Source organism: Peromyscus maniculatus, chromosome 2, assembly GCF_049852395.1.
Source record: "Peromyscus maniculatus bairdii isolate BWxNUB_F1_BW_parent chromosome 2, HU_Pman_BW_mat_3.1, whole genome shotgun sequence".
NCBI classification, from domain to species: domain Eukaryota; kingdom Metazoa; phylum Chordata; class Mammalia; order Rodentia; family Cricetidae; genus Peromyscus; species Peromyscus maniculatus.
Window position 1 is genome coordinate 147,042,360 of NC_134853.1, and position 286,437 is coordinate 147,328,796.

A 286,437-nucleotide genomic window follows, 5' to 3' on the forward strand; every position below is an offset into this window, starting at 1 on the left:
GATGTTGCTGTGGTGTTCCGAATGAGAATCCCCCACAGGCTCGAATGTCTGCATGTTTGCTTCCCATTCGGCAGACGGTTGAGGATAGATTAGGAGGTGTGGCCTGGGAGAAGGTGTATCACCAGGGGTGGGCTTTAAGGTTTCAAGCCCACACCAGGCCAGTCTCTGTCACTGTCTCTCTCTCCCCATCTCCCTCTTATCTTGCTAATCCGGATGTAAGCTTTTAGCTACTGCTCTCGCACCATGCCTGCCCACCACCACACTTCCCACCATGATCACAGACTAGCCCTCTGAAACTGTAGCTTCCTTTAAAGTTGCCTTGGTCATGGTATCCCTTCACATCAACAGAAGAGTGACTAAGACAATTGTTTTTTCTCTGAGTATACTTTTTTGCTACTTTGTCAAAATCAGGTGGCTGTAGGAGTGTAGGCTTTTATCTAGGCCTTCGTTTCCATCACATTTATCAAATGTGTTTGTTTCAATGCCAGAACCATGCTGGTTTTATTACTGTTGCTCTGAAGTATAACTTGAAATCAGAGATGGTGAGCCTTCAGCAGGGTTTGTATTGTTCTGGATGGTTTGAGCTACCCTGGATCATATGGACCTTAAGATTTTTTTCAATTTCTATGAAGAACTGTGTTGGGATTTTGATGGGGATTATATTCAATCTGTAGACTGTTTTCAGTACAATGACCATTTTCACAATATTAATCCACAGTCCATGAGCATGGAAGATGCTTCCATCTTCTGGTATTTCTTCAGTGTCTTAAAGTTTTCACTGTATGAGTCTTTCAGTTTCTTGGTTAGATTTATTCCAAGGTTTTGATGGATATTTTTTTTTGGGGTGGGGGCAGGTAATTGTGAATAATCACATGTCCCTGATTTCTTTCTCAGTGTTTGTTGTTGGCATATAGGAAGCTACTGATGTTTTTGTGTTAATTTTATATCCTGATACTTTTTTGAATGTGTTTATCAGTTATGAATAAGGATTTTTACATTTTCCTTTCCTATCTGCTTCTCCCTTTTATCTCTCTCCTTTCTTATTGCTCTAGCTAAGAATACAAGCACTATATTGAACAGGAAAGGAAAGAGGGAACATTCTTGTCTTGTTCCTAATTTTAGTGGAAATATTCCATTTAGTTTGATGTTGGCTGTGGGCTTTTATCATACCCTTTATTATGTTGAGATATGTCCCCTGTATTCCCAGATTCTCTATTATGAAGGGATGTTGGAGTTTGTCAAAGGTCTTTTCTTCACGCAATGAGACGATCATGTGGTTTCTGTACTTGGATCAATTTATGCATAAGATAACATTTATTAATTACTGTTGAACCATCCTTGTATCTCTGGGATGAAGCTGACTTGATTGTGGTAGATGATATTTTTGATGTGTTCTTGAATTCGGTTTGTAAGTATTTTATTGAGAATTTTTATGTCTATATTCATTAAGGAGAGTGGCCTATAATTCTTTTTTTGCTGGATCTTTGTCTAGTATTGATTCTAAGTTTATGTGGAGAGGAGAAAGACCCAGAATAACAGAGAATCCTCACCAAAGCCTTACAGATGCCAAGCAAGCCCATGAAAGGTGTTTATACTCTTAAGATTGAAACTGCAAACTGGGGGACGGGAAGAAGGTTCAGTCAGTCGAGTGCTTGTCCCAGCAGTATAAGGACCTGGGTTCAGATCCCAGCACCTGCATTAAAGACAGCGCACACCTGTCATCCCAGCACCAGGGAGATGAGGCAGGAGGATCCCTGGAGCTCAATGGCCAGCCACTCTGGCCAATCAGTGAGTTACAGGCTCAGTATGGGACCCTGTCTCAAAACTAATGTGGAGAAACTATTGAGGAAGACTCCTGACATCAACCCCTGGCCTCTACAAACATGTGCATACAAACTCACTCATATGTGCACCCATCCACATGTATAAGAAATGACAACTTAAAATGTGTTATCATTTCACAACTATCAGAATGCCTGGCATCCAAACACGAAACCAAAGACAGGCAACAACAGAGACTCATGCTCACTGCTCGCAAAATGCAGAATAGTACGGCCACTTTCCGAAACAGTTTGGCAATTTCTTATAAGACTATAAACATTCCTTTGCCATAAGATCCAACAATGTACTTCAGTTTTACCCAATGGCATGAAAACTTACGTGCACATAAAAACCCACATGTGACATTTACAGTGCCTTCATGCCTAACAAATGTAGACACAACCAAGATGTCCTTCAGTCTTGACTGGAGGAATTGGTACAGCCAGACAAAAGAACAGAACTCCATGCTAAAAAGAAAAGCAATAGCAAGCCATGAAAAGACATGGAGGTGCACTAAGTATGCATTACTGAGTAAAAGAAGCCAATGCAAAAGGCCACAGATCATGTAACTCCACCTCTGTGGCATTCAGGGAGAAGCCACACCAGGTGATGGTAGAAAGATCAGTGGGTGCCAGGGGTTGGAAGGAGGAGTTAGTAAGCAGAACACACAGGATTGTTAAGGCAGTGACACTATTATATGACACCATAATAGCGGACACATGTCATTATGTGCCTGCCAAAACCCATACAATGCATACCACCAACAGCGAGACTCAGTGTGAAGTCCATGATCTGGGTGATGATGTACTCAGCAGGCTCGCTGGGGTAATAAATGTTCTACTCTGCTGGAGGATGATGATGACCAGGGATTCAGGGCGTCTCTAAGGACACTGTACTCTCCACTCAGTTCTGAACTGAAAACTATCTTAAAAACAATGGTGTGCCTTATCAGAATACCCGTGGAAGAGCTGAGTTCCACATGAGTGACGCCAGATGAAAAGACAGTGGCACTCAAAGACCCCTTTCAGGGGATCATCTTAGGGCCACTTAGCCCTGAATGAAGGCACCGACCGTTCTGAGGTGGTGGCTCACCCTGAGGAACAGGAATTTCATCCTCCTATGGAGAGTCAGATGTGGCCTCCAGAGAGGGTAATGAGTGAGAGCTCGTGAGCAGCGTGAAGACCACAAGCTGCGGCACATGCGCTGAAGGAAGCTCTTCCCTGTGCACCCATTGCCGTGAAGTCTGTGAGCACCCAGGGGCAGGCAGAGAAGCTGGGGAATAAAAGTAAGTCATAGGGAGAGGGGCCCAGGGAAGATGCTACTGCTTTCTCTTCTCTATTTTAGAAGCAGATCAACCTTTGGTCAGCTCACAGTGGTGTCTGGTCTCACTTCTCACTTTACAGATGAAGGATCAAAGATCTTGATTTAAGGCAATCCTCATCTCTAGGTCTCACGTGTGTATCTTCCAGCTCTTTCAAAGTCCTAAGCCTTCCATTGTTTCCTCTCTGCAGCTTACGGCAAACAGCTAACATCTTGGAAGAAATGTCACAGGGGCGGAGCGTACTTTCAAAAGGCATGTGCTCACGCTCTGTTCTCTGGCCTGAAATGGTGGCTTCCCGCCAGTCAGTAAAGGAACCCCAGAGCAAAGCCACCAAGCTCAGCCTCCCTTGTCCCACTCTCACATGTTTGGAGCTTTGCAGTCTGAATGGACAGAAAGCCTGCCATTTACAACATACGTCTTCTCAAACACAAAGTCCTCACAACCAAATGTGGTCAAGTCTGAGGCCACCCACGGGGCTTTCTGACTGTAACAAGTGAAGAGCTGCAAGATTTTGAGGCAAAGGTTCTGGAAGGCTGCCTCAGTCTGAAGCCAGCTACGGAGTTCACTATACAGGGCAGATGCACGCAGGACCCACATTCTGTGTCATAGGAAAATGACGCGGTATATCACAGGCCCTCAGAGTGGCTTACAAACTGTTGAAACTGTGAATGCTGAATCCGTAATACCACCTCCCTTTCCGGCTCGACCACTTCACTATACACATTGGATATGCTACTTACCGCACTGTTAACTCACTTAAAAAACAGCAAAAGGGGAACCACGCTTCTCAGAGCGTGGGGCTGACTGGATGAGGATATACAGAAGGGGCTCAGAACAGGGCCTGATGCGCAGTGGGTGCTCACAGAATGTCAGTGAAGGCCTCACCCGAGCCTCACACTCAGAGGCATTTTAATTCCATGTTTGCATATGAAACATCAGCCCTGCAGCAGAAAGAGCTGACCTTGAAGCCGGGGGTCGGAGTTTAGTTCACTGCTCAAGTGACCTCTGGGGACCATCTGACCTTTGGAGCCCTAATCTACAAATGGGGGAGGAATACAATTTCTGTCTATGTGCTGCTGTAAGCATCCAAAGAGACCCAAGTATGTATAATGACTGTGTTAAACATAAAACATAATACAGACTAGGCACACTGTATGGTACTGGGAGACAGTTTCGATGGTAGTTAGGCATACACACTCTAGTTAGACTTTTCTAAGTGCAGATCTTGGCTCTACAACCCAGTAGCTAGTGATTTTGAACCAATTATCTATTTTTTTCTTCGCCTCCATATCCTCACTAGTAAAATCAGCCTAACGGTATCGAGCCACCTTATTAAACTGTGGCAGGATTAAATGATAGAATACGCCCTGCTACACAGCAGGGCTCAGTACACAGCAGTCGCTCAATGATTACCACTATTGCAGTTTGGGGCCGATTATGAACTCAGGCTCAGCCGCCCTACCTTGCCTAACCAGCTGCTTGGAGAGCAGACCACGCGCCTCACCTGCTGTCGGGCAGCCCAGGCCTCCCGGTGCCAATCCTCCACCAGGGCCACAGCCTCCTCCCCGCTCTCGGGGTGTCGTGCCTGCACCCAGGTCTGCACCTCCCTGGGTAAGATGGACAGGAACTGTTCCAGAACCAGCAGTTCCAGGATCTGCTCTTTGAGGCGGATCTCAGGCCTCAGCCAACGACAGCAGAGAGCCCAGAGCTGGCTGAAAGCTTCATGGGGCCCAGCTGCATCCTGGTATTGGAACTGCCTGAAACATCGGCGGGAAACCTCGGGACCAGGGACACGGCCATGGACCTCCTTCTGGGGTTTGGAGATTGGTCCCCATGAGTCCTCTTCTAGTTTCACAATCAGGAGGTCTTCAGGCTCTGGTGGAGGTGAGGCCACAGCCATCATCCGGCCTGCAGGCTTCCCTTTGGCGGGGCTGTCCTCATCCAGGGACTTCCTGCATTGGCAATGTGTCCTTCCAGGGACTCCTGGGGAAGGACTGCTCCCCAAGACTGTGAAGGCAGAAAGACAAAGGGCCGAGTGAGCAAGAGGACCCAGGAGCATCACTTTCCTCACTTCTATCAAACCTCCTACAGCCTGTGAAAGGCACAGAAAGACTCAGATACTCCACTGCAAAGGGCGGGAAGTGAGACCCTGATCAGGTGTCGAAGCCAGCACCTAGCTCCCTTTACAGACAGACAGCACCATGTTACACCCTTCGGGACACGCCTAAATGTGAAGGCGAGAACTCTGGGCCTCTGAGCCCAGTCCTGGTGTGGCCTTCCTCCCTTCTACACCATGTCCGAAAGCTAGCCTTCCCTCAAGCTGGTTCTGAGAGCCACCTCCTCCATGAGACCTGTCTTCTGAGACTTCCTGAGACTTCCTCGGTGTTCCTCCGTGGATGGTCATCTTGGAAAATCCCCCTCACTCTCGGGTCGTCGCACACATCCGACATTATTTACCATCTCCAAACTCAAGTTTCTCAAAACTCCAGCAAGGCAGTCTGCGGGCCTCATGACTCCAACATTTCCACTTGACTATCCCCTAAGTGCCTCATGTTCAATGGGTCAGAACTGAATCCATCATTAGGTATGATACCTATAATCCTAGCAATCAGGAGGCCGAGGCAGGAAGATCCTAAGTTCAAAACCAAACTGAGCTACAATGGCAAAACTCCGAGTCAAAAACCAAAACTAAATAAATAAATAATAAAATGCCGAGTTTGTCATCTTGTATGGCAAGCCCCTCTGTCTTCCAGAGCTCTCCATTCAGTGCAAGGCATCACTTTCCATCACCCTTTCTTCCAGATGCCACACCTGGTTCACCACGAAGACCCGGCACTTAACATCCTCAGTGCCACTACATCCTCGGTACCACCAATACCACCACAGAACATCTCATCCCATCCTGCACTTGCCCTCCAATGCATGACCAGGCCATCTCCCTCCCCAGCCCTCACCCTAAAGTCCAGTCCACTCTGCGGAACACCTGACTGCCTGGCCTGCCGGTCCTCCCCACTGCTCCCTGAGCCCTCCACAGAGCCACCACCAGTCAGTCCTTCCTCGCCTACCTACTTCTCTCCTGAACCTGCACGTTTTCCATGGGGCCTTCCCGTTCCCTCAACAGGACTTGTCCTCAGTCACCAGTTTCCACGGCATCTTGGGCGCTCCCTTGCAACCATGATCACCCTACTGTAAATACCATACCGGCCAGACCCCAGCTTCCCATGGCTCTAGCACAGTGCTCAGCACACGGAGGAAGCACAAGAAACAGGAAGTTGTGGATGGTGAACTCGTGAGGCCAGGATCCACTAGACAAGGAACAATTGGTTTCCTGCCCATGTCAAAAGGGTTCTTTTCTCTCCAACTTCCACCTTTCCACGACACCATCTTCTATAAGACACTGGGTGGACATGTGCATGCTGGCATCTAAGGCGAGGACAGCCTCCCTGATGACACCCGCACTGGCTTCCCTTAGAAAACAAGCTCTTCATGGCAAGTCTGATAACATGAAAACACACCCAACCCAAGGAGGCCATTGTCTGCATCTAAGCTGGAATGGCACAGCACAACCCAGAGGTTCTGGATGATGGCATCTGGTATTCTGGGTCATCTGACTGGGCCGTATGGAAACAAGACAAAGGTAACAACAACAACACATACACACACACACACACACAAAAAAAATAGAGGCTGGTCATAAAGACATCCACGAACTTAGGAAGATGCTTGGAGAAAAATGCATGGCCACTGGGCTACTCCTGGCTCATCCCTCTGCTACCAAACCACCTGTTACTTCCTTCAGGAAGAGTTCCTTGGTGTGCCCTTGTCATGCCCTACCCGCATCCCCAATCCTGTTCCCAAGGCAGCTGACACACACCTCTGACAGAAATGTTCGCCCATGCTTTGTCGTCGTCACCTGTTCCTACACTAGCCAATGCCACCACTCTGTATCACAAAGGCCAGAACAGTACCTCATATGTGATAAACAGCAGAGCCATTAAGGAACTTTGATATCTTGTATTAAATATATGAATCTGTTATATCAAAAGTCTAGAATGTCCATGAGTTAAAGAATTGACATTTCGGTCCGGGTGGTGGTGGCACACGCCTTTAATCCCAGCACTCGGGAGGCAGAGCCAGGCGGATCTCTGTGAGTTCAAGGCCAGCCTGGGCTACAGAGTGAGTTCCAGGAAAGGAGCAAAGCTACAGAGAAACCCTGTCTCAAAAAAACAAAAAAAAAAGAATTGACATTTTGTAACTTTTTGTATAAACACATTTTGCTGATACACTAATCCAAACACAAGGACTATCACACACAAGGACTAACCCATCAGGCATTCACAGAGTACCCATTATGTGTCCTGGGAGCTACAGAGCCAACAATAACAGTAAGTCAGCAAGCAAAGACTCCTATGCTCCTGCATAAAGGCGACATCCATCAGGCAATGAGCAGCCAGCCACCAGTCCCAAAGCCAGAGCCTAGAATATTTTTTTGGTGGGGAGAAAGATCCTAAAAACCTCTAAGGTTCATTTCAAATAGATGTCAGAAACCCCTGGGGGATCATATATCCATCTTCTCCATATGGACTACGGACTCCTGTGGGGGAAAGGAGGTCAACACAGTCAGCCAAGAGCTGGGCAGGGGCAGACTCTAGGCCTGAGGCTATGAGGTGCCTTTTATCTTTTATCAGTACTAAGTACATGCTAAGCACTCTCCATCCATATCTGCAAGGAATCCTCCAGGAAAGCTAGCAGAGGGCCATTAGTGCTGAGCTGAACATCACTGACCTGTAACTCCCGCGCCACAGAGACCAGAGAGAGAGAGAAGGGACACTATTTAAGTTTCAGAGTCGATTCCATCGTGTCTGTTCCAGAGTGGGCACATGGCGCTGACCCCTCTGTCTCTGCCACTCTCTGCCTGCTTTTAGTTTCCTGAGCCTTTCCTGTCACTGAATGGAAGTGGGGTGTCTTTCCGACAGCTTTATACCAGACCAAAGTCAACTCTTCTGCCTCCTGCTCACACTAGGAAACCTGGCTGTGTTAGTGTGCTTTTGACAGTGTGCTGACTGAAAGAATTGGCTCCTTACCTAAGGCTGCCCAGGCTGTGATGCATAGAGGAAAACCGAGCTTCTGGGGGGCGGGGGGGAGAAAACTACCAAATGGCAGTTAAGACCTAGGCACAGGTCAGTCTTCTCCCATCATTTTCCTCAATCACATCCCATAGCCTCATACCGGCTAGAATTATGCTATGGGAGACAGAAAAGACATCTGGGGAACAGTGAGAAGATGGACTCTAGATCTGCTTCTGCTCCTTCCATGCTGTGTGACACTGGACAGGTCAGACAGCCTCCTGTGGCCTCCCATCTGAGCTCTCGCCCCAGGCCAACTTGTACACAAGGCCGGAATAAGCAGGCAGAGGAAGTGAACTGGAACAGCCGAGTAAATACACGGAATGGGTAGGGACTGTGACCAACCATGACACCCTGAGGGGATGTAGGCTCAGGATGTCCCCAGTTCTTCTGCCTTTTCCGAGAGAAACTAGACCTCTAGAGTTTCAAATGCTGGCAACACTAGAACTGTTTCAGACACCATGAGGATTAAAGAAAGCACGATAGTTTCTTCACCCCGCAGGGGCTGCCATTACATCTCCTCTTAGCTAAAAAACCACCACAAAGGTATCTTCCAAAACCCAGAAGGACTCAGAAGGGGCACAGGCTCCCCAAGAGAGGGAGAGGTGCTTAATCAAAATTAGGGCCACCAGATTTCATAGTAAGAAATCCTCAGATTTAATTTTTTTTAATTGTTTTTAATTGGGACTACTTAACCATGGGAAAGCTGAGCAAGGATTTGGTTCCTGGGGCACTGACTCTGAGTGTGGACACAAGTTCTCTCCTCCACTGGCTCCTGCAACCATAGGAGGAGGGGAGAAGATTCTCCCTGGGACCTGAAAAGAAGACCAGATTGGTTGGGGACCTCCAAACAGTAAGAAACTGCGAGTTCCCAAGGCTTGTCGGTTCCACTTGGCTGAGAGTTTCAAGCTATGGCTTAAAGCAGGCGGGAGTCACACGTAAGGACTCAAACTGGAAACAGCAGAAACCTCACTTAGCACAGCAACTTCAGTCACTGGAGATAACTACCTAGAGTAGTCTGCTGAGAAACCTGTTCTGCGTGAAGAGACTTTGTGATGAATTAGCAATGGCTACATGTATCCCTGTGTGTTAGCTACATGAATCCCTATGTGTTAGCTACATGAATCCCTATGTGTTAGCTACATGTATCCCTGTGTGTTAGCTACATGTATCCCTATGTGTTAGCTACATGTATCCCTGTGTGTTAGCTACATGAATCCCTATGTGTTAGCTACATGTATCCCTGTGTGTTAGCTACATGTATCCCTGTGTGTTAGCTACATGTATCCCTATGTGTTAGCCAAGCCTGGCCTTAAACCCCCATCAGCCACTGCTTCTGCCTCAGCTTAGCCAACATCGATGGCAGGAAGACTGAAGCTCACAGGCCTGGAAGTCCATAGCCTGGGGATAACAAAGCTCACCCTGACGATCGCTAGCCCACACTCGCCAAGCATTTACTCATTTGCTTGATCCACATTAGGTGTTTACTGTTCTGAGCTGGACAGAGGGAAATGGAGATGAGCCCGACACTTCCTGTCCTGATGGTGCTGTCTACTGGGAGAGACCAAAAAAAAAAAAAAAAAGTCACATTTATATTAATAAAAAGTGGTAAATACAGTATGATTTGGGAGCTGGGAAGTTGGAGGTGACAGTCTGCTTAAAGGAATTCAACAGGAATTACCTGTTGAGTAGGTTCTTGAGGAGTTCTCTTCAGAGAATGGGGGATGGGGACAGCAGAGATAGGACATAGAATAGTGGAGACCCAAATGGCCCACCCAGGAAATGGGAAAAACTTTTGGCAGCCTCAGAGTGTGGTGTGTGTGAAAAATGGACTGCAAAGGGAGTTATGAAGACACTATAATACCGGATTTCACTCCACATGTGCTGCACACCAGTGGTGGATTCTAAGCGGGAGAACCGAAGGTACAATCAGACTTGAGTGCTAAACAGCACTGGCTGCAATGTTTGTCGGAGCTGGAGAAAGGAAAATGCGGACACTTCTGCAGAGACCCTCAGAAGACAGAGGTAATTTTAAGAGATGCTAAAGAAAGCGCAAGACGCGAAACGGCATGGATGGGAAGGAATGCAGGAGGAATCCGCTGGTAAAACAAGTAGGCCGGTGGGTGGGTCAGTAGAGGGTGGGTGGGTCAGTAGAGGAAGATGCCTTTCGCTGCCCTCAGGAATGAGGAAAGAAGTACAGGTTTGGGGCTAAAGACAAAAGCGAGTCCCATTACAGATGGCAGGCACTTGGGTGTGGAGAATGAAGCACGAGTTTAAGGTCAGACTTCCAGATCTGGGCCTCTTCACTTCTTCGCCAGGGCCCTTGGGATCCTCTCTCCCTGTGCTCTCCAGACCCTAAGGTGACTTCCCTATACGGCAAAAACCCATCCCTTCCACCTCACCTGCAGACCTTTGTAAGACCCGCCTCACTGCCGGCCCCTCCAACTCACTCTTCGTCCCGACCCCTCGGTGACCCTGCCCATCTCCAGACGCTGCATCCTCTGCCCGCCCTCTACACGCGCGCACACACATACACACACATACACGCACGCACGCACTCACGCACGCCACTTTCCCCTCTCACCTTCCCAGGCCCCCCAGGGTACCACCACCTCCTAAGCCTCCAGCCCAGCTCCTGAGTCTCAGCTGCACCCCATCCGCCACCCGGACTCACCCACGGAGACACCCACTTCACAACAGGGCGGAAGTGCTCCCAGGCTCCTGCGGGGGACGCTGGGACGAGGAGTCCTGATGCCGCCAGCCCAGGAACCGGGTCTCCGAGACTACAACTCCCAGAAAGCATCGCCGGAGCACCGGTGGACAACTCCCCCTGTCGGCCGCCTCTCAGATGACGTCAGCCGATGAGTGCGTCATCTTCTCATAGGCTCTGGCACCGGAACAAATCTAGCAGGGTCAACGCCCGGGGGCGTAGCCCGGGACGACCCTGACTCTTTCCATTGGTTCTACGGTGACGGCACCGCCTAGTGGGCGGGGCCTAGGTTAGAAGAGGTGGGGCTTACTGCGGAATCGGGGATCGCTCATTTGAGCTGGAGAAAGTAGAGAAAAATAATAGTGAAAAAGGAGAGAGGGTGACTACTGTTGGGTTTCAAACCTGGGACCAATGGCTGAGGTGCCCGTAGGGACTGAAGGAGGCAAGGAGAACCTGGCGGTCAAGTTCGCTTTGATATATTAAGTAGGCACCTCACCCATTGGTCCCGGGTTTGAAACCTAACAACTTCAGTGACCATTCTGTTGGGCAGAAAAGAGTTGGATAGTTGAAACTGTGGTTTCCAGGTCACAACTTAGTTGAGTGGTTTGGAAGAGTTCTGTGCCTCGCCTCTTCACTTGTAAAGTAAGAACAGTAATAGCACCCATGTATGTCACAGGTTTATGTGAGGGAGGCGCTAGGAAACAATAAACCTAGAGCTATTAACTCAGCCAGGATCCATAATGGATAACAGATATTATTATGTAAATTGTGTACAGAGCTTGAATCCTCGTGGGTGTTGGAAACATGTTAATCCTTGTTGCTGAATAATCTGAGTATAATTTGTGGTTGCTCTGTATTACTGCCCTGGCTAGTTTAAAACTAACTTGACACAAGCTAGTCATCAGAGAGGATGGGAGCCTCAACTGAGAAAATGCCTCCATAAGATGGGCTGTGGAAAGCCTGTGGGACATTTCCTTAATTAATGGTTGATGGCGGAGGGCTCAACCAATTGTGGGTGGGGTCACCCCTGGGCTGGTGGTTCTGGGTTCTATAAGAAAGCAGGCTGAGCAAACCAGTAAGCAGTTTTTCTCCATAGCTTCTGCATCAGCTCCTGCCTCCAGGTTCCCACCCTGTTTGAATTCCTGTCCTGGCTTCCTTCAATGGCAGGCTATAATGTGGAAGTGTAAGCCAAATGAACCCTTTCCTCTCCAAGCTGCTTTGGGCATGGTGTTTTTTCATAGCAATAGTAACCCTAACTAGGACAACCAGTGTAAATACTCGGAGGTGTGAGCAATCTAATAGGAAGGTGGAAATGTGGGTTTTGTAGTCAGGCATAGACCCAAATCCCAACCCGGCTACTTCCTAGCTGTGTACCCTTGAAAAAAGCACTGCATCACGTTTGTCCTTGATTTTATTTTTCAGCTGTAAAATTCAGGTGACAGAGCAGAACCTACATCTCATGGTATTTCAAAGATTAAAGATAACATGTAGGTAAAGCATGGACTCTGGAGTCAAGCCACTTACCTTTCAATGCAGGGTGCATGCCTTGACACTCATCAGCGGCAAAACCTTGGGCACAGTGCTAACGCCTCTCGTGTACGTATATGTGTGTTTGTGTGGGTAGGTGCATTGTGCATGAAGGTGCACATGCTTGTGGAGGCCTGAGATCAATGTGAGTGTCCTTCACAGAGCATTCTCCACCCTGTCAATTAGAGGTGGGGTCTCTCACTGAACCTAGAGCTCAGAGATTCAGCTGGGTTAGCTAATCCATGAGCTCTGAGAATCTGTCTGTCTTTACCTCCCCATCTATTCCCCAATATTAGTGTTACTTAGGGCACTGACACTGCTGGATATGGATGCTGGGGACCTGACCTCAAGCCCTTATTGATCGTGTGGCCAGCACCTTATCAAGTGAACTGTCTCCCCTACAAGTCTACATTTCAGTTTCATTGTCTGGAGGGTGGGAATGATAATAGTGAAATCTTCCTTTGAGGACTGTTGAGGGGAAAAAAGTAGACAAAGAATGTGAAGAGCTTGTCATATTCCTGGCACTCAAAAAGTTGAATGACTACTGGCTGTTATTTTTATTGAGCTATGAAACTTGAGCAAATTGACAGTAGCTAGCATTTGGAAAGGGCTCAGTACATTAGCTAGAGTTATATTTAAGGGAAATTCTACATCTTAGATCTTAGTTGTAATAACCCATTTTAAATTCCTTAGCTAGAAACTATATTCTGACTTACTTCTTTTTTTTTTTTTTTTTTTTTTTTTTTTTTTTTTTTTGGTTTTTCGAGACAGGGTTTCTCTGTGTAGCTTTGCACCTTTCCTGGATCTCGCTCTGTAGACCAGGCTGGCCTCAAACTCACAAAGATCCGCCTGGCTCTGCCTCCCGAGTGCTGGGATTAAAGGCGTGCGCCACCACCGCCCGGCTCTGACTTACTTCTTAACAGATCACATGATTTACTTAATGCGTGTAATGCAATGGTATTAATAGGTTACTATTGCCTACTGTTGAATACCCTATTCAATTGTTCCCGCAGTTCTATGAGGTTGGTATTGTTGCACCGAGTTACAAAAGTGGTGGGGGCCTAGAGATATAAATTAGCCTGCTTAGTTTTACTCAATTATTGAAAAAAAAAATAGCCAAATGAATGGAAACACATGAACTATGAACCAAAGACTGAGGGGCTCCCAGCTGGATCAGGCCCTCTGAATAGGTGAGACAGTTGATTGGCTTGATCAGTTTGGGAGGCATCTAGGCAGTGGGACCAAGTCCTGTGCTCATTCCATGAGTTGGCTGTTTGAAACCAGGAACTTATGCAGGGACACTTGGCTCAGTCTGGGAGGAAGGGACTGGACCTCCCTGGACTGAGTCTACCAAGTCGATCACAGTCCTCGGGGGAGGACTTGTCCTGGAGGAGGTGGGAATGGAGGGTGGGCTGGGGGTAAGGGGAGGGCGTGGGAGGGGGGAGAATAGGGAAACCCATGGCTGATATGTAGAACTGAATGGTATTGTAAAATAAAAAATATATATCACAAAAAAAAAAACTGAAAAAAAAAATTAGCCTGCTTAATATCACACAGACAATAAGTACTGAGGCTGGAATTTGAAGCTCTAAAATTCCAGACATTTCCTTGCTCTCTGCCTGACCTTTCCTGAGGAAGACACTGAGGTAGAAGGAGGCGAGGACTTGGAGTAAACTCTGACACAGTTAGGAGGACAGAGTGGGCTGAGACATCAGAGAGAGTGTTGGTGTCCAAAGGTGGAAAGACAGCTTTGCAGGGCCAGGTGAGACCTTCCTTCCCATCAGCAAAGCCTGTCCTGAAGAGCAGAAACAGAGGTGTACAGAAAGAGAGAAACACCAATAGACCACAAGAGGGCACCCCTCACCCTAAATCCAGCCTGGAATTGTATGGTGTCTTGAAGCCTTTGTCTAATTAAAACCTGTCATTCTATTACAGAAGTGGGAATACTTAAAAAAAAAAAAAAAAAAATCCCTAAGAGGCCAAATCCAGCCAGAACTAGCCTTGGGTTCTGTCCGGTTTGGCAGCAATCTGCATTTGCCTATCTGAATCTTTTCAGCTGTGTTAGAAGTAGGATCTAAGGATGAAGATGGCACTCTTCATCTTTGCTACAGGACCTGATCTCCAGACCTTCTGGATCAAGAATTCCTGGGAGTAAATCACTCTTCTGAAGCACATGCTTCCAACATATGTGTATCTGTTATAAATGATACACTTGTTTTATACAGTAATATAAAACATTGCTTTTAATTTTTTGTTTTTAAAATATTCTTTTTGTTTGTTTGTTTTAGTTTTGTAGACCAGGCTGCCCTCAAACTACTCAAAGAGATCCACTTGCCTCTGCTTCCCGAGTACTGGGATTAAAGGCATGCACCACTACCGCCTGGCTATTTTTTTTTAATTATATGTATGTGTTTGGGTGGATATGTATACATGAGTGGCAGTACCCTCAAAGGCCAGCGGAGAATGTCAGATCCCCTGGAGCTGGAGTTAGAAGTTGCTGTGAGCACCTGCCCCAAAATGGGTGTTAGACTGTAAACTCAGGTCCTTTTCAAGAATAGTATAGAGTATTAATCACTGAGTATGGATTATTAATCCAGTCCTGCAATATGAAACTTCTATTGAACACATGTGTAATGAATTGGTGTTTTTCTTGTTCCTGCAGTCATATTAATGCATTTAATCATCACAAAATACTGAGGGGTGTGTGTGTGATGCTATCCCATTTTACAGAACAGGAAACCAGGGTGCAAAGAGTAAGTGACATACCAAAGCCACATAGTTAAAAAGCGGGCAATCTAGCTTCAGAAAAGGTGAGGTTTTTAAAAAGAAAAGAGAAATATAGCTGGGTCAGATAATACACACACCCATAATCCTGGCACTGGAGATTTGGAGGCAACAAGATTGGGAGTTCATCCTCAGTCAGATTCAAGGCCAGGCTGGCCTGGGGTGGGGTGTTGGTCAAAGTGAGGGAGGAATATTAATATAATATTTTCTTCCAAAACCCTGCCCCAGGCTGGGAGCTCAGCACAGGCCTCTGGAGAAAGTAATGGTTGAGCTGAATTTCAAAGGATGTTTAGCAAGTCCCCGGGGAAAGGTGTTGTCAGTAAAGAAGCAGTATGTGCAAAGGCCCAGAGGCAAGGCTTCATGATGCTCTGGGAGCTACATGTGGCTGGCTCTGTATGCTAGAGCATCCAGGGTGATAGTGCTGTTCTGAGGCTCCTGAGGATGATCTACATGAGCATATCTTCATGTTTTCACTGAAGGAGAAATGATCTGTCTGCTCCTGGACGGCATCCCAGCTTTGTGGCCCTCAGCTGTCAACCCTTCTATCCTAGTTAGCTTTAACTGTCAACTTGACACAGCCTAGAGTCACCTGAGAAGAAAGCCTCAATTGAGAAACTGCCTAGAACAGACTGGCCTGGGGCATGACTGTGGGGGCACTGTCCTGATTGTCAATTGGAGAACCAAGTCCCTTATGGGCGGTACCCAACCTAGGCAGTGGTCCTGAACCCTATAAGAAAGCGAGCTGAGCATTAGCCAGCCAGCAACACCCTCCATGCTTCTTGTGTACTTCTTGGCTGTGAAGTGAGTTCCTTGGTTGGAGGTAAGGCTGTGTGAAATAACAAGCAGGCCTGCCTTGACTTCCCTCAACAACAGAGCATGACCTGAATTTGTAAGCAAAAAAAAAAAAAAAAAAAAAAAAAAACTTTCCTCCCTTAAGTTGATTTCGATTTTGATTCAGGTGTTTATCACTGCAACAGAAGTACAACATCTTCTGTGACCCTGGACACAAAAGGACCGGTTGGACTCTTGACGATCCAGCTGAACTTGACCTGGTCCCAAGTCCTAAAGCTCAAAGATAAGCTTAAAGGCCTTATCTTCTTTCCAGCATGCCCCACCTTTATTTCCCCTTTGACCCTCTGCCTCTTGCATTTCCGATAAATAAAAAAAAAAAAAATCAACCAAGCCATCATTTCTCAGATTTAACCAGTTTACTGGGGATTTGGAGATCTTGGGAATGTCACATCCCCCATGGGCCCCTGCCATCTCTCAGCTTTCCTCCTCCTTCACCCTCCAGCCCCCGCCCCAAACCCGCGTTTCCAGCTTTTTTGCTTGTGGATTCCCGCACCACACCGGCAAAAGCCGACTCCAGGCTCTCGGCCCCACTGTGCCCCCCTCCTCACTGACTCCCTGCCAGGCTGCCTTGCTTCTCCTACCCCTGCCCTAAAGTTCACATGTGCCACCCTACTCCAACCCCAGCGGCCCGAGCCTGCTCCTCAGCCAAGCCCAGAAGCCATCCTTTCTCTCTTCTTCCTGGGGCCACAGGCAGTAGTCTCCTCGCCGAAGCAACCGGGCCAGTCTGTGGTAGCCAGGGAGCTGGTGTCGGGAAATGGGTTCCAGGAAGGCCAGCAACACCACCGGAGGGAAGGGGGCAGCCAGGAAGAGAGAGGTGGCCAGGCGGAGCTCCAGGCGGCCGCGAGGGCTACACAGGGCCTGGCCGCTCAGCACACAGAGAATGACGCGGCTGTTCACCATGCTGTCCACCACATTATCAACTACATCCTTACCAGGCTCAAAGTCTCGATCAGGGAGACAGAGGCGGAGGCCCAGGCCCGCTGGAAGGAAGCCCTCCAGAGCAGGCAGAAGTTCCTCTATTACCCAGCCCTGGTCTTGCCTGCAGTGAGACACGAAGACGTCAAAAAGGAACCTCTTTCCTTCACCCCCCTGACCCCGCCGACCCTGGAGCCAAACCCTGAACAAGGCCTGCAGGAAGGGGATCCATAAGTTCCTGACTTCTTGGAGGAGTGGCAAGGCAATCAGCAGAAACACCAAAGAAGAGCTAGCTAAGAAGAGTTTTAGCTCCAAAGTCTGGGGGCAGTGGTCCCACAGAAAGGAGAAAAGGGGGTGCTTGGCAGGGACCCCCTCTTCTGTTAGACATAACTGGCGATCTAGTATCTGGATGTATGTTTTAGTGGACTGCTTAACCCATGGCTCCATCCACGCGTTGGCACACTGGCAGGCCAAGTTTGACTGCAGAATGTATATATACTGGGGCATCTGAGGGCTGTACTCCCTCAGACTGTCATGCAGAACCAAGTCTTTCTCGGTGTATAGCACTAAGACCCGGAGACTGCCCAGGCGCTGGAAAGCTGCAGCCGACAGCGTCCTGAGCCCTGTGCCGGACAGCTGCAGTGCCCGGAGCTGGGGAAGCTCGCCCACCAGTTCCTCCAGCTGTACTGAACGGGGCTGGGCTACGGATTGAAGGGACTCCAGCTTCAGCTCCTGGAGGCTGGGCAGCCCAGTGATAAGGCAGGGTCTGGAGTTGCTTCCGGCACCCCAGATCTTCAAGGACTGAAGTTTGGGGAGCTGCCAGAGAAAGATGTTGGAGGTGTCCTGGGAGCAGAAGGTCTCCAAGCTATTCTGGAGCAGGGAGAGATGCTGAAGAGTGGGGAAGACCTCAGAGGCATTCTGGACCTCCAGCTTCAGCCCCCTGCCTTTTATAGTCAAGGTCTCCAAGAAAGGAAAGACGTTTGGGGAAAGCCTCCAGGGCTTCATGCCTGAGGATGCATGAAGCTCTAAGCTGGTCAGATACATAGGCAGGGACAATACTGAGGGAGCAGGGAGAGAGGGAAGCTTGAGTCTCAAGGTATGCAGACTCTGCGCTCCCCAGAAGCCAGGGTCTGGGCTCAGAGATATTTGGGTGTCTAGCAGGCTAAGGGTGGTCAAGGCAGGCAGAGCAACTAACCAGTTCTTACCCAGGTTAAGCAGGGGATTTTTATCCAAGTGCAAGGTCTCTAGCTGCTGGAGATCCAGGAACAGCTGCCCCTCCAGGGAAAGCAGCTGGTTGTCCTGAAGCATCAGTTCTCGCAAGTGTGGTAAGCAGGAGAAGGTGGCTGGAGGCAGGATGCGCAGCCCGTTGCCTGCCAGATTCAGAGTCCTCAATCCTGACACATCCCCGGTCTCATTCATGCACAGCGTCACGCTCTGCAGTTGGTTTCCAGCCAGGTTCAGTGTCTCAAGCCTAGGCATGGCAGCCAGGAACCCTGGGGGCAGCTTAGTCAGGCCAGTGCTTTGGAGACCCAAGCTCTTCAGACTGTTGCAGGAAGCCAGGGCCTCCTGAGATATATATCCTATCTTGTTTCTTCCCACGTTCAGCTCCTGCAGCTTAAAGTGGGCAACAGCCTCAGCAGGCAGTTCCGCCACGACAGTCGACTGTGCATACAAGACATCGAGTTTCTGAAGTCCCAGGTCCTTCACTCTCGCTGCCTCAAGGTGTGTTTGATCCAGGTTCAGAGTCTCCAGCTGGAGACCCTGGAGGGACCCAGGACTAGCCATCTTCAGCCCCCGGTTGAATTTCAGATCCAACATATGCAGGGTCCATGGATCCCTGGAAGAAGGGCCTTGCACCAGGTCTGGAAACATGCCAGCTAGCTCCCCCACATCCTGGAGGCAACTGAACGTAACAGCCAGCCGTTGCAGACTGCGAGGCAGTTGGACACCTGCCTTCTTGTCCAGGCAGGGCCCCGAGATATGGAGGCTCTGGAGGGAAATCAGGTCACCGAAGGCATCAGGAGGCAGAAAGAGGGATTTCTTCCCAAAAGGCTGGTCTAGAAAAGATAGTTTCTGCAACTGTCCTAAGCCTCGGAGAGCTCCTGGCAGGAGTTCGGTGAGATGCAGATTCAGTGCCAGAATCTTGAGTCCAGGAAAAACAGAGAAAGCATCCGGAGGCAGAGAAGACACAGAACCAATGAGGCAGAGCCCTTCCACGGTCCGAGGCACAGCTGCCAAGGTCTGTGTCAGGTTGGTCACTGAGAAGCATACAGCAAGGAAGGGCAGCTGGGTGACTGAGCAGAGTGAGAAGTAGCGAGAGACCAGGGGCAGTTGGGAGCCTTCAGTCAGCAGGCACTTGGAAGTGGTCCACCCTGTTACCAGAGGCAGGGAAAGGAGCAGGCCAGGCAGTAGCGGGTGCCAGCCCATCTCAACACCAGCAGAATCAAAGCAGGGAGGAACTCAGAGTCCTGCCCCGTCACAAGTGAACGTTGCCAATACTCACAGCATGGGCAGGATACTCGTCCACTTCGGAGAACCTGTAAGGTCTGAGAGCATAGACAAAGGGCCACAGGACCTTCTGCTGTGGACACTGGGACGCTGGGAGAAGTGAGGAACCAGACTCGGAGACAGTGCAGAGGCTGCAGGGTCAGGGAAAGGAAGTCCTGGGGTGATGAGCTGGGACCTGGTCTCACTTCTCTGTTAGGAGAAAACAGGTGGAGTTTCTTTTCTTCTTGTTGTTTTCTTTTTTATATATGGTCTCATGTAGTCCAGGCCATTGAGTCCTTTGAACTTCTGAACTTCTTAGCTCCACCTCCCCATTGCTGGGATTACAGGTGTGCACCACTATACCCAGTTTATGCAGTGCTGGGGTTAGAATCCAGGCTTCAGCGGTGCATGCTAGACAAGCACTCTACCAACTGAGAGACACCACATCCCCTACAAGTAGTTTGTAAGTGCAAGATTTGGGTCCCGGCAGGCTTTTGCACTGTTGTCCTGAGCAAGGCATCTCACTTCTGAGACTGTTCTTGCTTCCATCCAGTAGTGGAGGGCTAAGCCCTGCTTTGTAGGATTTCTGCAAATGTAGTTTCAGAGTAGTACCAGCTCTTCTCCTCATCACTTTCATTATGACTTCTTTTTTACTGACGCCCTGGAGTTCTTGGATAAACACTGTTGTTAGTCTGTTAATTCTTTGGCTTTTTTGGGGGGAGTGACCTGCCACCCAACTCCCAAATAAATTACACACAGAGACTTATTATTACTTACAAATGCCCGGCATTAGCTTGGCTTATTTCTAGCCAGCTTTCCTTAACAAATTATCCCATCTACCTTTTGCCTTCGTGCTTTTTCCTTTTCTTACTTCCGTATATCTTACTTTCACTCTGACTCGGTAGCTGGCTGTGTGGCTGAGTGGCTGGCCCCTGGTGTCCTCCTCTCCTTGTTCTCTTTCTCCTTGATCTTTTTCTCCTATTTACCCTCTCTGGCTGTCAGCCCCGCCTATCCTTTCTCCTGCCTTGCTATTGGCTGTTCAGCTCTTTATTAGACCAACCAGATGTTTTAGACAGGCACAGGAACACAGCTTCACAGAGCTAAACAAATGCAGCATAAAAGAATGCAACACATCTTTGCTCATTAAACAAATGTTCCACAGCATAAATGAGTGTAACACATCTTAAAATAATATTCCACAACAAAACACAAAAGGGGGTGTTTTATAAGCAAAACAATACATCAACATGAAGCTGTCAAGGACATCTTGTAGGCTTCATGTGGAAAAATCCCAAAAGGCATCAGTTTCACCTGAGAGGACAGCGAGTGGGGAGGGGCTCCACCTCTGCTCTCTGAGACAGGGCAAGGAAGGAAAGTCCCCCAGCCTTGACCTTGACATGCACTGCCAGAACAGGGCTGGGAGCCACGGGAGAACAGAAAGAGAGAGAGAGGGGCTCTGTGGTTACTTCAAACCATGAAGGAAGGCATTCAGCCTAAGTCAACATCTGCTCATGATTTGAAAAACTAACAAACTCAGAGAGGAGAGAATCCGCTCCGCTTCAAATGGTGTGGCTCTCTCAGGTCTACCAAAGAGCACTGTTCTCAGTGCCTTGGGCTTAGAGCTGGGACTGAGACAACTGCATTTCTGCTCAGGATTAGAATGGAGGCCGGAGGATGGTGGGACAGAGATGAAAAACGATCAATTAAAGAAGAAAGGCAAAGGTCACCAAGTGCAGGATGCCGGGATGCCTGCCTGGGAAACCCAAGAGTTTCTAAAGCCAAACTCATAAACCGAAGGCTATTTAGCAAAGAGGTTCAGTATTAGGTCCAGTTTCTTACAGTTCTTCTAATATGCCTGTGTGTTAGCCAGCACAGCTTATGAAGAACAGACAACACATTCAAATTAATATGTCTCTAAGTCCCAGCACCTGGGAGGCAGAGCCAGGCGGATCTCTGTGAGTTCAAGGCCAGCCTGGGCTACAGAGTGAGTTCCAGGACAGGTGCAAAGCTACACAGAGAAACCCTGTCTCAAAAAAACCAAAAAGAAAGAAAGAAAAAAAAGATGTCTCATAGTGTCTCCTAGCAGGGTGGTGGTGGTGCACACCTTTAGTCCCAGCACTCAGGAGGCAGAGCCAGGTAGATCTCTATGACTTCAAGGCCAGCCTGGTCTACAAAAGTGAGATCCAGGACAGGCACCAAAACTACACAGAGAAACCCTGTCTCGAAAAAAACCAAACCAAAAAAAAAAATTAATATGCAAAAAAGACTGACCACAAGGGGTTAGGAGGCAGGCTTAAGGGGCACCAATGGATGATCAGGAGCCCAGGCATGATTTGCAGTGGTAAAAGCTGTCACCTCTCCTAGAAAGAAAGGGCCCATGAGTGACTGAACCCTGGGGGAGTTTTGAAGGGCTAGCTGCCTCCAGAAGAGCAATGTCACCTGAGGAGACACAGAAGAACAGGTGTCTAAATATCTCAACTTCATGGCTCTGATCTTGTCCTTGGATGCTCCATAGGCCCCCAAACCAGAGGGAGGAACCCCGTATGTAACTCCATTCTGGTAACTTCCCTGAGCACCAAGCAAGATGGAGGACAGTAGAGATGCTGACAACAGACTTTGCCCAGGAGACCGAGGCAGGAGGATCACTAACATGAGACCACCCTGTACTACATAGTGAGTTCCAGGTTAGCCTGAGCTAATTACAAAGACCCTGACTGAAATGGTCAGAGAGTGGGTTGGGAGTAAGTATTATAGGAGGCTGAAGGGAGCGAAAGAAGGCTGAGCTCCAGGGCAGTGGGAGGGGTCCTAAAGATGGAGTGGGGTTCCATTGAGCTCCCCTGGGACTTAATGGGGCTTTAGTGGATGGAGGAAGAGCTGGTCAATCCAGTTTTCATTACAGGTGTCAAGATCCTTGCAGTTTGGGTCACAGCCTCAATATGGTTTCCAGGGAAGGGTACTCTTTTGGTGGGGAGAGAAACAGAGGCCCTCTTCCTGGCATGGTAAAACCTCTTCAGCCTCAGGCCATGGTAAAACCAGAGACACTAGGAGGTACTTGCAACGTGTGTGTGTGTGTGTGTGTGTGTGTGTGTGTGTGTGTGTGTGTGTGTGTGTAAGGACTCATACCTGCAGAATATTATAACTTAATAACCCATGCATCAAAGAGGGAACCATACTGAAAAATCAGAATCGATTGGATAATAATGAAAACACTACGTAGCGAAATCTACTGGCTAAAGCTAAAGCAGTATCCCCAGGGGAAACACCCACCCTTAAATGTGTTTGAAAATCGACACCAAGTCTACAGCCTCGCCACCCAGACAGGCCCAGGCTCATCTAGAAACCAGCATCAAATTTTGAGAAGTCATGATCGAGGCAACAACCTCAGAAGTTAGAAAGGGAACAATTACAAAGAAAGAAGATCCCCACTTCCCTCTTGTGCGGTAGTAACACACCCTCATCATGAACCGTACTGGAGACATCAAACAGCTTCTTCCAGATAATGGACCCTGTCTCAAGGGTGTCTGTGTTGCTATAGCAGAATACCACAGACCGGGGACTTTAAAATGAACAGGAATTTGGGACCAGCAGAATGTGGGAGGAAGGAAGAAAAGCAATGAGAAGATGTCAGCAGAGTGCAGTGACATACACGTGTGCATATATAATAAACTCACTATTCTGTACGCTAACAAAACAGTAGAAACGCTATTCTTCAAGATTACAGTGATTACTAATCTTGGTTATCGACTTGAAAAGCCTGAGAAGAGGGAACCTCAATTGAGATTGCTTCCATCGGATTGGCCTGTGGGCATGTCTGTGAGGCATTTTCTTGGTTGCTAATTGACTTAGGAAGGCCCACCGTGGTCGGTACCATCCCTAGGCAGATGGTCCTGAGTTGTATAAAAAAGGTAGCCAAACACGAGCCAGGGAGCAAGCCAGCAAGCAGCCTTCCTCCATGGTTCCTGCCTCTGCTCCTGCTGAGTTCCTGTCCTGACTTCTCTCAACGAGGGATTGTGACCTGGTCATGGTGTTTATTACAGAAACAGAGAGGCAAACTGGAACAATTACATTGTCAAATAAAAAAAAAAAAAAAAAGAAAGAAAGCAGTATCTAGTAATTATCTAGAATGGTTATTTAAAATAGTTTTCTGTGTTGAAAAAACAAAAGCAATTTCTTTCATCCAGTCCAAAGGCTGGGGAGCCCCAGACAAGACATCAGCAGACTGTCTGGTGAAGGCTTCTTTCTCCTGTCAAAATGGTACCTGCCTCTGCATTCTGCTCCAAAGCAGACACGTGACAGCAGGTGGAAGGGCAAGCTGGCTGGACCACAAAAACCTTCGTTTATAAAAGTCTTAATCCCATCCACAAAGGTGGAGCCTTTAGGGTTCTAATCACCTTTAAAACCCTACCTAATAACACATTGTCAACATCTGAATTCTGAAGGGGACGTGTGGAAACCATGGTGATGGCAGTCAAGGATGATCATCCCCCAGAGAAGGGAACAAGAGAAGCAAGCTCGACGGGCAGTGGTGGCGCACGCCTTTAATCCCAGCACTTGGGAGGCAGAGTCAGGTGGATCTCTGTGAGTTCGAGGCCAGCCTGGGCTACCAAGTGAGTTCCAGGAGAGGCGCAAAGCTACACAGAGAAACCCTGTCTCGGGAAAAAAAAAAAAGAGAGAGAGAGAGAGAGAGAGAGAGAGAGAGAGAGAGAGAGAGAGAGAGAGAAAGAGAAGCAAGCTCTACAGTTATCAGGACTGTTGGCAAATACCTGTTGCCATCTACTAAATGCCAGCGCAGGCAGCAAGAGAGAAGCCAGGCTGACCACACCTGTCTTACTAAACCAAGAAATGAATCACCAGCTTGGACAACCGCTACCCGTGGTTTTAAAGGAGCCATTTTAATATAGGCTTAAGTATGAGGGATAAGGAGAAAAGACGCCAGAAAGACAGCCACGTGTGCATTGCTTCCCGAGAGAGAGTGGGAAAAGTAAGACACTCACAGGGTGGGTGAGGGCTTCTCAAGAGAGAATTACAGAGCATAAAACATACCCAAGAGTAACCAGGGATCCTCAAGGAAGGGCTGCAATTAATTGTCTTAGCATTGGCCATATCCACCACTTTTTGTAACTATCAAAGTTCTATTTCTACAGGCTGTAGCAGGAATTGTTAGAAGGTCTTATTAATAAAAATCAAACCTGAAGCCAGTTATTGGGGTGAATGCTGGAAGATCAGAGAAGCAGAACAAGCCACAGCTACCTCACCTCGCCAGTTCCTCAGCTGATCCTGTTTCCTCAGACTGGAAGCTTCTGTGTCCTCATCCCAATGGCTCTCAGCTGAACTGCTGCTCGAAAGCCCTGAATGCTTAACCAGCCAAATGCTTCTAGCTTCTGGTCCTCACGCCTTATATATCTTTATGCTTTCTGCCATCACTCCCTGGGATTAAAGGCTTGCTTTCTGGGATTAAAGGCGTGAGTTACCATGCTTGACTGTATCCTTGAACACATGGATTTCTGCCTCTGGAATGCTAGGATTAAAGGTGTGAGTGCCACCATTTTCTAGCCTTTGTATCTAGTGGCTGTTCTGTCTCTGACCCCAGATAAGTTTATTAGGGTGCGCAATATTTTAGGGAACACAATACCACAACAGGCTACCAAAGTACCTTATTCTTTCTCTTCTCCCTCTGTCCCTTTTGATGACAGAGATAAGTGAAGTGGCTCCAGCAATGTCTTGGATGTCAGAAAAGGTAAAAACCAGGAGTCACTAAGTTTCTACAAAGGGTTTAGTCCGTGTCCACTTCCTGTAAGTGAGTTTCTGGTGAAATTCCTAGAAGACCCCAGCAGGACAGGGAGGAAGGCCTTGAGCAGCTGGAAATGTTGCTTCTATTCTTGCTTTCCCGCTGGCAAAGGTTTCCACTGGAGCCCAGTGTGAGGGGCTCCTCTCCTTCCTCAAATCCCCCAAATGTCCCATTTCTCCATCCTGCCTCAGGTCCACTGTGGGAATACAGGAGAGGGTGGGAGGGTGGGAGACACATCACACATAGAAACATGCTCAGTTCTCCGACCTCTCCTCCATTTTAAACCAGGAACTGGTGGCATCCTATCGCTTTGTTCTGTAGATCACTATTTCAGCCAAGATTCAGTCAACCAAGCAAGCAAACAGAACCTTCTGGCTGCTCAAAATCACTTACCAAAATAAGGGTTTTGATCTTTACGTTAATAAGTTCAGTCCAATCCAAAATTACATGATCACATCCTTGCTCTGGCACTCTCAGAGTCTGTTTCCCTAAGTGTCTACATTTTGCCAATAAATCACTGTATTTATTTTTATCCCCTGTTGCCTGTCTTCCTGGGTTTGACTTTGTAGTAACTGCTTTCTGAGTACTGAATGATGTATCTCTAATTCTATATCTCTGGTCTCTGAAAATGTTTTCTTCTCTCCCTTCCCTCCCTCTCCACTCCCTGTCCCTTCCTCCACCTCATCTTCTCAGATCCTTCCTCCTCCTCCTCCTCTTCTCCCTCCTCCTCTTCCTCTCCCTCCTCCTCCTCTCCCTCCTCCTCTTCCTCCTCCTCCTCCTCTTCCTCTGCCTCAGATCCCTCCCTCTACTCCACATCCCAAGCAGACTGGTGCCTGCAGGTTGTATCTTCTAGCTTCCAAGTAAGAGACCGGAAGAAAATGGGAAGTCACTGGAGTGTGTCTTCCCCTCCTGTTCTGCTTTGGTGAAGTAGAAATTCCTATAGCTATATCTGAAACTCTTCACGGCTCTAAATCCCACAGGACACATCTGTCTTAGAGCCAGCTTCCCCCAGCTCTAAACTTTGAACTGCAGCCACGCCAGCGCTTCCATTGGTCCTTGTCTCTGCCTACAATAGACAAGTCTTCAATCACAGACACTGAAGGTGGACACTTGAACTCATGAGTTCGAATATGAGTTTGTACAGGGTGATTAGAAGTATCCATGCTGCCTCCTGTTCCTCAGATCTCCATGTCGTTCATGCTGCTATATAGCATTTTATATATATTGCTCTGAGACCCCTGGGCCTCAGAGCCTTGCTTGCAATGGGCACTTCACTCTTAGTGACTTGAAGTTCTAATGAGATGTTTTCACCAAAATATTCTTAATCCACTACAGCACACAGCCGAAAGCTGGGTTTCCACTGTCTTTGGTCCCATCGGGTCCTGAGAGTCAGTTCTCAGACTCACCCCCGTTTCCTGGTTGTTGACAACAGCCATTCTGTGTACAGTCTCATCTCTGCATTGCTCTGCTGGTGCACCACGCCCCCATTTCCTGGGCTGTTGTCAACAACAACCGTTCCGTGTACAGTCTCACCCCTGCATTGTTCTGCTTGCGTGCTGTAGACTCTGACTCTAGCTGATTAAAGCAGAAAAGAAACTTGGGAAAAAATGGATTCTGGTTAACTTGTGGGATCTTTGGGGACAACGAGAACCAGATTCAGGGGCCACACACCAGAACCAGTCCCCTGGGGATACCACTTCTGCTGCTGCTGCAGTGGTTAGTGACTTTCCCAGTCTCCCAGACATTAGACCTGGTGGCGGTGGCGGGGCTGCTGCCAGAAGAGAAGCCAGACAGAGCTGCCTTTTGCCAATTGCTCAAACCAATTACCAAAGTCAGAGTCTGCTGTGAGAGTCTTGCCTTACAGTTCAGAGTGCAAAGCATCCCTGGTTGCCAAATACTAGTCCATGGTACTCACTACAGCTCAAGAGGGGTGAAGAAGGCAGGACCCTGTCACTTTCCTCTATTCTAGAAATGATCAACCCCGACCTCCCCACCTCCCTAGAGGGTCGGGGAGTCCTCCCCCCTAAAAGGAAGCAGAAAGAAAACCGGGATGCTGGAGTGCCAGAGAGATGGATGGTTGATATCTACTAGCCTGTGTGAACTATACTGAACTCAGGGTCCTTGCCTGGAGCACATGGTTAGAGAGAATGTTCTTCCACACACTGGATGTTTCCTTCCATGTATAAAGGAACCACCTTCAGTATGACCCTCCTGCCTTGCCTTCTCCTTCCTTTTTCAGGGAGGAAGTGGCACTGACGTTACTGATGAGTTTGAGGGAACAGTGGGTGTGCCCCTCTGCCTTCCTCTTTCCTTTCCTTGTGGGAGTATACACCTTAACCTGCTACTCCGTGTTCTGGCTTTGTTGAGAATGAATTGCAAGTGGAAAAAACCAACAAATCCCCTTCACTTTCTTCAGCCAATGGATAAAACTAATTCTGGGCTTCACTGGCGGGAAGCTTATATGTCTGTGGCTCAAGTCACTGGGTTCAGTGTCAGCATCTGATGCGTAGCCCAACCAGTTGTGGATGGGGGAAGAGCCACCTCAACCTCTCACTTTACTAACATCACACAGCTAAATGTACCACAACCTTTGCCCCTGTGCAGACCACAGCCTAGTGGGAGAGAGAGGTGTAAGCGATTATTATAATAGAGGTCCATGTTTGAGTGCCCCTCCCTATGATAGAATGCAGAGCATTCATTGACATAAAGAATTCAAAACTGAGGCTGAAGAGATGGCTCGGCAGCCAAGAGCACATGCTATTCTTGCAGAGGTCCTGTGTGTTCAGTTCCCAGCAATGGTGGCTCACAACCATCAGAAACTGCAGTTCCACTGGATCCAATATCCTCTTCCGACTTCCAAGGGCACCAGGCACACATGTGGTGCATGTAGGTACTTGCTGGCCAAACATTCATACACATAAAATAAAATAAATCTAAAAAAAAATTAAAGAACTCAAAGCTGTAACTGTAGCCCTTTACCTTTCTGGTGATAGTTAAAAAAAAAAAAGAAGAAGAAGAAGAAGAAAAAGAAGAAGAAGAAGAAGAAGAAGAAGAAGAAGAAGAAGAAGAAGAAGAAGAAGAAGAAGAAGAAGAAGAAGAAGAGATCAGAATCTAGTCAATGGACAGGTTGGACGGGGACAGTCCTCTGGTGACAATAAGCAGTCTTTTGCCTCTAACTGTAGAAAATTAGACTCTTAGAGCCCAGGAGCCTCCTCCCTCACCTCTTCTGCCTACTTGCTAAAACTGAAAAGACTGGACTTTGCAGCCATGTAGAAAGGAAGGAAATACCAAAATGAGATTGCCTAAGTTACCCTCTGTTGTGGGAGATGGGAGATGAATTTTGTTTATCCTATTTCCCAAGTGCAGGGAGGAACGGGGCGGGGGAAGACTGAGCTTGATGGGAAATTCTCTGCGACTCCTGATGAGGACTCTTTCTTTCCCCCAGAGATCTCTTCAAAGATCTTAGGGACTAAGCCTGCTGTGTGGCGCACGTCTTTAATCCCAGCACAGAGGCAGGTGGATCTCTGTTAGTTTGAGGTCAGCATGGCCTACTGAGTGGGTTCCAGGACAGCCATAGCTATACAGTAAGGTCCTGTCTCGGGACAAAGAAAGAAAGAAAGGAAGGAGGGAAGGAAGGGAGAGAGGGAGGGAGGGAGGGAGGGAGGGAGGGAGGGAGGGAGGAAGGGAGGAAGGAAAGAAAGAAAGAAAGAAAGAAAGAGAGAGAGAGAGAGAGAGAGAGAGAGAGGAAGGAAGGAAGGAAGGAAGGAAGGAAGAAAGAAAGAAAAAAAGAAAGAAAGAAAGAAAGAAAGAAAGAAAGAAAGAAAGAAAGAAAGAAAGAAAGAAAGAAAGAAAAGAGAAAGAAAGAAATCCCAGAGACATATAGACTGGCTGTTATCAGACATCCTGATAAGCCTTTTGAATAACACAGCCAGAAGTGTTTATATTCCAGAATCCCCGCTTCTAACTAGCCAGAGTTCCTATCATTCATAGACATAACTAGCATTTCTTGAGAATATATTGTGTGCCCTCCCTACCTACCTACCCCACCCACCCATGGAGTTGGGGATCAAAATGAGGACTTTGTGCCAGGCAAATGCTGCACCACTGAGCTAGAGTTCTTTTCTCCTAAGCCTCAAGATCCAGTTTCTGTAAGCTCCTCCCCATCCCAGCCTCCAGATGAAGACCTGCTGCCTAAGGAAGTTCAGTGATCTCCACAGTCCCCAAGACAGTTTCTTTCTCTGCAGAAGGTCAGAAGGCCTTGGTTATCACTTCCCCATTCTCGCTCCCAGGGCACTGGAATTGGACGATGGATCCCTTCTTGTTTCCGACTTCATGCTCTCGTGTCCTCACTGGCAAATTCTAACATCCCAGAGAAAGAGGCATTCTTGCTTCCTGATAGTTTAGACATCACCAGGATAGACAGAGGAGTCCAGACAAGTGTCATCGAGCAGGGAGAGGTATTTCCACTGATCTGCAGAACTCACGAAATGCCCTCCAGAGACTAGGACTCCAGAGCAGAGATCTCCGCAGAGAAGTGGGAGGCAGGAGCGTCTCCGGGCGTTGTGAGGAAGCAAAGGAGCCCCGGCTAAGCATTTCTGAATAGGGTTTCTTGTTTTGTTTGTTTTGTCTAGAAACAAATAAATTATGATTGCACTAGCAGTATTCACTGAGGGAAGTGGAACTATTTCATAGAAGTTTAAATCAGCTGGGGGTGGGGTACCTGGAGTAGAGGGAACCAGATATGGAACTATGGGCTAGACAGCAGAGTAAGTGAGTTGGTAGGAAAAGGTCTCTAGAGACACTTGTGCCTTCCTTCACCTTTAGACTCTTGACACAAGGGACCTCACCGTCCCCCCCAGGGAACTGAAATTTCCACTGGGATCTCAAGCTGGGAGAGTGGAAAGGCTGAAGTTCATCCCTCAGTGTGGGAGCCCGTTTTCAGGTTCCTTGTGGCTTTACCCAGCGGGTCCGAATAGAGGATGATTAGGACCACAGGCCTGAGTGCAGGTGTCTGAGATGGTCTGCACTTGGCTGTGCTGGGGGAGGTCTTTTGCTCCACCCCTTGGTGTCTCTATAAATACTCTGGGGCAGAGACAGTCAGGGCTTATTGGAAAAGGTTCCAGGCTCTCTCGAGGTTATCCTTTATTTTCTATCTGTTTATCTCTGCAATCTAAATCCTTCTGTCTAATATTTCCTGCTGCTCGTACTCAAGAAAACTCTGGGGAACTGTGGGGTTGGTGGGTAAACGCCCCGAACCTCAGGAAGAGATTTCACATAGTTCTGGGAACTTGGCAGACCATCCTTGAAAGGCAGAGTAAAACTGAAATAATGCTGAATTCAGTGATGGATGGGGCCACACTTTGACCAGGTCTGCTGAGTTATATGCCCATCTCTTGCCCTCTCTTTAAACCTAAGCCTCATGTCAGGACCTTAGAGCTGAACTTGTGGAGGTACTGGACCTCTTTATTTGTTCCTTTCCTCAATGTGGCCACATTGCAGGCTGAAGAGATGACTCAGCAGTTCAGAACAGCTTTGGCACTTGCAGAAGACCTGGATTTGATTCTGAGCATCCATATCAGGAGACTCACTCCTGCCTGTAACTCCAGCCCCGGGGTTTACGATGCCCTCTTCTGGCTTCTGTGAGCACATACACTCATGTGCACAAACACACACATACACACCCAATTAAAAATAAAATAAGCCTGGCCATGGTGGCACACGCCTTTAATCCCAGCACTTGAGAGGCAGAGCCAGGCGGATCTCTGTGAGTTCGAGGCCAGCCTGGGCTACAGAGGAGATCCAGGACAGGCACCAAAACAATACAGAGAAACCCTGTCTCAAAAAAACCAAAAATTAATTAATTAAATGTGGTATACTGAATACATCTCACTTTTCTACATCTCACTAGTGCTTTATTTCATTGACCTGTTAAGGACAAGCAGACCAGACTTTGACCCTAACAACTCCGGTAGCATCAATAGCTGCTCCTAGTCTCTTTGCCTCTGCACCTCCTCTTCCAGCTCCGACTTTGCTTTCCTGACCAGCCACCTCTGCTTCTCTGCCTCATGGTTGCCAGTGGTCACCACTCCCCAGAGGACAGCAGGCTGAACTCAACCCCAAGGTTGGATGTGGAGGGTCTAAAAGCCCTGCCCCTCCCCATTCTGGTCCCACTTAGAGCCCATCCACCTATCCCCACCCAGAACACCTGCTTGAGATTCGCCTCTTCTAGAAGCAGGTTCTGATGCTCTTCTCCCAGCCCATGCCACTCCAGGGATCCACTGTAGATGCTCGGGTGAAGAGAGAGGACCACTGCCATCCTTTCTTAGAACCTTCTGGAAAATCCCTCTCTACCTGTTCTCTGTCTGTATGGTGAGCTTACTGGGATGTTCTTCCTGGGGGTAATGGGGTTTTACATAGTTTTAGGGGGAGAAGCAAACACCAGTCTTTCATCGTGCCAAAGGCCAGCAAACAGAGTTCTCTGGAGTTACTTGGTCCAGGTTCCTCAGAGTCCCCTTTCCTCTGGTCTTGCAGGTTTCATTATACAGCCAGTCTCCTTTGGGGCGGTCTACAAAGTCTGTAGGCATCTGCTCCAAGTCCTCATCCAGATCGCACCTATTCTGTGCAACCCAGTGGGCACAGAGGCAAAGGAGGAGGAAAGAATCCTGGGGAGCTTGTGACCGGTGGGGCAGACATGGGAGTGGAAGAAGGGTGTGATCCAGAGCCCCCTGGTTTTCCTGGGAGCTGACCACACTTCCCTGTAATGGATTAGCAGCAGCCCTTCCAGCCCCCAACCTGCAAGATCCTGGGGAACCAGGCCTCTCTTGATTGCCTTTCACAGGGCCTTCTGAGATTCCTACAGGCCCATCAGTTCTCTGATACTGCTTTCTCACTTCTGTCTTCTCCACTGGACCCTGGTCGAAGTGGGTCTGCCCTCAAGACCCCCCCCCTCCTCAGACTGCTCCTTGTTGACTGTTCCCACCATGAGCAAATTCCCAGCAAGCCCCAATGTGCTAGCTAATTTTGTCAATGTGATACAAATGTAAACATGTCTTGGAAGAGGGAATCGTATTTGATAAAATATCTCCATAATATTAGCCTTTAAGCAAGTCTGTGAGACATTTTCTTAATGATTGATGTGAGTGGTGCCAGCCTGGACAGATGGTCCTGAGTTGCATGAGAAAGCTGGCAGAGCAAGCCACGAGGAGCAAGCCAGTAAGCAGCACCCCTCCATGGTCTTTGCTTCAGTTCCTGCCTCCAGGTTCCTGCCTTGAGCTCCCACCCAGACATCTCTTCACAATGGACTATAAGGTGTAAAATGAATGAACCCTTTCCTCCCTGAGTTGGTTTTGGTCAGTGTTTCCTCACAGCAATATAAAGCAAACTAAACCCCCACCCCCAATTCCCTTCCCCTGCATTTTCTCCCTAGGCCATCTTGTACATTCCCCAGGCTCTTAGATAGCAACTATTTACCAATGGCTTCCTGCCCTCCCACTGAGCACCAGGTTCTTATGCAACTACCTATTAGCCATCCTCACTTTAGGGGCGGGGTACTAAACAAGCAATTTGGACACTTAATTAGCTAAAAATAAACTTCTAGTTTCCAGCCTGCTTCATTCTACTCCCTCTAAATGCCTCCACCTTGTCCTATTTATGGTGGCAATAGGGATCCAGACCCACAGCCCTGCACGTTAGGTGAATGTGCTACCGCAGAGCTATATACCCCCCGGCCCTGCATGGCTCCTCCAAAGGAAATTTGAGTGCATAGTACAACCCTGTCTACAAAGTTCTTCAATCCTCAAACTGAAAGTCACTCCTGATTGCTCTTTCGTTCATCCCCAGAAGCCAGCCCTGGTGAGGCCACGTTGGAGCCCTACCCTCTCCTCCCCATCCCCATCATCAGACTTCTAGAGGATGTGGCCATCACCTTCTGTATGGACCACAGCTGTGTTCTCCTGACCCCCTCTGATCTCCTTCCTGCCTCCTACCACCCACTTTCCATACAGGATGGAGAGTAAGCTTTTAAAGATAAGCACGGGGTCACCCCCATTCTGCTTGCAGTCAGAATGTGTCCACAGTTCCCCTGCTCACTGAGAATAAAAGTGCATTGCTTGCCGTGGCCCGAGCTAGCCCTGCCTACCTCCTACGTCACCCTCCTCTCCCTCTCTCAAGCCACACTTGACCTTCTCTGGGTTTCTGTGTCTGATGAGCTCTGCCTATCTCTGTGGGGGTGGAGAGCGAGGGTGCTTCAGCTTTCAGGGACACTGGTTGTTTTGTGGACATGTCTTCCTGTGTGCACAGGCTGGTGTATGTACCTATTGTAACTGACTGAGTCAACGCTGCAAAATTCATGATTTTGTAGATGGACCACCACTTTCGAGGCTGTTTGCCAGAGACAAAACATTTCTCCAGGGTCATGGGGAGGTTTTGTTCTTCCATCCTATTTTCTTAGCAGATAACAGGACTTTGAACCTAAAACCAAACCAAACACTTTGAAGTCTTGCCAGCAATGAACAGACCGTAACTTGGTCATCATACGGATGTGAAAACAGAAGAGAATTTAACGCTCAATCATTGTGCGAAATGAAAGAAGAGCATGTTGAAGTAAGAGAAGCTAGCTGCTAAAGAAACAGCACCCACAACCAGAAGACACTTTCAGCTTTCAGACACACAAGGAGAGGCAGGGGCCACAGCTCAGCAGTTAAGTCAAAGAAGAGGGTATGGAACTCTCTGGAGCTGGAGTTATAGGTGGCTGGGAGCTGACCAGTGTGTTGGGATCCAAACTCAGGTTCTCTGCAAGAGCAGTACATATTCTTAGCCACTGAGCATCTCTCCCATCCCCTCCCTACTTTCTATCTCTTGCAGTCTGTGTCGTTCTGGCAAGTTACACAGCTTCTTAGAAATGTAGAGACAATCAGGCAAACTTCCGAGGGCCGTAGTTTTAATTCGTGTCCACCTTTTTATTTTTTTGCATTCTGCCTGATAAAACCTGGCTTCTAGTTCCTTCCCCTTTACAGATGGACAGACCCCAGGGAGCTGCTAATGAGTAGAATGCAGCCTGTTGTGCATTAAGACTTCAAAGTCTACTAGCCAGATACCTACCTGGCTCTCACTCTGAGGACACCTGCCTGTGACATCCAGTCATTACTCTATGAAAAAGCCCAGGCTACAATGAAAGGCTACCTTTAGGGTCTGATGCAACCCCAGCTAAGGTCCCAGCCTTCACAGGCAGACTTGCAAGTGCCAGGGCCTTCAGATCATCACACCTGTTCCCATAATACCAAACAGGGCTGAAATGAACTGTTCCTGCCAAGCTCTTTCCAAACTGCAGGTCAGGGAACAACATGAAATTTATCTGGGGTTGTCCTGTTATGTATGCAGTCACAGAGAGCTGGAGTATTGGGAACCGGTAGATAGTCAAACCCTGGAAAGCCATCTATAGACATGATTCAGTAGTCAGCGGACACACCCAGAACCTCATCCAGTGATTCGGCTGAAAGCCTTCCTAAAGGAAGATCTTTAGGAAGTTCATGCTTGTGACCACAGAGCTGGAGAGACTGGGGTAGAAATTTTGCAAATTCAAGGCTAGCCTGTCTTTAAAAAGAAAAAAAAAAAAAAGATGGGGGGAGATTCAGAGATGGGTGTCATTTCAGGCTGGATTCTGAGCATGCCTTGTAGAAACCATTATCAGGTCCAGGCCTCCTTCAATCCCAGCATTTTATTAAGTCTGTAAACTTGCTGCCACCCACAGATATTCAATGGTGCCCAGCAGAGTCTCTGCTCTTCCTTTTCTTCCTTTACAGCTTTTGTTCCTAAATTCCAAGGCACCTCCTTCCCAACACACAGGAGCGTGTGTATCCCGTTCTGTTTTAAACAGGATTCAAGAGCTTCCTGTGGGAAGAACGCACTTTCTTAGAAGCTTGAGGTCCGAGGCCCCGTGAAACAGATAGGGCCCGGTGACTTTGAGCAATGACGTCTGAGAAGATGGGAGAGAGGCAGGCATGCTCCTGCCAGCTGCTTAGGTAACCTTGCTGTGGGGCGGGGTGGGGGTGTGGGTGGGTGGTGGAATTAGGGCCGTCTGTGAGTCTATGGCTATGACTCTGAGTCATCATGTTCGTTCCAGCCCCCTGCAAAGTGTTTCCACCAAGTTTTATAGGTCCCTGGGCTCTGTCTTGCATCTCACTAATGCTAAGATAACAAATCTGTTCCCACAGCAGCCCCGCCATTTTGCTGACCCCGAGGACCTTCAGCATCCTCCAGCAGAGTTTGTCCTTCCTTCCAAGCCAGTTTCACACAGCTGTTCCAGCCAGGCACAGCTGTCGTCTGTGGAGGCCTGCCGCCACACGGTCAGTCATGCAACGGATGTTCCTCTTCTCCAGCACAGGACTCGGCCTGCCCAGCTGCCTCTTGCAGCTCCGGCCATGCCCAGCCTTTCCCACACCCCAAATCCTGAAGCTCCCTGACCGCCTGTATGATGTGCAGGAGGAGGAGGCTGCCACCGGGTGAGGTCAGGGCGCCTCAGGGCTGGTCCCTCCAGGAGGCTATGAGGGGAGGATTTGCTCCAGTCCTCTCTCCTTGGCTTATCTGTGTCTTTCCGGGCCCTGTTTCTCTTCACCATGTCCTGTGTTTAGATTTCTCCTGTTTGTAAGAAGAACACCAGTTGTCTTGGGAGAATGACTTTATTTTAATCTAATGACCTCTGAAAGACTATCTGTAAAGGTCACATTCTGAGGTACTGGAGTTAAAACACTAGAATACCTGTTTTGGGAGAGGGCACAACTCTGCCTTTAATGGGTTCCTTCTGTTTGTCGCAGGAATCGCGACAGATCTGATTCATATGCATGTAACCATTGTATTATCTGGGCACATTCTGCCCAACTCCAGTCCAAGTAACCACAGGGCTCAGAACCCTCGCAGCTGCCCTCCTTCTCTCTCCTGCACTCAACATCATCACGGCTTCCTGTACCGTCTGGACCAGTCAGGGCTGCTCATGCCATCTCCCGCACTCTGCCTCAGGCACTGCACCTCTATGCCACGTGGGCAGGTGTCACACTACACTTTGTGTTCCCAGCCCACCTCTTGCTGAGATTGCTGTCTGCCACCCTCCTTGGGTCAACTCCTGTGCCCTGACTCTGGGTCCTGCCTTGTATTTCCTTGCAGGGAGCCACAGCGACACGCTTACATCCCGAGATGTCATCTAGAAAGGTGGTTTTTCCCTCCACATCCACAGAGACATATAGGTACTGGACTCGGAGCCAACACCTGCTGTCGTTCCTCAGTCTTGGTCTTCTTTCCTGCCTCCTTCAGTCAGTCAGCTGCTGTTTGCAGAGTCCCTGACATGTTTAAAGGACTGTGATAATAACTGTTCCTGAGTGTCCTCACTGTTTCAAAGGACAGTGTTAGTGTCTTAGCACAGTGTACTGTTGTAGCTCTCGAACTGGTGGTCCAGATGTGTCCAAACACTCTCCAGGTGGGGGAAGAGTTCTGAGAAGTTGTGGACTTGTCAGGAGATGGAGCCTCACCAGAGCCACCACAGACACAAGCTGTTCCTGCCTCCATGGCTCCTTGCCATGATGGACAGTGCCCACAAACTATGAGCCACACATCTTCAAGTCACTTCATGGCAGGTGTTTGGTCACAGGGATGAGAAACATCACTAACACACACCCCCACGGAACCACTATTACCATCCACTCTTCTCCAGGCACCAAGCAGCTGGCCTCCGGGCACCTTGTAGGTGAACTCTTGTCCAGGAGCTTCTGGCTGGCATCAGCTAATAGAAGCACCAAGTAAAGACCAGTGAGGGAAGGTGTGGATCGGGGTAGGATACGCGTTCCTTGACTAATCCCTGCCAAGCTGCTGTAGGCTGCTGCTTGCTTCGGCTGAAGATTTCAGCTCTTGTTGGTGGCCTTTTCCAGGCCTATCCCCTGAAATGAGGAGGCAATTACTCTTTTCTCTCTGACATTCAGCCTGGAGGGTGGCAGCGGCCTTGCCCTCCCAGCCCCAGCCCCAGTGATACATGTTGTTTCCCTAAACTCCACCCGCTGTTTTTCCAAAAAGACCCTTCCTTAAATGTTTCTCAGACTACCTAATGCCAGTGAGTGTGTTGATTATGTTCTGACGGGACGCAGGAGAGTATTTACCTCCCCTCCCCACCCAAAGCAATCCAGACTTCCCTAAAATTCATGGCACATTGGACTATTGCCCTAGTTAACATTAACTGTCAACGTGACACAACCTAGAATCGCCTGAGAGAGGAGTTTCCGTTGAGTAATTGCCTTTGTCTGGTTGGTCTGTATGCATGCATGTCTTTGAGGGACTGTTCTGACTGTTAGCTGATGTGGGTGGGCCCAGCTCACCATGGGAGGCACCATTCCCTGGGCTGAGTAAGGAGACTAGCTGACCATGAGAAAGTGAGCCTAAGCCAGCAAGCACTCTTCCTCCAAGGTCTCTGCCGTACAGCCTTGGCTACGAGTGAGTCCCCTGGTCAGTCCTGCCTTCAGGTTCCTGCCTAAGTCCCCTGCCCTGACTTCCCTCACTGATGGACTGAGACCTGGAAGTATAATATGAAGTGAGCGCTTTCCCAGCTTACATCGCCTTTGACTGGGTGTCTTATCACAGCAACAGACCGGCACCAGGACAGCTACAGATGGAGTTGTCTGGCTTGAGTAGAGGTGTTATTATTTCAGCCCCATCCCTGAGACTTGTAGGAATTCAGATGTCTTCTGAGTTTCTAGGGTTCCTGAGTCCCCATTCCCTTCATGCTTCCTGTGCCCATACCATTCGCCAAGTCACCACTAAGGGGATAGAACTGCACAGTTGTTCAGAACCAGGCTATGCTTGAGGCCAAAAGGCACTCCCTCCCCCCAACACACAAACCTCTAGATTTATAAGGCACACTGTACTCGGTCTCTCAACTAGATTGGGCTGGCTTTGGTAGACTCTGAATGTATTTGTCAAATATCCATGACCGTGAACCAGACAAAACCCCTGCATGGTTTTGTCTTTCCTCTTCTACGACAGAACAGATCCCTTCCTTTTGGGGATCATTCCTAGAAATGAGCTTTAAGGAAGGAAAAGCTTGGCATTTATTCCCACCTCACATCTAGAAATGCCCCCACCACTGTGCTCACCGCCTCCCTCCCATCTTGGAGAAAGGTTCAGGGCCCTTCCCTGCATCTTTGCATAGAATGTCTGCGCCAGCTGCTTTTCTCGTAGCTTTGATGAAACGCCTGACAAAAGCAACTTTAGGAAGGAAGGTTTTTCTCGGCTCACAGTTCAGGGGTCCAGCCGGGGGAAGGTGTGGCAAAGAAGCCTGAAGTGACCAGTTGCTTTGCATCCACAGTAAGGAAGCAGGGTGGGGGGGATGAAAGCTGATGTTCCACTTTCCTTTTAGTTAGTCTGGGACCCCACTCTGTGGAATGGTGCTGCCCACATCCAGGGTAGGTCGTCTCACTTCAGTAAACACAGTCTAGTAACTTCACATGCACCTCCGGGTATGTGTCTCCTAGGTGGCTCTAAATCCCCCTGCTTCCTGTCTGCTGGAGGTCGGCTTCACCTAGAAAAGGTGAAGGCTCTCTCTTTCCTCCATCTTCAAACTCTACTCCACCAAAACTCTCCTGCTTGTAAATGTTCTCGGAGAGAAGTGGGGAGTAGGGGGAGACAGAGGGAGACAGAGGGAGCTACAGAAACAGAGATAGACAGAGATAAAGGGAGAGAGCCTCATTTATGATAGATTTGACTTTCTGCCTCTCTTCCCTTCCCCTCACTTCTTATCTTCAACCCACCGCTGTCTGACCCACCTCAGATACATGTTGGTATCTATCTACCCGGCATCCTTAGTTTTGGAAGTAGTCATATCTACGTATGACTTCTGTTAGGTAGATATACCTATGATATCGAGGAAAGAGTTCAACCTTCCAACCTCCCATGACCCTCCTCCATTCTTGGCCCCAAAGGTTGAACCTCACAGGCTACCTCTCTATCCTCCCATGCCTTCTAGCAGAGCCTGGCACAGAGACATGGAAGGTCAACTACTTTACTCCTCCATCTGGGTGAGACTGCCCGATGGTTCTGGACCTCACTTGGAACAAATCCCCAAATCCTTATTCTGGTTTCCAAAGCAGCCTTGCGGGATCTGGTCCCAGACTGCCTCCCTCTAGTCTGTGCTGTTCCCCTTCACAGCCAGCCACGTCACTTCAGTCTCCAGACATGCTGCTATAATGAGAAAGCCATGGAGTCTGCTTAAAGGGGAAAGGAATTTATTAGGAAGGAAAACTCACGAAACAAGAACCAAATTGTCCCAGGGTCCTGAAAGGTTGAAGTACAGTCCCATGCTGTTCTTCCCCCTGAGTCAGCCTCAGCATCCAACCCATGAAGGAGAGAAGAGCAGGTCTGTGTGTCTCAGGGTCTGTGCTTCTTAAGGGTAGCCCTGAGTCCATGCCCCAGGGGCGGGTACTTCAAGGTCATAGGTGGGTAGGACAGTTACCGGCTATATCTCTAGGGGCTGTGCTTCAAGGTCATGGACAGAACAGATATGCACTGCACACTGCCTCTCTCATACTGACAGACCCTTACAAGCACCGCCCCACCACCCCGTCTGTAACACTTGACTGTGGTGAGAAAAAAGAGGTGAGAACGTGGATGGCAGAGATGGTACTAACTCTACCATTTACTGTACATTTCCATCTACTTTACGTACTTTACGTACTCTGAATCTTCATTCCAGCGTCACTGGGGTAGGTTCTGTTTACCCACGTTGCAGATGAGAAAACAGAGGCTTCTGGAGTTCGGTGCCTCGCTTCGGGTTACGTGGGTAGGAAGTGCAAAAGTCAGAATTTGAATCCAAACCAACTGGACTCAAATAAAACAAAACAAAACCTGTCTAGGTCCTGCTATCTCCTTGCTATTATTGTTTTAGAACTCAGCCTGGAGAGGCAGGCAGAACTGAATTTGGGTTTAGGACTTCACTAATTCCTAGGCGGGTGGTCTTACGCAAGTCACTCAACCTCGCTGGGCCCCAGCTTCCTGCGGCTTGCACTGGCTGGCCGCACACACAAAAGCAGCTCTTCCCGCCTTGCCATCCTTCCTTCCAACCTCTCCTTGTAGCTTTTTTGCCTCTGGCCTGTCCGAGTGAGGCTCTGCATATTGTCACAGACACGGTCTCAGAACTGCTTCTGGGGCCAGGCCTGCACCAGCCTGTGGAAGTAACTGGGACAAGCAGAGAAATGGCCTGTAATTGATCTCACTTAGAGCTGGGCAGGTCCTGTCTTCCTTGGCAAGGGCCTCAGGAAGCAGGGTGCTGCCTGATTTATGTCCCCGCTGCACCGGGGATGACCCGGTGCCCTTTCTACGTGTTCCGGCGTCAGATAAGGCCATAAAACAGAATTGGTACTGCATGTTTTCTCCTTCGCCGCTGACTTGTTCCCTGGTGCTCCCAGTTGAGGTCAATCCCCTGTAGTATCTCCCATGGGAAATGGTGTGTGTGGCCACCCTGTGTGGTCAGGCCGCTGGGAGTTCTGCATCCTGATCTTGGCCCAGCAGCTGGGGACAATGAATGGGAGGAAAATCATAGTCTTCTTTTGTGGTTTCTGTGACCCTCTACTTACAAATGTTCCCCAACCCACATTCAGAACCCGTATCTCCTCCCTGCCTCAGTCCAAGCTGGCCCCAGGATGCTCAGCTCCCAGGTCAAATACATGCTCTTCAGCCCTCTGTGCTCCAATCCTGTGTCTCTCTTGCTGGTGAGCATCACACTGAGGCTATGGAGGCTGTGTTCCCTGATGTGATACAGCATCTTTGTCCAGCTCCCATATAGTGCTGGCCACTTTGTTCTATGGTGAGGACCCTTGTGGCAAGTTGAACAGACTGAACTCCTGGGGGAAAGGCTGGGTCTGAGTCATCTCTAGCTACAGCACACGGGATGTGCCACCCACTTTTGACTGAAGGGTTGAAAGGATGAGCAAATGGACAGACATGGACTACTTGATAGGACTGTCTATGGAGGGAGGGGGGGAAATGACATGCACTGAACACTGGATCTCAGATAACCAAGACAGGATTCAAACTCACCGTAGAGACAGGGATGACCTTGAATTTTTAATCCTCCTGCCTCTCACTCTCAAGTGCTGGGATTATAGGTGTGCATCACCATGCCCTGTTTTATGTAGTACTAGGGATCAAACCCAGGGCTTCATGCACGCTAGGTGAGCACTCTACAAACTGATCCATAGCCCCAGTCCTTGAGACAGTTTTGAATTCTTCAGTGCTAAGGTCCCATGGGAAGCAGTGAGATTCAGTATTAATTTCTTGAAGTTTACTTCAGTTTGAATGTGTCCTACCCCTATCTCCAAATTCTTGAGTCGAAAACTTAAACCTCACATTCATGTTATATGAAGCGGAAGGTAGAGCCTAGGGAAAGTACGACTTGATAAAATCATGAGAGTGGGACCCTCACGATAGCATCAGTCTTTACAGAAAGAAAGGAAGAGAGGTTAATCGAAGCCAGCAGGCTTGCTCTGTCTTGTCATGGGAAACCCTCTGCTGTGCTAAGAGACGTCAAGAAGGCCCTCACCAGAGGGAAGAGACTGGCTCTTAGCTTCTGAAAAGGTAAGCTAAACAACCCTCTCTTGTTTATAAACTACCCCAAAATAGCAAGAGAAGATAAATAAGACACGGATACCAGACTATAACCCTGTTAAGTATCACACCATGAGCCCTGCCATCTAGAGCCAGCTGAGACCCAGAGAGATTAACCAAGTCCGCAAGTTTGAACAGGGCATTAACGACCAAGCCCCAGTACGGCCCCTAAGCCTGCTAAGCACTTTCCTCTCTTCCTACAAGCTGATCTTAAACTGGATCCTGGATCTAGTCTCCTAGCTGTTATCAGGAAATGTATACATAGTCTAGACTTGCAGAGTCACTAGGAATTCAAACTCAGAAGATAGTAAACTCTTCTATAATATAGACAGGCTCATTTGGGACACTTTAAAAGGACAAGATAAATTTGTGACAAAGATACCCACAAATTGCCTTAATTCCCAGATGGCTCCAGGTGTGAGTATTAGTGTTAATGACAAGTTGCCATAAGGAAAAAAAAAACCCTCCAAAATATAAGTCTTACATAAGATTGTGGTAATTTGAATGTAATTGGCCCCATAAACTCATAGGGAGTGGCACTGTTAGGAGGTGGCCTTGTTGGAGGAAGTGTGTCACTGTGGAGGCAGGCTTTACGATCTCATACATGTTCAAGCCTCATCCAGTGTCTCAGATCACTCCCTGTTGCCTGTGAGTCAAGATATAGGACTGTCAGCTACTTCTCCAGCCCCGTGTCTGCCTGCATGCCACCATGTATCACCATGATGCTAATGGACTGAACCTCTGAACTGTGAGCCACCCCAATTAAATGTTTTTCCTTTATAAGAGTTGCCGTGGTCATGGTGTCTCTTCACAGCAATAGAAACCCTAACTAAGACAGAAGATGCACACTAGTCTGGACATGGTAGTGTATTCCTTTAATCCCAGCACTCATGAGGCAGAGGCAGCTTTCTATGAGTTTGAGGCCAGCCTGATCTACATAGCAAATTCCAGGACAGCCAGAATTACATAGTAAGACCCTATCTTAAAAAAAAAAAAATACACACTCTCTCTTAAGAAACAGCACAAGGTAAGCAGGTGGCACGTGGGGGAATCTCTGATCCCAGAGGTTCCTTAGATACTAAGATTCAGGTTTTCCTCGCACACTGTGGCTGCTAGCTCCAGGGCATTTTCCTCATCTCCACTGTGTGTGATACCCTTGTCAACTTCACTGGATTTGGAACCATCTAGAAAATGGGTACGTCTTTGAGGACGTTTCCATAGAGACTAAACTAAGGAGAAAGAATCACCCTGAGTGTATGTGGTACCATCCAGTGGTCTGATGTCCCTGACTCAATAAGAAAGAAAACAAAGGGAGGCATCTGAATCCTGGTGCTCATTTTTCTCTGTGTTCTGACTGTGAACACGGTGTGACCAACCACTGGCACGTTTGCCTTCATACCTACATGACGGACTGCATCCCCTCCAACCACAAACCAAAGTCAGCTCTTCCTTCTCTGGGATGTTTTTTTTATCAGCTGTTTTGTCCACAATAAGGACAATGAACCATGTTTGTAGTCTGGCCTGCAGGAAAGAGGGAAAGAGAAGGTAGGATTGGTCAGGAGCTCGTTCAAAGCTGTGAGGGGGGAAATGGCCCCATCAAGGCTGCCCACAGCCCACCAATCAGATTTTACTCCAACGGCCATACCTAAGAGGCAGAAAATGTCACTTATAACCAGGTGGCCACCTGCCCTGAGAAACCTCAGAGCGGGTTCCTAAGGATGAAAACAAGGACACGGTGACCCAGTGGTGTCCTGGAGCCAGCCCACACAGGCTCTGGAGGGCCAACTGCAGGAATCCCTGCCTCCCATCCAGTGCTCCACTCACTGACATCAGCCCTGAAGTTGGCCCTGATGGGAAACTTTATACCACCCAAATCACCAAACATTCCCAACCTGGACTGGGACCCTTCCACACTTCCCAAGCAGCAAGAGATGCTAAATACTTGTCAGCAGAGAGAGCAAAGCACACTGGGAAGCACTTATACTTCCCAGTATAATACGTGCCATGGCCAGGTCGTGTGTTCTTGGAATCTCTGCGGCCTTTGCCTCTCCCTCCTCGGTGGTGGCTTCCTCAATTTCTGCCCTGCAAGCCTCCTTCACTGTCTCAAATTCACGAAGTTAGGTCCTCCAGTCTTTGCATCTCTTTTGCCTAATAGATTGCCTTCCCTGAGGGCGGGTATCCATTCTTGAACTACTCAGCTTGGGCCACAGGTGGAGTAGCTGCATCGTGATCGTGCATGAAGTTGAGTTCAGAGGAGCCGAGTGCCAGACCGTGCAGCAGAGGGAAAGCTATTTCTCCCATCCCTGCCAAGGGCTTAGCTACTGGGACGCTCTTCTGGTGCACATCTTAGTCGAAGACATACTTATACTGGTTGAGGAGACAGGGGGCTTCTGGCTATGTCTTATAGTATGAGAATATTTGTTTATGGTCTGGACAGGCCAGCAGTGATTTGCAGGAGATCTGAGGCCCATCCATAAGAATCTAGCTAAGGTGGCTGAATGAGATGGCAAGATAATCCAAAAGGGGAAAAATGAATCCACATTTCATAGTCGTACAGACCTTGGCCCCAAGCCCAGACTTGTTCCTTCTGAGCAAGATGACCTCAGCTGAGTTTATTTGACACCAGGTTTTTCCTATGTGCCAGGGGTCTGGGCCTAAAGATCTCTTCCCTAGAGTCCCCCAGAGGCCTCCCACCTGAAGCACACTGTCCCAAGTTCCCTCACCTCTCCCTCCCTCCTCTTTCCCTTGATTGCACTATCAGAGTTTGAGAGAGCAGTGAGTGTCCTTTAGTTGAAATGCTTAAGACTAAAAGTGTCACCAGGCAGTGGTGGTGCACGTCTTTAATCCCAGCACTCAGGAGGCAGAGGCAGGTGGATCTCTGTGAGTTTGAGGCCAGCCTGGTCTACAGAGCAAAACCCAGGACATCCAGGGCTACACAGAGAAACCCCTGTCTCAAAAAACAAAACAAAACAAAACACACCCAAGTGTTTCTGGTTTAGCATTTTTCCAGTTGGGGGAATATCTTAGCTAGGGTTTCTATTCCTGTGAATAAACACCATGACCATGGCAACTCTTATAAAGGAAACTGTTTAATTGGGGCTGGCTTACAGTTCAGATGTTTAGTCCATTACTATCATGGTGGGAAGCATGGCAGCATGCAGGCAGACATGGTGCTGGAGAAGGAGCTGAGAGTTCTTCATCCAATTGAGGCAGCAGGAAGAGAGAAAGAGCTGCTGGGCCTGACTTGAGCTTCTGAAATCTCAAAGCCTACCCCACAGTGACACACTTCCTCCTACAAGGCCTCACTTACTCCAACAAGGCCACACCTCCAATAATGCCACTCCCTATGAATCTTTGGGGGCCATTTTCATTTGAATCAACACAGTGAATATTTGCATACACAGGCTCTCTTGAGAATGGGACCCAAGTCCAAAGATAAGAATCATTTCTGTTTTGTGTACAGTATATACAAATAAACTAAAGCTTATTTAACCAATGTTTTTAGCATAACTGGGCTTTAAAAAACACATTTATTTTTATTTTATTTTATTTTATGTGTATGAGTGCTTTGTCTTCATGTATGTCTATGCACCACCTGTATGCCGGCTCCCTGTGGAGGCCAGAACAGAGTGTTAGACCACCTGGAACTGGAGTTACAGAGAGTTGTGAGGCACCATGTAGGTGATGGGAATCAGAGCTGGGTAGAATAGCCAGTGCTCTTAACCACTAAGTCATCTGTCCAGCCCCAAGAACTGATTTTGACTATATTCATCTTCATGAGACCCAATGTGATTTGTTTTCAACCTCTGTCATCATATCTACTCCATGTAGTAAGCTTTCTTGTGGGACTTTCTTTGGATTGCCAGTCCCCAGACAACAACAGAGAGACTTATTATTATTTATGGAAGCTTGACTTTAGCTTAGGATTTTTCCAACAATAATTAACTCATATTTTTTATCTACATTCTGCCACATGGCTGTTACCTCTCCTCAGTACACATTGGAGTCTGCTGGCAAAATCGGTGTACCTAGATTTCTCCTCCTCTTCCTCTCTCTCCCCGGAAATCCCACCTGTCCTCTCCTGCCTACCTATTGGCCATTCAGCTCTTTATTAAACCAGTCACAGTAATTCATCCTCACACAGTGTACAAATATCCCACAACAACTCGATGCTCCAGACCTTTTAGATCTTGGAGCATTTGAGGTTTGGGATTGAGGATATCCAAACTGTATATATTTATTTGCTTCCTTTTTAAATTTTTCATCTGTCTCTGTACTATTATGTACTCTCCATATTGGTTTTCTTTAACATATGTCCTCAACACTTAGCCCAGGGCTAGTCCAAAGCTACCATATAAAACCTTGTTAGAATGAGTGAAAGAAGGAATGAAGTTAATTAACTTCTCTAAACCTTATCTGTAAATAAGAAAACACTTAAAATAAGCAGGGTCAGAAACAAATTGAAGGGCATGCCAGTGTCCAAGCTATTGAAGAGTATACTGGCTATTCCAGGTAGATTTTAACCCGTTAGTCACTGGAGAAATAGAGATCTGAGGGATTCTGGGGGGAAACTGAGGATGTCAGAGAAGGATGCATCAGGGCGCCTAAGGAGGCTAGAAGCAGCCTTCAATGGAAGTGTACTTCAATGGCTTCACAATTTGAGCTAAATGTCGGCCCCATCTGTATCGGGGCGGGGGGGGGGGGGGGACGGCACAGATCTATGTAGCTGACTGAGAGAGATGCTGAAAGAGGTAACACACATCAGCTCTATGGCATGGGAGAGAAGCAGGTCTAAGGGAAGGGATGCTCTGGGAACATACTCCACATTGGTTCTTGTCACCCCCTCCCTAACCTCAAGAGGGACAGACCAATATTCACCATTGGGTTAGTGACTTTGGTTCATTTCTGTGGCAAAACCTCATGGCAATAAGGGAGGGAGGGAGGGAAGGAGAGAGGATTCACTTTAGCCTCCTTTCTGAAGGATACAGTCCATCATGGGAGTGGTAGATAAGTGTGATGGCAGATGCCAGAGGCTGTTGGTCACACGGCATCTGTAGTCAGGAAGCAGAGAGTGAACAGGAAGTGAGGCTGGACTACAAAGCCTCAAGACCTCAACCCTCCACCTCCTCCAGTGAGGTCCCCCCTCCTAACAGTTCCACAACTTTCCAAACAGTACACCACCAAGTGTTCAAAAGCATAAGCCTGTGGGGGAGGGGGGGGTACAATCCACATTTAAGCCACAGACCAATCCAAGTGTGCAGGGAATGATGTCAGTGTGTGGAGAATGGTGAGCGCCAGGGACAGACGGAGCAGCACCGAGCATGACGTCGACGGGATCTGCTCTCTTGGAGATTTCTTTTTAACTAAAGAGTATTGTGTAGTAACAATCCCTCCTGGGAAACCCGGGCCAGCCATACAACTATCTCAAGACCCCAGGCCTTTCCTCCTCTCCATATTCTTGAAGCTCCTCGACTGCATTCTTTACTCTTTCCTCTTGTCCCTGTGACCAAATATCTGTCAGAAATAGCCTGAGGGAGGAAGTATTTATTTTGGCTCATGGTTTTGGTGAGTTTAGTTGGTCCGTGGTTACTTGGTCCCACGTAACACCGACTATTCTTCCCCTCTCCATAGACGGGAGACAGTGGATAAGACATAAGCTCCAAGCACATCTTCCATCTGTGACCCTCTTTCTCCAACAACTGTTACCTTTCCCCACCTCCCAGTAATGTTATCATGTTATAACTCTATCAAGGGACTGACATATTTGTTGTGTGAGAGCCCTAACAATCTAGTGATCGCTCTCTGTGTCTCTCTGTCTCTGTCTTTCACACACACACACACAAGTGTGGTCACTAATCTTCTGTGCAACTCTTCATACACTCAACTTTACAGTGAGTATTAGTCATCACAGCAACACAAAAGCTCATTTAAAGTTGAGACAGGCTCTGAGCTGGGTAAGGACTTTTTGGTCTCAAGATTCCAGACCAAGACCCTTGAATATGCTTCTTTCTTGAACAATTCTTGGGACCCTGAGGACCAGCTATGGGGCTGGGGAAGCCTACCTTTCAGGCACCAGGCAGATAAATAGTACCCTCTACATTCTCTTCCATGGGATTTACACAAAGGGAGGGATTACTATGAGGGTAAAATATCCACCCTAGGACTCAAGGCTGAAGATGATGATGGGCCCCAGGATAGGTCATCTGGACCTTAAGTGCCCTGAGAGTCTGCACATTGGCTTTTCTTTATCCCTGACTGGCTCTTTCCTTTCTCTGATGTGCATTATGAGAAACCCAGTAGAAGCAGGAAGGCCAAGGCCACTTCTAGAGATAGCAGGCAGGCAGTAGACAGAGGTACCTTCTCCATGTGTCTTGCCCAATGTCACACAACAAGAAAATGAACCACCGAGTGCAAATGACTCCATTTGTTTGATTTTCTTCATTTTAATATAATGACAGTTATGGAACGAAGGTCGTCATCATCGTCATGTCCCAGTGGCACCAGAGCTAAAGCCCAAGGACTCTGAATCCAATAAGGGTTCAGAGAGCTGAAGACCGAGAGAGAACAATGCCTCCAGCACCAGCTCCCTGCTGCAGTGTGAACTGGACAAATTAGTGAAGGAAGGAGTGATCAGATGGATGAGTAAACAAACAGCTTCATAAAAAGACCATAGCGAACATCATCATCGTCACTATTATTACTGATCTTGGATATCTGTATTAGTCAAGCACAGCACTGCTGTGACTTCACATAGGACTCAAACAACTTAAGGGAAGAAAGGCTCATTAGCCCATGGCTTTAATCTGTAGTTCTTGCCTCTACTGATCTGGGGCCTAATTGTGATACAGAACATCTTTATGGCGGCGAAGGGAAGAGACCTGTGACCAGGCATAACCATCCCCCAGGGACCTACTTCATCTACACCCCACTTCCTAACATTTCCCCTATCCCCCAAAATGATGTCACTATCCAACAGCCAAGTATTCTGTACCAAAGTTTATGTAATTATATGAACATAGAGCCTGGTGGATAACATTGACTGCCTGTGTCCCCTTTATAAGTAGGGGACTCGAATCCAGATCAATTACAAAGAACCTCTGGGGACCTGTGAGCCAAAGGCCTAACTCAGAGGACCTGATGATCCGTCTTCCCAAGGGGCTCCAGCTAACAAGCCGACATCCTCAGGAGAGTCACAGTGACCACACCTGCCCTCATTCCTGGGCTTTGATCTCACATCTGACCTCCCTCTCACCCCTGCTCTCAACGGACAACTCCTGCTGGGTTGACCCCATCTCTGACCCCTGCCTGGCCTAGTTTTCAGCCTCACTGCTCCAAGCTGATCTCTCATCTCTTGACAGCTCTAGGCAGGACCAGATTCACACCAGCCACAAATATTAGTGTCAAAACACCATCCTTTCCTATGATGAAATGGCAAGGGGAATATTCAGATTAATAGAACCCTGGCAATGGGATTCAAGCAACTTAAGCCAACCTGAGTCTGCTCCTGTCTGTGGGATGTAGACCACTAACCTGCAGAGAGCTTTGGCACCATCTGGAGCCACATGAGCTCATTGACGGAACAAATAATTTGCATGTGTGGGGGGGAGGGTGTGCATGTATGTGTGCATGTGTGTACAGGTGCAGGTGCATGTGAAGGCCATAAGTTGACGTCAGTGTCTTCTTCAATCACGTTTCCACTTATCCTTTGAGACAGGGTCTCTTAGTGAACCTGGAACTCCCCATTAAAGCCAGGTTGGCTGGCCAGCAAGTCAATGGGGGTCCACCTGTCTCCATGTCCCTCCAGTGCTAGGTCATAAATGCATGGCCATGTTGGAGAGCCTTAGATCTTCATACTTACCAAGCAAGCACTTTAACCCCTGAGCTATCTCACCAGCCCTCTGAACAAATCATTTTTCCAGGTACATTCCATGACAGTTTCTATATTAACACTGGGACCAAAAAACAAAACAAACAAAAACAAAAAACCCAACAGATAAACAAGTTATTGTCTCTACCCATAGAGAGTTCCCTTGTGCCCAATTTAGCCCTTGCGTACAGAGACAGTGTTTTTAGGATTAGGTGATTAATTGGGTAAAAGCAAAGGCAGGATGGCAGATCACACTTAGAGCTGGGATGTTTCTAGCTTTGTGCATGTCTCCAAAGCCCTTCAGATACTGGATCAGCTGATGGAGCTTGGGGAACTTGGGGAACAACAGTTTTTAATAACTCCAATTTATCTAAGAGCTAGATATTCGAGTCCAGGGTGATGGGTAGATTTCCTAGTAGGCATCAACAGGGCTTGGGATTAAGGTTTGGGATATTTTGTTCTGCTCCTGGCCAGACTTAATGGGTGATCCTAGACAATCCATACCCACTCCCTGGACCAAATTTTCCCCGGGTTAAGTTTCCTCTCTGACCATTCAGCTCCTTGGCAGAGTTTGATGAGCGTTTGTGGAGTAAATAAACAAATCTCAGCTGGGAGGTGGTGGCTCATGCCTTTAACCCCAGCACTCGGAAGGCAGAGGCAGGCCGTCTCTGAGTTCAAGGTCAGCCTGGTCTACTAAGTGAGTTCTAGGATGTCCAGGACTACACACAGAAACCCTATCTTGAAAAACCAAAACCAAAACCAAAACAAAGCAGAAAAAAACAAAACAAAACTCTGCAATCCCTCCTGTGTCTGCTACATGAGTTTGGAGACTTTCATGGAGAAAGAATGGAATTGGCCAAGGAGGAAAAAGTTGGTCCCACTTCTGAGGGACCCTGGTAATACTCCTTATTGCTACCACCGTGAAGACAGACTACCATCACCCCTTTCTTTCTCTTCATTCCTTTCCTTTCTTCTTCTTTTTTTTTTTTCATTTTCTCCAACTTATTCCAAACATACTATGGTGAGTTTAACTGCATCTCCAAAACAAGACAATGGTTTCCCGGTGCCTGTGACCGAGACCGTGTCTGGTCATCTAGTTACAACAAAGCTGCATTGTGTTAAGGTGACTGGAGGAAAAATTGGGATACAAATACACAGAGAGAATGCCACAAGAAAACAGAAACAGAAATTGCAGCAAAGCATTCATAGACCAAGGAATGTCAGGAATTGCTGGCAGGCGCAGGAAACTAGAAGAGACGCAGGACAGATGTCCCACTGAGAATCCAGGTCTAAGACACTGTGATTTCAGATTGTAGGCTCCTGGATTGTCAGAAAACACACCTGTATCATTTAAACCACCCAATCTGTGGTATCTTATTACAGTTAGACGTTAAGGCTCCTGTGGAATCACCCTACTGATGTGTATTAACAGAGCCCCCAGAGGGCTTCCAGGGGAGCCCCTGACATCTCTCAGAGTGTGTGCTGAAGATGAGTCATCTTTGGATCCATGGCAGACCTCTGAAACCTAGAAGCCAAGTCCCCCCATAAAGAAAGGGGGAACCTTTCCACAGGACTGATTAGCAGGCAGGGGTTCAGTAGGTGTGAAGTCTTCCTCCTGGGACAGCCCAAGGTAAGCAGTTTCCGTCACTATCCAAGAATGTAGGCTCCAAACCAGTTCTCATCTCAAAGGGAATAAGAGTTTATTCTGGAACCAAATACAAGTGATCACGGTCCATGCACATGGATTTGGGTTTCCCCAAATGCTATGTTCTGGTGTGGAAGTGGCTACACAAAATTTTATAGCTGCAGAATGAAGACAGCCATAAATCAAAGTGTGTGCCAAATGCACTGGGGGTAGGCTTGGGTGAGGGTGGGAGGTTACAGCAAATGTGAGAAATTCTGCTGGGGTTTCAGATGCTGTCTGACGACATGCTTAGCATTTGGACTAATGAAAGCTAGTGGTCTGCAATGGATACATTGTAAGGTTTTGATCATTACACGGATATTAGGCTAGACACATGGCAATGGGTAGCTTTCAAAGAGACAATGTAACTAAAAATAGCTCAGGATAATTTGGCTCTGGTCCGTAACATGTTAACTTTCCATGATCTCAAAGTTTACTCATTTGACTTTGTAGACCCCTTAATACAAGTGAAGCGCTTCTCTTTTTCCTTCCTCTTCTCCATGGAATCTGAGTTCATAAGAATGTCACCCTCATTTCTTTACACCCACTCTGTAAACACCTATGTACATACAGAGTGTTTACTATGCTGAGCTCCTGTGGGACACTGGAGAGAGTGGACAGACAGACAGACAGACGGACACACACACACACACACACACACACACACACACACACACACACACACACAGGAGTTCTAACAGTCGGGCTGAAGTTGAAAGCCTGTGAGCAGCATGATGAGTTCTTAGCATGAACTTGAGAATCTGATCATCTCAGCAGGACTCTAGCTCTGCCACAGACTCCGGTGGAGATCTTGGAGAAGCTACTGCCTCTCAGCCTAGTGTAAGGATTAGGAAGAATGATGTGCCGGGTGGTGGTGGTGCATGCCTTTAATCCCAGCACTCGGGAGGCAGAGCCAGGCAGATCTCTGTGAGTTTGAGGCCAGCCTGGTCTACAGAGCGAGATCCAGGACAAGCTCCAAAACTGCACAGAGAAACCCTGTCTCGAAAAACAAACAAACAAACAAAACCAAAAAAAATAAGAAAAGAATAAAGAAAAATAATGTCTATAACAGAAGGCCAAGGTAAGTCTGCCATAGTCTTGAGTTATTTTCATAACTGGAGAGCTAAGTAAAAATGGAGGATGACTTTGATTAAACAGAACCTCTGTTCTATTCAGGCCTTTACTATCTCCTGCCAGACCCCCATCTGACTGAATGCTCAGAACAACTGAATAGGGAATTAACCTCACTTCACAAATGAGGGCCCTGAGGCTTAGATATGTAAAATCACTTGACTTCACACTTAGAGCAAGGAGTGTGGTGGATCCAGGGTACAAACTGAAGCTCTCTAGAATAGAGTCTTCCTTTCCTGGACAAACTATATACACAGTTTAGAAGGGGCTGGCGTGGGGGGGGGGAAGCGGTGCGGGGGGGTGGGGTGGGGTTGTAACATGAGTTGGAGAGAGGGTCAAAGGCACTCTGTTCAAGGCTGCAGCTACATCTACAGAATCTATTGGACTTAAGCGTTTTTACGCTCGATGATCTAATACATCAGCAATGTTTACCAGAGGGTGCCCTGCATGTTTCTACCTCTTAGTAACTCATTTAATCCCAGCAAGAACCTGTGACAGTGACCACTTTGTCCCATTTTACAGATAAGGAAGTTGAGGTGCAAGGGGGTTAAGGAATTTCCCCACTGACACTTGGGTGGAGGGAACAGGATTCATACCCAGTCCAGTCACTCTCCCCACTGACACTTGGGTGGAGGGAGCAGGATTCATACCCAGTCCAGCCACTCCAGGAACTCAGCCATTCACCTCTGTTCTATGCTGTGGTGTCTTGGGCGGGAGGGGGGTGTGTGGGTGTGTGTGTGTGGGGGGTGCTGGGGAGTTAGGGGTGACAGCTTGTGCACATAGTAGGAGGCAGAGGAGGTTGACACCTACAGCCACACTCCACCCTTTGGTGCAATTGCTGCCATAAGAGCGTGAGTAATTTGACCTTCTAGGGAGAATAGCAGGATGGAGGTTGTTTAGGCCCGGGGCTGTCTGAGTGAACAACATCTAGTCCCTCGCCCACTTCCTGAACACTTCTTGTGCCTGGGCTCTGAGACCCTTTGAGCACAAAGAGCTCATTTCCTGTGGCCAGGAAAGACGGCCCTGGTTCCTGAGGACAGCTCATCTCCCTCATTACGGCGCTCATAAAACTGCTTCGAGGAGCCTGACTTATGGCTGCCCGGCTTGCCAAGCTCCTCCTTGACAAGGAGCCACTTCGGTAATTTGGTGCTAGGAGATGTGCAAGAGAAACCAGGTCCTTTGAGTCCAGGAATTATTTATGGTCCCAAGAAGAGAGAATGTCATTCGGAGAGATAACAAGCCTCCACCAGCACAACAGGCTGTTTAATGTGCCACAGGGGATGACAGGCAGCTTCAGTGTCCCAGTGCCAGGAAGGGAGGAGAGATCTGAACACATGGGTTGTCTGTCCCATGGGAGATCCTGTGCCAGATGTAGAAATGACCGTAGCTATCAGGGATGGGGTCTTACCCACTGGACCAGGTCTGTATTACATGTCATTATACATTAATTCTTTAATGCTTCCAACATCCCCATCCTGTCTTGTTAGTGAGGAAACTGAGCCACAGACAGGTTATATAGCTTGCTGTAGATCAACAGCTGATGAGTGGCCAAGCAGGATGTTAATCCAAGTAGGTCTGCCTCTGTGTTTGGGCCCATAAGCACCACATAGTCACAGTTTACAAGGAAATTGAACTTTAAGTCAGTTTGGTGAGATGAAATGTTCATATGTTTTAAATGACCTTGAATAAGCCCTTAAAGTGCCTAGACAGTTCATTTAAACCATAGGGTCTGATCTATTAATCCACACATGCTGCATTCACATCAGTGAGCCACCAGGCTAAACAAGTCCATATGGGAATGTTGGCGCTTTCAGGTGAATTATACGATCCACAGAGTTGAAGGCAGAGAGACAGGGTTCTAGAGTCCCCTACCAACTTGGTGACTCTAATATTTATCTTCTGTGACCTTAATACATGCCACTTGTCACAGAATATATTCCAATCTTGAGTGATTAGGGATGGCATTCTTATGCCTAAATCCAAATTCACTGAGCCTGGTACAACGAGATCCCATTAGAATATAGCTCTGGAGCCAGATAAGCCAGGATTAGAATCTATTGTCTGAGGTACCGGAGGTATAAATGTGGACAATTTGCTTGCCCTTTCAAAAGTTCAGTGTCTGGATTTCTAAAGTGGCTATAGCCATAGCGCGATTTAGTTGCATGTAAAATTTCCTACAGCTACACAGATCCGAGTAATTAACTGTCGCCTCCTAATAGTTCTTTGGCCCAGGGCAGGTCCCATCATCTCCAGGCTTCATTTCTGTCATCTGTAATATGGGTGTAAGGCCTCTGCCTCAGAATGTCGCTGTACGGCAGTGCAAAGGCGCTCTGCAGGTGATGTATGGTGATTCTCTCAACTGTTTGTATACAGTCTTTTTCTTGACTCTTTGGAATTGTGAGGGGAGAAAAACGCAGGAGGGCCCTAACCCTGAAGTTCTCATGTCTCCACTTTTTCTACGAAGTGTGGTTGTATGACTTTGGGTGAGTGACTGAGCCTCTGTGAGCATAATAAGCTTGCCCCACTATCAAGTTAAGTTTATGATATGTGCTTCCTGAGGTTACCCGGAGAGTTTTCTGCAGAAAAGTGTTAGGCACGTGGTTTAAGTGCTCAGAGCGTTTCCGGAATCTGAATTTCCCCAGCGAGGTCAATTTGAGGTGCTCTCCATACACAGAGTAGGAAAAGTACGCAGTGGTGCAGTGGTCGCGGTGCCCGAGCTCAGGTAGCTGAGATGCTCCCAGGGGACCACAAGGCTCCAGCGCCTCCCCCCTCCTTCGCCCTCCTCTCCGTTGCCATGGCCACCGGTTCAGGCCCGGAGCAGGACCAAGGCGTGTTCAGTGCAATCTCCGCCTTTCCAGAGTGGCCATTGGCTGGGGCAGCCACGTGACCCGCTCCGGTATGCTAATACATGGTAATCGCCCCCAGGCCCCTCCTCCGCGGGCCGCGGCGGGGCAGCCAGCAGGGTGCGCGGCGGAGAGCCGAGGGGGCGGGCTGAGGGGCGGCCCCGGGAGAGCGCGGCCAGGTGGAGGAGGAGCGCGGAGGCCACCGCAGGTAACGGGCGGGCGCGTGCGCGCTGGGGCCGGCTGGCGGCGGCGGGGCGGCGCGCGGGGGACACCCGGCGCGGCGCGGCGGGCTTAACCCTTTGGGCACCCAGCTGTCACGGTGCGGCGAGCGGGCCGGGCCGCGTGAGGCTGGGCAGCGCGGTGGACACCGGCTCACCGCGGACCCGGACCCGGCCGCAGTGAGGACCGCGGCGATCCTGCGGGCCCGGGGCTCGCGGGCGACTGTGAGAGAGCCGCCGAAGTCCCCGCAGTCGCGCGATCTCGGGGGCGCGTGGCCTCCTTACGTGGAGAGGCCCGCCCCCTGTGGCCCGTGTCCTCGCGGGGACAGCGGGGGTGGACACCAGGGTCTGGCCTGCCCACTGCGCTGCCTGCTCTGCAGCGGCCTGACAGCCCAGCTACTAGCACTTTTGATCCCTAGTTAAGCCTGGTTGGGGTTGCTGGAGGACGAAGGCGAGATCGAGCCAGTGTGGGGGGGAGCAAACTGTGGCGGTGGTTGTTACTGGAAGGAGAAAACAAGAGCTATGTCGTTAAGCAAAAGCAGGTCCCAAGGTACGAGAAGGAGGGGAATCCAAGGCGGGCACACTGCCCCCCCCCCTCCCCGGTCCTGTTTTCTGACCTGACACCGGTAGGGAAAGATTCTTGCAGGACACCAGGGTTTGTTGTCACGTCCAGAGGAAGCTCCTGCTTGGCTTGAGTTTCTAGCGAATTTCTTGCAATGCTAGGTTTAAATCAACTTCCTCCTCCCTCTCCGCTCCTAGGTCTGCTACAGAAATGTTGTCTTCTAATTACCCCCTCCCCCAATTCACTAAGACGGGTGGCCTCTTTAGGCTCGTGGTGTAATTTAGCCTTGGCCACAATAGAAATGCTAGCGCGGAGATGTGCTGCTAATATCAAGGCGGCCCCGAGAGGTTTAGCGTGGAGGGGAAATGCTCGCGTCTCCAGGGTATGAAGAACAGCCTAATGTGCCGTTGTGGATGGAGCTTACTTTATGAGACTCGAATCGTTTGTTCCCAACAAGGGGAAACGTGCTTCCAAGTGAAGAGCCGCAGCAACCAAACCGAGTTCTGCAAATGAAGTGCAAATTGTACTTGCCGGCTGCTCTTGGTGTGTTTATCCACGCAAGGAGGAATACTTGGTATATGCCAGGCACTCTGTTGTGTCTCGAGGAGGCAACACTGAGGAAGATAATTAGCCCTTGTCCTCAGAGAGGTGGTGGGAGAGACAAAATTGTTAGCCAAAGTGATAACAGAACACCAGATGGAGAAGCAAGAACGAATCTGTTAAACGTGCCTAAAGGTCAGAGAAGGCTTCCCAGAGAACCTACTTCAGCAAGGTGTTGAAGGGTGAATAGGAGTTTGTCACGAAGATTAGAAAGGACACCAAAACAAAGTTCAGTGAGGGCTCCCACTAAGGAAAATTGTATCTCACAGGAATAGCGCCCCCTTTTATATTTAGGGAAATGGCTTTATATTGCAAGCATGTCTCCTTTCTTTTTTCATGTAAGTTTTAAAAAGCTGGCTTATATGTCTCATTGCTATCACAATTTTCCAGTGATATTTTCCCATGTATTCCCCCCATGGGCTTTTTTGAGCCTCACTCCTGGCCTTTGTCGCCCACGGCTTCTGAGGAAAGGTTCAACAAGTGGAAATGGAAAATGGTGGTCCTCAACAAGCTCAGGGTAGAGAGCCTGAACCCTGGGCACAATGCTCCGCACTCAGGGCAGCATCGTAGGAGGGCAAACGTAAACCACATGCCAAAAAGTCACAGTCGGGGAAGCAATGGTGAGCCTCGAAACTGTGACTCCCAGAGAAGTAAGATCAAATGCTAGAGAGTGAGTCAAGGAAGGATTTTAGCCAGGATGGTTGTACACTCCTGTATTCCCAGCACTTAAGCAACCGAGTGAGGCAGGAAGATCTCAAGTTCCAAGCCGGCCTGGGCTACATACTGAGTTCTAGGTCAGTCTAAACAACATAGTGAGTGAGTTCCGGGCAGGTCATAAATCGTGTAAATAGGCCGGAACCTGCTGTTAATGCTGCCAGCCATGTACAACAGCAGTGAGTCTGACAGCTTGAAACAGCTGTGCAGAACGGGACCGGCCCATCCCCTGCATAGACTATTTCCTGTGCCACCTCCTTCCTGTTCTCTCTCCTTCCTTACAGCTATCCTTCCCTCCCCTTAGCGCCATTTCCACCTACGATTCGCTTCTGTAGTTTCTTAAACTGAGATTTTTAACTATTGGAGCCGATTTCCAGAACTGCAGTCAGCTGACCAGCCTGTTTTCACTTCCTGGTCATTTGGAAGCAGAGCAAGGAGAGGCCCAGAATGTAAGATGGAGCTCATCCCCAGAATTCAATACATGTTTGAATCAGATAAAGACCCGTTAGCTTTACTTAACCCAAAATTTCTATGTGTGTGTGTGTGTGTGTGTGGCGGGGGAGGGCATGCATGTATCATGCCTGTGTATATGTGATATATGTGTGATGTGTGTGCAGGCATGCACATACCACAGCATATATGGAGGTCAGAGGACAAGCTCAGCTGTCAGTCCTCAGCTTCCACCTCTTTGAGGGTCTCTTTGCTGCTGCTGCTGCTGCTGCTGCTGCTGCTGCTGCTGCTGCTGCTGCACCGTGTGGGCCAGGCTAGCTGACCTGTAAGCTGCTCGGGGTTCTCCTGTCTCCATTTCCCTCCCCGCCACAAAAGCACTGAGATTATGGCACTCAGGTCCGCACATTGCATGGCAAATATTATACCCACTGAACCATCTCCACATACACACACCCAGATTTCTTTTGAGAATGAATCACACTAAGTCTTCGAAGTCAAAGGTTAAGCCAAGTAAAAGGAGGTGGCTCGGGGGGTCCCGGCTGTGCTCTGGCCTAGCAAATTCTGTCAGTGAGCATGAGCTAGCCTTCCAGCAGCCTTCCCCGTCAACCTAGGGACTGAACGCCTACTTGTGTGCAAACCCTGTGCAGCATTTGTGCCTTGGAGGAGACAGGAAATGAGGGAGGTGGTGTGGGTTGGGGTATTCACAGTTTAGACGGATCTGAATCCTATTTCTACTGTACTAGCCACATGGCTTAGGGTAAACTCCTTGGTTTTGGTTTCTTCATCTGTAATAATGCCACTGGCTTTGTCTCTCTCTCTCTCTCTCTCTCTCTCTCTCTCTCTCTGTGTGTGTGTGTGTGTGTGTGTGTGTGTGTGTGTGTGTGTGTGTAGGAAACAGATCCCAAATGTAAGGCAGCAGTCGGCACCACTTTGAGCTGTAAAGTATTACAGTGATTTAGAAAGGAAAATCATCCAGCACTGGATTCCCAAGGAAGAGTTGTTCAGAGCCATGGGAGAGCCAGGTGTGCCAGCATGTGCCTATAATCTCAGCGTGTGGGAGGTAGAGGGAGGAGGATTAGGAGTTCAAGGTCATCCTCAGCTACCTAGTGACTTTGAAGCCAGCCTGGACTACAGGGACCCCTCTCTCAAAATGCAAATCAAGAGAGCCGGCTTAGTGGATCAAAGCTCTTGCCTTGCAAGCCTGACAGGCTGTTCCCTGGAGCTCACTTAATAGCTGGATGTAAGCCAGGCATAGTGGCGCACACCTTTAATCCCAGCACTGGGGAGGCAGAGGCAGGTGGATCTCTGTGAGTTTGAGGCTAGTCTGGTCTACAGTGTGAGTTCCAGGACAGCCAGAGCTACACAGTGAGACCCTGTCCAAAAAAAATGCTGGATGGGAAACATCGTGTGTGTGTAATCCCCTCTTTTCCTCGACTGGGAAGTGGGAGGTGGGCTCTGGAGAATGACCTGGAAACCCATTGGGCCAACCGGAAGTACAGCACTGCAGGGGAAATAAGAGCCCCTGCCCTGCTGAGAGGGAAGATGAGAGCCAGCTCCCTACAGTTGTCCTCTGACGTCCACACGCAAGCCGCAGCATGTGCCTGCCCCACCCCTCCCTCTCACACACGTGCACACACAAATAACAACAACAACAACAACAATAATAATCACATTAAACAATGAAAGCAGAATGAACCCAGAGCCATGATGGATTCTTCTGGAAGGAAGATGGGAGGAATTCCTGGACAGAAAACACAGTGCTCATAAAATGTGAAGCCAGCATGTTTTGAGAGTTTCGGGGATCAGCTGACAGGGCTGACCAGTCCAGCAAGCTCAAGATCAAGTAGACAGATTGTAGGATCAGAGGAGCCGGTTGGAGGCATGGATCAGCAATCTGAAAAGTTGAGGTTCTATCCTACAGTTGGGAAGCGGAAGATTTGGGTTTAGGTGAGTGTGGTGTCGTGAAAGTAATATTTGAGAAGATTCTCCACGGTAGGGTGGAGACTGGAGTTTGGAGAAAATGGACAGCACAGTCAGCAAGTTACTTACCCGGTGTGGCTGGGACAGGGTAAGGAACAGGGGTGCTGTGCTGAAAAGAGGTGAGTCCAGCCAGCAATGGGCAAGACTGTGACTGGAGATCAAAGACAAAATGACACCAGTGTAGTCTTGACCCTGGCTGGAGAGTTAGCGAAATGAGCCAGACCACAGGGAAGACTGGTTTAGAAAGAAGAGGTAAGTGCTTAAGTATCTCAAAGCAATACTCAAACTTCTCAGGGGAAAAACCGTGTTCTTGGGAGCAGGAGATGACTGGTGTTCCAGAGAGAGAGAGGTCGGGGAGTCTAATATGGAGACAGTAACAGTGGAAGCCATGAGGTTAGCGGAGCTCACTGAGGTAACAACATAAAAAGACTAGTGTCGAGATCTGAAGATGGAGCCCAGAGATTGCCTCCCTTAAGGAGCCGGGGAGAGGGGATAGAGTCCACACGGCAGAGAACAAGTAGCATCCGAGAAACAAAAGCACTGTTCGGCTTAGTTCTGTGACTCGGGCATCCCACCCACCATCATGCGTGGTGTCTCTGATGGACACATGCCCAGACAGACATGCTGGTGGCCACGGGTGTGTAGTATCACAGGAGTCGAGGGAAGGAAAGGGTTGAGGTGGAGAAATTAGCTGCAGTGTGGAACTGCACGGAGCTGGTGAGGAATGTGTGTTTTATTTAATAACTAGGAGGCCATCTATAACTTTTTAAATGATAACATCAGTTAGGTGGGGGATCAGGCATAGGAACACTAGGGAGCTGGAGAGGAAGAGGTGCGTAGCACGAGGCACAGATTAGAAATGGCAACAGTGTACAGACTATCCTTGCACGAGGCACAGATTAGAAATGGCAACAGTGTACAGACTATCCTTGCACGAGGCACAGATTAGAAATGGCAACAGTGTACAGACTATCCTTGCACGTTTGCCACTGAAGGAAGGAAAGAGATTAGACTTAGCCTTTCCTGTCTGCCTCATAATTTTGTTCTAAAATATTCTGTTTCTTTTATACCTTTTACTGGTATAAAAGCACTGTTCGGCTTAGTTCTGTGACGCAGGCATCCCACCCATCATCATGTGTGGTGTCTCTGATGGACACATGCCCATTGGTTTATTTCTGTGTGTGTGCATGCATGTGGTGGCTAGAGGACAGCCTTCCTTGTCACTCCGCAGATGCTGCTGATCTTGAGGTTTTTATTGTTATTGTTTGTTGTTGTTGAGACAGAGTCTCTTGCTAGCCTGAAACTCACTGGTTTAGACGAGGCTGGCCGAATCCCAGCCAGCGCAGGGATCCACCTGTCTCCACCTCCCAGCTCTGGGATTACAACAGCACATGCTGACATTTCCAAAGCAAAACAAAAATATAAACAAACAAACAAACAACCCGTGGGTTCTGTGATGACCCAGGGCTTCATGTCTGTATGGCAAGCATGTTACCAACTAGTCAGCTTCCCCACCCCAGCAATTCACTTCTTGAACTTTAAAAATTGCTATCTGCACATTGCTTCAAACAATAACCATAGAGTTTCCATTTATTGAGTGCTTGCTGTGGACTGGGAATTTTGTTCTTCACCCCATTAAATTCCTCACAATCGTGGAAGAAATTGCTTTAAAGTCACTTAGCAAATGAGTGTCAGGATAGGGTCTGTGACTCAGGGATGGCCAGCTCTGACTCAGGCTTTGCACATGACCGTGCTGTACTGTTTTTGGAAGCAGAACTGGCTCTGTGAGGCTGCAGCCTACATCTTGAGCTCAGAGGGCCGTATGCTTGCCTTAATGCCATGTGGCTGCTGCCTTGTGATCTTGACTGTTGGGACAGGGAATGCTCACACCAGGGCTTATGTGTGGAGGTCAAAGGACAACCTTTGGTATTGGTTTTTGCCTTCTGTCTTGTCTATGTTTGAATAACTGGCACATGAGCTTCTGGGAATCCTCCTGTCTCCACGTCCCATGCTTACGAGTGCTGGGAAGACAGCCATGTACTAACACATCCAGCTTTATGTGGGGTGTAAGGATCTGAACTCAGGTCTTCATGCTCGAACAGCAAGCAGGCTGGCCTGCTAAGCCACCTCTCCAACACTTGAAAACTTTATAATTTGTAACAAGAGGCCCAGAGTGTTCATCTTGTGATAGGCCTCATAGATTATGTAACCAGTTCTGGCTGAAGGCATCAGCAAGATGCCTCCTGAAGCTGGAAAAGCTTTCTCTTTCTTTTTTTCTTTTCTGTGGCCCTTATTTTGGGTAGGTGGCTTGGTGGCCCAAAGTCCTTACTGTGCTGTGGCAACCAATCATATTTCATTTGGTCCTCACATTTTGGAGACTCTTTGGGTCTAGAATGGTGGTGTAGAGGACAATAGGAAAGTATTTTGAACTTGAACTTGATACCAGCCAGTGTGAGAGAACAGAGAACTAGGAAAGCCTTACTGGATGGAACTGCAGCCCTGGGGATACCTTCTGCGCCCACTTAAAACTACATGTGAGTTCACTTCTATTTGCTTTTGTGGTCCTTTGCAAGCCATTCATTCGCGGGAGGTCTAGGAGACTTTTTCATCGTCTGAGAGAGAAATGGGCTGGACAGGTGTGTTGTGATTGTCTGCCCCATCTGGAAGCCCTAGCCAGGCAGGGCTCCTCTTCCTCCTCAAGCCATGGACTTCCTGTAGGGTGGAACCACAGGCCAGTTCCCACAGCTGTCTGCACTGCTCATGGCACACTCTTGCCTTTGTTCCATGCTCTGCTGGTCTACACACAGGGGCTCTTTCTCCTTTGTGCGTTCATTCATAGTCACCTGGTACTCACCAGTTAAGTTTCTGTGTTCATGGTTATTGCTGCCTCAAAACCATTTTTACTTCACCCTCTTGTTCCCCCACTCCTCCATGTAATAATTTAACCAAATCCTGATGTAGCTGGAGACTAACCAACCCATTGGTCGAGTCCTGTCAGCCTCATGGAGGAAGCCAGACAGGGTTCAGCCTCCTTTCATTGTCTGCCTCTTTCCTATTAATCATATGTGTTCTTCTCTTCCACTCCCAACACAGGCCAAGTAAATCTAAGAATGTGTGAGAATGGGAACCTGAAAAGACTTTGGGGTACATCTATAGCACATGTCTTGAAACAAACCTTCAGTGGCTTTCTGCAGGCTCCTTTTGGGCAAATGGCCGTCTTGCTATAGGAGATGATGTGGTGGTCTCCTACAGTAGGTGAGTGGTGGTCTCCTACAGTAGATGAAGTGGTGGTCTCCTACAGTAGGTGAAGTGGTGGTCTGTTACAGTAGATGAAGTGGTGGTCTCCTACAGTAGGTGAAGTGGTGGTCTCCTACAGTAGATGAAGTGGTGGTCTCCTACAGTAGATGAAGTGGTGGTCTGCTACAGTAGATGAAGTGGTGGTCTCCTACAGTAGATGAAGTGGTGGTCTCCTACAGTAGGTGAAGTGGTGGTCTCCTACAGTAGGTGAAGTGGTGGTCTCCTACAGTAGATGAAGTGGTGGTCTGTTACAGTAGATGAAGTGGTGGTCTCCTACAGTAGGTGAAGTGGTGGTCTGTTACAGTAGATGAAGTGGTGGTCTCCTACAGTAGATGAAGTGGTGGTCTCCTACAGTAGGTGAAGTGGTGGTCTCCTACAGTAGATGAAGTGGTGGTCTGCTACAGTAGGTGAGTGGTGGTCTCCTACAGTAGGTGAAGTGGTGGTCTCCTACAGTAGATGAAGTGGTGGTCTCCTACAGTAGATGAAGTGGTGGTCTGCTACAGTAGATGAAGTGGTGGTCTCCTACAGTAGATGAAGTGGTGGTCTGCTACAGTAGGTGAAGTGGTGGTCTCCTACAGTAGATGAAGTGGTGGTCTGCTACAGTAGATGAAGTGGTGGTCTCCTACAGTAGGTGAAGTGGTGGTCTCCTACAGTAGATGAAGTGGTGGTCTGCTACAGTAGGTGAGTGGTGGTCTCCTACAGTAGATGAAGTGGTGGTCTCCTACAGTAGATGAAGTGGTGGTCTCCTACAGTAGATGAAGTGGTGGTCTGCTACAGTAGGTGAAGTGGTGGTCTCCTACAGTAGATGAAGTGGTGGTCTGCTACAGTAGATGAAGTGGTGGTCTCCTACAGTAGGTGAAGTGGTGGTCTGCTACAGTAGATGAAGTGGTGGTCTCCTACAGTAGGTGAGTGGTGGTCTCCTACAGTAGATGAAGTGGTGGTCTCCTACAGTAGATGAAGTGATGGTCTGTTACAGTAGATGAAGTGGTGGTCTGCTACAGTAGATGAAGTGGTGGTCTCCTACAGTAGATGAAGTGGTGGTCTCCTACAGTAGGTGAAGTGGTGGTCTGTTACAGTAGATGAAGTGGTGGTCTCCTACAGTAGGTGAAGTGGTGGTCTGCTACAGTAGATGAAGTGGTGGTCTGCTACAGTAGGTGAAGTGGTGGTCTCCTACAGTAGATGAAGTGGTGGTCTGCCACAGTAGATGAAGTGGTGGTCTGCTACAGTAGGTGAAGTGGTGGTCTCCTACAGTAGATGAAGTGGTGGTCTCCTACAGTAGGTAAGTGGTGGTCTCCTACAGTAGATGAAGTGGTGGTCTCCTACAGTAGATGCAGTGATGGTCTGTTACAGTAGATGAAGTGGTGGTCTGCTACAGTAGATGAAGTGGTGGTCTCCTACAGTAGATGAAGTGGTGGTCTCCTACAGTAGGTGAGTGGTGGTCTGCTACAGTAGATGAAGTGGTGGTCTCCTACAGTAGATGAAGTGGTGGTCTGCTACAGTAGATGAAGTGGTGGTCTCCTACAGTAGATGAAGTGGTGGTCTCCTACAGTAGGTGAGTGGTGGTCTGCTACAGTAGATGAAGTGGTGGTCTGCTACAGTAGATGAAGTGGTGGTCTCCTACAGTAGATGAAGTGGTGGTCTCCTACAGTAGGTGAGTGGTGGTCTCCTACAGTAGATGAAGTGGTGGTCTCCTACAGTAGGTGAGTGGTGGTCTCCTACAGTAGGTGAGTGGTGGTCTCCTACAGTAGATGAAGTGGTGGTCTGCTACAGTAGATGAAGTGGTGGTCTCCTACAGTAGATGAAGTGGTGGTCTCCTACAGTAGATGAAGTGGTGGTCTGTTACAGTAGATGAAGTGATGGTCTGTTACAGTAGATGAAGTGGTGGTCTCCTACAGTAGATGAAGTGGTGGTCTCCTACAGTAGGTGAAGTGGTGGTCTCCTACAGTAGATGAAGTGGTGGTCTCCTACAGTAGATGAAGTGGTGGTCTGTTACAGTAGATGAAGTGGTGGTCTCCTACAGTAGGTGAGTGGTGGTCTCCTACAGTAGGTGAAGTGGTGGTCTGTTACAGTAGATGAAGTGATGGTTTGCTACAGTAGATGAAGTGGTGGTCTGCTACAGTAGGTGAGTGGTGGTCTCCTACAGAAGGTGAGTGGTGGTCTCTTACAGTAGGTCCTTAGTACCTGTTGTTATAGAACACCCCTCCCAAGCATATCTGCTTAGAACCACCAGGCTCTCTTTTTCTGTTAAGATTCATCCCCTGTGTCATTTCTCAGAGGTCTTTTTGAGCTCACTTTCTCTCCCATCATCCTTTCTACCCTGCCACTTCATCATCGCACCCGCCACACTGTTGGAATTTCTGGGGACTGTATTTTCCACCCCCATGACTCTGTTCCTAATGCTGTTCTTTGAAAGTAATAGATGCTTCATAAATGGCTGTTGAGTGAATTACATACTTTCACTATCCTCTAGGAAACAGCAGTCTCCAGGCTTGTGCCCTGTGGATAAATACACTTTTCTTTGTTCCCCCTTCTATAGACTCAAGTGTCATTGATATTAAAGGAAGAAACTGTAAAGAAACTTCTACATATGCAAAGAGCGCTTGACCTGGCGACTCACCTGCTCTGGGGAGGACTGCTTAACCTTGTTGCGGTCTGTAGGCCCCTGTGCCATCCCTGATCTGGAGCCAGCTCTGTCCCTCCTAAATAACCACGCATGCTGAAGTCGGCGTTGGTTCATTGTTAATGGCAGGGTCTGTTTGCAGCTTACTGCTGTATTCCCAACACCAAGCTGTCTGATAAATACTTGTCAAATGAATGAATGAAACTCCATGCTTGATAGCACATGCCCCCTTCCTGCCACCCAGGTCCTTAATCTCTGTCCTCCAGAGCCTCCGGTTTGCTTCCTTATTCCATGGGACCTAGACTTGTCTGTCACCTAAGCTCTTGACTCTCCCCCTGCTTACTCAGAACTAAAGTTCCTATTTATCTCTTGATCACTGTAACCTATTACACCCCAGATGCCCATAGGAAAAGATCCCTCTTTCTACCTGCAACCAAAAATACCCAGAATTCATGTGTTGTTCATATCTAGAATTATGTTCAACTCTCTAAAGAAAGTGAGCAGGAAAATGCATTGGAGAGGGTAGGCGGATTCTGGCAATGCAGGGGATGCTCTGCTGCAGGTATCAGATGCTGTCGGATGGAGGCAGGATGGGAAGACACAGGAATTATAGGAAAGAGAAGCCCCTCACCCCAGCGTCTCCATAAAGCCTCTCACCAGCTAGGAGAATCCCCCACACAGTTAACTTCTGCTGTGAGGAATGTGTTCTTTTCACATAGAGAGAGAGCAATGAACCACGCTAAGGCCTGACTGTCTGTGTCCTCGCATAGGGCCTCACTCTCCTTCCACACGTTTTCTAGGACTCGAAAACAAGACTGCATTTACAGTGGCGATACCATGCTTCTTGTCTCTGGGTGACCTTGCCATTAGTCCTGTCAGGTGCCCCCTCAGGAACCACCCTGAGGCCCCCTTCAAGTTCCTTGGCAACCAGTTGCCAATGACAGCTTTAAACCTAGCAAAAGTCGTGTCTGTAACCACTGTAAAGGCAATGGATTGTGGGAGCTGGAGATGGCCAGTGGGTAAGAGCGCTCGTCCCTCCAGCGACCATATCACAGCTCACAGCCACCTGTAACAGTCAGTTTTTCTTCTGGCCACCACAGCACACATGTAGACACGCAAGCACACACATGCGCATTAAAAAAAACGAAAAAGATGGTGATTCCTTAGAGAAACCCACATCCTTGCCTCTGAGTGTGACTTACTGTCTTTGGACTGACTCTCTCTCTCTCTCTCTCTCTCTCTCTCTCTCTCTCTCTCTCTCTCTCTCTCTCTCTCTCCCTCTCCCTCTCCCTCTCCCTCTCCCTCTCCCTCTCCCTCTCCCTCTCCCTCTCCCTCTCCCTCTCCCTCTTCCCTCTCCCTCTTCCCTCTCTCCTCTCTCTCAACACTCATATTTAACGTCCATACTAAAATGTCTTTAATAAACCTCAACTCTGCTTCAAAAAGAAAAAGTTGGCAAATCCTTTTTTGGGTAGAAACCGAGGTCTGCAATTTTGTGAGCTTCCTCAAGTCCCCAACATTCATTTGTAAACCAATCAGTGAATGGAAGGGAAAGAGAAGCCAGTGTGTAAATACAGTTGCTGGCCAAGGGATTTCCCTGACAGATGTGTGAGTGTCACAAGGATGTACACAGGACAGATGACGCTGTGGGACCCAATAGTCCTGTCCTTTCTCATGGGATCAGTGAGGCTCGAGGCTTTTCCATGGGCTCTGAGGAGGAAGCTCTCCAGGGCAGGGCAGCTCTCCAGGACAGATGATGGCTGTCACGGGGCACCTGTTTCTTTGGGTAACTATCTGGAAGTGAAAAGTTCCTGTGAACTCATTTACGAAATAGGATTGTTTTATTTCACAATTGTTTATTCGGCACTTTTTCAAACGGTCCATTGCACGCAAGAGACGATGGTGGTAAAAGCGTGGCCGTAGTTTGAAGGCTGGAGTCCACACTTAGATGTTTTGCACACTTGACCCTAAGTTACTTTTTTAAGTATAAGAGGATCTGAGCATTTTAAAAATGTTTTGAAGCTTTCGTAGAAATGATGTTAACACTGGGGGCATAATGGTGCATGCCTGTGATTCCAACACTTGGAAGTCTGAGGCAGGAGGATACTGAGTTCAAGGCCAATCTGGGCTACATAGTGAGAACCTATCTTCAAAGAAAATTTGGGAAAATGGATCAAGGAGATGGTTGGACGGGATAAGTAAAGGCACTCAATACCCAAGCCTGACAATCGTAGATGTCTGAAACCGACAAGGTGGAAGGAGAGAATTGACTCTCGCAAGCTGTCCTCTGACTCCATGTGTTCCGTGGCCTGTGTGGGTCTACATACATATGCACGCACACCCACACACACAAATAAATAATGTAAAAGAAAATAAGTGGAAAGAGTGTGAGCAGTTTATCTCCTGCCGCTTCTTTTGTTTGTTTGTTTGTTCGAGACAGGATTTCTCTGTGTAGCTTTGGAGCCTGTCCTGGAACTCACTCTGTAGACCAGGCTGGCCTTGAATTTACAGAGATCTGCCTGGCTCTGCCTCCTGAGTGCTGGGATTAAAGGCATGCGGCACTCCTGCCTGGCTTCCTGCTGCTTCTTACCTTTGATTCTCAGTAAAATCCTCTTTCTGACTCATAAAGTAGAGTCTCGAGGTAGGTTTCTGTCTAGGGACAGAGTCATTTTTGCTGCAAATAAGGGACCGGGGAAGGACACATCTGTCTCCATTGTGGCTGAGAGCACAAAAGCCCCATTTCTTACCCCTTTTCTCTTATGCTTTGTTTGAAAGTGTGATTTTCAAGCCTGTTGTGCTTTAATGCATGGATGGTTTGCTCCATGAGTGCCTGTCACTGTCACAGTGACTCCTGTCACTAGCCTGTGTGGAGCAGGAGATGGAGGCCAATCAGAGGGACACTTAGGTTCCAGCCTTGTCTCTGCCACTCAGCTATGACCCGCATTCTTCCTCCAGTCCCACTCTGCCCGTGTCTTCTTCTGTTTGATGGGAATCCCCATAGGCAGTACCTTGAAGAATTAATGAAATGAACTAATGAGATGGTCTAAGGTCTTTGCTGCACAGTGAGGCTGTGTTTGTTTGCTGTGACCTCCTATTTAATTCCACTTGAAATGGGGAAGCTGAGATGTGCAGAGGTACAGAGCCTTCCTAGAAGTTGCAGTAATGAATCTGGACTCCAAGAATTCTCCTCCTTAATTGAGCACTGATGTTCTTCCATGCCAGTTAACAAGAGGGAGAAAGGCAGAATTCAGGTAAAAGGAAAGACTATTAAAATAGAAGCTATTTGGCCGGGCGGTGGTGGCGCACACCTTTAATCCCAGCCCTCGGGAGGCAGAGGCAGGCGGATCTCTGTGAGTTCGAGGCCAGCCTGGGCTACCAAGTGAGTTCCAGGAAAAGGCGCAAAGCTACACAGAGAAACCCTGTCTCGAAAAACCAAAAAAAGAAAAAAAAATGGTTAAAAAAAAAATAGAAGCTATTTAATCCCAGCACTCAGGAGGCAGAGGCAAGTGGATCTCTGTGAGTTCAAGGCCAGCCTGGTCTACAGAGCAAGTTCCAGGACAGGCTCCAAAGCTACACAGAGAAACCCTGTCTCGAAAAACCAAAAAAAAAAAAAAAAAAAAAAATAGAAGTTCCTTATAGAAGATAAAGTATATGAACATGGTATCACGTTTGTCTCCAGTGCATGTAACCTGTGGCCTGTATATATCCAGGATGAATATTAATGGCTATGAATTTGACCCAACGCATTTCTGTATTTGTAGATGTCAAGGTCATGTACACCCCTGCTAAGTGTTATTTCTTTCATATTTCTATTAATAACTCAAAGTGTTTGTTTGAGAAGTAGAGTTTTTGTTGATTGTATCATCCATACCCTGACTCTGTTACTTAGGAATAATGCAAGTATAAACTTTTTCATTACAACTTGGTCTGTGACAATGTGCTCCCATCCCCCAAGGAAAAAAGCAATTAGGCTTTTATTAAATTTTACAGCAAGGGCTTAATTTTTCACAGCATTGCTGGCTATGATTATTTGTCCCTTATAGAAAATACTTAGAATCAAACCATTTTTATGAACTGTTCTTGTTCTTTTTTAAAATAATTTTTTGAGAATTTCATACTTGAACACAGCTAGGTGTTCTTAATCCAATTCAGTTGAAAATCAGAATTAACTATTGGCAGAGAGTGGCTGCATTCACTCCCAGTTGGGGAGGCATGCCAGGCCCTGGCTGGAGGCTGGCTGTATTAACTGGTCTTGTGGGTCAACTTGATACCGGTAGAGTCATCAGAGAGGAAGGAGCCTCAGTTGAGGAAATACCTCCATGAGATCCAGCTATAAGACATTTTCTCAATTAGTGATCAACAGGAGAGAGAGAGCTCAGCCCATGGTGGTTGGTGCCATCTCTGGGCTGGTGGTCCTGGGTTCTGTAAGAAAACAGGCTGAGCAAGCCATGGGAAGCCAAATAAATGCGTTTCTCCCCAACTTGCACTTTGGTCATGGTGTTTGGTCACAGCAATAGGAACCCTAAGACACTGGCCATTTCCAGAGGAGCAGCAGCATGGCTTGGAGCTGTGAGGTCCTCTTTGCCCAGAGCAGGAGCTGCCTTGAGTTTCAGCCATACATGTCTCCCCCTTGCTTCCCGTCGCCATTCAGTATATTCGAACAGAGAATGAGTCTCTTGGCTCCCTTGAAACTTCACTGTCCCTCTTCTTCTGAGCCTCCAGTACTGTCAGCCTCCGGAGACGGACACGAGACTCTCTGGACCCTGCTTGTCATCCCCCGTTCACTTAGGAAGTCCTGTCTCAACCCCTCCTTTCCTGTTTCTCAAGGACACGCGTCTCAGAATTGTAATTGCTCTTTCCACATTTTCAGCAGTGCCCTGCCTATGACATCACTGTCCCAAAGGAGTAACTTCCCTGCTCCTACATAGAAGGAAATCAAAGATGAGATGGTATTTCTACTTTATTAGAAGATGGGGCTGTGTGCGGCATGGGCTTTATTACATACTGATGATTGAGAGTACCGTTGGCTGAGCATTTACACTGTAATTATGTAAAGTCCTTATTTCGTGCTCTCAACAGTTCTACAAAGGGAGGCAGGCAAATTGCCGCCATTAAATATACTTTCTCCCAGTTTTCTTGACTCTGATTGGTGGTCTTAGAAAGAAAGCTGTTTTAGGGCCAGAGAGATGACTCGGTGTGTAAAAACTGTGCAAACACCTGAGAACCAGAACTAAATACCTGAAACCCATGGAAAGGGACGAGAAGAGATCTGACTCCACAAAACCGTCCTCTGACTCCACATGTGTGAATGAGTACACACGTGCACATTCTTATCATAGTAATGACAATAGCAAATTATGTATTTTTTAAATGTTTTATTTGAACCACAAGAAGGCCCAGTGTATTTCCAGGAACCCCCCCTGCTAAGTCTGTGATGAGTATCATAGGTGTATAGATTTGAGACTGTGTGTTAACATCATTCAGCTGCTTCAGTCCTTGGGGAGATTCTGCCGTGGTTTGGGACTAATCTCAGGTGACTATGACTGGAATATGGCTTCTGGGCACTGGTAATTTTATTGTAGAGAGAGCCAGATATCCTTTACAAATAAGTGGTAAGTTGTAATTGCCGCACAACACAATTTATGATGTAGGCTGGATAACGACTCCTCAAATCTGGATCCCAGATCTCTGGGACCTACAAACGTTGCCTCAAAAGGAAAAGGCTCTTTGATGATGTGATTAAGATAAAGATCTTGACCAGAGAGAGTGTCTTGAACTGTCCAATCACGGACATCCTGGTAAGAGGGAGGCACAGCTAGGAGGCAGAGATTGGACTGATAAGGCTGTGAGCCCTAAGGAGTGCTGGAAGTTCCCGGAAGCCGGAAGACTCGGGAACAATCCCTCCTTGGTCGTCACGGGGGTGCAGCCTCGCTGGCTGCTTTGGTTTTAGCCCAATGAAGCTAATATTGTACTTCTGGCCTCCAGAACGTTGAGGAGTTACATTTTGTTATTTCAAGGCACTGAATTTGTAGTAATTTGTGATGGCGGGAGCCTGGCTAACACAGTGAGGACAGTCACTTACTTGCTTCATCATTCGCTTTGAGGGCAGATATATGAAGACAGCCATCAACTGGCACATGGATAATTTCACCAGACATGTATGTAGTGTTTTCTGCATACTAGACTGTGGATGAGCGTTGGCCATGTTTCTACTTTACTCTGTGTGTGTGTGTGTGTGTGTGTGTGTGTGTATGTGGTTTACTCTGTGTGTGTGTGTGTGTGTGTGTGTGTGTGTGTGTATGTGGTGAGTGGTGTTTGTGTGTACACACTTGCACACATAGCTGTGGAGACCAGAGATCAACCTCAGATGTCATTCTTCAAGAGGTACCATTTTGTTTTTGGAAGCAGGGTCTTTCCTGGGACCTGGGGCTCACCTATCAGGCCCCAGCCATCTGCCTGTCTGTCTCTAGGATTACAAGCACGTGCCACTGTGATCAGCTTTTTGCTTGGATACTTGGGTTCTGGGGATCAACCCAGGACCTCATGATTGCATGGCAAGTACTTTACCCACTGATCTCCCCGACCCCCTCATGTGCATGTGCGTGTGCATGCGCGTGCGCGTGCGTGTGCGCGTGCGTGTGTGTGCACCTTTAATCTTCATAACAGCCGTATAAAGGGTGTGCTGTTATCATCTCCAGGTGTAGATGAGGAGGAGATTGAGGCACAGAAAAGTTGAGTAACTTGGCTGAAGTCAGGCAGCTGTGTGCAGTGAGACTTATACCCGCACCCGAGGGAGCCGGCCCGGGAGTCCATGCTGCTCAGCACAGGGTCCTCGTCCTTAGGGGACAGAGGCGGTGTGACAATGTCCGCAAGCTCCCTGTCCTCCAGCTCCGTGTTGGCTGTGGCTTGTCTGCACTTGTCCTCCTTGTTAAGGACCCTTCATCTTTGATACTTTCAGGATATTCCCTGTGGTGCTGGTTTCTGAGGGATTTGGGATCACAGGGTGAGTAGATGGCTTCCCTCTTCGGTTTTCTAGACATATTCATATAATATTGACATTATATCTTCCCTGAATATTTAGTGGAATTCACAAGTGAAGTCATCTTGTCTTTGTAGGAAGGTTTCAAACCATTTAATTATATTTATTTTTGTAGACAGGGTTTCTCAGTGTAGCCCAGACTGTCCTGCTGGAACTCACTTTGTAGACCAGGATGGCATGGAACTCACAGAGATCTGCCTGACTCTGCCTCCCATGTGCTGGAATTTAAGGTGTGCCCCACCACACGAGTTTTTTTTTTTTTTTTAAAGATTTACTTATTACATATACAGTGTTCTGTCTGCATGTATGCCTGCAGACCAGAAGAGGGCACAGATCAGATCTCATTACAGATGGTTGTGAGCTATCATGTGGTTGCTGGGAATTGAACTCAGGACCTCAGTGCTCTTAACCTCTGAACCATCTCTCCAGCCCCACACAAATTATTTTTAATAGATACAGTGTAACCAGCATGGTAGCACATACTTATAATCCCAGATACTCTGTAATAAATAAATAAATAAATAAATAAATAAATAAATAAATAAATAAATAAATAAATAAATAATAAAAAGAGTGTGGGTGAGAGAACTCTTCAGCTTGTCTGTTCTTCATGAACTCTGATAGTTTGTGTCTTTCCAGGAAATGGTCCATTTCACCTGAGCTATGTAATGTATTGGCATAAAGTAATTCATAGTGCTGCCCCGTTGTCCTTTTAACGTCTGTGAGATTTCTATCATCTCGGGTTTTCCCCTTCCCATCACCCGCTGGAAGTCTGCAGTTTTACTGCTAGTTACGAAGAACCAGCCTTTCGTTTGGATGATCTTCCCGCCGCTTTCCCACTCTGTCTGGTTATTTTGCCCGCCCCCCCTCGTTCATACTTCTTATGCCTCGTATCTCATTTGCTCTTTTCTTACTTCTTAAGATAGAAGCTGAGGTTAAAATTCCAGAGCTTTCTCTTCTCAATGGGTAGTTTAAGGCTAGAAACCCCTAAGGACCACTTCTCTGTCTCTCATGCGGATTTTGTATGGAATGCTTTTTCATTTCATTACATTCGAAATATTTACTAATTTCCCCTGTGATTTATTCCTTGACTCATGAATTATTTTAAAGTGCGTTCTTTCTCAAATATCTGGGACTTTCCTAATGGCTCTCTCTTACTGACTTCAAATGTCATTCCACTGTGTGCTCCTGTGGTCTCACTGTGTAGTCCTGGCTAGCTTTGAACTCACAGAAGTCTGAGTGCTGGGTTTAAAGGCATACACCACCAAGCCCAGCCTTTAACGTTTTCAATAGTACAGTTATTCTAGAGTTCATTTATTTATTATTTATCTGTCTGAAAAGCTCAATTTTACCCTCATTTTGAGGGCTGTTTCCTGGGTGTGGAATTTGAGGCTGAGTGTTAATTTCTTTTTCATTTTTCTTCTTCAGTTTCTTCAGTCCACTGACTGCTGCATACATCATGTATGAAAAGTCCCGGATCCTCCCTTTGCTCCTACGTAATGTGTCCTTTTTTCCTGCATGTTTTCAGGGTCTTCCTGTCATCAGCTCAGCAGTTTGACTGTTCCTTGGAGTCATTTTCTTTCCATGGATTCTGCTTGGATGTGCTTTTTGGATCTGTGAATTCATGGCTTTCATCGAGTTTGGAAAACTTGACTGTTTCTGTTCCCTTCCACCCAGGTCCCTCTCCTTCTGAAACTCTGGTCTCAAGAACATTAGATTGCTGATGAGGCCAATGATGACAGCTTGTTTCTCTTTACTTCTGTCTTTCTTTCCTGCTGGGTCGTTCCTGATGCTGTGTCTTCTAATCCGTTGTTACTCCGGTCCGGTCTGCTTTTGTCTCGGATGCTGTCTCTCCAGTGACTGGAAGCTGGATTTGGGGTTTCTTACATTCCCCTTTGCCTTGTCCTCATTCTCGTGTGTCTTCTGCCTCGTGAGCATGTGGGGTGCAGTTACTAATGCCACGTTAATGCTGTGCCTGCCAGTCCTTCCACTCCTGCGGGGCTCTGGACTCTGTCTAGCTTCTCTGTCTGTCTTGTCGTTTTCATGGATACTAGTCATTGTGAATTTGATACTCCCATTGCTGAAGTTCATTCCATTCCTTTAATTCATTTTGAAATACAGCTGAATACCTGAATATAAATTACCCCTGTCCTGTGGGAACATGGAACTGTTCCATCTACTCCTTTGAGGTGGTCTGGAGTAGTTCTCAGATATGTTGACATGTCCATCAGAACTAAGCCAAATGCTCCAGGGAGGTCTGTGTGGAGAACAGAATCCAGAGTTTTCCTCCTCTCCTCTCTCATCCCCTCCTCTTTCCTCTCTTTGCTCATCTCTCCTTGCAGGTAGTTCAGCCATCAGCCCTAGATCCCTCAGTCTTTTCCACCCAGGGAGCTCTCTACACAGTGCTCCCCCCACGGTGTTCCTGGAACTGCCCCAGGAAGCAGGCTGGAACTCTCTAGGGTTCACTTTGTATCTTTTTGTTCAGATATCACAGGCCTGTGTTTTCTGTCAGCTAATGTCTGAAAAACAGTGTTTTCTGTGTTTTGTCCAGTTTTTTAGTTGATTATGAAGGAAGGATAAATCATGTCCCCTCTATTCTACCCTCTTGGTAAATCTCTGATATTTCCAAGAGGCCTTATATTTAGATCTAGCATTCACAGGGCCCTGGGTTTGATAGCCATCACCACACGAACGCGCGCGCGCACACACACACACACACACACACACACACACACACGCACACACACGCACACGCACACACACACACACACACACGCACACACACGCACACGCACACACACACACACACACACACACACACACACGCACACACACGCACACACACACACACGCACACACACAAACATTTCCACTCAATACATGGTTTTTGGATAATTCATAATGTATATATTTATATAAATCTAAATTGAATATATTAGGTGAATTAAGATTTAGGAGATTTGTTGCCAGACAGTGGTCATGCATGCCTTTAACCTCAGCACTCAGGAGGCAGAGGCAGGCAGGTCTCGTTGAGTTCAAGGCCTACCTGGTCTATAGAGTAAGTCCCAGGACAGCCAGGGCTACATACTGAGAAACCCTGTCTCAAAAAAAAAAAAAAACTAAGACCAACCAACCAACCAACCAACAAAACAAACAAAAATGTAGGAGATATGTGTGTGTGTGTTTCTCACACAGCTTCTATCATGTGATTAGAGACTAAATCATTGGTACAGATTTTCCCGGGTTTAAAGAGTGAGTTCAGACTAGGCTCAGGCAGACCCGGCTGTACTTCGCTGTGTCCGTGATTGTGTTTAAACTGTCAGTGTCTTGGGTGTTTTCAGTGTCTTGTTTTAGGCATTTCATCCCAATACCGAACCAGGAATAAAGTGTTTCAGATCACAGAGATAAAGACCAAAATCGGATGAGGAGGTCATGTTCAATGCTGACGCTCTTTTGACTACGTCAGTTTCCCGTCTACCTACATGTGACATCAGGATTCATGTTCTTCTCCATGTTCTTGCTGAGCAGGTTGAAAATAAATGAAACTAATTATAACAGTCTGCCTTTGGACGATGTTATGTAGGGCAATAAATCAACCTCAACTATTAACCTTTGGTGTGTATGACACACGATGGGGGGTGTACACATGTAAGTGTTTAGTATCTCACGTGTGTGAGGCATCTCAGTCTCCATCTCAGCCTAAATTCCGTTCTTAGGTACACAATGAGCTGAGATGTAGTGGCATTAATGATGCATTCATGAGTTCCTCTCCACCACGCTCCCTTTTCCACGGCAGCATAGCCCACAGGAGTCCCATAATTCAGCTGCCAACAGACCACAAATGCAATGTTGGACTCTTGCACTCAGTCATGTACTCTGGAGCCACCGGAGTCCTGGTAAGGTGAAGCTGGATGAATGATGATTGTTTCTTTCATCAGGAAAATAATTAGAAGCTCATGATTTGCATACAGTGGATCAAAACAATGAAAGAGCTGCAGGGACAGCACACTGTTATCTAGATATATAGCCAAATTTAACTCGACACTGTTAGTGGGATTTGCTCTGCCCATGACCTTGGGCTATACGCCTGAAGGAGGAGGTGCTTCTTGCCATGACCTCTTAAAAGGAAAGGGAGAGGGATCACGAGGTCTCTTCTTCCTGCTTCCTGGTGGGATCAATCTGCCAGGTGGATTTGCTCCAGTCAGATCAGAGGATGGCTTCAGCTGTCTACTCAGTTCTGTATTCATTAGTGTATTTCCTCCATTTATACTCTAATAAATTCCCTAATACTCCTTAAGCAGACTCCCATGGATTTCTCACTTTACCACACCACACCACATGTTAGGCCTTCGAGTATGTGGTTGTTGCGCTGTTGGCCAAGTCTGCTTGTCCTGAGAATTCTGTGTTTTATACCTAACAATTTTTAAAGACAAACTTCACATTTGAGGTTGCTATCATGGGATTAAAAACAAAAACAAAAACAAACAAAAAACCGTTCCTCAGTGCATTCATTTTCTACTAAAAGTTAAAAGAATACAAGATTTCCTCTTATGAGATTCTGGAAAAAATTCCAAACAGACAGTCTCGTTATCTGCCCAAGTTATTACATTCTAACCAAACAACCCAATATTCTTTTTGTACCTTTCAAGCTATTGTATTTTTGCCTAGACTTGAGGCTCCTAATAACACAGGACTACCCGAAACTCATTGGTTCTTCTTTAGGTCAAATCAAAGCCTGAAAGCATAAGGAAGTCCTTCGTATGTCTTCACACTGGTGACAGGTTTGGAAGAGGTCCCAGCACTGAACCTTTCAATCAGAGAACTGCATGGCAGAGGCTACATGACCACATATAGTCTGTCCCGGCAGAGTGGCGCTCTCTTCCGCTCGGTGATAGAGCAAGCAGGAAGGAACAGTGTAAGAGTTGAGCCTCATGCACTCTTGGGTGCAATCATTCCCTATTCTGACATTCTCAGGATCCCATCTGTGATATCCACAGACACTGCAGGGCATTGATTGGCTCCTTCTTGCTAGTCTCTGATCTCCCTTAACACGAGGTCTCTTAGTTCTCTTGCAAGCCAAGAACATCTTCTTTATCTATCTATTTTTCCTGCTTTTCTCTTTACATGGCTAATCATGTCTGGATCCCTTTCCAGTTGGCAGGAAAGCCACTCTAATCTCCCACAAGATATTTTTGCTTCTGGCCTGGGCCTGGAGTGGACTTTGTGGCAGAGGGAAGAGAGTCTGCTGGGGTTGCTGGTCAAGCGCTGGAGGACCTTTACTAACATTGCTGGCTGAGCCCGGGGAATCTTCAAGGGAATTTTCTTCATAGAACATGTGAAACGACCCAAGAGTCGCAGCTGTGGAAAGCATTTGTGATGTCACCATTGGCAACAGGCCAAAGCCTCAAAGCCTAGCTCCCAAACAGCTTGGGAAGCACTGTTTAGTCCCGGAAGGGACTAAAACCCCGAACCTGAACAGGCAGTGTGAAATAAGCCAGGCTCTTCCTACAGTTAATCTCTAGCTGGACCCACAACCACCACAAGGTAAGCATCCCTTTCCTGAAAGGCTGGGATTAGAAACATTTTAGAGTACAGCTTTTTAAAATTTTGAAATATTTGCTTCTAAATAATGAGACATTTTGGAGATGGGACCCAACTCTAAACATAAAGTTTGTGTTTTGTGTATACGTTATGTACAGAGGCTGACTGTTAACTATATTGCTTTTTAAATAACTTTTTCATGAAGCAATGAATTTCATGATAGAATTTTCCACAGAGGTATCTTGTCAATGCTTGAAAGGTCTCAGATTCGGGAGGATTGGGGATTTTTGGATGGAAGATGCTTAGCCTGTACTTTGCAACTGCCCTGACTCTGCTCTCGAGGTGAAGCGCTTAGGCTGTAGTTTCTCTCAGCCTCTTCTTGGTGTCTGGTGTTGATTGACAGCTCCAGGATTAGACAGTGGGTTCAGTCAGTGCTTGTTAGTTTAGCAATGGTCATTACCTCCTGGGTCCCCCATGAGTCTTGAGTGTAGCTACTTTAAAAGCCCATATCTAAAGTCCTTGATGACAGCCCCTAAAAAGGCGTAAGTGCCAGCAGCCTTTACTTTGGTTTGTGGCTAATTGGGCATTTAGCACCTTGCTTTCAAACACCATGCCAGGCTTTCAAATTCTGCCCTCCTTCAGACCTGAGGGTGATGACCCAAATGCACCTTCAGCACCCAGATTTTGTCTTTTATAATTAGAAACATGTCTTACCAAATTCAAATGTTTACCATTTGGGGATAAGGGCTAAGTGGGATATATATATATATATATATATATATATATATATATATATATGGCACTGTATTGGGGAGGGCATTTTTAGTGTGACATATATATACAGGCCTGTGTGATGATCATATCTATAAGTTCTGTTATTAGCCAGTCAGTTGAGTAGTGATGCTTCTCATATACAGAATAAGGATTCAGGATTCATGTCTTGTTTTTCTTATTCATCTCCAACAAAATCTGAGTGAAACTCAGAAACATTGGTGAGGAGGCATGATGTTTAGTATTTGCATTTAGCATTTAGGTTTTATTTCTTTTTATTGTCTTTTTTCTGCATATACTGAGAATTGAACCTACAGCCTCACACACACAAGGCAATCACTATACCACTGAGCTACACTCCCTACCCTTCTTTTTTTTTTCCTTTTACTTTATTTTACAATACCATTCAGTTCTACATATCAGCCACGGGTTCCCCTGTTCTCCCCCCTCCCACCCCCTCCCCTTCCCCCCAGCCCACCCCCCATTCCCACCTTCTCCAGGGCAAATCCTCCCCCGAGGACTGCGATCAACCTGGTAGACTCAGTCCAGGCAGGTCCAGTCCCTTCCTCCCAGACTGAGCCAAGCGTCCCTGCATAAGCTCCAGGTTTCAAACAGCCAACTCATGCAATGAGCACAGGACTTAGTCCCACTGCCTAGATGCCTCCCAAACAGATCAAGCCAAGCAACTGTCTCACCTATTCAGAGGGCCTGATCCAGCTGGGGGCCCCTCAGCCTCTGGTTCATAGTTCATGTGTTTCCATTCATTTGGCTATTTTTTTTCAATAATTGAGTAAATCCGAAATTTATTATAAGCCACAGTCGTCCTAGGGACCTCCATGCTATATATATAGCCTCCATGGTTCTATGGGTTGTGGTCTGATTGTTCTTTATTTTATATCTAGAATCCACTTATGAGTGAGTACATACCATGACTGTCTTTCTGAGTTTGGGTTACCTCACTCAGGATGATTTTTTCTAGTTCCATCCATTTGCCTGCAAATTTCATGCTTTCATTGTTTTTCTCTGCTGAGTAGTACTCCATTGTGTATATGTACCACATTTTTTTTCATCCATTCTTCCATGGACGGGCATCTAGGTTGTTTCCAGGTTCTGGCTATTACAAATAGTGCTGCTATGAACATATGGTATGAATCAGCATTCCTTGGGTATATGCCCAAGACTGGGATGGCTGGGTCTTAAGGTAGTTCGATTCCTAATTTTCTGAGAAACCGCCATACTGATTTCCACAGTGGTTGTACAAGTTTGCATTCCCACCAACAGTGGAGGAGTGTTCCCTTTGCTCCACATCCTCTCCAACATTGACTGTCATTGGTGTTTTTGATCGTAGCCATTCTGACAGATGTAAGGTGGTATCTCAGAGTCGTTTTGATTTGCATTTCTCTGATGATTAAGGATGTTGACCATTTCTTTAAATGTCTTTCAGCCATTTGTGATTCTTGTTTTGTGAATTCTCTGTTTACCTCTTTAGCCCATTTTTTAATTGGACTGTTTAGTATTTTGATGTCTAGTTTCTTGAGTTCTTTATATACTGTGGAGATCAATCCTCTGTCAGATGTGGGGTTGGTGAAGATCTTTTCCCATTCTGTTGGCTGTCTTTTTGTCTTATTGACTGTGTCTTTTGCCCTGCAAAAGCTTCTCAATTTGGAGAGGTCCCATTTATTAATTGTTGTGCTCAGGGTCTGTGCTATTGGTGTTTTATTTAGGAAATGGTCTCCAGTGCCAAAGCATTCAAGAGTGCTTCCTACTTTCTTTTCTATTAAGTTTAGTGTAACTGGATTTATGTTCAGGTCTTTGATCCACTTGGACTTGAGTTTTGTGCATGGTGACAGATATGGATCTATTTGTAATCTTTTACATTTTGAGATCCAGTTATGCCAGCACCATTTGTTGAAGATACTTTCTTTGTTCCATTGTATAGTTTTGGCTCCTTTGTCAAAAACCAGGTGTTCATATGTGCATGGATTAATGTCAGGGTCTTCAATTCGATTCCATTGGTCCATATGTCGGTTTTTATACCAGTACCAAGCTATTTTTATTACTATAGCTCTATAGTAGAGTTTGAGGTCAGAGATGGTGATGCCTCCAAGGGTTGCTTTATCATATAGGATTCTTTTAGCTATCCTGGGTCTTTTGTTTTTCCATATGAAGTTGAGTATTTTTCTTTCCAAGTCTGTGAAGAATTGTGTTGGGATTTTGATGGGGATTGCATTGAATCTGTAGATTGCTTTTGCCCTACCCTTCTTTTTACTCGTTTTTTTTTTTTTTTCGAGACAGGGTTTCTCTGCGTAACTTTGCACCTTTCCTGGAGCTCACTTGGTAGCCCAGGCTGGCCTCGAACTCACAGAGATCCGCCTGGCTCTGCCTCCCGAGTGCTGGGATTAAAGGCGTGCGCCACCACCACCCGGCTCTTTTTACTCTTTATTTTGAGGCAGAGCTTCACTCTCTTTCTAATAAAAAAATTATACATATTCATAATTCAATACATGTATACAATGGGTAATGATCAGATCGAGGTAGTAGCATTCCATCTTATGTCTTTGTGTTTGGGGCCTGTGGTAGTTTTAATGAGAATGTCCCCCACGGGCTCACACATTTTTGAGTACTTAGTCCCCAGTTGATGGAACTGTTTGGGAAGAATTAGGAGGTGTGGCCTTCTTGGATAAGGTGTGTCTCTTGCACGGGAGGGCTTTGCAGTTTCAAAACACTCACACCATTCCCAATGTGCCTCTCTCTCTGCCTCCTGCTTGTGGATCAAGATGTGAGCTCTCAGCTGTTCCTGCCGCCATGCCTTGGCTCCGCCATCATGGACACTAATCCTTTGAAACTCTATGCCCAATTAAATACTTTCTTTTATAAGTTTTCTTGGTTGTGGTGTTTTGTCACAGCAATAAAAAAGTAATTTAAGACAGAGCCACCAAACTCCCCTTCCCTAATTCTTTGTAAAATACATCATAAGTTGTTGTAAAATGTAGTCATGCAACTGTGTGTAGAACACTATAACTTAGTGCCTCCTACTTGTGTTTTAGAATCATGATCCCAATTCTATGTCTCCTACTACAACCTTTCCCAGCCTCAGGTAATCTGTTCTACCTTCTTACTTGACATTAAGTTTTTAGCTTTTCATATGGGTGAAAATGTAGCAGTCATCTTTCTGGCTTATTTCACTTAACACAATGACCTGTGGTTTTTGTCTATTTTTCAGTGAGTGACAAGATTTCATCTACTGTGAATAATAGCATCTTGGTCTTTGAGTTACATATATGTGTTGGTTAAGAGGTGGTCTCTAGGCCAGGTTTCTTTAGACACTTCCTGGACGTAAACTCTGACTTTTCCAATTACTGATTGTAAGTGGAACTTTGGTCAAGTTATTTGCCTTCTCCATGTTAATGAATTCACTGTGGCTGTAATAAGGGTTGGCAGGTTTCTTGTGCTTTTATGTAAATATGATGATGTTTGCATGCAAAGACAGTTTCATGTCTTCCTTTCCAATCTTTACACCTTTCTTAAAACCTGCCTTATTGCATTGGCTGGCATTGCCAGTGAAATGTTGAACTGCTTTGCTGTTCCCAGTCTCAGGGGAAAGCATTCAGTCTTTCACTGAATAAACACGTTAGCTGTAGGTTTTATCACATGGCCTTTTAAAGTTGAGAACATTTTTTGTTGTTGTTTCTACTTTGCTTAGAGTTGTTATGAGACTGGGTATTACATTTTACAAATAACTTTCCTTGAGCTATAGCAGTGGTTCTCAACCTGTGGGTCACTACCCCTTTGGCTGTTGAATGACCTTTTCACAGGGGTTGCCTATGACAATCCTGCATATCAGATATTTACATTATGATTCATACAGAAGCAAAATTACAGTTATTAAGTAGCAATGAAAATAATTTATGTTTGGGGGTCACCACACATGAACTATATTAAAAGGTCACAGCATTAGGAAGGTTGAGAACCACTAAGCTATAGGGATAATCATGTGTTCATCTTTATTAGTATGACATATAATGAATAATTTTTCCAATGTTAAGCCACTTCCTGAATATAACAAAAAAATATTTTTTATAGATTTGTTGGGAAGTAGTAGTTCTCTAGGCTTCCTCTCTAGTCATCTTAACTATAAAGATACTATGTTAAAGATAGAATAATTAACAATTATGCATGTTGGGAGTGAGAAACAAATGATTATATTCAGACATCCTAGCTAGTAATTTAAATGCATTTTAGTGATATATAAACCAATACCACAAGAATAAAATATCATGCTAATCTCCTATTCATTTGCTTGTCCCATAATTCCCAGTTTTAAAAAAAAAATCTAAATTCTTTCTAAATCTTCCTTTTTAAAGTACTGGGACCTGGAGAGATGGTTCAGTCAATAAGTGCTTGCCACATACTCACAAGGACCTGAGTTCAGATCCCCAGCACCCAAGTGAAAAAGCCAAGCACCACAATAGGAAGAGACAGGAGTATCCTGAGCTCACTGGTCAGCCAGCCAACCAGCCAGGCAATATGCGAGCTCCAGGTTCAGTGAGAGACCCTGCCTCAAAAAGTCAGGTGGAGAGCAGCAGAAAGGTCTTTGATCTACACATACACACACCTGCACACACACACACACACACACACACACACACACACACACGCTCACACACGCTCACACACGCTCACACATGCTCACACATGCTCACACACACACCGGGGGATTATGCGTACACTACACACACAAAAGAATTTAATAAAAGAAAGAAATGAGCATACTGAGCCATGGTGCTGGCTAGTTCCTATTGAAATCTAATTCATTCCGCACCTAGAGGTCTTTTAGAATAGTGATAAGAACCATGAGTGCCCGGATGAGGAAAGGACCCCATGCTTGGTGCCCTAGTTTACTGTACTTTCTTTTCCACGGTGACCGTGACTCTTCTCTTTATAGGGGTATTTTTGTTGTTTGTCCCTAGGTGTCAACCGGCCCCTTTTATTGTTGTGACTGCTATATTTGCAAAGAGGCATTTTAAAGTTAGTATGAATGTGGTAAGAAGTATCCAGTCCCCCTGGTTTCCACCTGCAGTCCTACAAATGGAGAGAGCCAAAGGGGCCATCGGCTGAGGGAGCCTCCCATTAGGTTTGTGTGCAGAGCCTGGGTCCCCGACTGCACGGTCTGCACACCACCTTTCGTACAGACAGAGTGAATCAGGCAGAAGAGTAGGTTCGTGTGACTGGAGCCGCCCTGGAATCTCACTGCTCTCTCCTGTGAAGCTGCCTTGCACACCCTTCTCTGGGCACCTGCAGCCTGCAGGATCAAGAAGGCACCCTCAGCTCTTACTGCACATGGCAGCTTCCAGAAGCAGCATGACCTGCCCCATCCCACTGCTGTTCTCAGCCCATTCCTGACTCCACTTCTTGTGGTCCCCATGGAGTGCCACTCGGGACCCACTGCACATGCTCCCTGAGAGTCATTCCCAAAGATGCCTGCTCTGGGGGAAGCAGCTAAGTCAGCCGAGGAAGATGAGGAATCACACCAGTCAGTCAGAGGGGAAGAGTCGGACATATTGAAAATGACATCAGTGCAGTGATCCCACGGGGATTAATACAAATTAAGCCCATATGTTTTTCCTGGAAATTCCCACTCATTGCAGGCATCCATTTTGCTCTGTAATGGAGTGGGGGCAGGTGTTTCTCAGTCCATTCAGCAGCAGAGACAATTAAGCCTGGTTGGTCAGAGTGTCCCAAAACCACCAAGTAGGCAGCAGACCTTCCAGGATATCCCCCACGCATGAAGGGATTATCGTGAGTTTTCCCTTTGAGCAGTCTTTCAAAATATTTTCATTTAGTTTGGGGGTGCGGTAATATAAAGATATGAGGACAGTGTGAAATGGAGATTATTTCATAGAAAACTGTCACTTGTTACGTATTCTGCCGTTTCTGTTTCTTAGCAATCAGTTCAGCTCATTTACTGTGTGCCACCTATGTGTTCATGGGCGAACGCTCCTCTTCGTTCTGGGTGGTCAGAAGTTATGTACAAACCGAGTAGGACTGAGGGTGAGATCACAAGCATACAAACATGCCTGATAACCAGTGGGGGTGGGGGAAGGGCGATCATAGCTATTAGATAGAAAATTACTCTAGATTATTATTTTAATAACTTACGTTGGGTTTTTTCTTATTATAAAAACATGTTTTCAATTACAGAAGATTCAAAGGTTTAAAAAAGGCAAAGAAAACTTATCTCAGGACCCCTAGCATAGTGATATTAATTTTTACATCCTTTCAAACTTTTATCAGTACAAAATAAAAATCTTGTTTTATACTCCTTTATAGGCTGCATTTATAACTTTCTGTGAACATTTTTGTGTCACTAACTGTCATAATACTCAATTTTGTAAAAGTACAGTCATGAATTTCCTAATGGTTAAGATGTAAACTTTAACATTTCTTCTCTTACAATAACTGTAAGGTACCTAAATGTTTGTGAAAATCATGACTTTTTTTTAAAGACAGAGTTTCTCTGTAGTCCTGGCTGTCCTGGAACTTGCTTTGTAGCCCAGGCTGGCCTTGAACTCAGAGATTAACCTGCCTCTGCCTCCTGAGTGCTGGGATTAAAGGCATGCGCCGCCGCCGCCGTCGCCGCCACCGCCGCCGCCGCCGCCCACCACTGCCTGTCTTGATTTTTTTTTTTTGGGGGGGGGTGGCTTCTCATCACCCAGTCTGAACTGGCCGCCCTGCTGCAGTGCCCTACGCAGTGATTGGTGCTGTCTGATTTTTTCACTGCTCCCTGGCAGATGTAAACACTCAGGAGCCTCCTCCTGCTCACCACTCCGTCCTGAAGTGCGCACAGTACGTTCTCAGTAAGTATCCAGGACTGAGATGCCCAGTCCTGCTTCAGTTACGGAGAGGTGGGCCCCGGAAATAGAGGAAAAAGACAAAACAAAGTGAAGAAAAGCCAGGAACTACTTAAGGATCTATTATATTAAAATAGGAAGTGAAAAGAAGAGACAAGAAATGTGTGGAAATGGGCTCAAAAAGAGAAGGAAATACTTCAGTTATAAGTACTACTGTTATTTTGGGAAAACTCTTAATTAAAGGGAAGGAACTAATTGTATTGCTCCTTCTCTGTAGGGTACCTGAATTGCCAGATGTGAGTTTTGTTTCTAGTTTTTAGTTTGTTGTTATGGTGGTTCTGGGTTTTTTGTTGTTGTTGTTGTTGTTGTTGTTTTTTGAGACAGGGTCTCACTTTGTAGCCCTGTCTAGCCTGGCTGGTCTTGAACTCACAGACATCCACCTGCTTCTCCCTTCCAAATGCTGAGAGCAAAGGCATGCTATTTTTTTTTCCTTTTTTGAAAAAAGAACGTTTTACATTTGCTTCTTCCTGTTTTTAAGTTTAAAGTTTATTTGCTCTCATTGTGTGTGAGTGGGGATGTCAGGGAACAGCTGACCCCGTTCTGAGTCCTGCGGCCTTGGCTCTGCATTTTCTACACCTGCGCTGGTGAGTGAGGTTACAGGCCACCTGTCCTCCCTGCCCCCGCCCTGCCCCCGCCCTGCCCTGCTCTACTTTTCTCTAAACTTTAGTGTCTAAAGCATATGCTCTCACCTGATGTTCCTTTTCCATCTCCCCAACTAGAAATACAAGCTGCATAGGAAGGAACCCCGTTTCGTTCACCGCCTCACCCCTCATTTGAGAGAAGCTGCCTGGCTCAGGACCTTGATGGATGAATGAACAGCAGGGTAGAGGGTTGTGACTGTCACCCCAAGGTGCGGGGACCCTCACGGTCTGTAGAGGAATGAGGTGTTCTGGAAAGAGTGATGTAGGGCTAACTGGTAGGTGAGCTGGGGAAGTGGCTAGGACGGGAGCCTTGTGCAGTCCGTGTAGATCCTTGTGGTGAGGGCCTGGGATAGTACAGCAGCAGAAGGAAGGTGGATGGTGCCGTGACGGGCCTTAAATCCTTCAGATGGGCTGCACTCAGTTGCTCCACACCCCCAATCCTCAACCTGCCACCCCGCCAGGCTGTGACATCGGACTCACATTAGTGGGCCTTCCCCTCAGCCCCGTCTGTTTCTGCGTTCTTGTTCTGCCCATGCGTGCTCTTGACCAGCATCTTTCTCAGAACAAATGCCATGTCCGCTCCTCACGTCTCAAGTAAACCGCCAGTGGCCCGTGGTCTTGTTTTCCCTTATTTGGTTTGGTATTTGAGACAAGATCTTGTAGTCTACCTGGCTTAGTATTCTCTATGCCCAGATCAGCTCTGAACTCACAATAATCCTCTTGCCTCAGCTTCCTAAGGGCAGGGTTTACAGGTATGCACCATGCACCCAGCCCAGCCCTGGGTTATACTTTAAATCTAGACTTTGGTTTGTTGTTTAAATCTGGGCATGGTGCTACCTGCCTGTAACCCTACAACCAGGAAGCAGAGGCCGGAGGTCTGCCTAAAGTCTGAGGCCAGCCTGTGCTACACAGCAAGGTCCTGTCTCCAGAGAATCCTCAACCCTCCCCCACCAAAAAAGTAAAAATGAAAAAGATGTGATGCCAGTTCTCTTCTCATTCTCCCTCTTCTCCCACTCCCATTCCCCCCATGCTGAGGGAAAGTTCAGAAAAACCCACTTTTCAAATGTATACACCACTCTAACCAACACACAACTAAAATTGTTATTTTTACACTATAAAATGATTAATATTTGGACTTGAGTCTTTAGACAGTTTCCCTAAGAATATTACTTATCTACTATTTTTTAAATTTTTTTTGTTTTTTAACCACTTTTTTAATATAGAGAACAATGGAGTGATAATTCATTGAATCTTCTAATATCAGCAAGGATAGACATCCTGAAGCACATTATTGTAGTGGATAGCTGTTTGAGCCATGCCCTGAAGCACCACCCCTAGTGAGGTAGCAGGTGGTTGTTACACCTGCCTATGACCTTGAGGTACATGGCCCTGGGGTATGGCCACTGGGGACCCTTGAGACCTGGGATGCATGTACACACACACTCTCTCTCTTTGCTACCTCATGGTGGGGCAAACTCCAAAGGCCCTGGTGGCCTCCACCCTCAGCCTCCATGACTGCTGTAGCACACTTCCCATGCTTCCCTGTCTCTTTTATTATTTTTTTTTTCGTTTTTTGAGACAGGTTTTCTCAGTGTAGCTTTGTGCCTTTCCTGGATCTTGCTCTGTAGACCAGGCTGACCTCAAACTCACAAAGATCCACCTGGCTCTGCTTCCCGAGTGCTGGTATTAAAGGTGTGCACCACCACCACCCGGCCCCTGTCTCTTTTAAAATTCCCACCCTGCTCTCAGAGCCTGCTCCCTGCCATCCCACAGCTTTCTCCCCTCCAGACCTGCTAGCTCAGTCAGGAGAGCATGTGACTCTTAATCTCAGGGTCGTGCGTTTGTGCCCCATATTGGGTGCCAAGTTTTGGGATAAAATTGCTAGCTATCCATGGAGCCTGCTTAATGAGCAAAGGAATTTATTTGGGGGTTAACTCACAAGACAGAATAAAGGAATTTGTTGCAGGATTGTGGAAGAGTGAGGCATGTTCCAACACGGTTCTCTGACAAGTTCTGCCCTGGTCCGTACCAGCATCCAAAACCACAAGGCAGCAGACAGAGAGTGTGTGTACATGCATCCGAGGTGTTAAGGGTCCCCCAGTGGCCATGCCCCAGGAGCATGTACCTCGAGGTCATAGGCAGGTGTAACAGTTACCTGCTACCTTTCTAGGGGCAGTGCTTTAGGACATGGCTCAAACAGCCATCCCTTACACATTATTCCAACTTAAATCCTACCAGCCAACAGTATATCTTCCCATGTCAACATGTAGGATTCTAATTAGCACTGGTGCAGAATAACCCATTATGTATGTGCATGTGTATGTGTGTATATATGTGTGTACAGTTGTGTGTGTGCAGATGTGTTGCATGTGTGTGTATGTGTGCAGGTATGCATATGTGCATGTGTGTGTGCATATGTGTGTGTGCACAGATGTGTGTACATGGATGTGTGTATGCAGATATTTATGTGCAGTTGTGTGTGTGTGTGTGTGTGTGTGTGTGTGTGTGTGTGTGTGTGTGAGACATAACAGCAGCCTGAGCTCTGCCTGTCTTGGGATGCTGCTTCACCACCTGCTAAGAGACTTTAGGCCGGTTTCTTAATCTCAGTGATCTCATTTTCTTCATTCACAACATAGACAGAGTAACAGAATTGGCTTGAAGATGAGATGATCTGTGGGAGCCTCGGAGCCTCCCTGCTGCCCAGTGAGTGCTCAGTCATGCTACTACAGGCTGTTCGCCTCCTCTCACATTGCTGTTAGTGTTTGGACTGGTTCCAGGTGTCTGCTGTGACAGTGTTGCCATGAGCATCCCTGTATATTTGTGGGGCCGGGGAAGGGCTCCGTAGGGAAGCCCTCACTGCTCACGCATGCGTTCCACCCACACCCTGTGTGGAGCTGTGAGCAGTAACATTCATCTTTGCTCCCAGCTCCTACAGCGAGGCAGGAGGCGGAGTCAGGGACACCCCAGCAGCTCGTGGCCCAGCTAGCCTGGTGTACACAACAATAAACAACAAAAATACCTTGTTTCAAACAAGGTGGAAACCAAGGAACGGCTCCCAAGATGTACTGTGACCTCCACACATGGACCACGACATATCCATGTCCCCCAACATAGACACACATGCATATCATATATAGACACATATTCTGCACATACACATATGTGCATGCATGCCTGTGTGTGTGTTAGTGTGTGCACACACAGTTTCGTGTGCTCTGTATCCTTTAATGTAAATTCCTGAAGAGGAGGTTCTTAGGTCAAAGGACATATACCTACAAATATTTATTGCCAAATTTCTCTTTAAAACTGGTATTCCGAATCAAACTTCTTACCAGTAGTTTAGGGAGCATTTTACCCTCCTCACCTCAACCCTGGCTACTAACACATTTCTAAACTGTTTCCATGCTCAGTTATTTTGTTTTGCTTCTCTTTAAATATGAGTAAAGCTAATACTTCCACAGAGGAAACATCTGTCTTTCTTCACAGTGATAAGCTCCTGCTCCTATCCCTTGCCTGTTTTCCTGCTAAATCATCTTTTCATTGCTTTTTCCTGAGCTCTCAACGCCTTAAAGATAAGAAGGCTGTCAACCGTTTTCAGAAACTTGGTGACTGTGAAGTCGGATAGAACTCAGTTACACATGTTATTTTGTAAACAGTGTAGAGCTTCTGCTTGCTTTTCTGTCTCGGTTTGTCCGGGCTATTCCCACCAAGCCTTTCTCTGGGTCACAGTCTGTGCCTCTGTTGTGTATTCCCCTACTCCCCCCCCCCCAACACCTCCCTCATTCCATCGGGCCAGCTTCTCTGCCAGACTCAGTGACTGGTGTGACGGCCTCACTGTAGAAGTTTCCAGGGGAGACTGAGTCACAGCCCTAAGACATAAACCACACTGGATCTTTACACCTAGAAAGTAAGACTGCTTGAGCAGATCTAAGCAGGCTCTGTGCATATGTCCAAACCAAGATGCTCAGGTCCGGTACAGAGGCCACATGGCTCCCCTGCTTGTGTGGCTGCTGTTGGGAACACTTAGAACTGGGCACAGGGCTGTCTGGTGCCCACTCACCTACTCCTGGGAATTGTCCCAAATGGGAAGGGCAATGATGAGAATGTGACTGTAATACTGTGCTTGTGAGCTCACTGTCTGAAATAACTCACATGCCTTTGGGGGAGGGTCTGCTGTGGTCCGGTTAGTCCACACACATCTGCTTCAAATCCCATGCTTCTTCAAGGGATGCAGGTTCCTCTGGGGTTGAGAAGATTCCGGTGGTACAGTGTCTCACCCCAGGTACCCACACTGCTCTGCTGCACTGTTCACATGATCCGACTGTGATAGGACCAGTGATACATTCGTTCTTACAGTTTTGTTATGATCACTGAAGGTGGACTGGCTTTTTCCCCTAACACCTGAGCATCTCCAAGTGAGGCTGTCAAGATAACTGAATTTGCCCCCAAAACACTTCATAGTCAATGTCTGGGGACAGAGCTCCTCCAGCCAACTGTATGCACTATTCAGAGGCAGTCCTGGGAATCTGGTGTCTATCTTCGTGTGTTTTCTAGTTCTGAAAATGTCACATAGTCCTGGAAGCCCCTGGAAAAGGGACTCAGAGGAGACCAGGCCCCTGGGGCAACAGGTGTCCAGAAACCATGGGCCATCAGACAGATGTGTGGCTGTCATCTGAGTGAGCCATTGCCCAGCTGAAGAGGGAGTGCCCTTTGCTAAAGTTGTATCTGTTACTTGTGTTCTAGGCAGAGGATACTGTGGTGTATAAGCCCAAACACTTTCTTAAAACATAGGCAACTTAGAAAATAAAGAAAAGCATGAGAAAATAAAAATTCTGAAGTAACTCTGTTGCCCAAAGCAGCTTTTCTTAACATTTAGAATGGATGCCCTCAGCTGAGCTGTGTATTAAGTAATGCATGCTTAGCAAAGTGGGGCAGTGTTATCCACACTGTTTGTAGCCACCTTGATGCTCTTCTATTTTTACTGGTTATTTCAACTCCTTGGAGGGGGGAAGGTGGGGACGGGGAGCTGTGTGTGTGTGTGTGTGTGTGTGTGTGTGTGTGTGTGTGTGTGTGTTTCTTCCTATGGGGTGGGGTGCACACAAGTGTGAGGGTAGGTGTACTTGGGTCTACGCACTTATGGTGACAGAGGCCAGCCTCACGTGTTGTTCCTCAGGCGCCACCCACCTTGTTGTTTGTTTTTAAGAGCACTGGTGTTTTGTCATGGGTGTTGTGTCCTCTGGAACTGGAGTTACAGACAGTTGTGAGTTGCCATGTGGGTGCTGGGAATTGAACCCAGGTCCTCTGGAAGAGCATTGACTGCTCTTAACCACTGAGCCATCTCTCCAGCCCCCGACTTTGTTTTTTGAGGCAGAGTCGATCACCTGGACCTGGTGCTCACCGCTTAGGCTAGGGCTAGCTGGCCAGTGAGCTCCGGGGACCCACACCCATCTCTGCCTCCCCACTGGTGCACCCACGTGCCCTGCATTTTTGTGCAAGGTGCTGGGGATCGAACTTGGTCCTCACCCTTGCACAGTGAGCACTTCACCCATGGAGTGACTGCCCCAGCCCTGGACAGTTCCAACTCTGTAAAGCCCACCCCTCCCTTTCAGTGTGACCTCGTGGAGGAGAGGCAGGACATAAGTCATGCTTACACTTTATGTTACTGAACACTTTGCCAAGCATCCCCACCCCAGTGAGGAAGCCACCTACCCCTGCTTCCCCGATGAGCAGAGCCAGGGTTTTTTTTTTTTTTTTTTTTTTTTTTTTTTTTTTTGGTTTTTTTCGAGACAGGGTTTCTCTGTGTAGCTTTGCGCCTTTCCTGGAGCTCACTTGGTAGTCCAGGCTGGCCTCGAACTCACAGAGATCCGCCTGCCTCTGCCTCCCAAGTGCTGGGGTTAAAGGCGTGCGCCACCACGCCCGGCCCAGAGCCAGGGTTTTATCTCTGAACCCAGCACCAGGTGTCCCCAGGTTCCTGTGTGGCCTCTAGGTCCCTGGTGGTGGTAACGGCATGATGAGCTCTGCCGAGTGGCAGGGCCCCAGGATAAATGCTCCAAATGCATTCACGCTCCATCTTTGCCGTGACCCAGGGAGCTGGGTGCTTGTACCCCTGTTCCCCAAACCAAGAAACCGAAGCTCAGAGAGGCTCAGTGCTCGAGAGGACCCAGCTGGTAAGAGGCCAGGCAGATGTCCCAGGGCTGGCCTCCTGACCCCGCACTTCTCGGAACACGAGAGCAGAGTGGTGCCCTCCACCCCAGCCTTGGAGGCCAGTTCCGTGGGGTTGCCTCATGTGGGGCCCCGTGGGAGGGATGCTGCCTCTGTCAGCAGGCAGAGCTTGCCTGCTCCAAAGCTGACTGGCTCTGAAGGAGTTCCCACTGCAGCTACATGGGGAGGGGCGGAAGGCTTCTTCGATGAGCCTCCTCTCCCTCCACGGGAGGCTTCCTGGCTGTGAACAGCACTTGGTGTCAGAAAGAGGCCACCGGCCTTAACAGGCCACATCTATTTTCATTTACCTTCTGAAAGAAGATTAAGGAGAAAATTCAATTTTGCCTAATGCCTCCCCCCAAATGGCTAATTTATATGCTAATTAGCGAGATAGGAATCGATGAAACTGGTAATCAATATGATATCCCGGGCACCAGTAATGAAACTCATTTGAGGATGCACCACTAGTGGAAATGAAGCAATTACAACGGAATAAATGGGGCACCTCGGGGAGCAGGGGCCCCACAGTGCACTTGACTGTGTTCGCTCCCCTCTTAGGCCGCCCCGACTCTTCCGCTCCGTGAGAATCACTATCCATTCAGACCCTTCATGGCGCCACATATGGGTTTCTTTCTCTCTGAGGGCCAGACCCTGTACTGGCTTTGTGGCTGCTGGTGGGGAGTGTGTGTGTGTGTGTGTGTGTGTGTGTGTGTGTGTGTGTGTGTGTGCAGAAAATGGCAGTGTCTGAAAGACCAGAGGCGGGGCAGTGGAGCTAGATGGAGCTCCCTAAGCCATACTGACGTCAGGGCTGCCATGCCTGCTCAGTTTGGCATAAGGAGTTTTATTCAGAGAGATGTATATTAAGCACATTACTTAGATGCTTCAAAAAACTGTCTTGATTTCAAATGTGTCACCTCACGAGGCCACGTGTTAAATGACATGCAGAAGTCCAGAGCAAAACAGGCCGTAGTTTCCACATGGCATAGCCTGACTCCAGGAAGTTTTATTTCAGCCCGAGCATTGGTTGCCGGCTTCTGTGTAGGTCCTGGGGGCTGAGGGGTGACTGCTGTCACCTCTGGAGATAGACGAGCTTAATGTTACTCAGTTCACACTCATCAACAAACATTGCCCAAAAATGTTCTTTACCCGGTGCCTGTAAATTCACTGGATCACCTTGGAGATTTCCTTATGAAAATGTTTACATGCATTGGAAAGTCTCAAAGCTTGTACAATGGATATCAGATGTGTTATTAGATGTGTCCTATCTAAATTCTACAACTAACATTTACCAGATTAGCTATCTACTTAACTATCAAATTATCCATCCTTCTATCCATTCATTGATATCCCTTTTAAGGACATATTTCAGCCAGGCTAGTGGTGCACGCCTTTAATCCCAGCACTAGGAAGAGAGGCAGGTGGGTCTCTGTGAGTTCAAGGCCAGGCGGGTCTACAAAGTGAGTTCCAGGACAGCCAGGGTTACACAGAGAAACCCTGTGCCAAAAGAGAGAAAGGGGGGGCAGAGAAAACATTATTTCAACTAAGTTGCAAAACTCTGAACACTTCATCCCTGAACAGTTCAGCAGCAGAGTTCAGGTTTTGTGGGTTCTTTTCTTTTGAGGTGAAATTTACATACGATTAAATGCTCCAATCTGAAGAGCTTCGTTCTCTAAGCCTGACAGGCGCCTACACTGAGTGATAGAACCCCGGTCAGCACCACCGCAGACACTCCCTGCACCTCACACGCTCGGCAGGAGCCACCACGGTCTGATTTTTTTTTTCTGCCACAGAGACTCATATAAATGGAACATCTCTTCTTTTCTTCATGTTGGCACCTTCGAGGTCTCCTCAAAACTAAAGTTTCTGGTGGTCACCCTAGTTGCTGTAGGGCATTAGAAGTTAACCCTCCTGGGAATTGTATTTTTGTGCCCATTTAATGATCCTTACTAAACCCTTAACATCTGTGTGTCCTTTCATTTGTGACGGTAGTTTTAGATAATTACTTTATTATCTCTGTGTATGCATGGGAGCCAGCAGTGTGTGGGTGTCCAAGGAGGACAAAGGTCCGATCACCTGGAGTTAGATCACCTAACATGAGTTCTGGAACTGATCTTGGGTCTTCTGGAAGAGCGGTGTGTGCGTGCACGCTTAACCTCTGAGCCATCTCTCCAGCCCCCATTCTAGGATTCTTGGTCTTCTCCCACGTTGTGTTGATCAATGGTTTGTTCATTGATGCGTAGTGTTCCCTTGCATAAGTATACAAGATTGTGGTTGATGTCGAGGAGGCTACTATGAACACAATTGGCCAAGACTTCTTATGAAAATCTGTTTTCATTTGCTTAAGTCAATTTCTAGGATGGAATTTCTGGCTTATGGGGTCATTCTGAGTGTTTCATTTTTGTAGGAAATGGAGCATTTTATGGAGAGTAGAACCATGATTATGGAGGCTGGCAGGGGCCTGGGAGAGGGGGACCGAGCCGTGGTTTAGTGAGTATGAGAGAACAGGTAGAAGAAGGGGTTAAGTTCTTGTGCCCCACAGCTTGGTAGGGCAACCGTAGTTAACAGTGGTTTATTCTCTGTTCCAAAAGACCTCAGAGAGAGAATTTTGAATGTAAGAAACAGTACATATTTGAGGTGACAGTTCTACTAATCACCTTCAATTGATGTGAACAGAACTTACACGGTACCCCATAAATACGTATAATTATTACATGTCAGCTACAAACTTTTAAAATTGAAAGAAATTGCCAGTCTGTTTTCCAAAGTGAGTTGTGCTATTCCCAAGAGGCTTTTTAAGAATTAATGCCCCTGAGGGCCGGAGAGATGGCTCAGAGGACAAAGTGCCTGCACCCACATAACCCATGCTGTGGTATGCATCTGTAAGCCGGCTTGGGAGGTCGGATGGCAGAGATGGACCATTGGCTAGCCAGCCTGGTCACATGGATGTGTTCTGGGCTCATCGCGAAACCCTGCCTGAGAAGACACAGGGTGAGGAGCAGTGGAGGAAGACATTCAACTCCACCGCTAGCCTCCACATGCAGGCCCACACACAACTATGGACACCCACATGTACATACACCACACAGCCCTACACACAACACGCTCACACACAATGGGGATTGCTGCCCCCCCCCCAGAAAATTATTTTTTAAAAGGCTTATTTTGTTTTTGTGAATGTTTTACCTGAATGTGTATACACACACACACACACACACACACACACAAGTGCACTACGTGTGTGTCTGGTGCTGCCAGAAGAGGGCACCAGATTCCCTGGAACTAGAGTTAAAGACTGTGAGCTGCCATGTAGGTGCTGGGAATCAAACCTGGGTCCTCTGTAAAAACAGCCAGTGCTCTTAGCTGCTGAGCCATGGATGAATGAGTGAATGAATAAGTGACTGAATGAATGAATTGGTGTCCAGGCCCAGGCATTTCTGCTGTGGTCACCTGCAGGTTTAATGGACAGTGGTGCTGGGAGGCACTGAAGGGTCAGCATTGATTCAAGCGACAGCCTTTCACATGTCATCACAGTTTGGTTTTTTTATGACTTTTTTTTCACTTTGAAAAATAGCCTTCTGTGGCTGTTTCCCTTTATTCTCTTTTCCTTTTATTAGGTCTTGGGAGTATTCTAGACTTACTGGGGAACACAGCACAGACCTGCCTGTCGGTCCCCTGATTTGACACTTGACCTGTGTAATTTGGGGCAAGTTACAAATTGAATTCCAGGGTTATAAGGATAAAAACACCTGACTCAGAATTTTCTGGAATTTGAGAACTAGGGTAAGAAAAGACTTTTCCACCAGCAAATGAAGGAGAGTCTTTGGTTCCAAAATCTGGCTGTGGATGGTGACCCTGGGGAATTGTCACCGCCCTTTGGAGTACAGCAGTCTCTTGGACTGTGAACGGGTGAACATTCATCCCTCCATAGACAAACCCACTGCACGAGACTGCTCTGCCTGGCTGGGAAGCAAGCAAGGGGTCTCTGGGGTCAGTGGGCTCTGGACCAGATCATCAGCTTTGGTCCAGGGTCGGGATGGCTGCTGCTCAGCCACTCTCCCAAGTTTTGGGCCCCAGGATTGTCTCTGGAGAACTATGCTTTTCTGCACCAGGCAGAAGGGTAAGTGTGGAGATCAGATGGCCTGCACTCTCACACACGTGCCTGGCTCCAGTAGTCCCCCCTTTGGGTTGGTTGTGTTCTGTAATGTGTCCCCTGAGAAGACAGACTAAGCAGCCTGTGTTACCCTGCAATTTCTCCAAACTATTTGCATGAAATACTGCAGACAAAAAGCAAGGCTCCTGATTGGCTGTTGCTAGGTAACAACATAATCATCAGGAAATTAGGCTGTCCTCCCCCCCCCCCCAACCCAGAGTATGTGTGTGATTGCAGCGTTGTGCAGGAGGAGAGAGGGAGTGGAACAAAGAGAGATAAATGGGATGGTCTTGAAGGCGGGGACACCACAGCCACAAACCTGCACCCCACGGTAGGACAATCTGCTTTGGGTTGGGCCCTTTATGCAGTCAAGCCAATATTGGTCCATTTTCCTTTTTTTTCCTCTCTCTCTCTCTCTTGAATTTTTTTTTTCTAATTTTTCTGTAAGAACAGCGAAGCTGGCAGGGCCCTGCAGACAGCGCAGACAGAAGCTATAGGAGCAACTTAGACATTTGAAGTGATTTATAGGTGCAGAAGGTGGTGTCTCGTGTGCGGATGACTGAGGGTGAGCAAGGAATGTGTCTAGAAAGGAAGAATCCGTTCGCATGGCTTCTAGAGTGTCTGCAAAAACCAGAACGTGGGAAAGTGCATGTGGATGAGGCATGTGGCAGAGAAAACAAGCATGCTGTGGAATGTGGAGGGGAGGTCTTCAAGCTGAAGTTTGGAGCTGGCTCTTTAACTCCATCAGTGTCCTGCTCAGCCAGGCAGTCCTCAGCCTGTCCCTCTGCCGGGTTAGACTTTCAGGTGGATGAGGTGTGTGTGTGTGTGTGTGTGTGTGTGTACGCACATGTGTATGTGTGCACACAACTGAAGCACCTAGTTCATTTTTAAGATTGTGTTCAAGCATAACAGTGGGTAGAGCCTGCCAAGGACCATTCTTGGATGAGTCCGAGGTCTGATGTTAGTGCGGAGCGCCTTCCTTTCATGGTAACCCCGGGTGGCTTTCCCACCCCCCCCCCCAGCCTCGTCCTCCTTTTCAGTTCCCCAGCAATGACCCTGCCCTTCCACTAGACCCTCCAAAGCCTTGCTGCATACCTCATTGGCTTGCTACGACCCTAGGCGAGCTAATTGCCTTTTGCCATTCATTGTCTATCAGATTAATGACTTCTCGTGTGTGTGGATGCCCACAGTCCTCAGAGATGCCTCTGTGTGCTCACTCTGGCTCCTTTCTCCCCGACCTCCTCTCTGAGCACTACATCTGGGTTTTGTTTTGTGTGTGTTTGTTTGTTTGTTTGTTTGTTTGAAGAATCCTTTTTGTGTAAGTGCTAACCTAGAAGTACTGCCCTTAGTTCTCTACCTGATCAAAGGCAGATCACACAGGAGCTGTTTTGTGGGCGTGGCTTAACATATGCAAATATTTGAGGAACCAGACGGGATGAGTGCCAACATCCCAGACGCTGAAGGGAAGATCGGTCCAGACACGCCCCCCACAAAGCCTTGCCCAAGGAGACTCGGAGCCTTCCTGAGAGGGAGGAGCCTCCCTCAGCTGCAGGACTCAACATCCCTCTCTGTTGTCTCACAAAGCCTCTTGTCCCAGATGGTGGCTCCCCTTATCTCTTGGGTCTTGGTTCATCATCCCAGCTTGCTCACGCAGTCTCTCTCCGTCTTGGCCCCCGGACAGCCACATCTGAACTCTGGGGGTGGGACTAGGCAGTGGTTTGACTCTCCAGGTGATGCTGATGCACGCTGAAGTGTGAGAGCCACTGTGGACCAGAAAGTTGGTGTTTTCTTTTAGCTCCTAGATGACAGTGACCACCCAGAAAACTTCTGCTCTGCGACTAGCTGGGTGATGTGTAACAACAGCATGACCTCCATCCAGAGTGAGCCATCCTTCATGGCTCCAGTGTCCCTGAAAAACCCTCCTGAAACAAAAGTTGAGCCGATTGAACTAAAAGCTAGCTTACACACCTTGCGGAGAGCCTTTGGGCTGAATAACAGGACTCAGGCTTTTAAATGGAAGGCAAGCTGAAAGGGGATATTCAATAGAGACTGCGCATGGCCTGTGGAGCTTAACTTACACACTACCTGGCCCTTTGTAGGAAAAACAGCCTCACTTCCTAACCCCTGTTAAATTTATGGGTTCATCTTGTTTCATGTCTTCCATGTTAATCTCCTCAAGTGCAGAGTCAATCACTTTTTTCCATCCAGTACCAAGTACATAAGGAGTGTTTAATAAATAAGGAAGAAATGAATGAGTCAGTGGGAGAGTGAGCTGCTTGGATGGTCGATGAAAGAAATCAGCTCTCCTACTGGGCTGCTTCTTGGCTGCCCCATCCATGAGATAGGAATGGTGATTGCCAAGCCTGTAAGTGGATGGTGAGCATCAGGGAGTTCATACTAATAGAAGTTTCCCTTTTCATTGTTAAGTAAAACCAGTTAGGTCTTGCCCTGAACCTTGAAAAACAAACACTGTATTAACCTTTAAAGCATTCCTATATGGCAGAGCTAGAAACCGTAGAGGCTCACAGCGTGTTCAGGTGCATTCCTGGAGTCCAGCAAAGGAGTCATATAACACCAGTGTTGGAGCAGCTCCTGAGGACACTGCCCTGTGAACTACACCTCCCTGGAGCGCCCAGCTCTGCTCAGACATCTTCATGGGGAGAAACAGGGCCACGCAAGAAGCTGCCCCCTTCTGCTTCCTAACCACCCCAGTCTCCTTTCATTTTCATCCTCGAGACCTCAGTCACATGATTGCTTACGATTTATAACTATGGAAAAAGAAGTAGGGTAGAGTCAGACTTGACAAGAAAAGGTGAAATGTTGGTTCTACCCATTTGGATCCATTCTCCTGCAGAGTGTAGGGAGTGCTCCAGAGTATAGGAAGCTGGACATAGCCTGGTGATCTCGGTAAAGCCAACAGATGTGCTAAGAGAGGAAAAGCTGGTGGTCTCAGTAGATCACAGGCTTACTGAACATGTAAGAATGTTAATTACAATTAAAGGCCATTATTTGGGACAAATGAGGATGAAGAGTCCCAAAAGGTAGACCTAAAAATTCTGAAATATTAATTTATTTGCTTAATTTTTAAAGATTTGCTTTTCAAAAAAACATGTATATGTTTGTGTGTGTGTGTTTGTTTTGTTTACATATGTGTTTGTGCACCATATGTGTGTCTGGTCCCCACAGAGGCCAGAAGAAGATATCAAATCCCCTGGAACTGGAGTTACGATGTGAGCTGCCATGTGGGTGCTGGGAACAGAACCCAGGTCCTCGGGAAGAACAGGCAGTGCTCTTAATCACTGAGCCATCTCCCCAGCCCTTATTTTTTTTTTTTTAATTTTTGAGACAGGATCTCATGTATCACAGGTTGGCAATGAACTCTCAGGAGCCAAGACAGTTGATGTGATTCTGGGGGGTCGAACCCGGGGCTTTCTGCATGTTAGGCAAGTGCTCTACCAACTGAGCCACACCCTCTGCCCCCTGGAGTTGCTTCCAGATTCCAGGGTTTGGTTGACTGGCATGAGTAGGGCCAAGCAGAGCAGGAGAAAGCCCCTTCAGATGGACATCTGAGTCTTTACCAAGTGGGCTAAACCAAAGTAGGAAGAGGCTGGAAGGACCGTGGAGGAAGGAAGCCCCCATTTCAAGCTATCTGCCTGTTTGCAGTGTGATGTGCAGTAGCCTTTGCACAAGGCCCTTGAGAGCTGACGACCCAGGCACTGTGTGAGAAGTTACCCTGAGAAGAGCGCTTACTGAGCACTCTCCACTCTGGAATCGGACGTACAGCAAGCACCAAGTGTGGAGTTAGAAACATAAGTGACTAGCTTCCGATCTCTCTTTTCTCAGTGCACATATATATTCATGAGAGCATTGTGACACTGTGTATGAGCACATGCATATGTGTGTGTATGCTCACACACACTTTCAGTTTTACCTGGGACTGAAGGGATTGGGGGCAGGGTTGTTCATTTATTCTCTCTTTCTCTTTCTCTGTCTCTCTTTTCTCTCCTTTATAAGAAAATGCCTAAAGCGGTGATGTGGTGGCACACGCCTTTAATCCCAACACTCGGGAGGCAGAGACAGATGGATCTCTGTGAGTTTCAGGACAGCCAAGACCGTTACACAGAAAACCCTGTGTTGAAGAGAGAGAGAGAGAGAGAGAGAGAGAGAGAGAGAGAGAGAGAGAGAGAGAGAGAAGAGGAGAGGAGAGGAGAGGAGAGGAGAGGAGAGGAGAGGAGAGGAGAGGAGAGGAGAGGAGAGGAGAGGAGAGGAGAGGAGAGGAGAGGAGAGGAGAGGGAGAGAGAGAGGAAGGAAGGAAGGAAGGAAGGAAGGAAGGAAGGAAGGAAGGAAGGAAGGAAGGAAGGAAGGAAGGAAGGAAAGAAGGAAGGAAGGAAGGAAGGAAGGAAGAAAACACCTAGGCTTTGAGGATGGAGTCTTGGAGAGTCTGGTTGAAATCTGAGGTCCAAGCCAGCCCTGAGAGTGTGCAGTCACTCCCAAGGACCAGATGCCTTATCTGGGTCCTCTCTTTGCTGCACTCAAGGCTCCGCTGCACAAATCCCCACTGGGGCTGTTCTGGAATGAGCTCTTAGTATCTGGCTGGTCTTAGGCTAGTGCCGGTCCCTCCGTCTCTAACCACTGCTCTACAGCAATGCTGAGGAGCTGAGGCAGGCAAAGGACACCAAGTGCCTGTTGCGTGCTGCGCCTGGAGCTCTGTGTTTGGTTTGCCTTTCCTTCTGATTTTCCCAGTAACTCTTAGTACTCGAAGTTATTAACATCACTTTACAGATAAGGAAGCAGCCAGTAGAGAGAGAGGTTAGGTGACCTGTCCAGGGTGTCCCTGCTGGGACGGCGGCAGGAGTCCAACAGCCTTTTCTGACCAAGCAGCTCCTCCTCTTCCTTATGTGGCATAGTGCCCCTCTGACGCGATGCCCAGTGTGTGGGGACACTTGAGGAAGACAGGCTGCCTCTGTCCCTTCTCTCCAGAGCACTGCTGGGCGGTCATTCATTTTATATTGCTTTTGAGTTCAGTTACTGCGAGGGTCATGTGAATGATCATGTGACCAGCTTTACCTGTAGTATGTAAGGATGCTTAGGAACAGAAAGAGCCCACAGATAGGAACTAGACACTCCCCCGTTGTTTCTCCAAGTATGTCTGGGGGTAGGGGGTGCAGCACCCGGGAGAGATGGCATTGGCAGGTTTGCCCTGGACTGACCTCGCTGGGATGACTCCCCTAAGACTGCTGCTGCTGGACAGAAGTCCAGAGGAGCCAAGTTTCTAAGCACTGACTGGCCTATCCTGGAATAAGTACAGGAGCTTGTACGTCTGTATGTGAACTTGGTTCAAATCCCACAGCTGTCGTTTGCTGGCTCTGTGGCCTCTGGGAAAAGTGAAGAGATGGACCCCTCTGCTGGGAGCCATGAGGACTGAATGGGATCGTGCGTGTCTAAGCTCCTGTCTCTAAGCCAGTGGCAAGAGCTGTTCCCCTCACTGCCAGCCCCAGAACACTGGCCTTCCACCCAGGAGAAATACCTTGCACCCTGCATGCATGACTTCAGAGGGGCCCATTTATCCCAGCAGCCTGTCCGTTCAGAGTGTCTGTTTATAGCCCTCTGTAAACCCATGAACCCATTCATCTCCTCCTAGCAGATGGGAGAGGAAACTCAAAGCTTTGCTCCTCTGAGATCTGAGGCGGCACCCCAGTGGTCACAGGAGAGCAGGGTGCTCCAGCATAGTCCCTGATGTTTGCCCTCCTAGAGTCAGCAAACTTGTCAGCCCCCAAGGGCTACGAAACCTCAGGTGACAGTACACACCACTGGAGACTGAGCCATGGTCCAGGGGGTGGGTATGACAGGAAGAGAAGGGAGGGCTGCTCAAAAATGTGCACACTAATGTGCAGGTCCTGGAACTGTTGTCCTGAAAGCCCGGAAATGGCCTGCTCCCCACAATCCTTCTCCCACTTAGGCTTGTAGGAAGGCAGCAGAGGCAGACTAGCCTGCCCAGGCTACCCTACACCAAGCCAGCTCAAGGCCAAGTTGGAATCGCAGATCATGCAAGTTCTAGAAATGCTAGGGGTATGTGTGTGAGTGTGTGTGTGTGAGTATGTGTGTGTGTGTGTATACATGTGTGTATGTTGTGTGCATGTGTGTATGCATGTGTGTGTGCATGCATGTGTGTGCCCATGTGTGCATATGTACATGTATGTGTATGTGCACATGTGTGTACATACATCATAAGGAGATTCAATATGGCAAGATTCTTATAGTGGTATTTTATAGCCTCAGCTACTAAGATTTCTATGTTCAAGTCCCAAAAATGTATAACTTGACTAAGATACTTAAAAAAGAAATAACTGAGATCATAGCATAAAGAATTTCCTCTAGGGCGCTAGAGAGATGGTTCAGCAGTTAAGAACACTGGTTGCTCTTCCAGAGGAAGATTCCCAGCATCCACATGGTGGCCAACAACTGTCGAATTAGGAATCTGGCCCTCTTCTGGCCTCTGTGGGCACCAGGCACTCAAATGGTGCACAGACAAATATGTAGGCAAAACACTCATACTCATAAATAAAAAACACAAAACAAATAAACAAGAAAACTTGACTCTAGCCAGACATGGTGATGTGCAGATCTGTAAGTATTGCCACTCCAGGGACTGGCTCAGGATGGTTGTAAGCTCGAAGCCTACCTGAGCTACAGTGAGCGCAAAGGCAGCTTGAGGAGACGATCTCAAAAAGCAACCTGGGGATGGAGCTCAGGGTCTAGTACCAGCCTGGCACGTGCAAGGCTCGGGACTTAATACCCAGTTGTACTGGGTACTTTACTGCCCTCAAAACTTTATACTCGTGTGGGTGTGGTGGTGCATGCCTTTGAGCTGAGGCAGGTGGATCAGTCTCTGAGTTCAAGGCCATCCTGATCTAAACAGCAAGTCCCAAGCCTACTGGGCTACATAGTGAGACCCTGTCTCAAAAAATGTGTACTCTTGCCCGGCGGTGGTGGCGCACACACTCAGAAAATAGAAGCATGTGGATCTCTGTGAGTTCAAGGCCAGCCTGGTCTACAGAGTGAGTTCTAGGAAAGGCTCCAAAGCTACACAGAGAAACCCTGTCTCAAAAAAAAAAAAGTGTACTTTTTAAAACAAGCATTAAGTCTATGCTGCTACCCTGTCCATTTTGCAAAATCGTAAAATGAGGCAAAAAGAGGGCGCTTTGGCCAGGGTGCATTTACATGCACTGTGCCTGTTTGTGATCATTTTCACTGTCTCGACTCTCCCTGTTTCTGAACTCATAACATACTGAATTTGTGTAGTTTTTGTCTAAAAAGTATTTCCTGGGTCTGTGCATTTTGGCTCATTTTGGCAGTGTGTGTGAGGTAGGATGTTGTCTCTGCCTGTGCGATGCTTCAGGCTCAGCTAACAGATGGTGTGGCTGGGGCTCAACCCCAGGCTGCCAGACAGGCTCTCCTGTGTGTGCCTCTCACAGTGACTGGGTCTCCACAACCATCCCTTCAACAACTCTTTCCTCTTTCTCTTCTTACCCCTTTCCCAAGTTTACATGCAATGGCCCTGTTCATCGCGTCTGAATCAGAACCAACAATTTTGAGTAAATGTGTCCATGTTGACTCAGTTTCAAAGGTGTCAAGATCACAGAACAGTGACAAGGGCACTTTGGTGTCTCACCTGGATGAGAGCTCTCATCAAAAGTAAGATGTGTCGGGGCTGCTCTTCCAGAGGAGCCAGGTTCAATTCCCAGCACCCACATGGCAGCTCACAACTGTCTGTAACTCCTGTGCCAGGGGATCCAACACCCTCACACAGACATAGATGCAGGCAGAGCACCAAATCACATAAAATACAAACAAATAAAATTTTAAAAAGAGAGTAAGATGTATCAGCAGGCCTTCAGATCTGCTTCATTTTCCCTCAGCAAGCATCCATGTTGCCAGCCAGCCATAGTGAAATGGTAATTTCAGTATAAATGGAAATACCAGTCTCTGCTTGCTGGGAAAACCAGCTGGCCTGAAGGCAAATCGAAGATGACGGAGGACTAGTAAGATGCTCAACAGATAAAGGAACATGCCATCAAGCCTGATGACCCCAGTTCAGTCCCCAAGACCCACAGTGTGCAGGTGAGCACAAACACACTAAATACATGTGACAGGGTTGGATGGAGACAAACCAAGGCTGGACTCTAGGAAGAATAGACATTGTGTCTGGCTGGCACAGAGAAGCAGATTCAGACCAGGGAGGTGGGCATCGGGAGTGGCCTCAGTGGAGGGTAGTGGGAAATAGAGTGCTGGACCCTGCACCATATGGGCACACGAGATGCCTCAGGAAGATCTCTGATGGCAGCCAGCCCTGTCCCCTTTCTTTATGCAGGTGCCTTTTGATTTTCCTCAGGGGAGACGCTGTGTGTTAAGTCTGCCTCTCCTCTCATTCTGTAACCCTTAGCCCTCTTTGAGGAACTTCATGTGGACCACCTTGTGCACACAGCCGTCCCTTCTTCCTCTCTTAGAGGTCTGAGAGTGGTTTCTTACAGTGGTCTTCAGACTTCCGGTACCTCGGAAACCCTATGTGGATGGTGAGGACACAGGTCGCTGAACCCCAGTCTTGGAATTTCTGCTTCTCCGCGTCTGAAGTGAGGCCTGGAAGCTGACTTTTTTTGGAGAGCTTGCCCAAGGCTGCATTTTGAGAGCCCCAGATGTGAAACACACAGAGCCTTTAGATTGACGAGACCGTGGTTTGTGTCTTTGCAACTTCCACAGGCTTCCTTCGCCCGTGTCTGGTCATCAGGGTTAAAGTAGGCAGTATACATTAGCACTTTCCAGGACTGCCATGACCAGCAGGGAGTCTGAAAGGGGAACTGTGTCCTCTCCTCTCTGGGGACTGGGGGTCTGAGATGGCGTGGTCGTGAGCAGTGCTCCTCTGAGTCCTTCTGACCTGTCCCTGGTTTCCTGTGTGGCTTCCAGTAATGTACTCCGGTCTTGGCCTCTTTTCACCACTCATGTCAACTAAAGGCCTGAGGGAGCCTGCCCCGCCTCAGAGCGGCGAGACCAAAGCTGCCTGAGCCAAGACAAACCCACCCTCTCCCCTCAGTCTCCAGCCTGGCCCGCTGGGGCCATAGCCAAGTGTGTCTACAAATAAGATCAGATCTGGCTCTTTCTTCTTCTTCTCCATGTTCTTCAACAAATCAGCACCAGGTTGGAAGGTTGGAGTACAAATGCCTGACAGCATCTGCTTTTGTAAGGTACCGAGAAATGGTCAGACCTCATTCGGAAGACTGATTATATGAACTTACGCTCTTGTGTTTTCCTATGAAATCGTTGTTTGGATTTCTAGAATGGTGGTCTGCTCCAGCTGAGCTTTCTTTACATCTGAATTTACTTGTTTTATTTCTGTTCATACCCATCCCCCATGTGTGTATGTGCTCATGTATGTATGTGTGTTTGGGTGTGTGTGTATGGGCACATGCATGCATGTAGAGTCCAGATGTCCATGTCAGGGGTCTTCCTCAATTGCTTTTCCACTTTGTTTTTTAAGACAGGGTCTCTCACTGAACCTAAAGCTTGCTCATTTGATTAGACTAGGTGGCCAGTGAGCCCGGGGACCCTGCTGTCTCTGTACCCCACCACCCATCGCTGAGGCGCCCAGTGCATACTGATACGTCCACTTCTTAGGTCCTGGGGATCAGCTTCTGGTCTTTACGTTCATCCAGTGAGCCATCTCCTCCGTCCTCTTTACCTCACTTTCTAAGACCCAGGGCAGGTGGCCGAGGCCTGGGGATCAGGAGGGAGTCCTGAGGTTGGAGCTGTGCCCAGGCACACCGCTGCTGGAGTTCTGCACAGGGCAAGGGTGCAGATGTTCAGGCTGCAGTGTCAACGTGGAGGTGGAAGGAGGTCTTCCCTAGCTGCCCCAGTCTAGAGAGCTGAAATCTTAATGTCTCTCTCTCAGGGAGAGAGGCGCCCAAGATGAACCCTTCATGCTGCCTTTTCAGACTCAACGCACAAGCCAACGTGCTGACACCAGGAGCAGCCATTATGGGCTCACCAGACCGCTCACTTCCTGTCAAGCTCTAATTCCATTAGAAAGCCTCACCCCACTGGACCCAGGGGCTCTTCAGGTTTGAAGAGCTCTGTTTTCCGCATCCTTCCCCTCTGCTTCTCTGGGATGCTATCACAGCCACAGTCCACAGCAAATGGATTTTCCTGACCCTGGGGACAAAGGCCTAGTGTTTCCTAGACTTGGCGGTTCCTGAAAGGGCAGAACCATCAGCATCTCCAGCTGCTGGGTCTCGGCCCCGTGGGCGGCCAAGACCTGTAATAAGATCGCTACCCGAGCCAGTTCCAGTCAGCACATCATTCAAAGTGGTCCCTTGCGGTTGGGGGGTTGGGAGGGGGGATTGACTGAAACGGGAATTGCAGCCTTTGGGGCTCTGGCTTACACAGAACCACACAGTGAGTTGGAACTAGAGAAAAACAGATTTCTAGTTCTGGCTGTCAGCCATCAGTGAGCCTGGCTGCGGTTCCCAGTGGGAGTCCACGAGGGTGGGTGGCCTCAGGAAAGAAGGCAGTCGCTGGGAGGAAGAAAAGGGGATGAGAGTAGGAAGTAAAAGGATACTGAGTGGGAGTGAATAAATGTTAAAGCATGGATGCTGTGAAATTTGCGGATTCAGATTTCTCATGCGGCGGGCGGGCCTTCACGAGAGTCCACAGACAGACATGTCAGCACCTTGGCTAACACTCCAGGAAGCCTCCCGCTCTTCCCGCCTGCCCAGAGCGTTGAAGCAGAAAGGAGATGTGAGTGGGGAGAGGTGACAGCTTTGTCCCGCAGACTGCAGAAGCTGGAAAGCTGCTCTGGTGCTCCACACTTGATGGATTCTTTTCCAAATTCCAGATCCAAATTGTATGAGGAGACCAGCTAGCTCGCTTCTGGTTTCCCGTCAGGGTGAGCTCCGGCCCTCTGGCTGGGTAGGTCCAGTTACCATGGCTGGCTGGGGATGCCTCCCCAGGTCCTGAAGCCATGTCACCTTGAGTAAGTCACTCTATTCCTCAGAAACTAGGCCTCGGTTTTTGCTTAGGAAAACCAGGGGATCTGGGGTGCTCTCTGACGTCTTGGACTGGTTGATGTAGCATCTCTGTTACTTTTCTCTCAGATGTTCTGATGTGGACCTCCCGGTGTCACTGAGGCGACCTGGGTCAGATCCACCTGGAGTTGCAGGGCACTCACTGTTTTGACACCACACCTGCTTTCAGAATGCCAGTTTTGTGATGACCTTAGATAAATTAGATATCCCCTCCCCCATTTGTGTGTGGCTGTCTCTGTATTTTTGAGAGAGAATCTTACTCTGTAGCTCAAGCTAACGTGAAACTCACCCTTTAACACAGACTAGCCGTAGACTCGGAGCAGACCTCGTCGTGCCTTAGCCTCCTGAGTGCGGGGATTCCAAGTGCGTGTCACCACGCCTGGCTTCAGTACCTTCCTTACTGACAAAACTGGGGTATTCCTAACTACCTGAAGCATACACTGCAGAGGCGAAGAGGCAGTGGTGCTCAGTCATCCAGGGAGAGTATGGGTGCCGTTGGTAGAAGGAAGACCTATGGCTGCATATGACGTAAGCGTAAGACCCCAAGCAAGTGACTTCCCTGCCGTAGTGCGGTGTGAGTGTGAGGCAGAGGCAAGCACCAAGTGTGCGAGCAGCCCTCCAGCTGGATGGCTGAAGAGAAATTTAGGTTGAAAATGAAAGGAAAGGAGGACTTAGAGGAAGCCACATTCCGTGCCGTCCCCTGGGACGTGCGCCGTGCTGCTGGTCTGGATAGTAGGCTAATAAAACCCGGAAGGAAGGCATTTGGGGGACAGGAACAGCACAAGCAGCCACCGCGGTAAGCCCAGAGCTGAAAAGTCGTGTCCAAGGCTTTCCAGGTCAGTCACGATAATCCTGATCCCAGTGTGGGGTTGCAGCTTGATGGGAAGTAAAGTGAGGAGGAGATGGGATCAGACGCGGGGGCTTGGCACACACCAGGTAGCGCGAGGGGAACACCGTGAGCCCTAGAAACACGGTGGCAATTCCACAGATGGCGCAGGAACATCTGGATATCACATGTCCCTCCACAGAGGTGTCCCATGATTCAGTTACTTACACACTAGAGAATTAGAGCATTGTTCACAGTGGCCATTGTCAATGGTGGAAACAAGTCCAGTGACCACCCCCAAAGAGGAATACAGTTGCGGCACATGCTACAATGTGAATGAACCTTCAAAACCTTGTGAAAAGGACTGATGGTATGTGGTTCCACTCATCTAAGGTATCAGAATAGGCAGACTTGTAGAAGCAGATCTGAGGCTCCCAGGATCTACACAGCTGGACAGTGGGGAATAAGTTGTTGCTTAACAGCTGCAGAAGTAGATGGTGACGGTGGCTACATGTAGTGAGTGTGGTCAGGGCCTCTGCACACGTTGGAAGGCAGTGCTCAGAGCAGCCTGGCCTCCCTTTCCCTGTCCTGTGCATGAGTGGTCAGCAGAGACCAAGGAGAGCTAGCAGCCTGGGAAGACAGCTGTACCTACTACAGCAGGAGCGAGGACAGAGGGAGCCAGAGAGACAGGGCAGCACCAGCGAGCATGCGCCGTCTAGGGAGTGAGCGAGTGTGTGTGAATGGGAGAAGTGTGTTTGATCCTGAGAGGGGAGAGGAGGTTAAGCAGTAATGGGTGCCTTCCCAGAGAACCAGAGGGAGGTCAGTCAGGGGGCAGAGGGGCTGGAGAAAGCGTGGAGATCAAGATTAGCGGGGAGGGCCCATTAGTGGGCTGAGAGCTGGGCAGTCGCCATCCACAGGGGAAAAGCAGGGGTGAGGAGCATGCTTTATTCCAGAGATCACAGGGAGGAGCAGGCAGAGGACACAGGGGACAGGGGGCAGCCACAGAAACGTGGGTGAGGGAGGGCGAGTGTGAGCACAGATGTAACCGAGGGTAGAGAGCAAAGCCAAGTGAGACAGGAGCCGGAGGTGAGAACCTACAAGCAAGGCAAACGGAGAAGGTATGGGCGCTGGCCAGCAGTGGAAGGAGACAGCTGTGTCCCTGGTAACTCAGGGAAGGGTCGGTCTGGCAGGGGAGCTGGGCTATTCTTACTGGCAGCATTTCCACAGAGGAACGCCCCTGGCCTTTGTCAACAAGACTTGAGTACACACTCCACAGTACCTGCTCAACCAAAAGCAAAGACTGGAAGCTAAACCAGGTCACCCAGGACCTGGACATCCTCTCCTCCTCAGTGGCTGCCCGTTTCCCATTTGACTTCTTCCAAATGCTTCAGCTGAGATGTCTCAAGAGTAGGAGCTGCATCTCAGTTTTGGCCAACGTTTAGGGAAAGAGAGAAGAGGACCCTGCTGGGCAGCCCGTGTTTAGAGCGAGCTGCCATTTACTGGTTTGTTTAAGATCACAGCAGCGGGCTGGGGAGATGAGGGAGGTGGGGAGATGAGGGAGGTGGGGAGATGAGGGAGGTGGGGAGATGAGGGAGGTGGGGAGACGAGATGGTTCAGCAGGTGAGGCGCCATGACCCGAACTCAGATCCTCAGGACCCGAAAAAAAAATTGTCTGTAACTTGGCCTGTGGGAGTGGGAGACAGGGAATTCCTGGAGCAATCTGGCCAGCCAAACTAGCCAAAACAGTGAGAGCCCTTGCCTCAATATGTAACGTGAAGAGAGATGAGGAAGGTACCCAACATCACCCTCAGGCCTCCACGCTGGAACATGAACATGCATTTAGGCCCACCACACACATGCATCCACAAATTAATTAATTTTTAAAAATGTAAGTTACAGTTGACAGCTAGTTTTTCAGTTTCCACAAGGCCAGGAACACTGCTTTGCATGCTTTGCCTCAGCCTGGACTCCCGTTCCTGGAACACAGAGAGGGTAGATCTCTACAGAGCCAGGCACAGGAACTACACTGACTTAGCTATACCATTGACCCTTGCAGCTCCCTCCTCATCCTCCACAAGCATTCCTAACGAGTGAGTCGTCATTGTGAGGCCTGGCTGCAGTGCAGGGCAGGGCGGAGGAAGGAATTCATGGGCAAGGGCCCCTCGGCAGTAAAAACAGACAAGCCTCGGGAAGAATCTGCTCGGTGACCCAGGTCACAGGCACAGTTTGCAGACAGGTACTTGGCCTTGGAAGACAGAATACCCACTTGCCATCTGGGAGTGGCTCTGGCTTCCCAACCCCCAACATTGCTGCCTTTTGACCTTCACATATACTGAAGGAGGGGGTTATCCATGTATGTGGGGTCCAGAGGTTGACATCAGGTGTCAATTACTCTATCTACCTTCTGTATAGAGGCCGGTCTCTCACTGTACCCAGAGCTCAGATTTACCTCGTCTAGCTATCCAACTTGCTTTAGGGGTCTCCTGTCTCAGCCTCCCAACTCCAGGGTCAAAGGCAGCCCGTCACACCCATCTGGCATTTATGTGGGTGCTGGATCCAAACTCTGATCTTCATGCTTGTCCGGTGAGCACTTAACCACTGAGCCGTCTCTCCAGCTGCCTCCCCAGAGAAGGTTTTTGGGGTTTGTTTGGTTTGTTTTTTGCCCATGGTGAAACCACTCAGTCTGAAGAAGGTGACGTGAGGAATGTCAACCTCAGACTGAGAGAAGACATTAACATCTGTTTGGATCCTTTACACAAATCAGTGTTTTCATTCATATGAAAAATCCTATTCTCTTTAAGTAATTTGGTGTCATCTACAAGGAGACCGTTGAATGTCTATGGTGGGTGATACACAAACAAGGTGTATGTGTGTGTGTGTGTGTGTGTGTGTGTGTGTGTGTGTGTGTGTGTGTGTGTGTAAGGAAAGAATGGAAGGAAAGGGATTGGGAAGAGCATGAAAAATTAAAAGAAGAACTCGAACTCATATCTGATGTGCCTTTCCCACCATGCTTTACTTCTTTCTCAGGCTCTCTCCATCCAGGCACTGGGCCTGTGCGTGGGGAGAGCACACGTCTGGACACCGAATGGCCTCAATGGCGTCTGACGGAGTGTCTAGTGCTCCTTCTTGGCTAGGACAACAGATTCCTAGAGTCTCCACCACTAACATCTTAAGAGAAACATAATCTGTTGGAGCCAGACAGTGGGAACCAGAAGGGGGACAGTATTAACAAACCACCCCCGCCCCCAGCAGCAGCCAGGGGACACTTTTTTTGGTTGTTTGAGACAGGGTTTCTCTGTATAGCTTTGCGCCTTTCCTGGAATTCACTCTGTAGTCTAGGCTGGCCTTGAACTCACAGATCCGCCTGGCTCTGCCTCCCAAGTGCTGGGATTAAAGACGTGTGCCACCACCGCCCGGCTTAGGGGAGACTCAGTAGGTGACAGACAGCTCGCTGGGCACTTTGCATGACATTTTACTTTGTGTTTCATGGATTAACATTAACATTTGACAGGTTAAGAAACAGGCAGACAAGTGTACTGAGTATGGTCCCCAGCTAGAAACTGGCCAAACCAAGCCTGAGACCGTAGTCCTTCACATCTTCAAACGCAGGGCATTTTAGTCAGCCGCTCCAGGTGCACCTGCTCCACTCGGGGGGCCCGGAGCACTCTAGGGACACGAAGCAGAGACTGCAAAAACTGAGCTCTTTGGCCTGTGAAAAGACAAAGCAAAGGGACTATTTCCATTATTTTCTCACCTCTTGACCTGCTCCTCTCTCTCTGTTCTCTAGAGAGCATTAAGCCCGCTTTCTTCATGACCTGACCTATGTATATCTGGTGTAAGTTCTGGGATTCAGTTTATCCATCCCAAAGACAAAGGGGTTGGTGGGATGTGGGGTGGTCCCTGCCAGGAAGAACACACCAGAACTCCTTCTCCATTACTAGCTTCATCTCTTCTGGGAGAAGACACATACCTGGGCTTTAGACCAGCCACACCTGATTTCAAAACCCCCTAAAGCACCCAACCTGGCTCTGTTCTTCTGGGGGCCAATGTGACTCAAAGCCTCAGTTCAGAGGTGGACATGGGGCTGCATGCTCATAATCCCAGCATTGAGATGGCGGAGACAGGAGGATTGCAAGTTTGAGGCCAGCAGGGGGCTACATAGCGAGATCCTGTCTCTAAAAGCCAAACCAAAATAAAACAAAACCCCTGAGTTCCTAAGTGGCCCCATGGCAGCCTGCTTGGAAAGCTGGTGCATGTCTGTCCAGTCTCACCTGCTAATCCTCAGGAGAACAGTTCTCAGACTGCCTGCCCAGATGTTTAAGTCCCTTACAAAACTGCATGTAACATGTGTACATCCCGCCATGTGTTTTCAGTAAGCTCTAGATGTCTTCTACAACCTACCAAGATAGAAGTTCTGAGTAGGCTGTACTGTGTGATTTGGGGACTAACAAGAAAAGGATCCGTATGTTTCATGTAGACACAGTTTTGCCGAGTGTTTTCCATCCTAGGTGACTGAATTCACAGATTCGGAAGCCCGGACACGGAGGGCCAAATGCTTGTGCGTGTGTGACAGACATTTGCTGACTCCCATCCCTTCCCCTTCCGCCCTAGCATCCCCCTGCTCTTCTGCTGCCTGAGCGCCCCGACTGTGCCACCTCGTAGGCCATGGAGAATGAGCTGCCAGTCCCCCACACATCCAGCCGTGCCGGCGTCACCAGCAACACCAGTGGCACCAGCAGCAGCAGTGGCTGCGGCATTAGCAGCAGCAGCGGCAGTGGCGGCGGCCGGCCCACGGCACCCCAGATTTCTGTGTACAGTGGTATTCCTGACCGGCAGACTGTGCAGGTAAAATCCTAATTAGCCCGGGGTTATATCCCTTCGTTGACAAGGCTGCCCACAGGAGAGCTGGCATGGTCTGGTGGGGTAGCGGGGCGGAAAGGAGTGGGTCAGTGGGTACACGCTTGTGCATGACTGAACGAGGGGAAGTGATGTCAGATGGGTCCAACACAGGAAGCTGAGAGAGAGAACTTAGACCAGAAAAGCCTGTCTCCCCTGAGGGATGGTGAGAATGTTGTCTGTGGAGACCGGATGTATGAAAGCAGAAAGGGCCGACAAGGGAAACCAGCAACATGACTGGGAGCCGCTCACTCCCAAGCCAGACTGCTCCGCCAAGTGGCCATTGCCACTTAAAGAACAAACCTGGGACGGAGACAGCGCCGCAGTGAAGTGCCTGCCATACGAGCATGAAGACCTGAGCTTGGATCCCCAGAGCCCACTTTAAGAGAACTCTGGAGCACCAGAGCGTCTGGGGATGGAGACAGGGGGATTCTTGGAGCTCACTGGCCGGCCACCTAGCCTAACCAGTGAGCTCCAGAAGTGAGAGGCCCTGTCTCAGAATTAGAGAAAATGGTTGAGAATGATCCAGGATGTCACCTGACGTTGACCCCTGGTCTCCACATACACATTCACACACACACACACACACACACACACACACTACACATACACTACACATACACTCAAACATACACAATGCAGACATACACAATACACACACACTCAAACATACACATGCACACACCCACTCACATATACACATGCACACACAATACACACACACACATTCACACACAACACACACACACATTCACACATACACAACACACATACACATGCACACATACACATGCACATACACGCAAATATTTAAGATTTTCAAAGTCAGGTGGCTGCAGACAATTCTTAGTCTCTGAGGCTCTATTACTTTTTCCCTAGTTTGCCAAGTGCTGTATGTGAGACCCCTCCAGGGACTAGACACAGTCCCCAAGTGTACCTGTGATCATGTCTGCCACATGTCATGTCACGTACCTGGCACTGTGCTTACATATCAGTTGTTGTTATTTTGAGACAGGGTCTCACTCTATCCCAGACTCACCTGGCACTCACTGTTCAGCCCAGGCTGGCCTAGAATTCCTGGTGATCCTCCTGCCTCAGCCTCTCAAAGCTGGGATTACGGGAGCGAACTACGTGGCTGACCACATATGTCTTCTTCAGTTGTAAGAATGGCCGTTTTTAGGCACAGGTCCACACTTGACAAACAAAGTCTCAGAGGAGGTAATGACCTACCGACTTAACTCCCCAGAAACCTGAGGCAGAGAGCATTTGCCATTTGTTGTTATTCACAGTGATATCTGTTTGAGCATCTTTGCAAACAGGGCGGGTTAGAGAAACCTCAACTGAGAAATATTTACTTGAAGTAACTGCTGGTCGGGTTTGGATAAACCAGACAAGTAGCCTCATGCTGCATTGATCTCAGGTCCAGAAGAGAGAGTTGGGGAGAAGCCACAGCAGAAAGTGGGAAGCCTGGGAATTCGGTTGTGGACCAGGCCACACACTCTGGGCTGTCCCCTCTCCCAGTCCTCTGGGCTTCACACTTAATCAAGCTGCATTTCCTGTCCCGCCCCTGTTCCCGCCCAGCCTCTTCCCCTGTCCTTCCTTCAGAGGAGCCTTGGCTCTAGTTTTCCCGCACCTGAGTCAACTGTGTCCCTTCTGCCACTCACCAGAACTCTGGCAAAGGCAGTTGGGGTTTCTGCTCTCATGGGTCTCTGCATTCAGCACCCATGCAGAACCACGGGGGTTGCTCCTGACTCCAGTTCAAGTCCCCCTTGCTGAGGAGGAGCCAGAGTCTCAGGCACTGCTGGGGGAAGCAGGCCAGTGAGGGAGGAAGAACAAAATGACTCTGAGGACAGACGATGGGATCGAAAGGATGGTGTTCATATGTGCAGGGTCTCGGGGTAGAGTGCACTGAAGCGGAGAGGGATTGGAGAAATGCGTGTTTTGGAGCAAGGGGTTCTGGGAGACACCAGAGCCCATGGAGGATCTGTCACATCAGCCTGCTAGAGCAGAACCCACAAATCCAAGCCCAGAGCCCTGGATCCACTTCGGAGAGATCATCACCAGAGACTGCCAGTCAGCTGCTGGTCGGGGCAACCCTGGGACCAGAGACTTGGGGCGGGGGGGGGGGGGGGGGATAGGATCAGTGCAGGGAAGAGGTGGCGACCAAGAAGGGGGGAAAATGTCTGAGTCTTTTTAGTCCTGGGGCTGAGCAAGGAACAAAGCCTTTTACAGACTGCTGCTCGGGAGGCAGCCCCTACCAAAAAAAAAAAGAGCGAGAAAAGGAGCAAAGAGATGAGGGAGAGAAGAGTCAAGGCCATGTCTCCTCTGTGGTGTAGGCATGCTCCCAGAGGCCATGAAAACTTTGCCAGGCACTGACAGGATTCTCAGGGAGGCTGAGGGCAGAACCTGGGAGGGGCTCCAGGTTGGTCTTCTCGGCAGGCAGTGGCCTTCCCGTTAGTAATTTCCCCCGTTCCCAGTAACCCTTAGGGTCCACCTCTTCTTCCAGCCCCTTCTGCTTGGGATCTTGACTATGAGGCTTCAGAGTAAGGGAGGAGTGTCCACCAAGCCTGGCTGGCACGGGAGCCTGTGTTTCCTGAGGAGCAGGCTGAGCAGTGGGGTGCTGGCAGCTAAGGCCGAGCACCCCTGTCAGGCAGGAGCTGGAACGCAGGTGTAAAGCTGAGATGGCTCTGTCCCGCCTGGGGGGTGACGTGGGGCCCTTCCCTGGGCAGCTGGGACTGAGAAGGCAGGACACACTGTGTGGCCAGTTGATCCTCCTGTCCCCCGGTCCCACGCTTCTCAGGTGATCCAGCAGGCCCTGCACAGGCAGCCCAGCACGGCGGCGCAGTACCTGCAGCAGATGTACGCTGCCCAGCAGCAGCACCTCATGCTGCAGACGGCGGCCTTGCAGCAGCAGCACCACCTGAGCAGCGCACAGCTCCAGAGCCTGGCGGCGGTGCAGCAGGTGAGTTGAGTGGCGGGCTCGCCCCGGTGCCCGGGCTCTTTTGGAATCCAGGTTGTTATAGGGGAGTGATCCGAGAGGAAACAAGTCGTATCACCTTGCCTCCCCAGTTCCTCTCAGAGTCCCCACAAAGCCCCCAAGAAGCAGGTGCTGTCGCCATGTGTCCCTTAGCAGGTGAGAAACGGACACCAGCCTACTGCTGGTGAGTGGGACGTCTAGGGTTCTCACCTGCTGGCCCAGGAAGTGTGGCGGCATGAGCCCATTCAGGGGCTTACCCAGCAAGCCTGCCTATCTGCTGATGCTCTCTCCTTGTGCTGTGGGAGACAGACGCTCACTGGCGGAGCCATCCCTTCACCTGATGCAGTGTCTTATGCACCTTCTGTGTTGGACATTAATGTCAGGCACAGTGTGCCGGGGCCCCTGCCTCCTTGGTACAAGAGAGTGAGCTCTTCGTTTATCTATGCTGCAAGGAGAATGGGCTGCAGCCAGGCCAGGAGGCTGCCCCTGCATCAGCTGGTCAGGGAGGCTCTCTCTGCTAGAGGAACACTGAGGCTGACACTTCAGTCCTAGAGGCATTTGGCCGGAGAAGAGGGACAGGTTGTACATTCCAGTGTGCAAAACTCTCATGTGTGCCATGGACCCCATGGATGGCATGGGTGGGGTGGAGGCTGCGGAGAGCTGGAATTGGTTGCTTAGCAGTGGTGATGGCCAACTGTCAGGGTGCCGGTGATCTCAGTGGCTCCTCCAGGTAGATCTGGTTATTTCTGCTCTTTTATGAGAGAAGAGGCCAGGACCATGCTGAAGGCCCACGTGGATGAGGAAAATGGAGTTAGGCCCTAGGGGCTGCTCTCCTCACCGCTGTCCAGAGCACTTCCTGGAAATAAGGGCCCATGAATGACTGAGGTGGAAGGCACTAGTGACCAGAGTTTGTTCTTTTCCAGGCAAGCCTGGTGGCCAACAGACAAGGAAGTACTTCCGGCAGCAATGTGTCCTCACAGGCTCCCACCCAGTCTCCTTCAGTGAGTAGGGCATGGGAATGGCAGGCAGAGTCCACACCCATAGACTGGCGCCTGCCTAAGATGTTCCCCAGTTCCTGGATCTACTTGAGGGGAATCCCTAGCCATGTGGGGTCACAGCTGGAATCTGTTGCTCTTGTCAGGGAAAAAAAATCACATGCTCTCTGTGGCTCTAATAGTATCACCCCATGATCCTCCTAATGCAAGGCTCTGTTGCTAAATCTGGGCTTGTACCAGAGGGTGTGTCCAAGCCAGCTAAGGGGCAGAGTTAGAGGAACCACCCAGAGCCAAGGGCAGGAGTTGGTCCTAAAAGATGCAGCATAGGCCATAGAACAGAAGAGGGAGGCAAGAAATGGAGGGGACACCGTTCACCCCAGGTCTCCCATTTCCTAATGCGCACGTCTTTCCCAGCAGCTCAATCTGGCAGCATCCCCTGCGACAGCCCAGCTCATCAACCGGGCGCAGAGTGTCAATTCCGCCACAGCCTCGGGCCTTGCCCAGCAGGCTGTGCTCCTGGGCAACACGTCCTCTCCTGCCCTGACGGCCAGCCAGGCACAGATGTACCTCCGAGCACAGATGGTGAGTCGGCCCAGCCTGGGTGTGCTCCTGTGTCGGGGACACAGTCAGGAAAGGTGGAGGCTGGGAGACGGAGAAGGGAGCAGAGAATGCTGGGAACCAGGAGCACGAGGGGGGGGGGGGGGGGTCGAAGAAGCCCGAAGACTGAGTGGGAGGCCACAGGCTCAGGAAGGGTCAGGTCCAAGACGGAGCCAGGGGAAGTCACCCCAGCGTCTTCCTTTCCTCCCCGTCTCAGAACTAAGTAGACAGTGCAGGATGTGTGCCCAGATGACGCCTAGAACTCGAAGATGAGGAGAAGAGATGGGCTGGCTCCCATGACAGTCCTCTAGCCGGGGGCCTCTCAGCTTGCCCCATTCTAGTTAGGGCCGGGAGAGTTTATCTGTGCAGAACATCCCAGGGCTGGCGCGGGCATGCCTGGAATTGCTCCTGCGTATTTGCCCCTAAGGGGTCCTTAGGTCTGACAACGGCAGACTGAGAAGGAACCACCTAACTGTGGTGGGCTCCAATTGACAAGTCTTAGCTTGTGCCTAAGAGCGAGTTCTCTCTTTCACCCCTGGGCACATCGTTCTGAGGACAGTGCAGGCCACCCTGCCTTTGCTCCTAGGGCCTGAGCAGCACACTCAGAGTTTTCCCCGTCTGATTCCCACACATTTCTTCCGGGCCCCAAGCTTATCACTGCAGCTACTTCCCCGCTCCCAGGCGGTGCCTCGGACAGCATTTGATGGACTTCCATGTCCCCAGCCAACTGGCAGCCACACTTCACCTCACTCAATGTCCCACCGGGGTCCTGATGCCCATCTGCTGTCCCCTAAGAGCAGAATATACACAGAGGGAATGAGCCAGGAGGCATCACCATTGAGCTGAATGAAGGGAAAGCCGCTCCCCACCCCTCCACCCCACCCCACCCCACCCCACCCCACCCCACACACCCCACACACCCCCGCCACACAGAGGTCAAGATGGCAGCCAGTGATGGCTCATCACCTGCCCCTCCAGACGAGGAGCAGTCACCACAGAGCCAGGCCATCTCCTTCCTCTGCTGTTACTTCTTCTAGACTCCCCTAGAAAGTGGCTACTGCGCATCTCTGATTCGATCCTTTCTGAAAGAGAAGCTTTTTCTGGTGTAGCGGAACACTCAGGTCCCTCCCAGTGAGGCCCTCACAGAGGGCTCTTGCACCCTAGCCCCTCACTGTCTGGCTGGTTCGTCACACCCCAAGCCTTTTAAGGTGTTCAGTTTCCCTGGGCTTCCTGCCTCCCCCTGGCTTGTGCCCTGCTTGCCTAGCTGCCTTCACATCTGTTCCCTGACTGAACTGCGCTACCCTGCGGCTGAGCCCACACAGGGCAGGCGCCTCACTTCCTGTGGTTTCAGGCTCAGCCAGGTAACTTGGTGCGGGGAGCTAAAAGCCTAGGCCGTACTGTTCCTTTGTCCCCTCAGCTCATCTTCACGCCCACGGCCACCGTCGCAACCGTACAGCCTGAGCTCAGCACTGGCTCCCCCGCTCGGCCCCCTACCCCAGCCCAGGTGAGGATCCCGGGCTTGTGGGAGGGCAGGGGGTGGGCAGCTCTTAGAGGGGCAGGAGGCTGGTTACAGGTAGCCCTGGGGATGCCAGCAGTGGCGGGACTCTTCTAGGAAGTAGATTTAAAAAACAAACAAACAAAAAACCCTGGACTCACTCCTTCGTTCCTATCCAGCTGGCCTCGGCACCTCTGAATATATTAGACAGCAGAGGGCAGTGTGCTGAGGCTTTCGGGAGCCAGCTCGGAGGGGTGGGGACGGGGGTAGGAGCACACTGAGAGAAGGAACAGGATGGGCCCCGGCCTCCTGCCTTCTGCTGCAGCACATGGATGCTATTGTGTGTGAGAAGCCTGCAGGACGCTGAGAACGTACCTCTTACTCCATCTCCCCACCCCATCTCCAGAATGGGGACCAGGCTCAAGGGTTGGAGAAGCTAGGGGAAGAGTCCTGCACTACCTCGCTATGTCCAGCAGAGGGCACCAGGAACTGGACTGAATAAATGTCTTGGAAATGCCTGGCGTTAACCTGATTGTGAGGACAAGCTGATCCTTTGCTTGCCTGTCATTTTTGTCCTGTTTTTTTCCATGCCATGCCCCACCTTTGTGGTGTGCAGCCAATTCTGATAGAATCTGGAGAAGGGGAAGTAACAGAGGAATGATGCTGCCTCTGTGCCCCTGTCCGTCCCAGCTGGGCAGAGTTCACTTCTGATCACCAGCCATATTTCCTGTGTTCTTTACAAACTCCACCTGCTCCTGGTTCCTCCTTCAGCCCCTGACTGCTCCCCACCCCGTGTGCTTCTCTGTTGCTATCTGTTTTTCAGCTTCTCTCTCCCTCCCTCCCTCCCTCCCTCCCTCCCTCCCTCCCTCCCTCCCTCCCTCCCTCTCTCTCTCTCTCTCTCTCTCTCTCTCTCTCTCTCCTGTGCGCCCCTTTTGTCCTGGGCTAGTCCAGGATCCGCCCTAACCCCCTCTTGCTTGTGTGTTGGTATAGTTCCTACCTGCATTCTGTGCACACTCTCACAGGCCCCTCTTTTTCAGGTACAGAACCTGACCCTCCGAACACAGCAGACCCCAGCGGCGGCGGCCTCAGGCCCTACCCCCACCCAGCCTGTCCTGCCCAGCTTGGCCCTGAAACCCACAGCCAGCAGTAGCCAGCCTCTGCCTGCCCCACCACAGGGCAGGACCACGGCTCAGGGGTCCCCTGCAGGTGCCAAGCCTGGTATAGCAGACAGTGTGGCGGAGCCACTCAGGAAAGGAGACTGTGAGAGCAGCATGTCAGGGAACATGGAGGGCCGGCCTGGGCTTGGTCGGACAGTTCCTGCTGTGGCTGCTCACCCCCTCATAGCACCAGGTAAGGCCCCAGGAGGATGAAATCCGGGTTGTGGATCAAGAGGACCTTCCAGACCTTCCTTCTGTGTGTGCATTAGGACACCAGCCTCCTCCCCCTGTCCTCTCCCAATCCCGGGGCGTTTGCCAACTCCAGGCTCCGTGTCATGCTTAGTCCGACTGTAAGGAAGGGAGCCACATCACTGAAGATAAGCCAGTCCTTCTCAGCGGCACATCTCAGCCCTGACTGGAGGGGTTGGGGGTTGGGCTATTGAAATTCCCAAAGTTAGTGAAAGGGACATGGCTGGCCAGAGAGCCACATGGGCAGAGGAGAGACAGGAAGCTGACTTTCTCATCCTTCAGCGGACCTCGGCTAACTAATGTGTGCCAGGCACGCCCTCTTTCCCGAGTGTGCCGAGGCCAGGGAGGTCACGGAGGGTGGCATTGTGACCAGTTCTGTGTCTGAGCTCTGAGAGTGGAGGGACCACCTTGCCTGGAGGAGGGGAGCTGGAAAAGCTTGCCAGGGATCCCCACACTTGAGAGTAAATCTAGAAGACTGAAAAACAAATGAGCTAATTGTTTGTGGGGCACACTCTGCAAATGGGAAAGAAACAGTGTTCTCAGGCTAGCCTCCTTCCCTGACCACTGAACCTCCCAGCACTGACGGTTACAGCCAGTCTTTAATGAGAAGATCTGCCAAGAGCCTGGAAGCAGAATTCCCAGTCTAAGAAACAAGAGCAAACTATTCGACCACAGGAATAAAGACAGCAGGGAACGTACTGTATGGATTAAAGACAGTCCCTCTGGTCCACTCCTTGAGAAAGACACTGTCCCTCATCCTCACCCACACCACTTAGAATCCAATAGAAGCCACGTGGTCTTTGAGATTTTCATGAGAATATGTCACTAAGTTAAAACCAAGAGGGTCAGGACCGGGACGTCACTTGGTGGTACTTACCTAGAATATGTGAGGAGGCCCCCCCTGGCTTTGACCCCCACTGTCACCAAAGAGGAAAAACAATTAGGTCCAAGTATGCTTTCTTATGTAAGAGAGCGTATGGTTAAAAAGAGGAGCCAGATAGATACACAAGCAGATCCATTCAGGTTTTTAATCCACTGTAGGTGAGGCAGTCACAGATGGCCACTCACTGCCAGTGGGACTGGTCTGAGGTGCTCTCTCTCAGGCGAGGCAGCACCTGGGTCTTTTTATGTAGCCCAGGCTAGCCTGGAACATTCTGTCTTCCTGTGTCAGCCTCATGAGTACTGGGTTACAGGTATGTGCCAGCACCCCCCGCTGGCACCTGAGTCTCGAAGCATGAATGGGATGCCCGGGCAGGCAGAAGGAAGCATGGGCCAAGCCCAGGACTGTGAGTCATTTCTTCACCTTTTGGAGACTTCAGAAATCCCCAGGACAAAGAACAGGTTAGCTGCTTTGCCTAGATCCTGGCTGAGCTGAGGAGGGCACCCCCTGCAGAGGCCCACAGGTTCCCAGGCTCCCTCCGGCCTGGCACTGCTTTTTCCCAGACTGCCCCAGCCTTATTCTTTGATGAAAAAAGAGAGATTCTAGAGGGCCAGACCGGGGAGCCACATGTGCTGAGAATATTTGGGTAAAACCAGGGCCCAAAGCTCCTCCTGAAAGGATTAAAAAAAAAAGAAAGGCAGGTGGGTACCTTTCGGTGGGCCCTGCCAACGTATGCCACTAAACAAACATGCCTCGCACAACAGAGTTAATGCAAAGGGTTATGGGGGAAGGGGGGGCAAAAGTCCGCGTCAGAGTAGGGACATGAGAAAGGCAGGCAGACAGACTGACGGACAGATCAGGGAAGAGGCAAGAGACAAGAAAGGCAGGAGAGAGCAAGCTGTGCCTGGGAGATGCTTTTAAGGGGTGCACCTGTCACACAGCCTCGGCAGCTGAGGCAGGCTGCTCCTGTGGAGGAACTGACGCCTCCTCCTCTTCTTTTGAATTTCAACTCTAGTTTAAATTTCTTTTTCATTTTTTATTGAAAAATTTTTATATACTACATTGATCACCTTTTCCCCTCCCCCAGTTCCTCTCAGATCCTCCCCCCAACCCACTCAGCTTCCCTCTCCCTCTGAAACAAACAAACTAAAACAAGCAAACAAAACCAAACAAAAAACAAGAAACACACATCAAAAACAGAACTCAAAATATACAAGCCAAAGACCAATAAGACAAAACAATCCCCAAACAAAGCAAAATGAGATAAAAATTCTACAGAAACACCATTGACTTTGTTTTGTGTTGGCCAACTACGCTTGGGCATGGGACCTCTCCTAAACGTGGTTAGTACACCCAGTGAGACGCCACTGGAGAAAACTGATCCCTCCTTTGCCATTGGCTGTCAGTTGCAGGTAGCTTCTTGGTTAGGGGCAGGAGTCCATGTCACTTCCCCTCTCATCATAGGACCTGGCTGGCTGGAACCCGGGTCAGCTTTGTGCATGCTACCACAGCTTCTGTGAGTTCCTTCAGAGCATCAGCTCTGTTGTCTAGAAGATACTGTTTCCTTGGAGTTGGCCATCACCTCTGGCTCTAACAATCTTTCCGCCTCCTTTTCCATCCCTGAGCCATGAGGGGAGTGTTAAAGCCCCATTTCTAAGTTCCAGAGCTGAAGCAATCTCAGGACCCAGGACCTTGGGGACTCCATTCCTGCCCAGGCCAAAGTATAGCTTCTCTCTAAATTGAAACCAGCCCCAAATTCTAAGGATTGTTCAAAACAAGGACGCTCTTGAGCATCTCCCAAGGCTACTGTCATCTCTGGGATCTTCAGGAAGTTGGACAGAGAAGGGACAGGACTCAGGGACAGTCTGTCCTGCGTTGGACAGCATACTAGGCAGTCTGTACATGCCACTTTTCTCTACCATTCAAAGAGTCCTTTCTCGGTATTGTATGTGGGAGAGCTGAGGCCCAGGGAGGTTGCCCCAAGAACTTACTACATACAGCCCACGACACCCCTCGGGTGGTCAGTGCGGGACTGGATCCCACTCCACTTCCCTCCTGGCCCTCAGTCATCAAGTGCCACTCTCGGTTCTTACAGTGATTCGGACCTCCTTGCCTTTCCTCTCCCCCACCCAAAGCTCAGAGAGCCTGGGGGTCCTAAGACTGTTTGGGTTTGCAGAGCCCAGTGGCCAGCTCTCTGTTCTTGAGCCCCGGAAAGGTAAGCGACAGGGAATGGTAGGCTTTGAGGGCCATTAGAGGCCTAGGTGTGGTCTGAGCCTGACAGAGTGGGTTAGGATGTAGAGCGGGGACCAGTAGCCCCACCGGACTTTCTGTGGAGCAGCTGTGTGCTGAGGAATACAAAGACCCTCTCCCCAGAGACACGGCTCAGTGGGCCTTGTTCCTGCCTCCCACTGTCTGGCCCATTCTTCCTTTCTCCCCCACCCCCCTCCCCTCCATAAGCCTCTCCACCCTCGACTCCCACCTCCCCAAAGGAAGGCAGCTGGGGGCGGCTTAGGAGCCACTGGGCCTCTCTGGGCTGTGGAACAAAAAGCCTGACATCATTCTTTCAACCTGACGGGGGGGTGGGGGACAGAGCAGAGCGGCACCTGTCAGACTACACAGTTCCTCAGGCAGAGGTGACTGCTGGCCTTCTGCCCAGCCAGCCCACTGCGCCTCAATGAGGAAGGGGCAAATGAGGGAGAGGCAAGCAGGCATGCTTGTGCTTGTGGGAGGGAGAGGAGAGCCTATTTTGCTATGTGGGAGCATTTTTTATAGCTGACTGGCTGCCCCAGGAGGAAGGTAGGCAGTGGAGACTGGGCGGGGGCGGGGAGTGGGGAGAGACAGGGGCAGAGTAGCAAAGAGGAATGTGTCTTCCCTGGGGGTGTTTCCTCCAGAGAGGCAAGCCCTCCTGCCCCAGCTGGGACTGCTCCCACTGACAGCTGTTTGGGGGCAAAGCCCCTCCCCCATGGCAAGCTCCCCGCTGTTCCTGCTCCTGTCACCTTGGCAACCAGCTTCTTTAGGCTGTGCAAATAGAAAAGGTCCCTTATGCCCTGAAAGAGGGTGGATGGGGGAGGGGAGGCAGGGCAGGAGAGCAGAGCCTAAGATGTTGGGCCTTGGAAGGGAAGGGTCTAGCCTTGCCCTTCTCAGGGCTGGAGCATGGAGGGCAGAAGAGAACTGGCAGAGGGTCCCAGGGGCCCAGCCTCTGGGGCAGCCGAGACCTAAAGGATCCTGGTCACTGCTCCAACTAGGAGCTCGGTCCTCTGAGTCATTATTCTCGATGCTAAGCCCTGGGCTCTGGGTAACACTTAGGCCCAAAGGTGCGAAGAAAGTTTCTGACCAAAAGGGATGTGCTCTTATGAAAGGAGTTGCTGGGTCTCTGAAGATCCGGGGCCCCTTTCACTCAGTGGTAGCTCCAGATGCCAGGCCTTTGTTCAGTCTCCTCAACCCTCCTCAGGTCTTGGCTCAGAGAGGGAATCTTCTGATGGGCAGGCCTGCCACAGAGCTGTTTTGTTTTATCACAGAGGGGATTTGTGTCAGGGCGCGGAGATTTCCATCTGCGATAGGCTGAGCATAGTGATGCTTGCTGGTTGGAGGATTCTTAGGTACAGCATTTCCCTCCCGAAGCAGCCGCCAGATGAGTGAGTGGGCCACACTGTCACTGAAAGGATGCTGTAAACAGCTAAGTGTGCAGGTAGACCTGTAATGCAGCTGCAGATGCAAAGGCCAGAGATTTTTGATGTTAAAAATCATAGAACTGGCCTTGAAAGTTACAGCAACTGTCACTGTAGGACCAAATTTAGATTGTGAAAACTCTTCTTAGGCTCAGAGGAAATCCAGAACACATCAGTTATCAGTGAAGGGGGTTGCGTGGGTGGGCGTGAATGTGTACATACACAAGTGCCTGCTGCATATCTGTGTACATACACAAGTGCCTGCATGTGTGTGTGCATATGGGTGTTTGTGTGCCAAGAGAGAGAAGACCACCCGCAGCACCTATCTCCTTTAATCCCAGTGTTGAGTACCCCATTTCACAAATGAAGAGACCCCCAATGAATGATCAGCTGCCATCCTCAGATCAGTTTTCTCTGTCTCTTCTACTGTTCAGGTCAGCTCAAGCAATGTTCATTTGACCCTGTGTTGTGTGCCCGCCTCTGTGCCAAAGCACGGGAGGTACAGAGCTGAACAAGAGCTGGAACTGTGGAGTCTGTGGAAGTCCAAGCTATGTTTTGTCAGGCGTGGAACAGGAGAGTTGTCTCAGCCAGCAATGAGGGACACCCCAGTCCAGAGTGACCCACACAGAGAAAGCTCACCACAGACATCCGTTCTCTCACTCTGTGTGCTACCCAGCTTGACACCCTCCTTTTCTGGGCTGACTTTTCTGCTTTGCCCGTCCAGCTTAGGGGATGATGGTCTACAGGGCATGCTGTTCACAGCCTTTGCTTACACACTGTTGCTCCTTTCTCTTCAGATACCTTCACTTTGCCTTTCTTTCCTACCTGGCCATATACAACCCTCATTCCATAGTAGGACCTACTACTCTATAGTAAGACCTACTATGTGACTTGTGGATGACTGCTGATGGACTAACTCTAACCATGGGACCTTTTTTTTTTTTTTTTTAGAGACAGGGTTTCTCTGTGTAGTTTTGGTACTTGTCCTGGATCTTGCTCTGTAGCTCAGGCTAGCCTCGAACTCACAGAGATCGGCCTGGCTCTGCCTCCCAAGTGCTGGGGTTAAAGGCGAGTGCCACTGCCGCCCGGCTTAACCATGGGACCTTGGAGAACCCTGCCACACTACCCACACACCAACTGCCATGCTTACACTGGATTTCTTCTACTGACTGGCTGCTGCAGCCAGGCAACCACACTCTTGTCTCTTCTCCCACCCTGCCCCTCTGTGACGGACTTGACCTGTCGTCCGTCTATCCGTCCGTCCATCTGTCTGTCGTGGACCTTGGCCACCTGCCCTCTCTATAGCACACCCTTTTCGTTGTCCCTCCAGGGTCACTCTCCAAGTTCTCAACAGCCCGTGGAGAGCACTTGCAGGCTGGCTGTGTTCACTTCTGCTTGCTGACATCTTCTGTGCTCAGCCTTGGCATCTTGGGGCATCCTTTAGATGAAGAACCATGCCTCATCTGTCAGCTTCAGAAACCTCAGCCTTCTGCATGGGGGACATCACTGCAGACTCCTCTCAGTTCCTGCTTGTAAGACGAGAACGCTGCTCATGGGCTCATTGTTAGGAGTAAATGAAATTAGAATTATAAAAAGCATTTGAGACATTCAAAGCAATGTACAGACAACAGAGAGTATTTAAGAACAGCTACCGTTTCTTAGCATCTACTATATACGAGGCATTGAGCAAAAAAAAAATGTGATTTTTTTTTTAATGTGGTTTAAATAGAATACTCTATTTGATACTAATGCCTACCCTATATGATATGTATCAACACTGGCAGAATAGGAAATCAAGATCCAGAGAGGTTAAGCAATTTATCTAAAGTTGCAAAGCTTATAGGTAGCAGAGCCAAACTTCCATCCCGAATCTGACTCTGAAACTCATGCTGGGAGCCACCCTGCAGCGCATCTTCTGCTGAGGGTGGCTGGGGCAAAAATACCACGTTTTCTTCTAATGCCCCAAGCTGTTTGGCAAGGAGACTTGTACCCAGGGCATTTGGTGGTCTCACCATGTAGCTGCCAGAGAGGCCTGAGGACATGGGGCTCACCCAAAGTGTCCCCTGGTGGCAATCCTGTTTTTATACCTGGTTGCCTCTTATGGGGGATTTCTCTCCATTCTCCTTCCTTTGCGAACTGCTGCTGACCCAAGCCTGGAGGGAACGGAACACGTCACCGGAAATTCATGTATTTCTTAAGGTCCATCTAAAAAGAGTGTCCCTGTCCACTCAGGCGGAGAGGAGCTGCCTGCTCTACACTCAGCTTCGGGCCAGCCATTCCCTGAAAGCTGGGTCACACAGGCATCCGGGAGACGAGCACTCACCGGACGTGCTGGGCGGCCTCCTCACCCGGGCTTCAGCGGTACAGAGCTGCATGCGGGTCCCCCGGTGTGCCCGGTGTTGCCTGGCTAGGCCTCCCCAATGCTGAGCCTCTTGCCACAGTCTTCCAAAGGCTGAAGTGTACCAAACCCATCTTCTGGGAAGGCGCCGGTGTCCTTCCAGAGCTGAACTCTCGTGCTTGTGCTCCTTATATTCCTTATATGTCTCTCCTGTCACAACATTGGCCGAAACACAGGGAGCCTCTGTCTGACCTGGCTTCAGAGAGTGCCCTACAGAAGGAGGTAGGGACTCTGCTTCCAGGCACACCTCAAGCAACACAATAGTCAGTTTCCAGTGGTGCGTTCCCTCCAGGCTTGGGTCAGCAGCAGTTTGAGAAGGGAGGGGGAGGAGGGAAGGAGGGAAATGGCCTATAGAGGCACCCAGGTATAAGAACAGGCTTAGCACCTAAGGGCACTGCTTGGTGAGCCCCACGAGGATAGTGTTTTGTGGACTGCCTGGCAACCATCTCACAAGACTACCAACTGCTCTTTCCTGGACTTCCAGTTTCGGGACCATGTGCCTGGTCTGTGGTACTTGCTTATTCAGTGGCAGATGTCGGAAGTTTATGTTAACTTTCTAAATCTTGAAATGCAGTGGTTAAGAACAAGATACATCATTCCTCTCCCATGAGCGTCCTACCTTGATCATGTGATTCTACTATCTTAAGTTCTGGACACTTAGAAAAGCGAGGGCAGATGCCAGCCTGCAGGCTGGAGTGGGAAACTTCTTGGAGAGCGAACAGTCTCCTGCATACTTGGAGCCTTGAGATCAACAGAAGCCTGTTGTTGACAAATCTCGGCAGTAGATACAACCAGGGGTGAGGGGACATGCCAGTGACTCCTCACAGGCTCCCTTCTGCATAGGAGACTTATAAAAAACTGGCTTGGAAAGCCGGGCGGTGGTGGTGCACGCCTTTAATCCCAGCACTCAGGAGACAGAGCCAGGCAGATCTTTGTGAATTCCAGGCCAGCCTGGTCTTCAGAGCAAGATCCAGGACAGGCACCAAAACTACACAGAAAAACCCTGTTTCAAAAAACAAAAACAAACAAACAAACAAAAATGGCTTGGAAGCTATGAATTGGCCTGGTCGGATTCCAGGGAGGCAATGCAAGGTCAGGGGAGAAGCCAGGAAGCTGAGCATTGCCAGGGGCCTCTCCTTTGATCTAGGACCTGGGATCATCAGAGGCCCTCGCTAGGCTTGCTGTTTGGTCTTGTGTGTCCATCTCCCCACCTCCAGTATCAGCACACCCCTATGTCATAATAGAAAGGGCTGGTGAGACTTTCCAGAGCTGGGGTTGCTGTCTCATGGAACCAACCAGTTGGGTTTCTCAGAAGCAATGGACTTCCCAGCAGGTCCTTAGGAAGAAATTGTACAGACTCGGAGATTTCTGTATGTTTATATTTCACAAATGCGCTGCATCCTGGCTGTAGGGAGTAGGGCATGGTTTCTTCTGGTACCATGGCTTCAGTGGTACAAGCCTCCCTTCAGTGCCCCCATATTGAATTGGAATGGCCTTTAAAGAGGGCAGGAATGAACTGATCTTACTATGGTTGGTAGCAGATAGTCTCTGAGTATCTATAAAGGTCTAGAATATTCTGTTGGACTATGCAGAAGGTAAAAGAAACTCATCTTTTAAATTAAATGAAAGTATGTCTTTTCAGCTAATAGTAAGGTATGTCTTCAATTCAAAAAGCATTCAGTCTGGCTGGAAAGATAGGGCATATGTATATAAAAGTATTCCCCAAGACTTCATTTCACCAAAGACCTGTGTGATTGAAAGTTGCTCCTCCGCTGACTCTTAGAAGGAAACGTGCTGTCATTCAGCTGACATCTTCGCTCTGCATCCTCACTTGAAGATGCTAAAGTCGGGGAGGTGATGAATGTTGAAGAAACGATGAAATGCATATTTAAACAAGGCTGTGCTACCTCACAATGGAGCTAACAGAAGGAGCGTCTAAGAAAACACCGATAACTAAGGATTCTGGCAAAAGGAGAAAATGGGAGCCAAGCCTGATCCAAACCCCTGAAACCAGAGGTCCCTGAAGCAGAAGGAGCACATTCCAGCAAATGGAAGCATTGCCCCTGGGGCCCCAGAGGCACACAGCGGCATGCATGCCATTTATGGCACAAGTAGGTCATTTAGGGTTACTGACGGTTAGTCCAAGAAGTTAATGAGCAAGGGTGGTACCGGTGCAGGGTTCCCCGGGAGAGCACACTAGTCTGAAAGATTACACCTGTCACTCACAGTTGGGCCCTGAAGGGCACCAGTTTTGTGGGAGAAACAGACCCCACCAACGGAGTCCTGCTCTGTAGTCGTTCACTCAGTGAGCATTACTGATTGAGCATCTGCTACATTCAAGTTATCTTAGAGGAAACAAGTAGGTTACATAAATTCTGCCCACTGAGGAGATTAGTGATTTGCTAAAATTACTATGATAGGCATCATGTTTTGCCCCATTTTAAAGATGACGGCGCAGAGATCTGGGGCTAACCAGTGGCGCACACCTCGTGAGTGGCAGAGCTGGCACTCAAATCCAAGGATCTGGGTGCCAGATCTCCCCCTGACATTCAGCAGACAGCTCCTCCGAGTACAGTGCAGAGTAGATGGCCTTGGTGGCAGTCTAGAGCGAGGAAGAAGCCTGGTGGTGGTACAGCTTGGAGGAGAATGCTAGGGTTCAGTCTGTGGCCCAGACAAAACGGTACCAATGCTGCACAGGAAAACAGCGAAAGTTGCTTGGTCGGATAAATAATTACAAATGAAAGATCGGTTTAGGCTACAAAGAGATACTGAATGCCAAGGCTTTGGACAACTGGACAAAGGGGAGCCCTTGCTGCTTTTGAGTCAGGGGTTGTATCTGTGCGCTGGAGAGATTCATTAGAACTCTGTCCATAAGATGGATTGCAGCAGGAAGAAACCAGAATCAGGAAGACTAAGTAGAAAGTCACTGCAATATGCTGAACAAAAGGATTTTTGACCCAGGATAATGCTTCAGTTAAACCATGGTCTTTGCTTCGTATTAAGTCCAAAAGATTAATGATGCACACTTCCCCAAAATACTTTTCCTATTTGATGTGTGAGCTCACTTACCCTTCTGAGCTTTCGTCCCAGCTTGGGCAGATAGAGCATCATTTGTCCTGTAACAATTGTAGCTTCATCTGACTACCACAGTTTGGAGGAAGGGTATCGGAGGAGGATCACAGGACAGGGGCCATCCCTTTCCAAATCTCCTGCGAGGCTAGCTCTGTAACGCATCGCTGCATTCATCAGCTCATCAAGAGAAAAGGTTCTCTTTGGCTCACATCTCTGTGGGTTCTAGTCCATGGTTGAACTTACTGCTTCAGGCCTGTGGTGAGGTAACAAATCATGATGGGAGCACATTGAGAAATCAAACCCACATCTCTCATGGCCGGGAACTAACTGTGTTCTCTGTGTCTCCAAACTGCACTCTTCATGTCTTTTAGCGTTATAACCTTTTTTTCCCTCTTCATCCTTGTTTTTACAACCTCATAAATTCTGAATTTTTTTATTCATATGCATATTCGTGTGTGTGTGTGTGTGTGCGCGCGCGCGCGCGTGCGCGCATGCACGTGCATGCTCACATGAGCCAGAGGTTGGTATCAGGTGTCTTTCTCAGTCACTCTTCACCTTATGTACTGACAGACCTCTCATTTGAACCCCAAGTTTGCCAGTTTGACTAACCCTCTGGCCAGCTTGCTCCTGGAATCCCTTGTGTCCACCTCCCAAGTGCTGGGATTACAGGTGAGCTGCCACACCCACCCTAGGCCTGACGTTTATGTGGGCACAAGGGACCCAAACTCTTGATTCTCATATTGTGCAGCAAGCAATTCCCCCATTGAGCCATCTTCCCAGCCACAATAAGTCCTGAATTTTAAAACCATTTTCCTAATGATTTCCACCAAGATGTAGAGCTGGAAGACCTGTGATCCCCCAGACCCGACCTCTGCTGCACTGAAACGCACTGAAAGGGAGAAGCCCTTGTCTTGGGTGTCACAGCAACAGGTGGCAGATCACCATCCATCATGCCCTCAGCTCCCCGGGCCTGGCCCCTCTCCAGCCCTCCCTCAGATGGCAGCCTCTGGAGTAACTCTGGCCAGCATGTTAGCCACAGGTCATTCTAGCCATTGGGGCCTGATGGCCCCTCAGCACCGTCCAGGCTTCTTACCAAGAGTTATCTTCATGCCTGATGAACAGTCTTTTTTGGTTGTTAAATGCTGGGCTATCCAATGAGAGATTAGGAGGCGGGGCTTAGACTGGAGTCGCGGACAGTTTATAATCCCCAAATGCCTGCTGGCAGTGTCTGTGCAGGTTCCTCCAGCCCCTCGAGCCCCTTAAATCCAGTGCATCCCCCTCAAATCCACACTGATCTCCCAGTTTCTTGGTTCATTGCTCGCTGTCATCCACAGAACCTGCTGTGCCGGCCCTGTTGCTCTGTCTCTGGCCACAGCGTCCAGCCCCTGAGCTCCATCTGCTTCTGTTCCTGGTGTCTATTCTTCCTGTTCTTTCTTTATTCCCATTGGCAACCTGCTTGGAATTCCATATGGGGCTGTGATGACAGTTAGAAACTTGCATGTAAAGAGGCGAAATGGAAGAAAGAGCACACCTCCCCTAACTCACTTTGAAACCCTTATGGTTTCAGAGTCTCAGGGTTCTTTGTAAATGATAGCTTGAACCCACAATCTGTCTGTCCTTGTGTAGTTGTGTGACTGTGACTGTGAGTGTCCAGCTGTGGCCCTCTATGTCTGCCTGGCATACCTACTCACTCAGCCCTCCAGCTGTGGGAGTCACTGTGGAAGGTGGCATCTAAGTAGGACAGACTCTGCTGACCTGCTCGTATTCTGAGCTGGCCGGGATGCTTGCCAGGCAGGGGATTTGCACTCTGAACTGGATTTCCTGGGTCATTACTATCTAACAGGCAGAAGCTAAAAACACAACAGAAGCTACTAAAAAAAAAAAAAAAAAAAAAAAGTAAGACCCCTGGGGTAGGGTAGACGGCTCAGTCCGTAAAGTGCCGTGCAAACATGAGGAGCTGATCCTGGATTCCCAGTATCCATTAAAAAAGGGGGGAGCAAGTGCTGGGGTTTAGATCCATAACTCCAGCCCTGAGGGAGCGGAAACAGGCAGCCCTCTGGAGCCCGCTGACCACCAGCCTAGCCAAACTGATGACCTCCATTTTCAATGAGAGACCCTGTCTCAAAAAACAACAAGGTAGAGAATGATCAAGGAAGACACCCAGCATGAATTCTGCCTCACCACACATGCATACACACATGCACATGTACCCACGTGTGCACATACTCACACCAACACACACCTACACCAACACATACCAGATGCTTACCTCAAAGAGCCAGCCTGGTTAAAATGGAAAGGAGAGAACTGGCAGCGAATGGGAACAGGTCAGGACAACAAACTGGTGTGTTATGACATGTACTGTTAGGCAGGCACCATAGTGATTGTCAAGGTAAGTAAGGTTCCTCATCTGGAAAAGAAGATCAAACGCAGGAAGAGAGAAGCTTCCAGGCTCTGGCCAGGCCAGTCTCCGTGTGAAAGATAATAGGGAAGAAAACAGGAGCCCCCTGGGTCTGGGAAACTGTGTTTGTGTGTGAAAGGGACATGGTAGATGAGGTTGGCCATGCTGTCTAACCTGGTCTATCCCCCTGCAGCTTATGCTCAACTGCAGCCTCACCAGCTCCTCCCACCGTCGTCATCGAAGCACCCACAGCCTCAGTTTGTGATCCAGCAGCAGCAGCCACAGTCACAGCAGCCACAGCCATTCCGGCCTGCACCCCAAGTCCAGTCCCAACCCCAGCTGGCCCCAATCTCCCCAAGCCTGGCCCTACAGTCCAGCCCAGAAGACAACGCCATGCCTCTGGGCCCCGTTACCCCTGCCCTGCCCCTGCAGTGCCCTGCTGCCCATCTGCACAAGCCCGGAGGCGGTCAGCAATGCCACCTTCCCACACCAGACCCTGGGCCTCAGAATGGACATCCTGAGGGTGTGTCCCGTGCCCCTCAGCGAAGGTTCCAGCACACCTCCGCTGTGATTTTACAGTTGCAGCCTGCTTCTCCAGTGGTAAGTAGGCTGATATCAAGGCACAGGGAACAGTAGGGAGACCATAGCTCAGGCAGTCCTGTGTGGTCCTGACTCCGGGGTATTTCAGGGTAGGCTGACTGTTGAGATGGTCTCTGAACATCCCCAGGAAGAAGAGAGGGCTCTCCCTGACTTAGGGTGGCTGAATCTTTACGTCTTGAGCCCGTTGTCCAAGCTCCACAGGGACCAGGGTAGTGTCCAAGAATGCAGAAGGCGATTCTTAGACTCATGTCTGTCCTGCCCCCGACAGCCCCAGCAGTGTGCTTCTGGTGACTGGGAGGAAGCGGTGCCAGGGGAGAAGAGTGTGCCTGTGACTCGGCCGGGCCCATCCCCACACCAGCAGGCCATCATCACTGCCATGCCGGGTGGCCTGCCTGGACCCAAGACTCCCAACATCCAGCAGTGCCCAGCTCACGGTATGAAGTGTCGGAGGAAGGGGGTGGGGGGTCAGCCTGCCCTGCCACTTCCTGGTTCCTTCTCCGTGGCATCTAGGAGGGGAGGTAAACTACCAGGAACAGAAGGAAGCAGCACAGCAGCTGGGTAGCTGGAACAGAAGCGGGAGTGAGGGCCTGGGCTGGGGACAAAGAACCATAACCCAGAAGACAGAAAAGCAGGAGGGTCACAGGAGAGGAAGAGTCGGCCTGCGGCGCTCTTGCCATTGGTTTTGAATGTCGCATATATGGGGGCCACGCTGACAGCAGAGGTGTCAGAGGGGGTTCTTGAGGTTAATCACAGCCAGGGGACTGCAGAGTCTCCAAGAGAAGGGACGTGCCTCCTCGGAGAGCCGGAAGTGGGCCTGGAATAGCTCAGTTTGCAGAGCTCATCCGACGGAACTGTGCTCATCTCTGGGGTCTCCATCTGTCTCTCTGAGACCTAGGCTTCAGGACACTCTGCTGGAGCACTCTGCCCTGGTGGGAGAGCCACAGTGGTACCTCCGCCCTCTGTGGTGATCCATTTGCTGGCCTTCTTCTCTGCCAGTCTGCACAGTGATCTTGGCCTAGATCTCAGCCGTTCTGAGCCAAGGGCTGCTGACAGTCCAGGGAGGCAGCTCCAGCCGGAATGCTAAGTGTGCGAGAGGAGGGGTCAGAAGCACAAGGGAAACTGGGGGAGACTTGAAGGAGAAATGTCTGGGGGTACAAAAATATGCACGGTAGGAGAAGTGAGTCTTACACGGAGTGAGAGTAGGGTGAAGGGAAAGAAAGCCACAGAACGCGGGTGATGGACACTAGAGAACCAAAAGACGGGAGGAAGTCATCCATTCCCTTTCTGCAGGGCTGGCAAGGATGACAGACTCCTGAAAAGCAGTCCTGGGTCTAGGGTGTGGCTCTGTGGGAGAACACTTGCCTGGCGTGTGTGAGACCCTGGGTTCTATCCCCAACCCTGAAGAAAGGGAGGTGGGAAGCAGGAAATGGCCCCGTTCTCTTATAGAATCCACTCTAATTATCAGAAACTTCCTCTTCTAATTAAGCCAGAACCTACTGGAACTTACCATCATTGGTTGTGATCCTGTCTTACAAATTTGAGAGTCCATCTCACAGTGTTTCTAGGAACTTGTCCTGACCCGGTGGTGGTGGTGGTGGGGCACCTAAAGACCTGAGAGTTCTCTGATCCCCCCCCCCCCCCCCCCCCCCCCCCCCCCCCGCACCGTGCGACATGTCAAGACCCCCATTCCCATATTTCCCATCATGCTTCTCTATCTATGTCCTACCATTTCACTGATTCTCTTAAATGTAACTCCCTAAATTAAACACATCAATTCCAAATATCAAAACCTACCATCTCAGCCGGGCGGTGGTGGCCCACGCCTTTAATCCCAGCAATCAGAAGCTGAGGCAGGTGGGTCTCTGTGAGTTCAAGGCCAGCCTGGTCTACAGAGTGAGATCCAGGACAGCCAGGGCTGTTACACAAAGAAACCCTGTCTCAAAAAAAATCAAAACACACACACACACACACACACACACACACACACACACACACACACACGAGTCCTTTACTCACTCATGGTACCCTGAGAGATAAGCATCATCATCCTCTTCATTCTAGAAGTGGGGACCAAACCAAGAAGGAGCAGCTCCAGGCTGCAGGGCGGCGGCGAGAGGGCAGCACCCTGGCTCTAGCCCAAGGGCACAGCAGCTCCCTCCTCACCTTTGTCAGGCCATCCACAGGAGGCCACATCTTCATCCCTCCATCAGATGGGGAACAGCGGAAGCTGGGTTGTTTTGCTTTTGCTTTTGAGGTTTCTTTGACGGGAGTTGCTGTCTTAATAGGTCTCCTTGGTCTCCAGTTTGTACTCTTTCTATTTTGAACCAAAGTACAATGACTTACGTCTATTCGATGATCTTGTGTGAATTTAGCCCATAGTGCCAGAGAACAACAAATCGTTCATAAAGCTATCCTTGAACTTTCTCTGTCGACCTTTACATAGCTTTCCTCCCTGAATCCTGATAATTGCCCTTGGGGGTCGGAACTTCACCATCCTCGTTTTAAAGATAGGAAACTAAAGTGCAGAGCAGGGATCTCTTGCGTCTGAATTCTGTTATTCATTATGCTACCTTCACTGCACAGCTTGGCTCCAGGTGAGTTCCAGGAATAAGCACTGCCCTGCTCTCTATTCTAGAAGAGTCGAGAAAACTCGGGAAGAAGCAGCCTAGGTCTTTCCAGAATATGTGTTCTTTTACCAACTTGCTGATGGAAGTGTCTCATAGGACCTCTCTGAGGAGCCATGCAGTGTTTCCAGAATGCTGGTAACCAACACTCTTTGTCCAAGTACAGTTATCCAGCAACCCCTAAATCAGCCAGCATTTGCCTTCCTTTTCCTATTTGGTCCATAAGGCCATGGACCAAATGCATGAAATCCAAGCAAGAGCATAATCATAACACAAGCGTCCTGTTCTTGAGGTTCCCATCTTCCAAGAGAAATCATCTTTGTGTAATGGAGGCAATTGCCGGCCACTTGCCTTAGACAGCTGTATGTACTGCGAATGTCTGAATGTCTACTCGGGGACAAAGCCCTATAGGTTGTATGGTAAGGCCCAGAGGAATAAGGACTGCTCCCTACCATCAAGGAGCCTAGTGTCTGCTGGGAAAGATGAGCACACAGGAAATCACAATGAAAGCCACAATTTGATAAGTGCCACAAAAGGCTCTTAGGTAAATGCTTTCCAAGTTACAGAGGGAAATGGTACTGCCAAGTGGAGATTATCAGGCTAGATTTCAGAGCGGAAGTGGCATTGGTATAAAGCAGGGGTTGGCAAACTATAGCCCTCGGGCTACATCTATTACATTGCCAGTGTTGTACAACCCTGCAAGTTAATTAACAAAATAATACTATTTCACGATGTGAGAAAATACATGAGATTCCGATGTCAGTGTTCTCAGTGCAGCTCTGTGGGAACACACAGCCACCACACTCACATATTCACTTCAGCAGCTCTCAGATTCAGCAACAGTAGGTTGGAACAGCTGGGGCACAGACCATATGGTCCACACGGGCTGAGGTATTTCCTCTGTGGCCCCTTTCAGAAGTTGGCCAACTGCTGGTCTTTCGACCTTGAAGGATGGGTAGGACTTGGCTTGTAATGTCAAGGACAGGGCCTTTCTGGCAGGACAGTGGAAGTTAAGGCGGAGGACAGAAGCGTGGCCAAGTGCCGGACAGAAATTGAGTGTTCAGTCCCTTGTCATCTTCCTTTTAAAATCCAAATGTGTGAGGGAGAGGGGGAATTGTGAATTCTACGGCAAGGTTTGAAAGTTTGGAAAGTAAAGGAGAAAGAGGAGGAATGGGGAGCAAGAAAGGGAGAGGCATGCAGGAGAGAAAACATGGACGAAGTGAAGCTGGAGTAGGGGAAAAGACGGTGTGGTGGAGGAGGTGGGATGGTGTGGTGGAGGAGGTAGGACGGTGTGGTGGGGGAGGTGTGAATGAAGAAAAGCAATGGCTGGAGATACTGAGACTAGAGAGAAGTCAGGAGTGGGAGTCATTGCGTCCATCCAGCAGTTACTCTACGGGATGGTGCCACTCTCGTGTCCGTGTACCGCCGGCGCTCCGAGCCTGCGTGCTGCATGAAGGTGCCCCGGCAGGACAGTTCAAGTGAAAACAATGTGTTTGGGAAAGAAAACTAACATTTATTGGGCTCCCACTGTGCACCAGGCACTGCAGGCAATTTGTAAATCAGTTAACCCTCACATTAAACCTGGCGGTAGGGATTACGCCTTTTATGGAGGTAGGACTGGGTCCCTTTGGTCATTACTTCACCTCTGATCCTCGCTCCCAGTGGGGAGGATAATGACCACTTGGAGGGTTATTGTGGACAATAAGGGAGAGGGTGCGTGCACTTCGCCCTGACACGCACTAACCCTCAATCATTAAGACTCGCCTCCGAGACCCCACAGTGAGCCACCGGGGCGGGGGTCACAGGCCACTGGTCCCCAGGGGCCCCGCGCCCGACGCCTCCGAGCCTTCCGGAGGACGCGGGGCGGGGCTCGGGCGCACAAAGGAAGCGCGCGGGCCGCGTCGGCCGCCGCCCCGCCCCGCGCCGCCTCGCCCCGCCCCCGCCCCGCCCCGGCGGAGGCGGCCCGGGAGCCGGCCCGGACGCGCCGCATTGTCTCCGCGGCGTCGCAGCCCTCGAGCGCTCGCCGCAACCCGGTCGCCGCTCGCCCGCCCGCCCGGCCCCGCGCCCCGCGCCCTTTGTCCAGGCCGCCGGGCCCTGCGGTCGGATGCGCCGCGGCAGCCCCGGGCCCCGGCTCGGAGGCTCCCGGCGCAGAGGACGCGGCCCGCCCGGGCCCCCGCTCCAGGCGGCGCCGGGCCGAGGGGCTGCGTAGGCCCCGCCCGGTCAGGCCCGGCCGGGCCCCGGACAGGTCAGTGCTGCCGCGGGGAGGGATCGTGCCGTGCCAGGAACGGGCGCCGCCCTGGGCCTCGCGGAGGCCTCTGGGCCGCGCCGCCTCGCTCGGCCTCCGGGGAGGGCCCGAGCCGCCTCCGCGCCCGGTCCCGCCGGCCTCTGCTCCCGCTCTGGGCCTCCCGTTCCCCGGGTTCCGCGGGGACTTGTATTGATGGGAAAGGACAAGTTGTTTTGTAGCTGTCCTCTTCCATTTTTAGAAGAGCGTTTTCTCGCCTTCCCATGCCAAACGAAGGTATGCTGCATCTGCGCGCTCCTTACGTTAAATCCGGAATCTGTGAGCGTCTGTTTAAATTGACGTCCAGAGAGAGGGAGGTAATGTGCACGGCCAGGATGCGAACCGGTGAAGTTGCCGCCAGAACGCCTAAGCCCCGACTCCTTGTCAGGTGCCAGTTTGTGCCAGTGAGACCCTCCCGCCCCTTAGCAGCCGAAGGTTTCTAGCTTAATACTAACAGTTCCCATCAACTTTCCTTCCCACGCCAGACCTAGTCAGCCTACCTTCGGCGCCGTCTGCTGAGCTCTTCTTAGTCCTGCTTTACAAATCAATGACAGCTTTCCCCCTCCGACTTTTCCCATCCTTGATCCTTAATCCCTCCATTAGCATAGTCGACCCTGAGGATCTCTTGTGAAGTACCGACCCAAATCTTCCCTGTGTCCGCAGTTTTCCTGGGATGGCCCCAATTTAAACTATTCCATCTCATTGCCAGCCTGAGCTCTCAGTTTCGGAAATTTGGAAAGTAATGTCACTTTCACTGTACCAGACCCCACTGTCCTGGCCTTTTCCAGCCATTTGGCCCTGGGGCATTACTGGATAATCCAATTATCATTCACCTGGGATTTTTCTAACCCCTCCTGAGTCAACCCAAATGTTAGAACTGCTAAGATTTCTAGGTCAGTGTGAACATTACGAGCTAATGAAGCAAGGGAATTGTTCCTTGTTCTTGTATTTCTACACACACACACACACACACACACACACACACACACACACACACGCTCCCATTTTCCCCAGCTTTTATTCCCATAGAGAGCTGCAGACCTGTGGCACTACCTGTTGGCTAGTGTTTCGATTTGGGTCACCAGGAGTGTAGGGCGTCCCACCATTTTGCCTGGAAAATAGAAAGTATTTATTAGCATCCTAGTCATCAGGGCAAGAGATTTTGTCTTAAATCTTCTGACAGCCCCACAGCTGAGCAGCTCTGGTCTTGTTCAGTTCACTTTAGTACATTTACCAGGCCCCTGCTTTATGTGAAAGACTGTGTTGGGCCCCACATCCAGATAGCCCCCGGCATCCAGGTTGTTTTGGAATCTTCACACTTTTATCCCCTGTTCATTTCTGCTCCTAAGTGCCAGCCTCGGTGAGGAGGGATGGCTTGGCGTCGTCCCAGGGAGGCTTGTTTCACCCAGGGTCCAGCAGATGGGGAGTGGTGCTCCTTTGGCACCTGCTCTTTCCTGGCTCCGTAGTGTGAATTCTGCTTCCCTGCTCACCCAAGACGTTTCCAGGCTTGCCTTTATATACCACAGAGAACAGATGTCTTTTTTCCCCTGAAGCCTTAAGCTTGACAAAGTGGGTAGTTTCTCAGTCCACTGTGCTGTGGTTCTTGAGGGGCTTAGGAGCACCCCTCGTTTGCCCCCCTCCTCCCCTCAAGTGGCCGTGGGCATTTAATGTTGGTATTTTATCCTGTAGCTGGTTCTAGCCCTTGGCGCTTTCCTGGGCATTTGTTTATGGCATTGGTACAGGAACCCATGGCCGTAGGCCCTTTCCACTTTTCCCTATGCCCTGATTTAGTTTTTAATTTACCTCTGCCAAGTGGGCTTTGTACATGCTGTTTCCTTCCCTAGCAGTGAAGAGGAAAATGCCAGCCTCTTCTTCTGTGGCAGAAACAGTTTTCTGGCTGCAGGTCTCCAGACAGTTCTCTGGGTGCTCTGCACCCCCCTGGGGAGGAGACAACCTCTTGGGAAGGTGTTTTCTTCTAAGTGTGCCATTGACTGAATCTAAGCTGAGATGGCCTTTTCTGCCAGGAGACCCCTTCCCCCAGCTCTGACCTGTGCTGCCTGTTTGCTCTGGCTCGGCCCCAGAATCCACTCTTTTTCAGACCACATCCTCTTTCCTGCCTTACTCATTTCCTGTCTCGCAGGCTTTGGATCTTTTAGTTCTGATTTTTGGAGGCAGAGGGAATAAATTTGGAGAGGGATAGAGGGGAGAGATGAGCTTAAATTTTGAAGTGTTCTTGTCTCTAGCCTTACATGTTCGCTCTTGTTCATCTGCCTCCCTGAGGTTGTCTGTTTTAGGGAAACACAGAGAAAACAATTATTAAGAATTGGGAGTTTTTACCTGTGTCACAGGGGAATCACTTTTCTGTCTTTTCCTGTTGTGAATGTGTATAAAGAGGTGGCCTGGCTGCATGTGCCTTCTAGGTCTGCTTCCTTGCCCAGCAGAGCTCACCTGTCTCCTGTCAGTCCTTCCAGCCAAAATGAAGTTACAAACCAGGGAACAGGGTGAGGATTCTGGACCTGTTCCACGTGAATATGAAAGCAGCACATGCTTTTCTCTTCTTGAGTGAGTCCAGTTTGTACTGAAGTTCTTCCAGCTGTCCAGTATTTAATCTCCCGGCATTTGGTCCCACATAGAAAGAGAATTCTTTCATGACTGAGAGTAGGGCGTCATCTTAAATGGCGGTCTCTTCCTTTGTCTTATGCCTCTTGGCAATGGGATGACGGAGGTGATAGTCCTCAGTAGTTGGGAAAATCTCAAAAAAGCGATGTTCTTTGGTACTTCTTAGGAGACTGTCGTGAGCGAGGACCAGTGTGAGCCTCCCCTCCTGTGGGATAGCGAGGTGCTCTGAGTACTCTGGTCAGGCCTTTGTATTAACAACAGAAACCTCTCACCATGATTGAGTGCTCAGAGCTGGCCTCCCCTCAAGGTAGAAGCCTGGAAGCACACAGATTTATGCTGTAACTGTTGGTGTGGAATGGTATAAACGACAGCGTGAGTCACCATTTGAAAAGCCTGGTCACATGCTTTCTGTTAAAACAAAGGTGGCACTTCGGATAAATTTAATCTACACATTAAATAGATGTAGGTTTCATTTTAAGAATTGACATTTAAATTTTTCATTTTGAGTTCCTAGCTACATCAGAATACTGGTTTGGTATTTGTAAAGATATTCAGAGGCAAACCATCTTTAATTCTACTTCATATCATAGATACTTGAGGAATTGCTAGGCAAAAAGCCTTTTGCCTAAGACAATATTTTTAATTTTAGACTTTCCTCTCATATTAGTAATAAAGTGGAATATAACTGACATGATCAAGAAATGAGCTACTTTTTAGAAATTTTTAGATTTTAATTTTCTCTGTATGAGTGTTGTGCCTGTGTGTATATATAACCACATACATGCCTGGTGCTCATAGGGGCCCCTAAAAGGGCATCAGATCCCCTGGAACTAGAGTTAGACCGTTGTGAGTTGCCATGTGGGTTCTGAAAGCCAAACCTGGGTCCTCTGCAGGAACAAGTGCTCTTAACCAGTGACCCATCTCTCCAGCTCCTCCAGTGTGCTGTTCTTACAGTTGACTAAGAATCACGTAATATGAAATTATTAGGGGAGGTATATGTGTGTACATGTTCATGTGTATGTGTGTGTGTGTTTGTCTTCCTTTATCATGCTCCTCCTTATTTTTTGACACAGATTCTCTCACTGAACCTGAAGGTCACTGATAGGCTGGATTAGTTGGCGAGGAAGCCCTAAAGATTCTCCTCTTGTCCCTATCCCTTAGCACTGGGGATATGGGCATGTACTGCCATGCCTGGCCGTTTACATGAGTGCTGGGAATCTGAATCATCGAGCAAGAACTTCGCAGACTGAGCTGTCTCCTCAGAATTATTAGCTTTAGAAAATAGGAGTGTAGCCAGAAACAATGTAATTTAAATAATTCTCGCTCCAGGATTCATTATAACACTACATAGGCCCCTTCATAAACTGTGTAGCCCACCCTCCCAGATCATGGTAGTTAGTGAAAGGGCATGTGGTCTCCCTGTCTTTCAATTGCCAAGTATTTGAGTTCAAATGAGCCCAAAGACGACATTGTTTCTACTCTGCTAAAGAAGTAGTTGATGCTAAATGCAGTTTGCCAGTGTTTGAGATGAATCCAGGTATCAGGGAGGCCGGGTTTCCTATTTCAACGTTCTTTAAACCATACTTATGGTCAAATGTTAGGAAAAGATGACTTCAGTGCCATATTATAACGAAATCCTCCTCAGTAGGTTGGGGGACCAGGCCTGCTGCCATGTTGGAACCCTCAGCAAGAAAACCAGGGTTCATGACCACTGAGAATCATGTTCAGAGCACTGGCTGCACAGCTCTCGTGCCTCACACCCTGCATATTATCCCTAGTTACTGATGTCTTGAGGATATCTTAACCATCTGTGTGTGGCCCAGAGCTACACAGCTGTATTAACATTTGGAACAACCAAAGCAAGTGGCGGTCTGAAATAATGTGAAGCAAAGGAACTTTTAAAAGTGGATTTGCGCCGGGCGGTGGTGGCGCACGCCTTTAATCCCAGCACTCGGGAGGCAGAGGCAAGGCGGATCTTTGTGAGTTCGAGGCCAGCCTGAGCTACCAAGTGAGTTCCAGGAAAGGCGCAAAGCTACACAGAGAAACCCTGTCTCGAAAAACCAAAAAAAAAAAAAAACCAAAAAAAAAAAAAAAAGTGGATTTGCCCCATCTTTCCAGACGTGCAGTTGTCAGAACTTAGCTGTTAATGATTGGCAGCAGCAAGTAAGATGATTGGCAAGTAAGATGAGTGGAAGCTTAGGCAGCAGCAGAAATAAATAACTAAACAGATACAAATTTAAAAATGTGAGGGGCTCTGCCGAGCCTGACCACCAGAGTTCCGTCCCAGCATCCACATGGACAGAAAAAGAGACCTGACTCGCGTGTCCGTATGCACACCGCTCTGTCATCTGATTAGCTAAACACTAGAGAGAGTAGTGCTTCCCGAGGGAGGACACCATCAGTGTTGATGTAGAAGGGCTAACAGCTGGACCACTACGTGGGCAGGCCAGCTGAGGCTGCTGCCTCCGCTTCCCACCTTGGCTCCACTTATGTCACCTCCGATGGTCCTACAGTTAGTAGCCAAAAATAACAAAGTTGGCGTATTAGGGGGCATGATTGTCTTTCCTTATTACCAGCCTGAAGATAATTAGAACATTTACTAAATATTTCAATAAAAATTTCTTTTGTAAGTGGAATTTTAAAAATCTATCTTCCATGAATTTATTTTTAGCATTTTAAACTGATTTCACTTCACAGGCGAAACCACTTCCTGGCTTTGTTAAGTTTCACATTTATATCCCTAGGTAGGGGTTCTTCCTTTGATGACTCAGAAAACCTTCCCTTGGTTTCTGGGGTTCTTCTGTGCTGTCTGCTGATGATCCTTAGCCTCTCTAGGAAAGATGCCATAGAAGGGGATCCGGTGTTCGTCTCCTTGGCTTTGGGTTATGGTCTTGGTGACGTGAATCACTTGGCTTGCCCTGAGGAGCAGGCATGTCTGCTGTGTTGCAGTCACATCAAAGCAGAGGTAACTAACGACTCTTCTGAAGACTGACCTCGGGTGTGCAAAGACAAGGACAGGGTACACCCTCCGTAGACACAGCATGGGGGGCAGGAACAAGGCCTCAGTCTGGCCTCTGGGACCGGATGAGGTCAGGCTTAGTGAGAGTGAGGCCAGGGCCACTTCTGAGAGTTGTGCTTCGTGATGTTACCACAGTTGAGGAGGCTGAGGCCTAGTGTAGCCTGCTGGCACCACAGGCTAGGATTTAAGCCCAGTATCTTTCTGCTTCTCCATTTACTCAAAACCAGCATTTCCCACAAACTTAAACTTACTGTAATTTAAAGACAGAGAAACTGAGACTAAGTGAACACCTTGTGCCTGAGGTTATCACAGGCGAAGGCTGAATGAGCTCAGGCTTGACCCAGAACTGACATTTGTTCTGCCCAGCCACCCTTGATCTCTTCCTCCTGGGACTTGGGATATCTCTGTAGAGTTTCTCCCTTGGTGTCTTAGTATCTGCCGGAGCACTGTGATGGAGACAAGCTGGGAGTCCTCGAACTGGGCATTGGACACCATCCTGTGACAGACCTCCATCGTCAGTGTTAAGCAGAACAGACAAGACTATGCCTTGACCCCTGCAGCCAGGACTAACTAGCATCCCTGGTGTTCTGGCCTGCTGGAAGTCACTTTGCGGTCCCACAGAAGCTGATGGACCACCACAGCAGCCTCTTACATCTGACCTCAGCCCATTCCGGCACTCAGCCTGCGGCCTAGGAAGCAGTTCAGGGCTCTGGGTGGCAATCCCCACCGCTTCCTTGTCCTTGGCTGCATAGGGAGGTAGCTGTCGCCTGCACTGATTGCTTCCCTCCTAACTCTGGGTGACAGCTTAGAAGACAACCAGCTGTGTACAGATCCACTCTGCGCACTCTAGCCTGTGATTTGGGGTGAATCAGACAGGCCCTCTCTGCCTGTCCTGAGAGATGATGGCCTGAAAGTCGGCTGTTGAGCAGCCGCTGCCAGGAGGGAGGGTTTGGCCCTCCAGCTAAGGCTGTAGACAGAGAGACTCAGCTCTTACCCGGAATACTGAGATGCTCATCTGCCCTCCTGGCCTGCTAACCTCACCTCAATGAGGTCATCCTGAAGTGGCACTCAGGCTGGCTTGAGGTCACCTGACTCAGCTACTTTCCCATTCTGCTGGCCAGCCCCCTCCTCCACAGAGAACCTGGATGCCTATAAAGCTCCCTGCTGTGCAGGCTGAGTGGCCAAGTCATCCTCTGTCACCGCAGTTCCTTCCCAGGTGCCTGAGAACAGCTGCAGCTGGCCCGGCCGAGGAAGGTGCTCTGAGGGGCAGGCTAGTGCCAGAGCCATAGCTTGTGGCCTCCGGGCCACAGGTCTCTGTCTCACAGCTCTGCCCTTAGAGAACTGAAAAGCTTACAGGCAGTGGTTCGTCCAGGACTCAGGGCCCTGTGTGGGAAGGAGCCTGCAATTTACTCCCCACTAAGAGCTCCTTTGGTATATGTTCTAGAAGATACCATCTTCCAAATAGCATTCACTCTTACTTGAATTCTAGAAAGCACACCTGTAATGTGTGCAGTCTGCATGGGAGATGCATGTGTGGTCATTGTCTAAATTTAGTGTAAAAATTTGTGGGAGAAATGGCTCATCCTGAATTGTAAGTGTGGGAAACGTGATGTTGAATAATGGTGTGCTAGGGCCTATTGAAATAGCATGCACTACTTCCCTTCTGGCATCTTGGAATATTGACTGTAGCTCCTGGATCCTGTAACCACGTTCCTTTTCTTATTAGTTCAAGACTCCCATCTGGGAATCACTCACCTAGATCATTGCCAGTTCCTAAACCTCATGTCCCAGACCACACATGCTGCCTCTGCTTCCGTGTCCCGGAATGGAGGACACATTTCCTGCCACCTCCCTCAACTGCCCTCATGCTGTTGTTCCCAGCCAGTCAGAGCACAGCCCTCCCCCCCTGCCTGTTCACTGAGACAGCCCACTCCAGGGAAACTGAAGCCACTGTGTTCTGCCCAGCTTTCTTTCATGACCTGGGATGTATTTGCTACTCATCTTGGTGCTGTGGCAGAGTACGTGACAGAGCAGACTAAGGGGAGAAGGATGCCGTCCACCGTGGTGGAGAGACACGGTGGTAGAAGCTTGAGGCCTCTGGTCACATTGTGTCCATAGTCAGGAAGCAGAGAGCAGAATTCAGTGTTAAACTCACTTTCTCCTTTTTAATTGTTTGGGCCCCTAGCTCATGGATTGGTGCCAACCCTCATTCATGGTGGGTCTTCCCACCGCCATCAAACCTCTCTGGAAACATGTTCACGGATGAGACCACCTAGGAGACATGTCTCATAGGTGACTAAATCCTCTCATGTTGACAAGATTAGCCATCAAGTAGACCAAGTCCCTCAATCCTGAAGACAAGTTGCCTCATGCCTTAGGCTCAAGGTCCCTTCAGCTGGATCTGGTCCCCTCCCACCCACCATACCTGGTCCCTAAGCAGTGTCGAAAGGGTCTGCTTACCTGAGCCTAGCGACTGGCTCACAGCCAAGTCTAAATGGATGTAGCCACACTTGCATCTTAAAGAACATTCTCCCCATGAATCTCTTTGTGAAGAGTGCCTGGACTGAGCTCCAGCCCACCCCTCCGCCATGCCCTTCTTCGGCTCTCTCCTGGAAAGGGACACCTCCCTCACTTTCACAGTACCACTCATTTCTTTGGGGGTCCAGATACAACTAAAGAGATTAGGAAGGGTGGCCCGTACCTCTCCACAGGCCTAGCCCTTCTGCCTTTCCTCTGTGTAAGGTGACCTGCTGCTGGGACCAGGTGTGGCCTCCCGCTGTCTCCTGGATGCAGGTTCACAGGCCTTGGCAGGAGCTCCAATTCACTCTCAAACAGGCTGAGCTGGAGCCCAGAGCTTGAGTGCAGTGCTGAGCCTGAGCCGGTGCTGTTACAGGTGACCTCGTGTTGATATTGCCCGAGCCGTGTTCCTGTTGCTGTTTCCTTAAGCTCTCTGTTCATTTCATTAGCTTATTCTCATACTGTAGCCAGCCAGAGCACCCAGTGTCAACCTCTGGTTTACACACACACGCACGCGCGCGCACGCACGCACGCACGGTCACAAACCTCCCACATTCCCGAATAACAGATGGTTTATTTGTCATCTCTACGTAGGAAGGACTTGGTTCTGAACTGGCCAGGCTTATCAAGACAGGGTGAGCCTGGTCTCTCCAGCCGACTGGAAAGTGTCTTTCTAGAAGCCTCCCTGCCTTTCTTTGCCTCTAGAGGTCATCCTGCCTTGCCAAGTTTCTGGATCCAGCTTGGTGCACTAACTCTTCTCTGCTGAGGAAATCCTCCACAGTGACAGTGAAATTGGGCTAAGAATGGCAGCTTTCATTTAAGGGCAGGTCCACGGAAAGGCCACTTCCACAGTAGACACCAGCTGCGCTGCTCCTTGTCACAGCCCCAGGGAGTTTTGAATCTCACCTGTGGCAGATCTCTTTGTAGTTCCAAGGAGACCTATATTGTTTATGGTGATGACAAAGACTTGAGTTTATCATTTGTTTTTATTATTTTATGGTTATAATTCATTGCAGTTTTATAGGCCTTAAGCGTGTGTCATATTTTGGATAGTGGGTTAGCCCCTGTGGGCAGAGAGGTGACTGGGTCACAGCCCCGCCTCGGTTAGCAGAAGTGACCAGTCCCAAAGAGGATGATTACAAAACAGTAGCGTAAACGGTCCCACTGGGCGGGCCTTCCCTGTTTTTCCTTCTTGCGGAAGAGCTGTTTCTGTGGGAGCCAGTGAATGAGATCAGCAGTGAGAAGCAGCCTGGTGGCTGATCACATGCTTAGTAAGACTCGGGCACTGGATCCTAGTGGTCCATCTGTGGTCCACTTAGAGGAGTTCCAGCCGGCCTCTTCCCAGCACAGCTCGGTCCCTTTCCTCCTCCAGCCCCTGGAGCTAGATGAGCACCGATGGGCACCCACCGTTCTGTTGAGGTGCTCACTGTAGGAGGGCATCTGAGACCTGTGGGAACCCCGCCGCCAGCTGGGGAGCACTGAGGAACTGAATTCCAAAGACAGGGTTTCTTTGTCTCTTTTCTTTGCCTCAGGCCAGGAGGGCGGGTTCCTGCAAGTTTCACTGTCAAAGCGGCTTTCCCCCAAACAGGCCGCAAAGCAGTCTGGGAGAGTGGAAAGCAGATTAAATTAATCTCCATGTGCTGAGCGTGGCAGGGGGTGAGACCGGTTGGTCCTTCCAGAAATAGCCCGAACTCTTTACTAAAGCAGGCGATGAACTCTAGGGCTTGGTGATGGAGGCAGAGGCAGCCAGACAGCTATGAGCGCCGTCCTCTGCCCTGGGATTCTGTCTCCTCCTGTTATCTGTCCCAGGGTGATGACGGAGACTAGACTAGAACTTCTGGTGTCAGTGTGAAGGAGATGATTTGTCTGTCTTCTCATCATAAGATCTTAAAAAAAAGAAGAAAAGAAAAAAAGGCTGACGATATCAGAGTCCTTGCTTCCCAGCAGTGAACACTGATTTGTAACCTCTGCTGAAAGCCTGAAGACTGCCACCTCTGCCCGACAGCGTCCATCCACAGCACAGGCCAACAACAGGAAGGAAGGGGTTGGAGCCAGGGACATTGCAGTTGAGCAGGGCTAGAAAGAGCCCACAGAAGGGGATGGTGTCAGGAGCAGTTTGGAGATGAGTGTCAGTGACCGATGCTTCTTCAGCCTGCGCTCAGACAGGAAGGACTAGGGCTGTTCAGAAGCAAACAGTAGCCAAGTGTGGTGGTGCACAGCTGTGAGCCCGGCACTAGGAGGCTGGAAGAGCCACGGAGGGCCAAGACAGGAGGGTCTCAAGTGTGAGGCTGGCCATGGCAACTGGTGAGACCCTTGTCCCTAGATGGAGAGACAGAGAGGAACCAAAACTCTCTCTCTGAGATGCACATGTGATAGTCACGTTAAGGTAGGTCCCATAGAACAGGCTAGAGGCCCAGGATTGGCGTGGCCCCCTCGCTAATGGAGACAGTCCCTAGCCTTGCTAAACCTGTGTCCTAGCCTGTGCTTTCTCATTAGGAAGGGTTGGTTGCTCCTGGTTTTCTGAATCAGGGCTGCTAGTAAATAAGGAACCACGTTGGAAATACACCGGAGCCCAGTTAGAAATGGTTGCTAAAATGTTTCTGTTTTTATTTCCTTGTGTGCATGATTAGACACCATGAATTCCCATTTCCTGGGAATATTTTGGGTCCTTAACATGAAATAACATCTTCATAGAAGATGTTGTACAGAAATTACCTAAGTAACAATGTACTGCAGTTATTTTTTATTTTATTATTTTAGTACTGTTTCTGTTTATCATATACCACTGGCTTATGCTTAATATTTAATAGGCATGTTGCAATAAAGAAATGGATTTTCCATTTTTCTCTTTTAGGAAGTTCCAGGTTAAAGGCACCTCAGCTTACCAAGCACTTGGTGGTGACAGAGAGCAACCTTGGGAAGGGGACTGGGGAGAGGGCTCTTAAAATGAGGTGGTGAAGCCTCACGCCTCTGCAGCAGTGAGGCACATCACTCAGGAGATGAGGCAGAAGAGCGGGGGGGGGCACCCTGACGGGCTGGGGAAGCACCCATCCCACTCTTTGGAGCATTGTGTTGAGTTTTCCAAAGGAGCCGTTAAGAAGGTTGTCCACAGAGAGGTGAGGGTGGGTCTGTGGTTTGCTGAGGCGACTGGAGTGTGTACTGCACTCTGCACAGGAGGTACGATGAAGAGCAGGGATCAGCAGAGAGAAATGACAGCTGTACCAGCAGTTCAACGTTGGAGGAGAAAATAACCCCGTAACGTAGTCAGTGCCTCCAAAGGATAGTGTCTGCTGGTGTTTCAGCCCCCAAGGGTCCTGGGCATCCGTTTCGGGGTGCTGTTAAAATCTGACCTCCAAGGAGACTCAGAAGGTTCCTGTCACATCTGTCCACCACGTTGCTCTCTTACACCGTGAGCCTGTGTTTAGTGGAGCTTCTTGGTCTTCTTCATCACTATTTGGAGTTCTCTGTAAACTGAGTACTGCTTGTCTAACCCAGTACTGCCTGAAGCCTTACACCCCAGGGGCAGAATTCTGGCCTCTTCAGCCCGTTTGGATCTGGCTTGAATAGCTGTTTAAGAAAACCTACTAGCTGCCGAGGCCGATGGTTACAAAACTGATCACACTTACACTGGGTGGTGTGCCCACTGAAGCTGGACCCCTTGTAACTAGGTCTTGGAGGGAGGGAGCACCTGGTTGGCACTGTGGCTTGTGTATACTGTGGGTGCTGGTTGTCCATCTCCAAGCTGGCCTCTGTACTCATCTCTGCCACGTTGTCTCCTCTCTCTCCCTCCCTCTCTTTCTCTCCTGCAGAGACAGGGCAGGGCATTGTTCATGCACTGACCGACCTCAGCAGCCCCGGCATGACCTCAGGGAACGGAAACTCTGCCTCCAGCATCGCCGGCACTGCCCCCCAGAATGGTGAGAATAAACCACCACAGGCCATTGTGAAACCCCAAATCCTGACGCATGTTATCGAAGGGTTTGTGATCCAGGAGGGGGCGGAGCCTTTCCCGGTACGGACTACTTCTTTTCCCCTCTTTTTTTTTTTTTTTTTTTTTTTTAAATATATTTTGGATGTGTACTAGAATATTTCTACAATTCCATGTAAAATTTCTGAAAATGTGAACAGTTTGCTCTTACCTTGCTGATTTCCCCCATCCTTCACAATGTCAGAATAATTTCTCTCTAGGATCAAGTTTCTCCAGAGTCTAAAATGACTTGGTGATCAAGAATAATTGTCAAGACCCCCTTGGTTAGAAGTTTATGCACACAGGCTCAGCAGTATCGCTGGCTGGTGACCTGTGACCCCTGAAGTAGAGGGACCTAGTTCACCTTGGGGTATTTGATGAAGGACAGTTGACTTTGGAAAATTATTCTTTGTTGAGTTTTCAATGCCAAAACCTGAACAGCAAAACTTCGGCCAGTTAGCAAAAGGAGCCTATTAGTACAGAGTTCTCGAGCTGTGTTGGAAATCAAGATGGTGGCATGGGAGTGCAGCCTGAGATGTGCTTCTGGGAGCCTTGAAAAGGGAGTGAGTGAGATCCAGGGGCCTTCAGAAAGGGCACATGTGGCTCAGGAGGACTGTGTGTATTAGAAACCTTGTCCCCTGGGGTACCGTCTGCCTGTGGCTCATGCTTTGGATCTGTGGAAAGTCTTATAAGTCACCAGAGGACTGAGCTTATTTTTTTCAGTGGGTGAACCACTTTCTGAACCATCAACAGACAAGCTAATTTGTGCCCTCTCCTGGAGGTTGGCTGCGGCCAGTGGCAGATCTCCCAGGAGTGGCTTACCTTATAAGGACCTAGCTCTGCTCCACACACACCCCTCCACCCCAATCTGGTGCTCCTCCTGCCTCTGGAGAAACCCTGAGCCTGCAGAATGAAGGCAGATAGAACAGCAGCTCACATCCTCCTCGAGCCACATTCCATGTGAGCTGGCTACCAGGTTACCCAAACAAAACAAGGCCCCAAAGAGGTAAAGCCATCCTTGGGTGCTGCCAACCATAGGGCATGTCCTCTGTGGCAGGGGTCAGTTGTGTCCTGCTCACCCCTGTGGCTGCCTGTCCCTCTGGCTTGGCTGTGGTCAGGTAGAGAACAGTACAAAATCAAAACATGGATGCTGAGTCTTGTAAATACACTCTCGAACTCAGCCCTGCCAGTCCTGGTGCTCTCTGAACATACAGCCTGGCACCAGATCAGTGAGTGGTAAGCGAAATAGGATCTCTGCCCTTGGACACACCTGGCAGATAGAATACCCCTGACTTCTGGAGCTGGCCCGTACTGTCCCCTTACTGAGGTGCCCACTGTTTTCTTGCTTTGGGAGCCAGGCAGCAGATCAGTGCCCGCTGAGTGGGCACCCTTGGATGATGGCATGTGGGAGGCTTGGGGAGGGCTGAGGGATCTGCCTGGCTACTTTGTACCTGTAATTATAATAAAGCTGCGTAGCAAGGAGTCTAGGATCTAACGCTTGTGGCCTCCATGTCACCTGTCCTCTAGGTGGGACGCTCGTCCCTGCTGGTGGGGAATCTCAAGAAGAAGTATGCACAGGGGTTCTTGCCTGAGAAGCTTCCACAGCAGGACCACACCACCACCACTGACTCCGAGATGGAGGAGCCCTACCTGCAAGGTATGCACCCAGCTGTGGACTCAGGTCTTCTCTGCAGGCACAAGGGCAGGCCTCACACTTCCCTTTTCTTAGTGTCTATGGAGGAACCCTGAGCAGGGACCAAGTACCATTCCTTCCCACTGAAACGTCACCAGCACCTCCTCCACCTCTGTCCCTGTAGAACAGACAGGAGAAGGGAGAGCCTCTCCAGCAACCACATGGTTTCAGAACTTCACTTCCTATAGGACCATTGCCAGGTTCTAGAAGTGAGGGTAAGGATGGCACCAGGCAGGTGTGCCCCCCCCCTGAATTTGAGGTGGGGAGGTCTGAGACACAGCCATGGCCAGGCTTGTGTGAGCCTCCTGCTTCTTTCCTGGTCATGGAGAAGGTGCTGACTCTGCCCTGGCCCACAGTTTGCAAGAGGCGTCACCAGACACTCTTGGGAACTCTCCAGTGGGGGACCTAGCCCGTGCCAAAGGAGTGGCAAAGTCTGTCATTTTCTAAATGGATGCCACCGGGTGTCATAGCCACAGAGACATTGAAGAGGCAGGATATGAATGAGCTCCTGTGGTAGGACTGTCTACAGCCTATCACAATCTCTCCCCACACTCAGCCATTTCCATACTTTACAGAATCCAAAGAGGAAGGTACCCCCCTCAAACTCAAGTGTGAGCTCTGTGGACGGGTGGACTTTGCCTACAAGTTCAAGCGTTCCAAGCGCTTCTGTTCCATGGCTTGTGCAAAGAGGTGAGTGGCGTGCCCCACTGCCATGCCCAGCCCTTTCCTGTCCCCAGGATTGTGCCTAGTGTCCTCCTTCTAGTAATCATCTACCTTGGGTGCTGTAGGGGAGGCTCGTCCGTCCTCCAAGCTCCTTGGCCTGCCTAGTTAGGGCGCTGTGTGCCCAGCACACCAGGGGAGTGCAGTAGGCCTAAGGGACCCAGAGACCCTCCCTCCCTCCCTCCCTCCCTCCCTCCCTCCCTCCCTCCCTCCCTCCCTCCCTCCCTCTCTCCCTCGAGTATGTGAGAGGAAGCATCCCTGTCCAAGCAACACAAAGCAGCCCATTAGCTGGGCCCCAAGGGCAGCTGCCACGCTCTTAGGGGTAAAGCCCTCCACAGAAATAAAACGTAGCCCAGAACCATGGCAAGCTTTTATCCAGCCTGGAAAAAAAAATGGATGATGATAAAAACCACTGTCATTTATTAAAAAGCTGCTTCAGCCAGAAGGTGGTGGCGTACGCCTTTAATCCCAGCACTCGGGAGGCAGAGGCAGGCGGATCTCTGTGAGTTCGAGGCCAGCCTGGTCTACAGAGTGAGTTCCAGGAAAGGCACAAAGCTTCACAAGGAAACCCTGTCTCGAAAAACAAAACAAAACAAAACAAAAAAAGCTACTTCAAAGTAGGCATGGTGCTGCAGATCTGTAATCCTGACACTCACGGACTGAGCAGGATTGAGTCAAGAATGAGGTCATTATATAGTAGGGTCTACCTGAGGAGACCTTGTTTCACCTCAACACAAAAGGAGATAGGAAGACAGACAGACACAGACACACAGGCAGGCAGGCAGGCAGACAGACTGACTGACTTGGTGCCGGGGCGCTGCTGGTCGGTTGTCCGTGTTCAGAACATCTCCACTAGGCAGCTCTTACGCTGTTGCCATCGTACTTACTGCCCTGCCCTTTATACCGGTGGGGAAACTAAGGCATAGAGTGCTTGTGCCTAAAGTGACAGCGGATGGGTGAGTCACAGGGGACTGAGGATCTAATGGGCCCTGTGCTCTGTAGGAGCAGCTTAGCCTTGACGGCCCAAAACCCAGAAAGGAACCCCCGGGGTTCCGGGTAGAGGTCTTGTGAGCAGAGGTGTTATGAGCGATGCCCCGGGGTTCCTGTCCTCAGCCTTGCGGCCCAGGCTGTGCTGAAGGAGCCAGGCCACACTCCAGTGGGACAGTGGACAGAGTCGTGTGGGGCAGCCACGAGGCAGCCATACCCCGAGTGGTTGAATTAAACATGTCACCAGCGTTCCCTCACGTCATCACGAGACCGGTTTTAGAAGGGCCACTGGTATGACACCTGCCTCCCAGGAAGGGCTCAGAGCTCAAGTGCCTGCCCAGGGTCTTTCATCAGCAGTGTCCCGAGTCAGTTTGTACCCGTAGACAGGCTCAGATTGGCTGCCGGTGCTGCCTAAGGCCCCCGCTCTGACCTGCTTGCTCCTCTCCACAGGTATAATGTGGGATGCACCAAACGAGTGGGACTCTTTCACTCAGACCGGAGCAAGCTGCAGAAGGCAGGGACCACAACTCACAACCGCCGACGAGCCAGCAAGGCTAGTCTGCCCACACTTCCTAAGGACACCAAGAAGCAGGTGAGAGCTCACAGGGCCCTGTTGAACTTCACAAGGCCTGCTGTCCCCTTCCAGCATGGTGCTCTCACCTCTTGCAGGCCTCACATCCAACCTTCCCTGGGTCCCCAGTAGGGCCCTTCCCTTAGACCTAGGGGCCCTTTCCCTTTCCAGTAGTCTTAGCTTACAATGACCCCCCTTGGGGTCACCATCCATTCTTGATTTCTTGGGTCTCACCCTGCTGGCCCTGTGAAGACAGGCTATTCAGGTTACCTCCACATAAGGCTGGGAGAGATGGCAGCCTCTATGCTTCCCCTACTACCTTTTTGCCCCCTTGAAAACTGGAGCACTGAGTTTGTGAAGGTCTCCATCAGGAACACGGATATTCATCCATTAAATATTTTTTCCAATGGTTCCAAGCCAGGGATTCTGTTAGACACTAAAGATCCAAGGACGAGTCTTAAAGGAACTCACAGCCTAGTGTGGGTGGCAATCTTCATCCTTAAGTCAGTGGTGGTGGTGGCAATGGTGGTGGCAGTGATGACTTTTGTCTTGTTAAGAATCTGCTAAACGCTGCAGTCCAGGATGTGCTTACGCATGAAGCCCCTCTTGGTAGTCCAAGTCACGTAAAACACGCATGCAAAACAGACGTCAGAGCAGATCACTGCAGTGTGGTGCACACGTGGGGCAGTGCCGCGGCGTTAAAGAGCAGGAACACAGAGGACGTGACTCCAGGGTGGGAGCCGGGCAGAGAAGGGAGCAGCACCTGCCCCGCCCCTTGATGTGGGGTGGTCAGTTCCCGATCCTGAAGACGCTGTTTTTCTGCTCCCAGCCCTCAGGCACTGCACCTCTTTCAGTTACTGCTGCCTTGCAGCTGACACACAGCCAGGAAGACTCCAGCCGGTGCTCAGATAACTCAAGCTATGAGGAACCCTTGTCGCCCATCTCAGCCAGCTCCTCCACCTCCCGACGGCGACAAGGCCAGAGGGATCTAGAGCTCCCTGACATGCACATGCGGGACCTGGTGGGCATGGGACACCACTTCCTACCAAGTGAGCCCACAAAGTGGAACGTAGAAGATGTCTATGAATTCATCCGCTCTCTGCCAGGTAAGTTCCGTGGAAACTCTTCACGTGTGGGAATAGCTTGAGTGAGAGGGGGTGGGTGAGCTCACCTCCCTCCAGAAGGAAGCAGGACCCCGGTGCAGAGGGAGGAACACAAGGCTCCTGCTCTGAGAGCTTACGTTCTAGTACAGCAGACCGACAGAAGACTTTAGGACACCTTCTGAAACAGCAGCAGTCCAGGGAGTAGTCTGTGAAGTGCTTGAGCTTGGAGTTGGCTCTGTCTCTTCCCAGGCAGGGTGGGAAGGAAGCCAGGAGAACATAAATATAAACAGAGTGGAGAAGTGGGCTTTTGCAGGTTGAGAGACTGCCCATGAGAGCAGCTTAAGAGCAAGGACAGAAATGTAAGGTATGGTGGGCGCTATGTGTAGCCCTTGGCGTGGAGGGCAAGTGGATATGAAGTTGGCATCAAGACTTGCACTTAGAGAGGCAAACTTTCTAGCATTCCAGATTCTTCTAGGAGAACCCTGAAACTTCTTACCTCTCAGCCAGCCTCATACATCTGCTCCCAAGTCAGTAGTGATGGTGGCCACAAGCCTGATGCCAGGTGGAGTGTGGTATAGAAATTGATAACATAGAATTGGAGTTCAGACAGAACCGGGTCCAATTCTAGCACCCTCGGTTAACCTAGTATATTTGTTGTCTGTCACATACCCTTAAGCTTGTCATAGCATGGTTACTTTTAGGAAGCCTCTACTTGTCCCAGGGTCCCTTATGAGTATATAGTTTTGTGTCAGCCAAGGCCAAAGCCACCTGCAGGCTCCTGTGGAGTAATGGGATCCTCATTCCCATGGTTTGCAGGAAGGGGCTGGCTGTTGGCAGGAGGCCCTACATGGACCTCTTATGGCGGGCATGGCAGCAGGTTTTCCCCACAACTAGTAAATCCTAGAGAGCAATCAGAAGAAACCATCGTGCCCTCTTGGATCTATCCTCAGAAATCACACTCTGCCATTCCTACAGTATTTCAGTGGTCACACAGATAAGCTCTGTCCTTTGGGGAAACCCACAGGCTGGCTTAGTCAGGTTTCTATTGCTGTGATGAAACACCATGACCAAAAGCAAGTTAGGAAGAAAGAGGTTTATTTGGCTTATACTTCCATATCATTGCTCATCATTGGAGGAAGTCAGGACAGGAACTCAAACAGGGCTGGAACCTGGAAACAGGAGCTGATGCAGAGGCCATGGAGAGGTGCTGCTTACTAGCTTGCTCCCCATGGCTTGCCTAGCCTACTTTCTTATAGAACTCAGGGCCACCAGCCCAGGGATGGCCTCACCCACAATGAGCTGGGCCCTCCCCCATCTGTCATTAATTAGTGACAGAAAATGCCTTACAGGCTTGTATAGGCAGAGTTTCTCTGTGCCTTGGTAGTTGCTCCCAAATAACAACACAGAAGCTTCTCATTAATTAAAAATGCTCGGCCAATAGCTCAGGCTTGTTACTAGCAAACTCCTACAACTTAAATTAACCCATTTATATTCATCTACATTCTTCCATGTGGTGTTAATTCTCTTTCTTCTTGTACATCCTGTTTCCTCTCTGAGTCTGGTTGGCAACTCCTCTCTTTCTGCCCTTCTTATTCCCAGTGTCCTTAGTCTGGTTCTCCTGATTAACCTCATCCTGTCCAGCTATTGGCCAGTCAGCTTCTTTATTAAACCAATCACAGCAACAGATATTCACACAGTGTAAAGGAATATTCCATATTTCCCCCTTTTTGTCTAATTCAAAAAGAAGGTTTTAACTTTAACACAGTATAAAATTATATACAACAAAACAGTTATTAAGTAAGAATTACAGTTACAATATTCAGTCTATCTGTATTTGGCAAATTTAGAGAAAATGCTCTTATTTATCTTTGTGAGTCTAAAGTTTTATACCCAATTTACCTTTTATCATAACTAAAGAAAAGTTCAACTATGACTATCTATTTGACTCCATCAAAGACCCCAGAAGGGGTCAAATGTTACCTAACAACAGGGACATCTGGCTGTCTGGACGGTCACCCAAAGTTCTTTTGTAACATTAGGGCATCCAGCTTTGGCCTACAGACCTAGTGTATTTGACAGACATTTCTGAGAAGCTGGGATTTTGAAGGACTGTCCTACTTTTGTCTTGGCAAAGTTTGGCAGTCACTTTTTGCTTCCTGCTGGTCCAGTTTGGACAGTATACTGTCAGCAATTGAGGCAAGGGCAGTTTCTTTGCCCAAATGGCTAGCTTTTGCCGTCAAGAAAGTAAACTCCATTTGAGGTTCTTCTATGCCCATCATCTTCCTTTGAAGTAAATTGGTGCTATCAAGAGCAGATGTATCTCACTGTCATGAAAAGCCTCAGGTTATTAAACATATTAAATGCCATATTCTGTAGGTCTTTGAAGTGTTTGAAGACCACCTATCTAAATATATCTGTGTATGACCTTAAAAACATACCTAACATGACTATAAACTTAACTATTATAGATGACTATTAATCTGTATTTCTTAATTATACATTATTATAGATGACTATACTACACATATATATGACTATTAACCTGTATTTAATTATATGTTAAATTTTTAAATGAACTGCATACACACAATACCCTAAACAAGAATTGCATACATACAGTATAACAAAATTAATTTTAAATTTATATCAATAAACCACAATTCAAACCAATGTAAAATATTTTGAGATTAATGGTTGATTTTGGATTAAAGTAGATTCAATGATCTATCCTTTTTTCCTGTTATTCCTGTATCATATTCCTCTTTTTTTCCTTTAGAAAGAGATTTTTGAATTTAACTCTTTTGTTTAGCCTTTTTTTTTTTTTACTATGACCAGTAACAACTTGTAACCAACACCCCTTAAATGATATTAAACATCCATAACCCATCTTTTGGGCTATGGGTGTTGTTTTTTCGAGACTGTTTCCTATTGTCTAGGGGCATTGGCATCTTTGAGGGACCCTGAGAAAATGTAGGATAATGGTTAAGTCTTGGCTGAAATAGTTTGTGAGGCTGGATCATCTCAGCCAGCAGCTTTGAAGCTGTTCTGGATGCAGAACTCCAAGGTAACTGCAACAGAGGCACTCTGAGATGCTGGATCACCTGGGCCACCCATTTTTATTGGTATCTGGTCCCTTTACTCTGAAAATACATAAACTTTTAAAGGTAACATACATATCTGCATTAAGACAAGTATAGGCTGTGTGTTGTACACAGGTTAGTCAAAGATGATTTTTTATGTTTGAGCAGGTAAAATAACTTGTTTTGTAGGTTTTTGTTTTTTGTTTTTTGTTTTTTTTTTAGGTTTATTTCTTTATGTTTGTAGTCAGGATTTTCAGGGAGTCTTCCTCGATCAAATCTGAACTGTATCAATCTGTAATGAATCCACAGCCTCTCATTTCCTGTAGAAATAAAAGCATAAGCTCTCTCACAAAACAACACACCTATTGACTTCCATTTCAAAATCAAGATATTTTTAAAATATATAGGTTGGTTTAATCTAGCAGTTTCCATAATCTAATGTTTCTTAACAGTTATCATTTGTTCATTAACAGTCAAAAAATTTAAAGACAGCACAGTAATATATACGGGATCCAGACTCTGTTTATTTCCCATCATTATGTGGCTTTTTTCTTTTATATTATTTTACTCCCTTTTTAAGGACTGTATTGTTTTAAAACTATATATATTTTTTGTGACTGTCTATACCCTTTTTCTCTTCACTCTCAAGCCTTTATACATGTTAAACACACTGTAACCCATTTAGAGGTTTTTTTCCATCTGGATCTATCTCTGAGCATCTGTATTGTTTTTGATCAATGAGACAAACCTTAAACTGCTGTATTAGTCGCCAGCCAGTGAGCTCAGCTTAGTGCATGGCATTGGTTGCTGGTTCTCCCTCCACCTTGGCTCCCTAAGAGCTTAGCTTCATGGCAGAGGTACCAGCAGGAGCCACATTTATCACTCCAGCTGTGGGAAGTTGTTGGGTCCGCATTGTTACCAAGTAGCATGCCACCTGCTGCTCATGAACCCCATTTAAGTGTTCAGTACCTGTTAAAAGAGCCTTGCTGTGTTTGCTCGAACAAGCCATGAAGCCACCTCTTAAAGGAGCCATGCCTCTGTTTGCCCACTAGCGAACAGCTACCTGAGAAAAGGCAGTTACCAAGAAGCCGTGTGTGACTCCACTCTTATGTGTTTGAAACTGCCCCCCTCCCTTTTTTTTTTAAGCTTTCTCAGGTTTTATGCTAATCTTTGTTACTAGACATTTGGGTACTGTTTGTAGGCAGAGTTTCTCTGTGTCTCAGAAGTCACCCCCAAATAACCACATAGAAACTTCTTATTAATTATAAATGCTCGGCAAATAGCTCAAGCTTGTTACTAGCTAACTCTTAGAATTTATATTAACCCATTTATATTAATCTACATTTGCCACATGGCATAAACTGTATTTCATCTTGCACATCGTGCTTCCTCTCTGGCTGGCTGGCAACTCCTCTCTCTCCACCTTTCTTCCCAGTGTCTAGTCTGGTTCTCCCACCTAACCTCATCCTGTCAAGCTGTTGGCCAGTCAGCTTCTTTATTAAACCAATCACAGCAACATATATTCACACAGTGGAAAGGAATATTCCACACACTTGCCTACAGCCTGATCTTCTGGAGGCATTTTCTTGAGTCAGGTCTGGGCATGGAGAGCGCTGGCCTGCTGTGCAGGTGCGGTCCCTAGTCTAGAGATCTGAGAACTAAGACAGGTTGTCTCCTGCCCACCACACCCTAAGTTTCTAATAGGTAACTGAGGGAAGAAAGGAAACATGCAGGCAGCTCTGACCCACACCAGTCCTGGGCAGCCCTTGTTACCATTTCCTCTGAGGATTCAAAGCCTGGAGTGACTCTTACCCATCCTTGCTTGGTCCCCCTCAGATAAACCCTCCTGTTGTGAAAGGCAGCTAAGTGTTGAACAATTTAAATTACAGTGCTCACTGTAATCCCTGCTTTTTATTTTGTTTCTGCTGAGCTTTGCAGTCTCACCTAGCAATACTTCTGACAGTATCATTTTCTTAAAGTCTTTATAGTCCCTGAGTCTTGTTGGGGTTCATTCCATCAAACAAACAAAAACTCCCAGACCTCTTTCACATAAGCTGTTCTGTAATGGTGGGCTTCTTCTAGAGCCCTCAGGGTTCTTAGGAGTGCTTTGACTGATCAGAATCTCTGAAGCTGGCCTACAAACCTCATGGAGAGATCTTCTCCTCCCCAGTATCACGTTAGGTCTGCAGGAGCCTGGGGTTTGGTTTGGTTTGGGGGTGTCTTTTGTTTTGATTTGATGGTTTTTTTGTTTTGTTTAGTTTTGGGTTTTGGTTGTTTTTTTTTGGGGGGGGGTTGTTTGTTTGTTTGTTTGTTTGTTTTGAGACAGAGTTTCTCTGTGTAGCCCTGGCTGTCCTAAGAACTTGCTCTGTAGACCAGGCTGGTCTCCAACTCAGAGATCTGCCTACTTGTGCCTCCTGAGTGCTGGGGTTAAAGGTGTGCACCACTACCACCTGGCTGGAAACTGTTTGTTTTTTTCTTTTTTCTTTTTCAAGACAGGGCTTCTCTATTAACAGTCCTAGCTGTCCTGGAACTCACTTTGTAGAGCAGGTTGGCCTCGAACTCACAAAGATCTGCCTGCCTCTGCCTCCCAAATGCTGGAATTAAAGGCGTGCACCACCACCACCTGGCTGGAAACTGTTTTCTAATCCCAATACCATTGGCCATCTGAAAGGCTTGGGGCTTCCTGAACCATCAGACACGGCCATGGTGCACAGAACCACTTTTTCTTTACCATCCCTTCCTCTTCCTTCCAACAAGAAGCCAGGCAGCACCCTCACCCTTCCGCCTGAAGATGTCTTCAGACCCCTCTGCTCCCTGGGAACTTGACACTTCACGTCCCCAGCTGAGTGCATAACAACAGGCCTCTGCTGCTGTCCCCCAGCATCTCTCCAGAGGTGGCTGATGGAGCGTTCTGACATAGAAGTCAGTTGGCTCCAAACTAACTAACATGCAAGGGTAAGGGAAGGGAAAAGCTGCTGTCCTTTCTGTGAAGCCTCAGCGGCCACATGCTTGCCCTCTGTACCAACCCAACACCTAGGACAGTGGTTAGTGGAGGGAGAGGTGTGCCCAGGGTGTGCCCAAGGAAGGCCACATCTTAACTTCCTGGCTCCATCAGGCTGAAAGCCAAGAACAGCAGTACTGCCCTTGAGTTACCATGTGAGGCTTCCCTGAGCCAGGGCTTGTCTCTAACTGCTGCTGTTGTCCATGCTCTTCCTCAGGGTGCCAGGAGATCGCAGAGGAGTTCCGTGCCCAGGAGATTGACGGACAAGCCCTGCTGCTGCTCAAGGAGGACCACCTGATGAGTGCCATGAACATCAAGCTGGGGCCTGCCCTCAAGATCTATGCACGCATCAGCATGCTCAAGGACTCCTAGAGTCTCTGCCGCCCACCCGCCCGTGCACCACCGGGCAGCCAGGGTTCCAGCCCCAGGTGGGCGCCGCCTCCTGATGGAGCAGAGCCACACAGACATTCCTGAGGCGCCCGAGATAGGGCCAGTTGTAGGGAAGGGGCTCTCCCTAGGGGTGCAGCTGTGAGGAGGTCTGCGTGCCTCTTCAGTGGCTCTCAGGGGCCATTTCTGTGGGAAGGGGAGAGAGGTAGGTGGTACAGAAGACGGGGCTTTGCGCTTGTAAATACTTATAGCACTGGCTTCCTCCAAAGTCCCCATGTTCTAGCCCCCCTCTAACCCTTTCTCTGTCCCCCGTTTCCAGGGGGTTTATGGTCAGGGCTCCCCAACCTGAGTTGGGTTACTTCCAAGGGCAGCCAGCAGGCCTGGACAGAGGTCTTGAAAGCCCTTGCCTTCTCTCCCCTCCCCCTTCTTCCTCCAGGCCAGGTTAACCTTCCGTTGGCAGCTTCTCCCCCTTCAGCCTGTTTCCATGGCATCCAGGGGTTCTACCCCTGTACCCTCTGCAGGTGGAGAGAGAGAAGCTGGGCCCAGTGTGGCCATGCCTGCTGGCACAGACGCCTTAACGCTGTGTGTATGACTGTGTGACTGGGAGCCTGGAGTGACAGGCGTGAGCTGCCCTCTGGCATCTCCAGGTGTTTTGTAGCAAACAACCACTCAGTGCTTTGTCCTGGGCTCCACTCAGCCTGAGGCTGGGGGATGGAAGGAAAGGGCAGACCCCAAGAGTTGGAGATTAGAGGTCCCCTCCAGATGGCAGGAGATCCCTGGGAAGGTCTCCTCACACCAAACTGGCAGTGTGTCCTGCTGGCTGGCAGAAAAACATAGGAAGCTACAGGGGCTAAAGTGTGGCCCAAAGCCTGGGCCTCCCGTGACTGAGCCGCCTGCCTACCCTTACACACACACACCCCCGCCTGGGAAGGAGTGTGTGACTGAAGACCGGCAGGAGGCACTGTGGGAGCAGCCTTTGGCTTTCCACGTCCACACTTGCTTGTAAAACTTGTATAGCAGTAACAGCTACCTAAGGAAGGGCCGGGGCCGCCTCTGACTTGCCCTGTCCTTACCAACTCTGGGAAGTCAGACTCTTCCCGGGAGGGGCAGGCACTTTCTCAGCTTGCTCTGCCCCCTTCCCCGTACCCCCAGGCAGGGTTGGAAATGAAGGACTTTTTTAACCTTTTTGTTTTGTTTTTAAAAAATAAATCTTTAAAATCTGTCTGTTCTGTGGCTTTCTCCCAGGGATGCCTGTGTGCCTGGATTCTTGTTCATGGGTAAGGAAAAGAAGGGGAGCTGGGTTGGGGAAGGACGGCTGCCTTAACTGGGCAGCATGGCCATTTCACCTGGCTAGGACTGGATCATTTCATTGCCCTCACCCCAAACCAACACCCCTCAAAGTGAAAGTGCAGGGCCTCTTCAGCTCTGCGCCTCCTTCACTGCTTTTCCACCAAGGCCACGTGGAAAGCCAACGTCGTCAGTAACACTTGAGCCAGAACCCAGGCTCTCCACCTCCAGCTGATGCATCTGATGAAGCTGCTCTGTGTTCATAAGATCTCGGACTTGGGGCCAGCTTTGGTCACTCGGCACTTGCCAAGCATTGTATGCTAATCACACAGTAGAGGGATAGGTAGGGAAGGGACATCTAAGTCTTCCGAAGGGGAAAGATAGCAAGTAGTATCTGAGTATAAAATAATAATGGTAATATATGTAAGGGCACAGCAAGGGGGCGGATGAGATGAAGGCTGGCCAGACTGAGGGAAGTTACCCCCTCATTACCCCCTGGAAGAGACACTGGTTAATCCTTCAGGGAGACCAAGTCCTGGGAAGTGGGTGCCCCAGGAGTGGGGCACTTAGGGAAGCTGATGGGGAATGTAGTCTGAGTGGAATGAGCCACAGGGAGGCCCCTACTCGAGAGCGCCTTCTGCCTGTCCATTTGCTTTCTGTAGGCTGTGTAGAGAAGCAGCCTGGATAGCCAGTCTTACCACTTGGACCCCATTTTCCTTGGAAAAAAAAGTACCAGAATGCTGTGATAAAAATAGTGCTTTTGTACACTGGTTTAATAAAACAGATCAGCCAGTAACCAGGCAGGAAGTATAGGTGGGATAAGCAGACAAGGAGAATGCTGGGAAGAGGAAGGCTGGTGTTTTCCTAAGCGGTGGTTTATAGGTGGCCCCTGATAGTTCCGAGAATGACCTTTTGAAGGTAGTTCCAGTTAGGTGGCTCTTTCCCTCACAGCAGTAGGATTTTCACCTTTGGAAGGTGCCGATTCTTAGAAGATTTTCTTGTTTAATAAGATGCATGTTTAGGAAGTGAACATTGAAGGCATCTGTTCTACACTAACAGAGTTGTCTGTCTGTTGGACAGACACTGGGACAGGTCTGGGGACTGTTGGCTGCAGTGTGTGCTGATAACAGGGAGCAGGATTTGACAGTGTCTGTCATTGGGTCCGGTGTTGCTGGGTCACCCAGGAGAGAAGCTCACTTCCTGGTTAGGGCTGGCCTCGGTGGCAGAGCACTTTCCTAGCAGGCAGAAACCTCCGTGTTCAGTCCCCAACACTGCACAAAACCAAACCAAACAGCTCTCAGAGTACATCTGTACTGTCAGTCAAGTGACCACGACAACTGGATGGTATGCCAGAACTGAGGAAAGGAAGTTCATAGTGATCACGTTAACAAGTGAGAATACATGTTACAACTTTTTTTTTTTTTTAAGGTTTATTTATTTATTATGTATATAGTGTTCTGCCTGCACATGTCCTTGCAGGCCAGAAGAGGGCACCAGATCTAATTGCAAGTGGTTGTGAGCCACCATGTGGTTGCTGGGAATTGAACTCAGGACCTCTGGAAGAGCAGTCAGTGCTCTTAACCACTGAGCCATCTCTCCAGCCCCACATGTTACAACTTTTAGCTGGTGACAGTTGCTATTCAGTGATGACCTTGCAAACATCCAGTCCTAGAGCAGACTTTGTCCTCGAAGAGAGAGGAAGTTTATGTAGTCCTTGTCCAGGTAACAAACAGTTACCATTTAATGTTTGTGTGAAGTTGCTCTTTTTAAAAAGCTCTGAATTCATTCTGTATGCATGTAGGACAGCTGCCTGCCCCTGCCCGGCCTGGTCTGCTGCAGCTCAGACCCAAGTAAAGTTTCCCTTATATTAGTTATAGCTTTTTTATTATTTTTTATTTTTATTAGACAAAAAGGGAAATGCGGTGATAATTATATTTGTGCTGAAATGTGGTGATATTTTATTTGTGTGTTAATAACACATGCCTGGAGATCAAGGGGGAAAAGGCCAGCTATTTTTAAAGTAAACATGGAAGTCAGGTAGTGGTAGCACACGCTGTTAATCTGATCACTTGATAGGCAGGGTAAATCTGATCACTTGGTAGGCAGGGTCTCTGTGTGTTCAAGGACACACTAGGGAACAGAGCCAAGCGTGGTGACAAATGCCTTTAATGTACCAACCATAGAGACCTGGAGGTCTGTACAGACAGGCAGTGACAAGGAAGTGAGGTAGCTGGGCTAAGAGCCAATGAGAGGAGAGGAGCAGCCAGCTGCTGCCATGAGAAGTAAGATGTAAAGATACCAGTAAGCCACGAGCCACGTAGCAAAGTATGGATTTATAGAAATGGGTTAATTTAAGATGTAAGATCTAGCTATCGAGAAGCCTGAGCCAATGGGCCATACAGTTCGTAATTAATATAAGCCTCTGTGTGTTCATTTGGGTCTGAGCAGCTGTGGGACCATGAGGACGTGGCAGGCCAGGACACAGGAAATATTCCGATTATACCAGGTCCCACTAAAGTTTGCTTTTAAGTACATGATGGAGAGGAAGCCAAGGCTACTCAGAAATTGGTGAATTTAAGTCAGCTGAGTTGTCCATCACTTCAGGTGAAAGGACCTAACATATCTCATGGTTGGTTTTTGTGTTTTGAGAGAAGGTTTCATGTAGTCTCAGGTGATCTGGACTTAGCCTCCCGAGTGCTAGGATCACAGGGGTGAGTAACACTGTAACACTAGCAACACTCTGGCTGCTGCTGTAAATTTGGAAGTTATGTTCTTAAATATGTAACTGTTCCTGGTATTGACGCTACATAGACTTTCACAAATGTTTGATCATGACCCACAGTTTAAAAAACTGTTTCTGCCAGGTGTGATGGTGCACACTTTTAATCCCAGCACTCAGTAGGCAGAGGCAGACAGATCTCTGAGTTAAAGGCCAGCCTGGTCTACAGAGTGAGTTCCTGGACAGCTAGGGCTACACAGAGAAACCTGGTCTTGGAGAAAAAAAAAAATACTGCCAGTGTAAACCACACAGCCATATCTTCTGTGACTTAACCTAGGGACAGGCATGTTTCTGGGGAAGCAAAGGGATCACGAGGAGTGAGGTTGCCCAAGGTCACAGTGCCCAGTGCTCTTTTGCTTTAACTGGTATTCAGTGCCTTAAAGGACTTTTCCTGGGTGGGGATACAGTACCCTGATTCTAGACCCTCCCAGACATAAAGGGAGGAAACAGAAGTCCATACATCTGCCTCAGGTCTTCCCATGGGTCAGTCTGACCTCACTCCTCCACTCTCTTCTAAATGATTGGTCCCAAAGGGCTTGCTAGCCCCACCCCACCCTAGGATCTGTGGTAACCCTCACCTCCAGGTTCCTGAGTTTATTGATAGTCCAACCTAAATTGTTTCTGGGGGTGTGGCTTGGGAGGCAGGCAGAAACTGCTTTGTCCCCATACCTTGTCACTTTTACTGCGGATGTCATTTCTTCCACCTCTCCGGTATGATAAGATTTCACAACAACTGACTTCTCCCAATGGCTCTCAAGGGACTCAGGTGAGTGGGCTCAGGGCCTGCCAGGTGGGTTGTACAAGTATACACCCCAGGCTGATTGACCCAAGAGGGGTTCAGCCAGGTGGTAGAATTGCCGAGGGAAAATGTGGCTCCAAGAACAAGAGGTGGCCTGGTGGTGTTGGCAGAGGTGGTGGCGCACGCCTTTAATCCCAGCACTCAGGAGGCAGAGGTAGGTGGGTCTCTGAGTTCGGGGCCAGCCTGGTCTACACAGCGAGTTCCAGGACAGCCAGGGCTACACACACAAAAACGATGTCTCATAAAGGGGGAAAAACAAACAAGGATGGGAGGGAGCAAAGAGAGGGACACTGTGGGGCGCTCCTCTTCCTTTGTCCCCTGGGTGAGACAGAAAGCCAGGACTCAAGGCTGCACTCTCCTCCCCCTGTATCTGAGAACTCTCTTGAAGGCAGGGAGAGGGGCGAAGGAACCGGGCTTAATGAGCTGGAGCCCACAGGTCCTTCAGCAAAACTGACCAAGAAATGTCAGGAACAGGTCGCACAGGCACTCTAGAGTAAAGCTCTAAACTGGTGCCCAAGAGGGGAAGGATGGTCGATCTCGAACAGTCATCCCACCCCATTCTGCGTCCCAGCACCCTCCCTCACCTAGCCGTGTGGTCCAACTTGAGCCACTCAGGGCCGGTTCTGCTTGGGTGCCCAGACCAAGGTCCAGTGCCCAAGAAAATCAGTGGTTTCCCCACTCTGGTTTGTGAGAAGACAGGGGAGGTGACTGGCTAAGAATGTGGACCAGCCACTGGGGACAAGGAAGTCCGTGCCAGCCTTTCCTTGCTTCAGAGGGCTGCAGACAGAGCGGGAAGGGGCAGGCTTCTCAGAAACCACACCAGCTGGAGACATGCCAGTCAGAGGATCCAGGGACCTTTGTGAGGGGAGCTGGGGGTCACACTGGGTAGGTCAAGGCTCAGCCCCGGCACCTACAGCCTCTTCCCCGAGTAAAATGGTTTCACCTGAAACCCAGTCTCCTCGCTGATGGAGTGGAAACAATCCAGATTCCTCTCCAGGCACTGTGGTCAGACTTCACCAAGACCTGGGGGTGTTCTCTGCAGAGTTTCTGGCCCCATCCGTGCCCAGGATTAGGAATAAGCACAGACTTGACTCCCGGAGCAAATGGAGTTTTAGGCAAAGGAGTAACCATGAGTTGGGGAAAGAGAGTGGAGTTAAAGTCACAATTCGTTACTTCATTCACTTCTAACAACTGATGTTAATGCCACCAATTATGAAGCAGGTTCTGGGACTTGTACCAAGACTCTCAAGTCTGCTGGGGCAACGAAGAGTTCCTAAGGCAGACATTAAGCAAGAAGTAAAGGGGAGATTTGGTGAAGGCAGAGCTGTAGGAAGGGGGGCCAGATGTCAAGGAACTGGAAAACAAGTGACATCGGTGGGGGAGTGGTCTGTCAAGGACCGGGGTGACAATCCCAGTGAGTCACCGAAACCCAGGAAACTCAATGGTGGGGCTCAAAGGTGGAACCCAGCAGCCTGACTGCGAAGCTGCTACACAAATCCAGATGTGAAACAGAGGGGCAGAGAGGATGGAGCAGGTGGGTGCCTGTAAGCAGTAGAACCCAGAGACAGCCATTGTTAAGGAGAAAGGGGTTCTGGGGCCACGGGAGCACACGTGGAAGATGGGGTGGGATGGGCAGGCACGGGCAAACTGCAGATGCGATGCTGTGAGGTTAAAGTATGCGGGGGACATCCGGGCAGACACAGCAGTCTAGGGGATACATGATACCTGTGACCACTGCTCTACCAGCAGGCTGGAAATACAGCCTGTTCCGTTACAGAAGGTGTGCACTAATCAACAGTGGGCCAAAGCCTTCGTGCAGAGTTGGACACAGTGGAAGGACACTGAGTCAAGAACAATTTTAGAAGGTCCCGCCTCTCTCCCTGGAACTTTTTGACCCCCATCACCAATCTGATGTGTCCCCTAAATCCACCTATGTAATCCCTACATGACAGCCAGCAGCAGCCTGTGGCTACTGATCCCCCCCGCCCCCGCCAAAGTATGCTGTGTTAAGTCGAAAACAGAAATTAGATTTAGTATTTAGACTTAGAAAAAACAGGCAAGGAAATGTGTCAATTTTCATACTGGTCACATATTAAAAGGACATTTTGGATATGTTGGCATAGATTAAAATATTGTTAAAAAATTAATTTCATCTGCTTTGCTTTTTTAACATGGCTACTATAAAATGTAAAATCTCCCATGTGGATCACATTTGATCCTAGGGAGTTTTGCTGTCCTAGCATTCCCCAGTAAACACTAACGCAGCTCTTACGGATGCCATGCCTGTCGGCACATGGACACACTAGAAGAGAGGCTCCTCCCACAGAAGTGAGACCTGTGTGGTTGATAAATTGTGCACCCCAATAAACTTATCTGGGGGTCAGAGAACAGAACAGCCACTAGATTACACATAGAGGATAGGCAGTGGTAGCACATGCCTTTAATCCTAGCATTCAGGAGGCAGACATCTATCTGGATCTCTGTGAATTCAAGGCCACACTGGGAACAGCCAGGCATGGTGGCACACACCTTTGATTCCAGCACTTGAGATCTCATGTCTTTGCTTGGGAAGGACACATACACCTTTAATCCCAGGAAGTAATATGGCAGGACACAGAAATGTATATAAGGCGTAAGGACCAGGAACTAGAGGCTTTTAAGCATTTCAATTGAGACCCTCGGGGGTGAGGACTCAGAGGCTTTCAGTCTGAGGATTCATGGAAACAGGATCGGCTGAGGAGTTGGCAAGGTGAGGTTGGCTGTGGCTCACTCTGTTTCTCTGATCTTTTAGCTTCCACCCCAATACCTGGCTTGAGGTTTTTTTGTTTATAAGACTGTTTAGCAATTCATCTTACAGACCTGCCTCTCCATGGAGTTCTGGTCTGCTCTCTGTTCCAGTGTGTAAGCATCACTTAAGCTTCTCACCGGCCACACTGACCTCTGCTGTGAGACACACAGAGTGCGTCCCCCGAGTCCATGCTGGGCCCCTTACATCCATGTCTTCTTTTTGTCCTATAGCTTTCTATTAGTCTTTTAGTCTTTTTAGCTAGCACACAGCACATCAGGTTTCACAATGGCGCTCTCGGACGGACCTGTCATCATATTTCACATCTGTCTTCTCTCCTCTCTTAGTCCCCTTCCTCCCTACAAATACACGTTTCCTTTTGCTTCTCTTTTTGTTTAAAGACTTATTCTTTTTATTAAAAAAAATTATTACGGGTGTGTGTGTGTGTGTATGTGTGTGTGTGTGTGTGTGTGTGTGTGTGTAAGTGTGTCTGCGTGAGTGTGCTATAGTGCATATGTGGAGGTCAGAGGACAGACATAGGGAGTCAGTTCACTCCTTCTCCAGGGGTCCAGGACACTGAAAGTGACATCAGTCAGGCTCCCCAGCCAGCGCTGCCGCCCTTCTGCCAGGCACCATGTGCTTTTTCAAGTCCTGCTAGAACATCCTCGGACTGCCTGTTGCGTGGACTGGAGAGCCAGGGACAGGAAGGGAGTGAGGGTGACGCCGGTGGGCACCACAGTGCACAGGCCATGTTTTGAAGGCTCCGTCAGCCCTGCTAAGAGATGTGGGCTTTATCTTGCAGTTAGCCAGAGGTGTTCTATCTCTTCATTTAAAAATCAACGCAGTTTTATAAAGACCTGAATTTGATTCCAGAACCCACTTAAAAAAAAAAAAAAAAAAAAAAAGGCCAGGTGTTAGCCAGGTGTGGCAGCAGCTGTCAAAGGAAACCATGTCTCCATCAACTGCAAATCTTTGACTTCTTCAGCTTCCATCTGTCTGCTCTTTAGAGCCCAGCCTTAGGAAAATAGTCCATATCCCTCCACGCCTTTTTTATTACAAGCTCCCACTTACATCAGCTTCCACCCTGTCACCTGGCACAGACAGACCCAGCACTCAATGCCTGGGCTGGCCTCCTCCACCCCTGTGCTCTTCTCCATGACACTCCTGGCCTCCTGGTGAACCCCAGAACTCTCCGGGGAGCTCCAGGCCTTACCCCCAACCAGACAGATACAAATACAGACATCTCTGCCATCAACGACCACACCCTGCCCATCGTTCAGCCCTCCACTACTTGTTCCTCTCCACTCAGCCACCAACGCTCTGCCTCACACCCCAGTAACTCCTGGCCCCTAACTGGATTTCCAGTCATGACCTCCCACCCAGCCACCATGTCTAGGTCCAAAGTTCAATCTGAGTAACTCCACTTTTTTTTTTTTTTTTTTTTCAAATGGAGTTACGCCAACACCTTCTCACACAGAACCTTTCCGTAATGGGAGTTCCCTGGGTGCACTGGTGTTTCCTTATTGGAGACTAGCCTTTCCAAACATGCCTATCTAAAAGTTCTCTGAAGCTGGTTGACAGGTCCAGTCCTCCAGGAAGTCCGGGAAAGCCTCCTGACTTCCTCCTTCCCCTCCCAGGCTGATGTACCACACCCCGACTAGTCCTTGTGTGTAGCCTCTTCCCAGGGTTCACTGTGCAGAGGTCTGCTCTCACTCCACGTTCCTCCGTGTGACCACATCATCCTCACCCCCCATGCTGAAGATGGCTTTTCCGACCATCTCACTTACCCTGACATCTTGGACCCAGCACAAAGCTTGATGCCACACTGTGACCAAAATGTAATGCCAAGAGCAGAGCCAAGCCGACACTGACCAACATCTTGACCTGGGGCTGTCAACCCACAGTACTGAAAGCTAAGTAGCTCCCCCCAAAGCCCAGGACTCCACCAGGAAGCCAGGAGCCCCCTTTCTAACATGGTATGCTGGCAACCTGGCTATTTTTATCATAGCTTTTTTTTTTTTTTTGTAATCATTTTATAAACAAAACCTGCTACTGGGTTCTAATTTGTATGTCTTTGCCTAGTAGTAAGGGTGGACATTTTTCCATGTATTTGACTACTAAATGCATTTTACCCCTTTGGGGATTTAGCTGCTGATGTGACACAAGCCTTGCTACCCGAGGCTGGTCTTTTAGGAGATGGCTCTGGGGGTTGAATCGGGATTGAGCTGGCCAGGGTCACATGGAGGCTACAGAAAACAGGAAGGACAGAGACAAAGAGGCCAAGGGAAGCCAACCTGGGGACTACCACGGTAGGTGAGCATGCGCGGGGGTGGGGTGCTGCATGCAGGTAAGAGGGTACCCACACCTGCTTTGAGCAAATCCTAGGTTCATAGGTGTGGAGCCATTCCAAGTGATAAGGGAATCTGATAGAGGTGGCCTTCCTGAAAGAGGCCATAGAAACTGGCAGGGGAGTTACAGGGCAGGCAGAGACTAGAGATAAGAGATTATCAGAAGAGACCGTAAGTGGGAAGCTTTATCAGTGTGTACCCTTAGCAGCTGAAGTTCAGCGAGTTCCGGTCATCTAGCTGATATTGACTCCAAGATCAGGTTCAGCCTCCAAGGATGCTATTCTCATTACTTCATCTCACAAATCAAGACTGATGCCCAGAGGGCCAGCCTTGCTAATAAAAAGTGACCAGAGTTCCAAACAGGCACCCGGTCCCCATATCTGTTCTTTCCTATGGGGCTCTTACAGAAGACAGCTAGCCATGAACAAATCTCAATGCCCACTCCCTCCAAGCCAGGACCTTTGAGCTTGGTTGGAGGAATAGCAGCCCAGGGAGAACAGGCCACCACCGACATCCCCCCCCCCCCGTCCCCCTTCTCCCCGTCCCCCCCCACCCCCCCAACAAACCACAAATGCTTTTCTCCTCTTGGACTTTCACCCCACAAGATCAACCTCACCCCAACTCATTAAGCACAGCAAACCTGAATGCTACTATTCTCCAGGCTCACCTAAACTCATACCCTGCCACACTGCTGTCCAAACCAAAATCCAGACTCAGTGCTCCTTAGATCCTGCTAGGCAGATGAGCTTCTCCAGCCTAAGGCATGAGGGGCAGCTGGGGAAGAGGATGAGAACTTCTTTAAGTACTGAGATGAAGGGGGCAGGGTGGGGGGGAGTTAAGAGGGGCTGCAGCTCAATGATAGTTTGCTGTCCAATGTGTGAGGCCCTGGGTTTGATCCCTAGTACTGTGAAGACATGTTGTCTTTAAACTCCGAGATATAATATGTGTTATATATTATCAGAAAGATACAATAGTCAGCAACGCCTGCAAGGCCTAGGACAGGTTGTCCACTGTGCCACCATCTGTGGGGGAGTCAGAGGAGGAAGGGGCTGTGATATCTGTATGTGCCTTCCCAGCACAGACCACCTCATCTGAGAGACTGATACCATTGGCCACCTCCATGCAGAACTGCAAAGGCTTTGTGCCAGGCAAACCCTTGAATCCTCTCTGAATGTCTGTGCTGTGTGACTAGAATAACAGGTTCCTACTCAGAAAGCCAATGAAGCGGGAAAATCAGGCAATGATTTCTCCTGTGAAGTACGTCACAGAAGCCCTCCCATTCCCACCCCCCCAGGGCCAAGAAGAGACTCCTGTGGCAGCTCCTCCTGTGTGCATTCGGCGTCTTAGGCCTGTACCTATACGGGCTCCATATTGTCAGGTACTCCCCCAGGGCCAGGGTTAAAGAGCATCTTCCCAGGGGCCCCCAGGAGGGAAGGAGGGTGGTAGCTGGCTTAGCCTGGGCAAATGTTCTATTGACTCTCCTCACCAAAGAAGGAACATGCCAAATGCCCCTTCCTGTTTATCGCACCTACAGGTACTTAGAAGGCTTAGTCCCCATGGGCATCTGCCCCACAGACACAAGGCCACTGCTGGGGGACAACTTCTCGGGTGGCCTGCGGCACTGGTAAGCAGCCACCACTTTCCCACTCAGAATGTCCACAGACTATACAGGTCTGCCCCAGGGCTCTGGCCTCTCCCACCCACACCCAGGCATTCTGTCTTTGGGAGGCCAGGAGCTCCACCAGGTCACACATCCCCCCGTCTGTGTTTGGTTGGCTCTAAGCTAGGGGTTCTTAGGGACAGGTCTGTGGGTCCCTAGCGCCGAGCAATGGGGACGTGGCAATGAGCAGGTGCCAAGCAGTTGGGTGGACAGAACTGTCTTTCCTGCTCCTCGTGCTCATGACCAGGGCCCGACCTGAAGTCCTGACCTGTACCTCTTGGAGAGCGCCGATTATTTGGGATGGCATCTTTGACCCACACGAAGCCGAGCAAGAGGCGAGACGGCAGAACCTCACCATTGGACTGACGGTCTTTGCTGTAGGCAGGTAAGGCCCAGGGAGGGGACCGCGCTGCTAGGTAGCGAGCAGGAGGGTGGGCACAGGGATTCACGGAGCCCTGTTCCACACCATAGGAACTCCTAGCGCAGCCACAGGCCACACCCATTGTTTCAGACCCTCGGGAGAGCACGAACGCACGAGTCCTGTCTCCTTCCTGGACAGCAATGCCAGAGCCCCCCAGCCCAGTAGCCAGGGCTCAGAACTACTCCTAAAAAGGAACATGCCTGGGGTAGGTCTGGCGCACACCGAGACACCGGGTTTGTAGTGAGGACAAAAAAGATCGTCTCGGGCTAATGAGGAGAAAAGGGGCTAGCCTCTGGCTAAAGGAAGGGGCTCAGGGTAGAGGACACAGGAGCGGTGAGGCTTTGCTAGGGAACCCTGATGAAGAGAAGGGCTGGGAGCTTGGGAATGTGGAACGGGGTGACCCCAGGCTATGTTAAGAAGGACATGAGCGCAGGTGGACTTGGAGAGTGACAGGACAGGCAACTGCCAGATCACAGAGCTGAGTGAGGCGGGACGGTTTGTGGGTGAAAGAGAGGGGTAAGCGAGCTGGATGCATGAGGGTCCCACACAGGGACACAGTCCGGGTGACCATGTCAAGGGAGCAGCCACAGAAGCAGGTGACTGAGGAGGACAAAATGGTGGCAGATGAGGCTCGCAAAGGATGGGCCTCGGGTGTAGGAGGAGCTGGGAAGGTGGGGGGGGACAAAAGACAGGACATTGCCCTCCCACTGTGGGGGGAGAGACGGTCCAAGGTGGCGGCTGCTTTCCAAAGTGGTGCGAAGGAGACTCCTGGCTGCCTGTGGAATCGGACCTACAGCCCTAAGTCACAGAGCAGTGGAGTGCAGGATAGCTCGGGAGGTGGGCCAGCCTCCTGCGGACTAAACTGAGAATGCCCACCCAGGAAGAGAAACCCAAAAACCTGGGCAAAGAATTCTGGGCCACTGGGTGCCCCAGAAAACTGTTCAAGATTTCTTCTCTAACTGCATCCCAAACCCCACATAAGGGAGAGAAAGCCTCTGGGGTCATTGTAACCCAAGGTGGCTGAAAGATCCACGGGGCTGGCCCAAGGGTGAGGAAGGGGACAGATGGGCTGGACCACTTAGGCGTGGCAGCTCCTCCAGCCTCTGTGCCTGCAGCCATGAGGGGGACAAGAGAATACTCTAGGGGCCAGAGGCTCCAGAGAGAGAGATTTCATGACCCCTTCCTGGTGTGAATCCGACACTCTGAGATGCTGACCTGTGAGTCCAGATCTCCACAGGTCCGCCAGAAGCAGAGCATAGGCAAGTCAAGAGTCTGCCCCCCAACTCTAAGCTGTAGGCTTGATTACTAGTCCTTCAAACTTCCGGTTGGTGACCCAGGTTACCAGGGATGCAAACTGTCAGTATTCTGAGCACTCTGCTTGTCCGTGTAAAGAATGGCCACAAACATTATGGCTTAAAATAAATTGCTACAGTCAGGAATTCAGGACCTCCCAGGAAGGGCTCCTCACCACCAGCGGAGTGAGTCTCAACAGAAAGATGAACAATCAAAAACCCACCGATTCCTCTCACTCCAAACAAGCTCCCTCCATGGCTGGCTTGGGTTTTATATTAATTTACATTTCTATTGCTGTGGTAGCATCATGACTAAAGACAACTTTGAGAGGAAAGGACCAGGGAAAGAAGTCAGTTCGAAAGGACCAGGAGAAGAAGTCAGGGCAGGAACCTGGAGGCTGGAACTGAAGCAGAGACCATGGAGGAGTGCTGCTTACCGCCTTGGTCCCCACAGACTTGTTCAGCCTGCTGTCTTATATACCCCAGGACCACCCGCCCAGCGATGGACCCACCTAGAGGTGGCTAGGCCCTCCCACATCATTGCCTACAGGCCAATCTGATGGAGGCATTTGCTCAATTGAAGTTACCTCTTCCCAGATGACCCTGACTTGTGTCAAGTTGACAAAAAAAAAACCTAAACAGCACAGGCTTCCTTGCATCATAGCAGTCTCTGGTCCTGGGACCCCCTTCCACAAGGCTCAGAGTACTGCCAACACTTCCCGCTCTCCAAGGATGGTCCAGCATCCTCAGTTACTGCCTGGGTCAGAGGAGACAGAACAAGTCGGTATTCAAGGGAACAGGGCAGGGCAACTCTTCCCTTCCAGAAGTGATAGACAGCTTCCAGTCCCCTTTAATCCACCATTCCAAGGCTGGAGATCGGGGTTTGCTTGGCCCGGTGTGGGCAGGGGTGGAGGATGACAGGACTAACTCTGGCCTGACGCCTGGCAGGTACCTGGAGAAGTACCTGGAACACTTCCTGGAATCTGCCGAGCAGCACTTCATGGTGGGTCAGAGCGTGGTGTACTACGTGTTCACTGATCGCCCGGAAGCCGTGCCCTACATAGCCCTGGGCCAGGGTCGCGTGCTGCGGGTGGAACCCGTGCTGCGAGAGAGCCGCTGGCAGGACGTGTCCATGGCGCGCATGCACACGCTACACGAGGCTCTGGGAGGGCCGCTGGGGCAGGAAGCTGACTATGTGTTTTGCCTGGACGTAGACCAGCACTTCACTGGTAACTTCGGGCCCGAGGCGCTGTCTGATTTGGTGGCGCAGCTGCACGCCTGGCACTACCGCTGGCCGCGGTGGCTGCTGCCCTACGAGCGGGATAAGCGATCGGCGGCCGCGCTGGGCTTCGGAGAGGGCGACTTCTACTACCACGCGGCCGTGTTCGGGGGCAGTGTGGCGGCGCTGCGCAAGCTGACGGCCCACTGTGCGCTTGGCCAGCAGCGGGACCGTGAGCGTGGCATCGAGGCGCTCTGGCACGACGAGAGCCACCTCAACAAGTTCTTCTGGCTGTACAAGCCCACCAAGCTGCTGTCGCCTGAGTTCTGCTGGGACCAGAAAATTGGCTGGAAGCCAGAGATCCACTGCCCTCGCCTGCTCTGGGAGCCCAAGGAGTATGCATTAGTGCGAAACTAGCAGGCTCCCCTGGGCGGGCTGGGCGGCCGCAGGAGCATCTTGGGCACTGCGGGTGTGGAGTGGGGATCACATGATGTTTCAAAACCATGGAGCCAGCTGGAGGCCGGTTACAGTGCCCCTGGAAGGGGGACTGTGGAGCTCAGAGGTCTTCAAAAGAGGTTCCTGTTCCTGGGACCTGTAGACTCTATTAACCAATCAGCTGGCTGGAGAATCCCTTTGCTCTAACCAGATGCAAATTATGGAAAGGCGAGAGGAAGCTCTAGTTTGGCAGGTGTTGGTCAAGCATGTCAGCTTGCCAGCAGCAAGCAGGTGGGGGTCGCAAGGGGTGCTTTCTGGTGTTAAATCTTTGCCTATCTTAGTCCTTGGTTGCAGCTTCTGCGTGATCTTAGGTATCAGGGTTCCCCAGACCTTGACAGTGCTTACAGCCACTGAGCCTTCAGTATCTGAGGCTTGACAGCTGTCTGGAAGCATTCCTGTGACCAGGGCCTTCAGTTTCTCTTCCCTTGGTCCTCAGCTCCTCCTCCTCTCTGCCTCCGCGGTTCGTCTTGTTCATGCTCTGTGGCCCCTCTTGTTCAACTGCCTCTTCCTCCTCCATCAGCGGGCTGCTGGCTTCCCACTTGTGCAGCTTGCCTGGCTGACCCAGGGAACACTTCCCCTTGGGCTCCCAAGCAGCTGGCTCTCTTGTCGCTGGTGTGGCGTGGCCTGATGACTGCGGCTAGCTGTAACCGCCCCTTTCATCTCCACGGCTCTGCGGGTGGCTATGCTAACTCGTCCTTCATGCTACTAGATCACCCCTCACCCTTAAACATTGGCAAGACCATTCAAGAGAAGCCCTTTATGGGCCTAACAGTGCAATGTGAGGGAAGCAGCGTGGGAGTGCATCTTCCCCACCCCACCTCCGCCCCCACCTGCTCACTAAGGGCAGCTGGACATCTAGTTCTATATAGGATAAATAACAGGATAAAAGGGTAGATTGTTGAATTTATTCTGAGAAGAAAAAAGGGAAGATAAATGATAAGATAAAAGGTTGCTTATTGAATCTACTCTGAAATGAAAAAAAGAGAGAATATGGATATGATAAGATAAAAAAAGGTAGATTATTGCCGGGCGGTGGTGGCGCACGCCTTTAATCCCAGCACTCAGGAGGCAGAGCCAGGCGGATCTCTGTGAGTTCGAGGCCAGCCTGGGTTACCAAGTGAGTTCCAGGAAAGGCACAAAGCTACACAGAGAAACCCTGTCTCGAAAAACCAAAAAAAAAAAAAAAAAAAAAAAAAAAAAAAAAGGTAGATTATAGAACCTACTTTTAAAAGGCAACTACTAGTTTTAAATATTTTACACTGGATTGGATTTTTGTATATTGTATACAAATTTTGTATTGGACTTACCAAAATAGGATAAATAATGAAATTATTTGTCTAAATGTGTCAAATGTTAATGGACTGGACATTGTTAATATAATTCTTGACTGTATATATTGTATATACTTATTGTACTTATTGCATATAGCTTTTCTTATATTAGTTATAACTTCTTTATTTTAGACAAAAAAGGGAAAATGTGTTGATATTTTGTTTGTATTCTAACAAATAAAACTTATTTGGGGATCAGAGGACAGAGGCAGCCACTAGATTAGACATAGAGGCCAGACATTGGTGGCATACACCTATCACTTGGGAGGCAGAGATCTAGATCTCTGTGAGTTCAAGGTCACACTGGAAACAGAGCCAGGCAGTGGTGGCACACACCTTTAATCCCAGGATTTGAGATCTCATGTCTTTGCTTGGGAAGGACACATGCCTTTAATCCCAGGAAGTGATGGCAGGAAGCAGAAAGGTATATCAGGCATGAGGACCAAGAACTAGAAGCCTTTTAGCAGCAGTTCAGCTAAGACCATTTTGGGTGAGGACTCAAAGGCTCTTTAGTCTGAGGAAACAGGATTGGCCGAGGAGTTGGCAAGATGGGGTTGGCTGTGGTTTGTTCTGTTCCTCTGATCTTTCAGCTTTTACCCCAATATTTAGCTCCAGGTTTTTTATTAATAAGAACGTTTAGCAATTTGTGTTACAGAGATATTTGAACCAACCCAGCCTTATGTCTCTACCATACTCACGGCGTCCCTTCTGCTAGACCTCCTCTCTGTACGGGAATGGTTATGGAGTCTTCTAGAACTCACAAAGGCTTTGACAGCCAAAAGCCTGTTTCAAATAATCATGGTTAAGGCTGTGCCTTCAAAGAGCCGGTCACCAGCTGGGGCTGTTGTGTGGCATTCTCAAGGTGTCCGTGGACTGTGCAAGGCGGCTGGTGCTGGCATGAGGGTGTCTGGACAGCTGTTTGGCTGACATCCTTTGCTTCGGCAGCAAGGGAGAGGCCGACATCTGGTAAGGTGGAGTCAAGCTGCCCCTCCCCTACGGCTTTGCTGATTTACAGGACAGTGAACATCAGAGGGAGTGTTTACAACAAGGGCTTGAAGAACTTACCATTAACGATGGCAGTAATTTTAAGAGATTTTTGACATTGCTTAACACTACCCAGGGCCCAGGAAGGGATGTATCCCCTTCCCCGGTCCCTTTCACCTCTGACCTCACTGAGTGCATCTTTTGAAGTAATTAAGAGACCTGGGCACAAAGAGGGACCCAAACTGCCCAGACACAGGATCTGTTCAAGTTCTTGATGTCAGCAGCAGGAGAGTGAGGTTAATCCCTCTTGCCCAGCCCAACTCCCTTCAGGAACTAGCCACTGAGAAGGTTCAGCAGGCATTCCAGTCGGGGGCTCTGCCATGGTATCTGCATGTAGCGTGTGCATATTTGAGGAATACTATAATAAACTAGCGATTTAAAAACGGTCCTTATAGCAGCTGGGCAGCGGTGCCGCACGCCTTTAATCCCAGCACTCAGGAGGCAGAGGCAGGTGGATCTCTGTGAGTTCGAGGCCAGCCTGGTCTACAGAGTGAGTTCCAGGACAGGAACCAAAGCTACACAGAGAAACCCTATCTCGAAAAACAAAAAAGATCCTTATAGTATTTTCTACTATAGAGTGAACATTTAAAAAAAAAAAAAAAAACAGAAAAGGGAAAGTCGGAAAGAGGGAGGAGGAGGAAGAGGTGGTGGCTGAATTTCCTCATGCATGCCTGCACTACTGTTCTCATTCTCTGTGAAAAAGACACAGGGTGCTGAGGAGACTCAACTACGTGTCTGCTAGCAAGCATGAATACCTGAGTTCGGATCCGAGAGCCCTAGCAGGCACACTGGCACAAGCTTGTGGAGACAGGATGATCCTGCCTGACTTTGTATTTTAGCAGCCTCCACTGTTCTCAAGTAGGGCAGTCACTCTAGCTATTTGTCCAACCACCGGGATGATGTTTTACAATCTGATACTGTTTACGAGCCGGTTCTGGTATGGATTCCAGGACTGAGAAATCCATCCTTTCTGCTTCCTGGGGTCTTCACCAGGTGAATAAATGCCAAGCCTCATAGTGAGTATTCAACAAAGCCCCTTGGACACTGAACGAGGGGCTGAATGGACCAAGGGTGCTTAAAGGCAGGTGGGTGCTGGCTATGAGCTGGCACAGTCCTTCTCTCGTGGGACAATGCTCACCCTCCACCTCGCCCTGCACCTTCACCAGTTCTAACAAGCTCCGCCCTGCTGGAGCACTGACCATGAGCCAGGAATATCTTGTAAGCCTTCCCAAGGCTATGAACGCTGTGTGACGTAGGCAAGTTTCCTACCTGTGCAGGGTATCAGCTTATTCACAGGAAACATGTGTGTGTGTGTGTGTGTGTGTGTGTGTGTGGTGTGTGTGGCGGCGGCGGCGAGGTGGGGGGGGGTTGCCATGATGCTTCAGTAAACATCTTGCCCTCCCACACACACACACTCTGCCTGTCTCCATTGCCATGGAGTGTAAGGGATTCTCCTAAGAATAGAGGATCCCATATTTCTAGGGGAATAAGGGGCATGAGCAAGGACTTCCCAGACCCGTACCGTGGGCAGCCATGTGCTGCTGAAGGAGACCCTCTGAGGAGCAAGGAGAGGATGCAAGAAACTACAGGGTAGAGCAGGATGGCACCTTCTCGGGAACAGGAAAGGAGGAAAACCTCACTTCTACAGAGATTTTTCTGGTTGCCACCACGGCCCTTGCATCTATAGGACTTGCCCACACATTCCCAGGTGCTGGGGGATGGTCTGTATGTCAAATTGCTCTGATTGGTCAATAAATAAAACACTGATTGGCCAGTGGCTAGGCAGGACATATAGGCAGGACTAACAGAGTGGAGAAAAGAAAGAACAGGAAGGCGGAAGGAGTCACCGCCAGCCGCCACCAGGACAAGCAGCATGTAAAGATGCCGGTAAGCCACGAGCCCTGTGGCAAGGCATAGATTTATGGAAATGGATTAATTTAAGCTATAAGAACAGTTAGCAAGAAGGCTGCCACCGGCCATTCAGTTTGTATGCAATATAAGTCTCTGTGTTTACTTGGTTGGGTCTGAGCGGCTGTGGGACTGGCAGGTGACAAAGATTTGTCCTGACTGTGGGCGAGGCAGGAAAACTCTAGCTACACCCAGGGGAGGGGAGGAAAATCAGAATCTTGGTTCCTTGAGCATCAGCACTACAGGCAAAATCTAGGTGTGGCCCAGGTACTAGAGAGCCAGAACAAACAGGAAATGAAATATGGCAAGAGATTGAAGACCGAAAGTCTCAGGAACTGAGGCAATCACTGCTCTAGTCTCCTGGGGCCAATCCTCTGGCCACATTCTCTGCCTCCTTTCTCTTCTGCTTGAGTCTGGCTGAACACAGCCACGCCAGCACCTAGTCTCTAGGGTCTTCCAGTACAGTTGTCTACCGTCTCCTAACTTCTTCCTGACACGTGGAGTGGAGAGGCTGACTGGAGAGGCAGCGCCGTACAATGACTAGCTGGTAAATACTTTAGCCACTGGCTCTTCAGGAAGACAGGCGACGGCTCAGTTGGTCAAGCACTTCCTGCGCAAGTGTGAGGACCTGGGTTCGATCCTTAGAACACACATCAAAAAGCTGAGTGTGGGGAGTAGCAGTAACTCCAGGGCTGTGGAGGCAAAGACAGGCAGGTTCCTGTGCTCCTGGCCAGCCAGGGTAGTCAGTGAGCCTCCGGGACACGAGAAAGCCTGGCTCCAAAAAGTAGAGACCAAGGAAGTGGACAGAGCCTGAAGACTGGCACTCAGGGTTAGCCTTTGGCCTCCACACTGGTGGACACGTGGACAGGTCATGGCTGAGGACAAGCTACTAACACTCCTGAATGTGTAATTGGGGAGGTGTGTACCATCTGATCTTATGGGCCAGGGCAGCTGCTGGACCACTGGCTGCCTGTGTGTGCTGTAGATATCATTCTGTATGGAAAATATGTTAATAAATAAAACACTGATTGACCAGTAGCCAGGCAGGAAGTGTAGGCGGGATAAGGAGAGAGGAGAATTCTGGGAAGTGGAAGGCTGAGTCAGGGAGACACTGCCAGCCACTGCCATGACAAGCAGCATGTGAAGATGCCAGTAAGCCACGAGCCACGTGGCAAAGTGTAGATTTATAGAAATGGGTTAATTTAAGATATAAGAACAGTTAGCAAGAAGCCTGCCACGGCCATACAGTTTGTAAATAATATAAGCGTCTGTGTGTTTATTTTGTAAGTGGGCTGTCGGACTGCTGGGGCTTGGTGGGACCCGGAGAGAATTCTCCAGCTGTGTGTGTGTGTGTGTGTGTGTGTGTGTACTTACTGAGTCACCGCTGGCCAATCAAGTGTGGATAACATAGGTAATGAGGTAACGTGACAGATATGGCTGCCAGAGTCCAGCTCTTTCCATTACAGCAGAACACAAAGATCAACCTTAGAGAAAGACCCCAGGCCTGTAAGTTTACCAAAACCATGGTGGTTCTGTGCAAGACCACATCTATTCTTGGTTCAATGGTAAAACATTGATATCACATCAATACGAAGTGCACCCCCAAAAGGCTTGATCCTCAAGGGTGGAGCCAACTCCTGAGACACAACTGTGGCTTGAAGGCTCTGACCTAGTCATTGGATTAATCCATTCACACTCATGATTTGCTGACATGTGGGGGGAGCCTGGTTGGAGGGAGCAGGCCCCCCGAGAGGCCTTTGGAGGGCATGGTGCCTCTCACACCTTTCTGTCTCTCTCACTCTGAGGTGAGCAATTGTGCTCTTCCCAGCCCTTCCATGGGGCTGCTCTGCCTCCCACAGACCCCGAAACAATGGAACCAGCCAGCCATGGGCTGTGCCGCAGACAGAAACCCTCGGCCCAAGCCCACCTCGCCTCCTGTAAACCATCTGCCATTTGTCACAGGATGAAAAGTCTGCACACAAAACAATTTCTGCCAGAGAACTAGGTCATCGCTGTGACTATCCGGAAAGGGTTTGTGGGAAGAATTTGGAAAAGTTAGTAGAAGTTTCAACAGAGCCCAGAATGAGGACAGGACTGTGAAAACAAAGGCCTGTGCGCGCTGGGTTTCAGAGGGGATGGGCACACTGCTGCAAAGTGCTGGAGCCCACTCGTGTTACAGCCAGGCGGGGAATTTGCCCATTTCCAACCCCCACGTCCACACCTTTCAACACTGAGGCTTGATTGGCCCCACACAGGCCCAGAAACAATAGAAGACATGTCTTGTCCCCACGTCTTCCTCTGTGTCTCTGCTTCCTGGCTGCCACAGAGTGAGCATGTCCTCTATACAGTCCCCTCTCCTCAAGGCTCAAGCCTCAGTCCTAACCTGATGGCCAAGAGCCAGTGGACTAAAACCGTAAGCCGAAAGCAATCAGTCCTCCTATGAACTCTCCCAGGTATCTGTCGCACTGAGAGTCTGACATACATTCTGCTTCTGTCCTGGGGAGATGTGCTTCAGAGGGGCTCCATTGGTGACCCGGAAGTGGGTCACCTGTCTCCACCAGGACACCTTTGCAAGGCCAACCTTGATAAACTTGGGGGGATTTGCTCTTGTAGTTCCCTCCTGCCCCTCTGAGACATCAACACACCGACTCCACCATGGAGGAAAACATATGTGAATGTATCTCCATGAGCCCATCCCTATCCCAACACTAGAACAGCTTCCACAGACCAGGCTCTTGTGATGGGTGACCAGAAGGCCGAGGGGGAACAGAACCTAGTATACCTAACACAAGTTTCAAAACCAGAAAAACCGGGTACGCACGACATCCCTGCCACTCAACTGGACACAAAATGCTTCTCTTGGGTTGCAGCCCCTTCCGCGGGGCATTGTGTAGCATGCCAGCACGAAGCACATGGCCATGGATCGGCCTCCCTTCCCAACCGTGGGGCAGTGCAGAGCAGAGGTGGTCCAGCCCGCTCTCCCACACAGCACCCGACACAGCACCACGCACTCCGGACGCCTCCACCACCCGGGTGTGTAGGTTCAGTTTATTCTTCACATCAGAGATACAAAGAGCCCCCTTTAAGGATCCTCCCCCACAACCGATTCGTCTAGCTCCACCCCCTTCCTTGAACAGCACCTCGGCTTCTCTCCTGAAGCTCCGAGGGCCACCTGCCCTCGCCTTCCTGCCACCGAGATGCAGACTGAGAAGCCACAGACCATTTTCTCTTTTTTAATAAGGTAACTATTTCTAAATATGGTGGCCTGGAGGTCCCATAGAAAAAAAGCCAAGGGTGTTAACAGCATCGGAACAGCGTATTTACAGGGTAGTAACATGCGGACGAAAAGCTACAATACTGAGTATCCGACGACGCAAACAAAGGGGTGGGGTGGGGGGCAGAGAACCCCCCAGTGGAAAAGAAACCCCAGGAAACGTTAAACTGGTAAATCAATGGCGAGTTAAGGCTTAAAAAGTGTATAAAAATAACACAGTTAATATTCAAACGGACTCCAGATACAGAATATATAGATGAGTTTTGTCTAGTTTTCTTCTTCTCTGGGGGGGTGTGGAAGGGCTTCTCTGGGCTCTGTACATAGTTCCTATATACATGGACACGCATGGCTTTCGGATTGGGATGTCTGGGGGGACTGGGGGCAGGGTCTGCTCCTAGGACCTCCTTTGGAGGATCCTATCCCTGCTGCAGGGCCTGGGGTCTGGGTTGGGGAGTCCTCTTCTGTGGCAAGAAAGACAACCCCTCCCTGGGCACTGTCCCCTTCTGGAGGGAATTCTGAAGGAAGTCTTAGCCCCAGACCCACTCCATCCCCATCCCCCTGCCCACAGTCTGCAGTGGTGGGAGAGGTAGCCGATAGGTTTCCTGGCCAGCACCGAGGTAGACTGGGGTGGTCTTCAGGGCAGCAGGGGAGGAGCCAGGCCTCACCAGGCACCTCCCCAACCCACTTCCCTGGGCTCGCCACCCAGCCGTCACTGCACCCTTTGGTCCCGCGGCTCTCCAGACCCCTCCTGTTTCCATGCCCTGAAGCCAGGCAGCCCTGGCAGCTGCCGAGCCCTCCGCCCAGGGAAGGCTAGGACAAGGCTCAGGCAGTCTGAGCTGGGCCACGGGGCCGAAGGGCTCATTCCAGCTGTCTCCTGTATCCTCCCACCTGGGGGAGGGTCCCCTTTGAAGTTCAGAACCCCAGGCCTGAGCCTCCCCTCAAGACCTGAGGCAATGGCCAGAGAAGGTCCCACGCTGCCCTCCGGTTCTCTGTATCCGTCTGTCCAGTCCTTTTAATTTCTTGTTCTTAGCAGCACCAACATTCTGGCCAATAAATATCCTTTTTGTTATTTCCAAAACAAACTTAAAAAAAAAAAAAAACAGTGAAGCAAGTGAGGGAGAGGAAACAAAAAGAAAACCCAACAGACAGGTTCAAAGTGCTCTGAGATCGTCTTTGGATGCCACCAGAACAGTCCAGAATCTTGCAGTTGGCCTGGCTGCCCAGGAGCCGGACCAGGCAGGGCTTCTGCGGGCCAAGCTTTCTGGCAGGTTGGAAAGGTCGTCACGAGAGAGCTTGGTGGTTCCTGGAGGCCCAGCAGGAGTCAGGCTGGGTGCTGCCTGGGTCTGCGTCGGCCAAGTGGGCGGGGCGGCGCCACAGGTGGGCTCAGATCAGGGAGATTCGCACCGGGATGCCGGGGGACTCCGTCCTCTGGGGTGAGTGATGGCTCACCAGGTGCTCCACCACTGTGTGTTTGGACATATGCTTCATCAGGTAGGTCTCCTGCAGGCAGATGGAAGACGTTATCACAACAGAGGCTACAGTTCCCAAAGTGGCCACGGGAGGGCAGCCCAGCTGGGCCTGCAGCCACAGCCTTGGGGTTCGGTTGTTCCTATGAGATGGGTTCTAGGGGTGCTGCGGCTGCTGGGGGTGATTCTGCTCTTTGTTGGAGTCCAGTCCTACTCAGTGCTGGCTGGAGGTGCGGGACAGGGCTGACAGGCAACAAGGGTCGACATCAACAGTTCCCACCCCAAACCCTGCACCTCCCAAGTGCCAAGCCGGCAGCTCGTCATCAACGGCTGTAGGGAGATATACAGTGTGAACCCAGCCCTGAGTGCCATCACACCCTACATCCATGTCTGTATCTGTTCGGGTTTCCTGTGAGGCAGGGGCTTGGCTGGAGTTGAGTTCTGCCATTTTTTTAGCATTAGGACAAGTCATCTCCCGCAACCTGCTCCCAAGACTCCGTTTCCTCCTCTGTAAGCAAGGACACTACCTAGAGCCCTTGGCATACAGTGAGGGACAAGGAGGCCACTCCTTCCCCAGCCTCAACATTTTATTCCAGTTGGAAGCAGGAATCCTTGCCTCTGTAAGCTTCCAGTTGATCCTCTGGGGGTGAGGCCACATTGGAGTCATCCCCATTCTCCACTGGCTCTACTAAGCCTGCCCTGAGGCACCATGAGTAGATGGGTGATGTGACCTGGGCTGTCTGCATGCCCACATCCTCCCCTGGCCTCGGCCAGGAGCAAGGTAACACACATACCCTGTCCCTGGCTGCCACTCCAGGCCTCACACCTCAAGACGGGCAGTCAGGCAGAGAGTCTGTGAACGTGGTCAGCTGCTACATAAGCCAGAAGTCAGCAACAGCCAAGCCAGGAATGGTTCCAGTGAGCACACAGCAGAGAGAAGGGTGGGCGGGGAGAGGGGCTGTGGCTTAAGAGACACTGACCCAGGGCAATATAGGTCTCTCTGTCTGTCTGTCTGTCTGTCTGTCTCTCTCTCTCTCTTTGGTTTTTTTGAGACAGGGTTTTTCTGTGTAGTTTTGGTGTCTGTCCTGGATCTTGCTCTGTAGACCAGGCTGGCCTCGAACTCATAGAGATCTGCCTGCCTCTACCTCCCAAATGCTGGGATTAAAGGTGTGCGCCACCACTGCCTGGTGAGACATGAAGATTTTTATAACCAAAATAATAGGATGCCTGTGTTCTGCTTCAGAGAGCAGCAGTTGAAGACACAGTACTGTCAGTGACAAGCCTCCTAAGCAAATGTGAGGGCCCGGCCATGGGCCGAAACCTCCAACTCCAGGAGCCAAAACTAACCTTTCATCTTTTAAAATCAATTCTCGTAAGTATTTTGTTATTGTGACAGAAGGAAGGGCTGCCCCCTAGTGGACATACACAGTGTCTGGAGACATTTCTGGTGATCTCATCCTGGGGAGGAGAGGATGCTGCTGGCACTCAGTGGGTGCATGCAGAGGTTGATGGACGTCCTACTAGACACAGGGACGTGTCCAGCCACAGAGGGGCATCCTGCCTAGGGTGTGTGGGGCTAGAACGGAGCCGTGCTGCCTGGAAGCAGCAACCACCGCGTATGTGCAATTATGTATTGACTCCCTGTCTCCATCGGGGTCCCTAACTTCCATGTCTGACCGGTATTTCCTGCTTCCTCAGTGCCTGACTCAGTGGCCAGTGGACAATGAAGAAACTGATAGCCCTGTCAGCCAGCTGCCCTGGAAGGGGCCACTTGATAGAGGAGTAGACTGATACTCATGAATACTCTTGGCTATGGGGGCCTGGTACCAGAATAATTAAAGAACTAGAAACGTGCACACAACTGAGTTACCTGCGTACCCAAAGGCCCTTCTTTGGAAGATTTTTTCCCCTGCCCAGGACCCATCTCTGGCCACCTTTCCCTGAAGGATGGGTAGCTCTGGCTGTGGTACTGTGCCCTCTGGTGGCTCTGGTAGGGATTACAGTTGCCCCAAGCAGGATTTCCCCAGCTCAGAAGAGCAGACTCTAGGCCCACAGCCGGGCCTTGCGGGCGGCTCTGGAACTTGGGGCCAGGCAGCGGGACTCACCGAGGTGTAGGCCCGCCCACACATGCTGCAGCAGTAGGCTTTAGCGTGCTTGATGGCGTGGGCGGAGAGGTGGATCTGGAGGGAGGCGGAGTCTGAGTAGGCCCTGTAGCAGTTGGGACATTTGTAGGGCTTGTCCTTGTTGTGCTGGCGTTGGTGAGACTGTGAAGAGCATAGCAAGGAGGTCGTGAGGCGGCCACTCTCTCCCACCCCGCCCCCTTCCTGGCCCTGGGGAAGTGGGGACACAGCTGTACGCCTGGGGGGGGGAGGCAGGAGGCACTCACCTGGAGGTTGGAGAGCTGAGTGAAAGCCTTCTCACAGCCAGGATGTGGGCACTTGTAGGGTCTGTCGCCTGTGTGGATTCTGCAAGAGCAGCCCGGGTGAGGGACTGGTTCTGACACATGCCTGGCAGCCCCGTGCCTGGCCGCAGCCAGACCTCTGCTGCCCGGCACCTGTGTCCACCTCCCTCCACTCACGTCCTCTAGTGGTCCTACAGAGCCACCGTTCTCTGCCCTCTGCTGCTGGTCTGGCCAGTTTCTCACTCCCCCAAATCCCTGTGGCAACCTCCTTGTCAGTGCTGGGACTCTGTTTGCTGGTTTCTTTTTTCTTTTCTTTTCTTTCTTTTTTTTTTTTTTAAATTTTTTTTTTTTTTGGTTTTTCAAGACAGGGTTTCTCTGTGTAATTTTGGTGCCTGTCCTGGATCTCACTCTGTAGACCAGGCTGGCCTCGAACTCACAGAGATCCGCCTGCCTCTGCCTCCCAAGTGCTGGGATTAAAGGCGTGCGCCACCGTGGCCTGGCAGTTCTCTGTTTTCTTGGCTCCCTCCATGAAAGCACGACCTCCTTGGTCTTATCTGCTGCTACCTCTCCAGTGCCTAACACAAGTTCTGCTCAGGAAGGCCTCAATAAAGAGTCTGACAGCTCAAAAGTTAGCCACTAACATCAGAAACACGATTCTGTCATCAGCCTCCTGTCCAGGTGTTTCTCAGGTGTTTGTTGACTGACTAACAGACGGTCCTCTAAGGACTTAGGTTCTTCTGTAGAGATACACCAAACCTCTTGACCAGCAAACTACCCCACTGGCCTCCATCCACCCAACTATGCCAACTATCCAGCTTTCTCCCTGGGTTCTCGGCCTCGGTACCCTCCTTCTGACTTCAGCTGTGGTATCACCCCTGGGGCCTGCCCTGGTGGTACCCTAGCTCAGAAATGCCCAGCCCTGGCCCAGCTTTCTGGGCCCTTCACGGCCAGCCTCCTGTATCCCCCCTGTATCCTCCTGTATTCCCCAGCACACACAGCCTCAAGCCTCTGAGCCTTTGTCCATTCTGTTCCCTCTACCAGAAAGGAAGGCCTCTGCCCTCTGGCTGGCATGTGGGGCCTTTCAATACTCGTCCCAGATGGTCCACCTTTCCATGCCTCTTTCACGGGCAGGTCCACACACACAGGCTTTGTCACAGTGGGGTCAAAACGGGGGTCCTCTGGGCCAAGGCCTGCCTCTAACCACTAACTTGTCTCTATGAGGCAGCCAGCACAGGGCTCCTCAGAAAGGGACTCAAGGAGACCATTCGCCACTGGACAAAGGACCAGGCTGCCTTCTCCCACTATGCACAAAGTTCTCAGTTTCCAGCCCTGAATTCCAGGCCACGCCCATCACCAGGATCCTGTCCCTAGCATCTTCCGCTAGCAGAGCTTCCAGCCTTGACTCCTGTGAGAGGGGATGCTCAGTCTGACCCCAGGGAGCCCCTCTTCAGCCTCTTCAAGGAAAGCCGGCGGCGACGGAAACTGGTGCCCTGCCTGCTCCCCACCCCCACTGCCCCAGCCCCGTGTGGGGACCTCAAAACCAGATCTGTTCTCTTACCTAATGCTCGCCCCCTCCACACCAGACCCAGAACACCCCCTCCCTTCCACCTGGAGTCCAGGCTGCTCCTTTGTGTACCCCGCTTGAATCCACCCCCACCTCTCCTCTCCCTGAGTCCCAAGTTCCTCATCTCTAAAATAGGGAGGGATATCTAAGATAATGATGAAGACTGTGAGGAGGAAGGAAGACTCCATCTAAGGCTGCTCCCACAGCACTTTCACAGTGTTAGGAAAACCGATTCTCTACCACGTGAGCTGCAGGGATCGAACCCAGGTCATTAAGCTTGCTGGAAAGCACCCTGACCAGCCGAGCCAGCTCACCAGCCTTCTTTTGGTTTTATTTTTTGAGGGTCTCACTCTGGCCCAAGCTGGTCTGAAACTCAAGGCAGTCCTCCTGCCTCAGCCTTCTATGTGCTGGGATGGCAGACATGAGGCCCCACAACACCCAGCTGGTCCGCTTCCACCCTCAGGTTCCACTGAATGGCTCGAACCACTTTGTAGTTCATAATTAAAACAAGGGTAGACGTAGCGAAAGTCAATATTGGCGGAGCGGGAATCCCTCTCCGTGGCTTTTTTCTTTCTCTCCTAGGAAGACACACATTCAGCCCGTACAAAGACTTCCGGGGCCCGCCTCGTGTTAAAGCGCTGTGTGTCAAGCACACGGGAGCCCTTGGATGCTGAATAGCTGTTCTTAATATTATAATTATTGTCATCAGACTCAAGAAAGCCAATTGACACTGTTCCCAGCTGCGGTTATGATTATATATGTACATCACATCACACCGCCAGGCCAAGAAAAACAAACCCAAGAGACAGTTTGCACCCGGCATAAGCAAACACACTCAGGTAGTGTCACTCTGTCTGGCACTAGCCTCCATAAATAGACAGAGCCCCCTTCTGGACTCAGTTCCTCCTGAAGCAGCTTCATCCCCGACATTCACACCCCGGTACCTGCACACATGTGGTACCTTTCCCGTGTGCATCTCTTTGTCACAACTGCGTAAGACGCGTGCTGTGAACCCACCATAAACAGACCATAGTAGAGAGTGTCCTGCTTACAATGCTGATACATGCATGGGGTGTGTATCATTTAGTTAGATGATCGTCCCGAATCTGGGCTTGTGGGACAGTTTGGGAGTCATCTGCTCATCACATGTGCCTCCGTTTCAAACACAAGTTTCTTCTGAGCGTCACTAAATAGGAGCATCCCAACAGTGGTCTGGGGACGGCTCCTTCAGCTTCCAGGGTGCAGTGCACGGCCTTTGCTGACTGTGCAGCTGTGGGGTGTCTGTCCGGCACAGCTTCTGCTCTGGATTCACTCTCTTTCACTCCCGTCCTGACAGTAACCCTGGGAGTGCAGCCTGGGTTTCTTACAGGCCCTGGTGGCTTGGTTGTCAAGGGCAGGAAGACAGGACGTGGTCTCTGCAGACGGAACGGGGTTGATTCCTTGATCTGGTGGTTGTCTAGGGGTCCTGGGGCTGGGGAGCCTTATAAACCCATCTCTTTGCCACTGGGTTAAGACACGGTGCTTAATTGTATGTGCTGGTGCCCTGTGACTTGTAATTATCTCCTAAGTGTTGACAGATTCCTCTCATGCTGTTTTGTTTCCTGCCTACTTCAAACTTGAGTCACACAAACGAGGGAAAGAAGGGGGGGGAGACATTAAAAAAAAGAAAGAAGCCCTCAGAAACAGAAGCGATCCCCAGGGTCTGGGAATATTCTGGCAAAACAGTCCCCTTCAAGGGCCAGTTCATTTTCGTTTTGTTTTCTCGCTCACATTCTTCCTCCCTACCCCCCCCCCATTTCACGTGTTTACTTATTTCCAGCAGGATCTTACTCTGCAGCTCTAGGCTGGCCTCAATTTTTCAGCAACCCTCCTGCCTCTCAAGAGCTGGGATTACAAATATGAGCCCTCCCATATTGGTTCTTAAATATGCTTAAACAAAGTCTACTTATGAAAAAAAAGAATTCTTAGTCATTATTACTTCTTGCTACTGTATCTATTTTTTTTATTAACTTTAAAAAATGATGTACTTTGTGTGTGTGTGTGTGTGTGTGTGTGTGTGTGTGTGTGTGTGTGTGTGTGTATCTGTGCATGTGAGTGCGGGTGTCCACAGAGAGGTCAGAGGAATTCTATCCTCTTGGAGCTGGTGTTACAGGCAGTTGTGGGCCACCTGATGTGGGTGGTGGGGATCACTCACCTCAAGTCTTCCAGAAGAGTTGTAAGTGCTCTTAACCACTGAGACTGTGTCTATTTTTAACTAATGCTTCTACGCATTTCTGCCAACTTTGAGCTCGGTGGCCTTTCTCAGGTCTAGACCCTTAGTTCAGAATAATAAAGTGCCCCAGTTTCTTCTACATGAATCCCCGGCACTCACATGAAAGCTGGATCTGGCTAGCTAAACACACACCCTCATGATCCTAGGGCTGGAGGTGGAGGCAGAGGCAGAGGACTGCCAGGCTTGGCTGGATACCAGACCAACTCCCAGCTCAGCCAGAGACTAAAGTAGACAGGACGGGACAGATACCCTCTGGCCTCCATACTTGTGCTCATATACATATGTGTATAAACCAGACACACATACCACCTACCTCTCACCACCCACCCATGCATGCACATAATGTCTTGGGCAGGCATGCAGCTTAGTGGTAGATGCTTGCCTAGTATGCCCAAGGCCTTGGGTTTGATCCCCTGAACCACAGACACACACAAAAATGCTTTCTAAATGTAAAATTCCTCTCTCAACTAAGTATACGGGATAAACTAAAGGCCCTGAAGGTGAGCCCTGCTGTGTGCATCATGTCTTTAGACAGTGAGTGGCATGCATAAGCCCTGAGTGGCAGATTCTATTCCCCCTTTGATCTTACTGCTTCTTACAGTGGACTGGGCAGAATTATGCGGTCCTGTCAACAGGCCTCTGGGCCCACTCACATTTGCCTTAAGGCTTCTGCTCTGAACAGCAGGTCAGAAACTTCTGGAATCTTCCTGAAGAACGTCAAGTGAATGAAGCCTGAGAGAAGCCTGGAACAGACCTCAGTTCCTTGTGTTTCGAATGTGACACCAGCCCAAGGTCAGACACTGCCTGAGACTTTGGTCCAGATGAGGGCAGCACAGCCCAGTCGACTGACAGACATGGGGTTAGAGGACAGGAATTGTCACCAAGGTGAATGAAGCTAATCTCATTATGGTTAATATTTCATTTTTTAAAAGGGCCCATGAGAAGCAGCCTCTACTTGGTCTGTCTCCGACCCTTCATTTAGGAAGCTATATTTAACAAAATAGAATAAAACAGTCTCCAAATAGATGACCTGCTTCACTTAACCCTTCAGATCCATGTGGGAGGAGGGCTACAGAAATTTCGCACCCCTATCTGCTAATTATCAAGGAAAATTTAAAATCATATCTCGCTCAGAAACAACACATATGACTGACCTCATGTACAAACCCACACAGAACAACTGCAGTGCTTGGCAGGGTCCCTCCCTGCTCGAGTGAGACCCCCTCCTTTCTACCATCATTAGTCCCATAAGTAGGCTCAAAAGGAATCTGCTCTCCTTCCTAACGGGATATAATTGTCTAAATCAAATTTGTAGCCGTGACCATGCCAGAAATGTCACATTTAAAGACAAATCTCATTTAATTAGGCATGACAGTACCTCGTGAGAATGAGGCTGCCTTGGCACAAGGCTGGACCTGTTCCACATCGTGTGGCGTCAAAGCGCCCCCCCCCCCCTTTACATTTGTTGATTGGTTTTATTCTGCCTTGGAGACAGGATCTCATGTAGCCCAGGCCAGCCTTGAATTGACTATGTAACTGAGGCTAGCCTTGAACTCCCAATCCTCCTGCCTCTGCTACTTGTGTGTTATCACCCCTTTATAATGACAAATAAAACAAAATAAGAAAATAATCCAGGAACCTTGATACACTGAGACTTAGTCTCTAAAAGGGAGGTGTCCTCCCGTCACACAGTCTGGCAGAGGTGAAATCAGTTAATTCTCAGTACACTGATGCCCAATAATATAAGGGGAAAATTCACATACACACAGTGATTAAAATTCTGGCCCAGGGGCTCGGCAGTCTTCTGACAGCATTTTGTATCATATGCTATAATTCTACAACCCAGGCTACCGGCAGATCTTTGCTTATTCATCAGTACCAGGTCCTTCACACCTATGTGCATCACACCAGCCACATTTTTAAAAATCAAGGCATGACAAAATCAGAAAATGACTGAAACACACTTATGCAGTCCGAACTGTGCCTGAGGAGGCATGGAAATGGGAAATCAAGCTGACAGTCTGCCCTGGGTCACACTGTCGTTCACTCTTACTACTAAACCTACATATTATGTCCCACACCAGAGAAACACACAAGGCAAAACATTTGCACCCTGGGATAAAGGATGCAAAGGTCACCACGACGATAAACACAAACAACAATGTTACCAGGCCTGGTGGCCCACACCATAATCCTAGCTACTAGGAAGCAGAAGTAGGAAGAAAGCAAGTTCAATGTTGGCCTGGGTATAGAACAGGTCGCTGTTTCAAAAGAAAAAGAGAAATTTTAAGAGGACTGGGATGTAGCTCCATGGTACCTAACTTGCTTAGCACACACAAAGCTCTGGGCTTAATCCCTGCTTTAAAAAAAAAAAAAAATCACAACAAAATTTACCAGGGCTGGGGATATGGCTCAGTGGTAGACCCTTGTCTAGCACACATGAGGCCATAGGTTTGATTCCCAACACCACAGGACAATTTTTAGAGTAATACTAAGAATAAAACACAGAGTTCCCTATATGGCTTTGGTCCCTTCCAGGAAAGGGAAACCTCAGCTGTCATTAGTTACAGGCTCCACAATCAAACAGTCCCTTCACTGACACTGTCCAGTCGACACTAGGAAACACCCGACCTCACTTTCAGACACGATAGTCACATGAACAAGCTGGTCGCCGGGCCGGAGCACATGGAACACACTGACTCCAGTCTTCCGAACTTGTTTCTTTAACTCCTCTGGTCATTGTATCTAGTCTCTACTCTCCCTCACGCACGCTTTGATTTCCTTAAGTCACCTTACGCCACCAGGCAGGGATTTTTGTCTGGTTTGTTCCTAGAATTCCATCTGGCACAGCTCAGGGGCTCCGTAACGTCTGTTAAACAGATGAATCATGTTCTCTGTTCAAACTAGGTCTATCTAGTCCACAAATACTTAACAAATGCCCAAACACTCATGTGCGTTGCCACCCACGGGGGCACACAGAAATGCAGGACACGAAGCCCTTGCCTTCCACGGCTCCCAAAATACTGACGGAAGTAGAAAAACACACAGGCAAGTATCCGACGGCCCACCCCTGACTGAATGGAGGCCAACAGTCCTTGGATGCTTGGGACCTATGGGCTCACAGAAGCTGCACCTGAACCAGCTACGATGGAGGAAGCAGGACCCAGGGGTGCAGAGGAGGTGGCCAGGATATCTCAAGTAAAGGACACTGATAAGTGCCGAGACCAGGAGATGAGAAGGGTTATGTAGGACTGAGAGCAGGGCTCGGGGAAGTGGAGGAAGAGCTTTATCAGTGTGGACTAAAAGACGCATCAGAGGAATGTGAACTTGACCCTGGGGGCAACAGACCCCTGAAAGTCCCTGCCCCTCCCTGCAGCAGCTCCAGCACCAAGCATCAGGGGGGGTGGGGGGGCCACAGCAGAGGACGGGGGGGGGGGGGGGGGGGGCACCTACCTGGTGTGCTGCTGGAGGTGGGAGAGCTGTCGGAAAGACTTGTCACAGTAGGAGCAGTGGTAGGGCTTGACCCCCAGGTGGATGCGCAGGTGCTGAGCCAGGTAGGAGGCGTTGGCGAAGGACTTGGAGCAGTGCGGGCACTTGTGGGGCTTGGCCTCTGTGTGTGACTTGGAGTGGATCTGCATCTCTGACTTGGTGAAAAAGGTGAGCGGGCACACCTTACACCTGCAGGCAAGAGGCAACTTCACACCTGGGAAGATCCCCCACCCGCTTCTGTCCATCTCCAGGGAGACCTTCTCTAGCCAAGAGACCATGTGCCTGGGGCAGAGTCTACTTGTGGAGTCCAGAGGACAGGGATCCACTCGGGAGAGTCAGAGGCAAGTTCCAGCACAGGCACCTTCTAGTCTGGAGGGAGCTCTGACATCTGGGAACATCTGTAGCTGTCTGGGGAACAGGGCTACATACAACCACAGGGAAGCCAGGAAAGACCTTGCCTATAGCCACACCTGTGGTCCCCGGGGAGGAGGTTCTCACAGGCTAAGTTATTCTGACCTGGCTGTGTGTTAGAATCTTCTGGAACCTTTTTCTTTTTTTCTTTTTTGTTTTTCGAGACAGGGTTTCTCTGTGTAGCTTTGTGCCTTTCCTAGAACTCATTTGGTAGCCCAGGCTGGCCTCGAACTCACAGAGATCTGCCTGGCTCTGCCTCCTGAGTGCTGGGATTAAAGGCGTGAGCCACCACCGCCCGGCCTTCTGGAACCTTTTGACAAGTACAGATGCCTAGCTCCCTCCCGCCACCCAACTAACTCAGAACTTCTGGAGGTCCAGCCCTGGCAGTAGCATGTTGTGAAAGCTCCTCAGATGTTTTCACATGGTCCAGACAACTCTCATGGATCAAGGAAGGCCAGGACTTGTAAAACTCCAGACACCTGCCCTGGACCACCTTTGATGGAGCTAAACTCTATTCCTCTTCCCGCCTTCTCCCTGATGGCCCGGTATGTTGGTGGGACTCTACCCTGCTCTTCGAATCTTAGCTCCCCACCCTTATCCCCTGGGGTCCCACTTTCTAGCTCTAGGCACACATCTCCACCGCAACCCCACCCAGACCCCGTCTGAAGAGACCCTCACCTGTATGTCTTGCCCTCCTTTGCGGTCTCACCGGAGGCCAGGATGGGGTAGGGGACAACAAGGACAGGGGGACCTCCTGGGTTCTCTGCCTTGATCTTTTTGCGGCCGCGTTCAGACTTGGGGGGGCCAAGGAGGCCATGACCCTGGATTGTCTTGATGGAGTCCAGGAGGGGGGGGCTGGTGATCCCTGAGATGAGGGTGGGGGATGAGGCGATGAGGCGGCTCTGGCTGGTGGTGGTAGGTGTGGACGGGGTACTGGTGCCTGTGCCAGTGCCTGGAGTTGACTCAGATGTACTCACAGCAGGGGTCCGAGAGGAAAGGCCCAGACCTGGGAAGACACACACAAGGGGGCAGGATGAGGACAGCTAGCACAGGCCACCCAGCTCTGTGACTGACAGGTCCTCTTGCCCTTCTGAGCTCTTCCCAATCCTAAATTCAGGGCTACGACAGCTTACAGCTGTGTAAAATGCCTTAGAGAAGATGAAGGCTAGTTAGATTAAGAAGTCAGTTTAAGCACTCGGGAGGCAGAGGCAGGTGGATCTCTGTGAGTTCGAGGCCAGTCTGGGCTACCAAGTGAGTTCCAGGAAAAGGCGCAAAGCTACACAGAGAAACCCTGTCTCGAAAAACCAAAAAAAAAAAAAAAAAAAAAAAAAAAGAAGTCAGTTTAAGGGCTGAAGGTCTAGCTCACTGTAGAGTGCTGGTCCAGCACAAGACCTTGGGTTTGATCCCCAGCACTACAGAAACCAAGAAGCACTCTAGAGATAATTCCACCCACAGAAAAAGTCCCGGGCACACAGACATTCACCTCCGTGTTATTTATAATAGCAAAATTTCAGAGGCAACTGAATTATGCAAATTGGGGAAGGGCTGGGTAAACAGTGGTCAGCCTGCGCTTCCTAACTTCCCATTATCTTTGTTTCAAAGGGCTGTGTATGCGTGCACAGGAAAAACAAACAGCCGACGCGCACAAACGTGGTGTGGGGGCAGGGCAAGATGTAAAAGCCATGGCTTAACTGTTTTCCGATCCCATAGCAATGAAGTTTGAAGGAGAAACCCCCCCAAATTCCGTAATGACAGTTTCTATTTATTAGTTTTGCTTCTTGAGACAGGGTCTCCTGTGGCCCAGGCTGGCCTGGCCTTGAAGTCCTAAACCTCTTGCCTCGGTCTCCCACATGAACTACTGTGCCCGCCCAGGTGAAAAGTCATTCTTTGAAAGAAGAAGGTAGAAATGGAGTCATGGCTGCCTGGAGTCCATGCACTCGGGAGGCTAAGCTCGGGGTGGCCGGGTCCAGGCCAGCCTAGACGACACAGGGAAAAGGAAAGAAGGGGCCACGAACATCTGTAACCGTAACTTTAGTAGGTAAAATATGATGCTAGTATGTATCATCTGACTCATTTTAAAATCTATTTCTATATATTTTTCAATATGCCAAAATCTGTGCATCAAAATAAAATCCAGGGTTGGTGTGGGTATCATTTGGGCCACTGGTAGCAGGAATGTATACTTATGCAGCCTCCACTGAGGACAGTTGGCAGTAGATATTAAAAGTTTAATTAATGCTCATAATTTTTAACCGGGCAATTGATTCTACTTCTAGAAACTACCATAAGGAAACAATTGTGCCTGAGCACAAAGATGCGGGGTTTTCCACACAGAGCTGGGATTCCACACACGGTATAAAGTGCTTGTCCTCAACAAGGGCTGCGGATCGGGAAATGGGACCTTTACGGCCACCAAAACAGGACAGCTGTAATGCCAGGCACACAGGGAAATGCCAGACTGTGCAAGCTCACAAGGGCCCATCTACCCCAGAAAGCACACGCTAACTACACAAGCAGACACCACACCATGAGTGTGCCAACAGGGAGGGAGGCAGACCCGAGAGGCTCCTGCCGGCTAACACGGTTCTCTTTAACAAAGGAGGGGAATTTTTGGTCATGGGGGATTTTCATACTTTGTCTGTCTGCTTCAAAATTATTTGAATCTTTTACTCGGTGAAGTCACCCATTTTTAAACATCTGTGATTAAAGGATAAAGTAAATTACAGGGGAAATATACATAAGAATGGTAACAATAGCAGAACCAAGGCTAAACATCTCTGCTTTCAGGTTCTCTGATATTCCTAGGTTTTCAGTAATGGCCATGTTATTACCTTTACAATGAAAGTACAACACAGATGTCTGGGATAGAATGGCAAATAGGAAAAAAAGTTAAATCACTGACACAATCCTGCCACACACACAGCAAACATGTACATATTAAAAAACAAACAAAAATATGGAAAAGGAAAAAATGCACTTAAAAGAGTCTCTAAGATTTTGGGTTAAGAGGGAAAAAAAGATTCTGGGTTAGGCACTGGGGATTATGAGTAATTTTTTTCTTAGTTCCTCCTTTTTCCAAATTTCCCTTAATTTGCTTATATTGCTTTTTTAATATTACTTTTACAATGAAAAAATAAATTTAATAAAATCATAATAACGGGAGATTGCAGAGTGCAGCTGGGGCCTGGGGAGGCTCACAGGGCCCACGATTTGGGGGCGTCTCTAAGAGAAGGGGGAGAAAGTCACTTGGCTGGTGGCAGAGGTGAGCCGCTGAGGGAGCAGACCCGGCCTTGGTGGCCTCCTGACCCTCGCTGGGTGTTCCCCCTGCACCCCAGTCTCAACCTACTCAACAGTGAGCTGTTCCTCGGCTGATCCCATCCCAGGAGCACAGCCCTGGGAGTCTCCCACACACCTCCTTCTCTGCACTCTTTACATCCTGACCAGCAGAGATGCCTCTCCGTGCCTTCGGATCAATCCACTTCTCCACATCCCCACAGCTCTGTGTGGTCCACCTCACTATCTTCTCCAGAAGCTTTCCCTGCCTCTGTGCTGGGCCCAGAACCCCGTCTCCACCTCAGGACCAGACTAGATTTCCTAAAGCCTTGCCTCCCCGCTGTTCCGGGGGGGGGGGGGGGAGTCCAAACTGCTGAGTGCGGACCACAGTGACTTCTGCCTTGCTTTTCTCCTCTGCTGATAGAGACAGCAGGCTGGCTGGGCTGCATGGAGATGCTGGTTAATTACCAAACATTGCCTGTTCTTCACCCCAGCACTGGCAAACCCCTTCACCAGGGCGCTGTGAGGAAAGACTGTTACTAGGCACACACAGGTGTTAACTGAAGTCACTACCACACCAGAATCCCCCAGCCCTCCCCAACTAAACAACCTGCCCTCTGGCCTTCTACACACTGCTCCCTCGGCCAGGGCCCTTCCATCCTCCGGCCCCACCACCCAAGTCTGCCTTGAGTCTTTCCTTTTCTTCTCCTCTATCTGTTGAAACTTACGGGGTTCTGCGTCCTCTGAGGATCTCACTTTCCTAGTAAGCTTCCAGCTGTTGGGAAGGGATTCTCATAGCTCAAGGTCAGAGGAAGCCTGGGAGCTACGGCTAGCACCCACTAGCCCTTCCACCAAGCTTCCCCTACAACCCTTCCCGCCCACTCTGGTCCCATCTGGTCAGGTCCTACCATCACCAAGTCCCACCTGGACCAGCTCCTGCCCCAACGTTCTTTACAGACCTTGCCAGCCCCGCCCACTCCACAGACTCCACCTACTCTCCCTACCTCCTCCAGCCCCGCCCACTCCACAGACCCCACCTTATCTCCCTACCTCCTCCAGCCCCGTCCACTCCACAGACTCCACCTTATCTCCCTACCTCCTCCAGCCCCGCCCACTCCACAGACTCCACCTTATCTCCCTACCTCCTCCAGCCCCGCCCACTCCACAGACCCCACCTTATCTCCCTACCTCCTCCAGCCCCGTCCACTCCACAGACCCCACCTTATCTCCCTACCTCCTCCAGCCCCGTCCACTCCACAGACCCCACCTTATCTCCCTACCTCCTCCAGCCCCGTCCACTCCACAGACTCCACCTACTCTCCCTACCTCCTCCAGCCCCGCCCACTCCACAGACTCCACCTACTCTCCCTACCTCCTCCAGCCCCGCCCACTCCACAGACCCCACCTTATCTCCCTACCTCCTCCAGCCCCGTCCACTCCACAGACCCCACCTTATCTCCCTACCTCCTCCAGCCCCGCCCACTCCACAGACTCCACCTACTCTCCCTACCTCCTCCAGCCCCGCCCACTCCACAGACCCCACCATATCTCCCTACCTCCTCCAGCCGCGCCCACTCAGCTTACCTGTGACAGTACTGGTGGCCGGCCTCGCATGCAGCGCCACGTCGGGCTGCGGCACAGACTGCGGGTGCAGCCCCGGCACCTGCTGCAGCTTGGGCAGAGACATGACGGCCTGACTGCTCTCGGCGGGCGCGGGGGGCACTAGCAGTGGCTGCTGTGATGAGGCTGAGGTGGGTGGCAGGTGGGGCGGCCGGATCTTCTCGGCCATCAGCTGCTCTTTGATCTTGTTAATCAGGACCAGGTTGTCCAGCTGCAGAAGGGGGAGGAGCCAGGTTGGGGTGGGTGGGCCGCACTCCAGGACCCTCTCGCTGCAAGCTGCAGCCCAAATCCAGGCAAAGAATAGCAGCTTCAATGCGGAAGGCAGGCAGCGGGAGCGACAGTCTTACCTGGCTGGGCATGGTGGGAGGAGGGGGCCAGAAGTAGGGGTTGTTAAATCGAGGTTCGGCCATCCTGCAGGAAGAGAATGGCTGTCACTATCAGCTATGAGATCTCCTTACCCCTTGGGACCCAAATTCCTCAGCCAAGTGGGCCTCCCACCATGCCCAGAGACCCACATCCCCAGGTTCAAAAGTCGGGAATTCAGTGTCTCCCTGGGAGGACCTCAAGGGGCAAAGGTCACATTCAGACCCGAGTGCTCCCAGTACCTGCCCACCGCCCATCCCCTAGAGCCAACCCCGTGGACCCTACATGGAACCCTCCCCGACCCAAGACAACCTGGAGAACCCTGAGAACACTTTTATAACAGCCACGAATCTACCGGTTTGGGAGCCTCACACTTCCACTTCCTCCCGAGGGAAGACATCCTCATCTGAATACATGAGATGGGGCAAAGCTACAGCCTCTCCGAGGGCCAGTGGTAGAACAATTGCCACAGACCCAAATGAGCATTCCCTTTGACTCAAGAATTACCCTCTGGAAAATTCAAACACGGACAGGTGGACAGGTGTAAGGTCTGGCCTGAAAAGCTGGGGGTGTCAGAGTGCTGTGCTTAAGGGGAGGAGGCTGGGAAGCCCAGGGGTCAGCACGGCGTGACCAGGGCACCAGTGCCCCACAGCTGGCAAGTTTCATGGCAGCCTGTGGGCTGGAGAGCCTTTTCAATCAAAGCAGGCCAAGACATAGGCCAGGCCCTTGAGGCTAGCTCTGTCCTCCAGGGAGGGGGCAGGGGTGGGGAGGGGGGGTTGAGTTTCCTGTGGCTCTAGAACAAGTCTAGAAGTGACTTACAGGCTCAGGCTGCACAGGGGTATCATTCATTGCTTTCTATCCACATGGACTGAGTCATCTTTCAAAAATTACTTCCCTACCTGGCATTGCAGCCTTAGACCAAAAAGGAATGCCTGCGACCTCTTCTGCTCCAGTGAGCTCGAGAAGTCCCTACTGGAATCGTGGTGGAGTCTGAGGAGAGAGCCCTCCACACGCACACAATCCAATGTGAGTGTTTCCAGAAAGCACTTTTGGAGGGATCCGCTTTTGTGATCTTGACTTGATAAGCAGGCGCAAAAGGCAGCCTTATCTCTTCATATAGGTGAAGAAACAGGGGCCTGGAGAGAAGGAAGAGGCCGCGCCACACCTCGAGGGTGCTAGGGTTGGGAAGTCAGATTACTCAAACGGCTTTCCCAGGCCATTTGCTTGGTAAATTCTCGTCCTCAGCAGAACAAAAGTCGGCCCCACAAGGAAGCAAGTGGCCGCCGTGAGAGGCCTTACTCTTCACCCTCATCCTGGGGAGACTTTGCTCTCAACCAGAGAGCAGAGGACTCGGGGTGGGTGGGAGGTGACCAGGACATTCCCATCCTGCCAGCCTTCGGTCCCCAAGGCATAGGAGGCCCTCCCCTCTGTCCATCAAACCCCGTGGTAGCCTCTTACAGACAAAAAGCAATGCTCGGCCTGCCTCACTCCCTGACTGTCCCCAGGCCTTTGGGGCTGCTCACCCAGCCAGTGAGGAGGCTGTGAGTTACCAGTGCCCACCTTGTACTGGGCACATTGACACTGAGAGCAGGAACTCTCACCATGCCCACTTTTAGGAGGGAGGAAAAAGTTCAGAGAGGTAGAGCGATTGGCTCAGGATCACACAGCAAGTGAGCATGCCAGAGACTCCACTCTCCTCAGCCTGACTCCAAATCCAGTGCATTCAGGGAGAAGAGCGGGCTTCTGGCTGTAGGCTTGGGGGGGAGGTGTCCTGCCTGAGGGTGGCATGGCCGTGACCCCGTGAGTGGACAAGGCAGAGATGGGGGAGGGGAGACTGGGGAGCTGACCTAAGGTGGCTTGGGAATGGGCACACACGGGAATTGAATGAAGTCATTGCATGGAGACTGATTCTGAATTCTGCGGAAGGCAAGCCCACCCACTGTCTAGCTGCTCCGTCTACCGAGTGCCCTCTTGGGGAGCTCTTCGGAAGCCCAGGAGGATGGCAGCAGCAGGGTAGACTTTCTGTGCCCACTCCATGGAAGAACTCATCAGTCTTCATATGGAGACCTGCTCGGGCTGATGGACGGTAGCGGCAGGCCTGGCTGCAGCCCCCTGAACTGTTCTCCTCATCACTAAGATGGGGTGAGGCAGGCTGCCCTGCCCCAGGCACTAGGCTGCTTCCAGACGATTCCGGGGAAGCAATCCCCTCCTCCTCCTTTCCCTCATCTCTGATTCAAGGCCGGGTCTAGCCTTCCCAGATCCCAACCCAGTTAGGGAGCTGCGGGCTTGCCCAGAGTCCCATCGCTGGGATAAAGTATACACTACCATCTATCAGGCCACTGAATAGCCAGGGCTAGCCCTTGCCTTAGCTGCAGAGCCAGGACATCAGGGGAAGCTTTTCCCAGGGCACCAGGTCTGCTCCACACAGCCCTCTCCTCTCTACCCCTCTCCAGCTATAAGTCCGTCCATGACTTTGGCCCTGGTACCCGCCTACTGTGTGCCAGATGCAGGGGGCAGGACAGGGCCCGGGTATCTACTGAGCCCTCACCATTGCCTGGTACTCACTGGCATGTGGGTAAGCCCTGCCCTGAGGAAGGTATGATGCAGGAGAGAGGCAAGACCGGGTGAACATCTGGGACAGATGGAGGAGGATGGGGGTGTAGCAGTGTGGAAAAGGGTGAACACCTTCCCAGTGCCACAGCGGTATGGGACACCGAGGCCAGCTCTAGGGCCTCGAATGCCAGGATGAGCTAGGGGATGAGACACCCGTGGTGGGAAGGCAACAAGGAGCATGCTGGGCCAGGGGGCAATGTGGCAGAGGGGATGCCAAGGTCAGGGGGAAGAACACTGGGGTCGAGGCAGGGGCCAAGTCTCCCAGGGCTGAGTGTCCACACTGGGTGGGCAGAGGCAACACACTGGTATAGCAGTGGCGGCCTTCAGCACTGGGCAAAAGCCAAGCCTGGAGCCAGGAGCCACCCACCCTCACCCGTGCGATCCACCCACAACTGTCACTTGCTTTTCTTGTTCTCAAAGGTAAAGAAAGTTGAACTGTGGATGAATGACGTGTCTCCTGGAGCCGTTTCACAAACACTGGGCCAAACCAGAGACCAGCACCAGGGAATCTTGGGCCAGTGCCTTGTCTTCCAAAACAGTGAATGGAGACTCACGGGAAAGAGCCTCCACCTCTGGGGCCTTCTACACATCACCAGACCACTCCCTTCGGAGCCACCTGGACCACTGAAGGGGTTCCTGTGTGTCTGGGGCCTCTTGCCTTCTTGATCTCTTTCGTAACTCCCTGCCCAGCCCCCGACAGCAGAGAGCAGGACTCCCTATTCCCTAGTACCAGTGGCCCATCTACTTGGGAAGTCTAAGTACCAACAAGCCTAAGCCTCACCTAGAGTGTGGGCCCAGCTCCCTGCTGCCCCTGCCCCTCCCTCAGACTGTCTCTGCTTCAGTCAGCCAGTGCTGGCCTTGACTTTCTCCAGTCACCCACCTCTGAACAGGTCATAGACCACATAGTGACCCTCCCACCTCAGACCAGCCACAGCTGACAGGGGTGGGGAGGCCATCTCCAGACACCCTCCAATCCACCCTTGCCTCCCCACCAGCCCTGGCTATGAACACCCCCCCCCCCGCCCCACCCCACCAGGGAACAGCAGGCTCTGGTTCAAATCCTGACTCCACTCCACTGAATGTGTGTCCTTGGCCAAGTCACCTGCCCAGCTTCCAAGTAAGGGATACGCTGCCTGGAGGCTGGCCCACCCTGCAGGCGTGAGCCAGGGAGGATTCAGGGGGAGATGAGGCCTGCCTTGAGTCTCCAAGAGTGAGTGGGAGTGAGCCAAGAGAGGGGGCAGGCATTCCGGTAAGTGACAGTGTTAGCTGATGCCTGTAGACAAGCAATGCACTAGCGTGGGGAGGGGGGGTGGCCTCCCAGAGAGACTGGCAAACAGAGATCAGCCTGGACGGTCAGCCAGGGCCTTGCTCAGAGGCTCATCCCTAGGTCTTAGGCCCAGAGTCCAGATGTTTGCAGCAGTAGGTGAAGGGGTGGAATATGTGATTTGTAAGACCCCTATGACGACCAGACGTAGCAGGTTCTAGAGAGGCTAGGAGTTGGTGGCAGGGGAATTCCCAATGAGAAGTGTGAGGCTAGGGCTGTACCTGGCCCAGAGGGGAGTCATCAGAGGGTCCTGGCTACTCAGAGGAGCTGGTGGCCGGGGAAGTATACAGGCTGTCCCCACAGTGTGGCCCAGATCTCTGGACATCGACAGAGACAAACACAGTCAACACAACATGCAGACAAAACCAAACCCAGACAGGGGACAGACACAGACTTGTGGCCACAAGCATGGACCCATGGGCACAGGAAGCCAAAGCCACCAACACTACTAGGGCAAGCATACCTCCCCCGTGACACCCCCAGAGGATAGCAGTGAGGGGCACTCAGGACTTTTATGAACACAACGCCTTGATCCCCAAAGAACAAACCCCTTATCGACAGACCCGCAGCCTAGAATCACAGGTTCCTTACCTAGAGGGTCCTTTCCCACTTGGTGAACTTCTACTCATCCTTCAAGACCCAGCTCAAGTGTTCCCTCTTCTACGGAGCTTTCCCTGAACCCCCAGTCAGCCACTTCTCTTGTTCCCAACAGCACCTTGTATATGGGAATAACAATAACAATAACAATAAAATGGCAGCTACTGTTGATTCAAACACCAATGTGCTGAGCATAGTATGATTCGAGCTACTGAATCTTCCCAATGACTCTGTGAAATGAGCACTTAACAGAAATACAGCTCAGAGATGTCAATCAACTTGCCCAGTCACACAGCAAGCGAGGGAGTAAGGCTGGCCACCCAGCCCTGACCCGGCCATGTGGAGTCGCATGCACTCTGGTGTGGTTATTACTCAGCGGCTGGGAGAATCTCTTAGCTCTTCCCAGGTAGGATGGTATCTGGTATCTCACCTGGGCCAGCAACTGACCCCAGGTGGCCACCTGCAAAGGGCTGGGGGCTGTGGCAGGACAGTTACAGTTATTACATACTGCAACAATAGACCCATGGTACAGATGAAGAAACTGAGGTCCAGAGAGGTTAAGCATCCTGGCTGAGGCTATGGAACCAAGTACAGACTTCAAAGCAGATCCTTCTGTCACTTTTTCCCAGAAAGCCTCTGAGGCTAGTTTAGCAAACTCCAGAGAGAAGGGCACGCTCTCTGCCAGGCTCTGCTGCGTGGGGAAAACATAGACTTAGACCGGGAGACACAGAGGACACACAGCCCACAGTGGGTTGTAAGGAGCGGGGTGGGGACAGGGGGGTCACTGCTGCCAGGGTGGAGGAAGTGGGTGTCGTCAGTTCAACAATTTAGGCCCTGCCCCCCCAAAGCCACAGACATTAAAACTGAGATCTGCCCCGTCCCCATGGCCACATGGGAGCAGGCTTCCAACAAAGCAAAAGGGGGTGGGGGTGGTGGGTAGGGATGGGGAAGTGGGAGGAGCCGGACCCTTAAAGCGAGACTCTGTGATTATAAGGAGGCTGCAGGGAACCACGCCCACAAGGGGCCGGGAGCCCAGGGGGAGGTGCTAGCGTCCGCTGCTTGGGGTTTTGTCTTTGTTTCTCTGATTTCCAAATTCTCAGTCATGGCATTCAGTTTCTTTTAAAATGAAAACAATAAATTTATTATTAAAAAAAGAAAGAAAGTGCTTGGGAGCCTAAGGGGGAAGTGAGGAGGCTCATGGGAAAGTCAGCTCAGCTGATGGGGGCACTCCAGGGCCACCACACATCAGGCCTTTGACAGCCTCCTCCTAAGTAAGACCCAGCTGCGGGAGAATGTCTTGGACCCTGATTAGGATTCCACAGGTTGGGAGAGGACACAGAGTAGGTCTCTGTCCCTCCCCCAGTCTTCTGGTCCAGGCCTTCAGCTCTGGCCTCAGCTACCTCCCGCAGGTTCTCCATCTCCACCCTCAGCCTACCCTAAGCTCTACTGCAGTCACTGTATCCTGTCCTACCTAGAAGCTTCCGTGGCTCCTTACGGCAGACACGGTGAGGATGACTTAGGCACATGGACCAGCTCCTACCACCTTCTGGACTCACTGCTTGTCCCACGGTACACTGACCAGCCAAACTGATGGTTCCTCTCACCAGTGTCCACTTCCTTCTTGCTTCCTCCCAGTTAAGGATGCCAGGGCCACTTCCAGCATCCTCGAAGGGGATGAATGATCCCAACTCCTCCTATGGGTCCTGGGGCACAGGCTGTTCTACCTGGAAACATATGGGGTCTGCTACCCCATGTGGGATCTGTCCCCTGTGTGCCCTGCATGTCCATCATCCGAGCACTGTCCACAGCAGAGGCCTTTTAAGGTGGCAACATCTAGTGCCTGAATGAATGAATGGATGGATGAATGAAGGAATGAATGAATGACAGTGTACATGCATGATTAGTGAAAAGAACTAAATATATTACAGCCTAGACAGAAGAAAGTGTCCCCCCCTGAGTGACCCCTGCATCACACTCGGTCCTGGGGCCCATATCTACCTGATCTCATTCTGATTGACATGAGGAGGGGCTGCTTGTGCGCTGACCCTAATAGATGCAAACAGCTGATGAACACAGTCACCAGTTCTGCCTCACTAGCCACGAAAAGTCAACGAGCTTCACCTGCCACAGGAGCAAAAAGAACTATGAAAACGCTGGCGAGGATGTGGTGAGGCTGGCACTCCCGTGATGATCCGTGGGAGTATAAACTGGAACACACATTTGTGAGCAGAATCTACCCTTAGTGTGTCAAGAGCTCTAAAAGTAGTCAGACCTCCTGGCCTAATGTGCCCAGTCCTGATCATCCATCCCTAGAAAACAGCCCAAAGATCCATGCACCACACTGCCCGTGTCCATGGGTTTTCATGAGCAAAGACCTGGAACGGCCCAACTTGCCAGCAATAGGGAGAGAGCCCTGAAATGGTTCTCCTCTGTGACAGCCCAAAGTGGCACTGCTGTCACTTGTTCAACGTGCACATGAGGCTCAGAGGAACCAGGGGCACAGAGGGACTACGCAACTGCCCAAAGCCGAGCAGGGAATGTGGGATTCTGATCCAGACTATCTACATGGGATGTGGAGCCCAGGCTACCACACCCACTGAAAAGCATGGTTGGTAAAACTCCCTGGGCAATTAGGAGACACTCAGGATACAGAGCCAGGAGGACGACAAAAGAGAAAATCCCACCCAAGACTGAATGCTGGGAGGAAAGAGAACTGTGTGCTAACAGTGGGGGAGCGTGGGGTTAGGAACAGGGCGGAGACGGGGCTGGGGGTGGAAGTGCCTGACATCCATCTTTATGACTTTCCTACAGTGTGGCTACCTAGCTGTCTTGAGGAATGTTTTCTTTTAATAAAATGAAAGCTTTTGTAAGCTTTGTTTGGCAAAGTAAGGCACCCTGGCTTCCTATTCAAAGAGGCACGCTCTCCCAATGTCCCCAGAAGATAAGCTAAGGGTCCCACTACAAGCTGCAGCACCACCAGGCCCCCAGGCACATGGGGGGGGGGACAGTTAGGAAGGGACTCAAGTCCCATGGCATCCAGGGGCTCCAGCCAGGCAGACAGACCAAGGGACAGCCAGCCTGCCTGTCACCCATCCTCCCGCTGAAAGCCCTTTCTTTATAGGTGCCATTGCTTGGGGGAACCCCACAGCTGGTCAGCCAAGGCCTCTGCAAGGTCCCGTTGGCCACATTCATCCCTGTCACCCAGCCTTGCCCTCATCCTTCTGCCCTATAGCTCCTGCGGCTCCCACCCCAAACAAGCTGCTTTCCTATGCCAGCAGGTCCACCCATCTGAAGGCTACATCCTGAGCTAGAACCCTGGCATCGGACCTCAGCCCAGGTCACACTGCCATGGGTGGATGGTCTGGTCACTTGTCTATCCAGCTGCCCATGTAAGCAGCTGGCTGGCTGAGGACAGCTTATCTGAAGGCTCGTGGTAACATTCCCTGTTCCTCAGTCAGGTCTCAAGGCTCAACTGACAGGTCTTAGGTTCAAGGCCATTTCTTCTGATCATTCCCTACCTAACAGGAATCAGGCCACCAGTTCCACACTCCTGTGTCTTCTACTTTTCCTTTCTCGTACCTCTAAATATACTAGTCTCCCCAGCAGCCAAGAGTTACCCTCAAGGCTAGGATCATGGCAGAGCCATGCACCCACCAAATTAGAGTTGGGCAGGGCCCAGTCCACATTAGCACTCCACAAGGCCCTGAGGACCCTCCATAAGGCAGGGTCTCTCTGTGCCAGTGGAGCAGAGGGGTGCAGGATCATTCCCAGGACAGAGAGGTAACACAGCTAGCTCCCCAGATGAACAGAAGGAACTACACAGGCCAGGAGGCAGGAGGGCCCGGAACAGCATGCTGGTCTGGAGTAGCTAGGGTATAGGGGAGGCACAAGGCTGGGAGCCAGAGTTCATGCAAGGCAGGAAGGTGATGCCCTGAGCAACTGAGGGCAAGGTTTCCAGCAGACAAACCCTTCTGTGGCCACGGGAATGGCTGAGAAAGGACAAGCGAGAGGCTTTGCAAGACAGAGGCTGAGGTGAGACTGATTCCACCTGGCTCTGTGAGACCCACCCACCCACCTATGCTCAAAGGCTCCCTCCTACAGCACCTCTGCCCTCCACATTCCCCCATTCCATGAAGCCCAAGGCCCTCGCTGCTGCTCCTCCGACCCTGTCTCTAAGACTCCAGCCGGGCCAGCCCCAGAAACTGGCTTCTGGGAACTTCCTGTGATGAGCAAGGCTAAGGATCCTGGATTCCATTAGGGCAGGTTTTTGCAGCCCCACAGGCCCTGGAAGGGCTGTTTCCATTGTGATGGCAGAGAGAGCTGATGTCTGCACCCAGTGCCCTCCCTGATCCTCCATCCCTTTATCCTCAGCAACTCCACTCCCACCTCCAGACACCCAGAGATGTCCCGGACCAGGAACCTTCTCCAGGCGGAGACACCACCATCTCACAGACACAGAGCATGGGACTTCCTCTGCTGCCAGCTGTCCCAGGGAGGACAGGTGGGTGAGGGTGACAGTGACTAACACTTCCTCCACCTAGGTCCCGTTAGATGATTCCCGGGCAATTCTCAAACTCCTCCCAACCTCACAAGAAAGAATCTATGAACAGTTTGAAATGTGGCACGCTCCCAGAAAGATGCCTAAGACATACCTGAGCACCACACTAATGTATCAAAAAGCATACTGCCAGGGCACCTGGGGGGTCCTTACCCTGTCCTTCCATTACAGTTCTGCCCAGCCCCCTAAGCCCTGCCCGCCTGGTTCTCAGGGTACCCTCTGATTTGGGGTCAGGAACAAGGCTCTGTGGGTACTAACCACTTAAGTCCACATTAGTACCGAGCTGGTGAGGGCTGAGGGACCAGAAACTTCTGGCGAGCCTTTCTGGGTCTTCTGAGTTCCTGTTAAGGAAGTAGGCTCAACCAGTCACAATTGGGAAGGGATGGGCCTAGGCCTTCACAAGAAGGCGGATGGATTTTATAGCCAGAGAGCCCAGGCTTGGGCCTTGGAATAGCAGCAAAGCCCAGAGCGCAAAGCTGCCATCTGTAACCTGACAGGTAAGAGTGGGGGATGTGTGAGGCTGCTGAGAGGACAGTACAGGTTAACATGTTTAAGGTTGCAGGATGGTGCCTGCTCACGGTATGCCGTCACTGCACACGCTCACCTGAGTATAAGGGGCCTTACATTAGTGTCCCGGTGTGTGGGGTGAAGGAGCCTCCTGTGGTTCTTCTGATTTCTCCCCATACCAGGGCTGCTCTGCTAACATGGGTCCACATGTCGTTCAAGACAGGTCCCAAACTGGGAACCCCAGCATGTGATCCTAACCCCTCCACGAAGTAGTCCCTTCCCTCTCCCGTGTAGGCGGCGTATGGTCAGGTTAGGCAAGGCTCAGGGCCAGCAAAGAGGATGGAGCCCAAGCAGGACTGGGTGGCCATGTGGGTGGGGGCGAGCCCAGGGAAGATCAACTACAAACTGGACCACACTATCCCCAATGCCACCTGGTGACCCACACCCACCCTGGGCTCTCAGGGCTACTGTCTTCTCGTGTTTGTGAGTGGCTCCATTTCTTTAGACAGATGCAGACAGAGAGTGGGCATTTACCCACAGGAACGCAAGGGGATACTGAGGACTCGCTCAGGAATGGTGACTATATATGTTTGGATGTGTATGTATGACTCTATATGTATGGATATGTATGTATGGATGTGTATGTATGACTCTATATGTATGAATGTGTATGTATGGATGTGTATGTACGGATGTGTATGTATGACTATATATGAATGGATGTGTATGTTTGAGTGTGATGGGGAGTCTCCCTACCACAGCCAGGTGTCCCCCGTCAGAACCCCAGTACCTGGCTAACTAGATTATCCTCTAAGGCAGTGGTTCTCAACCTTCCTAATGCTCAATCCTTTAATACAGTTCCTCATGTTGTCGTGACCCCCAACCATAAAATTATTTTCATTGCTACTTCATAACTATAATTTTGCTACTGCTATGAATCATAATGCAAATATCTGATATTCAGGATATCTGATATGTGACCCCTGTGAAAGGTTCATTCAACCCCCCCCAACGGGGTCATGACCCACAGGTTGAGAACCACTGCAGTCTGAGGAGCCTAAGACCTTTGCCCAAAGCTCAAAACGGAACATTCTTGCTGGCCAGATGGGTGAGGCAGGAACCAACACTCTGAGGGCTCCTTAGGCCTCAGAGCCAAGTCCCTCAGCCTGTCCCTCACACCTGATCGACTAATGGCACTACTCAGGCACCTGCCCAGACCAGGTCAGTCTCTAAAGCCCACTTCAGGTCTTGGGTTCCAGAAAACCCTCTCACCAACTCAGCCCCAACACACTCCCACATCAGTTAGCTTCCTCGGTGCCAGGTGTAGCCCTGTGCACCAGGAATGTTGCCCCATGGTGGAGAAGAGGGTGGTACTGAAGGGGTGCAGCTACTCCAACCAGTGCCCTCAAACCCCAAGGCCAAAGCTGGGCAGCCTGTTGAAAGCTGGCGAGCGGAGAGCTCAGCAGGTAAAACCTCAGGAGACACATACTGGACCACAACCCCCTCCTCTCCCCTAACCCTGCAGTCTCCCCAGTGGGGAAGAAGACGTCTGGCTTATAAAACTACAGAGGCCCACGACAGGAGTGGAAAGCGAGTCTCCTTTCCCCGAGGACATCAAGCCTGTCCAGAGACCCCAAACCAGAGTCAGCATGGTGCCACAGCGACCGGAGGGGTTCCGGAAATACTTAGCAGTCTCGGTGGACTTTTCATTCATTCATTCACCCCTCACATGTTCAATACCATGCACCAAGGCCACCAGACTGGCCCAGGGGAGAGAAAGAAGCCACTGAAGCCCATGAAACCACAGGGTCAAAGCTCCCGGAAGCTGCTCCTGTACCTTGGCTTCCCAGGGTCGTTCACTGGGAGGTTCGGGAACTCTAAGTTTGGAAAGAAGTAAAGTGTCCTAGCAGTGACAAGGACCCTGGGGGGGGGGGGGAAGAGCTCAGTGGAGGGGGTTCTATGAGAGGGCAGAAGCTCTTCGGTCAGGATGCGGGCAGGGATCGGGTAAGGCTGGCCTTCTCCACAACAGCCGTGGGATCTTAAGCAGCCACACAGCACTGATTTCCAGACCCAGGAGTGCCCCCACCTCCATCCCCACCCCACCCTCGCCTCCCCAGGGATAAGTTCCCTGACTTCTCCATGCCTACACTTCCTAGGCTGCCAAAGAGGATGATAACCATGACGACTGTACATTTCCACGTGCACAAAGCCTTGGAGGGCATGTGCTGGCCCAAAGCAAACACTCCTGCATCCACTCCAACCACACCTGTGACAGTCCAAGATGGGGTCACGGTCAAAGTGTCGGAGGTGCTGCTCAGATGTTACAGTTCTGAGTTTGGGAGAGGCTAAGATTCTGAGATTCCACAATTTAATCATCTCATTATTTCCTAACAACAACCCCGAGACTCCCAGGGGAAGATGGCAGACCTCAGTGTAACTTCATCTCCCAGGCACTGCCAGGACACGGGGGCTGCCACCACACCTGGCTCCACAGCTGTTCCTCACCTCTGCTGAAGCCCCAGCCACACCTCACTGGAAGCTCGAGGTGAGCTTAAGCCTGCCTAGAACTTAAAACACGTTCCCCCGGGGGCAGACAGTCAGAAACACAAATAAACAAATGGATGAGAAGGTTTCAGATGCCCAGAGCCACAAAAGAAAATAAGAAGGGGCTCATGTGACAGCAGGGAAGCTATTCACAGCCAACGGTCAGCAAAGGCCCCTTTGAGGAGGTGATGTCCCATGGTGCCACCAGCTAGGCAAGGATTCAGGGAAAAAAAAAACATGCCAGGCCAGGGAAGGTGCACAAAGAAATTGGCGTGGCCAGAGGTGCTAAGAGAAGGGGGTGAGCAGGGCAGGGCAGGACAAGAGCAGGGAAGCCTAGGTTGAGAAGTGAGCAAAGCTGGGACCATGAAAGGCCCTGTGGGTCCAAAGAGGATTTTCAGTTATTTATTTTCTTCTAAATGTTTAGGAAACAGCGGAACTTTCAGCAAGGGACTAAAGAAACAGAATCGCTAGTCAGGGTCCCCAGATCACTTGGTGTTCTGAAAACCCCCACTATGGTTTACGAAGTCAAGACAGGGCCTAGAAAAGTAGGTGACCATCCTGATGGGTCAAGGCACATGTCCAGAGATCCCAGCACATGCCTGACCAGGGGTGGGAGACATCCAAGACGCTGTTATTATCCCCCCCATTATCAGTGAGATCAAGCGGAGCACCCCACTTTACAGGTGCGCAGCCGAAAGCTCACAGAAGTAAGGAGCATGCTCAGAGCCCTGAGACACAAGTGGGACCTCATCTTAGGACGCAGGCCCACTGCGGAGAGTCTCTGAAACTCTGATCTGTGGGGAGACAATCCCTGCGCACTCACCTGAAACCTTGGCTTTTCTCCCTTGCTGGCTTTAGAGAATCACAGAACTACATTTGCATCTCCTATCTGTCCAGCCTAGGCTGGGGGAGCTGGATGGATGGGTGGGTGGGTGGATGGATGGATGGATGGATGGATGGATGGATGGATGGACAGACAGACAGGCAGACTACTGAAATGACTAACCAATAAACCAATGAGTGGGAGGATAAATGAATGGCCTAACAACAAATGAACGAATCTACAAACGGCAAGACTTTTGTAAGCCCCGGAGAGATGCAAGGACATGCTCGCCCAGGGAAAGGCCGGGGGCCATGCTAGCGTCAGACCCAGGCCCCAGCTCACTCCCACACCAGCTTCCCACCTTCGACCAGGCTGGCCTCCATTCCCCAGGGTCACATGCAGACGACCCTTTAGCCCCTGGGACCAACCTATGTCTCCATCTAGTGTGGCCCTTATTGCCCGGCCCCTGAGCCGGCTAGCACCACTCCACAGGGCCCAGTGGGTCTGAGCTCTTCACAGGAGACCAAGGCTCCAGTCTCCGGTCCAGGACCAGACTTGCAGCCAGTGGCTTCCTCTCTCCGAGCCCAGATGACCTCCCAGGACCTTTCCATCTCTGACATTCTTTGGGGTGGGGGTGAGCCTCTGGATTTTTACACAGCCAACGGGGTCAGCAGAAGAATTTCAGACCGAAAACTAGAAGTTGGGAAAGGTCCTGCCCACAGCACCACCCACTTAGGAAAGGCCCACACAGGGAGCCTGCAGGCCTGAGTTAAAGCCCTCCTCTGTCCCTGCTCAACCTCTCCATGCCTCAGTTTCTTAGATTTCAGAACGGGAGTCAACTGTCCCTACCTGAACGTCCGTCCACAACTCAGTTTTGGGGAGAGCCTGACACAGCAACCACATCTGACACTGTGCAAACTGTAAAGTTCAATTTCCTGAAAGATTGGGGTGATAGGGCCTGGGGAAGAGGAAGGGGTGACACTGTCCTCCCATTCCTGTTCAGGTCTGTCTGAAACAAAACATCCTGGTGTCAGAGCTCCCGAAGAGAGAACAGTGGCGGGAACCAAGCGGATCCGGCTGCAGCTCTCTTCTTACTGGGCAGTATACTGTGACTCTGGGCCTCAGTTTCTCCATCTAGAACCTTGTTGGTTCAGAACCCTGTGATCTAGGCAAGCCACACTCTGCAGCTTAACATTCCCAGACCTTGCACCCCTGATTCTGTCCTTAGGGAGAGAGTTCACACAGTCCGGTGCAGCCAGGACACAGATCTAGAGGGAGACTTGAGTGTTTTCCCTCCAGGAAATGGGGGGGGGGCACTAGATAAGCACAAAGGCTCTGAGCACAGCACAGGATCCTCCCTAGGGCAGATTCTCCCAAAAGGGGAAAAGCCCAGGTTCAGATGTTATAGGCCTGGCCTCAGGCCCCCCTGCTGCCGGCAGAGGCAGCAGGTTCGGACCTGTCCAGCCGGACACTTCAGAAACTCAATTGATGTCCAATCAGTAAGACTTCAAAGTGGCAGGCAGGGTGAAGAAAGGGGTTAAGAACACAAACAGAGGACAGGCCCACGTTACAGGGGCCAGGCAACCAGCTACCCCCGTGTGTACTGGGACCCACGGGAGCTGCAGGCCTGTACCTAGCCAAAAACCCACCACCAAGAACATTCATCGCCAGAAGCCATCTCTGGAGGCCAAGAAGGCCACCCATACCTAGAGAGGGTTCTTCAACTGCAGTCAACCAGACTTGCCCCAAGAGGGGGCCTACCAAAACTTCCTGTCCACAAGGGGCTCTGGCCACCCATGAAGGGACAAGCCTCCCTCCACCCCCAACACACACAACTCCTAAAAGAGCCACCCTGCTGGAGGACAGGGGGGTGAGAGAGAAGGGTTATGTTGTCATGACAGGGGTCTTAGCTCCAAACCCTGGGTCCACTCTAAACCCCCAGTGCCAGCCACCTCCCCCAAATCTGGGGTTAAGAGTATAGTTCCTTACAATGCCCCTTGAATAGAAAGCCTCGTCCAAACGATTCCTCCCAAAAACTCTCACCTCAACCCTACACACACACACACACACACACACACACACACACACACACACACACACACACACACACTCCCCACCCCCACCCACGCAGCTCTGGGGAAACCGGCAGTTAACTTTTCCAAAAAACCCTGCAAAGGCGGCTTGCAAGGAAAAGAAACAGAGAAATGGGCCCCCACATCCTTTCGCGGCATCTCACGGCCCTCGGGGGAAGAAAAAAAAAAATCTTAAAAAAAAAGCAAAAAAAAAAAAAAAAAAAAGAAAACTTTCAGAGTTAACTTTAAATTCCCAGCCCCCTCCCCCCAAATCACCCAGCAGCTTCTCTCCCCCTTATTTTTCCTTTAAAGTGTAATTGTATTGTGTCTCACCTCCCCGAAAGGCTCCCGGCTCTCTGTAAAGAAAAGGAAAAAAGCCAACCCTTCGGGTGCCCCCTCTGCTTCCAGCCGCCTCTCCCACATTCTCAGACAGTTTTATTAAAATCTTCAGACAAAAGAAAAACAAAAATGGCAGCCTGGCTTATTTTTAAAACAGGACAGGGACGCCATATTCTGCAGATCTGCAAAAAAACGGAGAAATCCGGCACTGGCCGCTCCACCGGGCCGGCTGCAAAGTGCGCGAACCGCGCCGTTTGCAATCCGTTTATTTGCATTAAGCCCCATGAATCATTGTTTACCGGAGAATTGCAGCAGGTTTGAATAGCCCGGCTTAGGAAAACACACACGCACACACTCGGAGACTAGCCCCAGACACGCCGCGGGAGACGCTGCCTACCCCGCGCGCGCAGCCGCCGCCGCCACCGCCGCCGCGGCAGCCCCGGGCCCGGCCCGAGGCACCGGCGACCCCCGGGCCCTCGCAGCGCGGCCGCCCCGCACTGACAGCGCTCGCGCCGGCCCGGCCCCCGCCCCGCAACTCGGCGCAACTTTCCCGCGGGCGGGCCCGCTCCCCCGCGCGCCCCGGGCCCGCACGGACCTGGCAGTGCTGGCGGAGCTCCGGGATGTGGCCGCAGCCCCGAGCCCGGCGGCCCGAGCAGGGCCGGGCTGGGGGCTCCCGGCTCCGGCAGCGGCGCGCGGCTAGGGCTCGGTGCGGAGCGGCGCGCAAACCTTCCGGGTCGCCTGCTGTTCACTTCTGGGTTCTGCAGGCGCCGCGGCGGCGGCGGCGGCGGCGGAGGCCGGGTGTGCAGCCGCGCGGCCCCGGTGCGCTGGGCCCCGCGAGCGAGCCGCGTCCGGCCCCCCGCCTCTCGGCTGCGCAGCCCGCCCGGCCCCGGGGCTCTGGCGAGTGGGCAGCGCCCGGCGCTGGCGACGGCGAGGGGAGGGGGCCGGCGGGGCGGGGACGGGCCGCGCGCTGGGGGCCCCCGCTCGGCCCCGGGGCCTCGTCTCGCTCTCGCCGCCGCCGCCGCCGCTGCCGCCGCCGCCGCCAAGCAAAGTTGCGCGGCGCCCCCTGCCCGCGCCGCGCCGCGCCGGAGGCTGAGCCACAAAGGAACTCCGCGCCCCCCTCCGCCCGCCCGAGCCGCGCGGGGAGGGCACCGGCGCCCGGCCCTAGGACAGCCCCTTCCCCAGCACGGGGGCTCCCGGGGCCCGGGCGGCCGCGGCCATTGTCCCGCCCAGACTCCGCTCCCGGGTGGCGGTGGCCTGGGGATCCGGGACTGGCAAGCTAGGCTGCCCCCGGGGTGGGGGCTTGGGGTATCCCTCCCTGGGAAACCGCAGGCTGGTGCGGGCCCCCCCTCCAGGGTGGCCCCCCACACCTAGTGACCAACGGCCGTGCTCAAAATGCAGACTAAGATTAATGTTATTTATTTTTGAAGAACAAGGCCATGGGGGCGGGGGTGGGGCGGGAGGTGCAGAAGTTTGCACAGGCCAGGACACCGCTGCCTAGCCCTAGGCCCGAGCCGCAGCCGTGGGGCGGCCTGGGGCTGACAGCAGTTCTCCAAGTCTATCAGAGGTGGCACCGGCTGTCCCCCAGCTCCAGACCTCAGAGCCATCTGCGTGACTCCTCCTCCCGCCTCACCCTCCCCAGCCAATCAGTCACCAAGTCCTCTTGATTCGGCCTCGCGGGCTGTGTCAACTTCTAAACTTCACTTCTACCTGAAGAGGCGGACATTCCTGACTCCAAACCGGCTTAGATTTCTGAATACAGGCTGTCATCCACCTGCAGGCCTACAAGATCAAGGCTGCCTCTGCCCCGAGGAAGCACCCCAGGGAAAGATGGACACATAAACCATCCTGTCTTCTAGGAAGTAAAAGTGTAGAGACGCGGCTAGTTGGCTGGGGGCACAGTTCTGAAGACCGGACAAAGTCCCTGCCCTCCTGGAGATTCCAGTCTAGCACAGGATGTCACACGCTGAGACAGCTGGAGGGTGGGACCCACAGAGGTCGTTAGTTCCTTCTCAAGCATTAGTTCCTGGCATCAGGCAGAGGCACAATAAGCATGTGACACGAATTAGCTGGAATGATACGGTATTGAGAACACAGAAAAGGCCACTCTCCTGGAGAGATGGGGGCTGTTTTCGGAACATGGCTCTGGGGTGAGCCTGGTGGAGGAGAGAGGAAGGCCTTCTGGTGTCCAGAACAAGGGTGAAAAAAATTACCAGCCCGTGGTTGAGAAGTTCTGTGAGGAAACATACCACCAAGTAACCAGAGTGACGAGACAAATCACCCACGCAGGAGAATGAGTGCTGGGGGGGCGGGGGGCAGGGGGCTGGGGGGTGCACAGGTGTGGGTTTCACAGGGACTTCCTTCTAAGGAGCACAGTGTGAGAAGGGCAGGGAAATGTGACGTCAGAGTGGAAAAGCCTGCCCACTGCCACCTCAGCGGAGGGATGAAGGCCACATCAGCAGTCATGAATCATCGATGAAGGCCACATCAACAGTCATGAATCATGCTGGCAGTGTGTACACTTGATGTGTGATAAAAAGCAACACCTCTGGGGGCTGGAGAGATGACTCAGCAGGTAAGAGTACAGACCGCCCTTGTAGAGGACCTGAGTGAGTGGTGTCTACCACCCAGGTCGGGTAGCTCAAAACTGCCTGGAACTTGAGCTCCAGGGGATCTGATGCCCTCTTCTGGACTCCTTCAGAAGCTGCACTCCGATGTGCATACACACTGCCCCCCCTAAACATAATTAAAAATAGTAAACACTCTTTTTTTAAAAGCAACACTTTAGGGGTTGGAGAGATGACTCCCTGGCTAAGAGGGCTTGCTCCTTTTTCAGAGGACTGAAGTTCAGATTCCAGCACCCATGTTCAGCAGCTCACCACTGCCTGTAACTCCAGTTCCAGGGGATCTGACGCTCTCTCCTGGCCTCCCTGGCCCTCCTCTGTGGGTGCCTATGCGTGCGCGCGCGCGCGCGCGCGCGCACACACACACACACACACACACACACACACAGATACAGAGAGACAGAGACAGAAACAGAGAGAGACAGAGAAATCTTTTTAAAAATAATTACCTCTGTAGTATTTCTTCCTATGAGAAAAAATATCAGACACTCCACTAGTGGTGAAAAACAACATACCTAGCTTACTTCTCAGACCTGTCAAGATCATTAAAAACAAACAAACAAAAACAAAAAACAAACAAAGGAAAAAAACCAAGGGGGGCTGGAGAGATGGCTCAGTGGTTAAGACTGTTCTTCCAGAGGTCCTGAGTTCAATTTTTTTTTTTTTGTTTTTATTTTTGTTTTTTTTTTTTCGAGACAGGGTTTCTCTGTGTAGTTTCAGTGCCTGTCCGGATCTTGCTCTGTAGACCAGGCTGGCCTCGAACTCACAGAGATCCACCTGGCTCTGCCTCCTGAGTACTGGGATTAAAGGTGTGCGCCACTACCGCCCGGCCTGAGTTCAATTCCCAGCAACCACGTGGTGGCTCACAACCATCTATAATGAGATCGGGTGCCCTCTTTTGTCACGCAGGCACACATGCAAGTAGAACACCACTCATATACATAAATAAAAACATCTAAGAAAAAAAAAAAACAAGGAGAGTCTGAAATTCTCAGCTTGGCAGAGTCTGAAGAGCAGTGACATCTAAATGTAATGTGATTGGCCTAGGTGAGGTATGGGAGCAGATCTCTAAATAGACTATAGATTCTAGTTAATTATGTCAATAAAAGTATCTACCAATAACTGTGGAAAATTGCATCACATAGTCATAATATGGTACTAATGGGGAGAAGTCTATAAAAGTCTATAAAGGGAGATCCTCTACCATATACTCAAAATTTTGGTAAATATAAAAAAATCCTTTAAAAATAACGTCTAACTGGGGGTGGTGTTGTATGACTTTAATCCCAGTATTCTGGAGTCAGAGACAGGAGGACCTCTGTGAGTTTGATCTACAAAGCCAAATCCAGGCCAACCAGAGCTACACAGTGAGACCCTATCTCAAATCAATAAATATTAAGTCCAAAAAGGAAAAGAAATCCTGAGTGAGATAACTGTGGCATTGTTGAAAGGTTCAACTTGCCACCGCACTGACCATTCTGGAGGCTTCAAAAGTGACTGTGTCACCATCACCGGCCCTCAGAACATCCCTGGTACCAGGGCCAACAATCAGGATACAGAAGACCAAAGGCATTGACCGCTGAGCTGGGGCCTTTGGAGATCTGTGGAGTGCAGGGCATGTCGCCCGCCTCATCCTTGCCCTGCCAGCCTCCTCTCTGACGGCCTAGAAGGCTGCTTCAGCCAGCACAAGCTGCCCTCCCACCCTTGCCATATCCCTTCTCGTATGTGGTTCCCTCCACCTGGGAATCACTCACTCGACTGTCTCTCCACAACACCCTCCCTCACTACCTTCAACTCATCCTTCAGATTACAGTTGAGACATTTAAGAGCTAGGGGGGAGGGGTGCTGGGCAGGGAGCTCCGCTGTTAAGAGGATCAAATATGAGAGGCTCACAGCTGCCTGTAACTCTAGCTCCAGAGCATCTGCTGCCCTCTTCTGGCCTCTGTGGGCAGCTGCACTCTCATATGTATAAACCCACACGCAGACACACTTGTTGTACACAAAACTGACAAAAATAAAATCCATCCAGGACCTTCCAGAATGCTATTAGTGTGGCCTGAATGTACATGATGTGGCAAGACATATGGCAGCCAGGGATGAGGATGCTCAGCTCTTTGCCACTGGCCTTCAATCTCCTCCCGCTAAAGCCCAGGTAGGTGGTTCTCTGTCCGTCCCCCCCCCCCACACACACACACTGTTCACCTCTCCGTCTCTGTGCATGCTACTCCATCTGTCTGGGATCTCAATCCTTTTTTCCATTTCTTCTGTCTGGTAAACAGCTATTTGTCAAGCCTATGCTCAAATAGCATCTTCTCTGTGAAGTCACTGTAGATCTCCTGCGTGGAAGAAGAGCTTCCCCTGGTTCTACAGACCTCCATGGACCACTAGACACCCTGTTAGCAAACTGCCTGTGGTACATAAGAATAAATGATCACTGAACCGATGGGTGAATGATGAGGGGGGAGGCAAACCTATGCACATTCTCTCCGATTCTGCAAGTCTCCTTACTCTCCCTTAGTGTAAGCCCTCTGTGGCTGAGGTGGATCCCCCATTTCTCAAATGTGGACAGTGTACTGCCTAACTACATTCTATCTGCTGTGTAGATGTATTTGTTCCTCGAGTCTGAGTCTAAGAGAACAAAAAAATTAACAGGATCTCACTGTATAACCCTGGCTAACCTGGAACTCTTTATGTAGATCAGGCTGGCCTCAAACTCACAGAAACCTGCCTGCCTCTGTCTTCTGAGTGCTAGGATTAAAAGCACGTGCTCTCATACCAGGCCACAGTAAAATGTTTGAAGAAGGAAACGTGTTTTGCATCTTCAATAATTGAGAACACATTTGTGAAGGGTCTACTCAGGTGTCTCATTCAGGGACCCAGGTTCTGCCAAGGCAGCAGAAGATAAACCCTGGTCCACATGTGCTGTGGGATGTTCTGTATGGCAAATGTGTTGCTCTAATTGGTCAATAAATAAAATACTGATTGGCCAGTGGCTAGGCAGGAAGTATAGGCGGGACTAACAGAGAGGAGAAAAGAAAGAACAGGAAGGCAAAAGGAGTCACTGCCAGTCACTGCCAGGACAAGCAGCATGTAAAGATACCGGTAAGCCACAAGCTACGCAGCAAGGTATAGATTTGTAGAAATGGGTTAATTTAAGCTATAAGGACAGTTAGCAAGAAGCCTGCCATGGCCATACAGTTTATAAAGCAATATAAGTCTCTGTGTTTACTTGGTTGAATCTGAGCGGCTGTGGGACTGGAGGGTGACAAAGATTTGTCCTGACTGTGGGCCAGGCAGGAAAACTCTAGCTACACACATTCAGATAGAACACAGTACTAGCCAGAATGTGTTGCAGTAGCAAAGAACTCCAAACCTCAGGTGTAGAACATAACAGCAGTTTGCTGCTGGCTTGTACCACAGACCCACATGGATCCTCTGTACTACTCACCTAGGACCTTAGACTGGCCAGTCACTGACATCTTTGAACAGTACCCACTGGAACTTAAGACTGTCTCAATGACCATGTGCATGGGTTTTCTACTGCTCTTGCCTGGGAGTGACTCATCACTGCTCACTATCCATTGGCCAAGACTAGTCACATGGCTTGCCCAACCACAATGGAGGCTGGGAGATAGAGTTCCCTGTGAGAAAGAGAGGTAGGTATTTGTGATGTGAGTGAACTCTCCAAAAGTCGGTTCCCAGACATAGATAGGGTTTAGCAAAGAATTACTTTACTTGGTTATGTTTAGGGCCCATGAGCGCTACAAAAGAGAGATTTGAAGTGCCTGGGGGACAGGATAAGAGGTCATGAAGAACTTTCCAGAGGAAGAGAGGTTTAAACTGAAACCAGGAAGAGAACAGTGATTCTAGGCGAGGGAATGGCATGTGGAGGCCCAGAGCAAGGAAGAGCTTGTCACAGGGAAGAGACTGAGTGAGGCTACTATGACATGATACCAAGGGAGGGATGCTTCGTGTGGGCCCCGGGAGGTGAGGGCTTAGAGCTTCTGTTTTATAGAAATAAGGAAATAGATAAAGGAGACCCACTCCCGCCTGACCCCTCCAAGATACATGCAATCCTGCCTGAGCTGCGTCTGGCCTTGGGAGGTGCCACCTAGAGTTCATAAGAGGTGATGGCTAGCTAACGAGTGGGCACTCCAATAAAGCTTTTTTTTTTAATTTAATTTTTTTTTAAAAGAGCATCGCCCTTGGTCAAGAAGGGCTTTTTTGTGATGTGGCTCTTTGGGGATCACCAATGGGCCCCTCGCCCACACTCCCGTGAGTAAGCCTGATAAACCAGGCCTAGGAGATTCCTGGAGAGCTGCTGGCCTTCAGTCCACTTTGGAAGCCTGAAGAAGCCAGTTTTAATATCAGCAAAGGAATCAGCTTGGACAGAAACAGGGTAGCTGAAAGTGCCACCCACGTTGAGGTGGGTCCTTCCTTGTCATTTAAGGCAGTCAAGACACCTCCCACAGACATGCCCACCGGCCAATCAAACGTGGGCCACCCCTCAATGCAAACCTCTTCCCTGTGATGAGCTTGTGTTGAGCTGACAGTTAAGGCTGTCCACCATCACATGTGGCAGGCTCTTCACCCACTGAGCCGACCCCACCCACCCCTCCGGCCCCTCATTAGGCAGGCAGGTCTTCAGAACTTGGGATAAATCACAGTTGTCTGCGGGGTGAACGAGAAAAGATCTATATTGATTTACATGATGGGCCTCAAAAATCTCATACCTTGGCCCCTACCGATCTCTTTGTCTTCATCTACAATTACCAAACCCAAGCAAAGCATATCATTTCCTTTTACAGCAAGGCTTTCCATGTGCAGCCCTCCTCTGCTCAGAACGGATGCTCCACCTGACCACACCCACAACCTCTTGACCTAGGGAACCTTTGCTTCTCCACTGTATCTCGGCCCATAGCTGCATCCTAAGGGCAGCCTCATACCATCTTCAGGTTGCTCCATAGCTTCACAGGCCTCTCCTCTTCTTGCACAACTATTCCATCCGTAATTCTGCCTTCAGATAGATCACTAGCAGTTGGACTTACCCTCAGCTCACACATTCAATACTTCTGTGCTCATTCGTTTCATAAGAACGTGATCGGTGTCAAAACCGTGAGCGGGAAAGGGGCTCGGAATGAATGAGCTGAAATCTGTGAGCCAACATTGACTTGATGGGGTGACTGGGAAAAGGGGAGACCGAGGAGACTGGTGGCCTGGAGTCTGTGGCTCAGTGACCTCTAAGAGAGAGCAGATCTCTCCTTCAGCTTGCTGCCCCTTGCCTGGATGAGCTGCAAGCGGCACCTGTCGCCTTGAATAGTTAGCGAAATAAGCCACACACTGTGTTCAGGTGGCATCAGGTGGCCTGGCTTGGCGCTGGGGAGTGGAGTCGGAAGGTTGAGCTGAGATTAAAGACGGGTGGAGATGGGCTGTAGGAGCCGGAAGTGATCAGGACTTTGTAAATCACTGGAAATTGAAGACACACTGGAGCACACTACTGGATTTCCACCAAGGCACAGGTAAGAAATTCCAGTTGACTGTTACCCGGATCTGGAAGGCTGAGGAGTCAGGGCTGGAACGGGAGGAATTGCTCTCGCCGGTTAGTGATGGCTGCCACCTGCAGCCTGCAATGACCGCCCAGAAGCCACCAGGAGTCCCTGACTCCAGCTCTGTAGTTCAGCTCGGTTCTCACTTGCCCAGAAGCAAAGCTCTCATTTTAGCCATCCTCCTGTCTCCGACATCAGTAGGGCTGGGATTGGGGATTGAGATGAGTGGCTGGGGAGAAGGCAGACCAACAGAGCAGAGCCAGCGACAGGCCAGAACCTCATCCAGACAGGGCAGGACACGGGACACTAGGTCCCAACACTGTTAAATCCCTGAGCGGGTCAAGGCAAGCTATGTTGTGCCTCTAGGCAGATACTGTGCCAAGGGAGCTCTTCTTCCAGCCCTGAGATACTAGTTTTCTAGTCTGTAAATGGGTGCAGTGATCAGCAGGCAGCGGGGATTAGAACACACCACCATATGCCAAGCATCGGCTGTAAGCAAGGCATCTATTGGGCTTTTGGTGGAAGGATCTTGCCCAGAGAAAGGGGTACCTATGCCTGTGCCCTGGACATCCTCAGGGCCCCCTATGCCTAGGGGATTGGAGGAACTCCTGGGCATAGGAAGGGTGGGTCACCCACAAACCACCTTTGGGAGGTGAGGCCCCTGGCAGTAACCTTCACAGCTTTCTCCAGAGCGGGGGGGGGGGGGGGGGGGGGCGGGGGGGGGGGATGTCCTCTGGAGGCAGCCTCCCAGCAGAGCTTCGCCGGCTCCCTTTTATGGTGGCCTGGGGCTGTGAGCGGAGAAGGGCACAAGTGCCATACTGAAAGGACAGGCAATTACTTTCCCTTCTAATTACCACTCACAGTAATTAAATAATAATGGCCTTTGTCCCCAGAGAACTAAAAACAGCCTGCACGCTCACATCTGGCTCCCTTCTACCAGGAATGGAAGGCCCATAGGGACAGGATAGGGAAACCGAGGCAGAGAAAAATAAAGCCGGCCACCCTAAGTTACACACAAATCCCCGAGTTAGAGGAAGTCCTGAAAAAGAGATTCAGAGTGGCAGGCAAGTGAGCACCTGTGTTGGAGGTGCCCTGCGCAAATGCTTGTGGCCTGGCGAGGTTAACTCCGCGCTCTGGGCCTCAGCTCCCGACCTGCAGAGTGAGCTGAGGCCGCCATGGTGGCTTCCCGGCCACTTTCCCTAGCTACCGCGGACGGTGCTGGGTTTTTTTTCTGCCCACACACCATCTTTTTGCACCTTCCATGTTGCAGAAGACAGAAATCTCTTATGGTGGCCAAAAAGCGAAATTCAAAAAGGAGGAGGGGGGTGAACAGCAAAGCCATGAACAAAGCGAGGGTCTCACTGTTCCCCTTTGGATGTGGACTGCCTCTACCCCTCGGTGAAGCCTCGGTCCCATCCAGTGTTCTTGGGGAGGGTGGGAACTTGAGATGAGGCCTAGCGAGGGGTCTTCTGCAGTTGTGTGTGTGCTCTTGAGGGGGATATTGAGACCTTGGTCCCACCATCTCTTCTCCGGGAGTGAGAAGTGCTGTCCCGCCCTGTGTTCCTGCCATGATGTGGGCCAAAAGCAACGCATCCATCAGACCGTGAACTGAACTCTCTACCTGAAAACTGCAGTTCAGAGCCACACCTTAGGGTGTCTGCTGTCGTTGGCCGGCCTGAGTCGGGGACCACCTTTGGACTGGTCACCTGTGGCCAGTTGGGCAGCGTTTGGAGTGCCCTATGGTCCCTTCAGGACTGTGGGAAGAGAAGAGGCCAGGGCCAAAAGAAGTAGGAGCCCGAAGGTAGGTGTCTTCACAGCTGAAATAAATGTTCTGCCTGTGACCTGCCCATTGGGGAAGGCAGAGTGTCATTAAACCAAAGTGACAACAGATACTTCCAGGAATGCAGAAATACCAGAGGCTTACCCAGGAGGAGGAAGGGGGGAGCAGAGGCTTCCAAGGGAGGCCACGCCTCGTAGCCGGGCACCCACTGTGGAGAGAACCACTTTCGGGGTTTCTCTGTGGCCCACAGAAATGACTCTGGTGGGGACTAGTGGATCCCGGGACACAGGCCAGCCCGGTAACCATCGCCATCCTTCTGGCTTCTCCTTTGGAGCCGCCCAAAGCCACGGGCCCAGAAGCACCCATCTGAAACAACAGATGGAGAGGCTGTCTCTCCCTGCCTGGCCGCAGCTGCCCCAGAGAGCGGCCACGCCACAGTCCTTCTCCCTTGTTTTGGCTACATTCAAATTTCCCAAAGGGTGGCTGGGTTAGCGTCTGAGGGCTGTTACAGTAAGTTACCATAATGGCAGCTGGAAACAATGGGGACTTATTCTCTCACTTCTGGAGGCCAGGAGTCCAGATGCAGGTGTCTGTAAGTCCATCTCAAGCCTCTGGCTCTGGAAGAGAGTCCTTTAGCCCTCGCGTGGGTTCACCTCTGACCTTCGTCTCCTCATGGCCCTACTCCATCTTTTTACTCTTAGGGACTCCAGTCAGTAGGTTAGGATTCAAATGGGAAATTCAGAATGATTTTTTTTGTTTGTTTGTTTTTCTTTCTCATGGTACTAGAGGGTGAACACAGGGCTTTGCATATGCTGGACAAATACACTGCCACTGAGCTATGTACCCACCCGAATGAGTTCATCTTAAGATTCCCTAAACTCCTGCCAGAAAGACAGCCCGGTGGGTAGAAGCATTTCCTGGTAGCCTGGTGGCCTGAGTTCAAGCCCCAGGACAGAAGAGGAGAATCAACGCCTGAGAGTTGACCTTTGACCTCATGTGGTCTGTCATGTACATGCCTGCACTCATATACCGAGTACTCCTATAGACACACACTAATAATAAATAAAACGTGTCTTAAAAGATCACCTTCATTCCATTTGCAAAGATCCTTTTACCAAATAAATTCACTTTTTCTCCCCCAGTTCTGGGAGGCAGGATGTGAACACATATGTGGGGAAAAACCGCAGAACCCACTGTAGCCAGCCTGCACCCCCTCCCCTTGTAACCCAAACAAAGCGGCTCAGTGCCACACACCACCGAGGACGGTCTGTTTAGGGTTTGGGTTGCTTTGTTTTCTTTCGTTTGTGGAAGACTTAACCGTTCATGTTAAGGTAATTTCGATTTTATAGAAAAGTTGCAAGCTAGCGTAAGAACCCCCGAGTGTCTTTTATCCAGGTTTGGCCTCATTCACTCCAACTTTCTCTAAACACATATTTTTCACATAAAAATATGCATAGGAAAGCATCGTGCCTGCTTTCCACTAACTGTTTCAGACTGTGTTCCCTAAGAACAAAGTTCCCAGAAGAAACAAAAATGAAATCACAGAAAATGGGAGCTGGAGCCGGGCTGCAGCGCTGTTGTGTAAACCACAGCCCACACTCAGAACAGCCCTGGCTGAGATCGGTCTCCTGTTGAGAGAATAACCCGAGACGGTGTGTCCACGTTTACTCCTGAACTCGCTCTGGCCGCCTTTAATCTGAAACAGCTACCCACCTTCTCCATCTTCCTTCAACTTGACATTTCTCTGTCTTTCTCCAACTTGACATTTTGAAGGTTCTCTAGGCCAGTCACTTTATAAATGTCCTTCAGTTTGTTGTCTGGTGTGTCCTTGTGTTCAGAAGGGAAGCGGACTGTACACTTTTCATAGGTATTGGACAAAAACTGCATCCTTGGTGAGTGTTCTAGGGCATTCAATACCCAGGTCAGAGACTATATTAGCATAGTCTCTCTTCTATATGACACCAATATTTTCAGAACTGATCATGAAGTTACATGACTGATAAATGGCTACAAGAGAAACACAGAGGTGCCAGTAACAACAGCAGAAAGTAAAATATTTTTAACACACACAAAATAACAGATTTGTGATGTTTTACAGTTTTATGATGTGTGTGTGCTCACCTGTGTATGGTGTGTGTATGTTTGTGTGTGTGTGAGTGTGGGCACACTTGAGCCACAGCATGGAGGTCAAAGAACAGCCCTAGGTATCCACTGTTTCTTACTGTTCGCTCATGCATATGCCGGGAAAAGCGGCCCATGAGCTCCTGGGATTTTCCTGTCTCCCCTTCCTGTCTCCCACGGGAGTATGCTGAGTCTATAGACACATGCCACTCCATACAACTTCACCTGGGTTCTGGGGATTCGAACTCAGGTCTTCATACTTGCCCAGCAAATGGTTTACCCACCAAGCCATTTCCCCAGCCCAGATTTATGATTCTCAACCTTGTAGCTGTGAATATGTGTTGCTCTCATTGGTTGATAATAAAGCTGATTTGGCCAATAGCCAGGCAGAATGAAGCTGGGCAGGAAAGTCCAACAAAGATACAGAGAGAAGAGGGCAGAGCCGGGAGATGAGTTGCAAGCCAGACAGAGGATCAGTCAGACATACAAAATGGGACAGAGGTAAAGGCAACAAGCCTTGAGGCAGTACACAGATTATTAAAAATGGGTTAAGTTGTAAGAGCTAGTTAGTAATAAGCCTGAGCCAGCGGCCAAGCATAATTAACATAAGTCTCTGTGTAGTAATTTGGGAAGCGACCACCAGGTATAATCAAGTGTACTGGACAGAAAGTTCTGCCTCCGTTGGTACAGTTTTTGAAAGAAGTGAGTAAATGTAGACCCACCAGTCTGAGAGACGGAATAATCCCACACTCTCTGTTTCTGTGCCTTCTCCTCTGAATTTCTCATGCTTTCATCATAATTGATATTCACACTGAGTAAAAAAGCATGGTCACATTAATGATCTATATTCTTGGTTGATATGTTTTTTATTTAATTTTAATTTTCATGATTCATTTCACACGAACCTAATTGTTTGATGTATAGACAAAAAAAAAAAAAGAAACCTTAAACATTGTAGTGAGTCTCAAAAACTTTCATAAAAATTTCCTTTCAAGAAAGGCATGGTGGCTCATGCCTATAATTCCAATACTTGGAAGGCTGAGGCAGGAGGATTGCAGCTAGTTCAAGGACAACCTGGGTTACATAGTGAGTTCCAGGTCAACCTAGACATTGTGTGACACTCTGTCTTAAAACAAAACTCCTTTCAAAATATTTATTGTTGTTCTTGTTAGTTATAATTATTTCTGTAATAGGGACTGACCAGGGCTTCTAACATGCTCTACCCTGAGCAATACCTCCAGCCCCTTTCCTATTAAATGGGAAAAAAATATGATGCTGCTCATGGCTGTTTCTTTGAAACTGATACTGATTCAAACACCTCCCCACCCCCCACCCTCCCACCCCCCCACCCCCCACCCCCCCACCCCACCCCTAAGCAGTTTCCACTAAAAATACATTCACTACCCAGCACTCAGGGGGCTGAGGCAGGAGGATCATGTTTTAGAGGACAGCCTGGGCTACATTGTGAAACTTTGTCTCAAAAATAAATAAATAGGGAGCTCAGTGGATAAAGTGCTTGTCACTGCAAGCATGAGAACCAGAGTTTGGATCCTCAGCACCCACATAAAAAGCCAGGTGGGTATGGTGGCACGCTGCCCTGCCACTACTCAGGAGGCGAGGGGGGACCTCTGGAGCAAGCTGGACAGCTGGACTAGTGAGGTCAGTTGATACAATAAAAGGGTAGATTATTGAATCTACTTTTAGAAAACAACTACTTGTTTTAAATATTTTACACTGAATTGGATTTTTGTATCCAGATTTTGTATATTGATACAAATTTGAGATTAATTTTGTTAGAACACACTGTACATATACTTCTAATCTTGTTCAAGGTATTGTACCTATATAGTTCATTTAATAATGTAATGAAAATTGCTAGTCCTTGAAACTTATTATTACCAACTAATTAGGATACAAAGAAATGAAAGTTAGTAGTTACTGCAATCAAACTTGTAGTCATATTAGGTATGTTTTCAAGGTTAAACAGAAATATATTTTAGATAAATAGGTCATATTCAAACACTTCAGAGGTCTACAGAATATGGTATTTAAGATATTTTAATAACAGTTTTTTTAAATGACAATTAGACATCTCTGCTCCAATCTGCTTCAGAGAAGATGATGGGCATCAAAGAAACTCCTTATGGCGTTTACTTTCTTTGTGGCAAGTTAGCCACTGGGCAAGAAAGTGCCCTCACCTCGACTGCTGACAGTATGCTGTCCAAACGGGCAAGCAGGACACAAAAGAAAGGACTGATGAAGCTTGCCAAGACAAGGTAGGAAAGCTCTTTAGAAAATCCTGCTTCACAGATGAGTCTGTCAGATATGCTAGGCCTGTAGCCCAAAGATGGATGCCCCAACATTGCAGAGAAACCTCTGGGGACTGTCCAGGCAGCCAGCGGTTTCTGTCATTTCTCACATTTTTTTGGAAGTTGCTTGTTTGCACTTCCTGCTTACTTAGGTAACATTATTTCCTCCTCGGGTCTCTGAGGGAGTTGAAGATTAAATAGTTATAGTTATAGTTTTCCTTGTTAACAAATTAAAGAAAGAAACTCACTAAAGATGTGTAAAGTGTATAAGTTTAAAAAACATCAAAAGATAGTTTTTGGTTGGTAATACAAGTTAGGATAGAAAATGGATTAGGAACAACATTTTCGACTCACCAAAATAGGTATTTTCTCTGAATTTGTCAAATGTTTATGGATTGGACATTGTTAATGTAAGTCTTGATTGTATATATATTTATTGTACTTATTGTATATAGTTTTCTTATATTAGTTATAACCTTTTATTATTTTAGACAAAAAAGAGGAAATGTGGTAATATATTATGCACACTAATAAAGCTTGCCTGAGGATCAGAGGACAGAGTCAGCCATTAGATTAACAATAGAGGTCAGGCAGGGGTGGCACACACCCTTAATCCTATCAATCAGGAGGCAGAGATCAGTCTGGATCTCTGTGAGTTCAAGGCCACACTGGAAACGGAGCCAGGCAGTGGTGGCACACACCTTTAATCCCAGCACTGGGAAGCACACACACCTTTAATCCCAGGAAGTGAGGGCAGGGTGGAGAAAGGTATATAAGGCATAAGGAAACAGGAACTAAAGCAGTTCAACTGAGACCTTTTTGGGGAGGACTCAGAGGATTTCAGTCAGAGGATTTGTGGAGTTGGTGAGGTGATAGGTGGTAGTTGTGGCTTGCTCTGTTTCTCTGATCTTTCAGCTTTCACTCTGTATCTGGGTTTTTTGCTCTGGGTTTTTTATTAAAAGACTGCCTAAGATTCAAACAGCAATCAGTGAGTTCTGAGTTCTGTGGGAGATATTGTCTCAGCAAATAAAACATAAATACATAAACCTAATGTCAACCTCTAGCCTCTATAAACATGCACAAACACACACAAGTGTTTGTGTACCCACACATGTGCAAACACACACACACACACACACACACACACACACACACACACACGGATGCATACACACACAAATTAATTAATAGCCGGGCAGTGGTGGCACACCCCTTTAATCCCAGCACTCAGGAGGCAGAGCTAGGCAGATCTCTGTGAGTACAAGGCCAGCCTGGTCTACAGAGCGAGATCCAGGACAGGCACCAGAACAACACAGAGAAACCCTGTCTCAAAAAAAAAAAAAAAATTTAATGTACACCACAAATTCGTCAACTATTTCTATTATATGGTTAAAAAATGACAAAAAAAAAACCAATAAAACACACACACACACACACACACACACACACACACACACACACACACACACACACACACACCAGTCAGATGGCTCAGGGGGCAAATATATTGCCACCAAGCCTGAAAACTTGATTTCAATCCCAAGGATCAACCTGGCTGCAGGAGAGAACCTATTCCTATAAGTTGTCCTCTTACCTCAAAACTCGCACACGCATAAATAGATTAAAAAGACTGTTGTGTTTCTCTTTTAGAAGAACATTAAAAATGGCTGCATACTGGTTATTAATTGAGGCCAGCCTGGATTAATTGATCCTCCCTACTCTCTAAGAAGATCCAGTTCTTGGGGATGCCTGTGCCTATCAGGACTTCCCTGGTATCTCTTCGGACAGCCTAAGGCTAGCACTGCTGTTTTTCTGCAGCTCCCTTCTTTGCCGGCTGATTGTTCTTACTATGTAAACACTCACTTCCTTCACGTTGCCGTCCAGTGCGTAGCCAGCGGACCGCTGGAACCAACCCCCGAGCAGCAATTTCGTCAAAGCTTGCTGTTTTACTGAAACGGCTGATTGCAGTGGATCCCGAATATTTTTGTGTCTGATTGACCTCCCCTGAAACTTCCCACTTGAAAAAAAAAAAGGCAGCTCAGTGGGTGGAAAAAGCCATCTGGTTTGGCAGAGCGCAAACTCGGCAAACTCGAAGGGCTCTCCCTTCAGACGACACCGCACTTCAAACGCGAGGTTAACTTTCCTCTCACCAGAGTTCTCTGCTGCAAGCTCGGTTCCGTGCAGAGACACGGTTTTTGTCTGCGGAAGACTTTTCACTCTTCCAGCTGTATTCTGCAGCGTTTCCCACCAGTGAAGCGGAACTGAAAACCATGAGTGAGCGTCCCCCAAGTGCCCCACATTGTCACCTGTGGGAGAAAAAAAACTCCAGGTCACACAGATGCTAGAATCTTCAGTCTCTTGGTCATCGTTCTGCTAGTCTGTTTTCCAGTGTTCTCTTTACACACAGGGATGCATAACCAACAGGGGCTGGGGACAGTCTGCACCCGAGCTGGCTTGCCCGAAAGAAGGCAACTGAGCTACGTCACAAAGCAGATGAAAAGCACACAGGCCTTTATGTAGAATCCGCATATGCCACCACAGTTGACTATGAATCTGGGCTTATTATAGCCTCATGATTTTGGGGGGTGGAGGTTGGTTTTTCCGGACAGGGTTTTTCCGTGTAGCCCTGGCTGTCCTGGAACTCACTCTGTAGACCAGGTTGGCCTCAAACTCAAAGATCTGCCTGTCTCTACCTCCCGAGTGCTGGGATTAAAGGCCTGCGCAACTGCCTGGCTTTTTTTCTTTGTTTTTGTTTTTAATGCTAGAGTCTCACTATGAAAAGAAACGTACAGTGGCCTCAACTTTGTATTGTTCTTGCATGAGCCTTGGCTGCTGGGACTACGGGATGCACATAGATACCAAGCTAGACTCACACCTGCACTTTGAGTACAGCATTTACTAAATACATAATTAAAATTTAGGCAGGTGGCAGTGGTGTACGCCTTTAATCTCAGCACTCGGGAGGCAGAGCCAGGCGGATCTCTGTGGGTTCGAGGCCAGCTTGGTCTACAGAGTGAGATCCAGGACTACACAGAGAAACTCTGTCTCAAGAAACGCCCCCCCCCCCCAAAAAAAAGAAAGAAAGAAAAAGAAAAAGAAAAAAGAAAAAAGAAAAGAAAAAAGATGTACCAGTGGTGACTGGGGAAGAGCTCAGTAGGGTAGCATTGCCTAGCACGTACTAGGCATTGGGCTCCATCCCTACAACCTACACTGCAAAAGGAAAACAACAACCAAAACCCTTGCTAACCCCTTGTGTGGGCTGTGAGCGCTCCCACGCGGTTGTGTGCATGTCGTTTATAGAAATTGCTTCAAGTTTTCAAGGATAGCTGTTCTATCGCCAAATTCTCGGCACGCGCCAGTCATCAAAAGCAGGTGAAGTTTAGTCCATTGTGTTAGATTTTTTAAATCTGAGACCGGAAGAGACGGCTTGATGGATAAAGCTCCTGCTGCAGAAGCAGGAGGGCCTGAGTGTGAATCCTCAGCACCCACAGAAAGAGCTGAGCCTGGCCACCCCTGGCTGGAACCCCAGGGCTGCGGAGGATGGAGACAGTGGGATTGCTAGAAACCTGACAAGTTCAAGTGAGAGACCCTGTCCCAAGGGAATATGGTGGCGAGTTAGAGCAGGAAATCTGGTTTCTTCTGGTGACTCGTGCAAGCACTCACAGACACACACACACACACACACACACACACACACACACACACACCAAAATAAGACCATTTTCTAAACTCTTAGAAAGCACGGTGGATCCTGTATGGCTGTACGGACATGAGAGGACTCCCAAGCGCAGCCTCCCTTCGGCACAGCCATGATGCCGTGCACCTATCTGGAAGTGCTGATGGGAATTTGACCCAAGACAGGTCATAGTGGCTTGGCCCTTTGATGAGGGCAGAGTCCTCTCTAAAGCCACCATGTTCCCCTCTGTAGCTAGTAACACGGAGTGACCCTCTGAGGCCACTCTGATATCTTGTCCCATGCTAGTCTGTCCCCTATGAGTTCTCCTGTCCATTGGAGACGTTCTGACTCAGTCTTTCTGTAGTTAGTAGTTGGAATTTCATTGCAAGGGAAAAACATTTCTTGCTCCTTGATTGACTAATTAGTTGGTTTTGACTCAGGGTCTTGCTGTGGAGTCCGGGCTGATCTCACACTTGTCATCCTGCCCCTCAGCCTCGTGAGTGCTGTGTGCCACTACACAGAGGACTCTTCCCCTCCCTTTATTGACTTTTTTTCTACCAGTGTGGGCCTATAGATCCTTATTTTTTACAATAGCTTCTAATTCATTGCTATCACTGTGTATTTGTTTCTATGTGGTGTGTGTGTGTGTGTGTGTGTGTGTGTGTGTGTGTGTGTGTGTATGTGTGTGAATGTGTATGTTCAGGTATGTGTGTCCATGTCAGTGTGTAGCAGGCAGTCGGAGGACAACCACAGTGTCCTTCCTCAGATGCTGTCCATTTTTAAGATTAAATTTACTTGTTTTTGTTGGGGGGTTATGCATGCCCCATACACATGTGGAGGTCAGAGGACTGTATGCCGGGACTGGTCTTTCTTTCTATTGTGTGGCTTCTGGAGATGGGGTGCAGGAGGTCAGGGACAGCCGCAGGTACCTTAACCTGATGAGCTGTCTCTCAGGTCCTGTTTTTTTCTCTTTCTCTTTCTCTTTCTCTTCTCTTCTCTCTCTTCTCTCCCTTCTCTTCTCTCTCTCCTTTCCTTTTCATTCTTTCTCTTCTTTTCTTTCTTTTTTTTTTCTGAGAAGGGTCTCTCACTAGGGTGATTGACCATCAGGCCTTGAGGGTTTGCCAGTCTCTGCCTCCCGGTGCTAGGATTACAGGTGTGTGCCACCACCTCCAGTTTTTTCTGTGTGTCAGGTTTATGGGGGATTCTGAGTGTCAAACTTCGTGTCACGCTTGTGAGCTCAGCACTCTACTCCCTGAGCCATCTCCCCGGCCCTGTCATTATTAATTTTGATTTCAAGCTGTCCTTGATTTGGCCAGTGGAAACCCCTTCGGGTTAGCGCCTCTGCCCTTTGACACGTTCGCAACAGTCTTTTGAGCACTTTCCTGATTTTCCAGTGTGAACCAGTGTGTGTCTGAGCACACCGTGTGTATATGCACCGACACCGTCGGGAAATGACCCCAGAAGTGTGTGGAGTCACTGTGGGAGCCCATGTGCAGGAGCACTGGGGGAAAGCAAGCGAGGGCCACCTCCTCTACAGACCCAAGTGTGGTACTGCCTCACCTTACCCATATTCCCGTATGTACTCCCCCACTGGCAGCATTTGGTGATAGTGCTGCAGGGCACAGGCTTGGAGTAGAGAGTCGCCTGGCTCCCAGTGCTTCTCCCAGCCCTAAGCCAGCACACCTGTGCCACCCCCACCCCACCCCTGCCACCCCCACCCCCACCCCTGCCACCCCCACCCCACCCCCGCCCTCAGGTGACCCATGCACTTTGGGAAACCACGTCTATATCCATCTGTTCGGGCTGTCGTAACAAAAACCTACAGATCAAGTACATTAGACAGCAAGTGTTCCATTCCACAGGCCTGGAGGATGGAAACTCAATATCAAGGTGCCACAGGGTTGGATTCTGAGGAGGCGTCTCTGCAGCCTGTGAGGAAAGTTGTCCCATTATTTCTTCATTTCCCCCTTCTCTTTATGCACAGAGGCGGGTAAGGAGTGAGCAACACACCCTCTCTTCTCCCCCTCTTTTCTTTCTATTTAGTCATCTCCATACAGTATATTCCCACTGCAGTCTCCCCTCCACTCCTCCCACCTCCCCTCCACTCCTCCCACCTCCCATCCACTCCTCCCATCTCCCCTCCACTCCTCCCATCTCCCCTCCAGGCCTCCCATCTCTCCTCCACTCCTCCCACCTCCCCTCCCCTCCTCCCATCTCCCCTCCACTCCTCCCATCTCCCCTCCACTCCTCCCACCTCCCCTCCCCTCCTCCCATCTCCCCTCCACTCCTCCCATCTCCCCTTCGGTCCTCCCATCCCCCCTCTGGTCTTCCCATCTCCCTCCACTCCTCCCATCTCCCCTCCACTCCTCCCATCTCCCCTCCCCTCCTCCCATCTCCCCTCCACTCCTCCCATCTCCCCTCCAGGCCTCCCATCTCCCCTCCACTCCTCCCATCTCCCATCCACTCCTTCCATCTCCCCTCTACTCCTCCCATCTCCCCTCCAGGCCTCCCATCTCTCCTCCACTCCTCCCATCCTCCCTCCAGTCCTCCCATTCCCCCTATCTCCCCTCCCCCAGATCCACTGTTTCTCCTTTTCCCTTCAGAAAAGAGCAGACCTCCCAGAAATATCAACCAAACATGGCATAACAAGATGCAATATGACTAGGCACAGCCCCTCATATCAGGCTGGATGAGGGAACCCAGTAGGAGGATGTGGTGGTTTGAAAAAAATGGGCCCCAAATGGAATGGCGCTATTAGGAGATGTGGCCTTGTTGAAGTAGGTGTGGTCTTGTTGATGGAAGTGTGCCAGTGTGGAGACAGGTTTTGAGGTCTCATATATGCTCAAGCCATGCCCAGTGTCTCAGACCACTTCCTGTCGCCTGCAAGTAAAGATGTAGGACACTTGGGTATTTCTCCAGCACCAGGCCTGCCTGCATGCCACCGTGTTACACAATGAAGATAATGGACTGAACCTCTGAAAATGTAAGCCACCCCAACTAAATATTTTTCCTTTATAAGAGTTGCCATAGCATCCCACTGAAGATGGGAGCAAACGGGGAAGGGGGCTGCATTGAGTGTTCTGTTGCAGAGCAGGGGTGAGGGTAGGGACACTAGGAGACTTCCTTTGGAGTGGCAGGAAAGGGGAAGGTAGGCGGTCAGCCTTGCTGCCTCCCTAACAGGAGCGACTTCCGCCATTTTTAGTAACATTATTAAAAAGAAATCAAGCTCAGGGAAAAGCATACATAGACACCTATGAATTGTAAAAATTATAGTGGATAATGGTGCATTTTACATTTCAAAGCCACAAAAAATAATTTTGAAATGTTTCACCTCCTAAATAAGTGAGGGTGTATGACTTTGCCCATGACTGGACACTATATATAAAAAGACATTTCAGAATGGACTAAGTTGCATTCATAAGCCATATGTCATTTTGTTGCCCATAAACATACACCATGTTGATTCATTAATTTATATTTAAAATATAAATAAAAGTCTAACTAATGAATAAACAGAAATTGAAATTAATAAAAAAAAAAAAAAAAAAAAAAAAAAAAGAGTTGCCATAGTCATGGTGTCTCTTCACAGCAATCGATACCTTAAAACAGAAGTAAAGGGTCCCAAGAGCAGGCAAAAGAGTCAGAGACAGCCCCACTCACATCAGTCCTGTGGGATCCGGACCCCATCCTTGTGACCTCATTTAGCCATAATTATCTGGGTCTAGGACTTCAATATATGATTAAGGGACGAGAGTCCTTAGTATCTCTCTCCCTTTACTCTAGCTATATGATCCAGTATACCCCGAGCCAAGGGTAGCCAATCACTGCACTTCACTTCTCTTCAGCTAACATGATTGGTCTAGTTAAGGAAACAAGACTCAAGCCGGCTTTCCACAGATCCAGAGACGGCAAGTCCAGTTTCAAAGGGAATTCTGTTTTGTTTTATATTTTTAGTTAAAGGATTTTATTTATTTATTAAAAAACAGGAATCATACTTTAAAAATGTAGATAATAAATGATCCTGGCATGGGTTAGAGTCTATGATTCAAATGTTCCCTCTAAAATTCAAGTTGGACTTCAATTGCCATTGTAACCAGTATGAAGAGGTGAGACTTTTAAGAAGTGATGACGTCTCAGGGGCTTCGAGGGTCATGGGGGGACTGTTATAAAAGAGGCAGCTGGTCTCTCTGCACTCCCCTTCCACTGTACTATCACGCTTCAAGACTGCTCTCATGGATGCTAGAAACTCACATAAGAGACGTAACGTTTATAAAGGTTGAGAGACATAGAAGCTGAAGTTGTTATCTAAGAAGATGTTTTAAGGTCTAAAAGGATATTTTTAGGATGGTAATACAAGTTATGATAAAAATAGTTTAGGTATGAAACACTGGATTCATCAAGGTAAAATAGATAATAATTTCTCCAAATTTGCCAAATACAAATGGACTGGACATTGTGAATGTAATCCTTACCTGGTAATTGTTCTTATTGTGAATAGTTTTACTATGCTAGAGTTAAAACCTTTCCTTTTTATTTAGACAAAAAGGGGGGAAAGTTGTGGAATATTTGTACACTGTGTGAAGATATGACTGTGTAGTTTAAAGCTGAACAGTCAATAGCTAGGTAGGAGAGACAGATGGGATTTCCAGGCAGAGAGAGGAAGAGGAGATAATTGAGACACACAGGAGATGCCATGGAAATGTGGAATGAGTCAGACACACAGAATGGAAGAGAGGTAAAAGCCATGAGGTAGAATATAGATTAATAAAAATATGGGTTAATTTAAGTTATAAGAGGTAATGGGACAAGCCAAAGCTAATGGCTAAGCTTTTATAATTAATAATAAGTCTCTGTGTCATTATTTGTGAGCTGCTGGCCCAAAGAAAAATCTGACTACAAATATCAGACTTCGCATGCATTAGAGCTGTGAGCCCATTATAGATTACCCAGCCGTGGGAACTGATAAAGCTAGGGAAGCAGGTAGGCTATTTTCAGACCTTTACCCTCCCTCCTCTCCTCCACATCCAATCATCCCCAGCTCTGTAGCAGCCCACCTGCAGCGACCTTTTCACCCTCTCTTCCCATCTCCAGCAGACCACGCAGCTCTTCCCCTGCAGCCTCCCTCACCACCCTATCCCGATGTCTCAGCTGTCAACTTCTGCAGCCACTCTCTGGGAACACACTGGGCAGGGGATCAGGTCCTGGTGGCACACCCTGCCTTCATCCTTCCACGGATCCCCTCAGCATATTCCTCCACTTCACTTCTACCCCATCTCCCTCCCCTAAGTGTCATCTCTCAATACCAAGAAACACATTCTAACTGGAACCGCCAGTGACCAAACCTGGCAGGATCTCAGAGGCATTCCCTACTGTGGTGGTTTGAAAGAAAATGGCCCTGATAAACTCACCCAGAGTGGCACTATTAGGAGGTGTGACCTTGTTGAAGTAGGTATGGCTTTGTTGGAGGAAGTGTGTCACTGGGGATATGCTTTGGAGTTTCAGAAGTCCAAGCCAGACCCCTCAGTGTCTCTCTCTCTTCCTGCCGCCTGCCCATCTGGATGCAGAACTCTCAGCTACCTCTTCAGCACCATACCTGCACGCTGCCATGCTTCCTGCTGTGATAATGGACTACACCTCTGAACTGTAAGCCACCCAATTAAATGTTTTCCTTTATAAGAGTTGCCATGATGTCTCTTCACAACAATAAAACCCTAATAAAGACACCTACCAGGTAACCCATAGCCACCACACTCTCCTGAAGATTCAGAGAATGCAACAGAAACCGAGGAATGGAACACACACCCAACAAAGACAAGACAAGACAGCAGCCCCTAGAACAACAATCATCCCAAACCCAGTTGCCTAAACACTAGTGTAAAAACACAACTAAGAACACCCAGGACAATATGTCTCCGCCAGAGCCCAGAAAGGCCGCCACAGCAGGTCCTGAGACACACAGCATAGTTGAAGCACAAGACAAAGACGACCTCCAAAGAGCCTGTGTGAGTGAGGATGCTGGAGGTCCTGAAAGAGGACATGAATAAATCTATTACAGAAATACATGGAAACACAAGTGAAGAGTGGAATGAAATGAAGGAAATAGCTCAAGACGTGCAAATGGAAATAGAATCAATAAAGAAAACCCAAACTAAGGGAAAACTGACAAGGAAACTCAAACAGGGACTACAGAGGCAAACCTTCCAACAGAATATAAGAGTTGGAAGAGAATCTCAGTAACCGAAGACAAAAGAAATCGATACCTCAGTCAAAGAAAATGTTAAGTCTAAAAAACCCAGGCTCAAAACATCCAGGAAATCTGGGACGCTATAAAAAGAGCAAACCTACAAGTAACAGGAATAGAGGAAGGAGAAGAAACCTAGGTCAGAAAATATTTTATGTTGAAATCACAGAAAAAAAAAATTCCCCAACCTAAAGAAGGAGATGCCTATCAAGGTACAAGAACATATAGAACACCAAATAGACTGGACCAAAAAAGAAATTCCCCATGTCACATAATAACCAAAACACTAAATATACAGAATAATGAAAGATATTAAGAGCTGCAAGAGAAAAAAGACCAAGTAACAAGTATAGGAAGACCTAATAGAATTACACCTGACCTCTCAATGGATACTTTAAAAGCCAGAAGGACCTGGACAAATGTTCTACAAACCCTAGGAGACCACAGATGCCAGCCCAGACTACTCAATCACAATATAAGGAAAAAGAAAGACACAAAAACCCAAATTTGAGCAATAGCTTTCAACAAATCCAGCACTACAGAAGGTGTTAGAAGGAAAACTTCAACCTAAAGAGGCTAACCACACTCATGAAAGACAAGGAATAAACAATATCAGACCGGCAAATCGAAAGAATTGAGGGGGTGGCCCACACCACCATGACAAAAATAACAAGAATCAATAAACACTGCTCACTGATAACATCAATCCCCCAATAAAAAGACACAGAATAAGAGACTGGATTAAAAAACAAGATCCATCCTTCTGCTGCATCCAAGAAACACACCTTAACATCAAAGAGAGATATCACCTCAGGGTCAAAGGATATAAAAATATATTCTAAGCAAATGGACCTAAAAAGGAAGATAGTGTAGCCATTTTAATATCTGATTAAAATAGGCTTCAAACAAAAACTAATTAGAAGAGATGGGGAAGGATACTACAATGGAAAAATCCACCAAAAGGATACTGCAGTTTTTAACACCTATGCACCAAACACCAAGTCACTCAAGGTCATAGAAGAAACACAACTTAAGTCCTTTATCAACCCACACACAAGGAGGTTAATATCCCACCTGAAAGCCCCAAAAGATAACACCAGGAGTCCTGATTCCTGGATTCAAGACGGCAGCAGCTGGTGATACCTGTGGGGTCACAGAAGCACTCAGAGAAGCCCGAGAGACCTAAGGAGGCTTCCAGGGGATGTGTGGTTGAGGAGGCTGAACCTGCAGAACATGCAATATCTCTGAAATGTAGGCAGAGTTTTTCGTTGGGACCTCCATCAGCTCTGTTCTGCCAGCCACTTCCCAAATAACCACTCAAGAACTTGTTATTAATTATAAATGCTCAGCGGATAGCTCAGGTTATTACTAACAAGCTCTTATAACTTTAATTAACCCATTTATATTCATCTACATTCTGCCATGTGGCATTTCCTCTCTTTTATCTTTTGCCTCCTGTTTCCTCTCTGTGTCTGGAGGGCAACTCTTCTCTCTCTGCCCTTCTTCTTCCCAGTGTCCTTAGTCTGGTTCTCCTGCCTAATCTCATCCTGTCCAGCTATTGGCCAGTCAGCTTCTTTATTAAACCAATCACAGCAACAGATATTCACACCGTGTAAAGGAATATTCCACACCAGAACAACTTAAAAGAGGCAAATCTCCATGGTTAAGAGCACTGGCTGCTCTTCCAGAAATCCTGAGTTCAATTCCCAGCAACCACATGGTGGCTCACAACCATCTGTAATGAGATCCGATGCCTTCATGTGCTGGATGAAAGTGGGACTGGAGATTCCACAGGGGCAGCTGGTATGGGAGTTGCAGTCATGTTGGACAAAGGAGTATGTCCAGTAGGGTTGGTCCTCAGCCATTCTGGAGACTGCTGCTGCTACTGGCACTGCTTGTCCCGGAACATGCTGCCCAGTCCCACGATCACCCTGGCTCTGAGCAACAAGATGTCTGAGATGAAGAACGGTTCATTTTCTGGATTATCCCTCCTCAAAAGACCTCCACGATCTGTACTGCAGCCTGAAGCCAGGCTGGTGTCCACGATCTGTGCTGCCACTAGGGTCCATGTTGATGTCTGTGGTCAGTGCTTCAGAAGGAAACCGTGTGGAAGTCCATGATCCATGCTCTGGCCGACTGTTATGGACAAGGAAGTTTCTTTTGCCATGATATCAATGACTGCAGACTCATAACTGAGAATAAGAGACATTGAAGGCTCCTGGGACAATATCCCTGCCCCTCACCCCAGCCCAAAACGACAAAAACAAACAAACAAAACAATCCATACAGGAAGTGATTGAAGAGAGTCCTTAAAAATGTGATAAAGATGCTGAAGGGCAGCTCTTCACAGTTGATGGCTTCTGGCGGGCATGGGGGTGGGCAAAGGGCTCAGTTTTCTTTAAGGGGCTGGCACTGGGAGTTTGAGCATGCTCCAGTAAGTATACGGGCAACACAATTGGATCTGGTGTATGCTTTTCTTTTCCTTTCTTTTTTGCGCGGGTGGGTTGGGAGGAAGTCACAAGGATGGGAGGGGTGGACCTGGGAGAAATGCGAAGCAAGTGTGATCAGGGTGCATTGTATAAAATGCTTATAAAAATATTATGTTGGGGGGCGCGTGGAGAAGCCAGTGAAGTTCCAGAGATTACAGGTGGGATTTTATGAAATATAAAAATAAAATGATGCTTTCTCTTAAAAAAAAATAAAGGAAGGAAGGAAGAAAAAAAAGTGAGGCAGGACACCATAAGGCAAGAAATAACCAAACTCAGGGATGAAATCAATAAAATAGAAACAAACAAGCAAAAAAACAACACAAAGAATCAATAAAACAATGAATTGATTCTTTGAGAAAAATCAGTAAGATTGACAAACCCTCGGCCAAATTTTAACTGGAAGGCAGAGAGAAGATCCAAATTAACAAATCAGAAACCAAAAGGGGGATATAACCACAGATTGTTGCTGGAGGGCTTCTCTCCAGCTTCCACCAAACCCTGCAGTCCCACAATCCGCATATAAAATAATCACTCAGACGCTTATAATACTTATAAACTATATGGCTGTGGCAGGCTTCTTGCTAACTGTTCTTATATCTTAAATTAACCCATTTTTATAAATCTATACCTTGCCACGTGGCTGGTGGCTTGCCAGAGTCTTTACATGCTGCTTGTCCTGGCGGTGGCTGTAGTGTCTCCCCCCTCAGCCTTCTGCTTCCCAGAATTCTCCTCTCTCCTTGTCCCACCTACTTCCTGCCTGGTCACTGGCCATCAGTATTTTATTTATATAGAGCAATATCCACAGCACTTCCCCTTTTTTCTTTTTTTAAAAAGGAAGGTTTTAACTTTAACATGGTAAAATTACATATAAAAAAACAATTACCGAGCAAGAATTACAGTTACAATATTAAAGAAGATGTCCTATCTATCTTACCCCTGAAAGGTCTCCGATGACACCATGGCCCAGATGATTCAACATCCAGAGCAGTTTCAAGGCAACTGGTTCACACAATACAGCCTCACGGACTACCCCATAGGCCTAAAATTTTCTTTGCGTCCCCATAAGATACAGTGCCCCCCTCCAGCAGGAAGTAGTAAGAGATGCTACGCCCAAATTCCCAAATATACCAAGATGGCTTTAGAGGTGGAATTGGCTCACTCCCCCTCTAAACCCAGACATATTGCTTTAAAAAAAAATGGTTAAAAGATTCTTGTGTCCCAAATCAGAAGAGCCCTCTGGTGTGGGACAGAGAAAAAACAGTATTTTTATTTAAAACAGGTTGATTAAAAATGTGATCTTTTTCTAAAAAAGAAAAGGGAATATGATATAGATATATAGGAGGATATGGAGATGATAAGATAAAAGGGTAGATTAATGAACCTACTTTTAAAGAACAACTTGTGTAAAATGTTTTACATTGGTATAGATTTTAGTTTATGTTTAAAATGTTTTACATTGGTATAAATTTTAGTTTATTGATACAAACTTGAAGTTAATTTTGTTATACTGTGTGTATATATATATATATTCTTGTTTGAGGTATTATGTTTATGTAACTCATTTAAAATTGTAATGGATAATTAAAAAATAGATTAATAATTAGTTATCTATGATAATCATATCTGTAGCCATGTTAGTTAAGTCTTCTAGGTATACATAGATATATTTCAGATAGATAGGTAATCTTCAAACACTTCATAGACCTAGAGAATATGGCATTTAAATAACTTAGAATTCTGTTGACGTGAGACACAATTGCTCCTGGCTGCACCAATTGATCCCGAGAGAATGTTGGGCTTCTAAGACATTTCCATTTGGAAGTTTGTCTTTTTGGCACAAAATGGCCTACTGGGCAAAAAACTGCCCTTGCCTTGATGGCTGACAGTACAAATGCAATGCTGTACTTTCTGGACAAGCGGGACACAAGGAAAGCGACCACTGTACTCTGCCAAGACAGGGTAAGATGGTCTTTCAGAAATCCTGCTTCTGAAAATGGTCTGTCAGATACTCTAGGTCTGTAGCCAATTTGAATGCACCAACAATGCTGAGAAACATTAGGTGACTGTCCAGGCTGCCAGCTGTCTTGGTCTACTCTTGCAAGATTCCCGAAAGTTGCTTGCATCCATCTACCATTTCTCAGGTACCATTATGTTCCTTCTCAGGTCTTTGATGGGATTGAAGACTAGCAGTTATAGTTACAACTTAGTATATATAATATCTTAGATAGAACATATTAAGTATTAGATTCAGGTTCTTTAGGATAGGACACCTTTGAATGATCTTTATAACATGCTGTTTACCTATGCTCTATACTTCTCTGGATTTTAGTATGTGTTTCTTGCTTGATATTGTTTGCATTGGTTGTAGTTACATCTTATCTAGGTCATTATCTCTCATTATTTCTGGACAATATTTGATAACCATTCCTTTGTATATAGTCTTGTATTAGTTTAGAACCTTCTTATTTAGACAAAAAGGGGGAGATGTAGTGGGTAGCCATTCCAGCTTGGATCTGGAAGTTCCAACCCCCATTGAGACTCTGGCAACTGTCACGCCTACGAGGCAGGGCAAGGGGAGGCGCCTGGGGACCCGAGAGCTGGATGGGCCAGCGCTCTCTCTGTGCGCTCGCTCGGTGCCGGGACGCTGAACGGTGAAGGTGGACTGTGCAGAGCTCCGGAGAACACCGCTAGATTGCGTTACACCTTCCCCAGACCCTGCGACCTACCCATTACTTAATTTGTGAGTTACGCCATTAAATAAATATCCTTTTAACTATGTGGAGTGGCCAAAATAATTTCTCCAATAACAGATAGCAAGGAAATCCAGAGAATAAGGACATAATTAATTGATTAATCTATCTATCTATCTATCTATCTATCTATCTATCTATCTATCTATCTATCTATCTATGTGAGACAGGGTTTCTCTGTGTGGCTTTGGAGCCTTTCCTGGAACTCACTCTGTAGCCCAGGCTGGCCTCGAACTCACAGACATCCGCCTGTCCCTTCCTTCTGAGTGCTGGGATTAAAGGTGTGTACCACCACCGCGCGGCAAGGACATACTTTAAAAACCTGCAACCAGAGCACTGCCTGCTCATCCAGAGGTCCTGAGTTCAATTTCCAGCAACCACATGGTGGCTCACAACCATCTATGATGAGATCTGGTGCCCTCTTCTGGCATGCAGACAAACACGCAAGCAGAATACTGTATGTATAATAAATAAATAAATAAATCTTAAAAAAAAAAAAAGCTTTTGACAAAAATCTAGTACCCCTTCATAAAAAAAAGTCCTAGAGAGATTAGAGATACACAGGACATACCTCAACATAATAAAGGCAATTACAGAAAGCCCATACCCAACATCAAATGAAGAAAACTCAAAACAGTTCCACTCAAATCAGGAATAAGACAAGTTGGTGCACTCTCTCCCTTCCTATCCAATATAGTACTTGAACTCTTAGCTAGAGCAATAAGACAACTGAGGAGATCAAGGGGATACAAGCAGGAAGGGGAGAGGGCAAATTATCTTTATTTGCAGATGATACAGCAGTATACATAAGCAACCTCCAAAATTCCACTAGGAAACTCCTGTAGCCAATAAACACCTTCGGCAAAATAGCAGGGCACAACATTAATACACAGAAATCAGCAGCCTTCCTGTAAACACAAGACAAATGGACTGAGAAAGAAATAAGGGAAACAATACCTTTCACAATAGCCTCAAATAATATATAATATCTCAGGGGAACTCTAACCAAGCAAGTGAAATGCTTGTATTTAAAAAATAATAATAATAACCTGAAGACACTGAAGAAAGAAATTGAAGAAGATATCAGAAAATCAAAAGATCTCCCGTGCTCATGGATCAGAAGAATTAAATAGTAAAAGTGACTGTCATACTGAAGGCAAGCTGTAGATCCAAAGTGATCCCCATCAAAGTTCCCACACAAGGATAATCAAAATATTCCTGAGTGATAAAAGAACTGCTGGAGGGCCGGGCGGTGGTGGCGCACGCCTTTAATCCCAGCAGAGGCAGACAGATCTCTGTGAGTTTGAGGCCAGCCTGGGCTACCAAGTGAGTTCCAGGAAAGGCTCAAAGCTACACAGAGAAACCCTGTCTCGAAAAACCAAAAAAAAAAAAAAAAAAAAAAAAAAAAAAAAAAAAAAGAAAGAAAGAAAGAAAGAAAGAAAAAAAAAGGAACTGTTGGAGGTATCGCCCACCCCAATCTCAAACTGTACCACAGAGCCATAGTAGTAAACAGCACAATATTGCCACAAAAACAGACACACTGATCAATGGAATAGAATTGAAGACCCAGAAATAAGTCCACACACCCGTGGACACCTGAGGTTTTTTGTAAAGAAGTCAGAAACACACACTAGAAAAAGGACACCACCCTCAACAAGTGGTGCTGGTCAAATGACTGCATGTAGAAGAATGCAAACAGATCCATACTTACTACTCTACCTAAAACTCAACACCTAATGGATCAAAAACCTTGATATAAGGCCAGATACACTGAATCTGATAAAAGAGAAAGAAGGGAATAGTCTTGAACTCACTGGCACAGGAAAAAACTTTCTGAACTGAACACCATTAGCACAGGCACTAAGAACAACAAATAATAAATGAGGCCTCATGAAACTGAAAATCTTCTGTAGGACAAAGAACACCATCATTAGGACAAAGAGGCAGCCTACAGAATGGAAAAAGACTTTTACCAACTACACCAATAGAAGGCTAATATCCAAAATATATAAATAAATAAACTGGGTATTGAGAAAACAAATAACTCAATTTTAAAATGGGGTACATCTCTAAGCAGAGAGTTCTCAAAAGAGGAAACTCAAATGTCTGAGAAACACTTAAAGAAATGTTCAACTTGCTTAGTCATTAGGAAAATGAAAATCAAAACTACTTTGAGATTCCATCATACACCAATCAGAATGGCCAAGATCCCAACAAAACAAACAGCAACAAAACCAAATGAGAGATCATGCCAGTGAGGATGTGGAGTAAGGGGAACACTCATCCATTGTTGGTGGGAATGCAAGCTTGTACAGTCACTATGGAAACCAGTGTAGTGGTTCATCAGAAAAATGGAAACTCATCTACCTCAAGATCCAGCTATACCGCTCTTGGGAATATACCAAAAGGACACTTCATCCTAATACAGAAGGACCTGCTCAGCCATGTATATCACTGCTCTATTTATAATAGCTTGAAATTGGAAACAACCTAGATGTCTGCCAGTGGATGAATGGATTTTAAAAAATGGAACATTACTGAATCATAAAAAAATGAAATAATGAAATATGCAGGTAAATGGAAAGAACTAGAAAAAATCATCCTGAATAAGGTAACTCAGACCCAGAAAGACAAATATGGAATATATTCACTTATATGTGGATGTTAGCTGTTAAGTCATTGATAAGCAAGCTACAATCCAAATAACCACAGAGTTTAGATAGGGAATAAGGGGCTAGAGCAGAGGGATAGATCTCTCTAGGAAGGGAAAATAGAGTAAGCCGTTATGGGTAGATGGGGTGTGTGTGTGTGCTAGAATGGGAGGATCAAACAGGGATGGGAAGGCAAGAAATACTGATGGCAAGAATATAGGGAGAGACAGCTAACACCAAGGGCTATTTGAAGAGTCATGGAAACCTGATACAGTAGAAGCTCCTAAAATACACATATATGAAGGGAATCTAAATGAAACCACCAAATAACAATCATCAAATAAGACAGAGCCCCAACTGGACAAATGAAGCTTCCTGTACCAGGACTAGGTTGCATCTAATCCAGTTTTTTTGCCAAATGGGTTCCACGGAATCCCCCAAACAACCCAGGCTATTGCCAAGGCTATTGGTGGCTCTCCACAGCCAGACAATGCACAGAGACTGGGAGACCTTTGAACATTCAGTCCTAAAGGGGTGTCTCCATCAAATCCCTACCCTCAGGGCCCAGGGAACCCGGGGAGAAGAGAATGTGGGAAGAGTAAGAGCCAGAGGGATGGAGAACACTAATTACTGTGGGATTAAGGCCTTCTAACACCAGGGTTGGCACACACATGAACTCACAGAGACAGCATGCACAGGGCCTGCCCAGGTCTGAAAGGGGAAGTGGACCTGAAAGGAGAAGCCGACACATGGCCCCATCCCTAACCCAGAAGCTATGTCCAATTGAAAGCCACCTGCAAATGAAAAACTAGTTTTCTCAAAGGGAGTCTCACTGGGGAAACCAGCCACTCTTAAGGGCAGGCCACACACCCAGCAGTCGATGGCCAACACAAAACGAACTCAGTGGTGTCTCGGGAGGCTCTTTGTCTCATCATGTTGTCAGGGTACTTTTTCTACCTTACAGGTCCTTTGTGTATGTACCGTGTCTTCTGGTTTGGGGTTTTTGTAGGATTTCCATGTGTGTGAACATGCGTGTCTCTGGGTCTACATGTGTTCCTTGTGCTTTTTCTTTGTCTCTTTTACTTGTTTGGTTGTTTCGCCATATTCCAATTTGCTTGTTTTCATTTTATGTTATTTTACTATTATTCTTTAGATGCCTATTTGTAGTCTAAGGAGAGAACGAAAGGATATGAATCTGGATGGAAGGGGAGATGGGGAGGAATTGGGAGGAAGAGGAGGAGGGAGAAACCATAATCAGACCATAATGTATGGAAAAAATCTATTTGAATGAAAGAAAAAAATGGAAAAAAAGATATCCAGTCTCGGGTATTCTGTTGTAGTAGAGTGAAAATGACTGAGATTCTGGAAAGGGGTACATATACTGTACCATGAAGTTAGTTTTGTGTTAAACTCTGTTCTTGCAAGAAAGAATACTTACCTTATTCTCTTGAGACAGGGTGTCTCATTGATCTAGAAGCTTGCCATTTTACCCGGAATGTCTGGCTAACAAGCTCTCCAGATCTGCCTTTTCCATGGGTTGCAGGCATGCACAACCATGCCCCACTTTCTTCTTAAAGATTTATTTATATTCTGTGTGTGAGTGTTTGCCAGCACGTATGTAAGGGCACCACATGGGTACAGTGCCTGCAGATGCCAGGAGGGGGCACTAGATGCCCTGGGATGGCAGTTACAGATGGGTGCTGGGAACCTCGGTCCTCTGCAAGAGTGGCAAGTGTTCTTAACCACTGAGCCCCCATGCCCGACATTTTATGTGTGTGCTGGTATTTGACTCTGTTTACAAAGAAAACACTCTATTTATTATATTAGTGTGTGTGTGTGTGTGTGTGTGTGTGTGTATGTGTGTGTGTGTGTGTGTGTGTATATATGCGTGCGCGCGCATGAGTACACTTGTGGATGTGCCTTGTGTGTGCACACAGAGAACAGAGGAGGGATTTAGATGTCCCCTCTCACTCTCTGCCTTATTCTCTTGAGTCAGGGTCTCTCACTGGGACTTTTTTTTTTGGCTAGGCTGGGAAGTTGGTTAGCCCCAACAACCCTCCTGTTCTCAGCCCCAGGTCCCTGGAGTTCCATGCACACGTGGGCTTGTAACAAGTGTGGGATCCAAATGCAGGTCCTTGGGCTCCTCCACCAAGCACTGCCCCCCACTGAGCTGCTTCTCCAGGCCAACATGACTAAGTTCTAAACTCAAACGCAACTTATAGCAAGGAGAGGAGTCACAAAATGATTGGTAAACTCAGCACTTTGTTTTTGTTTTAATAAGAACTTGCTGTGTAGCCCAGACTAGTCTCAAACTCATGAGCCTCCTGCCTCAGCTTCCTGAGTGCCAGTACACGTGACACCATGCTGTACCATAGAAGAAATTTACACCTTCCCTCCCTCCGTCCCTCCCTCCGTCCCTCCCTCCCTCCGTCCCTTCCTCCTTCCCTTTCCTCTCTCTCTCTCCCCCAAGGATTGAGCCTAGGGCCTTCCTTATACATGCTAAACAAGTGTTCTATCACTGAGCTGTGTCTCTAGCCCTCAATATATTTTTTTAAATAATAGATTATTCTAGAACAGACTGAACTAGAACCGAAACCATTTCACATGTAGTAAAAAGAAACTGTTTCATGGACTTGCATTGTACACATGTGTGTCTCTGTCTTGGCTCATGTCACGTGCCAATTTCCTTCCCAAAGGCTGAGGTCTCTACATCACTCACTGACTCCAAAGATGCAAGGAATGAGGGGTTACTCTAAACCCTGCCCCGTAGATAAGGAAGTAGAAGCGGCAAGAGGTGAGCTCCCTTGCTCTGTCCCAAAGCAGAACGTGGCATAGACAGGACTTGCAGCCCAGTCTGCCTGCTGACATCGCTGTGATAGCTGGAATGACGTCCCTCTCATACATCGGTGGCTTTCCTCGGCTTTAAGCATCTTCAAGGTAGATCTCTGTCTTGTGCATACCCAAGCACCCTAAATAATTGAGTGAGTGAGGAGAGTCTGGACAGGGCTGAGGAAGATTCTTGGCTTGCCCAAACTTCAGTCAGGCTCCTGATGCCCCTCCTGGACCTGTCTTCACGTTCCCTTGTAGATCCAGTTTCACAGGCACCCGGCTAAGTCAGGTTGGCAAGAAGTCCCACCCTGGATATCTGATCATCCTTGATATCCTACCAGCCCCCATCTTCCCCTCTCTCTCTGAGCTGATGTCTGGCCATCCTGGCCTGTCTCCAGGAAGAAGGCTGTTAGATCAGTTTAAGCTCCAACTTCCCCCTGATACTTCCTCTCAGTCATTTTTCTACGCTCTGATGCCACCCTGCCCCAGCCTACAAATTCCCTCTTGTTCCCACTGCACTTGTGGCCGAGTCTGAACTTCTTTCCCATCGCAGCTCCCACTAAAGTGGTCCATATCCATGGTGATGGCCCTGAATGAAGTCTGCCTTCTTGTCCTTCCTTCCTTTAGCAGGTACTGCTGATTTATCTTTTTAACAAGGTCCAGGGGGCAGGTCCCGAACCAGGCTGAGCCTAGAGCTTGGTGGAGACCTTCCAAAAGAAACCGTACCTTCCTGGTCTCTGCTCCCTCAGATAATGCCTTCCTCAGATGCCAGGCCTGTCTCTAGCCCAGCAGGGACAAAAATATAGAAGTCCAGAGCCAGGAGAGAACAGCCAGCTGAGATCCAGGATGGAGGGATGATTGTCATCTTGACTGAATCTGGAATCAACTAAGAGATAGGCCTTGGGAGGGCCTGGGAGGGCCTGGGAGGGCATTTCCAGGAAGGATTAACTGAGAGGAGTAGGACCTCTCAGAGTGGGCATTCCCTTCTGGCAGTGGTCCAAATGTAAAGATGTCTGGTGGCGGGGGGGTGGGGGGGTGGGGGTGGGGGTGGGGGGAGTGAGGGGTGGTGGTGGAGGGAGGATGCTGCTTTCTGCCGCTCACCTTCAATCCTGGTTGATGCATACAGCTCCTCTATTGTGATGCCTTGCTGGTGTCAGAACTCAGCTCTTCTGGCTTTCCAAGGTAGACCAGGGCTTCTCTAGGACTCTTCCAGGCTTTCAGCACCAGATCAGGACTGCTGAGACATCCAGCTTCATGGACTGGGAAGCTACAGTGTCCTCAGCCTCTCCAGATGCGAGTATCTCTACTATTTGACTACCCAGCCCTTGTCATGTAACCAATCTAATAAACCTGTCTCCAGAACTCTCACACCGATGAGAAGCCAGACTTGGTAGACACTATTTGGTCTCAGCGGCCAGTCAGAATATAGATGAGATCATTAACCACGGAGATCAAAGGAGCGGTTTTCGAAGGTAAAGAGGAAATTCCTCAGTGCCCTAAGGTTCAGGCAGGTGTGCCTAGAACTCAACAGCGCAAGAGAAAATGCAAACAAGAATCTCAAACCCATGACCCAGGACTGGGGCAGGAAGGTTGAGGAAACCCAACATCTGACGTCAGCGGAGGCCTCTGCTGTTCCCAGGGCTGCACAGCAGGCAGTTCGGAGCAGGAAGCCAAGAGCTACTCAGAGGGCAGGCAGCTGCAAGGCCTCCTCTGGGAGAACATCCTTTGATCTCCCCAGCAGCCAGGAGTCCTGCTTCCTGCATCCCAGAATGCCTCTCCGCAGAGGAGACTGCCGAGGTCATGGAGTCTGGCCCCACTGGACAGATGAGGCCAGTGGAATCCTGAGAGACCCAGGCCTTGGTCAAGGTCACACAGGGAGCCAACATGGACAAGTGGGGACCAGCATCCAGGCCACAGTGCTCGTTTGGTGGGGACTCCCCCCCCCCCCCATTCCTTCTGGTCTTCCAGCAGGGAGCCTGCAGGGAAGGCTAACTCTCTGCTGTGGAAGGGTCCACTTCCTGCCAAAACTGAGTGAGTTCAAAGGCCCCTGGATGGTCTGGGATCTGGACAGTACAAGCAGGAGACGGGGGTCTTTAAGTCACAAAGACTTCTTTATTCTTTGAGATTTTAAGTGGACCAAAGCCAATTCCCTAACATTCCTTCTTCTGATGTGGCCCTTAGCAAAAAAAAAAAAAAAAAAAAAAAAAAATCTGCTGCTATACACTGGGCTTGGTGCCGGGTGAATCTTTCACAGACGCTCTTTCAGGGAGGTATTGTTTCTTGGTTTCACAGATGAGGAAATGGACGTGTAGGGAGATGAAGAAAGTTGCACAAGGTCACACAGCTAGAAGCTGAGCCCAAGCTTGTCAGGTGGCAGAGCCTTAACAGAGCTGGCCTTTGGGTCACTTTAGGGCTCCAGGGAACCGTGTTCCAGCAACCTGGGTTCAGCTGCTGCGTTCAAACAACAGACGGCCGACAAAAGTCAACAGCTTTGAGTGTAGAGAAAAAGGTGACAGTGGGTACAGCTTACTGAGCTGGCCTGTGTGTCAGCCATTGTCCTGAGCATGTGATCTGAACGAGCGCTTATGTAACCATCACAATGGCACACGGGGAAATTAGTCATTATCTCTTCGTATATAGGGAGCAAAAGCTGAGGCGTTGGCAGCTGAGGGGTTGATCCAGGGTCACACACAGAGGCTCCGCATTGCCCGTAGCAGGAACGTCATGGATGTCACATCCAGCATCCACCTCACACCATCCTTGAAATGAGAAACCAGAACTCGGAGATGCAGGAGAGAAGTAGACAAACGCCACAGGATCTGGGGGGGTCCCTCTCACCCGTCAGGGGGCTGCGAGCATTGAGGATCAAAAGCCCCAGTAAATGTGGTTTAGGCCATAAGGAATTCATGAAATAGCAGCGAGAAATTTGGTGACTCGATGTTTTCAGGGGCCAGCCTCCCTCACACATTGATAGTGTTTCCTTACCATGGCTGGAGGGGCCTGTGTCCGCCTTCGTCTGTACATGTGACCAGTATTCAATGAAGAAGGCATTTCCTCTATGCAGCTTGTCAGGAAGACAGCCTTGACTGGTCTTCCCATCAGAATTCCCCTCGCATCCCATTGGCCATGACTAGATCACATGCTTTTCATCAAAACAGTATCTGACAGAAGGATAGAATCACCACTATTGGCCCCAGCCAACCATGTTTCATGCCCCTGCGTCAGATAGTAGCCTGTCCTCTAAGAGCCTAGCCTTCCAGGGACAGGGCCAAGATCCCAGTCCTTTGCTAAGGAACTATCCTGCACTGTTGGTACAGACAGCAAACCGCATGGAGGGGTCTCAGAGAGCTAGAAAAATAGTTACCGCATGGTCTAGGCAGCCTAAAATAGATATATAGTTAAAGGAATTAAAATCTGCATATAACAGAGATTCCTGCACTAATATGTTTATTATAACACTATTCACAAAACCCACTTCTATGGGAAATCAGCCAAGGTATCCATAGATGGATAAGTGGGTGTACTGGCTAGTTTTATGTCAACCTGACCTAAGCTAGAATCATCAGAAAAGAGGAAACCTCAGCTGAGAAAATGTCTCCATAGGATTGAGCTCTAGGCAAGCCTATAAAGCATTTTCTTAATTAGTAACTGATGAGAGAGAGCCCAGCCCATTGTGGGTGGTGCCACTCCTGGGCTGGAGGTCCTGGTTCTATAAGAAAGCAGGCTGAGCAAGCCATGTGGAGTAAGCCAGTAAGCAGCTCCCCTCCATTGCCTCTGCATCAGCTCCTGCCTCCAAGTTCCTGCCCTGTTTGAGTTCCTGTCCTGACTTCCTGCAATGATGAACAGTGATATGGAAGTGTAAGCCAAACAAACCCTTCCCTTCCCAACTTGCGTTTGGTCATGGTGATTCATCACAGCAATAGTATCTCTAAGACAACGGATAAAGAAAATAGGATACATATCATATAAATACCACTCAGCCATGAAAAGAATGAAATTCTGTCTTCTGGATAGAACTGAAGGACATTATGCTAAGTGAAATAAATCAGTCACAGAAGGGCAAATGCCACATGTTTTCATTGTTGTCTGGAAAGGAAACATTGATCTCACAGAAGCAGAGACTAGAATATGGTTACCAGAACCCAGGAGAGTTTAGAGGAGGGTGCAGGCAAGCAAGCACTGTGACCCATATGCTGGTTCTCACTTGTTCACTGGCTCCCTGTGTGACCTTGACCAAGGCCTGGGTCTCTCAGGATCTCACTGGCCTCATCTGTCCAATGGGGCCATGACCTCGGCAGTGGGTACAGGGGTGCAGGTGGATAACAGAGACAACCTCTAATATTCTCTAGCATAGAGGAATAACTGTGGTCCACAGAGACCAATTCAATGTTTTAGAATAGCTTGTAGAAGGGATTTTGAATGCTCTCAATACAAAGAAATAATAAATGTCTGAGGTGAGAACCATGCTATTGACATTGAACTGATCATTTACACATGGCACACAGGAACTGAAATGTCACATCACACCCCATGATGATGGACAATTATGCTGCATCAAATAAAAATTAAAGTGTATCTTGTGGTGGCAGGGTGGTGGAATGAGCCCTCTCTCCTGCCCATCAATGTCTGAGGCAGGTGGGAGAGCTGGCCATGTGGTCATAAGAATGGAAGAGCCAACCCTGTCAGTGCAGGTGTGGGTGAGCCAGCCTAGAAGTTGTAAGCATGGGAGAGCTGTTCCCATTTCACATCTGGCAGACCAACCCTACAGCTGCCCAGGCCCAGACCCAAGGTTATGACTTGGCCCGCCCCATCATCCACCCCATCTATGATCTGCTGGAGCATGTAAAGGGACCTGACCTGCAGACCCAAAGCTGCAGGATCTCCACAACACAGGACAACAGGATATCCAGGAGGAGTCCTATCGAGAGCTCGGCATCGATAGTGTAGTAAACCAGAGGCCTTGAACCAGACCAATGACTCCTTGCAATGAACACTTGCAAGTAAAGACATATGGACTAAGGGGTTCACAGCGTGACTCACTGTGTCACACTACAGCTTCCATGACGAGGTTTTTATGTTTCTCCCTTTTTTATTTTATTTTTTTCCTTTTTTTCTCTTAAATTTTGTTTTATTTGGGAGGTGGGCGGTGCAGGGGCAGAGGGCGGATGTGAAGGGACGGGGAAATGACTGGGATCAAGATACATGATGTAAAAGACACATACAATAAATAAATAGATAAATAATTTTTTAATGTAAAACATATATATTGCTTTTATAACAATTTTTTAATTTTTTATTTTATTTCATGTATGTGAGTGTCTTAGTCAGTGTTCTATTACTGTGAAGAGACATCATGACCACAACAATTCTTTTTTTTTTTTTTTTTTTTTTTTTTTTTTTTTTTGCTTTTTCGAGACAGGGTTTCTCTGTGTAGCTTTGCGCCTTTCCTGGAACTCGCTTTGGAGACCAGGCTGGCCTCGAACTCACAGAGATCCACCTGCCTCTGCCTCCCGAGTGCTGGGATTAAAGGCGTGCGCCACCACCGCCCGGCCGACCACAACAATTCTTACAAAGGGAAACATTTAATTGGGGCTGGCTTATAGTTCAGAGACTTAGTCCATTGTCACAATGGAGGGAAGCATGGGGGCACACAGGCAGACATGGTGCTGGAGAGGCAGCTGAGAGTTCTACATCTGGATCCACAGGCAGCAGGAAGAGAGAGTGTCACTGGGCCTGGCTTGAGCTTCTGAAACCTCAAAGCCCATCCTCAGTGACACACTTCCTCCAACAAGGCCACACTTCCTAATAGTGCCACTCCCTGTGAGCCTATGAGGGCCATTTTCATTCAAACCCCAACAATGTATGTTCTGCCTGCACATATGTCTACATATCACATGTATGCTTCATGCCTTATGCCAGAAGAGGGTGCCTAAACCCTGGGGGATTGGAATTACAGACAGTTGTGAGCTACCATGTGGATGCTGGGACTTGAACCCTGGTCCTCTGAAAAAGCAGCGACTGCTCTTAATTGCTGAGCCATCTCTCCAGCCTCCTATATATATTGTTTTTAAAAGACTAATCCTCCCTGACAGGAGGGAGTAGGGTGGATGTGTCTGGAGTCTGCAACCTCATCTGAGGACCTGAACTCAGGCTCTGAGCAACAAAGACCATGCAGGTCCCTCCTGCTGTGCACTTGGGCACTGACACCTTTCCACAGGCTCTGAGAGCGAGATAGACTGAGTCTACTATCTTGAGGCTTAGAAATGGTTTCGGATGTGTTGAGGGAGCCGGGGTGAGTCCCCAGTGCATCCTGGATTCCGCTCAGGGACTTAGAGAGAGCTGCACTCACTCGTATTCAGTTGGTGCATATTAACAGGACAGTTATTGTGGGATGGGCTCTCAGAGATGATCAAAACTCAGCACGCAGCTTGCCAGTGACACCTCCAGCTGGGGAGATAGCGGAACAGCCACACAGGTGTGAGTGTGATGACAACCACGGTGAGTCGGGACTGTGGTGCTCTGAAAGGAAGTCTCAAGGCGGCTACAGAGATGGCTCCATCAGTAACGGGCTGGTCGTGAAAACACAAGGACCCGAGTAAGGATCCCCAGTATCTACTTAAGAAGCCATGTGCAGGGACAGGCACCTACCATCCCACCAACGAGGAAGTGGAGACAGGAAGAGGCGGGGCCAGAAGCCCATCAATCAAGACAATGAATTGAGGCACTTCAGATTCAGTGAAAACCTTGTTTCAAAAGTAGAGAAACTGAGGATCTTATGTCAACTTCTGGACCTCATGCACATGTACACAGAGAGAGGGGGGTGGAGGGAGGGAGAGAGGGAGAGAGAAAGAGAGAGAGAGGGAGGGAGGGAGAGAGGGAGAGAGAATGGCAAGGAGATAAATAGAGGACTTCAGATGGAGTGGATGTAACTCGGCTCCCAACCTCAGCCAATTACTGGCTCTGTGACTTTTTGAAGGGAATTCATTTGACATCTCTGTGCCTTGGGTTCACTGGGAAATTGCTATCATCCTGGACCATTAGAAAAGCTACAACAGACAAGGTGGGCTGCTCAAACGGTCAGGAAATCACAACAATTTCAAGAGACTTTGTGTGATCAGCAACACAGTGAGACGGCATGGTGGCTGTGCTTCTGGGCCAAGCCACACTGTTTCTGAGGCCCTGCTCTGCCTCCGTGTGTGTGTGTGTGTGTGTGTGTGTGTGTGTGTGTGTGTGTGTGTGTGAGACTTTCCTATCTCTGTGATAACATACCCTGACAAAAGCAATTTCGTGGAGAAAGGGTTTATTTAGGCTTGTGTTTATTTAGTTCCAGAAAGATAAGTCCTTTACTGTGAGAAAGACGTGACAGCCGCTGGTCTCAGGAGCACTATGACCACATGGCATCCACGCTCAGGAAGCAGAGTGTGAACAGGAAGTGGAGCTGGACTGTCAAGCCCCAAGGCCTGCTCCCAGTGACCTGCTTCCACCAGCGAGGCTCCATCTCCTAAAGATTTTACAACCTTCCCGTACAGTGCCACCAGGAGGGGACCGAGCGAGCCGCTGGAAGACATTCGGTATTCAGCCCACAACAGTGTGCATGCATGCATGGGGAGACCAACAAGACAGTGTCAAGTGCAATTCCTCAAGAGACATCTGAAGATCTCCACCTTCCTGCCAAGCCAAGTCTCCAGAGCACAACTTTATGGGGTTGGTTCTGTCCATCCTTCTTTACGTGGATTCTGGAGATCAACCTCAGGTCACCAGGCTATGTCATGGTACATGGCATGGAGCCTGCTGATTACACTAGGCTGCCTGGCCAGTGAGCCGCAGGGATCGGCCTGCCTCTGCCTCCCAAGCATTGGGACTGCGAAGTGTGCCCCTGCATCCGGCTTTTTACATCCATGCAGGGGATCAAACTCAGGTCCTCATGTTTACACCGCAAACACTTTGCCGGCTGAGCCATCCCCCAGCCTCACTGCCTGCTTTGAGCAATGGCTTCATCTTCTCACGCCCTACATCTCCCTGTCTGAAACACAGAGCCAATAATAGAGGGTTACTGGAAAGGTTAAATAGCCCCCTGTGTTTAGAGCGGTTAGCACAGAGCCCAACACACACAGTGTGTCAATAAATGTTGGCAAAGGTTATTAGCATGATTGTTCTTACCCATCTGAATTTAATTCTGGAAACAAATGTGAAAATCTAGTCATGTCAGATGTTTGCAGTCTGAGAACTGCAAAGCCATTCTTATTTATATCTTAATAATGGAGGTATTTGTCACAGCATTACCTGTAAAGCTATGACAGTTAAACACCATCAACACCCCCAGGTTTCGGTTGCATCTAGATTTTCCTCCGCATTGCCACGCTTCCTATTTCTCCCACCACTGACGTGCAGGTACCACACCTTGAGAAGCAGCCATTGTTAAGATAAACAAAGCCAAAGCAAAACCCAGCCCACAGTCTTGCGGCAACTGCAGCTTCCAGCTTGCATGATATTTAACCAATCACAAGCGGCAGGGTGCAAATGGTGTTCCCTAATTGATTCATCAAGCTCTGTACAGATCGGGTTATGAAAACAGGCCCAGTGGGAGGATTGTGTGAGTACAAAACCCTTCGCATTGAGCCCAAGCAGACAGAGCAGCATTCAGGGAACACCAGCCTTCACCTCTGAGTTGTGAATGCCACAAAGTGCTGACTCTTGTGAGCTGGAGAAAACCCGGACAAGCTTTGCCTCCGTCGTAAACCCACCAGAGCTTCTTCAGACTTTTGGGTTATTACTACCCTGCTTTGAGGGTGGTCATACACCGGAGGGATGCCAGGTATATGTGTTCAGCAATAACAACTAACACTAATTGAGCGCTTTCCAGATTTAACCCTGCTAATGAGGAGGATCGTAATACCATTCCTATTTTACAGTTGATGAAATAGAGGCAACAAAATGCCAGGCAGGCTGGGCTGCAAAGACAGCTTGATCAATAAAGTGCTTGCCTTGCCAAGATCAAGATCTGGATTTGAATCTCAGAATCCACATTAAAACAACAACAAAAAAAAAAACCAAGCCGGGCGTGGTGGCGCATGCCTTTAATCCCAGCCCTCGGGAGGCAGAGGCAGGCAGATCTATCTCTGTGAGTTCGAGGCCAACCTGGGTTATAGAGTGAGTTCCAGGAAAGGCGCAAAACTACACAGAGAAACCCTGTCTCGGGGAAAAAACAAAACAAAAAAAAACAAAAAAAAAAAGCAAAACAAAAAAAAAACATGCATGCCTACAATCCCAGCTCTGGGGAGTCACAGACAAGTAAATCCCTGGGGCTTTTTGGACAACCAGTGTAGCTTACTTACTTGGCAAGTTTCCAGGTCAGTGAGAAGCCTTGTCTCAACAACAAGGCAGACAGTATCTGAGGAACCATACCCAAGTTGTCCTCCAGTTTCTGCACACATACGCACGCGCACTCCTCCGTCCCCCCTCACACGGCTACATACATACAAGATTCAATAGGGCTGAGGATACACTCAGTGCTATCACTTAACATGCATAGCCCCTGGGGTTCGTTCCTGGCATCACCCTAAGAAATTAAAGTTAAATAGCATGTTTAGAGTTGCAGAGCAAACAGAAGCACCAGCTGCTACCATGCCGTCTTTTTTATTTTTTTTCAAAGTATGGCTTCAGCTGGCGAGTCAATAAAGGCCCAGCTATGTGTAGAAAACACAGCTGGGGTGGAGGCCCAGTGGCAGAGAGCTGTCTAGCATGTTCATGACCTTGGATTCTGTTGCCACTCTAGGGTGGGGAGAGATGGGGGGCAGAGCTGTAAATGATGCTTATTTCTAGATTATAACTGTAGGGATATGGGTAGAGTTTCCCCTTCTGTCTTTATTTATCTGTGTCTTCTGTATTTTCCATTAGAAATACACATCACTTTTATACAGGGGAAAATAATCAACATTTAATGTTTTAAATGGCTGCGGCAAGAGTCTGGATAGATGGGGGCTGGGGGTGGGGGTGGATTAATGAACAGCTGCATAGTCAGGAGAGGGAGGGGAAGGTGTGAACCAGGGTATCGACTGGGGTGAGCGTGGATGAAGGGATGGCTACAGGGAATTACATGTGTCATGGTGCGCGTGGCAGCGAGATGACAGCTCCGGGGAGCTTTCACCAGGTGGTCTCTGGGGATTGAACTGGGGTCACCAGTCTTGGTGACAAGCACCTCTACCCTCTGAGCCATCTTGACAGCTTGGTCACACAGAATTTAGAGGACAAAAAGATGTGGCAAGGAGGAGGCAGCTGTCTGGGATCCGTTCATTCACTCCATAGATGATGATTGCTGCTCCTCTGGTTGCACATGATAGGCATGTTTCTGGGCTCACAGAGCTTCTGTACGTCCAGGGGAAGACAAGTCATTATGAGATGCTTTGGTCTGACAAGAGAAAAGGAGTTGAGGGAACTACGGAGTTTGGTGGAGAACCAGCTCAGACTGGCTTCCCCTTTGGAAGCATTCGGATAGACTCGGGAGAAATTGAGAAGGGGCTTCCAGGGTATTGGGAGGAAAACCATCCTTAGCACAGAGAACAGCAGTGGTGGACACCTATGGCAGCAGGAGCCTCTCCATGGAGGAACTAGCGAGGATCGATGGCTGGAGTGTGAGGCAGGGTGAAGGCGGAGAACCCAGCCACTCTCAGGACACAGACTCAAGCTGAATGAGATGGACAGCTGAGGTTCCAGCAGAGGAGGGACAGGCTTGACTTCCCTCTTGACAGGGTCACTGAAGCTGCTATGTGAGGCATAGACTGGGGCAAAGTCAGTAGCAGGGGGTCTGTTGCAGTCATCCCGGGAGAGATGGAGCTGGCAGGGTCACCCCAGTGGCTGGATTCAGAAAGTATCTGCAGGGAAGTGTCAGCATCCCCAGCTCACTCTGTGTGATCCAGAAAAGGATGCCAGGGCAGTCCACACCTAGAGAACTTGTGCTCATGGCGAGTTTCTTTTCTGGTCCTATCTGTCTGGCATTGCATCTGTATGGATGTGTCTCTCCTTAATTTGGGGAATTTTTTTCCCTATGAACCCGCTGAAGATCTGTCTATGCCATTGACTCGGGATTCTTCTCCTTCATCTATGCCTGTAATTCACACATTTGGTCTCTTCACAGAGTCCTAAGGCTCCTGCATATGCCTTTGGTGTGTTTTTAAATTGTTTAGATTCTTTCATTGTGTGATCCAATTTCTCTACTTTGTCTTCACATCCTGATATTATGTCTCCTACTCAGCCACTCAGTTGGCAAAGCTTTACCCTGAGATGACTATTTGGGTTATGGAATTTTTTTTATTACATCATCACTTTAGTTGGGGTTTTCTGTATCGTTTCACTTAGCTGTATATATTTGTTTTCTTTTTTTTTTTTAAAGATTCATTTATTTATTATGTATACAGCATGTATGACTGTAGGCCAGAAGAGGGCCCCAGATCTCATTACAGGTGGTTGTGAGCCACTATGTGGTTGCTGGGAATTGAACTCAGGACCTCTGGAAGAACAGTCAGTGCTCTTAACCTCTAAGCCATCTCTCCAGCCCAATATATTTGCTTTCTTGAACTTGACACAGGAGCTTCTTCCTATCCACTTTAGACTCACTGAACCATCTTCTTAAAGAATTATGTGATCATGTGTATAGCTGTTCTTTTAAATTCTGTGTCCTGGGGTCCATCTAGGTAGTTCTCACTGGAGCACATTCCTATAGGGCTGGTGGGGTTTGGGTGTGTGTGTAACATACTGTCTTGATCTTCCTGGTGTGTTTTTGTGATGTGATCTCAGTGTGTGGACTCCTTTTGCTGGTGTGTGTCTGAGGTGAGAGTCTAAGCTACCTTGAGTGGAAGTTTAGTGTTAGTTTTTTTGTTTGTTTTTTTGTTTTTGTTTTTTTTGTTTGTTTTTGTTTTTGTTTTTTTTTGTTGTTGTTTTTTGGTTTTTCGAGACAGGGTTTCTCTGTGTAGCTTTGTGCCTTTCCTGGAACTCACTTGGTAGCCCAAGCTGGCCTCGAACTCACAGAGATCCGCCTGGCTCTGCCTCCTGAGTGCTGGGATAGTGTTAATTTTGTTGTTGCTCAGGTTTAGATCAGGTATGGGGAGTTGGCAGGTCAATCCTTCAGATACTCAGCATCAGATACTCAGCGTTGATGGATTGGAGGAATAGGGATGTTTCCAATCCAGTGGTAACTAGGAAAACATGCAAATGGGATGAACAGCTGGGTCTGCTTGGCCTGGTGTGTAAGCTGCAATACCCTTCTATGCTTGTAAGTGTGAGAATGCTGGAACAGGGTCTTGGGCACTCACCAGAGCAGGCCAGCTCACAGGCTGTGCAGCACAGGCTAGACCTGGGGACTGGGAACAGCCTGGGTGGACAAGGATCCAGGGAGCTTACCAGGTTGGCCGGTATACAGAATGCATGGCCAGGGCTAGGCCGGAAGTTAGGGACAGTGCAGGTGGCAGAGGGTCCGGGGACACGCCAGCCTGGACTGGCACACAGGAAAGTGTGATGGGGACTGCGACTGGAGGTTGAGGATGGCTGGGATTTGAGAACCTGGAAAGATGAAGTTGCCACGTTCTGTGAAGAAAACCGGGTCCAAAGGCAGATTTGCAGACAACAAGCCAGGAATTGCTGATGGGTGTGTGGAGTTCAAGGTGATTTTCAAATGTCCAGGTAGAGAGGTCAAATATCACCCGGGTGTGCTGAGAAGATGTTGAGAGGAAGGGGCAGGGCAGAAACATCAAAGCACAGTGTTTGTGAAAGGCCGTGTAAGGGGGCCAGTGAGGGGCTCAGCAGGTAAAGGCCTTTGCTGCCAAACCCAGCGACCTGTGTCCATCTCGGAACCCACACGGTGGAAAGAGTTCCCTCAAAATGTCCTCTGACCTCCACATGTGTGTCCTGGCATGTGTGCACACACACATCCATAACTGTAACCAAGTTTTTTAGAAGAAAGATGTGCAGAAGAGAATCTAGGAGGCAGTGTAAAGGGAAAGTGTGGCTACTGGGTTTTCCGTATGCCTTCAGGGATGATGGCATTTCTTCTTCAGAAACAGAGGACACAGGAGGAGGAGCAGACGTGGAGGGAGGGTGATGTGTATGTGGTGGACATGCTGACTTTGAGATGCTGAAGGACCACAGAGGGGCAGAGATTGGGCTGACACCTGGGTAAGAGACAGACAGGAACAGGGCTAGCTGATGTGCCAGCAGAATATGGAGAAGAAATAAAAATCTATTCAGCACTGAGCATCTTACCATCCCCAGAGCCAGGGCAAGCAGGCACCAATGCAGGTGTTCCAGAGCTCCCCAGTGAAACCTTCAGCAACGTGTTCTGTGGAGGAAATGCATTAGAGAAGATGGAAGATTCTGGAAAAGAAAGACCCTGCCCTGCCCAGGCTCAGCACCATCTGCTTCTCCAGGGTTCCTGAAGGGGGCTCCTAAGACACCAGTAAAGGAATCACATGGAATGGAGATCTGAGAAGTAGAGTTGGAAGTGAGAAGCCCATTCATAACCCACCACCAAACAAATTACCTCTAGTATAAAATAGATTTATTGGGGGGTTTGTTTTACAGCACTGGGGATTGCGATCAGGGCCTCAAACACCTTAGCAAATGCCCTACCAGTGAGCCACACACCCAGCTGACCTTACTTTTTTTTTTGGCGGGGGGTAGGGGGGGATAGGGTTTCACTAAGTCGTCCAGATTTGCTTTGGACTCGACTCACTCCACAGCCCAGGCAGGCCTTGAACTTGGAATTATCCTGACTCAGCCTCCTGAGTGGCTGATCTGTCTCCATTTATCCACACAGTTAATCGACATCCAGAGAATTTTAGTCATAAGGGGGGAAAAAGGAAAAATCAAAACACAGAAAAGTAGGCAATAAAGTAGAATTTCTGTTTCTGCTGACATGGCATGTTCTAGTCCCTGGATGACCTTCCTGATAAACATAGATGGAAATGTGTGTGTGTGTGTGTACATATATATGTATATGAAAGTTACATTGGTCATTTTACATCTAAGTCAAAAGAGACAAAAATATAAATATGCTGTGGAACAATCTTTGTACACTATAAATATGCATTATTCTTATTGGTTAATAAAGTGCTGACTAGCCTATAACTGGGCAGGAAGAGATTGGTTAAGAGAGTTAGACTAGGAGAATGCTGGGAAGAAGGGTGGAGTCTGAGGAGTTGCCAGGAGATATAGAGGAAGCAGAACATGAACTTGTCATACTGAGATAAGGTACTGAGCCACATGGTAGAACACAGATAAAATATGGGTTAATTTAAAAATGTAAGTGTTAACTAGCAACAAGCCTGAGCTACTGGTCAAGCATTTATAATTAATATTAAGTCTCTTTATGGTTCTTTGGAAGCAGCTGCCAAGACACAGAGAAACTCCACCTACATAAATACATAAGGCATTCCAGGACAGCCAGGGCTACACTGAGAAACCCTTTCATGAAAAACCAAATACATATTATATGCATATAGTATATCTGAGGCTAATAATGATTAGAGAATAGTCCCCCAGGAGAGAGATAAGGAGCATGACATGAAATGTTACCACTATAAATAAGGGGCTACAGAAGTCCTCACAGAAAAATAGTGAGTTTGGGCTGCTGAGAAAGCAGGTAAAGATGCTTGTTGACAAGCCCAGCAATCTGAGTTCAATCCCTGAAACCCACATAAAGGACCGGGAAAACTGACTCTACAGAATTGTCTTCTAGGGGCCTGGAGAGACAATGATGGTTCAGTGGTTAAGAGCACTGGCTGCTTTTCCAGAGGACCAGGGTTTAGTACCCAGCACTCACATGGCAGCTCACAATCATCTGTAACTCCAGTTCCAGGGGATCTGATGCCCTCTTCTGGTCTCCAAAGGTCTCAGGCATACAACTGACGTACAGACAGGAATGCAGGCAAAACACTCATATATATATAATTAAAATTTAAAAGTATTATCTACTGACCTCCACGTGTTTGCTGTAGCACCCACACACTCATCCACCACCACCCCAAATCTTCTACACACAATAATTATAAATTTAAAATGAATAAGTAAATGCCTCATAAACCTCGTAATTTCCTGTGGAGAATTCTTTTTTCCTGGCAGTTTAATCAATGTGCGCACCTTTGTCTGTGTGTGAGTCACGCTTCTTTTTTTTTTTTTTTTTTTTTTTTTTTTTTTTTTTTTTTTTGGTTTTTTCGAGACAGGGTTTCTCTGTGTAGCTTTGCGCCTTTCCTGGAGCTCACTTGGTAGCCCAGGCTGGCCTCGAACTCACAAAGATCCGCCTGGCTCTGCCTCCCGAGTGCTGGGATTAAAGGCGTGCGCCACCACGCCCGGCTTGAGTCACGCTTCTGATCACAGTAACAAACCCTGAGAGAGCCACATAAGAGAAGAAAAGGTTTATTTTGTCTCCGGGTTTTGGAGATTTCAGTCCGCTGTTGTTTCCGCCATCATTGTAGGCCTGCAGTGAGGCAGGGCATCATGGCGGCAAGGGGTGGGACGGGAGCCAGGGAGCTTACCTTGCAGCAGGAAGCACGCATTCCTGTTTGAACAGGATTCCGTTTACTTCACCTCCTGTTCTGCTGAGCTCCCCGCCTTATGCAGGGGGTTGCCCAATTTCGGGCAGGCCTTTCCTCCTCGAGCTGTCTTCTTGGGAAAAGCACTAGTGGACACAGCCAGAAGTGTGCGTCACTAATCACAAGGCACTTCCCAACACAGTCAAGTTGAACACCACTGTGCTGGAGAGAGGGTTCAATCAGTAAACTGCTTGCCAGACACTGCGAGGACCTGAGTTTGCATCCCCAGCACCCCTCTAAAAAATTAGGGGCAGTGTCACAAGCCTATAACCTCAGCAACGAGGAGGCAGAGTCAGCGACACCTCTGGTACTTGCTGGCCACCAGCTTAGCTGAACTGGGGAGTTCCAGGTTCAGCAAAGGATCTCATCTCAAAAAATGAGGTGGAGCGCAATTGAGGGGGATGTCCCATTCCAACTGTCAACTTCTAAGGCACATGTACATGCATACATACACCAACATGCACAGTCTCTCTCTCTCTCTTTCTCTCTCTCTCTCTCTCTCTCTCTCTCTCTCTCTCTCACACACACACACACACACACACACACACAGAGTGAGTGAGAGAGAGAGAGAGACAGAGACAGAGAGAGAGAGAGAGAGAGAGAGAGAGAGAGAGAGAGAGAGAGAGAGAGAGAGGGCTTCCACTCAAGGGAGGATGTAAGTTCACTTCACATGGGTCAAGAGGGCGGTTCACCTTAATGAACCAAAGACTGAGAAGGTCTGTCCAAAGCTGCCTTTCAGTCTATGGCTCAATGGCTAATCCATCTGATTCACTCACAGTTACCCAGTGTGAAAAGCGCTATAGAGGAGGTCAACACAGTGACACAAGAGCAAGTTCTGTGGCGTGGGAGTAAGAAGCGGGTGCTGTTTTAGCCAGGACTTTGCAGGAAGACCTCTTTGAGATCGACACCTGAGTAGATAATAAGACAACAGCCGTCGTGTGAAGATAGAGATCATCCCAGACAGTGAGCCACCAACGGAAGCACCCTGAGGCAGAAATGAACTTGGTATCTCTGAGTAACATAAAGAAGACAGAATGGTATTACAATGTGGCTCAGAGTTGGCCATTAAAGCCTTGACAATGCATGTAGATTTTATTTCCAATGCAGTGGGAAATTATTAAAGAATTCCATCTAAGGGAGTGATGCAATGTGGTTTGTGGGTTTGAAAGATCACTCCGGCTTATGAGAAATGTCCATTGGGAAATAAGACTGGAAGCAGAAAGACCAGAAAGGCTGCTTGTAGTCATCCAGGTGAGAGAGGGTGCTGACCTGGACTAAGATAGAAGGTAAAGGAAGGAAAACAGGACCTGAGCTGTACTGAGTAGGACCACGAGTCCAAGGCAGAGAGGCGATTTGTCGTGCCTAGATTTGGGGTGGGTGGGGAGAGAAAAATGTGTGAGCAATTCAGTGGATGGTAGAGCTATATACCAAGATGGAGAAGGATAGGGGAGGCATAGATAGATTTGGGGAATAAAAGCCAAGAATTCCAGGGAGGAGCCATTTACATGTCACACAGGTGGCATTAATTTAGTGTTTCTTTTGTTGCAAGGATCAAACTTCCTTAGGTCAAACTGACCTAAGCAAAAATGAGAACTTGTTGGCTAACACTCTTGAGAATGGGAAGTTCATGAGTAACTCGATGCAGGTGTTGTAACTGTCATAGACATGCGTTCACACTCGGATGCACATGCTGTGGTACTCTCTGTCTCTTCCTCCTCCTTTTGTTCTCTTCTTCCTTCCTCCACTACTAGAAAGACTTAATCCTGCAGTGTCAGCAGTGACATTACAGAAGAATTTCGTCAGTGGTAGGTGGGCAGGCATCCATCCCATGATCTACCCACCGTGTTCTACTGGCCCTTCCCTGCAGTGGGTAACTGTTCCAGCTTTGACTTGAAGCACTGCCTCAGTGAGGCAGCCGGTAGCTGCCACGCCTACCTATGACCTGCCCCTGGGGTGTGGCCAAGATGGGAGCCCTTAAGACCCGAGATCCATCCGTCAGTGCTGGCCCACTTGGCTCCTCATGATCCTGGATGCTGGGTGGTAGACCAAGCAGAGTTCTCCAGAGAACCCCGCTGGACTGCACCTCACCTCTCCTGGATCCTGTAACCAGCCTCTTTACTGGCTGTAAGTTACCCCCAAAATAAATCTCCTTTTAGCTACTTGGAGTTGCCTTGTTAAATCTCCATATTACCTCCCCTCATATTGGATGCTAGAATTGGATCTAGAATGTCCCCCAAAGGCCCATGGATCCCAGCTTAAAACTATTTGGAAGTGGTGGAAACCTTAGGGGTTGGGCCTAGAGGGAAGTCTTTAGATTATTGGAAGAGTACATTGGAAGGAGATGAGAGACCCTGGGACCTTCTTCTCTTTCACTTACCATCCATGCATTGAGTGTTTTTGCTCTGTCATGAGCACCCCCCACTTATCACAGGCCCAAAGCCAAGAGGCCAGCTCTGGTGGTTAAATTTTTGTTTTGTTTTGTTTACTTGTGTTATGATTGAGCATGCAGACGCCATAATGTGCATGTGGAGGTCAAAGGACAACCTTGGGAGCTGGTGTTCTCCTTCCACCTCACTGAGACAGATGTCTCTTGGTGTTTCTATTGCACGATGTACCCCAAGTTATTGTACTGTGTACTGTACTCACAGGTACTCCCGTGAGCTTCTGGGTGGTTCTCCTGTCTTCGCTCCCTTCCCATTTCCCCGTCGGGTACTGGGATTGTAGACACAAACCACCAAAGCCAGCTTTTGGTGGGTTCTGGGAATCAAACTTTTGTCGTCAGCTGTTAGCTACATTTCTATTGCTGTAATAAAACACAACGATCAAGGCAATTCATAAAAGAAAGGGCTTGTTTGGGCTTACGGTCCCAGAGGTTAGAGTCCATGATGGCATAGTGAAGCCATGGCGGGATGAACAGGAAGCTGAGGGCTCGAATCTTAAACCACAAGCACAAAGCAGAGAGAGTGAGCTTGAAAATGACGCGTCTTTGGACTCTTGAGTCTTACCTCCAATGATGTGCTTGCTCCCACGAGGCTATGCCCCCTAAACCTTCCCAAACAGTGCCACCAATTGGGGACCAAGCATTCAAATATCCAAGACTATTAGGTTAATGAAATGAGAAGACCTACCCTAAATGTGGTGCCACCATTCCACGGGCCAGTGTCCCTGGCTGAGTAAAGAGAAGAAAGCAAACTGAATACCAGCATTTGTCACTCTCTGCTGCCTGACTGTGCACACACTGTGGCCACCTGCCTCATGACCCTGCTGCCTGACTGTGCATACAGTATGTCCACCTGCCTCATGACCCTGCTGCCTGACTGTGCACACAGTGTGGCCACCTGCCTCATGACCCTGCTGCCTGACTTCTCCCTCCATGATGGACTATGACATCAAACCATGAGTCACACTACTCTCCTTTTCTTACACTGATTTTTCAGGTAATTTTACTACAGGGGCAAGAAAGGACTAGTACCCCAGCCAAGGAGAAGAAAACCTCTGATATCATGAGCTAAAATATCCCTTTTCTCTTTCTCAATTTCTCCTCCCTGGCTGAAATTAACCCACTGCTCCTCCCTCTAGGAGCAGGCTGGACACATCAGAAGGTTCAGATATCGGTCTCACTGAACTCAGTGTGGAGGGATGGGAAATGGATCAGCCTTGGGACCAGATAGTAAGTTCGTGGCTCTGACACAGTTGGCTTGACTTAGGCCAGTCATTTCTCCTCCCCGAGACTCATTTTTCCTCGGGGTAAATTTGTGATTAAATATATAATTGGGTGGATTGTGAAAATTAAGAAAGATCTTAGACCAGGCACGGCGGCACATGCCTTCAATCCTAATAGTTGGGAGGCAGAGGCAGGTAGATTGCTGTAGATTCAAGGCCAGCCTGGTCTACGTAGTGAGTTCCAGGACAGGTCTGCATACTATAACCCTGTCTAGAACACACTCATGTTGTTCAAATCTTAGATTGTCCTTTAATAAAAAACACCCAGTACCTGATATTGGGGTAAAAGCTGAAAGATCAGAGAAGCAGAGCAAGCCACAGCTACCACCTATTATCACCTCACCAACTCCACAAATCCTCTGACTGAAATCCTCTGAGTATTCACCCGAAAGGGTCTCAGCTGAACTGAACTTTTTCCTGACTCCTCATGCCTTATGTACTCTTCCCAGCCATGTCACTTCCTGGGATTAAAGGCGTGTGTGCTTCCCAGCACTGGGATTAAAGGTGTGTGCCACCACCACCTGACTGTTTCCCGTATGGCCTTGAACTCACAGACATCCTAATGGATCTCTGCCTCCTGAGTGATAGGATTAAGGGTGTGTGCCACCAAGGCCTGACCTCTATGTCTAATCTAGTGGCTGGCTCTGTCTTCTGAATCCTCAGGCAAGCTTTATTAGGGTACACAATGTATCAACACACACACACACACACACACACACACACACACACACACCAACACCAACACCAACACCACCACCAACAAATACCTTGATGCTGTGTTTCAAGAAACAAAGACTTGGCTGAGATTGAAACAGCCCAGTGAGTTGATCTTTGTGAAGGAGCAGGGAGGTAGAAGCTGGGGTGGACCCTAGCAGCAGGGAGCAAAGGCCAGCTCATGCAAGGGGGCAGGAATGCCTAGGGCTCTCTGCCAATCCCACCTCAAAGCTGGCCTCAGCCCAAGCCTGCCTGGTGAGTGCCCTCCCAGGCTCCCCACCCGGTGTCAGGACAGGTCCCAGCGTGCACCCCACTCCTCTGCCTGCAGCCCCGGTTTGCTGTAGCCCCACACATTCCTTTAGGATTGATAAGATTCTGAAAGCCACACCCACTACCTTCCTGGAGCGAGATAGAGGTGAGGTATACAACCTTCCCTTCCACCCTGCTGGCAGCCCGTTCCCCCTCCATGTACATACATGCCAGTCTTTCCTCATAGGCTTAAAGAACCCCACTCTCCTGCTGACCCCACCCCATCTCTTTGGTGGGGCTCCCCTCCTTGTTCCCCACCATGCACCATTGCTTTCCTCCTTGTGTGTGCTGGCTACTGTTATGGCAAGCTGACACAAGTCAAGGTCATCTGGGAAGTTAAGAAACCTTAACTGAGAAAATGCCTTCACATCATTGGCCTGTAGGCAAGTCTGTGGAACATTTTCTTAATTGATGATCAATGTGAGAAGGCCAAGCTCACCGTAGCCAGGGCCACCTCTGTCCAGGTGGTCCTGGGGTATGTAAGAAAGCAGACTAAGCAAGTTATGGGGAGCAAGCCACTAAGCAGCTTCCTCCATGACTTCTGGTTTGGCTCCTGCCTCTGGGTTCCTGCCGTGAGTTCCTGCCCTGACTTCTCTGGATGATGGACTGTATGCTGTAAACTGAAATAAACACTTTTCTCCCCACGAGGCTTTCAGTCATGGTGTCTATCACAGCAATAAAAACTCTAAGACGTCATGAGGTCTACAAATGAAAAGAACTTGCTAGTATATGCAGCATTGGGGAGACCATGGCTTGAGAAGTTTAACAGTGAGTAAATGTACCCCATTCCCTCAGGCATCCTTCATCTTCACTGTGGCTCATGGATACCAGGTACCCAGGACCCCAGAAGGAAACCCAAGATGGTGTTGCATGAGTGTCAGTGGAGGTTCAGATAGTGAAAGGAACTTGCCCAAATCCCTATCAAGACCGAACTCCCAAGGCCTCTCCTCTCACTGTCTTAGACCTGTCCCAGTCACACCCACACACACACTGCATGCCCACAGAGATACCTGCTAACGGGCACAGAACAACCAGTGTCCTGAGGGGCCCAGAGGCGAGGTCTTGGCTTCTGGAGCGAGCAGAGGACTCCGCTCTGATTTATCACTGTGGCCTGGGGCAAGCAGCTGAACCCCCCCCCCCAAAACTCCCCTAACCTCACCTGGTGGTCACCTAAGAGAGATGGTAGGCTGATAGCAACCTAAGTGAGAGTCGATGAAAGACTGTTCTGGGGGAGCAGACCAGGAGGTGAGTATCACAGAAGCAGTCCGTAACCAGCAGTCACTGCTGTCTTATCAATACAAGGAAGAGAACAGAAGTCTAGACCGTTGGCCCAGGGTGGAGAGGAGGGGGGTGCAGGGACAGCCCCTCCCCGCCATGGTGGAGCGCTGGGAGTGTGTTACTTCTCACCTGCCCCCCCCCCAAAGCCCACACTACATAGTTCCAGCCAGCCCTTCACCGCTGTCACACTGGTGAATCAGGTGACTCACTGCCCCTTAGGCATAGTGGTGCCAACAGAAAGTCATTTTTCTGGTTTCCCCTCATGAGCATGCGGGGGCCTCTTGGGCTTGCCTCGCTCCTAGCTTAAGGGAGAGACAGGGTTCCCCCAGCTGGAAAAAATGGCTCTCTTGTCCCTCTATCAGACCTGGGGTGCAGGAGAGTTGGGGGACAGCAGGGAAGATGGAGGAAGGATGAGATACTCCCGCGCTCTGGTCTGAATTCATCTTAGGAAGCTCTTGTCCTGGGGCAGGGATGGGCCTAGGGTCGTGGACCTGAGATGGGGAGGCGTGGCGGAGGGGAGGGGCCAGACTAGGCTATGACTTCTCACTACTGTGAAGGGCTGGACACCCCGAGAGTCTCCAACTGTGCATGGTGCTGGCGGAATGCGCACCCTCTGACGAAACTACACCTCTCCTACTGTCCACTGGGTCCCCAGGTAGAACATCTCGGCCCACCAGCACGTGACCACCAGTCCGACCCCACGGCCCCCGACTCCCAAGCCCACGCCCTCGTTTGGGTCCTCACTGGCCCGCTAACCCGCAGTCTGCAACCCCTTTAACCCACAGGAAGTCTGTTTAGACACAGAGACCTCAAACCTAAGCAGGCTTGGGGAGAGCACCCACCTCGCCTCTACAAGAGAGGCCAGGGCTTCTTGAACAGCCAATGAATGAGGGCCAGAGGCTGATGTGGGCTAGGCAGACAATGGCTTGGGCTTACATTCTTCTAGTCAGCTGTGTGTGTGTGTGTGTGTGTGTGTGTGTGTGTGTGTGTGTGTGTGTCTGTCTGTCTGTCTGTCTGTCTCTCTCGTTTCTCTGCCTCTCTCTCTCTCTCTCTCTCTCTCTCTCTCTCTCTCTCTCTCTCTCTCTCTCTCTCTCTCTCTCTCTCTCTCTGTCTCTCTTCCTCCTCTCTGTTCAGGTCTGGGTGACACCCCCCCCACCCCCCCACCCCCCCACCCCAGTGTGCTGGTCCCTCTGACCTTAAAGCGAATCTTGCCCACTGCTGCCCTCCACTGACCAGAGGCAGAATTGCTTCAGTCTCTTGGGAATCTTACTCACGGCTCAACTCCAGCCATCCTGAGGAACCTGACCGTCTCAAGTTAAATCCTTGATAACAAAGACCTCCTAAAAAGCAATGGAGAGGAACGTCATGGCACACGCTTTTTAATCCCAGCACTTGGGAGGCAGAGGCAGGAAGAGCTCTGTGAGTTCCGGGACAGCCAGGGCTGTACAGATGTATACAAAGAAAAAAAATCAAACCTGAGCCAGGTATTGGGGTGAACTGGAAGATCAGAGAGACAGAACAAGCCACAGCTACCTCACCTCGCTGGATCCTCAGCTGGTATTGTTTCCTCAGACTGGAGGCCTCTGAGTCCTCATCCAGAATGGTTCTCAGCTGAACTGTGCTGCTCAAAACCTAAAAGCTTAACCAGCCAAATGCTTAACCAGGCCAAATGCTTCTAGTTTCTGGTCCTCATGTGTAGCTAGAGTTTTCCTTCCTGGCCCACAGTCAGGACAAATCTCTCTCACCCGCCAGTCCCACAGCCGCTCAGACCCAACCAAGTAAACACAGAGACTTATGTTGCTTATAAACTGTATGGCCGTGGCAGGCTTCTTGCTAACTGTTCTTATAGCTTAAATTAACCCCTTCCTAAAAATCTATACCTTGCCACGTGGCTCATGGCTTACCGGCATCTTCACATGCTGTTTGTCATGGTGGCGGCTGGCAGTGTCTCTGACTCAGCCTTCCACTTCCCAGAATTCTTCTCCTTGTCCCGCCTATACTTCCTCCTGCCTGCCTACTGGCCAATCAGTGTTTTATTTACTAACCAATCAGAGCAACACATTTGCCATACAGAACATCCCACAGCACTCATGCCTTATAAACCTTTCTGCTTTCTACCATCACTCCCTGGGATTAAAGGCGCGAGTCACCATGCCTGGCACATGTTTTCAATGTGGCCTTGAACTCACAGAGATCCAGAGGAATTTCTGTCTCTGGAATGCTAGGATTAAAGGTGTGAGTGCCACCATTTTCTAGCCTTTGTATCTAGTGGCTGTTCTGTCTCTGACCCCAAATAAGTTTATTAGGGTGCACAATATTTTGGGGAACACAATACCACCACAGATACTACCTAGAAAATCTGTAGACCTGACTTTGATCCCGGGAACCCACATAAAGGTGGAAGGAGAGAATTGATTTCACAGAGTTGTCCTCTGACCTCCACATGCATGCTTTGGCATACATGCCACACATCATGCATACATACAATAATAAATCAATAAATCAATCAATGAATAAATGCCCAAAGACATAGGACTGGAGAGAGGGTACAGCAGTTTGGAGCACCTATTGCTCTTTCAGAGAACCTGAGCTTGATTACCAGCATCCACTTCAGGTGGCTCACAAATGCTGGTAACTCCAGCTTCAGGGGACCCAATGCCCTTTCCTGGCCTCTGCTGGCATGCACATGCACACACCCACACAGAGACACATGCATATACAGGTAATCAATATCAAATAAAATCTTTGGGGAAAAGATACCAAAAGACTCAGTGATTCATGGAAAAAGGACATGAAGTGGAGAGGGAGACGTGGCAGGGTGGTGGGGGATGGGGATGGGAGGAGGAGTTGGAGAGGTGGGGTTGATATGATCCAAACACATCTTAGGCATGTATGAAATTCTCAATGACTTGTTAAATGCCAACGGAGGGCCAGTGGGATGGCTCCACAGGTAAAAGAGTTTGTCATTAAGCCTGATGACTTTTTGAGTTTGAATCTCAAGACCCATGTGGTTAAAAGAGAAAACTGACTCCAGCGAGCTGTCCTTTAGCTTCAACATTTGTGCATGATTCATGTACACACACACACACACACACATACACACACACCATGCATTAAGTAAAAAATATTTTTAAAAGTTTTTTTTTAAGTGAAAATAAGAAATACTTAAAGATGTTCATCATAACAGTGTGGAGAGTCCATCTTAGACAGGACAATAGAAGCCACTCATCATAACGCTGCCAGCCAGATGTGGTAATGCACACCCACAATCCCAGCGCTTGGAAGGCTGAGACAGGAGGATCACGAATTCAAGGCGAACCTGAACTACACAGAGAGACACTGTCTGGAAATTAAATAATAATTTTATTAGTCACATTCTGAGGTGCTGGGGATCACACTTCAACATGAATGTGAAGGGGACGTAATACATTCCATAGTAATGAGCCGAAAAGTGTCTTAGCAATAGAAATGCTTAAGACGTCCTGATTGACTGACCCCACTAACATTACAAAATAACTCACAACTGGGCAGTGGTGGCACATGCCTTTAATTCCAGCACTCAGGAGGCAGAGGAAGGCAGAGCTCTGTGAGTTCAAAGCTAGTTTGGTCTAACTAGTGAGTTCCAGGACAGTCAGGGCTACACAGAGAAACGCTGTCTCGACAAACCAACCAAACAAACAAAATACAAAAAATAAAAAATAAATAAATAACTCACTTTACCTGTAGCTAGAGTTTTCTCTCTGGGTCCCACCAAATCTCGCCAGTCCCGGAACCCGCTTATAAAATAAGACTCTTACATTATTTAAACTGCTTGGCCATTAGCTCAGGCCTATCATTGTCTAGCTCTTACTCTCATTTTTAGCCCATTTTTATTAATCTATGCTTTGCCACGTGGTGCGTGGCTAATTGGTACCTTACATCTTCCTTGTCCTGGCGGTGGCTCCAGCAGTCTCCCCCCTGCCTTCCTCCTCCCTCAATTCTCCTCTCTGTTAGTCCCGCCTATACTTCCTGTCTGGCTACTGGCCAATCAGTGTTTATTTATACAGAGCGATATCCACAGCATTACCCCTGGTAATAATCTTTGCTCTAAAATCTATTTTCATTTTGATTGGCTGTAATACAGTGTGTGTGCCTTGAACGTATGTATGTGCACCATGTATGTGCAGGTCCCGGCAGATGCAGGAGTGGGCACGGGGTCCCCAGGAACTGAAGTTACAGGGACCTGTGAGCAACCTGATGTGGGTGCTGGGAACTGAACCTGGGTCTTTTGCAAAAGTGGCAAGTGCTTTTAACTGCTGGGCCGTCTATCTAGCTCCTGTTATATTTTTCCATCATTTTACTTTAATTTATCTCTTTCTCAGTATTAAAAGTGTGTTTCTTGACAGCCAGGGCTATACTGTGAAATCTTGTCTTGAAAAAGCAAAAAAAAAAAAAAAAAAAAAAAAAGATGAGTTTCTTTTAGGTAGCATATACCTGGGCCCCATTTAAGAAAAAAAAATTATTCAACCTCAACTTCTCTGCTTTTAGGTTGGAGTCTTTAGGCCTTTTGCATTTAATATAATTTTACTATTTTGTTTCTGCTTATCTCTTAAAGATCTATTTACTTATTTGTGTGTCTGTGTAAGCATATGCACGTGTGTGCAGGTGTGAGTGTGTCTGTGCACATGCTCAGAGGTCAGAAGGGAGTGCTAAGTATTCTCAACCTTTCTCCACCTCTGAGTCGGGTCTCGGCTCTCGTTCCCCTGGCTGGACTGGAAGCCTGTGAGCCCCAACGACCCTTCTATCTGTACCCAACTTGAAAGTGGGGTGCAGGCCTGTGCAGGATGTCCTGTGCAGGATGTCTGGCTTGCTGTGTGGATGCCAGGCTTCAAATCCCAGTTCTCACGACTGTGCAGCAAGCTCTCTTAGCCAGCAACCATGCCTCTGGCCCCTCCTTCGCCCTCTCTTCCTCTTTTCTCTTTTTCTGCCTTCTTTGGATTTTCTATAATTGTATTTTATGTTAGTTGTTGGCTTACTAGTTGTCAGTGTTGTCCTAGGAGTTACTTTATGTACACAGTATACGCATTAGCACTACAGTGATACCATATCACTTATCAGGAGTATAAGAACGGGGTAGGGGAGTGCTCTTCCAGAGGACCCAGGTTCAATTCCCAGCACCCACATAGCAGTTTATAATTGTTTGTAACTCCAGTTCCAGGGCATCTGATGCCCTATTCTGGCTTCTGTGGACACCAGGCACACACATGGTACACATACACACACACACACACATGCACACACGCACACAATAAATAAATAAATAAATAAATAAATAAATAAATAAATAAATAAATAAATAAATAAAATAACACAGGCAGGCAAACACACACCAAAATTAACATAAATTTAGAGAGTATAAGAACTCATGACAGTGTGTCCCACTGTGCCCCTCTGGCTTCTAAGCTGCTGTCCTCTATCTTATCCCTACTTATACACTGCAGGGACCATGAATCATTATCTTCACTGTGAATAGCTCATTGTATTTTAAAGTGATTTAAGAAGTATTGGAGCCATTCTATTTTTCCCACATAGTGATTACTTCCGTTTGCTTTTTATTTCTTTATGGGAATCTAGCTTCCCATGTTCCCCTGTTTGAACAACTTCCTTCAGTATTTCCTGTAGGGAAGTATTTTCATGTACAAAGCACTGGATTTGATCCCTGGCACCACAGATACACAGACAAAAGTAATAATATAAATAAAATTTAAAGATAAGTAGAACTTTCCCCCCTTTATTTATCTAGCTTTCTTTCTTTTTCTTTTTCTTTTTTTTCTTTTTTTTCTTTTTTTTTTTTTTTTTTTTACAAGATGCTAGACGTTGTAAACTCCATTAACCTTCTTGGGTGTTGGGTAATTTTTATGCTATAAACGTCAGCTTTATTCTAAACGTGGCTAAGTCACTTAGGGAAAACTTGATCTCTCTGTCTTGCTTCTTAACATGTTTGCCAGGATCAGCATCTAGATGCAAGTTAATTTCTCCATTGCTGAGCCCCGATAATTCTGTGACTTTCTGCTCTAGTTGGTGGGCACGGCGGGCGGGCACAGTGGGTATGGCGGGCACGGCGGGCGGGCACGGTGGGCACAATAGACAAGGCAGACATGGCGGACACCGCACTGTCCTCTGCGGTAGGTGAACTCAGCAGTCGGCACCATGAAGCCTGCTCTTCTCCGACGCTGTCCCACAGACTCCGGCTTCCCTGGCCTCCTTGGCTTCCCAGCCCGGTCTCCTCTTAGGAAGACAGCCAAGGTCCAGCGTGGACTCCCCTGCCTGTCCTGGGCCTGTCCTGGGCCGGTTCAGGGTGGGTCTAATCTGGTTTGTTTCTCTTCCCTCGGCTACCACTGCCCTTTGCCCCCAAGTGTCCAGGAATCATCACCTCAGGTATTTTATCCAGCTTAGTTGTTGCAGGTGGGGACATAAATCTACTTCCTGTTATTTCGTCTTGGCAGGAAGATAATTCTTCCCTTTGTGAAGTTAGTACCTTTATACTAACATTCATCCTTCATAAATTATTGGAGCAAATGTTTAAAATATTACGTTTAGATGAAAAATGGGCTTCACTTTTTAGCAAGCTATGGATAAACATTCAGTCAGTGTACAGCTGACGGTGTCTTTGTCCCACTTTAAAGGCCCACAGGCTGAATGCAGGGTTTTAATTGTCCTCTGACCACTGGGAAGCTGCTAGAACATTGGCATCTTTTGTTGCTGCTAAGGAATTGGATTCAGACAGAATATCGCTTATTTGTGGGTGTTCCCTTCCTGGAGGTATTCAATGCTTTTCCCTTTGTCCTTATGGTTTGGTAAAATGTCTAGGAATGGAATTTTTATCCTACTCATCATTTCAGGGGCCCCTCTGTCTTCGCTTACAGAAAATTCTTTACCTGTCTTTCTTCAAATGCTGCCCTCCTCATGTATTCCTTCCGAAGCTACCAATCTGCCCATCTTACGTAAATGTACCTTCTCATCTCCTCATTCATTGCTTCTATTTGTCCTTTCTACTTTCTCTTCCTTTACAATATTAGCCACTATGTTGAGGACTCTTTAAAAGGTTTTATTTTTATGTGTACGAGTGTTTTACCCCATATATGTCTGTGTACCACACCTGTATAGTGCCTGTGTAAAGGGTATCAGATCCCCTGTTAGCCTCCATATAGATGCTGGGACTTGAACCCAGGTCCTCCGGAAAAGCAGCCAGTGCTCTTAATCACTGAGCCGTCTCTCCAACCTCACTGGCAGACACTTCTGTGCCAAGAACAGCAAATTCACTTGATCCTCATGGTAGCACCATGAGTAGCTTGCTAGTTGATCTCCATTTTATAGATGAGAAAATCAAAACACAAAGAGATGTTAAAATACACCTAAGACTGGGAACACTGAACAGAACCAGCAAGTCACATGTGTATTTGTTTATACGTATATGAGACAATATAGTTAAAGAAGAGGCAGCCATGCAAGTGAATCTCTGTGAGTTCAAGGCCAGCCTGGTCTACAGAGCAAGTTCCAAGACTGCCAGAGCTACACAGAGAAACCCTGTTTCAAAAATTAAAAAGAGAGAGAGAGAGAGAGAGAGAGAGAGAGAGAGAGAGAGAGAGAGAGAGAGAGAGAGAGAATTGTAGCATGAATCTTAAAAGTTCTTATTAATAAAATCAAACCCGAGGCCAGTTACTGGGGTGAACACTGGAAAATCAGAGAGTCAGAACAAGCCACAGCTTCCTCATCTCGCTGGATCCTCAGCTGGTCTTGTTTCCTTAGACTGGAGGTCTCTGAGTCCTCATCCAGAATGGGTCTCAGCTGAACTGTGCTGCTAGAAGCCTGAAAGCTTAACCAGCTAAAAGCTTAACCAGCCAAATGCTTAACCACCCAAATGCTTAACCAGGCCAAATGCTTCTAGTTTCTGGTCCTCATGCCTTATATACCTTTCTGCTTTCTACCACCACTCCCTGGGATTAAAGACTTGCTTTCTGGGATTAAAGACTTGCTTTCTGGGATTAAAAGCATGATGAGTCACCATGCCTGGTTGTATCCTGAACACATGGATTTCTGCCTCTGGAATGCTAGGATTAAAGGCGTGTGCTACCACTGCCTATCCTTTATTTTTAATATTGTGGCTGCTCTATCTCTGACCCCAGATAAGTTTATTAGCGTGCACAGTATTTGGGGGAACACAATACCACAGAGAATAGAAAAGAAAAGAGGCAGCCATGAGTTTTGGAGGGATCATGGCAAGGGTGGACATGGAAAGGTAGGCAGAAGGAGGTATGGGAAATAATGTAATTATATGTTAATTAAATAAAATAATTACATTAAAACTACATGCAATTTCCTTTTTAAAATTATCACCTAAGAGGGGCTGGAGAGATGGCTCAATGTTAAAAGCACTGGTTGGTTGCTCTTCTAGATGATCTGAGTTCAAGTACCAACACCCACATGGTGGCTCACAGCCATCTGTAACTCCAGTCCCAGGGGATCAACACCCTCTTTTGGCACATGGTACACAGACATGGAATGCAGGCAAAACACTCATATACATAAAAAAAATTTAATTTAAAATATGCCTAAGACTTTATTACTAGTAAATGGCAGAGTTGGCACTATGCCAGCTGTGGGCTTCGGAGCCCATGTTCTGCCCTGATATTCTATACTGTCGATCACAGTTCCCCTTTCTGCTTGTTCTGAGCTGCAGTCGGGTGTTACTAGCAATCAATGGGAGTTTATCAAGACCATCTGTGTCTAGTTGGCCCTTCAAAGCATCTACTGCATTTTGGGGAGACTTGGGTTTTTTTCTTTCACAGTTGGGGATCAAACCCAGGGCTTTTAATATTCTGTTGAATATATATGTAAATTTTATTATAAAAAACTTTAAAAAAACACATACAGAAATTAGCCAGACCCAAGATCTATCCATCCCAATGAATGTCTATACAGTTAGAGTAGCCATTCTGAAGCTGTGGAGCTTCCCAGTGAATTTTACACTTTCACTATCGAATATATATATATATGTATTATATATTGGGGCAGTTTGAGACAGGGTTTCTCTGTGTAGTTTTAGTGCCTGTCCTGGATCTCGCTCTGTAGACCAGGCTAGCCTCGAACTCACAGAGATCCGCCTGGCTCTGCCTCCCGAGTGAGTGCTGGGATTAAAGGCCTGTGCTGCTGCCGCCTGGCTATCGAATATGTTTTTATGCACTTATCCATCATCAAAAATGAAAAATCCACAACGAAGTTAGAATTAGAAAAACAATCAGTTTTATATCCTCTTTCATAGCTCATGTGCATTCAGTTGTTAAAAGTTCCTATCTACTACTTCTATTTGGTTCTTTTTAAAACATTTTTAAAACAAGCATGCAATGTAATAGATCTCAATGGGACATTTTCATATATGCTTTGCTCCTCCCCCTGCTCCTCCCCTGCTCCTCCCCCTGCCCCCTTCCCCTGCCCTGCCTGCTGGTCCCCTTCCCCCATAGCTCCCCTACTGCTTTTGGGTCATATATATTCTATTATCCCCTCCCTTAAGATCTCTTCCCACCCCCATAGTATTCTTTCTAGTTCCATGACCTAAACCCATCTCCCAAACACATGTATATGTACACATTCATAAAATTTAAATCTGGGACTCAAAAGACGGCAAATACTGGCAAAGATGATGAATCTTTATTGCTGGTAGGAGTGTGAACTGGTGCAGCCATGTGGAAATCGATACGGAAGTTTCTCAAAAAACAAACAAAAAGATGGTATCTCAGAGTCATTTTGATTTGCATTTCCCTGATGACTAAGGATGTTGAGCAATTCCTTAAATGTCTTTCAGCCATTTGAGCTTCTTCTGTGGAGAATTCTGTAGCCCATTTTTTAATTGTACTGTTAGGTATTTTGATGTCTAGTTTCTTGAGTTCTTTATATGTTCTGGATATCAGCCCTCTGTCAGATGTGGGGTTGGTGAAGGTCTTTTCCCATTCTGTTGGCTGTCTTTTTGTCTTATTGACTGTGTCCTTTGCCCTACAAAAGCTTCTCAGTTTCAAGAGGTCCCATTTATTAATTGTTTCTCTCAGTGTCTATGCTACTGGTATTATATTTAGGAAGTGATCTCCGGTGCCAATGTGTTCAAGACTACTTCCTACTTTCTCTTCTATCAGGTTCAGAGTAACTGGATTTATGTTGAGGTCTTTGATCCACTTGGACTTAAGTTTTGTGCATGGTGACAGATATTTGCAGTCTTCTACATGTTGACATCCAGTTATGCCAGCACCATTTGTTGAAGATGCTTTCCTTTTTCCACTGTATAGTTTGCCCGAACACCCTGACTGTCATGATAGAACTCTCATCCAGTGTCTGATGGAAGTGGATGCAGAGATCCACGGCCGAGCCCCAGGTGGAGCTCCAGGAGTCCAATCAGCGAGAGAGAGGAGGGATTTTATGAGCGAGAGATATTGAGACCATGATTGGAAAAAGCACAGGGACAAATAGCCAAAATGAACTGTGAACCAATGGCTGAGGAGCCCCCATGGAACTGGACCAGGCCCTTGGGATAAATGAGACAGTTGTTTAGCTCGAACTGTATGAAAGGACCCCAGGCAATGGAGCCCGGACCTGTCCTTGGTGCATGGGCTAGCTTTTTGGAGCCTGGAGCCTATGCTGGGACATTTTGCTCAGCCTTGGCCTAGGGAGGAGGGGACTGAATCTGCCTCAGCTGAGTCTACCAGGCTGTGCTGACTCCCAAGGGGAGACCTTGCCTTGGAGGAGGTGGGAATGGGGGGTGTATTAGGGGGGAAGCGTGGGGGGGGGAGGGAGGATGGGGGAATCCGTGGCTGATATGTGGAATTAAGTTAATTATAAAATAAAAATATTTAAAACAAAACAACAAAACAAACAAACAAACAAACAAAGAACTACTGTAGGACTCCAGTTACACCACCCCTGGGTCCATACCCCAAGGACTCTAACCACTATCACAAAGACGCTTACATATTCATGCTGCTCTATTCACAATAGCTTAAGAAACAGAACCAGCTTAGAGGCTCAACAACAAATAAACGGACAAAGAGAACGTGGTGTTTTCTTCTCTTCTCAAAAGCTCTTTTTGCCTTATGATGTCTAATTTTATTTCTTTTAAAATATTATCATTGCTGGGCAGTGGCCACACACGTCTTTAATCCAAGCAGCACTTGGGAGGCAGAGACAGGCAGATCTCTGAGTTCAAAGCCAGCCTGGTCTACAGAGTGAGTACCAGAATAGCCAGGACTGCACAGAGAAACCTGTCTCAAAACCAACAACAACAAAAAAAAATATTATCATTACTTTTGTTTCATGTGTATGGGTATTTTGCCTGTGTGTATGTTTGTACACCATGCACACTCTGGTGCCCACAGAGGACAGAAGAGGGCATTTGATTCCCCTGGAACTTGGGTTATAATAATTGAGAGCCACTGCTCACAATAGCCACTATTCACCCAGCCCTGGGTACTGGGCATTGAACCCAGGTCCTCTGGAAGAACAGAACGTGCTCTCAACCCCTGAGCCATCTCTCCAGCCTTTAATTTTATTTCTTGTAAACATAATTGCATTGAAAGTCTTTCAGGTTGTTCTAATGTCCTAATTTGGGGAAGGTGCACCCCTTGGATCTCTCTTCAAGAAAGAACTTGTCCATTGGCCATAGGAGCGCAGTTAGCCGGCAACCTCAAGCTGTTGAGGACCTTCAGGACCTGCCTCGGCTTCTGAGTCAGGGCTGTGCTCTTCCTGGCAGCCCCTAACACTACCTCAGCACAGGGAGCGGGGCTGCACTTTTATGGCTGTTGTTGCTCAATGGACTTCTTTGATGGGCGGTATCTGTTCTACCGTTCCTCTTTGCCCTGGTCAGATCTTCATCGTGTGTG

General features: G+C 49.1%; 5 protein-coding genes across 31 annotated transcripts in view; 2 read left to right on the forward strand and 3 right to left on the reverse strand.

Annotated features, from left to right (window-relative positions):
• Zscan20 (zinc finger and SCAN domain containing 20) overlaps nucleotides 1-11,224 on the reverse strand; it is a 22,654-nt gene extending 11,430 nt beyond the window's left edge. For 4 of the 18 annotated variants that reach the window (XM_076565101.1, XM_076565099.1, XM_076565095.1 and 1 more), the window contains exons 1-2: nucleotides 10,943-11,154; nucleotides 4,647-5,149 (exon numbers count right to left, since the gene is read on the reverse strand). In XM_076565101.1, the coding sequence (XP_076421216.1) occupies nucleotides 4,647-5,045 (399 nt within the window). In that variant the 5' untranslated portion in view covers nucleotides 5,046-5,149; nucleotides 10,943-11,154. Of the gene's footprint in view, nucleotides 1-4,646; nucleotides 5,150-9,689; nucleotides 9,824-10,670; nucleotides 10,823-10,852 lie in introns of those variants that run through there. The other 14 variants (XM_076565103.1, XM_076565097.1, XM_076565098.1 and 11 more) reach the window with 11 other exon arrangements.
• A 5,280-nt stretch (nucleotides 11,225-16,504) lies between these two features.
• On the reverse strand, nucleotides 16,505-20,627 carry LOC102911673 (toll-like receptor 12). The gene has a single exon (XM_006995956.4). It carries the CDS (start codon nucleotides 19,481-19,483, stop codon nucleotides 16,751-16,753), a length of 2,733 nt encoding a protein of 910 aa, XP_006996018.2. The 5' UTR covers nucleotides 19,484-20,627; the 3' UTR covers nucleotides 16,505-16,750.
• A 34,989-nt stretch (nucleotides 20,628-55,616) lies between these two features.
• Nucleotides 55,617-164,260, forward strand: Phc2 (polyhomeotic homolog 2). Of its 8 annotated transcripts, none has more exons than XM_076565108.1 (15): nucleotides 55,617-55,699; nucleotides 113,696-113,929; nucleotides 116,781-116,942; nucleotides 117,881-117,958; nucleotides 118,367-118,534; nucleotides 119,967-120,053; nucleotides 121,082-121,394; nucleotides 134,063-134,469; nucleotides 134,738-134,903; nucleotides 151,339-151,541; nucleotides 153,024-153,153; nucleotides 153,765-153,879; nucleotides 155,347-155,488; nucleotides 156,297-156,573; nucleotides 162,869-164,260. In XM_076565108.1, exons 2-15 carry the CDS (start codon nucleotides 113,750-113,752, stop codon nucleotides 163,021-163,023), a joined length of 2,583 nt encoding a protein of 860 aa, XP_076421223.1. In that variant the 5' UTR covers nucleotides 55,617-55,699; nucleotides 113,696-113,749; the 3' UTR covers nucleotides 163,024-164,260. The 8 variants fall into 8 exon arrangements, with proteins under 8 accessions (XP_076421223.1, XP_076421227.1, XP_076421222.1 ...); XM_076565112.1 differs by having other exon boundaries at nucleotides 118,370-118,534; XM_076565107.1 differs by lacking the exon at nucleotides 55,617-55,699 and adding an exon at nucleotides 59,809-59,982.
• An 8,495-nt stretch (nucleotides 164,261-172,755) lies between these two features.
• Nucleotides 172,756-180,048, forward strand: A3galt2 (alpha 1,3-galactosyltransferase 2). Its single transcript, XM_006995953.3, has 5 exons — nucleotides 172,756-172,997; nucleotides 174,331-174,414; nucleotides 174,571-174,660; nucleotides 174,944-175,081; nucleotides 177,358-180,048. Exons 1-5 carry the CDS (start codon nucleotides 172,885-172,887, stop codon nucleotides 178,043-178,045), a joined length of 1,113 nt encoding a protein of 370 aa, XP_006996015.3. The 5' UTR covers nucleotides 172,756-172,884; the 3' UTR covers nucleotides 178,046-180,048.
• A 5,577-nt stretch (nucleotides 180,049-185,625) lies between these two features.
• On the reverse strand, nucleotides 185,626-218,676 carry Znf362 (zinc finger protein 362). 3 transcript variants are annotated; one of them, XM_076565116.1, is made up of 9 exons: nucleotides 218,512-218,676; nucleotides 207,068-207,191; nucleotides 202,524-202,587; nucleotides 202,141-202,387; nucleotides 197,962-198,289; nucleotides 196,837-197,061; nucleotides 189,533-189,611; nucleotides 189,252-189,410; nucleotides 185,626-187,180 (listed from the first exon to the last, which is right to left on the reverse strand). In XM_076565116.1, exons 2-9 carry the CDS (start codon nucleotides 207,103-207,105, stop codon nucleotides 187,064-187,066), a joined length of 1,257 nt encoding a protein of 418 aa, XP_076421231.1. In that variant the 5' UTR covers nucleotides 207,106-207,191; nucleotides 218,512-218,676; the 3' UTR covers nucleotides 185,626-187,063. The 3 variants fall into 3 exon arrangements, with proteins under 3 accessions (XP_076421231.1, XP_076421232.1, XP_076421230.1); XM_076565117.1 differs by lacking the exon at nucleotides 207,068-207,191 and having other exon boundaries at nucleotides 218,512-218,650; XM_076565115.1 differs by lacking the exons at nucleotides 207,068-207,191; nucleotides 218,512-218,676 and adding an exon at nucleotides 206,698-207,027.
• Nucleotides 218,677-286,437: the final 67,761 nt, after the last annotated feature.

Coding starts and splice junctions, on each gene's coding strand:
- LOC102911673 (XM_006995956.4), bottom strand. CDS start 19,483: ATGGGCTGGCACCCGCTACTGCCTGGCCTGCTCCTTTCCCTGCCTCTG.
- Phc2 (XM_076565108.1), top strand. CDS start 113,750: ATGGAGAATGAGCTGCCAGTCCCCCACACATCCAGCCGTGCCGGCGTC. Junction 134,904..151,338: donor CCAGCAGTGCCCAGCTCACG/GTATGAAGTGTC, acceptor TCTCTCCTGCAG/AGACAGGGCAGGGCATTGTT. Junction 151,542..153,023: donor AGGGGGCGGAGCCTTTCCCG/GTACGGACTACT, acceptor CCTGTCCTCTAG/GTGGGACGCTCGTCCCTGCT.
- A3galt2 (XM_006995953.3), top strand. CDS start 172,885: ATGGCTCTGGGGGTTGAATCGGGATTGAGCTGGCCAGGGTCACATGGA. Junction 172,998..174,330: donor CCAACCTGGGGACTACCACG/GTAGGTGAGCAT, acceptor CCACCCCCCCAG/GGCCAAGAAGAGACTCCTGT. Junction 174,661..174,943: donor TCGGGTGGCCTGCGGCACTG/GTAAGCAGCCAC, acceptor GCTCATGACCAG/GGCCCGACCTGAAGTCCTGA.
- Znf362 (XM_076565115.1), bottom strand. CDS start 206,801: ATGTCCAGAGATCTGGGCCACACTGTGGGGACAGCCTGTATACTTCCC. Junction 202,588..206,697: donor ATGACTCCCCTCTGGGCCAG/GTACAGCCCTAG, acceptor CTCTTCCTGCAG/GATGGCCGAACCTCGATTTA. Junction 189,612..196,836: donor CACCTCCAGCAGCACACCAG/GTAGGTGCCCCC, acceptor CTGCTCTTGCAG/AATCCACACAGGCGACAGAC.